A 281,511-nucleotide genomic window follows, 5' to 3' on the forward strand; every position below is an offset into this window, starting at 1 on the left:
TGCTCCTTGTAACCATTGGGTGGATTGAAGAAGTTGATTTGGACGGAGGAGGAATAGTTGGAGAAGAAGAGCTAGAATTAGGGTTTGTGGGATTTTCGAGTGAAGAAGGTACAATTGGTAAAGTTAAATTAGTACCTGTTGGGACAGAGGAATGGACAGGTTGGACCACTGGTGAAAAAGAGGTGGTGGGTGGAGGTGTGCTGGAAAGAGAGGGGACAATTGGAACAGGTGAAGAGGTAGATGTGCTGACATGAACAGAACGGTCCTGCTGACTAGGCAAGGAAGAAGGACGTGGGTGAGTGGCTGGAGAATGAGATAATGTGGGGACAGCTGATGAGGGCAGAGACTGTTGAGATGGTAGGGTGACAGGTGGTGATAATCCGACGGAAGAAAATGGAGAGTGGAGATTAATTCGCCATGGACCAGGAGAAGAGGAGAAATTAGGGTTTTTGTGTTTGAGATGTGTTGAAGAAGAAGATGCAAAAGGAAAGATATCTTCATCAAAAAGGACATTCCTTGAGATATAAACCCTATTTGAGGATTCGTCAAGACAACGATAACCTCTATGTTGTGGGCTATACCCCAAGAAGATGCACTGTTTGGATTTGAAGTCTAATTTAGAAGATCGATAGGGAGATAGTAGAGGAAAACATCTGCATCCAAAAGTACGAAGAAAATTGTAATCTGGTGCTTTATTAAAGAGTTTCTGATAAGGAGAACAGTCATTGAGTGTGGAAGAGGGTAATCGATTAATTGTGTATATGGCAGTGAGAAAAGCATCTGGCCAAAACTGAAAAGGAACAGAGGCCTGGTGCAACAGACAAATTGATGTCTCGACAAGATGACGAATTTTCCTCTCTGCTACGCCGTTCTGCTGAGGCGTATGAGGACAAGTTCGTCGATGAAGAATTCCATTTTTGGTAAGGAAAGTGGCTAAGTTTGAATTGACATATTCCCCACCACCATCAGTCTGTAGTATTTTAATTGGTGCAGCAAATTGATTTTCCACCATTGATTTGAAGGTTTGAAAAATGGAGTAAACTTCTGATTTGTGTTTTAAAAAGTAAATCCAGGTGAACCTGGTATAATCATCCACAAATAGAAGAACAAAACGATAACCTAAATTTGATAGAACAGGGGAAGGTCCCCACAAATCAGAGTGAATCATTTCATTAGGTGAATTAGTCATATGATTAACAGAGTTAAATGGAAATTGATGATGCTTTCCAGAAACACAGCTAATACATTGAAATTTAGGTAAAACAGTAGAAGTTAAAGGTAGATTGTGCTTGGTAACTAATGATTTGAACTTTTGAAGATGCACATGAGCAAGACGACGATGCCAAACAGCTGGAGAAGCTCTTGTGCCAGGAGACAATGGTTGAGTAAAGAGGAGAAGTGGTGGAGAAGAGGTTGAAGCATTGGATAGACGAAATAACCCATCATCAATCGTTCCTTCGAGTAGTATCTTCCCTGTGGGAAGATCCTGAATATAAAAACCAGAACGATGGAAAATAGCTAAGCAGTTAAACTCTTGAAGGAGACGAGATAAGGAGATGAGGTTTTTCTTGAAAGTAGGAACAACAAGAGTATTTTTAAGTAGAAAGTTGTGATAAGGTAAAAGAATGTTACCAGCAGCAGAAACAGAGGCAGTATTTCCATTGCCAACCATTACATGTTCAGGAGTTGAAGCTTCAGAACGAGCAACCATAGAAACAGAGTCAGAAGCAATGTGAGTTCTAGCTCCAGAATCAACGTACCAGTTGGGATCAGTTGTGATATTATCAAGCCCCAAAGTAGCAAAGGATTGGTGAAGATCATTGGGACGATGAATACTGTAGCATTGACGAGCAGTGTGGCCAATCTTCCCACAATATTGACAAATTAATGGTTGTCTTTCAGGAGGTGGTCCTAAAACAGAGGAGCGAGAATATCCACCTCTGTTATAGTTTCTACCACGACCACCACGAGGGGAGAAGCGACCTCGACCACCAGAGCGACCAGAAGGATTATAGGGTCGAGGAGAAGGAGGCATTGAAGTCATAAAAGCTGTTGGGGATGGGGTTGAAGCAGCAAGAAGCTGAGTACGACATTCATGAGTAAGAAGAAGAGACTGAAGTTCTGAATAAGAAGGGGGAAGAGATCTAGTGGTGATGGAAGTGACAAAACTCTCATAGTCACTTCCTAGGCCAGCTAAAACAATGAGTACAAGCTCATCATCAGCAACAGGGTGGCCTATGGCCGCAAGAGAATCAGAAAGGGATTTGAGACGAAGAAGATAGTCAGAAATAGAGAGATTCCCTTTCTTGGTTGTCTGAAGTTGGAGCTTAAGATTCATAAGCCTTGCTGAGTTGAGTGAGGAAAAGGTTCTTTCAAGAGAATCCCAGACAGCCTTTGAAGAGGTGAGACCTAGAACCTGAGTGAGTATTGGTTCAGTTAATGTGGCATTGAGCCATGAAAGGAGCATCTGGTCCACTCTATACCAGTATGCAAAGTCAGGGTTTGGGAGAGGAGTGGTGGTTTCAGAAGAAGATGGAAGATATTCAGGAGGAGCTGGGAATGTGCCATTAACAAACTTGAACAAGTCTTGAGAGTGAAGAATGGGTAAGAGTTGGCTCCTCCAGAGAAGGTAATTGGAGCTGTCAAGTCGAATAGAAATGAGATTTGAGATGTTGGTTAGAGAAGGAAGTGTAGAAACAGAGGAGGATGATAAGTCTTGGGAAGAAATGGTGATTGGAGGTTGGTTAGGAGATTCGGCCATTAGAACAGGGTAAAAGGAGAGGAAGAAGAGGAAATGTTGAAGGAGATGGAGAAGAAGAGGAAATGTTGAAGGAGATGGAGAAGAAGATGATGGCACTGAAAACCACAAAAAAAAAAAAAATCAGAGAGAGATGGCTCTTGATACCATGTGATTTGTGAAGTCAAGATACCCTCAATGTAGGGTATGTGTAGTATTTATAGAAGAAGTAAAGTGATTACAATTACATGAGTACCCTTATCAATAATGATAAATACAATGTGTATATACAACTATACTAACACTTATAAGAAGATGATTCATTTCCCCCAACAGATGCTCCCTTTGCAAGATGAGTTGTGAGACTTCAACTCATCTTTTCCTCAAGTGCCCCTTTACTGCTAAGGTTTGAGACACTATCTACTTGAACTCCAATCTTCTTAACAATATCATTTCAATCTCTCGTCTTTTTTTTTTAGCATGGAAGCAACGTAAGATTTCAGATCGAAAGTCCTTTATTTATTCATGTATTCTCTCGCCATAATCTGGTCGATATGGTTTGAAAGGAATAACAGAACTTTGAAGACATATTATGAAAAAGAAGAATCGTTGGAGATGTCATTGTTTCAATTAAAAAACTCATTTACTATTGGGCTTCTTCCCAAAATTGGTTTAAAAGCTCTTTTTTTAGTCAGTTAATTAGAGTATGGGATTCCATATAGGGTTTAAGCCATTTATAATTTTTTTTTGTTGAAAGTTTAAGCCATTTATAATGATCTTTATTTTTTGTATTGTTGTTTACACGGGTTGGTTATTCCTCCTGGCTTCCACCCTTGTTTCGAGGATTTTAGTGAATGATACTGTTTCGCCTCCTAAAAAAGTGTTAGTCTCCGATAAAATTATATAAATCTCTTGTCAGAATGTTTATTTATTCACAAGACCTTAAAATGAAAAATGGTTTATATGTTTATTTACTAGTAAACCACTCTCCTGTGAATTCTTTACAGCTTCCCGAGTTAGAGGAAACAATAGGACTAAAAGGAAAAAGAAGAAATATATCATGTATATTTGCCACCTGTAGACTATTGTGTAATTGTTCTTTAAATAAACGAAACAAACTTCGTACTATTTTTTTTTCTTTCGTCATATCATCAATTTTGAGAATAATATATTTGTTGTTTGTCGTATGAATCCATACAAATTGACTGCCTAGTTAGAAATTGTCCCTTCCTCACCTCCATTGTCGAAAGAAGAGTAGAGGGAATTGAGATGAGTGAAAACGGGTCAAACTCGACCAAACCAAGCCCATCAAAGTATTAACCTTAACAAAAAAAAAAAAAAAAAAAAAAAAAGCCCATCAAAGTATTATATTCGTATAACTTCGATGGTAAGTTACCCATTATCTTGGAATCTAGTATGACAAGCTTCAAAACCTTGTACAAGACCTAAAGTCTAAATCAATCAAATTTATTTAACGCTATTACGTCATCGATCCGTCAATATATTTCATGTTGGGGCCTCCAAAAAAGGGATTCAATTACACATAATTAAATGTCCCTCCACAAATTAACAACATATAAGGGGACAAGATTTAGGTTGATGGGTTGGTTTCAAACTTTACAAATAGCTTAATTAGATGCTGGATGGATCTAGTGAACAAGAGAAAATATTCACTATTTAGAGTTTCAAAATAATTTTGGAGTACTTTTTAAGATAAAAAGATGGGGTTTTTTTGAAAGTTACTTTTCTTTAAAGGACTTATAAAAGAAGATCTAATTGAGTCATTCAACACATGGAGATGACTCACAATTAGGCTACATGGAGGCCACAAAAAGTTGCTTCATTACAGTTAGGTCCAAATTTTCTCAACCACCAAATCAAAATTATGAGACCCAAATTCATCATCAACCACCAACTTTCTCATTTTTATGACATTGATTATGAAACTAAATCAAAAAGAGAAAACCATAAGAAAATTGATTTTTTTTCTTAATTTAAGTTGACCAAATTGTGACCTTTTAAAGATTCAAATCTATATTTGATTATAGATTAAGTTGGTCGGTTTAAGAGATTCTAATTATAGAACATCAAAAGAAAATTAATAAAATAGCAAAAGTAATCATAATTAAACCACCCTCAACTTTATTTAGCTTTTCAAGTTTAAAGATTGAAAATTGCAATTTTTAGGTATATCAAAAAATTAATCATGATTAACAACTATAAAGAAAATAGTTCGACATGACACATGGCGATCATTTACAGGTTTTCGTCTATGATTCCACCTACCCATGTATAGTTGGCATCTAATTTTACGTCTTATCCACGTAACTAACTTAATCAGCTACTAAACACTCTTCTTTGTCTTCTTTGAAAATTAAAAGTGAAAATGAAGAAAAAATAGAAAAGAGAATGAGAAAGAAGCAAGAAAGCAAAAGGGAAAGAGCAGATCTAGAAGATGATCTATCCAAGACTCCTATAGGAGGGATCTTCTAAGTTCAAAAGAAACCAGAAACTAATGACAACCTTTTTTACAAAAAAAACCTCTTGGGCGGAACCGTCTATCCGCTATACGTCTCACATGACGGTGGCATGTCGTGTCAAGCTTATTCCAGGCCAACCCATGAGAGGTCTGTATGTACAAACAGATAGTCTGTATGTACATTTAGCGTCTCCGTTTTTATACACTAATATCATGTACTAGTGGTCATTTATACCTATATTGGTAATAGAATTGATCAACCACAATAGTGTAGAATTTGTTCTTCTACATTGAAAATGAATGTCGTAATTTCGGATCTACCAATAAGAGTAATATTAAAACCAAAATATAGTCTGGCTTGATTTTGTTCACATTTTATCAAGTTTTTCTCTCTCTCAATGTTCCTTGTTTCATATTCAAATTATCATCTTCAAATCCTTAGACAAACCAACATGGGATGTCATCTAAAAGCAAGAAAAAATAGAAGTAATCAATGTTGAGTGAGACCCATGCAATACTGTGTTCTATTAGGATGAGAGTATGCATAAAAAACATTGCCAAACAAAATGAAATCTTTGACCTGAAAACTCAAAAAGATAAGAGATGGGAGCTGGAGATTTTAGTGACAAAACTCAAAAGGATAGGTTTCTTTCACTATAGGAATTTTAGGGTTTATACATACTTGAATTCAATGCATGTAGTAGAATAAAGTATGCAAATATGGGACCCCTAAACACTAAAGTGTTAACCCATCTCTGATCTACTGCTCCCCCTCCTCTTCTGGGTCCAGTTCCCACATTCATATCATGTACTCATCAATTATGTACATAAACATTGCATGCATTCATGTTTTGGTCTAACATGTTGAGGGTATCATGCTTGTGCCATGCCAGTGTCATGCATGCCCTTTTTCTCCCAACTAAGAAAATAATTGTGGTTACTCGATCAGCATAACAGAACGTGAGAATAGTCCCACATAGACAAAAAAGAGTTCCAGGACTAAGGTAGTAAATAAGATCTAAGACCTCTCCACTCATTTTCAAATGGTTTTCTTTTTGATGTCCACCAACTTAATACGGAACATATATCAGCACATCAAATCCGGCAAGTCTTGGCCGGCATTTGTATGCATTATTGGATAATTGGATAATTGTTGTATGATTTCCTCTAAACATATATTAGTCCTTTATAGAATTCATAAAACATTGATGTGGATATAATTATAAAACAACATTATTATATAAATACTACAAGAGAGAATATTTCTAAGTGGGTAGAGACTGAGAGGATAATAATTTCTGTTGGAACTCTTGTATTTACTCTCACATGTTTTAGTTATACAATAATTAATCGTTCGACTTACTTGTTTCATATACATATATATATATATACATATTCTTCGGAACAAACATCAACCTGGGATCTGATTGTTTGGTATAGAATAACAAACTAAAATAATATTAACTTCCAGATTATTTTATTTTCATGTTTTGTCTTAATTCAATGCTCCTGAATTTCCATTATATATATGTATAATATTCTGAAAACTAAATTTCGAGCAAAATGAAGCATAGAACAGAGCAAATTTAGTCGATAAAGTTGTCAGCTAGTACCAAAAAATTCTGATTTACTTTCAGTTTCTGCATAAGAAATGAAGGTGGTATATGGAGGGTGGCATTGAGTTTCTTGAGATAATAACATTTATGTAGTTATGTACTGATTATGCTTTAAGAGTAAGAATGTAAACTTGCAACGACTACGGTTAACAGGAGGATGATACTAGTATAATAGCTTTAAATGCCCGGGGGCGAACTCTGCCCTTCATTTGCCAAAGTGGCAGAATGGAGAGCATGGCCCTCCTAATCTTAAACCTTCTGGGGTTCAGCAGCCCCTTATGCTGTCTACATCATCTCTCATTTCGAGGGTCTGGTTGGCAAGTTTCTTCCAACCGTGCAGCAACAACACCATACCTTCTCTGCTTCTCCATCATCATCCGAAGGAAAACTTCATCATTACATTCGCAGTGGGTATGACGGAGGAGACGAAACAGTTCATCTTACTTGAAGTTGATGTTGGAGACTGAAGCACTTGTGTAACTCGGTTCACAAATACAACAAGTATCCCTTGCCGCACCAAGTCTAACAAATTCAAACACCGACAGATATGTTGAATGTCTAGTATACTCATTTGAATTACAACCACAATTCACCCTCATAATGGCCTACCCTAACCCCAAAAAGAAAGGCATAAACAAATTACAGTCCATTTCTCATTGACAATGGTCTCGACTAGATCTCGAAAGACCTTATATGGAAGCAAGATGAAACCCAAAGTGAGCTTTTGGACTTCTATTCCTGCTTTTCCAACTCCCCCATTCTTTCAATGATTGCCTGCTTTTAAACATATGACCAGTTTGAAAGTGGTGAAATCCCAACAATAAGACTTGCGCTCTCATCTTTTGCTATGAAAGTGGAAAGAAACGTCATACATTGGAGGTACATACAAGTTCTGACACGGCTAAACTTGGATACTAGCATCATATTTTGTACAAGAATCTGGTCCATCCATGAACGTGACACAGTTTATAGCTCACAAAATTAATGCGAAAAGTTAAAGATAAACACGAATTAGCACATACGCAAATAGATATGAATGGGGTAGCAAAACTGTATTCTAATATCATATAGAAATAAGTTGCACAATGAAAGTGCTATAAAAGTGATGTACCTTCTTGCTTGTCTCCTGCAGCTCCACAGCAAGAATGAATTCGTCAAGTAATAGATAAACCTAACAGAAAGAGGTACGCGTTTTGCAGTGAGTGAAGAAGGCCTTAAAATTACCATAATTTATCAGATAACCCGCACTAGCAAAAAAATTGTTTTTTAACGTCGTGAGAGAGAATACGCATCATCTTTAATTTCATTTACCACCGTAATGGTAGAACGATCAATCTACAAAAGCATACAAGGCATGCACAGTGGTTAATTATTAAACTCATCCGTCCATCTGCTTAGAGGTAGCCGTGACCTTTTCTATTGAGGGATCTTCAACGAAATGTTCGGTTGATCTCCTACTTTGACGGACAAGACGTTCGACCCCCTGTGAGGAATTATCCATCGAGATATGTTGATTGTCTTCGATTGAATTCTGGTTAACCGAATTGAAACCACCTCTAGTTAAAGTGAGTTTAAACGAGGAACTGGGAGACAATGGGAAGAGAATCAAAGATTGCATGGTTTCGTACATTTGTTCCTAAATTGACACTCAAAGTGGACCTAACTTCAAGTAACACGATATAGTGTTCGCAAGATATATGGAGGACTAAGTTGGTTTCAAACCCAAGAAAGATAAAATGCCTAAAATAAGATATAAAGAAAGATCAACCACCAATTTAAGACTAAAGTTATGCAAAATTAACAAGATTAATCAACTACAACTCTTCTAAAGATTGAAGATGAGTATTTGTTCAAGCTTCAGCAATCAAAATACACTATTTCTTTTTACTTCATGTATTGATAATTTACTAAACCAATTGCGCTCTTCGACTGTGGTCGGCGACCAGTTAGGTTCAATCCAACTGCAATATAATTGTACGTCAGTGTTGCAGAAATCCTGAGCAGAATCTTGACCCCCAACAAAGTGATATTTACCTGTGGCAAGAGAGAAATACATAATCTTTTCGTCGCGGAATCTAGGAAAGTATATATTGTTCTCCATGTGAGTACTTGGAGCTATTACTGACAGACATGAGGTATTGCTGATCAACAACATGCTCTTCTGTAAACTTTTAACTTCAACCCAGACTTTCTTTTCCAAATCTAATCTGAAAACTCGAATCCATTTTCCATTATGACCAACAAACACAGATAGGAGCTTTTGTTCACACTCCACCAAGTATGACTGATAAACAGAGTTACATGGTTTTTGGGGCTTTGCAAGAACTTCCCAATCAAAGCTTTCTGGATAAAAAACTCCTAGAGTACCGTAACGATCTAGGCAGTAGAACTTCCCATCGTAGAAAACTGGATTGTTACTCGAGGGGGAGAAGCGCATGACCTTCCCATTGGAAGGAAACTTGTTATTAAATAATTCGTGATGGCGCCAAGCAACATCTCCTCGTGAAATGGAAAAGAGGTAAACCCTATCAGTACGGACTTCTGCATGTACGGCAAAAATTTTACAGTCAGAAGCAGTAGGCAAGGACGAAAATGAGATTCCATAAAAAGCATAACCACATAAACCAGGAAAGTCTGGAAGTTGGATTATCGCCCTTGTGAAAGGATTGAAGAAGAATATGGATGCCTTCTCTCTAGACATTAAAAACCAACCACCCTTTGAGAAACGTATCGTAGAACCGAATAAAATATCTGAATGGTTCATGAGGAACCTATCACTGTTATGCGATGGATCTGTAAAATAATGAATGTCGTCGTTTTTTCTAGAGAAAACCAGCCATGGAGGTAAAGTGCCATTTAGAGTCTCTGTAGAAGACATTTTCCACTTCGCTGCAGGGATTGCCGATCGATTTCCTCTGCAAGCTGCACGGAAATTCAAATAATCTACTGGACGGAGATAACTAGCAATTAAGCCTATGACGTTCTCATTAAGAGTAGCCCACGCTCCTATATGCTTTAACTCATCTTCATTGCTTTTCTTGCAGATATCATAATTTATATTTGTTGCTTCTTTATCATCCTTGGTGTTACATGATATCTTTGTTTTTCTTCTTTCCTCGGCAATTCTACAAATTTTAAGATCAAACAAAGGTTAGGCGTTTGTTTTTCAAATGCAAATTACGCAATACGTAAAGGTACACACAAACAAGCTGTAATTAAGTTACCTGAAATTTGTAGGCATTGAAATCCAATCCGGTGTATACCAAGGTGTTGTTAAATTCGAGCACGGTAAAGAAACTGATATTGTTTTGCACTCTAGGTCAAATTTGAACAACATATTTCGTTGAGATTGAGTGTAATATACACAACCCCTTGTTAGACCCAAATCCGTAGATGAACAAGAAGCTGTAGTAGATGTGCCTACAAATAGCACATGATCACCCAAACTGTGAACTTGTTCCCATTCCATCACATTGAAATCCATCTTATAGACTTTAAGATCACGAACTTCATTAGTATCATAAGGCTCGAAGAGTTTAATGACCTTGAAGAGTTCATCACTTGATTCTACATAAGATGTCCGTATACCACACACGATACCACCTAATGGTGATTCATAATCATTATCCCAACTTACTTGCAACTGCGTTATAGATAGACTATCGTCATCTTCATCTTTAAGATGACGTTTTGTTTCGACAACGAGGTGATGATTGTTCATACAAGTAATATGTAATTTACCTTTAAAACAAAACATGGTCTGGGGTAATATAAAGTCAATAGGGAGCTTATGGGTTCTCCATTTTTTATCTTTTCCGCATAGACGAAAAAACACAAGATCCTTACATTCAGCATAGATGAAACAAACCATGGAATCAGGGTTAGTTGGAGGCGAGGATAATATGAACTTCAGACGGTTGTTGTTTTCGAAAAATTGAAGCACATTGGGGAGTTGGATTGTTTCAAAAGACTCTGGATTCCATAAAATACAATCCCCAAACTTCCAAATTGAGTAATGATGATAATCTGGTTCATCAAAGAGTATGATTAACCAACCTTGATGAGAACCGTATTGGTATAAAGAAGTTCCACTCAACTCAGGTATACACTTTCTGTAATTGTTGGGTTGTTGTTCAGATAGGTTATAGAAAGTTTGATATTTACCATAATTTCCAGTTGGGAAGACAAGCCAAGGTGATGCTCTGGGACCTGGTGGTGTTGCCCAAATACTCCTCCTCCTTCCTTCATCTTCTTCTTCTGTTGCTCTAGTAACTGGTGGTGGTGGGGGTAAATATTTCTCCATGGATGATGAGACAGAGAAGAGCTTCACAATTGCCCATAAAATAAAATAGGGAAAAGGAATAAAAGTTCATCTTTTAAATTCTTTATTAATAATTAGGGCAAAAAGTCTAGATGAACCGTTCACAAAGCCCGTCTGTTGAACCGTCCCACAAAGTTACTTATGCACGCTCTAATAATATAAGGGTTATTTCCGTAATGGCTCCCAACTTTGTGACCAGCTTCCCGCCTGACTCCCTACTTTACGAGAAATACCCATATGTCCCCCTTCCGTTATAACACCGTTACTCTCTCTCTTCCATTTCTTTTCTCTCTCCTCCAACATGTTTTCTCTCTCTGCCACCTCGTTAAAACCAGCCAACTCATCATCTTCTCCGGAAAGGTCGCCGACCGACCAATATAAGACAAGAAGCTGCAAGGCTATATGTACTGAGATAAGGGGTAGGGCCTTCTCTCGGGATACATGGCCACAATCCCTTTCCTAGTAGCTAGCTCTCCCATGGAAGACCTAGGTTGCAGCTACATAAGAGGAAAGGTCTGAGCCTTACTCGTTCTCCAGCCTCACTCGTGGCTCAGGGACACAGAATTTTTTTATTATTATTTCATCTCCCCTCTCTATCTCTCTAAAAAAAAAAAGAACTTTTTTTTTCACCTCTCTCTCTCTCTTTAAACTCCGGCGAAGGGGGTTACCCTTCGTCGGGGGACCTTGAAGGTCTGCCCGAGCAGACCTTGATCTGCTCGATCAGATCAAGGTCTGCCGGCAGACCTTCAAGGTCCTCCGGCGAAGGGTAACCCCTTCGCCGGAGTTTAGAGAGAGAGAGAGGGAGGTGAATTTTTTTTTTTTTTTTTTAGGTTTGAAGGTCGCCGGCCGGAAAATTGGTCGGTCGGCGACCTTCCCGGAGAAGATGATGAGTTGGCTGATTTTAACGAGGTAGCAGAGAGAGAAAACATGTTGGAGGAGAGAGAAAAGAAATGGAAGAGAGAGAGTAACGGTGTTATAACGGAAGGGGGTCATATGGGTATTTCTCGTAAAGTAGGGGGTTAGGCGGGAAGCTGGTCACAAAGTTGGGGGCCATTAGAGAAATAACCCATAATATAATGCCAAATATGAGGAGGTGCCAAATTGAGTTGGAGAGTAATTCTCCCTAAAAGGCTAAAACGAACAAATGCTTAGAGCATGCAAACTAAGAGCACCCAAGTTGTGGGTTTTCGTGGTGACTGATCGTCATGGAGGGGAAGGGACTGGAATCTATATGTAAAATATACTAAGATTGAGTATCACCAATGGGGTGGTGGCGCAGTTGGCTAGCGCGTAGGTCTCATAGCTTAAGCGAGTAATCCTGAGGAGAGTTCGGGCCTCTCTCACCCCATCTTTCTTTTTTCATTCCCACCCATTTTTTCAGCTTCTATTTCTGACTTTCAGTTCAGTAGTGCTTCCTCCTATTTTCATCTATTCTCATCATTACAATGATTTTTTTTACCTCAACCAATACCCTTTTCGAACCCCTACCTAGCGGTCCTAGTACAGTCCCTCGGAAATTAGCCACGAGCATTCTTACTATTCAAGTACGGGAGAAAAAGTCTGACATAGTCTATTGTATAATCGCGTATCTCATTTTCTAAAACACCAAATGGATCGAACTCAAACTCCTATCCAGTTGCGGTTCCGTGGAGGCGGGTGAGATGGATTGTGAAAGCAGAAGGGACTGCATTGTCGTCAGGGAGATTATTTGCTGTTCTACTAACTTTACACCCTTAATCTTTGTTTTGATTTCTCTCTTCTTCTCTCTTTTACTTTCTTCCCTCTCCTTTCCTTTCCTCTATTAAGAACATCGATCCAATGAAGCCCTCGAAACAGTTGTATTTCCTTCCGTCTATTGAGAACATCCAACAATGAGGTCCTCGAAAAAGGTCCGACAAAGAAGGGGTGACTAGGGCGAAATGATTCAGATTAGCCCTTGAGCATTTAATTGTTATGTAGTGCCTTTGCACCTTAAACTAAGGGATCTGATCACAGCCATGGCTTCTATTTCCTATTCTAATTGTTGTTCAAGTTGTTCAAGTATCATCATTCACCATAAGAAGTTGAACCCAAAGAAAAAGGAAGTACAAAAAACCATGAAAACATAAAGAAGTACAAAAAACCATGAAAACATAAAGTATCACTTAAAACAGTCATCTTCAACTCAAGTACTTCAAGTTTCAAAAACAGCAAGTACTCTTAAACATCTGAGTTTTCAAAACCTGTATTGACCTAAAAAACAACTGAAAATTGTATGTAAGCCACTAAAGTCTAAATATAACTCTTTTTATTACACAAATTTGTATACCTTAATATTGTGATCCTATATATAAAGCTTCTGTCAAACCTAATATATTAATATCAAAATGAACATTCCAACAGTATTGAAGCCCTAGTTCAGCGACTTGATCATGTCCATCCATCCTCCTGCAGTAAAACCCATCACCATGATTCCAACTAATACCACCACAATCACCATACATATATTTAAGAAACTTAACCGACGCGATGGTTCTGCCTCCACCAAAAGGGAGGGTCCTTGTTTCACTTTGCCGATTTCATTTTTCTTCTTAGACCTTGATTTCAAACTCGTCTTGCTTTGTTCAGAGATTTCCTTCTTATCATGGGAACCAGCAATGGATGTTGTCAGTTCGGGGACAGAGGGTTCATCAATAGTTGTAGTTTTGGTAGTTGATTCATTAGCTACCTCAGAAACCTGCAAAAGATCAGAGATTTAACCAGGATCAGAACCAAGAAAACAGATTGTAATAAGATTATCAGAATTAATACGCCTTCATCAGATACTTACATGAGTAACAGTTGGCTTAGTTTCAATATCTTCTGTTTTGAAGGAAAAGTCTCGGCCCTTGAAAGAAACTACTCTGCCTCGACGAGAAAGCTTCCTTTGTAGTCGAATTCTTTTCGGAGCAGTTCCCTGTGTCATTAAGTTCTGAGCTCTAGATTGCCCTTGAGCGACTGTGAATCCAGAATTGTTGTCTCCTGAATTAATCTGACAGAAAGCCGCATCCCAGCCTCCAAACTCTCCACCGTAAGCCGCATCAGTGGTGTTATAACTGAAAGTTGACTGAATATGTGGATAATCATTTGTACCCACAGCATCATTAAACCACCAAGCATCCTTCAAATCCATATGGTTCTATGTACACGAAAAGGTATAACAGATTCAAATATTGAAGATCAGGCTTTTACAACAAGTATACATAGGGCTGACATTAATTAATTAATTAGATGATCGCAAGTGTTAGAATTCTATGGGCCTTTCAATCCGGGAATTTGAGCTTACCGGACAACAACTTATTGGTTGCTTACAGCAAAACTAACATTGGTACAAGGCAAAAGGTCTTAAAATATGTTCATGTCAGGCCTTGGCTCCCAAAAATAATATCTACTAAATAAGTTGTTTGCCTTCTCGGTTTTGCTAATCACACAAGCACAAACCAGAAACAGAGTATCTGCCTCCTCCCATCCTGAGTATTTTTTTATACCTATTGTTCGTTATCCAGTGCATAACAAATTATCAGAACTGAAACAAATTGAACACTAGAATGTTTTAAAATACGTTTTTACACCACAAGGCGGGCAGTGCCTCGAGGCTTTAAAGGCGTGAACTATTTGTTTGTAAGGAAATTGAAATCAACCATGTAAGAACATGACTTAGTTTTTCTACTTTACTATCATAATATGAAGTCTTCAGTGTTTAATAAACAAAAATACTAATGTTTTTATGTTGTCCAACAACTCAAAAATAACAGGTGACTTCAGCTGCACACGTTTTATTCTCGGGTTCAAACACGTACGGTCGAGGCATCAAGTGACCACCTCGCCTCAAGGCGTACGCCTTGAACGTTGTTTTTAACATTGACTAAGATTCTAGTTCAAGTAGAGATTTGTATATCTGGAACCTGTCATCTGGTTCTGATTTATTCAGATTCCAGGTGGATAAATAACCATTCTCAGCCTAAAAGAAGGAAAACAAGATTTTGTTTTTGTACCTGTGGTTGCGCCACTTCAGTGTCTGTCTCACTGCAGGATCCACTCTCCTTAGCAGATGCCAACATTTGATTTCTAGGTAACGTAGACACCTGACCAAAGTTGGGCTTGTGTTCAATACCCGGGTTCCTCTGACTTGTTGTGTCTTCACATGATTGCTCGTCCTCATTCAAAACATCCTCCAACAAGTTTGTGATGGATAGATCCTGCTCATCAATACAATTTTGAGGTAGCCAGTCCTCGAAGCTATCGTTAAAGCCATTGGCGAAGCCAAAACCCATGCCCAAGGATCCAAACTCAGCATGCATCTGAGAATGCAAAGGGGAGAAGACTTTAGAATCCAGTGGTTGCTGCAGTGATGATTCCATGAAGTTTGGGGATTTAGCATCTGGCATTTGAGCCACCTGAAAAGGTAACTGAACAAACAAGTTTAGCTTTCGCCTTCATTTATACCTTCTTGATGAACTAATAGAATAGAAACAATAAACAAGAAACACCATATCACCTCAGAAACTAATTTATGTGTTTTAGGATCTTCTTCGTCAGAAACCATATTACTAAAGTGACTTTCCTGAGAAATTTCTTTTTCTGGTTTATCAGCCTCAGTATCTCCCTGTTCCTTCCTGATCTGCATGTCGGATTCTGAAGTTTCTTGGAGCACTAGCTGTTCCGAAGGTACACTATCAAGAGAAGATTTAGGTGTAGGACATGAAACAGTTGGTTTCGGGTCATCTCCATTGGATTCAGTCTCCTCGTCTGGCTTATAGAATAAGCGGCAGAGAACAAAAGAACCCTGCACAAGATTATAACAAAAATTAACAGAGAGTTAGTAAATATCGCTAAATGCATGAACAAAATGAGGGAAACTGGGGCTCAATAGAAAAAAAGGAAACAAAGATAATAAAAAATCCCAAGAGCTTATTAGGAGAACTTGAGTACTCGAAGAGAGATTAGTAAATAGTAATATACATTTTTTAAACAAAACAAAGCATCACCTCATAAGGTTTAAGGAATCAGTGTCCACGAAACCTAATATGGTTTTGTCCATATTACACTATGCTTGATATTCTGTAATATTATTAGAATAGTCCAATTTATGCTTTGGTATTCCCTTTTCAAGTGCAAATATACAACTCAATTTGCAGTTTGTCAATATGGGTTTGGCAGAAGTTGGTGCGAAATGTATATCATGTTTAAAACTACAAACAATCAATGTCGAAATTTGTATACCAAGACATAATTGTAACACAACAAAAATACTTAAACAGATAATCCAGTATTCAAAAGAAATGTACAATACTAATAGGATACAAAAAATTGAAGCAATATATATAAGAGATAAAGAGGGAAGGAGTCGAACGAACCGGTCCGGAGTTCATACGATATTCGTGCATTTTCCAGGCGGTCCTATCACCATGAGGAGCTCTTCCTTTATAGAAAACAAGTGTTCTCTTCATCCCAATCAAAGTCGAATTTGATTTAATTGTTCGATCCTTCCCAGTAGCTTTCCAGTAACCAGCTTCAGTTGCCCTATTAGAACGACGACCATTCGGATACTTACGATCACGGGCACAAAAAAAGAACCATTCCATATCCTTCGATTTAACCACCGATAACCCTAAAATTAAAACACAGTTAAAACCCTAAAAATTGAACCTTTATACTTAAAACAAGCTTATTAAAGAAAAGATCATAAACCCATATCATAATTCTCGATTAGTAACAAAACCCCCATATTAAAAACCAAAAATTAGAGAGAGAAAATAGAGAATTGAGAAAAGAAAGAACTTACTAGGTAAATCCCATGGCTCCCACTTGCAAACATCAATTTCACGAATCACTTCAACTTCAGATTCTTTACCATTGATCTTCAACCGCAGATAATGATTCACAAGTTCTTTATCGGTAGGACTAAATCGAAATCCTAATGGCATAGATTCTAAAGAGAGTACAGCCATCTTCTCTCTCTCTCTCTCTCTCTCTCTCCTTGGGGAGGAAGACCCAAACAAACAAATATAAAAGAAGATAAAACCCTAAAACTTACTACACAATCAATTCCAAGACCAAAACCCTAAATCAATGGAACAAAGACATCTTGTCCTGATCGAGTTAAGAATCAACAGAAGTTTTTATGTTTCTCTCTCTCTCTAGTCCAAAATGAAAGTGAATATTTGTAGAAGAAGCTTCTTTCTGAAAAGTCGACTTCACCAAGTGGATGAACCTCTTTGTAAGAGTACCCCTGTACTTTGTTTTAATATCGAGAATACCACTCATTATCCAGAGACTGAGAAATGAGCTTAGTGAAGGATAAAGGGGTAACTTGGGGATAATAAGAAAAAAGACGTCAGACACAGTAGCTGATGACACGTCAGATTAATGATGTCACTCTTTTCTTAAATGTGGGACCCATAGACGGTCCAGTTAAACCGTGTGTGAATCGTGGAGTTTTGATGGAACCGTGGATTAGGGCAATTTGACTCATCCTAACCCAAGGCCAGGGACAATGTCACGTGATAACCATGACCCTTTAACAGACGTTATTTTGTCTCCTTTTACGTTGTTAAGAATATTGTCATGCGTACACCACCCTTTCGTGCAACGGTTAGACACCTTTCTTAAGTCCACTCGAATTCTCAAAAAAAGTGTATATATACGTCGGATTTTAGGCTTCTTTCATCAATGGTTTAACTGAGGCAGTTATCGTGCTTATCATTCTAAAAAAATACACGCGGAGCATGGAAGATGAATGGACAGTATATTTGTCGGGTATGTTGATCGCATCGCATGGACAGTTTTAGCTGGTGGCGTTAGAACAGAAGAAACATAACGTTATATTCTTAAAACCTAGAATGTGAATGAACCAGACAAGAAGATTTTTGGCAATTAGTTTCTTGATAAAAGTAAGCAAATTACCTAAAACTAGAAGATATTTAGCAATACAACTATTCTACACAAGCAACAATTGCATAGAAAAATATGATCGTGATGATAGAGGGTGTATTGGAAAAGGAAGATGTTATTCCGCAGGTAATGAAATAACTGTTTGAATATGAAAAGATCCACGGGTACCTGTAATAAGGGGCTTCAATAAGAACCAAGAAAGAATTGGGAAGTGTCACTTTTAACGATATTTTAGCATAGGCAGTACTAAAATTGCCTATTCTCCCACCAAAAAATAATCTCCCACCAAAAAATAAGGATTACATAGACCTTAAGTGAGAATGAAGCCTTCTCAATGAAATCTCTATATCTTTTTTTTTTTGGTTAAGTCAATGAAATCTCTATATCAATCAATAGTTGTAGGGAGAGCTTCAACGTGATATCTTCATGGCGATACATATGATTTTTCTTGCACGAGATTCTAGAAACACTAGAAGAAATATGACCAAGAGTCCAATGTTTCATGTGGAGATTTTAGCATATTGCATTGCCGATAAGAGCAAATTCACTAAAGACTCTGCCTAGTATGTTGGGAATTAACATGAAAACACCATCGATCATTATTGGTTCTTCGTTGAAGGTTCAGAAAAAGTTTATGGTTCTTATCCCCACTAGAAATGAGATCCCCACCAAACCTAACTGTTTTTGCCATGGGCAAAGAGTTGTTTCAACATATATAATTGGGATCTAAAAGGCACCCATCTCAATCTGTATATGGTGTCGACTATGGAAATCACATAATAAGCTGATTTTTTAAGGATTACCCACTTCACAACAAGAAGATATATAACACGAAGCTTGAATGGTACACAAGGATTTTGAAGATGAGATGGAACAAACTCCACGGGCAGAATTGGTTAAAGAAACATTATCCAATGGAAACCTCCGACTGGTAATACTCTAAAAGTAAATGTGGACCGAGCTTTCAAACAAAATAGAGGAGCAGCAGAAGCAATTGCTCGGTCGGATGATGCTACCTTCTTATTGTTCAAATGTTTTCAAGCAAATACAACCATTAAAATTGAAGCATTTGTAGTCAAATTGACATATAGCAACACGAAAGTAAAGTAGCTTATAATTATAAAAATAAAAATTTAGTCAACATCGTCTAAAAAATTCTAAGTTCAGAGAATAGAGCTTAAATTATAAAAAGAAAAAAAAAAAAAAAAAAGGATGAACTACCTAGACGAGGAAGATACAATCAACACCTAGGAGAGATATATAAAAGAGAACCAAAGATTGGGAGACAGGGTAAAGAACTAGGAACTCCTCGTTTTCTAGGGCTGAACAGAGAGGAGAGATGATGAAAGGAGACACTATGGTCCTATGTGCATCTTGTGGCATTCATTGAGATACCCAATTCAAACCGCATATCCAATACAACACTTTAAAAACTTTAAAATTATTTAGGTATCATTTTCTGGATGGATAATTTTTCTTTAAATATTGAGTGTACAATTGAGATCTTCAACAAGAAAAACTCTCAATATTGATTTCTTCTTGAAAATCTTAGAATTAATTGTTACCAAATCATCTTAAGACAAACTGAGATTTTTTTTATTTTAGAATTTATTTGTTAAAATGACTCAAAAATTTTAAGTGACACTTAAAGTTGAAGTTCTTCAATTTGAGTCTTAGTCTTAGTGTCTTACATTAGAGATGCTCTTAAGTGGAAGGAAGAATGTTTAGAGAGAAAACATGTATTAATCTGGCTGCTTCTTTAGTTTCAGTAAATCAAATTTTTACAATGGAAAATATGTTACGTATAACAAATTTTTACAGTAAAGCGAACATTTTTTCTAAGACATACAAAGGCGTCGACTTTTTGGCGTTTGGACCTGCTCCCAATTTATTTATGATTTTCTTTTTAACAATTTGAGCATACCCTAATTCAGCTAACTTTGTGAAAGTTCTTAGAACTTGCATAAGGAGGTTTTTTTTTTTTTGATGAAGGAAGGAGGTTGACATTAGTTGTTTATCTCTAAATAACATAAAAATAGTAGTAAAACAGAAGAATAATTTTTAGTTAAATAAATATTTTTAAAGTAAACGCTATCGTTGGATATTCTTCAATAGACGAATAAAGAAATATAAAGACGACTCCATTAAAATGTCAAAAAACGAATTAAATTACTTTCGTCATTGACAAATATAACTCTAGTTTTCAATAGATGTAGAAGAACATCCACATTAATCGTTAGAAGAAAACTCATAAGCTCGACAAGGAGCAATCTCACAACGTGTCAACGTGCAATAAGCATCGTATCAATATCCAAAAATAAATCTAAGTCGATAAGAAGTATCTTAAGTTTTATTACAAATATATATGTGTATATATATAATTACATCAAATGATACAGCAATATGTTACATATTGAACAATGAGGCAAAATTTGTAGTTTAAAGGTTTAACAAAGCACTACAATATGATATATTTTTCATTTATACATAGGCTGACATTTAATTCACTACATATAATTTCAGAACTCGAATATCTTTGACCTCTTTTTTTAATTCATTTTTTAAACACAAAAAAAGAATAACAGACAACCCTATTTCAAAATGGATAATTGTCAAGAATTATAAAGCTCAAAACCATTTCTAGGTCTTACTCTCTTCCTTGGTTTGATCATTCATATTCTTAACAAGAAACTTGAGATGAAGAGTAACCCACCCGAGTTGATTATAGCTAGCAGATGGGTTCGGAAGATAACATTTTTATCGGTGAGAAAACTACGGTAAGTCGTGCGTGGTCTGAGAGAGAGTAGTTTTCAGGCCACATACCTTTCTCCACTTCACGTGGGAAGAGAACGGCATTCTTCACATTAAAACCAATTGACTCTTCTTCTTCCTCATCTTCAGTTGTTCCTTCTTCCTGATTTTCTTCGGTTTGTTCGAAACATGGAGGATCCCATATCCTTTGCTGCAAAATCAATAAGCCTCTCGTCAGTAACATATAAGATAACTTTTTTTTCGGAAACACAATTCTGAGCTCCAAGAGTATCGAGGAATTTGGATCGAACCCCAGACTTGTTAAGAATGACATTACACTGGTAACAGAATCAACATTCAACAACACGAGGTATCAGACACTGAGTGAAAAGTGCCAAAAGAAGAGATGGTCATCATAGAGGATTCTGGGCTCACTAAAGCAATTCTTAGTGACGAACAAAAGTATCTGAGATGGCAATATTGGATTGTTCGAGAGTCGAAAAAATTATTAAAAAATGGTCTCGGTTACATAGCTAAAAAAACCTTCTCTAATGGGATCAAGATGGTAGAGTATAGATGTTAAATACTGCGAAGTATGATGAGGTACTATTTCAAAGCAGAAACAAGTTTAAAACTGACAAAAATCCAATTTACCTGAAATTCGCTATAATCGACAACACCATTTCCGTCGATATCTGCTTGGATCCACAAGTCCTCAATTTCTTCAGAACTCAATTGATGAGGATGCCCACTTAAACCCAGCTGTATTTGTTGCCAAACAACTTTAGCTCTATTTTTTTCACTAACTATATATGTATCAACACACACACACACACACGTAATACCTGTCGTAGCGCTTCACAGAAACCTGAGTAGGTAACACAATCGCCAGGAGTATCGGCCTTGAGGAACCCAAATGCATCATTTTCAGTCAGAGAAGCATCACGGAGTTCGTACTGGAATCAGGAAACTTCTAATATTAGACATTTAGATAAAAAGCCCCATAGATGCTGCAAGATTCCGTAGACGCCTACAGAAAAACAGTAGAATTTGCTCACCTTGATTATACTAAACACAGCTTCAACCCAACTTGTTTTTAGTGGTTTTCGATGCTTGGTAGGATTTAGAAGCCATATAAAATCTACACCACAAATGTTCCCTCGGTGATTTCTATGGCTAACCCACTACACAATAGAACAAAAAATACATGAAAAAGTAAGCTTTGAGATCATTTGTTGAAAACCTGCTTAAATAGCACCTTACTGTGAAAATAAATTATCACCTTATGTGCATCTGCATCACTGTCAGTGTAGTGATGAGCCGTATCGTATGACGATACGAATCCCTGGGACCTAAGGAACTTATAGACATGCCCTCGCTTGCTCCCGTTCCAGTCACTGTAAAAGAAAAAAAGAGTTAGAAAAAAAGACAGGTGAAACTATTTGCTTTGTTATGATGCAAGCAAAGACCTCGACTAGCATTAATGAATAATACTCACCCACAAAGTAATATAGGCATAGAGTTAAGTTTGTTTTCTTTCTGATACGATTCTACATACTGTAGGATTTTGTAGACCTACAAAATATAATCATAAGTCATGGATTAGGTCCTGTTTATTAAGAGATGGTAAGGAAGTGGTACTGATTTAAATTTTAAACTTTAGTATCTATATTCAGGGGCACAAAGAATATATTTATATGAGCAACATATTAAAGTACCTGATTTAGTCGGACGATGGAAAGACTAGAATCATGAGGAAATAACAAATGGGTATTCACGATAATAATTTCTTGTTGAATATTTTTCTGCCAGCATTGCTGGAAGGGGATGACTGATTCAACATGTAAAAGTTGTGCAACTCGATCACCGAAGTCATTAAAGAGTAACTCTTTATAATCTATAGTCCTAAAATAATCCTTATGAACAGCAGTCAGCAAACCTGTAGAAAACAAATACGATTTCTTGTAAAACAGAAACTACTTGATGTTTACAATAAAAGAAAATGATTATATTGGATATGAGTCATATGACAAGGTTGAGACTTGAGATGAGCTTAAGCAGAAATTTTGGTGTAGCTTGTTGACTTTATTTCTCTAAATAATTTAAAACGAAGGGGCAGATATTGAACTCTTGACTTTAGAAACTAAAGAATAATAGAAATTGTCTAACCCTTATCATTAAAGCCGTTTTAGAACCATGGGTTATTTCAATTCAAATTTAAAGGTTATAGAATTATAGTCGGTTGAGCTCTCGAAATGGCATAAATAACTTTTATTCAATTATCCTCATATTTAAGCATCCAAATATTGAAAAGCTAAACAAACTCTTCCTTCGATGAGTAAACACCTTATCTTTTGATTTTTGTCATTGTAATGAGGGTCCACACAACGAAATGTCAATACACACAAGCTTTAAAAGTGATGGGACCAAGAGTTGAACCCTAGAGACTGATAGAAAATGAGGGATACACATCAAAACACATGCTATTCGTGTCCAGAAATATCATTACACGTGATGGGTGAGAATTCGATGTCATTGGGCTAACCAATCGTTATATTTGAAATATGGTACACAAAAACTCTATAAAAAAGAGTCGTTTTCAGTAACAAGTTCCTAGGGTCAATGCTGCAGATAGCCCAAAACTTAAAAATGCAAGTAGTAAAAAAAGGTTGTTTTTGTATTTACTATTTCAAGACCAATGTATTATTGATCAAGATTACTTGAACATGGAAAATGTTCTAGGACTAATGCCAAAAGTGTATTGGATTTTAATATCGGAAATGGAATCCAATTAGAAAATGAATAACACCATACCATCTCCTCTATTATTTGTCCGAGCAAGCTGGAAATTGATATAGCCGGCATCACCCAATCTTTGTTCATACATTTCAACAAGTTCTTCATTTCCAACCCAGAATTCCTATTAACAAAAACCCCAAATACATAATTTGTAATTCCTAAAGACCAGTATTTCTATACAAAAAACATCTAGATTAAGCAAAAGAACCAGGAAAAACTCACCTGAAGGCAAATAATTGATGATTTATCATTCAATAAACGATCTAATATGCACTGATTCCTGCTGAACCAGTATGCCCTATACTCGCTTTCTCGACGACTTTGATTCTGATTTCAAATAAACATTTCCAACATCAACTTCTATATCATAATTTACAAACATGAAACCAAAAAGTACTAAAATTTCTTCTGTTTTAAATAAATTTCATAAAAACCCCACACAAACAAATCATGAAACACCTTAATGTATGAAATTAGATTAATGGGTAGATTAATTTATCAATTTTGTTTACCTCTTTGTCAAGTCTTTTGTAGATAGGAGCAAGAATATTGAATGTGGTACAAGATATGCAAGGGCTACAAGGATCAGCCATTGGTAAGCAAGTTCCAGTTCTTGAAATCCTTCCTTTAACTTTGTTTTCATGAACAATTGGATTGTTCTTCACAAAATTTGTATCAACTACCTGTTTTTTTTTTTTTTTAAATCAATAAAAAGTAAAAAAACCCATATTAAGAATAAATGAAAACCCATTTTTGTAAAGAATCCAACAGATCTAAATTAACATTTCATACCAATAATAACAAAAATAAAACTTCAAAACCCCTCAAAAACTTGAAAGAAACATGTATAATATTTGGGTAGAATGAGGGAAGAGATAATCGTCCATGGAATTGAATGAAAAGTTTACCATATCTGTGTGCATGTATTCTTTTATGTTATTGAATCTAAAGGGATTTGTTGAAATCGTTGTTGTTGTTTGACGATGAGATTCTAGAGAGAGAAAGAGAAGAAGAAGAAGAAGATAAAAGGGATTGATTTGGAATCTGAAATTGTGTCGGATATGAAATTGGGTTGGGGTTGTAAGCAAAATGAAGAGGAGACCCAAAAGAGAAGATGGTGTGTTTGATTGTGGGATGGAATGAATCAGAAACCAATGGGAGAGAGAGAGAGAGGGAGAGTTCTATCTCTGCTTTAGTTGCTTTTTATATAAAATCCAAGGCTCACTCCTCTTCAACCTATTTCTCTCTCTACATTATTATTATTATTATTATTATTATTACTCCCTCGGTCCCATTTTGTTTGTAGTTTTGGGAAAGGCCGCGGTTTTGGGGAATAAAGAAAATTTCCCGGAGAATAAAAACTTTTCTTAAAACTAGTCAAATAAATTTGACTTTTATGTCTTTTTTTATTGCTAAGGGACTTCTAATTTTGGGAGTTCTCCTCCATCTCATCACCTCTCTCTACCACCTCATCTTCACGAACAGACCTCTGGCGAAGGGAAACCCCCTTCGCCGGAGTTTAGAGAGAGAGAGAGGTGTGAGAGAAATTTTTTTTTTTTAGAGAGAGAGAGAGAATTAAAAAAAAAATTGGAAGGTCGCCGGCCGGAAATTTGGCCGGCCGGTGACTTATGCCGGAGAAGATGATGATGTGGCGTGCTAGATGATGTGGCGTGACTTGGCAGAGAGAGAAAAAGAGATGGAAGAGAGAGAGTAACGGAAAGTTAAAGATAACTGAAAAAGGGGGCCATATGGGTATTTTTGCTAATTTAGGGGGCCAGGCGGGAAGCTGGTCACAAAGTTGTGGGCTATTAGGGAAATAACCTTAAAAGTAAAGGGTAGTTTTGAAAATGTCATCACATTAGTAAATAAATGAATGTTATATAAGGAAAGTTAATAAACATTTTGGGACATCTATAAAAGGAATAACAACCAAACAAAATGGGACGGAGGGAGTATTATTATTATTATTATTACAACAAGTCCCTTTTTACATATTGAAAAGAGTTGGTCTTACAACACTAACATAATAGCAAGCCGTGCTGGGAAGAAATTTGGTTATGAGGCTACCATAGAATCAGTCGAGGAGACCTGAGAGATAGTGGTTTGCTCTATAGCATTGCCAAATGTTCGAGCTCCAAGTCGTGAGCTTTACGAAGACAAAGAAAGTTTTGAAAAATAGAGAGAGAAAGTTAGTTGAGCTTCATGATCAAATATAAATATTAGCTTGATAAAAGAGAAACCATAAACGAAATAAAGCTTCTCTAATGGTTGAACAAGGTCGCACCTATATTTTATAAGTTTAATTAAAAAAAAATATTTGTCAACATCTGGTAGTCTAGTTGGTTTTTTAGGTCGGCGGCAACTATCGTGCTTATTACACAGAATTGATATATCGATATCATTGTGTAAATTATGATTTTACTAATAATAAAGGCAATGGTTTTGGAGCATAAAGAAGAATCTCCAGGCACAAAGAAAAATGCACTTGATCGTATTTTGTCCCAAATTTTCCATTTTCTGATCACCTTCGCCACCACAACTTCCGACCACTGACATCTTCTGCAGACATATACATCTTATATCTAGATGAGATGGTTGTTAGTTAAGTCCATCTAAGTTAACTTAGTAGCCCTCCTATACTAAGATCTGGAGCCATGATTCTGTATTCGCAATAATTTTTAAAAAATATTTAATATATATGAGTACTTCAATATCTACGTTCCAATTGCTAAACAAATCGAAAAATGAGTGGACACCACACCACTTAGTCATAGTCCGTTATGTCTGTCAATAATGTTTTCCAACTTATTTATAGTTATAAAATCACTTTTATGTGGTTTACCTTTTTATATTTTGAGATTCGTCTCCTACCACTAGTTTAGAAAAATGTCCCCCCTACTTAATGGGTTCATAACTTCAATCTTGGACTTGGAATCAAATGGTAAGTGCATACACTAGAAAAATAAATTTAGAAAAAAGACCAATCCGATAGAAACTAATAACGTCGTGTTACTACTTGCAACAGGGGAATATATAATCATTTGTGAAATTTATTTCGAACTAATTAAATTGTAAGTGCTGACTGAGAACCCCGCATGGATCCACATTTGACCTCCGAGAAAACATAAAAAATCCACTTCCCACCGACTGGCGACTGGGACGGTGAATATTAGTATTATTTCTAGGGTTAGGATGATAAGTGAACCCTACTACTCAACTACTTAACTCGTTTTTCAAGCTGTCCTCCCTTTCACAGTCTCACTATATATTATATGGGGAGAGAAAAAAAAAAAAAAGATTAAGTGGCACGCGTATGTATGTATGCATGATAAGAGCACCAGCAACATAAATAGTGGGCCACCGTCTTCTAGGAAAGAGGAAAAGTATCGGTTTTGGGACGGTTGGTCTGTGGAAAGTCAACTGCTCACAATTATATTTTCTTTCTTTACATGCAACTCCAAAGGTAACCCCCCCATTTTGTGGGGTTCAAAATTTATATACCTACCGATCTATGATAATTAAGGTTGAGAGAAAGGGACACTTATATAGAGAGATATATACTCGACAACTTTGCCCGTTTCAAAAACTGCATTTACGACAAAGTTATTTAAAATCTCCTTCAATCTTCCACTTTCAACCTCATACAATCTACACAAATCTCATCTCAACCACAATTAGCTAGCGTAATTTCAATAACTTTTTGTCCTACTCTCATCCACGAGTCTAGGTTTTAATGCATACGAGCAAAGACAAATGCTAAAAATTCTATACAACCATTGTTCAGCATAGGCAATTTTTAGGCCCAAATTTACATTAGGTTTCATTCCCAATCACAACTTTAACTCCACATCCTATCAATCTTTTACTCATCAAACCAATTCATCATGTAGAGATCATTTGATTTGGGGTTTCCAACTGTTTCTAGATTTAAGATCTTTTATCCCTTCTACCCAGCAACAAATACTCACACAGAATAGACGACAAGGATCATTTGATTTTGGGGTTTTTACAAAAGCACTCCACATAGGATATATCCCACCATGGAGATAATAACCCATATGATAATAATCGTCATTTACTTCATAATTAACACGGGGGTTTTACCTGTTGTTACCGCATTAAATACAGGAGGGTGCTCTAACACATTGACGTCATTGCATGATCAAGGCATCCCAAAAAATGCATGCCAATATCCGTATATCAAACTATACAACAACTTCAAGTATGATTGGTAAGCATTGTCAATGGCCAGTGTAGTTTTCATGCCACGCAGTTAGACAATTTTCCGTTTCCCAATGCATACAATCTATACTCCTTAATACATGTTGTTCACCATCAAATATGGCCATCATATCAAGGATAGGTAATCTCAGCCGTCAAACATGGCTGTTATTTTGAGGATGGAGATACACATGGACCCAGTAATTGAAACTTCGCTTTTTTTCTTATGTCAGAAATACCATTTGGTCCGAAATTGGCGGCCAACCACTTGCCCAAAGTTGATATGTCCGACTCGCATTAGTTAGACCATGTGGAAAGATAAATTTCTTAACCAACAAGTTGGTCACATCAGTTTTTGGACTGTAATCGATTCCCACTTTCGAGCCAAGTAGCATTTAACTTCTTTTGTTGAAAGATACCTTCACTTATCATTGAAGTATAGAAGAGGTTGGCAAGTCACCAACTAGGGCACTTAAAAGTTATGCCTCCCAAAATTGTTGGAAAAACACTAAAATTTAAATAACTAGCAATTTACTTCCCCTAACTATGTTACTTTTGATTTAACAATCAAGTAACATTATATTGGAGACATCCAAATAATCTTATTGCGTAGTTAATTAACGTTGACATATTGTGTTAATCGATAAGCTAGCTTTCTTTTCTGTTTATATTAATTAAAGTGATTAAGTAAACTTGAAATATCATTTAACTTGCTCAAAAAATGTTTTCAACCATGAAAGGTCCTTCCGAGTGTGGTAGGGGCAGTAAGGCTTTTGAGTTTTTGGCCACACAAATTCGATACAGTATGTGGTTGATGTACTTGGCCCCTGCAAGTCCCAAGAGCTCAAAAAAATACTGCAAATGTGAGAAAGAGATGTCAACAATAAATCGAATGCTTGTGACGTAATAAATTTTCTATGGCCACTCAAAACAGAAGTAATGTTGTTTGTTTTGTCGCTCTTTTTCAGAAAACGGAAGGAGAAAGTGGCCAGTATATAAACAAACAAAATCTTTTGTAACTTTATCATTTCCCAATACTTTATATGTACAAAAAATTCTTGCAAATTTTTGGACCTATCCCCATCGACCCAAGATTTTAAATGGACAAATACGTACTACATTTTTAACTGACACTCCCCAGAAGATATATTTTTCAAGATAAGTCTCTCCCATTTTGCACAAGGTTCTTCTATAAACCTTAGATTTACTCTTTTCTAGTTACTAACTCCTAGAGGCGCCAACAACCCTTGGCTCAAGTGGTGAGAGGTAAGTCTTCCAACTTAGAGGTCAAGGGTTCGAGGCACATTACCAATTCAAAAAAAAAACTCCTAGAAGCCAAAAGTTTGTACGAAATTGGGAAGTTTGATCGTCATCCGTTGAGATATTTCGTCCAGCGTTAAGGGCTTGCAAGATTAATGCACGGGTGAGTTGCAGGGGTGGCCCTGGGCCAAAGCGAACAAAGCGTCGCTTCGGGCCACCGACTTTTAGGGGCCACCAAGACATATATAAGAAGTCCAACTCTCTAAAAAAGATTATAAAGGCCCCATTTAAAAAATGTTAAGTAAAAAGGGCCACCAAAATTGTTGATCTTTAAATGAATGGTGGGCTCAAAATTTGTTTGATTTATGGGAAAGCAGTGTAGAAAATGTCGATTCAAAAACTGGAGACAAGTGATGATTTAGAAGAAGCATAACCCATTTAAAAAATGTTAAGTAAAAAGGGTCACCAAGACATTAGGTTTCAAGCTCCACAATTACGAGAAGCTTTAGAAGAATTGGTGGAGACAAGTGATGATTAAAAAACAATTTATGATGCCAAAAATATATTAAAACAAGACCTTGAAAATTTTGAATTCCTTTTGAGCATGGTTATTTGGCATAATATATTGTTTGTGGTAAACTCTGTTAGCAAAACACTTCAAACTGAAGATATAGATATTGATGTTGCATTAAATAAATTGAATGAACTCATTCGTTATCTTGAAGATTATAGAGAAGTGAGATTTGAAGAAGGCATGGTTGAATCTAAAGAGATTGTCATTAAAATAGGATCTGAAACAACATTTCGAGAAAAACGTATTATTCGAAGAAAAAAACAGTTTCACGAGAATGCGTGTGAAGGTCCATCAATCTCACCTGAAGAAGCATTTAGAGTTAATTATTATTACATATACATATCATATCAGACTCTTTCTTCATTTAAGAGCAGATTTGAGCAAACTAGAAATACAAAGAAATATTTCGTTTTCTGTTTGAGTTAAAAAAGTTAAACTCCCAAGATGATGGTGATCTGAGAGATTCATGTGTTCGCCTTGAAACCTTTTTCAAGCTTAATGAGTCATATGACATAGACGGAATAGACTTATTTTCTGAAGTGAAAGTGTTGAAGCGTCTTTTACCGAATGAGATCAAAAGACCAACTGAAGTGCTAGATTTTTTGAAATATATGAAAGGTTATTAACCGAACACATGGGTTCCTTATAGAATTATGTTAACGATACCAGTTATTGTTGCCTTTCCAGAAAGAAGTTTTTCTAAGTTGAAGTTGATTAAGTCTTATATTCGATCTACTATGTCACAAGAAAGGTTAACCGGGTTAGCTATATTATCTATCGAGAAGGATATGGCTGACAGTCTTGATTATTCGACGATTATTAGTGACTTTGCATCGAAAAATTTAAGAACCACAAAATTTTAGTGACTGTAATTATCAAAAAATTATTTTGTTATATAAATATGATGAAAATATTTTGCGGTACTTACGGTTTTTATGTAAATACATTTATACGTTTTACAATTTGATAGAAAGGGTCACATTTTCAGACCTCGCTTCGGGCCACCGAAAAGTCAGGGCCGCCCCTGGTGAGTTGGAGAGGTTAGAACTCGTATTCCCATCCGTTATATGTTAGAGATTGATTACAATATTGCAAGATGGATGTGATGATTGAGGTTTTAGTTTAGTTGTAAACTTGTACTCATGGTGAAAGAAGAAGAAGAAGAAAAATGAAAACATGACGGTTAATTGGTTTTACTGTTTTAATCTAGTGTTTTTGTTTTGTAATCTTGATGTCAATTCCTTTAATGTTCGTGTTTATAATTATGTCCCCCGATTTAGTAGAGGTTAAATAAGTCAACTACGCTTGACGTGCATGCATCGGACTCGATAGGTTTGTCCGTAAAAGATTTTTATTTGTCCATAATTAGCCACCAAAAAGAAGGGTCTCTCTTTTGGGGAAGAAGAAAATTTTCTAGAATTTAGCCAAATTCTCCTCCACTCCAGCAAGGTGCGCGACAAACTGCCATTTTCGACGATCTCTGATTTTCCTTTTCTAGGTATTTCTCTCACCACTTCGGACTACCACCACCACCCACAACACCATTTATCTCCCCACTCTCTCATCCCTTTCTTCTTCCTTTTTCATTTTGTCGCTCTCTCCTAATATTTTACCTCCTCCATTCTCTCTCTTTCTTCCTCCATATGTCTCTCTTTCCTCCTCCATTCTCTCTCTTTCTTCCTCCATATGTCTCTCTTTCCTCCTCCATATCTCTCTCGCTCCCCCTTTCCAACACCCTCACTCTCAAATTGTTCCAGCAAGGGGGGTGGGGGGCCTTTTCGCTGAAACGTCGATCTGATTTGGGGTATTACCCTAAAGCAAAACCAATGTGAAAGGGGATTGGGGGACTTCTTCCATTGGTTGACGTTCCGACAAATGGGACCCTCCACTTTGTCGGAACAAATAAAGAGTGAGCGGGAGGAGGAAAGAGAGAAAAGAACAAGGAGAGAGAAATGATATTGGTAGCCAGAGATAGAGGTAGATGTAGAAGAGATAAAGTTTTGTTACAATGAAAATTTTGACAATCCCACAATTTTCCCTTAAAATTTTGTACCTTGAGAAATAATCTTTTTTCCTACAAACACTAGCTAAAATAAGGCAACCTCGTGGTGTAGTGGTTGGCAACCCATGCCACAACCCGGAGGTTCCAAGTTTGAACACGCGGAAGTGCAAATCTAGGATTATCGAATTTGTGTATTAAATAAAGGAAGTGTAAATGAATTTTAGGTCAGGTAGTTCGTATCTGGTTTAAGCTCCCTTATGATATTTAAAAGTCAAGTAATCATATTGTTTATTCCATTCATGAATCTTAATGTATCTTTATATTATCTCTTCACGACGTATCAATGCCTTGTAACGACCCTCGTAGTCTGTCTTCAAAAAATTGAATTTGAAAAAATAAAGTACCATTTTCTAGTTATTTTCTAATATTTATAAATAATTTGGTTTGGGGAACCACATGATTCCATAAAAACCCAAAAACCTAACTAATTACACAGAACAAAAAGGCCCATCTAAACCAATATTAACAATACCTGTAAATTATAAACCACCAAAACCCAAGAAAACCCTATGTTACCAACCACATGATTTCACTCATTCCGAGATTTAGGATATGATCACAGTGAGAGAGTTGAGAGAGAGAAATAGAAAATTATGATTGCAAGATGGTAAATGGAGAAACTAACAAAAATTATAACAATGCCACAAACGCTTCCCCGAAAAAAAAAAAACTTAAACCTTTGTAATTCAAATTGAACGACCGGACACTTACGGTCAGTTACTCACAAATTAGGGGCCAAAATGGAATTAACTTAAGAAAAACCTCTTGTATTTGTCTTATCAAGTAGCAGAGGGCTGCCACTTCCTCCTAATAATCTTTAGTACAACTTCTTTTCTTCTTTCAAAATCAAAATTTAAAAAATATAGCAGCATAGGATCTGTATCTTTAAAATCAAAATTTCTACAAACTAGGTTGATGTATTTCATCCAGAGGAGAAGATGTCTACAAAACTTCTAATATGTGAAGGAAATAAGTTAACTCAGCAAAAACAAGAGGCCTGTTACATGGCTAAGGAAGCTCTTCTGCCAGTATCCGAGAACAAGCTCACAAGAAAAATCTTCTCCGGCTAGTATCCATCTCCGCCTAAATATCACAAGATATTGTGACATAAGCATATGATCCGAAAATTTCAATTGCTTTCCATAATCGTGGAGAGCAAAGTAGAAAAACAGTGATAAAATATATCAAATGACGAAAGCAAAAAAGTTTGATACCTTGTGAACCCACTCAAACTCGCCTCCTTTAGTATCAAATGTTCCGTGTTGCAGACTGATCAACTTTAGTACGAACCGTGGACCACATTCCTGCAAATTTTAGTCGAGAGAACGCATAAGATATGTTGACATTACCCGTATACTGAAACTGGTGCATAAAAAAATGGTGAAAATTGGAACCTGAAGGCGGGCAATGGTTTTCCCTTTGGGAATTTTCTCCTCTTTAGTGTCCTTGGATTTCTTACCCTTCGTGTCGACTAGCTTATCTTCTTTTTCTTCAAAAATGTACCTAGATTCATAAAAGAGAACCGAAGTTATAATAGTGTGAGACTTAATGGAGTCCAAGAACATTAAGACATACCAAGCAAAATGTTGATTAAACAGAGACAGACCTATGGTGGCGAAAGAATATATAATCTCTCTGGTTGTGGAATGTCACAACTCGTCTTCCACGGAAGTTTGGATCTTGAGGGAAAAGTGATTGTATCATTCTAAAAATAAAAGTATACCCAGCAGAGGAGAATGTCAGGAAAAAAAAAACCGCAGTTAGATTTTGAATGAAACAGAAAAAGATCGATACCTTCCAACACGATGTCCTAGACGTGTTGTAAAGTTATTCAGTATTAACTCGGGCAAGTGGGTGGTGGGGTTACCATGATTCTGCCAGTTATAGAAACAATTTATTAGTATAGAGATTCACAAATCCAAAGATATTCAGCCGATAGTCTTAACTAATACACTGAATGACGCCTTTCATGGTCAAGAAAAGCCCAAATATGTACATTTTGAACATACCTTAATATCCTTACGCAAGACAAGCTTGGAGAGCTTAAAATGCGCAGTAGGTCCATTGGGTAAGCCAATAATGAGTAGAGCATCTAAAAAAGAAGCAAAGCGAGTTGAGATATAAAAAGTCTGATTAGAATCACAAGCACTTCGAGGCTTTAATAGCCACGAGCCCATTAGGAATGCCGCTTACCTGGCTCCCTGCGATTAGTGTGGACAACCATGATAGATGTGAACTCTTTGTTATTAGCATAGTCCACAATCTGCAGAAGGAAAGAAAAATATATGAATAACTTAATTCTCAGATTGTAAAGAACTGAACTGTAAAAATCAAATAGCCAGTATGAGAAACAACTTAAAAAAATCAAAGCACCTTTTTCATATCATAGGTTCCTCTCTTATAATAGTGAGCATTTGGAATTACTGTAAGTAGCTCCGAAATAAAAGCAGGTCCTCTCTGCAAGTGAAAGAATCAATTAATATCAAGACAATTGCTTAAGAGACAAACCAACAGAAGGGACAAGAACTCCATTTTATAAGTTAACATTCAAAAAAAAATTGATTAGCCTAAATTATGTGGATTGAGGCATGGAGAAACTTAAAGAGACGCAAAACCAAGTAAATAAGCAAAAGAAACCTACAGTAGAGTTGAAACGACAAGTAGTAATCAAAATTTTTGGTGTCAAGTCCCGTTTCAAAACTCCACTAAACTCATCTGCATCATTTCCCGCAAATAGCTGCAAAACAAACAGTACAATGATTTAGAAAAAGAAGCAGAATAAAATATCAAGAGTCAAAGAGGGAGAGTTTGCGTGTTTCTCTTTCTAAAGAGTAAAGAGACATTCTTATCCAGGGTTTTATTGGAGTTAGTATCACGCTATTAAGCAATTTAAGGTCAACTGCAATATATAGGAATTTGCATTCAAGTATTCAACAACATGAGACTAAGTAAGAAACGCAAGATCAATGAGATCTAACTGTACAAGAAGTTCCCAGTGACAATTTCCACAAGTTATCAGAAAAACATCAGTGAAATATGGAAAGATTATCAGGTCCATAAAATTTGTGTTTGAGATCTAGGGAAACACGATCCTCGATAGGTAGTAAACCATTTAGAAACAACGAACAAGAGATATACAAAAGAAAATATAGTTTAGGTATCAGGCTCACTAGATTTGTACAACCACCTCATCGGATGTATGATAGTCCTTCGTGCTGTTACAGTACTGCCAACTCATGTAGTCGCACAATAGGTAAAACAAGTGACAAACTTGACAACAGTTCATGGTAACAGTAACTTGGAATCTGATACGCTTTAATTGAAGCTAGGCCAAGTTCACCTAAGACTTGTTAATGACACATATTCTGCCGCCGTCTCGGTAAGTTCTAGATGTGGTGATTATCTTTTCCACGTTTCTGACATATGATAAATACAAAAAATCCAGAGGCTGGTCACAGGCCTAAGAGAATTACTCGTCAAAGGAAACCAATAAAAGCACCTCATTTTTAGCACAACCAAGAGTACACGGTCATATATAAGAAATTTGATAATATAATAAGATATAAAACCTAGACTAGAAGAGAGTAGAGTAAGAGCACGAACCTCTTCATCATCAGGCTTACAGACGGTCTCATCAAGCTCCCTTGTGTTCTCAATTGTACGAGGGATCTTCTTTGGAGGTAGCTGCAATAATGAGTAAATCCAAATCAGATTTTTTTTCTAAACATCTCTAATTTGATATATAAATGCAATAACATTGATGAGCGGAAAAAGATAGTAAAAAAAAAAGAAATTGGATGAGGACCTCTTCACCGAGCTCTATAGCTTTCTTCTCAGCAGCTTCACGAGCTTTGGCCTTTTTACGTTTTTCGAGCTTCTTTTCATGCTTAATCTTAGCGTGAATAGCAGATCTCTTTTCTTTATTTTTTATATGAGACGGAAGTATTTGTCTCTTCTTGTTACTAGGGTTTACTTCTTCTTCAACTTCTTCTGCTTCTGCTTCATCCTTCTTTCTCTTCCCACCCATTTTTGTTCCTCTAAGTAGCACAACATATGAGAGATTTAAGATTCAAATCTAAATTCATAACATAACATAGTTTTACTACCATAATATAAAGATTGAAAATCAACAACTAAAAACAATCAAACAACAATTATAACTTAATGTCTCCCAAAAAACAAATCAAACAACTATTACTCTATTAGAAACAATCAAATAACAATATAAACAATCAAACAACAGTAATTGAAGATGTATAATAGACTAATAGTGTATTTTTTCCACTGTTATGTGCACACTAACAGTGTATAACTTCGTAAATCAAATATAAGTTTGAACAGAGAGAGAGAGAGAGAGAGAGAGAGAGAGAGAGAGAGAAACCAGAAAACCGAGAATAAGATGGAGGGTAGAGAGAAAGACCAGAAAACCGAGAGAGAGAGAGAGAGAGAGAGAGAGAGAGAGAGAGAGAGAGAGATAGGATGAAGATGTAGACTAGAGAGAGAGAGAGAGAGAGAAACCAAGTATAAATGAAGAAGATTAAGTTTGAAAAGAGAGAGAGGAAATACCTAATGCTGGAGAAGACGATGGAGGGTAGAGAGAAAGAACGAGCTGAAAAAAACGCCCTAGAAGTCTTCTGTTCTAGTTTAACCCGAAATTCTAAATCTAGTAGGAGGCAAGAAAATCCAAGGACCAATACTCATTTTATTTTTTCTTCTTCACGAATCACAATGAATCGTCTTTATCCAATCTACTCTCTTCAGTCTTCATCGACGCCATGTACCCCGGCAATCCCCATTTACTCAGAGGACCACCATTATGTTCAATCTTCATCACCATTTAAAGGACATTGATTTTAGTAAAACATGAAGACTTAGAGAAGGTTTGGAGAAGATGTGATTTTCGTTCCTATTCAATCCAATTAAGTCACTTCTGCTTCTTTGAGAGAGAAAGTGAAGAAAACAAATAGTAGTAAACGTTTTGTTTTGAAGTGTCTATAAACGGAGATGGATTATACTTGAAAGTGTTGATTTGTCTACTTGAATAGCTTCTCTTTTTAAGATTTTTTTTCTTGGATTGGTTCCTATTATAGAGTACTTCTTTAATGGTTTAGAAAAAATCAAACAAATCAACACATTATTTATTAACAACAAATAGAAAAAATCGCCAAAAATTCATAAAAAATATATCAATAGACAATAGTTCAGATATTTTTTATAGTTCATACATCAATAGTTATACTCAAATTTCATATTGGGGAATGACTATATAGTAATTTCAAAACATTTTTTCTCTGTTTAAAACCTCTATACATCAAAACTACCAGTGAAGATATCAAACACAACTTGTCTTTCTGCCTGTTTTGTTAAAACCAATTCTCTAAGACTTTAACGGATTACTCTAATTCATATAAATTATTTAAGAAATCTCAACTTATGTTTCTGAACTTTCTAGCTAAACCTAACTATGAGACACTACCAAGTAAGAACCTGATTACCATAAACCCTAGAGAGAAAAAAGAGAGGGCGAAAGAAGGCATACCTGTTCAGTTATTGCTCGGCTTAGGGTTCTTTCGCACTGTAATGGTGTTTTTAGGAAGAGTTTTTAGAGAGAGAGAAGAAAGAGAAAAATGTGGAAGGTTTTTATATGGTAGAGTCTTTGTCACCGTCGATCTGAGAGGAAGGGTTTCAGGCTTTCAGCCTTCAGGTCTACTTGTTTTTTGGGCCTTTCTGCCTCGGGCCTGCTTATTTACGGGTTGCATATGGGCCTCCTTCCAAATACATCGCCCTAAATGTAACGTTTGACCCCTAACGGCGAGAGTAAGGGTGGGAAAAAGGCACGGAAGTCCGGATCCGCCCACAAACTGCCTCAACCCGATACGTTTGTGGGGGTTCGGTGTCTGAGACGGATGCTACCAGTCCAGGCAGCCAAGTTTAGTCGGGCGGACACGGACAAAAGGCTCTAACTGGTCTTTCGTCCGAGTCTGACCGATAAGCCCGACCTATAGATATTTTTTACTTACTTAGACATTTTAATTGTACATAGATAGTTATAATCAATTAATAAAGTTAATATTTATGTCACACAGTTAGAAGTATGTGCGTGGAAAGACTATGTTTCTTATTTATAAAGCTTTGTAACTCTTTCAACTCAAAAAATTTACAATGTGGAACTATGTTATCGTTGCAGAATAAGTTTTGGTCTCCACATTTTAACCCCTCATCACTAAAGATAAAGAAAAAATCATTAGGTTTTCTTATAAAAGAAGAGAGGGATAAAAAATGAACATTGATACCGAGTCTGACCAGTGTCACCAGTCTGGTATCCGGATTGCCCCACAATTTAAGTAGGCTCGAACAGACAACCAAACTTTGTCAAGTGGGCACCCGATTTGCATGGATGTCTAACGAATAAATTGTGAATGTTCCACCCGGACAGGAAGAGCAAGTGAACGTGGACTACCCATCCGGTTTGTATCCCACCCCTAGAGACGAGAGTGATTGGAAGGAACTTTTCAAATCAGTCGGCTAGCGACGTTCTAAGGGTAGTTTCATATCTAGACCTTTACCATTATTGTATGGTGAAGACTGAATAAGGAAAAGGAAGTGAAGGAACTATTTTTAGGTAAACTTTAATATGCAATTTTATTCATGATTTTATGACCTTTAATATGTTATTCTAAATATGTTAGAGGCGATGGGTCTATGGACGCATGGTGACCAAGCCGGCCAAAACCCACTTGACCAATATATTTTTAGTGGACGGACGCTGACAAGGGGCCTAACCGGTGTACCACCTGGGTTCCGCACGTTTAGGTTGTACGTTTACCCGTCCGTAATACCCACCCATATGAACCATTAAATGTGTTAGAGTAAGATGGTAGTGTTCGATTAGATTGAGCTATGACATATGCCCCCTCGAAATCAGAAGAAGTCAAACCCTTTTCTTTCCTCTTCTCTTCGACTCTCTTCCAGTCATATCTCTTCTGGTTTTCAACGGCGAAATCCTAACCCTTAATCAGAATTGATGTTTTCTTCTCTTTCGATTTTTTTCTGAGAAGCTTCTTTCTAATTGACGATCTTTTATCTCGGAGTTTTTAATTTTATTGTTATTGTTAATGAACTTGGTGATTTTTATTTTCTGACAAATTACGATGCACAACCATAGTCCTCCCGACCGGTGTACGACATGTCCGGGTAAAAAGAACGGATGCGAACAAACATTTTTATAGAGAAAACCCGAAATGCCCAGGTTGCCTAAACAAACAAGTTTGAATTGCATCCGTTCCGCCCCGACCAGATGGATAGTTATTCGTCGACTACTCGTGCGGACCATTACCCATCCCTAGTTGTATCCTACTTAGTTGCCTTAAAATTTTTAATTTCTTGTTGTATTTCTTTCTTCTTTTAAGAAAAGTTATTCTAAAACACGTAATAGACGACTTAATTACTTTATTAAATTATTTAAGTACACAAATTTAAAGCCCTGAAATGATTTTTTTTTGTTAAACAAATTAAAACCTTTCAATAGATACTAATTGATTATTGTTTATTAGTTTTACTTTAAAGAAATTCCTCCCTTTCCTTTTCTTTTAAGCATTTTGGCCCTTCCGAGTTGTTTATAGTGTCGGAAATAGATTTTTCCCAAGGAAAGATATTCGCGGAAAATTTATTTCCTATGCCATTTTTCTGGCGATTTCGTTGAGGGAGTACTGTCGTTGGAAACACTTTTTCGACGGAATTTTCTCTATCGTCAATCGTATGCCGCCAAAAATAGTCTTCATTTTTGCAGTGCATGTTTTACCTAATATTTTCCTTTGAAATTTTTTCTGACTTCAGACAGAAAATTAGGAGACAAAAGGGTATGCTATTTGATATTTTAACTTGTGGAGGGATTATTTTGAGCAGAATCACTAGTCTCCATTTTCTCATGGAGAAAAGCATCTTCACAACCCAATATCATCATCTTTCATAAATAATCTTGTAAATGGTGAGAGAGAGAGAGAGAGAGGAGAAGAAAAATGGTGTCTACTTCATCCTAAAGCAAGAAAAAGGAGCCATATGAAGGTACAAAAACAAAATATGTGGTTACCACTATTTTACCTACATTGACTCATAAAAGAGAAACACCTTTATTAGTTCAAAAAATGTATTTGGAAACCTTCATTTCTCTCAACTTAATTCCCATGGAGCCAACAATTAATCAAATTATTCATATTCTAGCCATCTGTGGAATCAACTCCATTATTAGCAATTTTGAGTTCTTTTACTAGTTTAAGCTTAACAAAAGGCATCTATACACACACATAGACAGAGAGAGAATCTTGCAATCTGCTAGCTTGCTATATTAAGAAGATGAATAACACAAAGTTACAAAGAAACTATGAGAGTGACACTAATGGTTTTAAGCTCCCTACATACTTGAAAAATGTAACTTTTATGCCCGAACAGATGCTTCATTTTCTTCGTCATGATCTTCCGTTTCTTGAACCTGTTTTGTTGCACAAGATTTGACTTCTCTACTCTTTCCCCACAAGAGAAGATAAAGACCAACTATAACGAGGATCGATCCTAATACACTGTAAAAATTCATTTATAATGGCATTAGTGCATCAAAATTATTATATTTTTATTGAAACAAATGAAATGATTCTTGATTCCCTCTAACCTTCCAAGATGAAGTTGTTCGTGCAAGACTGAAAAATCGATCAATGCTACAATTATCTGAATCAAAGGACTAAATGCTGCAGTAAATAAAGGTCCTCTTTTCTTCACACAATATGCCATCCCAACAAAACACAACCCTGAGCCTACTATACCCTGCACGCATAATGTAAACTTAAATTCATCGCTTTTACCAAATATACATATATATATATATATATATATATATATATTCGAAGGTCAAAACGAAGAGTATAGGTTACTTACGGCGTATAAAACAGTTAAAATTTCGAATTTACCCTTGAGAACCCATGAAGAGATATCTCTATTTGAAACCAAGCTTAAGAAAGCGGATTGAATTGCACTAAAGAAGCACATTATAGTAGTACTAGAATATTGACATGGGTATCTTTTGCTTATCTTAGCTTGAAGAAGAAACCATGAAGACCAAACAAATGAACCAGCAACCAGAGCTATAGTTCCAATAGTCCAACGATCGGTATTTTTGCTTGGATTAAACCAATTTACGTGTCTCATTACATGAATCGTTGTTACATCCTCTCTTGAATTCGAGAAGTTTGTTAATGGCATTCCTTTGTAAAGGGTCAAAATCATCGCCCCACCGACTGAAACAATTGTACCTATAATCTTAGCCACTCCATTCTTGCTTTTGATGTCGACCGTCTCTAACCTGGTTTTATTTAAGATCCATAGAAGAAGAAAAACAAAGTTAGTACTTACTAACTACAAGAAATTTTGATCTCTAGCTAACAGTACGGATTTAGTGTAGAAAATACCGAAATGGGAGAGCCATTATAAATGTGATAACTGGCACCATATTTATGAACGCGCAGGTAAATGTTGCCGATGTATATTGAACCCCAACTAGGAAGAAGTACTGTGTAAGCGTCGCCCTATAAGATATAACACGTTCTTTAGGCGTTCCGGGTGGAAAACAAGAAATCTTTTGTTACTTTCATTTACATATAAAGTATTAGATTGAAATAAAAGTCTAACTCTACTAACTAACCCAAGCATGGCACTGAAAAACAGATGACATAAGATCCCTGAAGTCAATTTAGGCCTGGTTTTCCTGTAATCAAACAACCATTGATCTTCATACAACATTAACAGGTACATACATATATATGTGTGTACGTGTGTATAGAGAGAGCGAGAGAGAGAGATGCACATACCTCTCCCAAAAGTAGGCCATGGGGGCCAAAAACACGGCTGAAATTGACGTTCGATAAGTAATGAGAACAAGATGATTCATTCCTATATCGACGACTTTCTTAAGTATCACATTAGCAATAGCTAAAGCAAAATCAATGGCTACCATTAGAAAAACAGGTAACCATTCATAACACCACTTAAACTCAGCCATCTCTTTCTCCTTCTATATTTTGTTGAATATTGTGTTGAAGCTAAAACAACACACATCAAACACATATTTGTAGCCTTTTTGGCTTCTCTAGATTAAGTGGAAAGAAAGCAAGATTACATTCTTTAATTCACATCAACACTTTAAGCTATTTTAACTTTGTGATTGTTTATTACTTCTTTTTAAAGAAGTGGGAATCAGTTTGTGCTCATTAGCTCATCATAAAATTCCTTCACTCGTCATCTTCTTCGACTCGTATATTGGACCATTAGGCCCATTGGGCGGCCTGTCCGAGTGTCGTAAAAAGGTTTTTCTCTATTCTCTTAACAATAATATGAAGATTTTGAACATGTTTTTCATATTAATCATGCTTGGTTTTGACTATTACAAGTACTATTAATGTATCTCATATAAGAATTTTAGCATATTTTGAATGAAGGTGAGAATGAAAGGAAGTTTTTTTTGTTTTCTCTCTTCTCTGCATGGCATCTAATGCTTGTTTTTTTCTTTCTTTTATGACTAGATTGGTTGAACAAAAATCCTTCTAAAATGTGGGAGATAAGAACATAGTGTCAAATCTTAATTTTTTAAATTTTTTTTAAGACACAATGATTCTTCTATGATAAATAAAAATTCACTCTTTAACAGTACTAGTTAACAACTTGCTCAAGAATATGCTACAACTCCGAAAATCGTATATTTTACGATATTATACATGTATTATACATGAACTTAAATTGATAATATAAAAATACTAAGAACTCAATGTGGCTATTCAGGGGCGACTCTGAGGTAAAGCAAGCAAAGCCTCGCTTCAGGCTACAAAACCAAGAGGGGCGCATAGGAAAAATAGTCTACTTCAGACGGCAACATGATTCAAAGTTTAGTTATATTAAAGTAGTTACTCCATATAAGATTAAACAAACCAATGTTGTAGGTCAATTGCCCGGCCTTAATCATATACTCAAGAGATTTTTTATTTTTTATTGTTGAGGGTTTACTCAAGAGATTAGTAGTTCAAACCTTAAAAAGGTCCCCTTTCTTTTTCTTTTATAAAATAGTTTGTAATTGAAATGATATATGTATTATACTATTATGTTAATAGGAATGGAACACTAGACTACAAGCTAAAACTAAATAGTCTATAGAGTTATCCAAATGAGCTACAACTAACCTCATTATCAAAATACACATCTTATTAGAACTTATTTGTATCTAGTATTGTTTATAGTAGAAATAGTAAATTAGATCTGTAGGGCTTTATCTATTCATTCTCTCAACCAATCCGTGAATTGATCTTTTAGGCTAAGAGAATTAAAACAAAAGATAATTTTTTTTTATCTCTTATTTAGAGAAAAAAAGAATATTTTTCGTCTTTCCAATGGTTTACATTTTTACTATTCTATGTTTTGGTCTAAGTGATATTTAGCAATTTAAGACATGTTTTAGTTAGTTACATGGGTGTAACCTGTGCCCGTGGGGCAAAGGTAGTTCTACGGCACTAAAGAGCGAAATTTACAATCTCAAACATTTATGGAGATAAGTATGAGCTAAACATTCAAAATCAATTTAAAGAAACAAACGCCAAAAACTAGTCAAAATCAATTCATTAGCCTTCTTACTGCAGGGCACATTGGACCCTCTTGGAACCATAGGCATATCTTCATCCTCTTCATATGCCTATTGAGCTTGAGCTTAGTACATAATGATCATCTATTTCTTAATGTTCACATCATGTATGGTCGTTTCCACCACATTCTTCCACCTCCATGGCTGTCATTTGAGTCACTGCCCTGGAGTGAAGGAGTCCGTAAACTCTATAGTGAAATTTGCACATTCATACTGTTATTTCTGTTTGATAGTTTTATCGAGCAAAATAAAGTTGCGAATAGCATCATCCTTGGGCAATTGTGGTTGGCCCTGTTGTTATCTTTTACAAAATAGAATTTGGCAACTGCAATTGGCCCTTATGACCGTGGCTTTTTATTTATTCTTTATTTTTGAATTATTTGTTTTTTTTTGTTATGGACCTGTCTTTGTACTCGTATTTTAGTTTATTCTCCAATTGTTTTATTTTATTTTATATTACTTTATTATTTAATACATATTCGGCGGATGAGAATCAATGGCCGAAAAGGTCTGAAGCAAGCCAAGTCAATAATTTTCTTGTGTTTGTGCATTATTTTTCTTCATCGAAGTTCGTTTTATGCTTCTCTTTTTTTTAGTTCATAAAAAGCAATGCGATTCCATGATTTTTTTTTTTTAATAATTTAAGGGTTTTGGTTATGTTGCTCTTTTCTGCCGGTATAATGCTAACTTAAAAGGAAAAGTTGAGTCAGTTCGCGTTTTTTTATCACTGTTGCTATTTTATAAATCAGAAAAACTTGAATCACAAAGGATTTTGACAAAAGAAGTTCCCAAATTGATGTTGTGATTTGAAATTTTGACTAAATTTGGGACGTTGAGAGATGAGCTGGACAACTTTTGTCAAAATCCTTGGTAATTCTAACATTTCCGCTACAATTATAAGTATAATATAATATTTCTTATTTTTTAATTTCCTAACATGTAAAGAATATTTAAAAATATTTAAGAGACTTTTAACATGTAAATCAAACATGTAAATCAAGTGAAAATCTTCTAACCACAACAAACTGGAGTGGAAATTTTCATCAAAACAAAAAATTTGGAGTGGGAATAAAAAAGAAAGGGAAATTGTGGAAGTGAAATAGTCCAAACATAACTAATAAAATCTATCTTTCCCATTATCTTACTTAAAATATGAAAGAGTTATTTCTTTTTTGGTCTCCTAATTCGTGACCAGTTTTTTTTTCTAATCCGCTGTTTTTGTAAATTCAAAATCAACCCCTTTTTTCTTAATCTACCTGCAATTAGAGTTAACATATCTCTTCCAAAACTACCCTTGGGTGCACGAGCGTGCATTACTCCATCTCTTTTTTATTTCTTCTCTTTCTATCTCTACATATTTATTTAAGTATTATTCGTTCTCTCTCTACATATCTTTTAAGCACTTATTCTTTCTCTCTATCCTTCCAAATTACAATCGCCCCTCACCCTTGCTATTTCATAATTAAAACTTGTTCAATTCCAAGCTAAACATTTTCATCAAAATATTATAGTTATGAGACTTCAATAAAAAATGGGAAGAACACCATGTTCTGATAAAGTTGGTATAAGAAAAGGACCATTGACACTAAAAGAAGATCAAACTCTTATTGATTACATTCAGAAACATGGCCATGGTAGATGGATCGACTTTCCAATTCTCACATTAAAAACCAGATTCAATTTAAGCTCAACAATATTCAAAAATTAACTTCCAAATCTCCAAGAGGATCAACTTTCCAATTCTCACATTCAAAATCAGTTTCAATTTCTGCCCAACCATATTTAAGAACTAAACGATTGCCCATAATTAACTACTACTCTTTTTATCAAATGATCAAACCCAACTAGTAACACACTGTTAAAAAATTTCTACCGACACCCTATAAACTTATGTCAAAATCAACAATCTAATTTGTTGGAGGATAATGTGATTATGCCTTGTAATGGTATCCTTCACTTAATTAACATGCATACTCATTACCTTACAAGGGTCTCATACTCACATCTACCCAGGGTCGACCCAAGTATATCGGAGGTCCCAAGCGAAATTAGAGATTGGGGCCCCATACAATGGATATTAAAATAAAATTTAAACTATACAAAGGGCAGGAATCGAACCCCAGACCTTTTATCCAAGACCTAAACTCTTTACCAATAAGCTACACCAGTGGCGTGGCCGAGAATTTGGGGGCCCAAAGCGGAAAAAATGTTTGGGGCCCTTTCTCCAATAATATTTAAGTTGTGCATTTTTTCCTCCCAAATACTTATATGCAAAAACAATACACATTTGACACTCCTTCCATTAAGTGAATAGAACAATAAGTATTCAACTTCATTAAGATAAACACTAAACTAATCTAATAGTTGTTAGAAATAATTCGAGGCAATGTGAGTTAATAAAATAAACAAAAATTGACCATGGAGAGGATTAAACCTAAGACCTCATACTAAATGTTGAAGAGGTTTACCAATTGAGCTATATCACTATCTTGTTTCATTTCATACTGCCAAATCAATATATTTGATTTGACATTTAGGGGCCCCTGTCTCTTTGACAAAATTATGTGATTTGAGGGGGTCCGGTGCGACCGCACCTGTTGCACCCCCTCAAACACGCCCCTGAGCTACACCTTAAATTATGTTTGAAATTAGTTTAAAGTATAATTAGTTTTTCGAAAGTTATATAGGAAATAAGAAACATGAGGCCCTTGATTATTTGGGGCCCAAAGTGACTCCTTTAGTGGCTTTGGTCACGGGCAGGGGCGAGCCCACATAGGGGCCCGTGGGGGCGCGTGCCCCCACGACCCTAATGTGACTCGTATGTTTTAAGTTACACTTGTCATTATATTATGTATCTATAGTTCCACATTTTAAACAGAATTCGTTTGTAGCTCAAGTGGTGAAATGCTTGGATTACATTGTGGAGGTCTTGGGATCGACCCACACACAACACATTTTTTTTTTGAATTTCCACTACTTACATTTTTTTTCGTAGAATGTCTACTATTTACATTAGTTGAAAGTATTGTTTGGTTTAAGATGACTGCTTATTGAAAATACTTTATAAAGTGCATGTTTGGTCTAAAATTGATTCTTATGAATTCAACTAATTCAATTTTGGCCTCCTCAAAGAGACCAACTTAATAACACGACTTCGTAGAGATGATGAATTTTCTAAATAACTCCCTTAATTTTGATTCTGTCTAATTTTCTAGTGACTTGTATTTTGGACTTCAAGATTGTTTTTTTACACGTTTGTTATAGTAAACATGTTATTAGAAAGAAAAGTTTATCTTTATTTTTTTTCCATTACGATCACTTGCTCTTCATCATCTCCACCATCGTTTTCGTAATCTTCACCACTATCTCTTCATCCCTTCCTTTGTTTTTTATTTTAATATTTTTTGGGAATGCAGTTGGGGGAAAGATCCCCAAACCATATTGATGAGAAAATTATTGCTTGTTGTACATCAAAATTACCATGGAATATCTAAACTATAAATAAAATTTTGTTGAAATTTTGTTTTTTGATTCTAGCCTGATCGTATACTATGGAATTCTTTCACTAACTATAACAAAAAAAGTGCCCCCACTCATAAAATTTTCTGGCCTCGCCACTGGTCACGGGCCGCCCCTGCATCTACCAAATCAAACGCATGTCAGCAAGTGTCTTATTTCTGAATAGCCATTGACTGTGGCATCTTAACATTTATAATGAAAGAAGCGAAAGAAAGAAACAAGGATTGAGAAAAATGCATAAGAATAATATTTGAGATTAACCCTTTTTCTTTACACTAATTGAAAGAAAAAACTACTCAGAGAGTTGAATGTGTGAATGTATTTGGATGTGCTTGGAAAATGGGTCATATTTCTTGAAAACGAAGTGGAAATAATTGATAGGCGGTTGATTTGACAACCTTGAAAAAGAGTAGTGCGGGCTAACACATGCAAGGGTATTTGTGGAATTTTTTTAACTATAACGAAATTTAGACGGTGTTGAAAAATAGGGAGTTATTTTGAATTTACGAAAAATATGAGTCTCAAAAGGAAGCTGATCATAAACTAGCAGGCCAAAAAGGAAATAACTCAAAATAAAATGACGAGGCTATTCTTTTTATAACGATTATATGAAAATGACGAAAAAAGAAAACAATTATAATAAAAAAAGTTATCTTTATAATGGTTATTAAGACCAGATTAGAGAAGATGATGACAAAGAATGAAGAAGAAGAAGAAGAAGAAGAAGATGATGATGATGATGAGGAATCTAGCCATCTAGATATGGTTTTTTCATTTGCTTCTTCCACTTTCATTTTATTTTGCGTTAATTCTTCATTTCCATCATGTTCTTCACCTTTTCAAGGGTGGAAAAAAAAAACTCATGGAAACGTAAATTTAAGATTTATTGAACTTGGATATAAATAAAGTAGTTAGATGAAATTTAGACTAGTAACTTAGTTGAGATTCAGACTGGTAGTTTATATGGGCTTTAGGCCCGTTTCTGTAAAGGTTTAATTCAACAGTTATCGTACTGATCACATCATATTGTTCGTAGTGACTATCGTAGTCAATATCCAAAAGAAAGAATATTACTACTCAAAGCAATTGACTAGGGTCAAAGATGTTGAAGGTCGCTTTTAGCAGAAACGGGAAGCGCTTTTTATAACCTCTGGAAAGTATCCGGACGACATAACTCATCCATCAGAGCCCGTTAAGCCCATTAAAATCCTACCAGGGGCACAAAATGTAAATTAAGATAAAAATATGGGGTAAAAGAAAAACAACAGAAAACCAAAACCCTAGTTAGCTACTTGTTAACATCATATAAGATCTAAAGTTAGGGTTTCCTTGCTTCTCTACTGCCAACCCTATTTCCGGCATTAGAGATTAATCGTAGAGGAGGAAGCAGAAAAAAGAGGGGGCAGCAAAGATGAAAACCATCTTGTCTTCTGAAACCATGGATATTCCAGATGGAGTGAAGATCAAGGTGAAAGCGAAAATGATCGAAGTTGAAGGACCAAGAGGAAAGTTGATTAGAAATTTCAAGCATTTAAACTTGGATTTTCAATTGACTACCAACGCTGAAACTGGAAAGAAACAACTTAAGGTTGATGCTTGGTTTGGATCAAGGAAAACAACTGCTGCTATTCGAACTGCACTTTCTCATGTTGAAAATCTTATCACTGGTGTTACTAAAGGTTATCGATACAAGATGAGATTCGTTTACGCTCATTTTCCTATCAATGCCAGTATCACTAATGGAAACAGGAGTATCGAGATCCGTAACTTTCTTGGCGAGAAGAAGGTACATATATTTCCATTCCTATATTATCAGTGATAATATTTCATTATTTATGAATTAGGGTTTTTGTGATTCAATCTATATCTGTTTTAAGTGAGTGATATTAGGCATTTAGGTATATATTTGATCAATGAAACGATTTGAAATGAACTGAAAATTTGAGGACCTAATCACCGAAAACAGTGAGTAGTTTGTGATGTTGACATTCTAATCAAACTTGAATGATTTTGAATATGGTGGTAAAGTTTAAAATGTTAGTGTTGGATGGGCCCATTTTGACTCGTATCGAATTGGAATTTTGTCAATTGCATGTACTTAGGTTGTGGATTTTTGTTTTCTAAGTCAGTTCTGAAATCTATCTCGAGGCTGAATTGACTCTAGTCAGATTTCAGATTGTTTGTGATTTCCTAACTCGTGATGTCTGGGGCTCATCTAAAGTTGCTAATTTGGGTTGATTTTGTTTCGTTAGTCAAACTATTCAGATTTAGTCGAGTTAGATTCAGATAATGAGAAGAAAAAAAACCGATGTCACCTTACTTTTTTATATTTTCCAAGTGACTGTAGTAGAAGACATTTACTCTGAATTATGTTATTTCAATTGAAAGTACGGATTCGTTTCTTGTGTTAGCAAACTTCATTTGTATATCATGTGAAATCTTATAATTGCTTACACTAGTTTAATGCCTTTGTCAAATGTGTAGTAGCAAGCAACTTGGAAATGGTAATAAGCTCATGACTCATGGGGTATAAACATGAAGCTATTTCTTTTGTTGAAACAACATGAAGCTATTTAGTTACTATCATGATAAATCGCCAGTTTATGTAATAAGCCCTTGTACTACTATAAACATCCAAACCTGATGTCAAATTATAATTTCACGAAGGCTTATATGCCTAAAATTATGCTGCTGAAGAATAATAAATATTTAGAAATTAAAAAGATTATGGTCTTTAAGTTTTCGATATGCAGGATCAGTTTGTTGAAATCATCAAATTAGTTGTATATACTTGCCAAAAAAGTAGGGCTGTATAGATTTTCTTTATGGGTAATTTGGCAGTTCTAATTTATTTGAACTTGGAGACTTCATGTGATAGTTGACCCTAGATGATTTTCTTTTGGTGTATTAGGTACGAAAGGTAGACATGCTTGATGGTGTGACCATTCTCAGGTCCGAGAAAGTTAAGGATGAATTGGTTTTGGATGGAAACGATGTTGAGCTTGTATCCCGATCATGTGCATTGATTAACCAGGTAACCTTACACCTCTCTCTCTCTCCCTCCAACTTTAATGGGTTTGGGTTATATAGGTAATAGCTGGTATCTTATTGTTTTTCTTTGGTGGGTCGAACAGAAATGCCATGTGAAGAACAAGGATATCAGGAAGTTTCTTGACGGTATCTATGTTAGCGAGAAGGGAGCTGTTGTTGGAGAAGAATGAAGAAAGATGGTAAAGAAGTTATCGTTATAGAGTTGGCTACTTCATTTATTTTCGTCTCTTTTTGGTCCCTTGAGACACATCTTTTGAATTGTTTTAGGATTCAAGTTAAAAATTTTGTGGGTTGGATAGTTTTAATTGTAATTCACTTGTTGGTTTTTATTGAAATTTTGCTTAGAGATAGTGATATTGGTATTCAGTATTCTCTTGAAGTTATATTTTTATTGTGGTACCATAAGTTCTATTCGTCACTTGGAAACTAGATCTTGGATCTAGAATGCAACACATAATGATGGTCAAGAGTCTGAACGGCCTGTGATTTCAGGTTACAGGTGGCAGAAAATTTTACGAGACTGGACTCAGGGCGATTATTTTGTGTTAGAGGTCAGACGATTTTGAGGATTTAGAAATAAAATAGATATTTGTCCCTACCCTGCGGCCTGCCACTGCTGAGGATCATCAACCCTCACTTAGTAACCTCTCTCTACAGAATTTTTGTCTATGGCGAAGGGCCACACATTTATCTGAGGTATGAAACCTTGGGGACTTTGCAGTTAAGGGTTAAAGAGAGAAGAGTCATTTATTGAGGTATGAAACCTTAGGTACTTGCAGTTAAGGGTTAAAGAGAGAAGAGTTAAGGTGGTGGTGGTCGGCGGTAATGTGATTTGGGCCTCACTTATCGAGGTCTGAAACCTTAGGACTTCGCAATGAAGGGTTAAAGAGAGAAGTGGTGATGTGGTTTGTGATGGTGAAAATGAAGATGAAGATAAAAGATAGAGAAGTTTCAGTAAGAATATGTATAGCTTATAGAATATGTTTTCTATCGTTTCCCCTTAATCATTTCCTTTTGTAATTGGAAAGTTTCGGAACCAGTCTAATTACTTTGGAAATGCGGAACTGTGAAAAGTATTTGCACACTTATTTAAAATTCCTCCGTTTGTTTCCTCTGTCCCATACCGACTGCTTACTACACAAGAATTGAAAATGGTTTTGCATATTTTTTTTGAGATAACTGCAATTATGTTAGATGGAAAGATTGTTACACGAGAGCGTTGCAGAGGGAGGATAAAACTATCTGACACCCAATCTTAGAGAAGTTATGTCTTCTAGACTATTTAGCTAACTTATCAGTTTCTTTGTTAGCATCTCTATTTACATAGTTAAACACGCACAAGTCAAAAGTAGAACACAAAAGTTCGTTCTCTTTTAATACGTTGAAAGATGTCCAATGTGATTGAGATCTTCTAGAGATTTGTCCCTGTGGCTTTGTTATGATATTCTAAGAGTCTCTAAAAAACACCACCTGCTTGATGTTTGAGGCAATGGCCCATCGAACAGCTTCACGAAGTGCCATTGCCTAACTTCATCTACTGATCGACATCTGGTGGTAGAGGATTTGCTGAAGATACACTTACCTGCACCATCATTTACAAATTACAACTTGGTAGATTTGCTTAGAAGTCAAATATCCTTGCAAAGTCTAAGAAAGCATCAAGTGTCGTTAGTTTATTGTCGATTCAGATTTGATATCCGAGTCCCCACTAATCCAGTTGATCATCTCAACGTAATACACAATTCCATTGATGGATAAGAATAAAGTCAGATTAAGGTATTATCCTCTGAAATAAAAAATCTCTACCCGAAACAACATAAACTAGACGAATGAGTTTGACTGAAGCAAATTAAATCTAGACAAGAAGAAAAGAAAAAAAATTTACAAATGGCATTACCCTTGGTCAAAGGATTTCTGAAACGATTTTGCAGATGATAGCCTTTGATCATATTCCTGCTCAGGGAAATCCATGGCCATGACTTCGTCAAAGAGTTCTGTTCACCGATGCTTCTTCCATTATCTCGTTCCCTGCAAAAGACGAAAAGGGAAAACAATGTATATCTCAAATTTGCAGTCTTTAAAACATAAATCATGTTTAAGAAACAGTACTGGATCAAATACTCGTATCAGTTTATGGATATATATTGCCACGAGTTCCCGTCACCATCAACATGAAAGAAAGATGCTGACTGCTGTGACTCGCATGCTTGATAGGTCCAACAACTACAATACTTTCGTGGGTTCCTCGGGAATTCCTTAAGGTCGAATATTTGAACAATCAAAAGAACCCCTTGTAAAACTATTGACCTTAAAGAAAGGTAGATGTACCTCAAGCGAGTTCATCTAAAAATCAAAAGATACTCATTCCGTAGTACAAAATTCTGCAGCAAATCTTCCCCTCGGACATATCAAATAGCTGCTGCTGAAACCCACTGTCACCATCAACTAACATGAGAAAAATAACAAAAAGAAAAGACCCTTGTGAGGACTAAAGTGCTTGGCAGGAAATCATAGAACCTTTAAGGGGAAGTGACAACAAAATTGCATATAAGCATGAGAGAGATGAAAGAACAAAAAGTGACATAGTCGACAAGCAAATATGTAAAATTCGAATTTCGAAATTCCCAGAAAAAGTATAAATAAAGAATCACCAAAATTTCGACTCTGTAAACTCCGAGCTAACCCCTGTCAAAGGAATATCAATTATAATGTGCTTAGTTGCCTACTATGAAATGATACATGATGAGTAACAAATATGGTTACAAGCGGAGTTTCCGGTATGTTCACTCATTTCCTTTTTCCTAGTTTCTCGGTTTTGAAACCAGGTTACATTTACCTCTATATAGTATACAGGTTCTCTAACCCACCGACTTGCTTAATTGCGGGTATTACCTATTAAGGTGCCTTTGATGCAGGGGTCCGGGCAACCAGTTTCCAATCAATAATCTTGAATCCTGTAGGACCGTTGGTCTTCGTGAGTCGCGAAATTTGACCCGAGTGAAAAAATTGAGCAATTCTGTATGAACTCTACTTGGGGACTTCGGAGGGTAAAATGTAGAAGATTATGTTGGGTGTCCTGAAGGAAAGAAGTGGTTGACACAGTTAGGAAGCATAATTCAAATGACTGAAATTAGCAATGCATTTAATGAAGCAAATGAAAGAACAAAAGGTGACACTGACCCATAATGGAAAAACGTCGAATATTAACATTGCATAAAGATGCCTCAATGAAGAAATACCAAGGTTGGATAATAAGTCTATACAGACTAAACTTCAAATGACGGGATGGCAGGGACTATAAATAAGATTTGGATCGATATGGAATATAACTATCTCAAAGCCGCAAAAAAAAATGAAATATACTATAGATCAAGGTGATTAACAAAAGAGACCTAAATGAGAGAGAAGTCAGGTACGAAACACAGGTGACAGATCTGATTTTGATGTTTAAGACCTCTAAACCTTTAGTAACACTCTGTGCAAGGTTTAAGAGTACACCTAAAATCAACAATAATTGCCTTACTTATTTCAAGACGACAACGTCTTAGGTGATTTTTTTTCTATCTGTATTCGTCCAAAACTGAATTGACTGACTCAAATGGACCTAGAATAAGCAATTCAAAAGAACAAAGAACGATCATATCTACCATAGTACCTTAAAAACTAAGAAAATTAATCTATTCCTAGTAAAGGCAGTAAGTAATACTTAAGAAAAGCAATTTGAAGATGTCTATGTGGGGAAATTGAACTCACCATTAATGACGACTCCACAAACAATAAGGTGCCTTTAACTTTACCCTCGATCCCGAAAACCAGCTCAATATCGATAGATACGAAGAACACAAACGGGGTTAGAAGGAAGAGCCCTTCTGGAGACATTCTTTGAACAAATTCCCCAAATAGTAACAGCTTGTAGGTTGCAACTTGCAGGTGCCACAAGCGCTAACTTTATCAATTTTGCCAATCAAACAAACAAAACTGACACTAAGTTGCATCATCTTTGTTTCGTTTAATCGATGCCTTTTGAAATCTCAATCTATCGATCTCTTTCTCGAGGAAATCCAAGGTCGTGTCTGTAACATGATTAGGAGAGCAGCCAGCATCCAACATCATTTTCAAGAATTTGTATGCTTCTTTAACATGGCCAGCCTTGGTATGAACTTCAATGAGTATATTATATGTGTAAACATCCGGATTAATCCCACTCTTCTTCATCTGTTCAAAGAGTTGGTTCACTTCCTTCATTCGCTTTGCCTTCCCTAATGCATTAATTAAGGTATTATACATGACAATATCAAGATACCCTCCTTGCTTCATCAGCTGATCAAGAACTGCACTAGCCAGATCGGCTCTTCCCATCTTCCCCAACCCTTGAATCAAAACGTTGTATGTTGCTATATCAGTTGGACATAGATTTTCGCCCATCTCAGAAAAAATGCTCCATGCCTCATTGAAATAACCCTTCTTAACGAACGAAGTCATCATGGAATTATAAGTGTAGCCCACAGGATCAACACCCATTTCCCTGAATATCTCGAATAATTTACAAGCTAAGCTTAATTTACCCTTGGCTAAAAAGATGGATAGGAATGTATTAACCATATCAATATCAAAAGATTCTATACTTTTTCCCTGGACTCTTTGACCCCTTGATACTGAAAACTTAAGAGACTCATGGGTAGATCCAATTTGATCTGCAAGCTGATCCATATAAGGGGATGATGACCAATAACTTGATGTGGAGGAAGACCTCTCTTCTGGTTGGACTTTACCACCTTCCGGATCAAGATTATGACCATCTTCTTGAGTATCCTGGGAAGAGCTTAAGAACCTCAGTATCTCACTAAAGCTGCCTTTGTTCGGAAACATTGGGGTTAAATCTTTATTTCGGCCTTGAGGATCTCTCATTGAGGCCTCCATTTCTTCTCTCCACCTTATAACATTCAAAACCAAACCGCTACCTCTAATGTGCTTCACGAGTCTTTCAGTCCAATCCCACCTACCTTGCTTATGGAGTCCAATCAAGAGAGATGTTATTGTAACTAAATCAACAACAAAACCTCTGGCTTCCATTTCTTCAACCAATTTTAACGCTCTCTCTAACTGACCTTCTCTACATAGATGAAATATAACAATGCTATATGTAACACCATCGACAAATTGCCCCTTCTTCTTCAAGTCACAAAATAGAGTATAAGAAGCAATAGCTCTTCCATTTCTAAATAACCCATCAATCAGGATATTGTAAGACCAACATGAAGCTCTAACTCCATCTTGAACCATCTTTTCGAACAATTGACAAGCTTCTGTCATCTTCCTTGCTTTAAAGAGTCCATCGATTACTGAATTATAAACAACAGTATCAGGACGAAACCCATTATACTGCATTTCACTAAATATCCTAGTGGCATCATCCATCCTATAAGTTTTGCAACACCCTTGAATAATAGTCCGATACGAGATTGGATCGGGCTCATGACCCGATCCTTTCAACTCCTCCCAAACAATCAAAGCATCATGTACCTTCCCAACAGCACAAAGAACACGTATTAAACTATTATAAGTGCACAAATCTGGCTCACATCCTAAACCATTCTCTTTCATTTCTTTAAATAGTTTCAAAGATATGTTTAAATCTCCCCAACACCCAAATGCATGAATACATATATTATAACCCCAAGTACCCAATACAAAACCCTTCTTTTCTCTCAATTTCTCAAACATCTTCTTGAACTCTATAGTCATATTACCTTTTCTCAAAGCAACAAATAGTTCATTACATGCCAATGAATCAGGAAGAAAAGCTCCATCACCATTGGAAGCTTCTAAAAGCTTATAAAACATGGATAAAGCTAAACCCACTTGGTTTTTCCTAACCAAAGCAACAATAACAGAATTATACATATAAGGACTTAAACTAGTACCTAGTTCTTCCATGTTATCTAATATTTCAAGAGCAGAATCAAACTTACCCAATTTGATAAATGAGTCAAGTAAGAGTTTAAAAGTTGCAGAATCAATAACAACACCATCTTCCTTCATCAAATTCAAAAGAGGGTGAATTTCTTGAAGACACCCAGCTCTACAAATAGTATAAAAAATCTGAGAATAAGTGCTTGGAGAGTGTTTGTAATTAGGCCTAAGAGAAGCCCAATTGAAGAAATCAATTTTATCTGATGTGTGGATTGATTTCCTTCGAAGAATTTGAAGAACAAGAGATTCAGAGAGGGGAATAGAATCTTCGTCTAGATTACGAATGCCAGATACTGAAAGAGTTTTTGAAATTGAGGCAACAAGGAGGAGATTTCCGAGTTCAGATGGTGTTCTAATTGAAGAAAAGGAAGGGTTTTTCTGATGGGAGATGACACCAGATGATGAAGAAGAAGCAATAATGTATCTTCCTGAAGATCCAAGAAACAATGGAGTTAGATGGAATAATGCTGGTCGATTTGCCCAGCAGATCGACATAAAAGAGCTACCCAGAGCAGAAAAAGGCAAAAAGATTCAACCTTTGATGATTCTAGAGAGAGAAAGATAGAGTTTGGAGATGATTTTGAAGCTATTTCTATGAATTTGAAGGAATGTCGAAACTTATTGGGAAGTATAAAACACAAGAATAAAAAGTGTTGATTTTTAAGTTAGCAAAAGAAAAAACGAATTGGTTATTCAGATATGTTATTGATATAGAGTGAAGTTGGATTGGTCTGATAAAGCGTCAGAATCTCCATTGATTGACTTCCTAGAAGAAGAAGAGATAGGTAGAGAGGTAGAGAGAGAGAGAGAGAGAGAGAGAAGTGAAAGTGTAAAACCTCTTAATTTGTTCTTTTCAGAAGAAAGGGAACGCCCCTAAACCCTCCCGGGCCAGGAATAATTGGTTAATTTGGTGTTTACAAAGCTAAATGGCTATTTTTATGAGTCTTTCATGAGCCTATGTGGTGAAAGGCATAGATCGATAACTGCCGAATTACTACTGACCTGAAGTCCGATAAATTAAATGACCTAAAGCCTACTAACTGGGACTTTCGCCTTGAAGACTAGATGCACTTACCAACTAGGCTACCCGTTGTTGGCTTTTCCAAATTACTATTGATTTATAACTTTTACAACTAATGATGAGGCATTGTTATTTTATTTTGTCACCAATGAAATTGGCTAGAGATGGCGTATTTCGTAAATGTGACTTTCTAGCACTACAATGATTAAAAACGTTTTTTTTTTTTTCGGTTTTTTGAGTTATCACCCCATACTCCAATGTCACTTAATAAGATTCACATGCCAATTTTGTTTTCATGGTTACTTCACTTTGGGTTATACAGTCAATGTTAACACCTCCAATCTGCATTACTACAAAAATCTAAACTAGGTTTGAACCAGAGGAAAGCTTATATCTGATAAAAGCACATCTTAAGATAGAAACATTTCACAAATAAACATTTCAGTATCCAGATCCTTTTCATATAATCTATAGTCTTTGCAGGTTAACTTTATTTTCATAAGAACATGAGTTCTAACAACAAAGAGAGGACCAATACATTATCCTAATTGATATGATCGATCTTTAAGCTTCACTAAATCTTTTACCAGTATAATCATTTTAACGAGCTCTCAATATCAATAACGAATCGATACTTTATGTCTTTGTTGATTAGCCTCTCCAGTGCTTCATTAACATACTGAATTGGAATAACTTCAATCTCCGGGTATATTTTGTGGGTAGCGCAAAAATCTATCATTTCTTGTGTATCTTTTGTTCCTCCCGTTAAACTCCCTGATATCGTTTTTGAGCCTGCAAAATTCAAACTTATAATGTTAAACATAGGCGTAAAAACGAGTTGAAGAATCAAGAATGCTTTATAATCCAAATAAATGAAAAATAGTGAAGATGTACCGAGATTGAGGTTTGCAGGAGAGAGCTTGATTTCACTCGGAAAACCCACTAATACTAAAGTTCCGTGAGTTTTCAGCAGAGCCATGTATGGATCGAAAGGGTGATCACCCGATGCAGAGTCAATAATGAAGTCAAGGGAGTTTGCTGAAGCCTGAAATGATAACATAGTTAGCATCAACAAAACTATCATTTACCAAAAAGCTAACACCCCAACCAAAATAACTGCATAGATATAATAATTTCAAGAATTTATGGAAAAGGGAACGTTCAATATTATAGTAGAGACTTAAAGCAGAAGATCCAAAGAATTCAGAAGTTCGATTCCTTTTGCTCGTACGAAGAAGAAAATGAAAAGAAACCTCGTATCTGGATTAATTTGAAAGAATTTTCCACAAGTTCGAGCTTTTAGAGATAGCAGTTGTATCATTCATGATTCATGAGAAGTATAGTTACTGCAGAAAATGGGTAAAGATTTTCATGGAATATAAATTAAGAGAAATCTCAATAGTATTACCTGCATTTGTTGTATGTCAGAGGAGACAACAAATTTGTCCGCTCCAAGGAGATTCAAAGCCTCATCTTTCTTAGATATGCTTGTGCTGAAAACTGTCACGTTTAAACCAAAAGCCTTCCCGAACTTCACTGCCATGTGACCGAGCCCACCAAGCCCAATCACACCGAGAGATTTACCTGGTTGGTTCATCTTATGGCGCATCATTGGAGTGTAAACTGTAATTCCAGCACATAGCAAAGGTGCTGCCGAAGCTGAAGGATAGTTTTCAGGAATCTTATAGCAGTACCTGTTAAATTTAGCACCACCATCAATTTCTTATTCAATCTAAACCAAATACCTCACAGAAAGGAGAGTGATGATAAACGTAATAAAATAAAGATCGTCCTTGCTTAGCTCATGTACAGTAAAGGATCTCAAATCTCTTGTATCTACGGCTCCTGTTTGTTAAGTTCATAGCTGGAATCCGCTGGGTGTCCATAAAAGCAAATGGAGAAATTCGTCGCATATGCAACCACTAAGTAGTAGGCACGCATATCTATCTAGTTCTTTTAAAAAAAACACAAGTATACAAGCATCGGAGGAGCATTCATACCTCAATACACATCAAATGCAGACGCAAATGGATGTGAAAGGATCAACCTCTAAGTGCTTGGTTTCATTGAATTTTTTTTGTCTGGTTTAATAATACTGCTTATCCTAGTAAATTTCCACCGGGCCCGAAGCTTCTCAAGCTCAAGCACTCTTATTAGAGACTAGAGAGTAGCGACCAACGTCTTGTGGCTGACATGGGATTTGCTCAAGGACCTATTGGTATAAGTAATTCATCTTACTGCACTCCTCAAACAGGGAAATCATTTTTGGAAAAGAACTATTTTACGAATCAAAGACATTTCCCTTAACATATATTAGAAAGCATTAACGATTATAATAATTACAAATTATACTACCACGGAGTACGCAGATATCCCATTAATGTCAGACAATCTTTCAAGAGAAATTCATCCATCATTCTCATATATGGACCAAACAAACTTAACCAAGACTCAGTAGGAGAAAAGAGAGAAACAGTATTCTTGAATTTTTACTTCATAAAATTGATTGAAAGGGTAAAAACAACGCGATATAGTAGAGATTGATATAATGAGATAGTTTTGCAACTTGAAAAATAGACTACGAATATAAGCTTCATTGAGCAGTATTGTCGACTTACCTTTCATGAGCAACAATATAACTGGAATATCCTCCTTTCGTGACTGTGCCATCAGCATCGATACCATTGAAGGTAAAGACCGAACCTTTCACGCAATGAATTTCTAGTCCATCATTACAATACTCACAATCTCTACATGAGTTCACATACGTTCCGACCCCAACATGGTCGCCAATTTTAAAACGACGAACATTGGATCCGACCTCCTTTACCCGCCCAACAATCTCATGTCTGGTACAAAGATATTCAATACTAGATATTTATTTTACTGAATGAAAACAAGAGGAAAACCTCAAAAACTAATAAGTTTTGGAAATGACAAAAGGTGAATAGACGAAAAACATACCCGGGTACAAGGGGATATCTAGAGTCTCCATGTTTATTTCTTGTCCAAACAACATCAGCATAACAAACTCCACAATGGGTTATTTTGAGTGAAATGTCATCAGCGCCAAGTACCCTATAAAAATTGAAATTCTCATCTTTCAAGACCTGCTTTTATTAATCATTTGTACTAAAAAAGAAATTCTGAGGACCAAATGTTTGGAATGAAATTTTCTGCTACATGGGTTATAGAGAGGGAGAGATGGGTTTTGTTCTATGAACACCCTTGATTGATAAAACCCTTGTTCATCATCAAATAAATTCAGATTCAGAAAAGAAAAGCTAATGAAATAGAAATTGAATTATATTGGTTGGTTGTTTGGGGAGGGGGGAGGGCAAACCTGCGAGTGAATCTGTAAGGAGATAGGAGACCAGTTGGATCTCTTGCTGCCCATCCTAAGCATTTTTCTTCCTCCTTAATATTATTAGGCATTTGCTCAGTACTCATCTCAATTCTTAAAAGTCAAACACCAAGCAAGGATTATAAACTAGGAAGACAGAAAGTGAAGAAATATAGTTGTAGAGATATTATTATAGACAGAGAGAGGCTTTTAAAACCTTTTGGGTATTATGATTTATAGAGACGTGATTGAATCTCTACCTAGGAAGCCACTCAAATCTCTCCACGCTTATGAGTTATATGTCATTGAGTCATATACTCATATGTCAAATGAAGACAATATTACGTCCCCTTGGTCAGCCCTTTTGAGAAATAAGAAAATTTGTATAGGTACAAAATTTATCAATTTTTCTAGAACAACAAAATTTCTTCATCCTTCATAAAAAAAAAAAACAAAATTTCTTCATATTCCTCTTCTCCCACAACCAACTTCGACTACCACCATCATTTATCTTTCCTCGTCCCCTCTCTTCGACAACAAACCAATAGCTAATCTGGCGGAGGAACCCTTCCCTTCGCTACAACAGGTAGAGAGAGGAGAGAATGTGAGAGAGGAAAACTAAACGGAGGCAATGGTCCGAAGTGGTTGTGGTGGAGTCATTAAGATTCTATTTTTTTTTGTTGAGAGAGTCATTAAGCTTCTCTTCTAATTTTTATATGTTTCCGGTGCAAATCTCAAGATATATATAATATTTTAAAAGTGATAAGTTGGACAATTAGAAATATCTCAAGATGACATTTTATTTTTAGAGGTTGTCCTCTTGAGATATCCCTGTTTCGCCTGTCTCTACATCATAAATTCAAATTGTAGTTTATGCAGAAGAAAACCTACGTAAATAGAAAATATGTTTTCTTCATTAGAGACCTCATAATCAATGCTAATCTTTCATCAATGGTGCCATTCATGTCCAATTGACGTTTGAATCAAGACCCAAAAAATGAAACTCAAAACCTATTTTTGTAAAGGAAGCCAGCCAAGATGAAGATCAAACTTGGGTACTAGGAGATAAATGACAATGTCTCTCTCTCCCATCAATCAATAATTTTATGTTTGAACCTCTTGTTCTAAATCTTGTTTTAGAAAAAAAAACAAGATTTAGAGGTAAGTAGCTCAGAAATTAGATTTGGGCGTTCGATTATTCTGATCAAACTTGGTTATCATGTATTCATATTAGGTCAGCTGAATTAGGTTAGGGTTCATCCAGAACTCGTAAAGATGTTTCAATCCTAAACTTTTTCATCATCAATTCAATCCAAACAGAATATATACACGAAAGAATCAAATTGAATTTCATAAATGTATAGCAAAATAATGAAAAGAAACAATTAAAAATTCCTCTTTTTTTTCTACATACAAATGATGCACAATACCTAGGGTATAATAAAATCCCCAAATCAGAAAAGCCCAAACAATACAGAAAACCCTAAAACAATAAGCCAAATAATATGAACCAAAAGAAGAGCTTGACCAGAAAGAGGTCCATTACCACCATTTTCAACCTCACAAAACCCTAATTTAGCAACTTGGGTTCCTGAACAATAAGCATCAGCACAACCACACCAGTAGGTAACGCCATCAACACCACAAACCGGATCTGTTGTAAAGCAATTCACAGGGCAAGAAGAAGGAGTCGATCGAGGACATAACGAAGAATCTTCAGAAGGTAATCGAATTGGTTGAAAGTCGTTTAGGGAGAGGACATTTGTTGGGAAGAAGATGAATGTGATGAAGAGGAAGAAGAGAGAGAAAGTAGTAGTTAAGGAAGACATTGAAAGGGTCGGGCGAGCTCTGAATTAGGCTCGCCTTTCCGATGGGAATTTGGGGATTTTCCTTTTCAAACAGACGAAGAAGAAGAACAAGTTGGGAATATAGAATGCCCCAATTTCTAGAGAGAGAAGGACTAAAGGTTCGGTGTCTTGTATAGGGGACCCGTGGTTCGTGTATAAGGGCACCAACTAAATAAAGGACATCAAGTCTTTTGGTAAGTCAACCGCTTTTTATACGATCCACCACTATTTTGTGCAGCGGTTTGACACCCCTCTTAAGCCCATGAGGTCGTGGGATCGAGTCTCGACGGGAGCAGTTTGACATCAAAATTTATTTCATGTAATTTATGCAATATATAAGTAAAATAAATTTGTCGGGCTCTAGGCCTCTTTTATTATGGTTTAAATTAGGCAGTTGTCGTGCTCATCACATCTTCATGATTTTTGCAGTTTGATTTTTATATGTTAAAGTTTATAGAACTTTCTATTTAAGGACGTCAGTTTGATTTTTGCACTTGTTGACTTCATGCCAGAGAGGCCTTCATTTTCTGGTGGTATAAAGCGAATTACGAAAAGATGGCCTAGTTTATTTCATCTTGCTGATAAGTTTGAACCCACCTCTGTGTTTTGGGTTTGCGTGGGCTCTCGCGGGATCAGTTGTTCACAGGTTTTATGGTTTTTCCCACCGGCTCTATCGATTATGAATATTTTTTCTTGCTCCTACATTTGTTTTTTTTGTTGTTGAAATGCCCCTACATTTGTTTTGATTTGAATTGTACGTTGCATATTGGTGATCCAGAGTTGCTCTTCACTGTAACCAAACCCCCAAATTTATGACAATTACAAACGGGATATTGACTTCCGAATTCCCACTTATATTTGCTCTGAATTCTACTAGAGTTCCCTCAAATATTTAATGATTAGGAAATTTTGCTCCAAGGTTGCTTATAAATTGAGAAGATTCGGTTATATGTGGATATATTCTGTGGTCAATTCTCGCACTAAAATTTATGATTTTTTCCTTCAACGACTTTATGCTCTCGATTCTTTATTGCTTTTCAAAATGTAGCAAAAGTAAGATTTTTCACTGGTTGGAAGAAATTACATATTATCAGAAGATGAACGAGAAAAGACCTGTGACTGCAAATGTACTCACCATCTTAATTTGTTCACCCAAAAAGAATTTTGTGCAGTTATGAGATATTAACTTGTATATTTGGTGATTCATTCACTGGGTTCTTTGCTTGAGAGGAACAAAATGAATCTTTCAGCAAAAAAAAGTGGTATAAGGACATAAAAAAAACCTTAATAAAATATAAGCTCGATTCGGAAGTGATGATTTTTTTGCACATACTTATTAAGTGATAAAAAACATTAAAATCTTTGATTAAATTTAGAAATTACTATTACTAACATGACAAAGGCAACATCCATAGAGACATGAGGGGGCGAGAAAGAAAGAGAAAATGGTGAAAAATACGGAAATGAAAGCGAGGGGAGACAAGGAGATACAGAAGATGGAGACCATGATGACAAATGGTGGTGCTAGTGAAAATGAAGAAGATGAAGATATGTGAAAGAGAAAAGAGACTATGACAACCGTGATAGTGACGGTGGTTGTGGTTGTGGTTGTTGATGTCAAAAAATGACTGTCTCTGTTATCAGTCAGGAAATAAAGACCTTAATGTTGGATCATCTGTATGATTGAGATTTCGCATGGCTGAATGATACTGCTTCTCCTAATTCTCGCACCTCGCTCCTAGAAATCTGCGGGGAAAACCTGCAAAGAGTTTGAAAACCTCTCCGACGCTCAAGACAGTCAGATTTTCCTTTGCAGTTAAAGAATTGAGTATTGATTGATCATTGGGGAACGCAATGAGCTTCCCTTGGTGAAGACGATGTGATGCCCTTTTATATGCTGTGTTTGGACCGACTGTGATAGACGATGTAGATGAAGCGGTTTTGATCCATCATTCGGGATTAAGACTACTCTTCGGTAATTAGGGTTTTCTTTTCAGTTTATCTCGTGTCTAGGATAATTAGAAGTTCCTCTGTTCAATGATACTTCGTAGCTATCCTGCCGATATGATAGATATTCTGGGTGATGTTTCCTCCTTTGAGACTCTTGAAACCTAAGTTAATTAAACACTCAGGATTGTAGCCGACTGAGATCTTTAGAAAGACTCAAGATTAAGTCGGTAAGCGTGCAGCGCGCTTCTGTCTTCCCACGTTCAGAACGTAAGGCATCGACCTTGCTTACGTGGACCCCCTATACTTCTTGCAAATTCCAAGGCAGACTTAGTTGTGATTTAGGCGAAACAGAGCTGGAACTCCTTAGATGATTTGGGCGACCTCCCAGTTTTAGGCATATGTGACGGATCTCTTTGGACGTTGCCTTAAGTCGGGTTAACCCGCTGAACTTCTGATCTATTCTCGACTTTAAAATTAACCACCGTTTTATGTATCATCAGTAGTGTTGGTGATGAAAATGTGGGTCCTTTTTTTCTTTTGTAGAAGATAACAAAGTTGAGGGATAGAGTCATCAAGATCAAAAAAACTACTGAACTTTTTTGGCGTCCCTCTATACACCAAGTAGGAGTCCCTATATATACAACCCTCTTTTCCTGTTGGTTTAGGTTGTCTACCGTTGGAAAGCGAGTCAAAACCAACGAATAGAAAAGAAGAAAGTTCAACATAATGTTGATTGCATTGTCGTTGATGCACCCCTTTGATTCTTACCCAATAGAATTACAACAACTGGCATCCCACTTGACCTAGCCGACAGCTGGTTCAACACAAAATACTTTGGAATTCAATTTCGGTTATACAATTAAAGAAAATCATAAAATGGTCCTCTATTATGCTAATTATTTTACAAAAGGATAATACTATTATTTTTTCCCCAAAATACTCTTTTATTTTTTACATTACTTTTAACATATTGCCAATAACAAGTGCTTCACTTGATCTCTTTCTCACATATCAAGAAGAAGATCTCACCTCATCTATCCTATCTATCTTCTTGCAGCTATTCAAATCACTGACATCATCCATCTTTTAATCCTATCTATCAGTCGCTTCCCGGCCCTTCAAAATAGACTTGTAGCCCCCTTTCGTCGATTCTCTGTTGATTTCAAAAACAGAGAGATGCAAATCAGTGAAACCCATGCCATGGCTACTGCTAGCACAAAACTATACTCTTTGATTCCTGAATCAATACGAGTATGGAAAATAATTACATATTTTGATCAACATTGTTGAGTAATATGCAGTTTAATTTCTTAAACCAACCTCTAAAATCAACCTTGAAATCGTAAGCAAATGGGAGAAGAGGGACTTCTTAATTTATACGAAATCAGTCAAAGGACAAAAACAATAAAATCAAATGCTCCTAGTCCCTTTCGCCTGTTAGGGTTAACTCGAAATAACTTCAGACTCGATTACTCTAAATAATTTGAGATGACTCATTCAACTAGGCGACTAGAAGAGTGAAATTGGCCAATGATTATAACTTAAAATGCAGCATGCCAGCATATCATTTAGTAACTACTGGACTAAGCTCCCTTCAAGGAAAACTTACTGGAAGATCTATTCATCCATAGAATTTGAGAATCGATTGTAGTAAGATGTTCATCATCAAGACGCTTCCATGTTCTGATAGATTTAACTGCTCCCCAATTTCCCTTTCCGGTTCTTTCCAATGTTGCCAAAACTACCCTTGCTCTCCTTGACCATCCGGCTTTCCCATAAGCATGATAACCAAAACCTCCAGCATAGCAAAGATGGATACCGGTTAACTCACCACAGAAGTCATTGACGTGATCGTGTCCTGTGAAGACGGCTTTCACGTCCCCTGTCTCTAACATGGCTGTGAAGAAGCCAGAATTAACAGAAGCTGAGCTAATTCCCTCTTGTTTCACTCCTGTAAAGTTTGATGAGTCAAAGTTGGAATATTCGGGTAATGGTATGTGGAAGTATACAAGTCCTGGTGCTGGAACTTTTTGAGCCTTCGGTTTGTTCATGTAGGCTTTCTACATTAAAAAGAAAACAAAGATCAGAACAACAATTGGAGCATATTGTTAAGAAAACACACATATAATAGCTAAATCTTAACATCGAATAACAACTTTAGATTACTCTGGCCGTATACTGGCCTCATTTCATAAGGAACTTGAGAAATTTACTTCCTATATCGTAAATAAATAATTCTTCCTTGATTGAACATGTCGTCTACAAGTTTATACATATAATTTCAAACTTGAATGTGAGTGAGAATAATACTTGCCGAATATCCAAAATTACCTTTCTATAAGTTCACATTTTACCTATAAGAACTACTTATTAGAACAATCAAAATCATCAAAGAACTTCCACAAACAATGCTCATGTGCCAGAGTTTAAGAATCTAATATTAAAAAATGATTTTCGCATATCAAACTTTTCTCATATATACTAGAACATTACGAAAGAGGAAAGAAGAGTACCTGAAGTTTAAGAGAAGTTTGTTGAAACCAAAACTGTTGGGAGGGTTTGATCCAACCATAGCCAGGAACAGAAGAGACAGTGGAGTAGTCTCCACTGTCTAGAAAATATAAATTTAAGATCGACTTGTTTTGGAGACTAGAACCCTCAACACCTCCAACTTCCAGGTTATAATTTCCGAAACCATCAATAACATCAGTATTCACAGGATTCAACTGTGCTAATGTATGCTCCATTGTCACGATATGCTTCATAACTCCTTCTCTTGACAACATTGATTCTTGATCATGGTTGCCCAAAATAGCAGCCCATGGTATTTTAGACGCAATTGCAGCGGAAAATGCAGCATTTAGTGATTTCACTGGATCCGTTGCATCGGCCCCATATATGTTATCTCCTACACCACACCCAAACAAAATACGAAGTTGATTGAGTAATTAGTGTAAGGAAAGAAATGGCCAAAACTCCCTAGGCCAAATTCTCTTTTGTCAATAAAGATTCTTAGACTTTTTAAGCTTCAGCTCCTTATATAAGGTTTGCAGTTTAGTACAGAGTTTGAACATGTCTGCACAGGTTTGACTAGTTTTCACAGGAATCCCAAGTCTAAAACAACATCGACTTGACAGTATAACCAAGACCAACATTTAATTGGGTATGCGGCGGAATTTCCTGTTAGAATAGTGAGAACTTGCTCGTGCGAGAATGAAGAGCTTCCAGTGTAGTTCTATCTGAGCGTAAATTAAGGATTCCTTTATGCCTATGTGAATGGGAGCTAAATAAAGAGTGAGAGAATAGTCCCATACATAGAGAAGGTACTCAACTAATCAAGAATATAATATCTATATCCTCTTCACTTATTGCCAATTGGTTTTCATTTGGATGGCCACAAACTTAACATTGTATCAGAAGTAGGCCTACACGTGAATACATGATAGGTCGCCCAACGCCACACGTGATCCACCTTACTCGAAAAAAAAAGACATGCACACACGATGGAGCGTGCGAGAATAGTCCCGAATGGGAAAAGGGTACTCTAGTTACCAAGAATTAAAATCATCGATTAAATCAAGGTTGTTTGGAGGATCTTTCAAAGGCTTACATGGACTCTATAAGAGATTTTCGGAAACATCTTATACAACCCTAACCATTAATTAGTACTAACATAATAGGCAAACACTTAACTTTGTCACTGATTACTTACTGATATTTGGTCTTTAATTAAAATAGGGTTTATCTAATTTGATACAAGCAACCAATTTCCCATCCCCAAATGGTAATTGAAATAAGAAGTGTATAAATTTAATGATCAAAGGGAAAAAAAGAGAAAAAAGATTACCAGTGAAAACAATGAAATCAGGATTTTCAGCAAGGATCATACGATTGATAAAAGCTGTGGTATTAAGATCAGAACACCCTTTGAACTGATTCGGTAATACATCTTCACAAGGTGTATTAATTCCATTGGCATAGTGCATATCTGCAACTTGTAAGATCTTAAATTCTCCATTTTTACGAAAACGAAGTGAAGATTTTGCATTGACGGTATAAACTTCTTGATTTAGAATGAAAATGGAAGAAATTAGGTACAAGAAGAAGCAGAGAAAGAGAGAAGGGTGGTTTGGAATCGCCATTGAATGAGGTTTTGGTTTCTTCAGTGAAGGTTGAGATCAAATAAGGGTTTGTGAGAAATGATATAGTAGTAGACATTAACCAACGGAATATTGAGATTATCCAGATTAAACCAAGGGAATATTCTTCATTATCAGAATAGATTAAGGAAAGAGATAGAGGAGAGAGAGAGAGAAAGAGAGGGAGAAGAAGTCTGAGTTCACTCCCTAGCTAAACTAGGTCTGTGATTTTAGGGCTCAAGATAGGTTCAAAAAAGAAGTATTGATACAAGATAAAGTTCCAACTTTTTGACTAGTTAGTTTGCTCCTTTACCATTTCAACTTTTAGGTTTGGAATTATGGATGAGTCACATGTGAGAATGTCAATTTATTTTTCTTGTTGATAATGCTTAGGTTTTAAGTGATGAAAAAAAATACTTTCAAATTTTGTTTTTAAGTCTACTCTCTTTACTTTTTGTTCTTGTCTAAAAATGATTTGATGTTAAAACATTTTATATTAAAACAACGATATATGTGTTCTCGTGACGACAAGTACAGATCCTCAAATATAAATATTGACGTCAGAAAATGAATATATATGGACACCTTTCATTTTGAAATTTGTATTACACGACGGTTCTTTAACATCATTTGTGTTTCCAAGTTCGTCCAATTAAGGATTCAGACAATTGGATGTGAGGTCAAATTGAGCTTTTGAAATCCTTCTCTCTTCCACCAAATCTAACCATTTGTTACCCTAATTGTTTTTCATTTCTATATCCCTCATTAATCTCAATCTATTTCAAAAATTAAAACCTAAGAATATAACATCATACCCAACCCCAAGCTTCCATTAAGACCTCCTCAGTCCCACCACAACCCTACATTTTTATGAGATGAACATTCCACATCAGCCTCACCCATTAGCTTCCATGAAATTGTAACTACTCCTAACCGTTTTTCAAATTCCCAGAGGCACCCCCAACTAACTTTTAACGGCTATACCCAATTATGGCACCTAAAAGACTAAAAATAGGTCTCCAAGAAAAAGTCTTCTTCCTCACTTCATGAAAAACAAACTTATTCCTCAAAATTTCTCTATAAAATCCTTCTCAAGGCATTGTAAATGCTTGTTCATTTCAACCTCATTATTTTAGTTTTGAAAATCTTGAATTCAATTTGGGTTCTTCATTTTTGATTTGAAGTCACACCTCCACATCCAAATATCAAAAACCATTTTAGATAAAGATGGGAGGATGTGCAAGCAGACCCAAGGATTTGAACTCCGCCCCTGCTACTCTTCCCGGAGAGAACTCTGTCTCTGAGCCTATCATCAAAGACGTTCAGGTCGAAACCTCTCAGGTATATTTCTACGTAATTGCTCGTCGTCCTACAAATTTACTATAATCTGCATTTAATTCATTGTTTTTGTTCCATCTGAATCTTGTTCGAGCTTAAAGTAATCCATTTTCACTTCGAGATTTAGATTTGATGGTCGATGTCATCAAATATAGAAACAACATTTACTAATGTCAAATATTTGAAATTGCATTTCAAGAGAACCTGGGTTCCCTCTATAGTTTAAAACATGACAGATAAACCCTAAACTCGTTTTCAACTGGTGTTGGATGACAATAAGGTTTGTAGAAGATTCAGCTATTTCCTTGATCAGGCGGAACGTTTACTTACCGTGCTTAGGCATGTTTTTGTAGGCTCATTAGAACATAACAAAATATCTCGTGCTTATAGGCGTGTCTTTAGTCGTGCTTAGGCGCGACGCCTTTACAGAAAATGAGACTTGAGAACTTTTAAAGATTTATCGAAGCAATTATTAGCTTAACAGAACAAGTGATTAAATATGATGTTATGGTTATAAACTGAAATATGCAGGAGATAAAGAAAGAAGAAACAAAGACAGAAGAACCACTTGTAGATCTCTCAGAGCCAATTAAAGACCTCAAGTCTGAAAAAGAGGTGTCTGCTGAATCTAAGACTGAATTAAGTGACCTTGTTACTGAGATAAATGCACCATCAGATGAGAAGAAAACTGAAAAGAAAGTTGAGGAAGGCAATGAACCCACAGAGAAAGTAAAGGAAGAACCAGTTGCAGAAGCTAAAGTTCTTGTGGAGGAAATACCCAAATCAGATGATGAATTGTTGAACTCTGCACCAGAGAAGAAGGATGAAGTACCTATTGTTACTCTTTGATTTGATCGCCTCTTGCAGAAACGAAGAACCCAAAGTGTAAATGATCTGTTAAAGACAAATTGATGCATGTACTCTAAAATGGATGGTTAAAATGTTCAATTACTTAGCTTGATCTTCATGCTATGTTATGATTTTTAGTTGTTAAAATTAAGTTATTTACCTAGTCTCTCTCTCTCTCTCTCTGTGTTTTGGTACCATCCATGGAACAACATTTGAAGGATAAACAAATCTAATTATATTTATACGAATATCCAGAGTGAATGCATCATAAATAGATTAGAGAAGTAAGGAAAACAACTTAGTTATCTCAAAATCCAACAAAAACTCTTATCTGCCGAATACTACCAAGGTCTTCTACTGCCAGAAATAAGAACGAATAAGATAAACCTACACATGATACTTCACTTACGCAAAATAGAAGATCAGAACTTGCGATCAGCCAAACCCATATCTCGAAGCTCCCACAAAGGCTTGTTCTCTTTCTTCACGTCATTCCTAATAGATCTTTGAATAGGTTTAACAACAAAGAAATACTGCAACAACCAACAACAACAATGACATTTTAGAAAGATATTATAACTCTTCAATGTGGCAACATATTATTGTCGTGTTGCTTGAGAATATTTACCTGGAATGCCAAAATAAGTGGGATCATGAACTTGTGTCTTTCGTTTGGGTTTGGTCCGTCAATTAATTTCTTGTCAACAATAATTGCTTTGCTTCCATTTGACACAAGATCAGTGATTGTCTGCACCAAGTTGGGAATCCATGCAGTACCGTTTGGAAGGACCTGCTCATTCCAATCAAACATGATATTGTAAAACTCTAAACAGAAAACAATGAAAATTGATTTATTATAATAAACCATGAATCACTAACCTTTTCGCTGCTGTCATTTGTGTTGCATCTCCCACTGTTCTCTACCAAAACAACAGGAATTCCAGATTCCTACAAACAAGGCCAAGAAAGGGATTTTATATTTCAATCTTCAGGTCAAAGAATTAACTAATCACTTCACCAATAATAATGAAGTTTTTTTTTTGTTAGACAATTTTTTACATATTGTTAGTTTTTTTTCTTCATATACCGGTGATGGAAAGTGGTTTCAAGTCTCGAACGAAATGCACGGACAAACAAGAAGATATTACATGTTTAATTTCTTGTTTGCGGCCATTGAAATGGAAATGTGTTGCCACTCCAGCCAAAATATGTTGACTTTTAGTACCATAGAAGACTTAATAATAAGACAATCCATACCCCTGCCACTCCTAGGGAATTTGTTTATAGTAGAAAATGAAAAAGGGATCAAGTGGGCAGTCCAGTAAATTGGTACTGCACGAAGCCATATATACCATAAAATGAATCTTATACAGTTCGTAAGTTCTGAAATATCATACCTGGAATTCTTGCTTTCTAAGCCTAGCTCCCAAACGGACAACCTTTAGAAGAGCCTCTGATCTTTTAGAGCAAAAATCATCATAATTCAATCCATCGGGAGGAGAGAGTTGAGCATGCGTAAGAACGACTGCAGCTCGGCGCCATATCCCCTTACCAAAGCTATCAGTGATAGCTTTAATAATCTGTTTGTCCAAATTATCCACTCTATACGCGTCAAGTCGATCCACATAGAGTAAAACATCTATGGTCTTGTTCAAAAGGAACCTAAGAAAATTGAAAAAAAAAAACGACTATAAGAAGTAATGCTTTGCTAAGGGAGGGCTAGCCGAGGAGGTAAAAGGTGCATATCATTATCAATATGTAGAAAGTCAAGTACACCGCATATTAGCCCAATAACAAGAAAATTATATATCAACAAAATGTAACTAAAATATAAGAGTTTTTAAATAAACATATCCGTAATAAAAAGAATTCGTATTAGAGATGTCAGTCAAGCCAAAACATAACCTTTTTATGATCTCGAGGGCTTGGTCATTTACATATCCCCCTTCTATAAGCCCAGGAGTGTCGATGATGTTCAACGTGAATCCGGACCTTGATCTTGAAACCATAACAGGTCTTGATCCTTCAGACTGCACCGTAAATCAAAATCCAAGAATAAAGGAACAATAGTAGAAACTACGATAAATGATTTTTAGAACACCACAAAAATATCATGGAAGCAAAGATTAAGAAAACCAACCTGGAAAGCATTGACAGCTACAACTCGTTCTCCAACAAGAGAATTCACAGTTGAAGATTTTCCAACTCCACCCTTCCCCATTACAAGGATAGTAAGTGAGCTCACATTCTGAAACCACATACTCATGAATTATATTACCACGAAAAAAAGTATAACTAAACACTTCGTGAGGATATAGGTGAACAAAATAAAGCAAACCTCTTGCTTCAGTTTTCCTAGCAATTCAAGTAATTTGGTTTGTGTGGCAGCAGGGAACTGTTGAATACCAATCCATTCTCGAACTATTTGGGATGCCATTGTCAACTTCCCTAACCCTAACAACCCAAGCTGAAAGTTTAACAAATTTATGAACAGATTGTGTGACTCCACCATGCTTATGAAAACAAATGAAAACTTCTACAAAATCCAAACTCAATCTTCACCAACAAATTAGGGTAACATAAAACATTCTAATGCAAAGTAAAGCTATGGATAATTCATTCATTAACAACAATAAGAGCACAATATTTCATAACAAATGAGTAATGAATGAGCTAAAAAAGACATTTTTACAGAAGAAAACCACAATTAGAGTTACATATAGGAAGTAAGAAAAACTAAACCCTAGAAGTTAAAACTTTCCAAGTAAGCTTATACATGAAACTTAAGAAGTACAATAACCAATCGTTCAATTCTGATCAATTACAGTTCAAACAGTACTTTGCCCTAAGAAGAGGTAACCAGCTCTCTAGGAAAGAACATCGTAATAGACACACCAAACAAGAATTGGCAACAAAAAAGACATTCAACAGAGCAAACCCTAGAAACTACAGAAGGAGAGAGGTTAGAGCGAGAAAGAGAGAGGTACCTTGTGCGGATTTCTCCTTCGCAAGTCTCGTTGAGAATGGGGAGATGGTGATGTTGGGGAAGAAGTGAAAAAGATAGGGTTCCTCGTTATATTTGGTTTCTTATCTTTCGTACTTCATAACGTGGGTGAACAACAGTTCCATTTTTTTGTCTAGCCGTCAAATAATATGAAATGCTTGGGCTTGGGAAAAACACCAAAGCCCGCTACCCGGCCCTAGCAGCTCGGTCCAAGCAAGCCAATGGTCGACTACTAGTACTACCCGGCTCAGGGCCACGAGTTCGGATATACAGTGTAGCAGGGATATGAGTAGCTTATCTTAGGCGAGTTCTTGATCGGCTAAGCCTGCGCGATGCCCGCTTGAAATCACCTTGTCCTTGTATACTAATCTAATGACTAATGTTTACTCGTTTTACAACCTAAAATATTGCTTATAATTTTTATACCAGTTCAATACCTGGTTGGTTTTCCAACTGATGGCTCAAATAATGTTACTGATGAGAGTATAAAATGAATGTCACATGCTTCATCTTATCCCTGCTCGTAGTGTTTCATGGACACTTCACCGCCTAGGGATAGGAATCGGGCGTCCACGGGTAACCTTGGCCCGGGCTCGGACGGGTCAGGTAAATTAGGTGTTTGGTTATTATGTCACTCGAATTAATCATGAGGGTAATTTTCACTTTTGTCGAACACCTAATCTACCTGACTCGCCCGAGTCAAAGCTACCGGTGTACTCCCATCCCTAAACTCCGCCCCAGCCTGATCCAAGTAAGCCAAAGTCCGTCAAGTTTGTTTCCCAACCCTAATAAAGCCTAACAACACAATAAGTTTGGGTGTCGAAAATATAGGTATTGTACACCCATGTGTAAAGTAGGTGTAGGAAATACGTTTCTTTTTCTTTTCTTCTGGAAATATCATTCTTCAATTCCATATATTAACGAAGAAAGAACTCAGCTAACCATTGTGACATATATAAACCTAAATTCATTTTCCCTCCCCAAAAAATGAAACCCTAACTTTCAGTCAATGTGATCAAGTTCTTCGTTATCAAGGAAGTAATTTGACCATGTCGGCTAGATTACTAAGAAAAGTTCTGAAAGAACAAGAAGAACTGAAAACGAAATCCATCGATGCCGAGCTGGAAGTGCTCAAGGAAGATGAATCTGATTCTCCTGAATCAAACGCTCCTTTACGAAATCCATTTGATCTTCTTAACGACGAGGTCTGTTTCATATTAATCTTTATTGATTTGATTTGTCAGCCTTTTTGTTGCTTAATCCTTGGAGTTTTATTTATTGGAGTTAAGTATGAGGTAAATTTAGTTGTTATTGTTAATTTTCTGATTTTTTTCTAGTATTGAATTTTACATAATATGGATTTGACAATGTTATTAAGTGTTAGGATTTAAGAAGATTAAAGTTCAATGGGTATTTGAAAATTAGAAATTTTAGATAGGAAATTTACATAATAGTACTCATTGAGAGAGGCTTATAGAAGACAAATAAAACCCTAATGGAACAATATAGTACTAGAACAGTTTAATATGAACCCAATCGTGTTGAGTTTATCCTGAGAGTTGACCCCTTCTAATATTATTATACTGATGTAAGTAATCAAGAGAAGAGAAAAATACTTACTGTAAGCTGTTGAGCAAATATAAAATGGTTACTTTCTGATTTTGGTAGGATGAGGTGGAACTAGATGATGAGGAGCCGACGGATGTTTACGAAGAACCACCGTCTGTGGCAAAGAGCTCTGTTGAAGATATTTCATCATCTAATCGCAAATCAAAGAAAAAGAAGAAAAAGACCAAGGGCAACCCTTCTTCTAAAGATAAAGCTGAAAAAACCATAGATGAGGTGCTTGAAAGTCTAAGTATTGACACAGATTCTTCTAGTAAGAAATCTAGCTTTTCAAAGTCAGAGCTTCAAGAGAAATCAATGAAACAAGGAACGTCATCCATATTAGCTGTGGATCCCAAATTTTTGAGACCTGAAAACGAATTACGAAGGATATTTGGTTCTGACGTTGTTAGGTCATTTGAAGCTGGTAATAACAGTAGCAGCTCAAGGCAAATCCGTGGTGGAAGACGTGGAGTTCACAATCCTAGAAAGACTGTTCTTGTATCTCCATCAAGTCATTGGGCTAGGTGGGACGGATCTATGTCCATGGAACTCTTAGAAACTAAGGACGGGCGACACTACTTCAAGTAAGATATCATTTACACTTTATTACGTCTTTGCCAATTTAGAGTTTTTGGAAACTATCAAAACCATGCTATGGATTCTGAATGTAGTATACTTTGCTTTGATATAAATTCATCATTATTTCAGCCTCTGGGTAATCATTGAAAAGTTATAAAAGAAACTATTGCTTCTTTGGCATTTGTGAGCATGAAATAATTTGGCCATAAGAGTAGCAAGATTATGTTATGTTAACTTTGGTTGGTTTTATTCAATTCTCTTAAATGTTCCATACTATGACACCTAATACTTCTTTTTCCTTTTTCTCCGTCAGATATGTGTATTCCTCTTCCTATAGTGACGCACAAAGAGCATTTGAAGCAGCAAAAGCAAATCATGACCTCAATGGAATAGCTAGTATCCTTGCATACTACCCTTATCATGTAGAGTCCCTCTTAACCATCGCAGAGGTGTTAAAGTTCTCTGGGGAGCTTGATTCATCAGCTGATGCAATCTCGAAGTGTTTATTCGCATTGGAGTGTTCATGGCATCCTTTGTTCAGTTCCTTACAGGGAAACTCTCAGTTGAAATACACCCATGACACAAACAAGCCAATCTTCACAGTGCTTTTCACACACATGCAAAATATGGACCGACGTGGCTGTCATCGGTCAGCTCTTGAAGTTTGCAAGCTTTTACTTTCACTCGATTCTGATGACCCTATGGGAGCAATGTTCTGCATCGACTATTTTTCTCTTAGGGCAGAGGAATATGCGTGGCTAGAACATTTCTCAGAGGAGTATAGAAGTGATAATTCCCTCTGGTTATACCCAAATTTCTCATATTCCCTTGCTATTTGTCGCTTTTATCTTGAGAATGAGGCTTCTTCCAAAAATGCTCGTGTGGAGTCTGAAAAATCTACTTCATCTGATCTTATGAAGCAAGCTTTAATGCTTCACCCTTCAGTCTTGAAAAAATTAGTAGAAAAGGCACCTCTAAAGGATGCAGCCTGGACCAAGATACTCCAGCATTCATTTTTTCGATCAGCTCAAGCAGGTGGACCTTCTCTGGAGCACCTGATCAATATATATGTGGAGAGGAGTTATATTATGTGGAGGTTACCAGATTTGCAGAAACTGTTGAGAGATGCGGCTGAGCTAGTGATTAAAACATTGGATAGTAATGGAAGTGATGCTAAAGATTGGGCTTGTGTGAGGAAAGAAACCTTCTCTTTCGACAAAAATGAGTATGAATTAGCTCTATCTCTTGTACATTTTTAAAAATTCAAATCTGACCCTGACTCGGAATGGATTCACTTTCAACATAAAGTTTTCGGCACCAAGTGATTAATTTATCCGCTCGCTAACCGTTTTTCTTGTTATAGGTATTCCCATTTGATGGTCTCAGATTTCTCAGGTTCCGTCCCCACAATGCCACCTGAGGATATGCGGAACTTAATGATCGACCCACACATGGCACACGCTATGCAACATGGAGATCCTGGTATCAATCCTGAGGTAGCTGCCCGTGCTCCACGTGAGGTTCAGAACCGAAATCCACTGATGGTCTTGTTCGAGTCGATGTTGCCTTGGGTTGATTATGGAGATGCCGATGAAGATAACCAAGCCCATGGTCATGACCAAGGTGATGAAGACTAAAGAACTGATTGGAATTCCAATAGTAACACAGGTGAATCTCTATTTTTGACTCCTGGACTTGGGAAACTGTATGGTGTTCTTTCTTTCAACATAGCAAATGTGTTTTGAACATGCCGCCCAGACCTTCAACCGATCATGAGGTTTTTGTTTTAAGTATTGTTCCCACCATTCACACATGCATCATCATTCTACATAGTACACCCAGGTTATATGCTCTACTAAATCATAACCTAGTTCCTGAACTTTAGTAGTTCTTATACTTTGATGATACCAAGCATTATTCAGATAGAAAATATTAAACCGCTTTGCATTCCCCGATGTGAAACTGTGCTGTCTCTCTATGCTCCTTTTGACATATAGTTTTTATTTCCTGATACATTTGGTTTCATCTTTCTGCAGATTTTTGGCAATGAGAGTTTGTATAGCTCTTTCCTCATAATCTAATGAAGCAATGGGGAGATTGGAGATCCAAAGAAGCTTTTGATCTTGAAAATAGTTTTGAAATTTGAGAATGGGTCGTTCGGATAGAACAAAAGTTTGGTTAGGGCACACTTGTTACCCTATTGTTGCTGAACTTATCACTGTTAGGAGAAACTTGGAAATTTTACTAGTAAATAACAAAAAACCATTTGACAATTCTTTTTTGTGCTACTATTATTCGAAAATTTCATTAGTTGTTGAAGCTGTTGTATTCGTTATAACATCTCACCAATCAGAACTTAAACCCCTCGGATTGCAGAACACCATTGGAGATCTTTGCCAGGTTATTTTATTCGCCGTCTTAGTATGGAGTTGCATTGCCAGGATATTATTTGCTTGGCCACTACCAAGCTCGGCAGGTTGAGTAGCATAATAAAATACTCTTTAAGTGAACCAACATGAGCTTCAATATCTTCCTGGCATCGATTTTAGAAGTAGTTTCGCGTGTTTTGTTCATTATTCCATTGATGCTTGCTTCCTATTTCAGAAAATGCACAATTTATAGTTTGCATAGAACTGATTCCACGTGAATGAGATATTAATCTTCACACTTTGAGTTATAACTTGGAAAGATGGAAGTTAGTTTAACTTAGTCCAAGTGTGAAGGCTTATACTCTTATAGACAATTAGTCACGCACTGAGTAAAAATTGATATAGTTTTGTTTGTGGTTTGCACCACGCAAACCGAGCACACACTTGGACACACTTGGGCGAGGCAAATGTCGGTTCCAAATACGGTGGTGCTATTGCCATAAGGAAGTTACATGCATCGAAGATATCTCTAGGATTTCAGTTTATATAGCTAAGTGGAAACTCATTAAAAACAAAAGTCCTGCCTAGCAGATGAGGAAGATAATCCCTGCTTTGGCAGCCTTGAATATCAGCCATGCTTTGGCAACCCTGAAGATCAGTCGTAGATCTATATGAACATGTCCAAAATTTCGCCGCAGTTTCGCAGGTCACAAATTGGGTTAGATATCAGCTGATATTGAAGACACTTTCAGCAATAGGTCTAATGCAATTGTTGCTTATAATGTTGGCAAACAAGTTGGTTCATTATACTCAGACAGTCTTAACCCATTGAATCTCAAAGATATAATTCTGGTGGAGAAGAAAGGAGTAACTCAAAGAAGTTCATAATGGAACATCCTACCACAACCTTGAGTCTAACACTATCAGGAGTTTAAACTTGTAGCCTCCTGGATTCTGGTGTCAGTCGAACACCACTCGTTTCCTGCTTTCCCAGAGTGGGGGATAGTAATAATCCCTTGCCAGAGCTTATGAGGTCTAGGTTATACGTCTGTGCTCAATCATGTTACGTGTCGAGACGTTTCGGGTAAGCTAATGAAGCATTCGCCAAGAACGAACCCTGTACCCCATGGACTTAGGTTTGGCTGTCAAAAACAACAAAAGTATCGATAACTGTTAAGATATGAGGTGTTACATAAACTCAATTTGTTTTCCCCTCTCTCTAAGTTGTGGACATGAGAATAGTCAACTTCATCTATGAAATAAAAAATATGAACAAATTACACAAAAACGTTCTAGTCTGAAGTTCAGACATTGAAATAAAAAATATGAACAAATTACTCATCATACAGTGATAGAATTCTTCTCCTGGGTCCGGTTATCAAATCACCGAACAAGTAACAAATCTTGCTAAAATTGATAAATGAACTCAAATCTGCACGTCTGAAAAAATCTAAGAATATGATGAGGGTCCATCCTGTGAATCCCAATCAAACTCTTATCAGTTAGATCTAGTCGAACCCTATAAAAAGGCTTTCTCCGCTTGTAATTAATCATCTCCGTATATGAATTCACCGCTGGTCGTTTATTTCTCTTGTTATCGTCACATGTTGTTTAATACGATGTCTTTCAATTCTTAGTATAGTTTATCTCTGATATATTTCCGTTGTGTTCACATTAGAATCAGTACAGGATACAAGTAAAAATGATAATCCTTCAATACAATCTCTCTGGGTTTCTTTTCCAGGTAAGACGAGTTGAAGACTATTGATCCCATAACAGGGTGAAAGGAGTTCAACTTCATAGCAGAGAACTCGGGCGTTCCACGTTACTACATAGAATCATGGACACTTCGAAATCAAGTTTTCTTTGTATACAAGACCTACAACTAACTTTTGATACGAGAAAGATACATATAGATGAATTACATTCTTACTAAGAAATGAAGAATCACAGAGGAAGATGTTTTCTTTTCATTCATTTAAATCAGTAAGTCGAATGGAATGGAACTTATGTCTAGGTTTCAGTTTGAGCTTTTTTAATCCACTTCATGTATTTCCGTTACCTCAGTGTGAAATAGTTAGGGACGAACGTGAAGGAGGAGGATACGTTGTGTTTTCCTCCTCAACCTTATCCTTCACGGCCAACATAATCAGTAGCACCAACAACGGATAACTCAAGGTGGTGAGTGACCAATTGACGATTAGCTGAGTTAGCAAGGAGATCTTATGTGTGTCGATTTGCCAAGCAACGGCACCTCCCGCACTCTGTATTCCCTTATAGAATCCAACATACCTAAATGACGATAAAAAAGAATTATTCAACACCAAAACGGTGAAAAAGAAAGTCGGACATTGTTAACATTATGAGCTTTTGGAACAAGTAACTCTTAACAGTATCTTAGCTAAATGACACTATAGTCAGTTGATTTTTGTGGATGCGAATCAACTCCTTGTCAAACCTGCTTTCTCTTGTCATACGCAACTATCTGAGTAACAGATCAAGCTTTTCGAGTAACTAGTCTACGCGATTTCAAATCATTAGATGTTCAGAGGTGATGGGTCTGAGTATCAACTGTTTGTCGAGGGAAGTTTAGTGGAAAGGCATCAAATTCTTAAGACCCATACTAGCTATGTGCTTTATTAGAGTAGCTCTAGCTTTTTAGAGTAAGTTGCTATAATAAAAGCAGTATGGTGCCATACATTAGAGATCTATAGAGGACGTTGTTCCAACTTCCAGATATCCAGCATAGCACTGAAGGGGCGTAGTATGGATACGTTCATCTATTCCTAAGACCTATAAATCATGTTCACGATGATCCATGTTCCAGTAGTTACCGATATTTTTTCTACTTTTACCACCTAGGCTCAAGCTTAAAGCGTACCAAGGCTTTGGTCTTGGCAAAGGAACCCTGAACCTACTCAAAACGCCTGGGAAGTTACTGGCTTGAGCTCATACCTATAGCTGAGTCTCTAGATGCTCCTCCATGGGATGAGGGACATTACAGTTAATACTTCCCTTGATGCGTAACAAATGCAAAAAAAGGAAAAATCCGTACCTGCTAAGGGTCTCAGAGTCGTCGGCTAAGGCACCAATTACCCAATAAACCATGGTCTGAAACATGGCATCGAGCAACCCGAAACTGAAATACAACACAAATGGCCCAGCATAATCATTTCCTGAGGTCTTGAAATCCAACCTTTCAGGCTTATTATCGAGAGAGTAATTCAACTGGTTAGCAAGTCCACCACCCCAAATTCCAGTACTAAGCAAAGCAACAATTCCAATTCCTAAGAGCCCTCTCTTCCTTCGACTTTCGAAACTGAAATCCAATATATAACCAATACCAATTGATCCTAACATCTGTGCTCCCCAATAAAATACATTGTTTAACCCTCTTGTCCTAACATTAAATAGAAGCCCATTTACATTATTGAATTGATAACTATAAAAGAAGTTACTAGCCCAAGAAGCTGGAAGTATAAGAAGCATCTTCCAATTCAAGAACAACTTCAAAATCTCAATAGATTCTGTCGAAACATTCGAGTATTTAATGTTGGTACATCGACTACCATCATCACGAATAACACGACTAGGTGGTAAAATTCCTAATGATAAAAGAGTACCAGCTGCCATGAAGATCATAAATGCAATATATGTTCCATCATTAACAGAAGCAGCATTTGTTCGATTGTAATTTAGTATAAACGGTATTAACCCACCTGTAGAAAATACCATAAACAACTACAATAAGATTACATCGAGAGAGAATAGTCTCACATGGAAAAACAGTATTCCCAACAAAGAATATTAGATCTAGGCCTTCTCCACTCATTGTTAGGTTTTGAGTTGAACGATCTCAAACTTAGCATCGTAATAGCACTAGGCCCGTGCGCGATAATCCCATCATCCGCAAAATACAGTTAGGCTCAAAAAACACCACATATGAGAAGGCGTGTGAGATTAGTCAAGCAAACACTAAAGGTACTCTCATAACCGAGAATATAATATCTAAGTTCTTTACACTCGTCTGTAATTAGTTTTCAGTTGGATGTACACAAACTTAACATAGAGGCGAAATGAAATGGAAGTGATGAAAGCAAATTGAGAGAGAGAGAGAGAGAGGGTTAGTACCAATGACACCACCCATGTTGAAAATACTCCAAAAGATAGAAATATAAGTTCCTTTTCTTTGAATAGGAGGATAAGAAGTCATAATAGCACCTTGACAAGCCCAAAGAAGACCAGCACCAATACCTAAAATAGCTCCAGCAACAATGGCAAAAGCTTGATGTTTATAATGATTATAGTAAAGAAATGAACCTGCATACAAAATATAAGTAGAACAACCAACAAAGAGAGTGAAACGAGGTCCAAGAATATTATAAATTCCACCACCAAGAACACCAAATAAAGCAAATGTTGTATAAAGAGCTGTATTTGCATTATTAGCAGCCGTCGGATCAACTTGACCACCACCACCCATACCGGAAAGTGCATTAAACATCCCTGGACAACAAAAACAAACTAATCCAATCATGATTATTTGTAATAAAGGTGAGTTGTAACGGAAATTAGATTGATTTGGGAAATGGGTTTCTCTTGATTCTACATCTTCTTCTTCACCTAAACCCATGATTGGTTTGTTACTCTGATTCAATTCTCAGAACAACTCTAGTGAGAGAAAGAAACAAGGAAAGGAGGAAGAGTTCTGTATTGTTTTTATTGGAAAGATCAATTTTTTTCTTATAGTACTATAGGTGTTAATCATTTCGAGAAATGGTCCCACAATTGAAAGATCCTAATCTTTTCTTTCTATCTCAATGTAACATATATATTGGCAACCTTTTGGCAGATTCCTGCACGTGGGTCCTTCATTTTTTCTAACATCTATATACAAGTATTTTTTTTTTTTTTTTTTTTTTTTTTTTTTTGTTGTTGAAATCATATCTAAATGGTCAGAGGGTGTTTTGATTTTTTTTTGTAATTGATTTTTTTTGTAATTATTAAGTGATTTTCATTTAATAAGTGTGGGTCGGTAATTTTAGGTCGTTTATTTTTTTTCATTTAATAAGTGAAAATCACTTCTAAGTGATGACAAAGTAAGTGCAAAAAAGTAAGTTCTAACTTGAAGTTTATTTTTTTTACACTAACTTTATAAGTGATAAAAAAAGACATTTTTATCCTTCTCTTAATATAATAATGACCAATATAATCATAATACAAAAGAATTTTTTTAATAATTGATAAATAAAAAAACTCGGTGATGGATTTAGCGACGACTCTTCCTCTTCTTCACTCATCTTTTACCTAAGTTTTTTTCCTAAAACTTTTTCACCTCGTATCTTTCACTAATTACGGAACCACCCAATTCAATGATGAAATGTGGTTTATAATTCTTAATCGTCTGAGGTTAGTTTTTTCAACCCAAAGTACTCATAAATCTTAGTTTTTTTCTACCTAAACTCATGAGTTTAATGAATCAATATGAAAGTGATACTATGGTCAAAATAGACAATTTCTCATTTTTCTAATATTTACAATTAATGTAAAAACAAAAATCAAACACTTAGAAGTGATATGAAACAAACGACATGACGCTTACAATTCAAATCACTTGGTAAGTGATAGCACTAATAAGTGCTAAAAAATCAACCACCCTCTTATTCTAACAAAAATCGTACAGGAAATGATCGTCTGTCCAACCCATCTCCAGTTGAATCCCGATAGACTACTACAATTGAAATCTCACTGGTATTCAACTAAGAGACGGACCAAAAACACTACCAAAATCAGATTCTTTTAATTATTTTTGTTTTTACATTATATTGTATAATATAATCCGGCACGGGTGATCTTTTTGGCTTTGAAGGTCATAAGTGAACTGAAGATACATAACCTTGGAGATCATCTCATAAAAAAAAAAAACCTTGGAGATCCAAAATTTCAAACACTAGAGTAATAAATTTGGGCAAACAAATCCAATACTAAGAAATGGACACCTCGTTTGTTTCCTTACAGGTTTAGACTAGGTTGGGATTCACAACAATGGACTCGTTTAACTTTATAGAGCGTCAACAAACTTATCACATTTTGATAATATATCAATGACCTGTAATAACTAACGTATATCATAGTCTAGTTCAACAAAAAAAAAAAAACGTATATCATAGTCAATTTCTCAAAAAATAAAACTTTTTAGAACTCCCTTCCTTCATAAAAAAAAATATTTTTGTAAACCAAAATCACAATTACATAGGACTATAGGAGTATAATAGATACTCCCTTCCTTCATAAAAAAAAAATATTTTTTTGCATATTGTATTTTTTATTTTGACAGTAATACCCATTTTCTATTTATTTTATTCTAACGTTTCTCTTATGATAGTTAAGTATAGACTCCCTTCCTTCATCAAAAAAAAAAAAAAGTATAGACTCCCTTGGCATGATAGCTTAAGACAAATATGAAGTCAAGCCGGCCTGGCACGTTCCTTTTTAACAAAAAAGAAAAAGCGGGTGAGGCACGTTTCTCACCCATGTTCGGTTTGGAGTTTGGACGGTTTGTAACTTCAGCCTAACAAAAACAATTATAATGATGTAGGGGAGGAGACCACTAATACTACCCCTAATGATAGTAACAATTGGACGGTTGGTAGCTCAAGTAGTTCCAAGGTGTTGACACAAACTCCAGAAATCCCTGGAGGTCTCAGGTTCAAATCCCAGAGAAGGTGGAATCTTTGGTTATTTGATTTGGGATTATAAGGGTGTAAATAATGTAGTTGGGCTTTAGGCCATTGTCTTGTTGGGCTATAGGCCCGGTCTTGTTTCAGTTTGAGTGGGCAGTTATTGAGCGTATCACATCTTTGATGTATCAATGCCAAATGTAACGACATACGTAGATCGTAGTCGACTTCCAAAAAAAAAATTGTCAACACTTCCGCAGACGTTGATAGGGTTGAAGTAAACTTAAAATGCTAGAGGTTTCATTTTGGATCCCTAAAAAGTGAAATGCATTGTTATTGAAATTTGAGTTATTAAAAGAATAAATAGTGGAAATAGATCTGTCAGGTTTCAGGCTTCTTTCATGTAGTTAGATTTTAGGCCTCTTTCGCTTCTTGGTTTAACTTAGGCGGTTGTCGTGCTTATCAGGTCTTGATGATGTATCAATGCCTTGTAGTGACTAACGCATATCGTATTCGATTTCTCAAAAAAAAAAAGATAGTAACAATTTTAAACACTATCTCTTCAAGGAGGGATAAATTTTTCTTTCTAATTTTGTCGTAATCAACTTGAGTTGATATTTCACATTTTTTTCTGACTCGCTGGATCAAACTTCAAATTAAGATAATTTGTTTTTGTACATATGATTTAGAGGATTTGGGTTCGGACAATAAAAAAAAAGAAAACAAACACTACTTCCGTAGTGAAATTTTAATGTGCTATATGGAACCCCTTTGCTATAAAAATAATAATTGATTGAAGATAGACAGCAACTGGCTAATAATAGGAACTGATAGTACATTTTAATGATCATACATTTTTGGCTCTATACTCTCCCAAAGTCAAAAATACTACTAATAGATAGAGATATAGTAGACATGGGACCATTTTATCGCAATTATTTATCACATTGCGTGCATATTTAACCTAAGAGAAGTGCTAAACGGCCCAATTTTTGGGCGAACCATAGGCCCAAAGTGATGTGGCCAGCCCTAATTGATTAGGCAGTTTTCTCTCCTCACTGTCGCTCAGCATTTTGCTAACCTAATTAAAGCTGGGGATGTTTCGGCACAATATGTTAACCCTTCTGCCCAAGGTCTCACCAAGGTGACCTGTCCGTTTCATTTGTTAGATTTACCCGTTCGACAGATTTATCGTTATATCAGTTCGGATTTGATATATTGTATTTTTTTTGGAAATTGACTACGGTCTACGATAGTCATTACATTGGCATCGATACATCGAAGATGTGATAAGCACGAAACTGCCGAGTTCAAACTGTTACAAAGAACGGGACTATAGCCCAACTAAACTATGGCCTAAAGTCCAACAACATTATTTATATCTTAATAACCTAAGTTCAATAAACCATGGAAACCACCTTCTCTCAGAATCGAACCTGAGACCTCCAAGATTTTGGAGTTTATGTCAACACATTGTATTGTAGTGGCCCATATATCAGATTTTTAATTACAGAAATGGACCGAAGGAAAGACTTGAATAGATTAACGGACTGGAGACTAGGAAGTACCTGTTTTTGTTTAAAATATCGCCCGTCTTTTTCAGTTGTCACTGTTGAAAGTTTCACTTCATCCTCAAGCATCCATTCAACTTCATATAATACATACCTTATGATATTGCTTTCTTGACAGAGATTCTTTAGCTACCAACGACAACCTGCATTAAATTTTTGAATAACAGACAATATAGTCAAGTAAAGGTTAGCTCTAGAATAAATTTGATTTGAGAGAATAAAAATTTCCTGTCTACTCCTTGAAAAACTTCAATGCCCATATCTGAAAGTAGTACTAGTGACGATAACATAAACTAGAAAGTGTAAAGAAAAACAAGTCATTGCTGAAATCTGACTGAGGATGATTACAATGAAATTCCAAGCAGCCAGGACTTGATCTGTTTACATTAATGAATCGTGTATCAAGACCTAAGTGGAGCAAATATAGGCTTCTTCAGCACGAGCCATACTTGAATTAGAAGTCAAAATACACTGTTACTGATCAACAAAATTGATCAACTCCATTGTTTGTTCAAGACAACCTTTGCATTGTCAATTTTGCCAGTCATTACCTGAGTGAATTTGAATTCCATACATCTTGTTGCAAACTTTTGGTGTTGGAACACTACCTAATTGCCGCCATGTGAATAAAAGTGTCAGTTGAATTCAGCATGACCTTAGATAGCATCTTTAAAGTTCATTCGAACATGGACTTCCCTTATCACCAGATTCTGTTAGTGTCAAAGTTTCCGACATATTGTCATCCCATCTCCAATTGGTACCTAAGATGTTTCATATAAAAGTACAAGGAACTAGAACATGTCATGTGGAAGTTTTTTAAAAGGGGGAAAAATAAAGTAGTCCTTTATATGGAAGTTATTAATACCCACCATACTAACGCTAACACGATTGTCTTCCATGATACTTTTATTGAAATTTCTTATGCTGACTGTTTTTTGATCATTTACCTGCCAATAAATGATAAGTAAGATTCGGACAAGTAAAATTTGTGATACTTTATGCTTAAAATAATCTTACCAGATGATCAGCAACCTTCCCGTGCCAGAGGACATTATCAACAACAATTACTCCGCCGACTCTCACCTGCAAATATCAAAAGAAATAGCTTCTAAGAAAGTTAAATTCAATTTGTTGAATTGCAGAATCTACTAAACAGTTTCCTACAATCAACCAATCTAAAACTGAAGGCAAAAGAACAACTGTTTTTTTTTACCAACTGATACAGCAACTCAAAGTACTCGAGATACATTTTTTTATCAGCATCAACAAATGCAAAATCGTAGCTGCACAGAAAAATGAATAGCACTGTTATCTGATTTGAGTTTTTAACCCTTTCATTCTTCCATGTAATGAACTGAGCAGTCAAGAAACAGGCAGAAACAATTAAGCAGAAATGAATCAGGGAAAATATTACTACTTAGAACTAAGCAGACCAATTTTCTATTTAGGTGAAAGTGAGAGCACAAACCACGCAACGACACTAACTTAAATACATAAGTACATAACTCTGGTCAATGTAAGATTGATGTCTAATCCACAGAGCCACACTAACATAAATACATAAGATCTGCCTATTTTCCTACGTAGTGGAGGCATCCGATGGACATCTAACTAGATATCCTGACTGAGAACGCACAACAAATTGCATTATCATTGTGAACCAGAAGGCTGATTTGATAGGAAGAGTGAGAAATCCCTGCTAATCCAAAGTACTGGCTAAATTCTAATTACGCGATCATAAACGGCCAAGTCAGTTACAACTCTGAGCTACAACCTGGCTCCAGGAAGTGATAAATATTACATCTGTTTATCTCCACTATCAGAGATATGACAGAAGACGACAACTCCTAAAGTGTACCAAGTACAAGTTCCATTCTATGAGAAAACTTAGGATGTTTCTATGCGATACCTGCAAGCTTCTCCATTCTTAATTAGAGACAGTAAAGTATCCCCTGCTAGTGCATGTCTGACATCCACCTACACCACCAACAATGCAAAAGAACTGTTTTAGGAAATTTGACACTACATCTAACAAAACTATTTATGCGGAATTCTCAACTCAAAAAGATGTTTATCATGAGGTGCATGCTTTGCTTGCACAGACCCTCGAGATCACAGAGAACAGAGAACCCTTTCCTATTAAGCTGAACCTCTTAGTTTTTTCTTTGTGTAACTTAACTTATTAGGCAAATTAGTTCTTAAAAGATTAAAGTTATCGAATAAAATTCACGACATATTTTTAAGCCTCTTTTTGGGTTCCCTTAACTTGGGACTTATGTTCATAACATGGCTATTCTTAATTACTCTGAAGAAACAAAGTTTTGATTGAGTCCACGGTCTAAAGCTCTTGGAGAACTTTACAGCTTTCAGAAGAAAGTAGTTTGTTAATATAAAGTTAGCAACTAAACTGACAACATTGAGAAAGAGGAGACTTGCCAGATGACTTCTATGTTAGACACTTTGAATGGCAGATAATTTTTTTGTGAAGGTTTGAACGGCAGATAAAGAAATTACCTTGTGAGCCACCCCAGCTAGGTCATAGTACTTTTTTGCAATCTCAAGAGACTTTGCGTCTCTTTCACATGCAACCAAACAACCTGATTCTGGTAGGACTAGAGCAACTGCCAAAGACGAATACCCCTGAAAGTAGTAGATTACAGGCCAAAATCATAAGCGACGAATTTCATTTTCTTCGTGCAAGATTAACTGAACCACTTCATATGATTTTCAATAATACATCAAAAAGGTGAGAAATATTTTGATGATTCGGTATATAGTATCTCTTCACAGCTTGTTAATTTATCAGATGCAGTTTGAAGAACAAATGAATCAAACTAGTAACTCGGCTATCCTAGGAAACTACCCAGCACGATAAGAGTACAAATGCTGAGATTATACTTTATTCTAGTGTCCCCATGTCCTTTTTTTGATAAATTCCAATAGCCCTCAGATTCCCTTTTTTGCAGTGGTAATGGCATAGTTGTTCATACAAAGTACATGGTTTTGCCAACTGCTGACCGAAATTTCAATTACAAGATATACTTTAAAATATATATATATACCAAATTAAGGTCCAAAGACACATACAGTAAAGACACCAACTTCAATACATCGTTTTGCCCCAAGAATCTGGACAAGCATTGCGAGTAGTTGTGCCTGATCCGGAGATACCTTACAAACATAACAAAAAGTCGTCAGCATAATACAAGTCCATTTCTATAAATTCCTGATATAATTACAATAAATAGCAAATACAACACATTATTATGATCATAATCGTACAACCAAGACTAGATTATCACTTCGATCATTTCCAAGTTTAAGGGCGAAGTCTTGCTTTGTAGCTAAATAAAACTAACATAGATCATAGTTCTGTTTTCTAGGTTTTTAAGTTGAATGATATCATATAGACACAATTATGAACAATAAACTCCCCAGATAGAACACAGACATGAAACATCAGCAAGATTCACAGCTCATTGGTAACGCAAAATTCTTCACGATAAATAATCGAAGCAACGTTACCATCTTATCTAGCAAAGATACTGATCAAAAGAAACAACAAATCTCAATTTCAAAAAAATGCATCTATGATTTTTACCTGCATTTGGCTTCCTCTCATAGTAGCAGTCTCTTCACGAAGCTTCTTTAGGATCTAATTAATGCAAATTTCAAATCCTTAAACTTCATTTTCGAACTAAGTAAAACATAACCTAAAGAACAATATTTACCTCTGGTTCACGAACATTTGTTAGTATGTATTCATAAAGCTGAGAAGTTACACTAATAATCTGTTTCTTTCCGTACTTTTCATCATCGGAAACAACTACAGAATTAGCACAGTAACTCCGATGATTGTTTGATGCCCTAAGTGAACCGGTGAATCTTTGAACAGATTTGACGGAGTAGTTGATGATTGGAGGAGTTGGAGATGAAAAATGGAGATTTCTGTTGATAGTTTGAACAGATAAGTTTTTGGAGAAAATGAAGTTGGAAATGAGAAAAAGAGAAGTTGGAGATGGATTGGGGTGAAGAAAATTTACATAGCTCGCCATGAAAACAAAAGGAATTGAAATTGTTCCAGTTTCTTCAGTTATCGGACCTGAGAAAGGATGGGGGGGTGGGGGGCGTTGGGCCGTTAGCGAAGGTTTTAGACGCTTTAGCAGTCCTAGACTCCCAAAGGGAGAGAAAATTTGCACTCGAGGGTCAATCTCCGTCCAGTCCGAAGAAACCTTTGCACACCTCCGTTACTTTTTGGGAGACCTACGCCGTATAGAAACTACCTGAGACTGTCCCTTGGCCCTAGGTCCCGACACAAGATTTTCAGACTGAAAAAAGGGAAGTGTTTGTTTGATAGGAAGCGTTTTTATCATTTTTCTAGAATATGGTGGGTGTCGGGGTGCACCTTTAAAATTTCCCCACATATATGTAGAAAAGATGGAGTAATTTCTTAGATTCTCTTCATCAAAATTTTTTTTTCTTAGATTCTATTAGGAGGATTTTTTTAAAAGGGTTATTTTCCAAATAGCCCCCAACTTTGTGATCGGTTTCCTGCCTAGCCCCCTACTTTGTCAAAAATACCCAGATGATCCCTTTTTTGAGCTACTGTTATAACACCGTTAACTAGTCATCACCTTCTCTCCTCCATCTCATCACCTCTCTCTACCACCTCATCTTTTTGCCACCTCATCGTCTTCTCCGACGAAAGTCGCCGACCGACCATTTTTTCGGTCGGCGACCTTCAACCATTAAAAAAAATTAATTTCTCTCACCTCTCTCTCTCTAAAAAAAATTAATTAATTTCCTTTCTCTTCTTCTTCTTCTTCTTCCTCTTTCTTCTTCTTCATCTTCCTCCCTCTTCTTCTTTCTCTCTCTTCTTCTTTCTCTCTCATATCCCTCTCTCTCAAAAAAAAAAACAGAGGTCTGTTCTATTAAAGAACAGAGATCTGTTCGTGGAACAGAACATAAATTTGTTCGAACATATCTGTTTCTGTTTTGTGAACAGAACAAAAAATTGTTGTGTTCTGTTCCAGAACAGAACATAAATATATTCGTGGAACAGAACATTTTCGAACAGACCTGTTTCTGTTCCACGAAAAGAACAGAAATCTGTTTTGTTTTGTTCAACGATCAAAACAGACCTACCTCCGACGAAGTCGCTGGAGGTCTAGAGAGAAAGAAGCAGAAAAAGAGAGAGGAAGATGAAGAAGAAGAAAAAGGAAGATGAAGTAGAAGAAAGAGGAAGAAGAAGAAGAAAGAGGAAATTATTTTTTTTTAGAGAGAGCGAGAGGTGAGAGAAATTAATTTTTTTTTAATGGTTGAAGGTCGCCGCCGGCCGGCGACCTTCGCCGCAGAAGACGATGAGGTGGCGAGAAGATGAGGTGGCAGAGAGAGGTGATGAGATGGAGGAGAGAAGGTGATGACTAGTTAACGGTGTTATAAAGGTAGCTCAAAAAAGGGGCCATCTGGATATTTTTGACAAAGTAGGGGGCTAGGCAGGAAACTGGTCACAAAGTTGGGGGCTATTTGGGAAATAACCCTTTTTAAAAATGAAGGAAAAAGTGGTTGTAACTAACTGTAACTATTGTGTTAGTTAGGCCTGTAAACGGTGGTCCGAAAATCCGAATTTGATCCGCATCCGCAATCAAATAATCCGACATTTCGGATTTCGGATTCGAATTTCGGATGTCTTGTCGGATAATTTTTGGATGCCGGTTTCGGATTCGAATATAGCTATATCCGACTTCGAAAAAATCCGATCCGATTCGCATTTGAAATCAACGGTTAAGATTCACCCAAGGGATTAAAAAATAAACAAAACTTTATCCTCAACTAGTCAACTTCAAGTCTAAGACTAAGTCTTCAGACTTCAAAGAATAAAATTTCAACTTCAAGTCTTTAACCCTTATCAGAATTTTGGATCGGATAATATTGTATTTGAATTTCGGATCGGATAATATTCGAAATTTCGGATAATATTGTGTTATAATGTTACGGCTTAAAATTCAGAATTTCGGATCGGATAATATTCGATATTCGGATATCGGATTTGAATGTCATTTTTTACCATCCGTCGGATATCGAACCCTTATCGGATAGTTCGAATAATTTCGGATTTCGAATTCGGATAGTATTGCATCCGAAAATAGTTCGAACCGTTTACAGGCCTAGTGTTAGTTTACTAAAAGCACCACTGTTACATCTCTGGTATCTAATGTACCTCATTTGGCTTCTTCATCATAGACTTGCACCTTGTTTACACTGTTCAAGCTTAGTTTTAATAGTTGTCTCATACTCGTTTTATATGCTCTCTCAAGTTGATGGTGGTGTCTAAGTGAGATCTCTCGTTTTATTAATTCCTCCATTTTGTTGGAAGTATATCCGTTGAGCATATAAAGATGTTAATACAGTTTGATCAAGAAACGATTTTCACCCGTAGCAAGTTCAGGTTCCTCATCACTCTGAAAGTACTACTTCATAGTTGCGGAAAACAAGTTTTTATTGGCTGCCTTAAAATGCTTCAAGCACTTGATGATCTTTGTTCTAGCAATAAAATGATACACCCAAACATACCTATCGCAATAATCAGTGTGGGTCAAAATCCGGTGTGGGGAACGCCCCTAATAATCCACGACCATTGGGCTTGCTTCGCACCAAGTCCATAAACTATATCGTTGATGGGTTGACCCACGCAAATCTAATACTAACTCGTTAATGGACCAACCAAAGCTATTTGATTATAATTCAATTCGTGACGATCATAAGTAGAAAGTTCATATTCCCCACTACATACAAAAGGTGCTTGGATAAGCGTTATCTGCTCAGCGTGAAGACGGTTCTTCGTGACCGTCTCTCATCAATATACTTGTTGGAGATGTCATACTATCCACATTCAAGTAGACAGTTAACCACTCAGACACTATAGGCGAGCGTCAGAGAGGATCATCCAATTCCCTTGACTGCTTCTTTCTTCACTCTCATAAATATAGCAACTGATCTTCAAATATATTCTTTGTAAGGGACTGTAATGGCTCCCTCTGTTCCTCGATTCTCTTTTGTTTCCTCATATGCTCCATTTCTTCTTGCAGTTTTAGAAGGTTGGACTGCATCAAAATACCGTATCCATCTGCCTATTTTCTTCCTTTAATTGTTCGATCTATGCTGATAAATCCTCAGTGGAAGACATGGCGGAACTCAGGTGACTGGATGTTTTTAAAAAAATATTGAATTTATTGTTCGACAAACGTTACGGGGTAGGTTGGACTGCATCAAGAGTATATCGTATTCATCTGCCTATTTTCTTCCTTTACTTGTTAGATTTCTGTTGATAAATCCTCAGTGGAAGACATGGTAGAATTCAGGTGATTGAATGTAATGTTCTCGATTGATTTCCTACGTATAAACAAAAATTCTAGTTTAACTTTCGAAAAAAAAACTATATATACATAGAGAGATTGAACAATGACATGAGAGATTGAAACGGGTCAGAGGAGATAGAGAGATTGAACAATTACAGCCTTAGAGCAACTCCAGCCCCAACCGGGCGGAGGCCATAAATTCAACATGGCCTCCGCCCGGCACTCAGGCCCAGTCGCCTGGGGCGGAGGCTGGGGTCGCCCCTAACATTAGGGGCGACTGAAGGCTCCCCAACATGACCGTTGGGGAGTCCCAACAGTCATGTTGGGGTGATCCTAACCGTTGGATAAAATCCAACGGCTAGGATCTTCTCTCATATATTTTTTTAATGTAAATAATATTTCTGTAATTTTAATTTTTTTTAATTTTTTTTTCAATTCTAGAAAAACTTAAATATTAATAATTAAAATACATCCCACCAAATGTCGGTCTCAGAATAATTTTTTAACTTTGAAAAAAAAAAATATTATTTCGAAAATAGTTTAAACACGTGTTTTATATATACATAAAATCACACACGTTTTTCGCACACCAACTAAAAGTCCACACACGCGTTTCTCGCATGAACAAATTTTCGACCTCAAGATAGGCTGGGGCTGGAGTTGAATTTTAGAGGTTGAGCTGAGGCAAAAAAATTTGGGTGAAAAAGTCGTTTGGGAAATTTTAAAAGGCCCCCCCGTTTTTGTTAAAAGGCCTCCCCGCTAAAAGCGCCCCTCATTATAACCCATTTGGTTATAGGGCCCCCTCTGCAAAGGAGCACCTCCCTCTTCTATATTTGACCTAACGGCAAAGTTAACGCTGTTAGGTCAAACTTAACCCAAGACCAAAATTGACCCTAAAACCCTTGACCATCTCCTTCCCAACCAGTTTCAGCATCCCTTCTCTTTTTCTATCTCCCGCCTTCTCTCTCTCTCTCTCTCGTGCTCTAGGTCTCTCTCGCCCTCTCTCTCATTCTTCACCATTGTACCAACGGTTAGTATATCTCTCTCTCTCTCCTTATATCTTTCTTTCTCTCTCTCTATATATATATATATATGTCTTGCTCTAGATTTGAGTTCTGAATTTAGGGTTTTTATTGAAAGGGGTTTTTGATTTGTTGAAGGAGGGATAGTTTCATAACACATAGGGTTTTGTTATTTCTGATGTTGATTTAGGGAAAGTTTGATTTTTACATACCCAATAGTATAGTTAGTTTATATTAGTAATAGGGTTTTGATTGGATTGATTTCTGGATTTGATTGTATGTGTTGTTATGATGTTCATGATTTTAGTTTAATTTAGTTTAAGTAGTAATTTTAATGCTTAAAAATCATAATACGGGCGTACCAGACCGTAGAGATAGGAAACCCCCAATTTTAAGCATATTTTCGGTCGAACCAGACCGTTTTTATGACAAGTTACGGCTCGTGGTCACCGTAAAAATGCACAGTAGCTACTGTGCATTTTTACGGTGGGCTCGAGCCGAATTTGTGCATATTTTCGGTTCGAGCCCACCGAAAATATGCGCAGTAGCTACTGTGCATATTTTCGGTGGGCTCGAGCCGTATTTGTGCATATTTTCGGTTCGAGCCCACCGAAAATATGCACAGTAGCTACTGTGCATATTTTCGGTGGGATCGAACCGTTTTTTGGGCATCTCACGGCTCTTGCCCACCGTATTTTTGCCAGTAGGTCAAATTTTGTTGTCTTTATTTCTGCTTTCCAATGCCATTTTTTCCAAGTTGTTTGACTTTATTTATATATCCTATTTTACCTTTAGTCATGTCTGAACGTGTCGCACAAACTGTAAGTGCGAGAAAGAGGAAGGAGGATGCTAGGAAGCAGATTGTCGACGGTTCCACAAGTGAAGCAGGTGCTGATCCTTTTCCAGGAGGGTCGACGGACAGAAGCGTTCTCAAGAACTATGAGAACCATATTGCATACCAGATTTGGAATGGCAAGGTACGTGTATGTTTTTCTATTTTTCGCACTTATCAATGTTTAATATAATGATATATTGTTAACTTTCATTAAACGTAACTTTTATGTTTGTTTACGTAGGATCGTCCTGTTTTGAAACTACATAATCACGCAAGTGGTGTGCAAGTGGGGGCCCTTGAAAGTAAAAGTATACGGGATTCAAAGAAGGAACATGTCTGGGACATAGAACTCGAGTGTAAAGTAGTTCGTGAGAAGGTGGAAGCATCAGGACTTCTGCAAATCGCTAAATACTCTTAGCAGAAACTTGACCGGGTTCTTATCACGGCTTTCACGGAGAGGTGGCATGAAGATACTAACACCTTTCACATGCCATTTGGAGAAATGACGATCACACTAGAGGATGTGCATCGTATTACAGGACTTCAGATTACAGGTCACTCGGTTCATCTTGATAATGATCATGTAAATGAATGCGCATTTCTGGTGAAAGGTTTAGGGGTGACACCTGAGGCTGCGGAAGCAGAATTGAAGACGACTAAGTGCAAGAGTGTCCGAATGTTGTGGTTGAGGGAAATCTGTTCGGGTAGCTTAGACAAAGATGACGCACGGAAGAAAGACTTTTGCGTCAGAGGGTACCTTCTCCATCTTATGGGCTCGACTCTTTTTTGTGACAAGAGTGGTTCGAAGGTGCCTGTTTGCTACCTTACATATTTGATGGACTTGACGAAGGTCCGTAAATATTCGTGGGGCACGGCTGTGCTTTCTTACCTTTATAGGCAGCTCGGTCATGCTTCCACTAAGGGTGGACAAATGGCGGGTTATATGCCCCTCCTCCAGGTATTTCCCACATTATTATAAGTTGATTAATTTAGGAGTCTATCTTCTTGGTAGTAATAATTGTTTTCTTGTTTAGGCATGGATTGACGAGCACTTTAAGCTTGGTCTGTCGGATTTGAAAAAGGATTTCGACATTAGGCCGGATTTGCCTCTGATGGGTAGATGGACGGAGCATGATTTACATGGAAATCTAGATGACAGACTGGTTAACCTCCGAGAGGTGATCGACGATTTGGAGGAGCGAGAGGTAAAATTCTATATACTATGGTATTTTGCATGTTAATTTGACATTGAATGAGCATCTAGTATAATAATTGTGTTATTTAGGTTATTTGGGACCCATATAGACTCATAGGCATTGGTGAGTCATCTCCCCCACTATACGCCTTCTACAGCGGTTGTATCGTATTTGATGATATTGCCGAGTCGTATCAACCCGAAAGGGTGTTGAGGCAATTTGGTGTGGTTCAACATATTCCGTCTGCCCCCATGAGAGCAACAAAGAAGAGAAGGAGTGAAGCAAAGGATTATGGAGAACATACATGGTATTGGGAGAACTGGAAACATCATGTCCTCAACGAGAAAGATAGGTCGCAACGGGTTAGTTCGGCTTGGGAGGTCGATGATAAATATGCTGAGTGGTTTAGTCGAATTTCACACCCGAAGGTCCAAAACCCAACCCATCGGAAGACGAACCAAACACAAAGCTCACTCGGTTCGATTGCTTACTACGTAAGTACACATAAAGCATGTAATCTACTTTATTTAGTATTGATGGAAATACATGTTAACAGACTTGATTTTTTTTTCAGAGAGAGGGTATTCGGCATGCCCTTGCTGCACTAGATTTGTCTGGGGTGAATGCAGGAAAGAAAATTCTTCACCAAGTATTGAGGGAGGAGCAACTTCCAGAGGCACCCTAGAGGGTTCAGGAAGAAAATACAAGGAAGAGGACAAAAACAAAGGCCGTGGGCAAGAGGAAGACCTAGAACGGCTTTAGATACTTTTATATTTTGAGACCTATGTCGGAAACTTTTGAATGATGTCGGATACTTTTATAATTTGAACGGCTTTAGATACTTTATCTTTTGATATGTTAAAACGGTTGGTTTTTTATATGGTTGAAATGTTATATTTTGATATGTGCCAAAAGAGAGAGATACAAAACTCCGAGAGAGAGATATGTGCCAAAAGAGAGAGAGAGAGAGAGAGATACAAAAGAGAGAGAGAGATACAAAACTCCGAGAGAGAGAGATATGTGCCAAAAGAGAGAGAGATACAAAAGAGAGAGAGAGAGATACACAACTCCGAGAGAGAGAGATATGTGCCAAAAGAGAGAGAGATACAACTTTTCGGTGGGTTCGAGCCGTTTATGTTGCTAAAGACGGCTCAGACCCACCGTTTTTTTGCACAGTAGGTAGTTCTTCAACAAAAACCTTTTCTTCATTATTCAATCTATTGACATATGCATGCCCAATTAAGGTCACTGCAAGTTCATGATTATGGATCCCACACACAACTTCCACCTTCCACTTGTCTCCGTCTATCGGTATTCCTTTTAACTTGAAGGGGCAATTGCATTTCTTAGTACTTGTTTTTCTCCTTTTGGTGGACGATTCTTTTGTTTTAGGAATTATTTCTGCCTTAAGATGAGAACGATACTCTCCACTTCTTTCACATCGTAAATCCATCTTCGGTTTTTTACCACCTTTCCGCGCAGCAGACTTACCAATCATAACAACCATCTTGTTTTTTATACCAATTTCTTTTGCACATTTAACTAACTCGTCTCTCGTTTCAAACACTTGTTCAGTTCGAAAATACTCACTAACATCAATGCTGACAAAACTTTCATATGGTCTGTTTTCTTCTTGATTTTCTTCTTTCTTATCTGGAACTTAAAGGTTGGGTTCTTCTTCTCCACATTCACGATTTACAATTTTAAGACATCCAAATTCCGATGATGCTTCGTTTTCTTCGACTGCATCATGCCGCCTTTCTTGTGTATTAGAACCTCCAAAATCCCAAGTGTCTGTAGTAATTTGAGATGGAAGTTGAGAAGAAGCCACAGCAGCAAAGCCCTATAGGGAAAAAAGAAAATTTTAGTCAAAACGGCCCGAGACCACCGTTTTATGTATTGCTTTACGGCTCGAGTCCGCCGAAAATATGCACAGTAGCTACTGTGCATAAATTCGGTGGGCACGAACCGAATTTATTGACATTTTTTGGCTCGAGCCCACCGAATTTTTGCACAGTAGCTACTGTGCATATTTTCGGCGGACTCGAGCCGTAAAATGGCATAAATTCGGTTGTACCAGACCGAAAATACCCTCCGTGTTCAACAACCAAAAAATTTTCATACAACCAACGAATATATCATACAACTTGAAAAAAAGTGTTAGGATATGTTCATCTACCTCTTGGGAGACTGAATCTTGTCCAGAAATTGATGATTTAGGATCCTTTGATGTTTCTCCAAAACTTTTGAAACTTGCTTCATCCATGGTGGTTTAAGAGTTTAGAAAGGGATAGAGAAGTGGTTTAGGAGTGCAACAACAATGTGAGATTGTTACACAACTCCGATGAACTTTCCCCGTTGATGATGGTCGCCGGTGATGTTGACAATTCCGGTGGAAGAAGAGGGAAGAAGAATATAAGAGAGGAATTTCTAGGGATTTGGGTTTCTAGGGATTTGGGTTTTAGGAAGTTTAATAATTAACAACTAAAATCTTAATGTGGGTGAAATATACCTTTAAAGGGGTTTTTTTCACCCATTCAAAGAGGGGGCCCTTTAACCAAGCTAAGTCAAACGTCTTTTACTAAGTCAACGAAATCATGGGGAGGCCTTTTAACAAAAACGGAGAGGCCTTTTAAAATCTCCCAAGTGGTTTTTTTCGACCTAAGACAGGCTGAGGTTGGAGATGCTCTTACATGAGAGATTGATACGGGTCAGAGGAGCCATTATCCTAGTCCTAGCCTCCTAGGAGACTTAAATATTCAACCACTTCATTTAGCTAGTAGATCGGAGGTGTTGGATACCCAACTCGTGAGATGGGTAGACCAGATAATAAAAGATAAGATGGTCCCACATTAAAACACGTAAGAAAGAAAGAATTAACACTCCAACGAAAGCTACTCCGTTACACTCGTTCTTGTAATCGTACTTGGTATAATAATATCCAAGCAATTCCCACATTTGGCTGTTTAAGTGACAAATTTACTTTCATGTTATTCTAATTTCAGTTTCATTTCATCTACTTAACGGATCAAATCAACCAACTATTCTTCTCTCTCTACAAATACCAATCCTCCCATTCCTTTTCAAAAACGTTTTTGTTTCTCTCACGCGGCTCGACGACCCAATATCATCATTTTGTCTTTTAGAGCGAGGAAGCAAGTCTTTTAGAGAGAGAAATTCTTTATCTAAGATAAAGAGAAAGAGAGAGTTAGATTCTTCTTCTTCTTCTTCTTCTTCTTCGTCTTCTTCAGTCGTGTTTCGTATTTTTTGTTCTCAGGTTTCAGCTTCATTTGCAGCGTTGTGATTATGTATGTTCTTCTTCTTCTCTCCTGTTGTACGATTTTATCTGTAGTTTAATTTATATCTGATTTCTTGCTTGTTTCTAACGAAAAACGAGCTGGTTAGGTTACGATTAAGACATCACGATATGATTTTAGTCATTATTCTAGGGTTTTTAGTGTGTTTATGTCTGATTATGACGTTTAACCGGAGTATTTTTAGTTTTTGTTAGGAAAACCCGGAGTTTTTAGACTTGAAATCATCATTATTTTCAGTTTTTCTCCCAATTTCATGGATCTAATGCGTTTCTTCTTCATCTAGCCGAGTTTTGTAATACACGTTTTGTTCTTGCTTTCCTTTATCTTCTACACACAAAACTAGTATAATCTTATCAGTATGATTCGTCTATCCCTTTCAGCATATCTATGATCCATATTTGTTAGTTTTGTTTCCTAGTAGTAGGTACCAATACCACTTGTCTCACCTAAGAAATGATAGATCTAGGGCTTTGTCTGGTTAAAAGGGGTTTTTAGGGTTTCTTTTTTAAATTCCAGAGTATCCTCTGTTTAGAAAGCGAAAGACCAAATTTTGACTACTTCATTTCCTTTTGTTGGGTTATGCAGAACCAAAGGTAAGGCTTGGTACTTGGTGTGTGTGTGTGTTGTAAGTCGGAGACTAGAACTTGGAAGTTGTTGCTGGAGTATCAAACTAAATGGAGGTATTTGGAACATCTATTGTTGCCGGACCAACAAATGTTATTTTTTTGTCGAGTATACTGGGTGGTGGCGAAGGGATGATCCCTAGTCACAAATGTGATTGGAAATGTCAAAACGAACGTGTTTGTGGAAACATGTATCTCTGCAAGCTAACTGGAAATACTCACATATGTGACAGAAACTGTAACCAGAGAATTTTGTACGATAACCATAGCTCACTTTGCAGAGTGAGCGGTCAGGTTTTCCTTTTTACACCATTGGAGGAGCAGGCAGTGAGAGGAGTCCGGAGGAAGCTCGAAGCGGAGAATTCCTCTGACAACACTTGTTCTTCTAAACGAAGGCGAGATGCTAAGTTTCATCCTTCTCCATTCGAGAGGTCTTTCTCTGCAGTCGCTCCAATCTGCAGTCAAGTTGGAGATGGCATGGACATGAATTAATAGTAGTCAAGAGTCGTCGATCATTTCCCTCATCTTCCTTCTCCCCCTTTTTTCATCCTTTATTTTCTTTTTTGTTTTTCATCTTCTGGTCTTTGGAACAAAGATGGAAAGAACAAAACTCGTAACTATGAAGGCTTAAATGGTGGACCTATGTGTTCTACCTGTCTGTAGGAAAAACTCTCTTATTTAGACTCGCTTATATGGAATGTAGTCCCTTGAGTGACTTAACTATTACTTAGAGACTTAATCGTGCTCCAGTTACCGTTATAAATGAAGGAGCTTTTATCAATCTTCATTTGCATTTTAGTTACCTTCTAACTTAGCACAGCTGAACTAATTCGTCTAAGATGGCTTTTGTTTTGTTGAGTTCCTACTTTATTATATTGATCTCTTACCCGTATAACTTATATTTGTTTCTTCTAAGTTGTATTAATTGAGATTATTGTTTATCTCTGAGTAATATGTGTGCGGGTTAAGTTGTTCTTCATTGAGCAAGTCATTTTCATTCTTTCAAGTGACAGATGGTTGTGCTTGATTTATATGTTATAAGTTGTTCATGGGAATGTAATGTATTATACAGGTCTTTTTGCAGCTTCGAAAGGAGAGTATTTTTATAGGTTGTGTTCGGGTTGGAAACATTTCTTTGTTTTGTTTGCCTTCATTGTATTTTTTGCTTGCAGGTTACTTTGGGCGAAATTCTATCTGTGTTTGTTTTATTTGGTTGATCCCTTATTTTCTTTCGCAATTTGCATTGACATTAGAGGGTATCTGAAATTCATGTTAATTTTGCAGGAATTTTGAGGTATATTGCCATCAAGAGAGCTAAGAAATGCATTTATAGAAATAATGATGCATTAACTTGTTAGTTCTATATTTTGATTTCTGAAATTTGACGACCCTGACATTACCATTTTCCTTTCTTCTGTAGGAATAATCAGGTAAGCAGACCAATCTCGTTAGCGAGAAAAAGTCTTGCCAATGTTAGTGTAAGATAGCAGCAGAAAGAGGAAGAGAAGATAAAGATCTTCACAGAAGAACATATCAGACATTCATGGAGTTCTGGGAGGCCTTCCTTACCAGGTGATTTCTATTTCCAGACCTAGAAACTCCTTGACAGCCTCTCGACAACATTACAATATTATTACTACACCTGATTTCAAGCAAGTTAGATTCTGAGTTTGTGTCTCCATTCGATGTCTTCGGTCAGTGCCATGAGAGAGAGAGAGAGAGAGAGAGAGAGAGAGAGAGAGAGAGAGAAGTGGTTTGACTTGCTGCTGCTTGTACCCTAGCATTGTCTATTGATTTCTAGGTTTTTGATTTGTTTTAATGTAGCATGAATTAGAATTCTTACTAAATTATGTTGCACAGAATTCTAAATCGACATTTTATATCATAAGAGATGCTTCTGCAACTTCTTTCTTCCTCTCACATGTGGTGTTCTTGTGTTTTGTGCTCGAGGATGGGATATTACTGTTTATATATCCTTATCTTCTCTTGAAAGGATAGTGGTTCATGAATGCTTTGTTACTTATTTAAATTAGTGATTGTCAGTTATAAAGAAGGCAGGTGAATGAAAAACAATTGTATTTTCAGATATTTATGTTTCCTCTCCAAGATTTTCCATCCATATTATACTTGTCTGTTCAGGTTTGACTTCATTAGACATGTTAATGGATTTTCCAAAAATAATTGATTAAATTATGTGGTTGTTGCAATATCAGTTCTTCATTAAAAATCTGAGTAAATATTGTGGTAGAAAAATATCCAATCCTATTGTATGACTTGAAGGATAAACGAAGATCGATTCACTATTAAGAGTGAAGTCCAAAAAGATAGTTTGACGAGAAAAATCTTCTCCGCTTAAGATTGATTAGAGGAGATATAAATTTTCAATTAAAATGTAAAGTAAGAAAAATTGAAAAACTTAGGGCTCATTGAATATCTATGAGATAGTTGTAAATAATAGGCAACATATTTTGAATTTCACAAGGACAGGAAGAGTGGTGTTGCTACGCCCATTATTAATGAATTTATTTTGTTGGGTTTTGGTCCCCCCCAATTGCAAAGAGGTTAAAAGCCGTGCCTACCACACCAAGTTGAGAGAAATATACAAAATAAATCAATTTTCAAGTTCTTCTTATTGTTATCATCAACTCCTTCTGGTCTATGAAGATAGTTGTCAAAGTAAAATCACGTTATTGTGGTTGTTATCATTATAATGCAACAACCGATGTTGTGTACGATCCGTACAATCAATTTAGAGAAAAAAAAGAAAAACCTTTAACGCCGTATGATTATTATTAAAAGAAAGTTAGATGGAGTAGTGTTTATTTTCTTTAAGTCTGTTTCCAAATGTCCCGGGGAGTCCGTCCTCCTGTCAGCTCCAATATAAGCATAGTTAGGTAGAAGTTGGGTGACTTTTGTGTACCACTTTTGGTTTGATGTGAAGAAATTAGTGTCATCCATAAGTTTATCTTGTCTTCCTATTATTTCACTGGATGCTTTTATATTCAAGGATATTTTTGGTTTCATAATGAATTGTCTCGCCCTATGTCCTATTCTTATGCATTACCTCACCATGTGTACATGTTTTTACAATTAGGCATACAAGAACCATTTGATTTTGTTGTGGAATAGTTGGTTTTGTGGAGAATGGAGGTTGGTGTTATAACATGAGGTTCTCAATGGGACGACCCTAACTACCCACAACTCTAGTTCCTATCTGTCTCATTTCAGTTTTGTAAATACCATGATTTAAAATCGCTATAAACAAGGCAGGTAGGTAACTTTCGGGTACTTACCCTTTTCTTTTTCTGTTTTTACTTTTTGTTTGATCATTTTTACCACTCATTAGGAATCTTTTATTTACTTCATTCAAAAACTTAATTAGTATTTTATTGATGTATAGTAGACTTGTACCGACTTCTCAATTCTTGATTTGGGTGACATGACTCTTTTAGATTCGTCTCTCGATGACTTGGATTAGGGCGACCCATTAGTTCCTTGGTCGTTCTATTGACTTCTTGATATAGCCAAAGCTGACCATTATTCGGTTCGGCAGAAACACGACTTCTTTAACGTTTTTAATGAATTGGGTGTTAAATTCTTTGTACATTTTTTACCCTTACAATTCATACTTGTCTTGTACCTTATTAGGTTTCAGACAGGTCAATTTAGGTGACATGAGGGTGCATCACGCGATGAGTCTTGAGTTTTGTCTCAGACCTGAACCATCTGAAACCCGAAAGAGTATGTATTGGTTTGACACACCCTCTTAAAGCCATGTGGTCGTGAGATCGAGTCTCGGTGGAAGCGGTTTGCTATCAAGATTTATCTCATGTAATTTAGACACTAAAAACAAGTAGAGATCGGAGTAGATGAGCTTTTAGGCCAGTGACCCTAAGTGTCTTTATATAACCCTTAGAGTCCAATATGTGTTAATTAACGTTTATAGTGCTTATCCAAATTCACGATGTATTGCATATTATATTTATGATATCTCAATACCATTGAAATGTAATTCTGTTGGAGTCCAGTCTAAAAAAAAAAAATTCAGAATCCGACCCTGGGAGGGAGTAAACCCGTTACCCGCCTCCCGACCTGAAAGCTTGCCACCGAGTGGAACTGCCACGAGGAAGGTAACATTTCTAGTTTAGTAAGAAAAATGTGATGCAAGCCAATCTGAACCTTCAAAAGACAAAGACTACCACTTTAATGGCGCTATCATCATTTCCATCCTCCTCCTTCCTTTCGAATACCACAACAAATAAATCAACGTCTCTCCTCCATTACCATATCCCTACTCAAATTCATAACCCTAAAAACAACAACTCCTCCTCCTACTACCAATCACCAAGAACCCCAACCAATTCCCTCACCGGCACCACCCAATTCCCATCCTACAACCACCACCGCCGCCGAAGTTCAGTTCAATGTCGATCAACCACCGCAACTAAACCAGTAAGATTATCATCATATTCACACTCTCCTTTCATCAATTACACTCTCTAACCCTCTCTTTAATTCTTTTGGGTATATTACGTGATTTTTGTTACAGGAGATTGATGAATTTGAGAAAGAAAAGAAAAAACATGATTTATTAAGAGAAATTCAAGATACCCAACGTGGTTTACTTACAACCCCTGATCGAAGATCTTCCATTGAAGAGGCTCTCGTAACCACCACATTTTCACTCTTCCTTCTTTCCTTCAATTTGGGTAGTACTTTTCTTTGTTTTGGTAATTTAAGTAATTAAGTGAGGGTAGTTTCGTCATTTTTTAGATATGTGTGGAGGGATACGACGCGGGTACGGCAATCGACTTGAAGGAATTGGATGGAACTTGGCGTTTACAGTACACCTCTGCTCCTGATGTCGTCGTCCTCTTTGAGTCCGCCCAACGTTTTCCCTTCCTCCAGGTTAGGTCAAGTGGTGTTAATCTGTCTCGTCTGACTCGTTTTGAGATTGGATCATCTGATCCAAATGTTAAAGGCAAGCTTGGTAAGGACAATCCCTAAAATGGTTAAAGGCAATGTGTGTATAGGAGGCAATGCCTCATTCAATGATTGACCTAACGACACAATTGACACCGTTAGGTCGTTGCCGGCCGGCTACCTTTATAAATAAATAAATAAAATTCTTTCTTCTTGTTTTTCTTTTCTTCTCTCTCCTCCCGGCAAAAAAAAAGAAGAAGAAGTCGCCAGCCGGTGTCCGACCGTCGACTTTTTGACGGAAGAAGACAAAAGGATGAGGTGAGTGATTAACACCCTCAAATTTGGGTATTGCCTCTAACCACATTTGGTCAACTTGTTTTGACCAAGTTTTTGGTAAAGAAACACATTGCCTTACATGTTTGGGCATTGCCTATAAAAATTCCCTTAATATTAGTATTCAAATTGTGAAGATTTAGCTTCTATTCCTACCCTCATTTTTTCCATGTAAATGTATTACATGTTTTTGTTGTGTGATAGTTCTTTAATTTTGCTTTGAAGCATTCACGTGTTTCTTCATGTGTTCTAAATTGCTTTGGTACAAAATAAACACGGATGTCTCTATTACCATTATCCCACAGATCCTGGACATTGGAATTTGCAAAGTAGATAAGCCTTGGGCAACCTTTCTGTGTAAGCCGGATTTCAAGGAGAGTTAGGCACATAGGTACAAACAAGGTATCAGACCTAATGTCTGAGGGATGTGTCGGGACTTAATATCCTTAGCCCTGCGAGGAGAGGGAGTGTCGAGTGACTTTAACTCTGACGTTGAGGGAAGGTATCACCATTATCCCACATGGCCTGAACATTAGAATTTGCAAATAGATAAGCTCATAAGCCTTTGAGCTCCTTTCCTTGCGGGGTTCTTTGCAAGCCGGTTTTCAAGGAGAGTTAGGCTCAACAGGCTCAAACATGGTATCATTGCTAGTGTCTCAGGGGTCGAGACTTGGTAATATTAGTCCTGCCGAGTGACTCCATCTTTGGCACTGAAGGGAGGTATTAGCGTTATCTCACATCGCTTGGACATTAGAAGTTACAAAGAAGATAAGCCTTTGGGCTATCCTTTCGGTTTTCAAGGAGAGTTGGGCCCAATTGGCTCTAACACTCTCCAACAAGTAAAGGGTTTGGGAGATCCAATTAATTTAACACCTCAATGCCTCACAACCATCTCTAGTGTCGATTTTGTCTCTCAATAGTATGTTGATGGTTGTCTACTCAGCTGTGTTAAGTCGAAATTTTGCATCCTAAGAGGCAAATTCCTTGTATTGTTTAATCTTTGTTTGTGTAGGTGGGGCAAATCTTCCAGAAATTTGAATGTCGGGATCAAACAGATGGAGGTATTGTTCGTAATGTGGTCCGTTGGAGCATCCCATCCTTGTTAGAGGTAAAGTTCGATGTTATCTTTCCCAACCCAATCAAGCTTCGAACTTTAACAGAAGTCTTGCTAAATTTGAACAATTTGTTTTAAATATGCTATTTCTGAAACTAAATAAAGAAGCTCTGAAGACTTACTCTTTCTTTTGTGCTGTTGATGGCATGCAAATACAAACACATGCCTGTCTATTATGGTGGTAATCGTTTTTTTTTGGACATTAGAATCTAATTCATTAAGTCAAGCATCTAAATACTACTTAGAATATCAAGCTTAGGAATTCCGAAGTACACTGATTCCGGCATTGTTTATGAAATTAGACCTTCATCTCAAATTCAGCTCAACCTTTCAGATTGATTCCCCAATTTGAAAATCTGACTCTATGGCTCTAGCACGACGTGAAAGCATTCGAAAAAGGAGTTGGTTATCATCCCACCGATTCAGTCCACTAGTTAAACAAGTTCTAATCTAGGCTGTTCGTTTTCAATGATTGTTCAACACGAACGGTGCAGATCTTGGTCACACATTTTTTACGTAGCAGCTTAAATGCCTCGGCTCGAATTTGCTCTGCGTTGCTTCCCTTTCAGTTATTACTACGAATTGGCTTGTTGTTTTAATGTGTCTTTCTTTTCCCGCCAAACCTTATTAGTTTGAATTGTTGTATTTATTCACTTCACAGGAACAAGATGGCGCCACTCTACTTGTTTCGGCAAATTTCTCTGTTGTTTCGAAGCGTAATATATATCTTCAGTTTGAAGAGGTTAGCTTCTTTCATAACTAAAGTTCTATTTTTCAGGCAGACTTTTAATGACGAGTAAGAGTAACAGTCTCTAAACAGCATAATTTGGTTACGTATGTTGTACATAAAACATCCATATTATTATTGTTACTGTCTAACAGGTTCTAGTATCATTACAGGTTTCGGTTCAGAATATAAAAATAAGTGAAGAACTTCAGTCCTTGATAGCCCCTGCTTTGCTGCCACGGTCATTTTTAAGCCTACAGGTAACTTCCAATCCTCAATCCCAACATTTTGGCTAGCGACAAAGTGTCTATTTTTCGTCGATAAGGGTTATTACCACGGGTTTGTCTTTCTATCATGTTCATACCATTGTACAGGGCGATCCAGGGTGATTATTTTCTGCCCATACAACATGTACATCTCTAGTTTCTGGTTGGACCAATAATGACCCTTTACGAATTAGCCCATTTCGCTATCCATCTTGGGTGGTGTGCTTTTTTCATTGTTTGAAGCGTACTCGTCTGTATTTGGATAGCCTGACACAAATAAACCCATAATAAACTCAAATCAGCCATTTGACGACTTGGACAGCATGAGTCAAAAACAAACCCGGGTCAATTCAGACCTGACTGCGGGGGAAAAAAGCACTACCTTAGACAGTTCTTGAGCCAGTGTGGAGAAACTGTTTGAAATTCATCGAACCAAATTTTGTGTCTACTCTTTGGTGCGAAAATAAGCCTAATTTGTCCATGTTTTTATACTTAAAACCATGGTTGTAATGGGATTCATCCTACTTTTGTATAGATCTTGCAGTTCATCCAGACGTTCAAAGCTGCAGTTCCAGTGTCAAGCCCATCGAGGTGTGTTACCTTTATTATATGCGAAGTTATTTGTGTTTTTCTTAAAATGAATAGATTGAAATGCACTGAAACTGTATATAATTGCAGGCGATCGGTCGGAGGATTATACTACCTTTCATACTTGGACAACAATATGCTTCTAGGCCGTGCTGTTGGCGGCGGAGGAGTTTTTGTGTTCACCAAAGCTCAACCTCTCTTGTCGTAAAAATAAGATTTCTACAACTGTCTGCAGGTGAAAACACAGAGTTTTCAAACCTGCGAGAGAAAATGTAAGTAAAAAAGGACAAGTACATAAAAACACATAAACTACTGATTTCGAAGCAATTAGCGTCAAAATATTTGTATGATGATAAATTACATGTTATAGTTTAAAAATATTTGTTCACCAACAAGTTCCATATGGAAGGTCAAATTGGCATTCCTCCGTTCCATTCCCCCTATGCTCAAGGAAGAATGTCAGAAATTGAAGAACTTATAGATAACCTCATGGGGCTCTTAATGATTTTAATGGCCAATGATCAAATAATTTAGCCGAAATTAGAGCATTGGTTAATGGTATTTTGGTTTTGAAGCATAAATTCTTGTTGTGTGGTAACCCAAGACTAGCGATGTGACCTATAGTTGCATTTATTCCATGGGAGACCTGTTGGATTTTACATTTTCGAAAAAATCTTATTGGAGATGAAGATACCACAACTATATGGATGGAGAATTGGGGATGCCACAACAAAATTTTATTCTTAGGGAACCAAGTTCTCATAAAATATGGACCATATAATAAGAGCATCAGGTACTAACTTTCCCAGCACTCTTGTCAACTTTAGGAGCACCAGGTGTCAGGTTTGTGAGGCTGACAAAAATAAAATCCCCTATCATATAGTTATATAATTTTAGTTTCTTGACTTACAAGTATAAACAATTTCTCTTTGGACTTTGGTTGAATCTCCATATTCTTGTAATTTTCAAAATTGTCTTCTAGAAATATATTCTTTTATAGGTACAATGAAATATATATAGCAGACAACAAATAATTGAAGCTTGAACTTGGCCCTAAAACATATACATCTCTAGTGTTCCAAAACTCATGTTTTACTTATATTAACTATTTTCTTCTAGAAGGGATCTCTTTTATTAAATAAAGGATTTGCGTGTACCAATTTCACACACCTTCAATTTGATTCGAGCTTTCCCTTCTCAAATTATCAACACTAAGACTTTTTCGCGACCAATCCTCACCACTAGGTATGAGGAAGTCATGTATATATTATTTATATGAAAAATGAAAGGACCTTACGAATGGCTTGCAATTTCAGAAAAAATTGATTTTATTGACATTTATTACACCCAATTTCCCTCTGGCCGTTTCAAAATCATTGACTTGGAAAAAAAATCAGAGAGGCGCAATATAACCCATTCAAATCTGACCCCATTATCCATTTACATGGACGTCTCACCAAACTAAAACATATTTCAACAAAAAAAAAAAAAAAAAACTACAGATAAACCTTGTTTTCTTTGGGTCCAATAATAGGGGGAAAATTCAAGGAAGCTTTTGGTACTTTTATCCATTATAACCTCATTTGTCTTTTTTCTTTTTTTCTTTCTAAAATCATAAAACCCTAGCTAAAAGCCTAAAACTAGCAAGTTCTACCTCTATAGAATCCCTAATTTCATTATGTTGAATGATACAAGATCCAATTAGATTTGGGAAGCTTGAAGATGTTTTAGAATTGAATTAGTTTCCAAATGGTCTCTAGTTTATGACCAGCTTCCTGCGTAATCCCCTACTTTATTCAAAATACTCAGATGGTCCCATTTTTGCCGTTACCGTCCATTTACCGTTAAAGTCAGATTTTTCTTCCTAAGTTGCCCTTCTTTTAATTCCTTTCTCTCTAAAAACTCTTTGTGATTCATCTTCCCCAAATTAGTTCTCTCCCTAGAATCTCTCTCTCCCTCTCTCTCTCTCTCATCACTCCAAATGTTCATCATCAAAACACTTTCTCTCTCTCTCACACAACAAAACACTTCAGTAGTTTTTTTTTGTGATAAAATTTTTAGGCCTGAGAATTTGGAGATTGAAAAATGAAGTGTAGAGAGAGGAAGAGATAAAACCAACCCACCATTTATTTCTCTCTCTAAAGTATTCCGTGTTCTTTTTTTTTCTCTCTCTAAAATCACTAACTTAGGATATAAGATGTACCCTAAGTGACAGCTTTTTCTTCAGATCTAACGCCTAATACTAGTGTACTAATATAATCCCTAAATTTTGTTTGTCGTTGATGGCGAATTATGAACATCTGAGGTTCATTTCTGATGATAATGAATTTATAGGATTCAACCCGTAATGTTGATGATGAACATTTGGGATATTGACAGATTTATACCAAAATAGAATCTTTTTTAATCAAAATCTGACTTAAATGAAGGTTGTGGTCAGAATCAAATTAGGGTCCATTCTAACATGTTTGTTGGTTCCGTTTTCGATCATCAAATGACATTGATCTCAGATTAGAGATATCGTTGCTGGAAATTTTTAGAGAGAGAAAGTGGTCTTTATCGAGTTACTATTGAAGTGTTAGATGATGTTGATGTTTTTTATGCTTTAAGTATTAATCTGATGATGATGATATTTTTAGAGAGAGAAGTGTTAGATCGTGATGATAATGATGATAATGGTGTTTTTGATGGTGGAAGTGTTACATTATGATGTTTTTAGAGAGAGAAAGTTTTTAAATAGAGAGAAAAAAAGTTGGATATGTCAGAGAATAAGAAAAGGTTGGGGCCTGCTTTGGAAGAGAATAAAAAAAAGTAACGATCATTCGACGGTAACGACAAAAAAGAGGCCATTTCGATATTCTCGATAAATTAGGGGGTCACGCGAGAAGCTTATCACAAATGAGGAGGTCATTTAGAAATAACCCTTCAAAATTTGGGGAGGAGGGGCTTGTTTTTTATGAATAAAAATGTAGCCATTAACTGTTAATTGATTATAATCTAGGAATATTGTAAGAACGCAATGGAAATATCAAACTAGTTTTTCTTTTAAGCAAAACAATGTTTTCTAAACAATGATATCTATAAATAGTTCTTAAGAGCTCTGTAATACCCGTGGCTTAAGAGTAAAATTCATTTGCAAAATGATTTATTCTCTTTTCTCTCTTCTACAAAAGGTTTTTCAAACTAGTTTTTCCCTTCAGACCCGCATGGTGGGATGTCCGGGCAGGGCCCCTCACTAAGCCCCACCAATTTGGGGCCCTATTCAAATTTGACACTTCTGTGTAATTTGTTTGTCACGTAATTTTTGGTGCTTTGTGAGGGTTATGGCTTGATTTGTAAAGAATTGATTCCCAATATGCAATAATATTTTTGACTATATGAGATTTCAATTTAGAGTTATGTTTGGGCCCTTGGCCTTTTATATATTGAAAATGAGATTTTTTTTGGAATAACCGAACCTTATAGAATCAGAAAACTAACTAAATATTGTTAAAGTTTGTGGTGTTGTAAGTATTTCGTGGGTTTGGAGAAGAAATTTTTTTTTTCCTTTTCCAGTCAAGTTTATTGGTCGAAAATTGTCGAACAGCGACATTTTACTGGAAAAGAAAGAAGATACGTGTCTCTAATTATATTTGGTCAACTTGTTTTAACCAAGTCTTGAGTGAAAATACATTGCCATTAGACATGGCCTATAAAACTTCCAAACCTTTTTTTGTTTGTTTCTGTTGTGAAACATAAAAGAGGTAGGGAAGAAGAAAGATAATGAAAATATAGACCAAGAGATAAAGACAAGAAGAACTTGATTTGTATTCATATGTTTGTAGAGAATTCTCTACATTGGTACTATGGTACATTGGTACACTTAGGTACATTGGTACACTTAGGTAGAGACCTCTTTATATAGGCCTTTGAAGAGTTACATATCTAATACAAGAGTTACATATAATCAATGGTGCTTGAATACAAATAATGGTGGAGAACTTATGGTGGTGGGAGTTACCAAAGTGTGGTGGTCATCCACCATAAATCAAAGATTTATAACACTCCCCCTGGATGTCCACCACATCAGATATTGCCTCATTAAAACCTTACTAGGAAAACTCAATGGGACAAAACCATAGTGAAGGAAAAAGAGTACACATTCTTTGTTTATGTACATCTTTGATGAACACATAAACAGCCTCATTAAAACCTTGTTAAGAAAACCCCTATGGGAAAAATTCTTAACGAAGTAAAAAGAGTACTTTGTGAAAATATAGTATATAGTGTCTTCATAAACTTGCTCTCCCTCATGAAGGTTGAGGGCATTGTTCAACTTTTTATCGTCAGCTTCCTTTTAGTATATATACACAAAATACAATTTGTAGCATTTGACATTTCAAGTTGCATTAGTATAATGTCTTAAAGTTCATGCATACTTTAACTTGAAGCTTGTTAATCCTTTAGGGATATCGATTGAAGTCACTATTTAGTGATCCGTATTTGTGTATCATGTACATCAGTAAGATAACTATAACATCTTGTGAAATTGATGTACTTATCACATTTCGTTGTATAATCTACTTGACACACATAAGAGGTGTTAAATTCATCATTCGATGACTATTGTCTTAAAATAGAGTTGTCTCGCCAAAACCTTGTCAGGAAAATCCAACGGGACAAAACCTGAACGAAGGAAAAAAGACTACAACTTTTAAACAAATTAAAATAATTTTCAACGCATAGTTGCCTCGTTAAAACCTTGATAAGGAAAACCCAATGGGACAAAACCTTAACGAAGGAAAAAGAGTACAACGTGATTGACATTTTATATATGAATGATGGTTGTTTTCTAAAACCACATTACAACACACATAATGTATTGTCTGTACTATATTAGGTACTTCGGGACCTGAATTTCCATGACATATGATAAGTTAAGACAATATGAGTTGCTTTGAATTATAGTCTTTTAGTAATTCAGAATATGTTCATTTTCAAGATTTTCGTTACTCGAATAATCTTTTTCAATACTCTACTGTCAAACTTTGATAAACTCTTCAGGAGTCAAAATAGGATTTATAAATCCTTTATAATTCAACTCTAACATATGTCTACTTCATTACCTTCAGGGTAACTCTTGGTTGGTGCTTCGAATTCATGTCTAAAGACATAAATATTTTGTAACAAAAATCCATAAATAATGAAATATCTCATCAAAGTTTTACCAATTACTTAGAGTAACTCGGGATCAACATGCTCCCAGTAGCTAGTATTTTCATAAATACATCGTCTGAAATAATTTATTTGATTTCTCAAATTCTCACAGCATACATAGCTCAATGATCTCATGTATGTATGTACCTTTGTAAAAGGTCGGTGTCTCTTTTTACACATATCCTCTTCAGGAGATTTTATTAGGAATATGAATCACATTCATTTCTAATTTGATAGCCTCTTCAGGAGGAAAAATTATTCCTTCAGTGTCAAAGAGTATATGTCACTTTGATCAACTTTGATCATTTTCCATTACCTTTATCTGGATATAAGCATATTAAGCTCGGAAAAATATTAATATCTCGAGGTAGCAAGTTTTCCGTATATTGATTCCAAATGAGAGAAACTCGATCATTTTCAAGTATTTTACGACATTGAATATAGGACTTCCTCCCCCTAATGTCGATAGATTTCCGTCTTATTTATGAGCACATACTTCAAGGATGTGACAAAGACGAAGGAAAAATCAATTGCTTTAGGCAAATTTGATTTTTATTTTCATATCATATTTTCCGTTAGAAAAAAATTATTATCTGATCACAGCTTCAGGTGTGAGCAATTTGTTATAATATCACAACTTCGGGTGTGATTAATTACATGTGACATATATCATCTTCATGTGATTTTATTTTATTTTATTTATTAAATCCATCATCACTTTCTCTTTGGTTATTACAACTTCAGGTGTAATATGAAATATGATAATCAAACAATTTTATTTGTCAGGAATTTACAACTCATCATTGTCTACAGACACGTAAGAAAATATCATCATCACCTGAATAGATATTCTGGATTTCGACTTAATATATGATGAGTTTCACAAAAATTGATTACATTCCACGATGAAGAGCTTTGTCAAATTTAATCAAACTATACGTTGGTATAGTAAAATGAGATTCTCAATTTTGTTACTCCATTTCCAATATGAACTCGGTGTAGGATTTTTCTTATCACCGTTTAATTATAATCCTTTAATAATCAATGGAAAATAATTCCAATACTGAAATACCAGTACTTGTCATTCTTCAGGATGTGTAGGTAAATTTGATTTCCAACGGTTTACCCTTTTTGTTGACAATTAATCAACTCATAGGGATATATCTTTTCATCCTTAGAGATTATTTACTCTAGTAATTCTTTTAGAATTTTCTAGATTTGAAGAAGTATATACACCAAACTTCAGGTTTGGTAACTTCATATACAAAAAGATGATTCAGTTTGATCTTAATCAAATTTTGGTGGTTGAGTTTCCTCTTCGGAGAAATCTTCTTTAGCAAACCAAAATATGCACTTATGATATGTTCATACAAAAATAAACATTAGTTATGAAAGTAATACCAATTTCTTTTTAAATCATAACTTACCTTGACCTTACCATCGAATGAATCACATTAACATTCATATTTGATCGCAATGTTAATTATTTGGGAGATTTAGACATACACCCCCAATATTAAATAGATATTAGGACTTCACCCCCGATTTTTGAAAACTTTTGATCTGTACCCCCACTTGGACGGAAACCGTCAACTCAATGTTAACGTGTCAGTGTGCGAAACACACGCGTGAAGTATGACATTTTTGACCTTTCGAATCGGACGGATATCTGTATCTTAGATCCAACGGTTCAAAGAAAAACCTAATATTAAATAGGCTTTAATGGAAATCGTTTTAACTGCCAATAGCCAATTTTCTTCTTCAGCTACTTCACGAGAGATTCACGAGAGAGCTAGGGTTTCGGGTTTCCTTGATTTTTCGAGATTTCTTGATTCTTTTTGGTGTTGGTCGATCAAATTGAACAATAACTCGATATCTCAAGCTTTAGAGTGTCCGTTTCTCTCACTAAAATCAGGAACATTAATTGAGTATTGTTTGGTGATTTGAAGAAACAATTTTTGTCTTTCTAAGTCGCTATTTATTCAGCTTCGTTAATATCCGATCTAAGTTCTTGTAATTTCTTTTTTTTTGTGGTTTTTGTTCAGATTTTGAATTTTGATGACATTGATTTGTTCAATCTGAGGCTAAAATCAGAGTGGTAGCACCTCAAAATGAAGATGGTGTAGAGTTGTTCAAACTTCTAATTGATGACATAATTACGTTGGAAAAATGATCCGGTTCCGAGTCTGAACTAGACTCCATCTGCTTTTTCGTTGTAATGAGCTTTTCTTCGTAACTCTCCTGTTAGATTATTGTAAAGTAAATACAGATATTCAGGTTGTTGTTGGATATCCTCGACGTGATTAACAATTTCAGACCCTTTTTTCGCTTTCTCGAGTGGAATTCCATCATCATTTTCTACTTCTTTTGTGAGCTCATCTTCTTACTAGCCACATCTGCAATATATATACAAAAGGCTTCTTAATGACATAGTCCACTCTGATGAAGATGAACAACATTACGAGATTACCATATACAAAGCAAATGAGCACTTCTATAGTGTTTCATTCTTAACTTGATCAGTTTGACAACCTCGACAAACATAATGTAAAGTATCGACATATAGGCCAATCCTAAAATGTCAATAAAATATGATAATAGTTCTTAATGCGACAAACAATTCTTGTAATTAACAATTCCTCGAACTATGTTAAGACTTCTATTGAACATACAAAAGGGTTAAGAATATGTTTTTCAACTACCAGATTGGTATGGTACTCATATATAAGGATTGAGGATGGTGGGGAATGGAGTTATTTAATAAGGAAGGGGTAGCCTGTAAATCCTACTTCAGAGATAATCTGACATAAACTAGAAGAAATCATTTCTAGGAGTATTGATTAACCACAACCAGAATTGAACTAATCCCATGTCTAAATCAGGGGAACCTCTACAGTGACATAAGTAGACGAGAAGCATAGACCCATCCGAGCAGTACATTTAGCGACATTTCGGTCAGTGAATCTTCCCATCCAGCTCTTAATATCACTTACCTTGATATTCTCTTCCTCGGCAAAAAACCAGGCAGATCGCTCTCTTAATTGATTAGAAGAGTAAGCAAGAAAGTAGTACTTCCGGCCACACATGTAAAAACCATCCAGCATAATAGTCCTAACCCTTTTAAAAACTAAAGTTTTTTGAGGGTATGAATATGATGTGATATCTCTCACAATTGGAGCGACATAATAGGATAGAACATTAGAATTGAGCTGCTTCATACCTTCATCCATGAATATAACCGTAAGGAACCTGTCTGAGACGTCTTTGTACTTTCTTAGAACCCTAAGGAACCTGTCAAAGAAAGAATCAATTTCGAAGGGGTTCGAGGTTCCTGATGGTTTTCAAGAACATAGTTCATGTCTATAACAAATAAAGAGCACCCATGACAAGGAAAGAGCATCCATAAGAAAACAAAACATTCATAAAAAATCCATCATCAAATATCCAGAAAACAATTCAATGAGCATCTTCACATCCAAAATAAGAACAAAAAGAAGTCGAGCATCATATTTGAGCTAGTTCCATTCACAAAGTATCACAAAAAGAAGCAATAAGGAGCCTAAATGATCAAAAGTTGTCTAGTTCCAACAAAATAACTATGGTGTCCTACTTTTTACTAGGTTTTCTCGGCTTGTATTTGGTTGGTTTAAAGACTTGACTAAGTGGGATTGTAGGAGATCTACCAAAGAAAGACTCAGAACCGGGTTGTGAATGCGGAGGAGGTTGTGAAGCTCCTAGTTGAGTAACTGTAGGCTTTTGTTGATTCATTGAACTTCCAGCTTGAGTGGTTGGAGCAGTAGAGGTTGATGCACCATTTCTTCCTCTTGGCAACTTTGTTTGAACAACTTTGGGTTGTGCGGCACCTTTGCAAGTTCTGCTGTTATGGCCAAAACCTTGGCAAGTCTTGCATTTTCTCAAACTCTTTGATTTTGATGGCCCTTCATCCATATCCCTTATCCTTTGTTTCCTTGGTCTCCCAGCTGGTCTGACTATTAGTGGAGGAAGAACTTCATATGATGGCTGCATCAGTAAGTAACATAAAGGAAGTAGTTTAATACTCAATCACAAAACATAATTCATATATAAGTATAAACGAAGTAGTTTTATGCTCAATGAGAAGGTATAAATTAAAGGAACTCATTTCATTTAAAATAAATGAGAAGTAGTTTAATACTCAATAAACAACACGAGAAGTAGTTTAATACTCATTGGTAAGATGATTCATACCAAAACAGAATACTTTTCATTCTTAAACAACAATTCAAGTAGTTTAACACTCGATGACAAAACATGAATTATACCAAAAGAACATTCATTCCATTAATAACAAATGAGAAGTCATATTCATTCCATTCATGCTCAATAAGAAGGTATAAAAATGAATTAAAAAAAAGGTACTTACATTGCCCCATTCCATCATCTGCTTCGTAGGTGTGATATATCCTCCATAAGCTTCAAGATATGTACTAACCTTATGAAAGTTACTGCAAAATCTGGTAATGAAATCACAAACTCACACATTAGAACATTATAAGACATAATATATGCACCAACATCTAAAGAAAGTAAAGAAAACTTACTCTGCCCATTTTCTCCTCATTGGTAAGATGACTGAAACAGCATGCATACAAGGAATTCCAGTCATGTCCCATAAACAACAAGAGCAAGTCATATCTCTTATGTTAACAGTCCATCTATTGGTACTATTCACTTCATAAACATTGAATAAGAAGTCACTTGCTCCTTGCACTCTGAAATTACTTATGCCAGTTTTGAACCCATCAATGACCCTTTGAGCTCTTGGAACAATTCCACTTGCATCCCATGTCATTGCCGTCTTCTTCCTCTCATAAAGTAAAGACATCATCATTAAGTGAAACTTATCAACCATAGATGATAGTGGCATGTCCCTTAGATCTGTGATCCAACTATTAAAACTTTCTGAAAAATTATTTGTTATATGCTCACATTTTGCTCTTACATCAAAGAAGGATCTTGCCCATGAACTCACATTAACTCGATGTAACCAATGGTATGCTTTTGGGTCATCTTTCATCAATTGGTCTGCCCATAGCTGATAGTCTTCCTTTTTGTATGCCTTTGCTGCCCCCCATGCTAAATTCTTAAGATGATCAGAAGGATGACTCTTCTTGAAGTTCTTGTACATGTGCCGAAAGCAAAACCTATGATGGTTGTTAGGAAAAATCTGTGCAACTGCCTCAATCAAACCCTTTTGCCTATCTGAAATGATTGTGAGCAAATTTGGGTGCAGCTTCACATGGTCACTGAGTTGAGTCAAAAAATTGAACCAATTCTCGTAGTTCTCTGACTTGCAAATGTATATGGCTAAGGGGTACAGACCATTGTTTCCATCTAATGCAGTTGCTGACAAGCACACACCACCATACTTTCCTTTGAGAAAACAACCATCCAACCCAATGATTGGTCTACACCCTTTTATAAAACCATCCAAGAAAGGCTTGAATGCAATACATAACCCATTGAACCTGTGGTCTGAGATATTTCTAGAACAAGTTGCTACACTTCCTGGGTTTGAGATAAGCAAATTCATACACATTGCAGGTAAAATTTTATAACCTTCCTCATAATTTCCAAATATCTTCTCCAATGCAATGGCCCTAGCTCTCCAGGCAGTCCAGTAACTAATCTTCACTGTATACTCTTTCCACATTGCATCCTTGATGTTCCTTGGGTTGAAGTTTTTTCTCTGTTGGGACCTAATGGTGTCTTCCAATTCTGCTGCGACAAAATTGCAATCAACCATTTTATTGCTCAACCTCGAACTATGCTCACAAGTATGGGTGTTTTCAATTGACTTCAACTCAATTGAAAAATTATCTTTAGGATTTCTGCGTGCATAAAAGAACCATGGGCATCCTTGGTCTGCATTAACACACTTTGCTCTAAGCCTATAATCTTCATTTTTAATGTATCTGTATTCAAATCTGTTATTCACAGCAAATTTTCTTAAAAACTTTCTTGCTTCATGTATGTTGTCCCATTTGGTACCTTCACTTATCACATCTCTAGGCAATTCAATTCTTTGATGCTCCATTGACTCATCATTCTTGTATAAGTTATCTGAGGCTGCAATAAAGTCATTGAACTCATCAGTGGTAGGTCTAGGCTCCTCTTCAGAATCAGATTCATTTGCTTCTTTGTCATTGCTAGGGTCATACTCATCGTCACTTGATGAATTCAAAGTGAAATAATCCTCTTCTACAGGTATATCATCAATCTCATTAGGAATACCCTCAGTGTGAGGATCCTGAGGTTCAGTAGACTCATCCCCAGCTACATCTTGTGCTTCAGACACTTCTTCGTTAGGCACTTCCTCTTCATCAACAGTGGGATCAAAACCATCTACATTTGGCATTTCATCTAATTGTTCTTCAGCTAACTCATTCAAATCAATATCATTTTGAGACATTCTTTGTTTTGTTTTCTTCCTTTTCTTGGGTTTTCCATTGATAGGCATGTCATTTCCAATCAAATCTTCCCAAAATTCAGGAGACAACTCTTTACCTCCACCATCATCACATTTATCATCACTCATCTTTGGTGGAGATCTATTTCCAGAAGTGCTGCCTACACATAGCTTTCGATTAACAACAGAAGTATTGAGTAAACATGGTGTTCTTGTTCTTACTTTAGTAATATTGGCAGACAAAGGTGAGGATTGACTTTCTTCAAGAGGTTGGACTGCAAATACAGCTTGATGATCCAAGAACAAGTGCACCCTTCCTTTACCATCCAAATCACCTTCCATCCACCATTCTAGCAAGTCACTTTCTTTGTTGATGTCGCATTTAACCCCCTGTTTCAAATACATGAAAAGCATACTATGGCCAATCAAATCTATGTCATTGTTTCCCATCCCATTAATCAAGTCTATCAAATTCAGCTCATCACCATCTACATTCACAAATATAACTTTCTTCCCACTTAAATAATCATCACAAGACCACCTTCCACTCTTAGGAGAAATCCTCCAGTGACCATCATAATTGACAACAATAGTTCTTATAGGAGCAAAACCTACTCTGTAAACAATGATGAAGCAAAGAGAATCAAACTTTTAAAAATCAAACCAACAACAAAAACATAGAGTAACACCATTGGCAGACCTAAAAGTAATAAATTTGAGTGGTACATGACAGTAATAAAATTGAGTAGTATATAACAAGTTCAAACAGTATAATAACAAAATAATAGTACCTTTTTCTAACACCAAATAAAACTTGAAGATAGAAAATTAGCTTACTGATAAACTGAATATCCAATAGAGAAATTGCATATATGGAAACCCATTCTTAGATGTCCAAAAGTAAGAGTGGTGCAGTACTTCTAAATGTCACCCTAACTGGGAAATTATATGGTGTCCACGAAAACCCGTTTCATTACCACAAATCACAGTTATTAAAGGAGTTTAAATAATGTCCTCCATTGTTGCCACTGTGCTAGCCAATCATTTGGAAAAAAAAAATACATAGGAAGTTTCCCAAGTAGGCTAAACTTTCTTGTGGATATGAGGTCCTAAGATTAGTTCTGAAGTCAGAATGAAAAATCTACACATACAACTTGTCAATCAATGAATGTAATGTATTCATGAACCTTAAAACTTGCTTGTAGCTGAGATAAAATTACTTAGAATTTCAAAAATTGAGGTGGGTTTGATAAAAAAAAATCAGCAATTTGCTTACAGAAGGGAGAATATGAGAAATTTTGACCCTAATATATGCACCAACTTGACTGAAATTTGAGTATACATGAACCCTAACTATAACAAAGATAATACTAGAAACAAACATCAACACATTAAGAGAACAAAAAATAATAAGAGAGATTATATAACAGTAACAAGAAACATGAACAAATTGATTGAAATTTCATCAGTACATAAACCCAAATTAGAACAATTGAAGAAGTTAGGGATTAACTTACTGATTACTACCAGACCTTCCTCCTTCTCCCATTGATGGCCTTCTTCACAAGAAAACCAAAAATTGTATCTTCAAATCACCAAACAATACTCAAATGTTCCTGATTTTAGTGAGAGAAACAGACACTCTAAGGCTTGAGATATCGAGTTATTGTTCAATTTGATCGACCAACACCAAAAAGAATCCAGAAATCTCGAAAAGTCAAGGAAACCCGAAACCCTAGCTCTCTCGTGAAGTAGATGAAGAAGAAAATTATGGAAAAATTTGCGCGGGCTATTGGCAGTTAAAACGATTTCCATTAAAGCCTATTTAATATTAGGTTTTTCTTTGAACCGTTGGATCTAAGATACAGATATCCGTCCGATTCAAAGGGTCAAAAATGTCATACTTCACGCGTGTGTTTCGCACACTGACACGTTAACATTGAGTTGACGGTTTCCGTCCAAGTGGGGGTACAGATCAAAAGTTTTAAAAAATCGGGGGTGAAGCCCTAATATCTATATAATATTGGGGGTGTATGTCTAAATCTCCCTAATTATTTCATTATTAGCATGTATGCAATTCTCATATCCTTCTCATATGATTCAATATTTCTTAGCAACAATAAAATAAATGGTTAGCGATAAATAAGAATGAATAGTTTGTAAATTCAACAAAGAAAGGTTCAAATACCTTTTAACTTACCAATCACAATTGACCAAACTTACCAATCTTTTATTTGCTTATAACTTGATCAAGGAGTGAATAATTTCTTCTTCCCTTTAAGCATAGAGCAATTCGTGCTGATAACGTGTTGTGAAACATAAAAGAGGTAGGGAAGAAGAAAGATAATGAAAATATAGACCAAGAGATAAAGACAAGAAGAACTTGATTTGTATTCATATGTTTGTAGAGAATTCTCTACATTGGTACTATGGTACATTGGTACACTTAGGTACATTGGTACACTTAGGTAGAGACCTCTTTATATAGGCCTTTGAAGAGTTACATATCTAATACAAGAGTTACATATAATCAATGGTGCTTGAATACAAATAATGGTGGAGAACTTATGGTGGTGGGAGTTACCAAAGTGTGGTGGTCATCCACCATAAATCAAAGATTTATAACAGTTTCTTTATTTTTCTAAATCTAATTGATCTCTCTCCCTACTATGAATTGTCAGAACAAATGGTCACAAAATCAAAATCAACCAAATCACAGGCTACTCAAAAGTCAATTCAGTCCTTGAGTTTTGGATGTGGCTTTGGAAAAAAAATAAAATATAAGCACCAATAAAACTTGAAACCTCCCTAAAAAGGAAAAAGACATTCACATTTTACTATTAAATGAAAATTTTATTAAATGGAAATTGATTACTATTTTAATTACTAAACCAAAAACCACAATAACCACATTTTTTTTTTCTTTTTTCTTCCAATCTACAATACAATTCACATATTTACATAGTATAAAAAAAAAATCACAAAAGCACACAATTTTTTTTTTTTTTTTTGTAAGGGGTGGATTTTAGTATTTAAATGTCAAAATTGATAGAATGAGAAGAAGAATCAAGAATTTGTTTAGCATGAGAGAGTTCTTGAGTTAAAGACCTAATTTGAGCTTGATATAAAATAGCATGATCAAGAGCTTCAGCTTCTAATTCACCAAGTTGTGAACATAATCTTTCCTCTGCTTCTTCAACTACTAATAATCTCTCTATTGTTCTTTCTAATTCTTCTCTCATCTTCTCTTCTCTTTCTAGACTTTTACTTAATTCTTTCTCTAACTCTTCATTTCTTCTCTTCAATACCTCTTCTTGTTCTGATTGAATCATACTTTGATCCATTGCTTGAAACCCTAACCTGAATTTGAAACAGAATAATTATCTGATAAAAAAAAATTGGGAAGGAATTGAACGGAAAATTGAGGAATTTAGGGAAGATGGGGTTTGTGAAGTTTAGAACTTGGAACACTTTTAGGGTTTTTGAGTTCTTTTCCTTGGTTCAGTTACAACGTTGGTTGGGACTCCAATTATATAGAACTAAAACGGTACGACCAGGTTCAATGTATCTAACTCTAAGGATTACAATTTGGTACATTTTTTCGGGGAAAGAAAAAATAATGGAGTACCATTTTTACAAAAGACCACCCTTGTCACGGAACAACAAAATGCAAAAAGTTTGTACCGATAAACTTTTACATGGGATAAAAAGTTGTTCACCCTCAACCACAATACTAGAGACCACGGAATTTGTCGGTACAAACTTTTACATGGGATAAAAAGTTGTTCCCCTTCCACCACAAACCACCACTTGTTCGACAATGCCTGACGAAATTGTGACGATTCCTAATTCTTTTATTTTCTTTATGCTAAACTCTTTAAAACCTTGACTCTCTCCCGTCTCGGTTGTCACTGTTTCCAAAAAAATAATAAAAAATCTTTGTTGAATTGTTTCGTCTGAGACGAAGGAGCCTCTGGGAAAGCAATACTTTTCTTCGCTGGAATAGAGACATACACCAAGATGAAGAGAGAGAGAGTCAAAGTTCTAGAGAGAAAGATTTAACGAAGAGAGTAGAGAAATAAAGAGGTGGTAAGAAAATGTACCTGTCTCATATTTCAGCCCAAAAAAAATTTTACCTCGAAAATAATTTTTTGTTCATAACACGTTAACACTGACCAAAAAATTATTTTTCACCTATAAGAATTGGAGGTGTTTGTGCCTTTGACTTAAAAGTTACAAAGATTTAAAAATTAGTGGGTGAAATCTGGAAAATGTCAAATTCCAATCAATTCTTTTGTATGGCCATAACATGACTACGGAAATTAACCACTCGGTAGATTTGAGTTGACGTGTAAACAAGTTTTTTGGAGTTTATAACCACTCGAACAAACAAGTGTTGGCGTGTCATGACAAGTTAGAATACGGTCATCAGTGACCTAGATCTCTGAATATACCATAAAATCCAGTACTCGGACCCTTTAGGATTTCTTCAAGTTTTAGCAGATTGAGATTAAACTACTTTTCAAAGAGGATCTTCTCCAAGAATGGGTTATGCTGGTGACCTAAAGTTAGCTTCAACTCGATTTAGCAATAGAATGTCAACATTTCATTCACCTGGAATGGGACTTCATTAGTTAATTGTAGCTCTGCTATTAACGACCCAGGCAAATAATAATCCTGATTGTTGGAAGACCTAAAACATGATAAGTGAGTGATACCGAAAAAACTCCATAACTATTATAGGGTAATAATACATAATTTAATGCACTATTAGAAAAGGAGGAACCCTTGTATATGGCCCAATGAGAGCACACTTATTAGGACATTCTAGCCAGATGCCATTTCAATCTCTTAAACAAATCATAAGAAAGTATATTTACCTTCCACTTTATATAATTTGTTAAGCAAAATACAAAATGATAAAAGAAACTACAAAAATAGATTTACTTCGTCTCTACATAGGTATCGAATGTCCACCAAAAGAGTAGAAAATCGACCATTTAGAAATAAAAAATTAATTAGGAAATAAGATTGTTTGGATCTGGAATAGACTTTGATGTTCAGTCATTTCCATCATTTTTCATTACTTAATGCGTATGTATTGATGTATATCATAATATTTTTTTGAAATATGTGTGATAAAATGTTTATGAATTTCCACACTTTAAGTGACGTTGTTTCTGAAATTTTATTGGAACATATACAATAGTATTTTATATATAAAAGTATACATCAAATTGTAAAAAATTAAACGAATATATCCTACCTAAAAGAGTGAAATAAGAAAAGTAAATAAATAAAATAGTATTTTTTTTTTTTGTTGAAAAATAAATAAAATAGTAGACATCCCTAAAATTTATGAATTAGTCTTCCACCAAACAATGAAATTGAAAGTTTCGTCTTCTATAAGCAATGAAAGTCCACTTTGACATAACGAAAGGGCAAAAAGTTAGAATGAGAAAAAGTTGAGAATTCCTCTAAGTAATGGGGTTACCCAACTCTATAGGCAAAACCCAACTCTTGAGTAAATAAAAAAAACTTATTATTCCACTTGATGTCTCAACTCATTTGTCTTCTCTGCTTTCCAAGTTAATCCCAGCAACTTTATTAATTTTAAATATATATATTATTATTATTTATTTATTTTGAACTAAATATATATATAGTTCACTAAGCAACGCACGTGGAGACCTCCATCGACACCATACTTAAAGCTGAACGTCGACGCCTCTTTTACCAACTTTACATATCCGGCCGGTATTGGATGTATCATCAGAGATGAAGAGTCCACCTTCATTATAGCAGCAACGGACTCGGTGCGATGCCAAAATGCGGAAGAATGTGAAAGTCTAGCCATCCTCTACAGTATCCAATGGGCATTACAATTGGATATCACTCACGCTCATATAGAAAGCGATAATCAATCTTTGATAAATTTTATCAACGGTCACAGTGTCGGACTCCACTGGCAAGCAGTAAAGATTATGCAACAAGTAAAGATCCTTATAGATAAATTCGAGGGCATCATCTTCACGTTTATTCCTAGAGAATGCAATACTCCTGCAGACGCGCTTGCCAAATGGGGAAGAAGGAATGCTTGCAGATATGTGTGGAATTCTGTACCTACGTTTATTTCTGATTTGCTTTAGTTTCTTGGTTGTTCTTTGTACGCTTGGTTTTGGTAAGCGATGTTCCTCTCATAAAAAAAAAAAACAAAAAAAACAAAAAAAAAAGAAAACTACAGATAAACCTTGTTTTCTTTGGGTCCAATAATAGGGGAAAAATTCAAGGAAGCTTTTGGTACTTTTATCCATTATAACCTCATTTGTCTTTTTTCTTTTTTTTCTTTCTAAAATCATAAAACCCTAGCTAAAAGCCTAAAACTAGCAAGTTCTACCTCTATAGAATCCCTAATTTCATTATGTTGAATGATACAAGATCCAATTAGATTTGGGAAGCTTGAAGATATTTTAGAATTGAATTAGTTTCCAAATGGTCTCTAGTTTATGACCAGCTTCCTGCGTAATCCCCTACTTTATTCAAAATACTCAGATGGTCCCATTTTTGCCGTTACCGTCCATTTACCGTTAAAGTCAGATTTTTCTTCCTAAGTTGCCCTTCTTTTAATTCCTTTCTCTCTAAAAATTCTTTGTGATTCATCTTCCCCAAATTAGTTCTCTCCCTAGAATCTCTCTCTCCCTCTCTCTCTCTCTCATCACTCCAAATGTTCATCATCAAAACACTTTCTCTCTCTCTCACACAACAAAACACTTCAGTAGTTTTTTTTTTGTGATAAAATTTTTAGGCCTGAGAATTTGGAGATTGAAAAATGAAGTGTAGAGAGAGGAAGAGATAAAACCAACCCACCATTTATTTCTCTCTCTAAAGTATTCCGTGTTCTTTTTTTTTCTCTCTAAAATCACTAACTTAGGATATAAGATGTACCCTAAGTGACAGCTTTTTCTTCAGATCTAACGCCTAATACTAGTGTACTAATGTAATCCCTAAATTTTGTTTGTCGTTGATGGCGAATTATGAACATCTGAGGTTCATTTCTGATGATAATGAATTTATAGGATTCAACCCGTAATGTTGATGATGAACATTTGGGATATTGACAGATTTATACCAAAATAGAATCTTTTTTAATCAAAATCTGACTTAAATGAAGGTTGTGGTCAGAATCAAATTAGGGTCCATTCTAACATGTTTGTTGGTTCCGTTTTCGATCATCAAATGACATTGATCTCAGATTAGAGATATCGTTGCTGGAAATTTTTAGAGAGAGAAAGTGGTCTATATCGAGTTACTATTGAAGTGTTAGATGATGTTGATGTTTTTTATGCTTTAAGTATTAATCTGATGATGATGATGTTTTTAGAGAGAGAAGTGTTAGATCGTGATGATAATGATGATAATGGTGTTTTTGATGGTGGAAGTGTTACATTATGATGTTTTTAGAGAGAGAAAGTTTTTAAATAGAGAGAAAAAGAGTTGGATATGTCAGAGAATAAGAAAAGGTTGGGGTCTGCTTTGGAAGAGAATAAAAAAAAGTAACGATCATTCGACGGTAACGACAAAAAAGAGGCCATTTCGATATTCTCGATAAATTAGGGGGTCATGCGAGAAGCTTATCACAAATGAGGAGGTCATTTAGAAATAACCCTTCAAAATTTGGGGTGGAGGGGCTTGTTTTTTATGAATAAAAATGTAGCCATTAACTGTTAATTGATTATAATATAGGAATATTGTAATAACGCAATGGAAATATCAAACTAGTAGGGTTTTTGAGTTCTTTTCCTTGGTTCAGTTATAACGTTGGTTGGGCCTCCAATTATATAGAACTAAAACGGTATGACCAGGTTCAATGTATCTAAGGAATACGATTTGGTACATTTTCTTGGGGAAAGAAAAAAATACTCCAGAGTACCATTTTGGCAAAAGACCACCCTTGTGAAGAAACAACAAAATGAAAAATAGTACTCCAAGAGACCACAAAATTTACGGAAATTTATCCGTATAAACTTTTACGTGGGATAAAAAGTTGTTCACCCTCCACCACAATACAAGAGACCACGGAATTTGTCGGTACAAACTTTTACATGGGATAAAAAGTTGTTCCCCCTCCACCACAGACCACCACTTGTTCGACAATGCCTGACGAAATTGTGACGATTCCTAATTCTTTTATTTTCTTTATGCTAAACTCTTTAAAACCTTGACTCTCTCCCGTCTCGGTTGTCACTGTTTCAACAAAAAAAAAATCTTTGCTGAATTGTTTCGTCTGAGACGAAGGAGCCTCTAGCAAAGCAATACTTTTCTTCGCTGGAATAGAGACATACACCAAGATGAAGAGAGAGAGAGAGAGAGAGTCAAAGTTCTAGAGAGAAAGATTTAACAAAGAGAGTAGAGAAATAAAGAGGTGGTAAGAAAATGTAACTGTCTCATATTTCAGCCCAAAAAAATTTTAACCTCGAAAATCTTTTTTTTTGTTCATAACACATTAACGCTGACCAAAAAATTAGTTTTCACCTATAAGAATTGGAGGTGTTTGTGCCTTTGACTTAAAAGTCACAAAGATTTAAAAATTAGTGGGTGAAATCTGGAAAATGTCAAATTCCATTCAATTCTTTTGTATGGCCATAACATGACTACGGAAATTAACCACTCGGTAGATTTAAGTTGACGTGTAAACAAGTGTTTTGGAGTTTATAACCACTCGAACAAACAAGTGTTGGCGTGTCATGACAAGTTAGAATACGGTCATCAGTGACCTAGATCTCTGAATATACCATAAAATCCAGTACTCGGACCCTTTAGGATTTCTTCAAGTTTTAGCAGATTGAGATTAAACTACTTTTCAAAGAGGATCTTCTCCAAGAATGGGTTATGCTTGTGACCTAAAGTTAGCTTCAACTCGATTTAGCAATAGAATGTCAACATTTCATTCACCTGGAATGGGACTTCATCAGTTAATTGTAGCTCTGCGATTAACGACCCAGGCAAATAATAATCCTGATTGTTGGAAGACCTAAAACATGATAAGTGAGTGATACCGAAAAAACTCCATAACTATTATAGGGTAATAATACATAATTTAATGCACTATTAGAAAAGGAGGAACCCTTGTATATGGCCCAATGAGAGCACACTTATTAGGACACTCTAGACAGATGCCATTTCAATCTCTTAAACAAATCATAAGAAAGTATATTTACCTTCCACTTTATATAATTTGTTAAGCAAAATACAAAATGATAAAAGAAACTACAAAAATAGATTTACTTCGTCTCTACATAGGTATCGAATGTCCACCAAAAGAGTAGAAAATCGACCATTTAGAAATAAAAAATTAATTAGAAAATAAGATTGTTTGGATCTGGAATAGACTTTGATGTTCAGTCATTTCCATCATTTTTCATTACTTAATGCGTATGTATTGATGTATATCATAATATTTTTTTGAAATATGTGTGATAAAATGTTTATGAATTTACACACTTTAAGTGACGTTGTTTCTGAAATTTTATTGGAACATATACAATAGTATTTTATATATAAAAGTATACATCAAATTGTAAAAAATTAAACGAATATATCCTACCTAAAAGAGTAAAATAAGAAAAGTAAATAAATAAAATAGTAGACATCCCTAAAATTTATGGATTAGTCTTCCACCAAACAATGAAATTGAAAGTTTCGTCTTCTATAAGCAATGAAAGTCCACTTTGACATAAAAGGGCAAAGTTAGAATGAGAAAAAGTTGAGAATTCCTCTCAAGTAATGGGGTTACCCAGCTCTATAGGCAAAACCCAACTCTTGAGTAAATAAAAAACTTATTATTCCACTTGATGTCTCAACTCATTTGTCTTCTCTGCTTTCCAAGTTAATCCCAGCAACTTTATTAATTTTAAATATATATTAATTGTAAAGAATTTTTGGAACTAGATAATCTATACTAATTATGAGAAATGATTAATAAAGGTTATCTACCTAAAAGGTCATCTTCATATAAGAGGGTTTTTTTTTTACCTCGAATTTCATTCTAATAGATCAGCAACCAGTGGTGAATTTTAGTACAGTAAGGACCAGTCTAACTCTAAACTCTAAACTCTAAAATGGTTAGAAAATAGCTTCTACCTCTAACTTGTATGTATTTCTCTTAGTACTTTGAGAAATACAAAATAAAATAGATACAATTTGTTCAAGACTCTTTGAATTACTTAGATTTGAGTTGTCAAGTGGTTGGAAGTATTGACATGAACTCTAAAATTCTGGAGGTCTCAGGTTCGACTTCCGGAATGGTGGAAATTTATGATTTATTCAACTTGGATTATAAAAGGTGTAAATAATGTAATAAATTTGTCGGGTTTTAGATCTCTTTCATGTTATTGAATTTTAGGTCTCTTTCATTAATAATTTAACTTAGGCGGTTATTATGTTTATCTCATCTTCATGATGTATCAAATGCCTTGTAACGACTAACAGACATCGTAGTCGATTTCTCAAAAACAAAAAGAAAAAGGAAAAAAGAAAAAATATGACTAAGAAATTAAGCACCTGCACAAATGAATGTAAAAGAACAAAGTGTTAATGAGATACAAGTGAAACCGAGCAAAAATGAAAATTGATCTAACAATTGTATAAAAAACCGTAGTATCCGATCCGAGATATACAGACATCAATGACGTTAGAAGTCGGTTAACTTTGAATCCAAATTGGTAACTCTAAGATCTGAGTAGAGATTTTCAGCGGGGACGATAGCCTAAGTTAATCTATAGCGAGATTCTCCACAATTCACGACGTATTAATGTTCTTGATGCTTGAAATCCTGAGACCTAAAATGTTTAAAGATTAAACTTCTTATAACTCCAACCAAGAATAGTCCCACAATCCATAAAAGGTATTCTTCCATTCATTTTATGATTGTTTATGACGTGTTCATGGGAGTGAGTGTGCATGCGTCAGTTCTAAAATGAAATCCCACCAATTTAGGTTAGCCAATCACTTTACAAACTTGGTAAACGACTCACCCTTTTCTCTATATAGGTTTTAAGAAGACTCAACCGAGTCTGTGTGTGAAGTGAAGATCGAGAAGGAGAGAGAGGGATGAACCGAACAGGATGAGTGAAGAAGAGATATTGAAAATGATTTCTATGTATTCATTTAGGTTGTTATACAAGTATATATAGGTTAGTGTATGATAAGATATTAAGAAGATACAATCTAGAATAATCTTAACAACTAGAGTTTGTTAGTTGACTAAGTACATGAGGGTGTTGGTGAGTGTTGACACACCCAAGTGGTCGGGTGTGTTTGTGTATACATGTGTATACGTTAATACTCCCCCTCAAGTTGGAGCAGAAATCGAAGTGATGCCCAACTTGCGAATGATCTTCTGAAACTGATCCGCACCCAGAGGCTTTGTAAATATGTCGGCGAGTTGCTCAGTCGTTGGAGTGAATCGTGGTGCAATTAAGTTGTTCTTTATCTTCTCCCGAACAAGGTGGCAGTCAATTTCAATGTGCTTCGTTCGTTCGTGAAATACTGGATTATCGGCAATGTGGAGCGCAGCACGGTTGTCGCAGTAGAATGACATAGGGTCAGAGTGATCAACACCTAGATCCTGAAGTAAAAATTTTAACCATTGAAGTTCGCAAGAGAGAGAAGCCATTGCCCTGTATTCGGCCTCAACAGACGATCGAGCGATTGTCGATTGCTTTTTAGACTTCCAGGATAGCGGGCTATTACCAAGCATTGTTAGATAGCCCGTGGTTGATTTTCGAGTGGAGGGACATCCGGCCCAATCGGAGTCACAATAACCAGACACATGAAGTGAACTTGTTGAAGATAAGAAAATACCATGACCAAAAGATCCTTTAAGGTATCTTAGAACCCTATGTGCAGCATCAAGGTGTGACGTGTGAGGGTTTTGCATGAACTGACTTAACGTGTTAACCGCATACATGATGTCTGGTCTGGTTACCGTAAGATAAATGAGACGACCAATTAGACGTCGATAAACGGTAGGATCAGTAAGAGGAGAACCTTCGTCCGGACGAAGGCGAAGTTTCTGTTCCATCGGAAATGAAGAAGGCCGAGAAGCAGTGAGACCGGAATCTTCAAGAATGTCAAGTGTGTAACGACGTTGACATAAAAAAATTCCTTTGGAAGATCTGGACACCTCAATCCCGAGAAAATATTGTAAATCACCCAGATCTTTTAAGGAGAAAGTGCGATCCAAAAAAGATTTTAGATCAGAAATTGCAGATTCATTAGAGCCAGTGATGATGATATCATCAACATAGACCAAAACATAGATAGAAATAGATTTGTTTTTGAAAGTGAAAAGAGAATAATCGGCCATGGACTGGGTGAATCCCTTTTGTAATAAGACCGAAGAAAACTTGGCGAACCATTGACGAGAGGCTTGCTTGAGACCATAAAGAGATTTGTTTAATTTGCAAACACGAGTCTCCCTCTGACTAGAAAATCCAGGCGGAAGTTTCATAAATACCTCTTCTTCAAGATCCCCTTGAAGAAAAGCGTTGTTGACATCAAGTTGATGGAGAGACCATCCTCGAATTGCTGCGATTGACAAAAGTGCTCGGACCGAGACAAGTTTAGCTACAGGGGCAAATGTGTCATTATAGTCAAGGCCTTCGACCTGAGTATAGCCTTTGGCAACCAAACGGGCTTTGTACCGTTCAATCGAACCATCAGATCGATGTTTGATTTTATAGACCCATTTGCAGCCAATGGGTTTCTTACCAGGAGGAAGGGTTACCAAGGACCAGGTATTATTAGATTCTAATGCAGAAATTTCCTTTGCCATAGCGTCACGCCAGTGAGGAGATGTCATGGCTTGAGAATAAGATCTTGGTTCGATGTTTGAGATCACCGAAGTAAGAAAAGCTCTATGTTGTGAAGAGATCGAGTCTACATTTATAATATTAGGTAAAGGGTGATCAACCTCGGAAGTAGGAGATTGGATGGCAGTACAAATATAATCCTTTAAATGGATGGGTGGTCGACGAGTCCGAATAGAACGGACTGTTGTATCTGCTGGACCGGGAGTGACAACTTGATGGGAGGTGCCTCCAGAATCTTGAGATTCAATATTAACGTTGGTGTCTAAGATAGGTTCGGTGGTGGGGGTGCCCACAGAATCCGAACTAGAAGATGAGTGATGGTCTCCCGAGGTGCCTATATGGACCGACGGGTCAGTGGAGTGGTCCACTATATTGCCCGACTGATGTAAGAGAGATTGAGAAGTAGATTTGAATTGGAAAGAACCGTCGTCCGAAATTCGAATAAATGGACGGACAGGAATCCGGTCGGGAGAAGGATTGCCGACGGTAGACATGGGGAATCGGTCCTCATAAAAAATAACGTCACGAGATATAAAAATTTTTCGTGATTGGATAGAAAATACTTTGTATCCCTTTTGACCATGAGGGTAGCCCAAAAAAATACCCGGAATTGAACGTGGATCAAGTTTAGTTTTAGGTGAGGGATGACGGGCGAAGCATAAACAACCAAAAACCCGAAGATGGGAAATGGTTGGAGGAGAACCGAGGAGCTTCTCGTGTGGGGATAACCCATCGAGAAGAGGTGTAGGTAATTTGTTAATTATATAGACGGCCGCTAGAATACATTCGGCCCAAAAATCAAGTGGGAGATTTGCTTGTAAACGTAGTGAGCGGGCAACTTCCAAAATATGGCGATGTTTCCTTTCGACAACCCCATTTTGTTGGGGGGTGTAAGGACACGATCGTTGATGGATAATACCATTTTCGTGAAGCCAAGTTTGGATGTCACGATTTAAGAATTCAGTTCCATTGTCGGAACGGATTGTTTGTATTTGAGGAAAAGGGATGTCTCCTTGACCGGATTTAAGTGTATTGATAGAAGAACCAAATTGAGTCTTAATAAAACGTAAAAAATTCATAAGATAATTTTTAGTATCTGATTTAGAGGAAAGAAAAAATACCCAAGTACATCGAGAGAAATCATCGACGATGGTGAGAAAAAAACGACTTCCGGAAAGAGAAGGGAGAGAAAAAGGACCCCATAGGTCAACATGAATAAGTTCAAAAGGTTTGGAAGTAGTAGACGTACTAATGGGAAATGGTAGTCTAGTTTGCTTTGATAAAGGACAAACATTGCAAGAATTCTTATTCAATGAATTAAACGGAATACACGGAATTTTATTCACTAAATACTTGAAACGAGAAAAACTCGGATGTCCTAGGCGACAATGCCATAAATCCGAAATATTATTGCAATTAAATAACGAAGAAAACAAAATTCTAGGTTCCGTGTGAAGAAAATATAAGCCGTCCCTTTAATCACCATGTCCAATCTTCTTTCCCGTTATTCGGTCCTGAAAGGTACACGAAGAAGAATTGAAAATCACTTCACAATCAAGTGATTTAGATATTTCAGAAACGGAGATTAAATGAAATTTAAAACATGGAATATGTAATACATGTTGTAAAGAGAGAGAGCTTGAAAAAGATACCGAACCAATGTGAGATACACGAACTCGACTATCGTCGGGTAATCGGACAAAGAAATTAGGCGGAGCTAGATAATAAATAGAAAACAAAGATAAATCCGAACATATATGTCGGGAAGCACCCGAGTCTATAACCCAGGGGGTGTGGTTAGAATAATTACCTGTAAGGTTCACATGCGGGTCGGTATTGGAAGGACCAGGAGAAGACGTTGAAGGTTGGACCGGTGGGGTGCCTACAGAGGATCGGGACTGTTGGGACAGTAAGTTGCATAAGTTCACATATTGCTCGTGGGACATAGAAGTGGCTAGGGGCGCCTCCTTGTTGGCTGGAACCGAGTGGACAGCAGCAGCAGTATGGTGTTGTCGAGGACGAGGTGGATATCCGTGGATCTTATAGCAAGTAGTGATTAGATGACCATGCATAGGACAGTTTTCACAAAATGGACGTGGACGTTTAGTATGTGGTTTCTCAATGTTGTCAACTTTGTCCGATCGATTAAAATGTCCATGAGTCGATTGATGAACCGCAAGGGCAACACCTTCTGGAGTAATAACATTGTCATTCATAATGTTTTGTTGCACTTCTTCTTGCTTGACCAAGCTATGTATACGTAATATAGATGGAAACGGGTCCATAAGCAAGATTTGGCTTCGAATAGAGGAGAAACGATCGTGTAAACCTTGGAGAAATTCCATGGCACGATCTTGATTCAATCGATCCATCATTGTTTTGCCATGACCACACATACATGGTTCAAAAACAATGAGTGACTGAAGTTCATCCTGAAGAGACTTCAAACTTGTGAAATATGCGGAAACGTCGGATCCATCTTGTCGTAAAGATGTAATAGCACGTTTGAGTTGAAAAATCTTTGGGGCATTGGTTTGATAAAACCGTTCATGTAAGTTTTGCCATATTTCTGCAGCGTTGTCATCGTAAAGAATCGATTGACGGATGTCCGGTTCTACGGAGTTCAATAGCCAACTAGTAACAAGGTCGTTACAACGATTCCATGAATTGAGATCGTTTGGAGAAGTTGGACGTGGGAGAGAACCATCGACAAAAGCAAACTTGTCTTTGGCACGTAAAGCCATCTTCATGGCACGAGACCAAGAAGGATAATTGTCTCCCGATAGAAGGGGTGTGATCAAGATTGTTGTTGGCGATTCCGAATGGTGAACATCAAACAAAGGAGATGATTGAGCACCATTGGTAGGGATAGAACCAGAGGGATTGGAACCCGAGAGATCAGTTGAGGAAGCCATTAGTACTAAAAAAAAAAAACCGAATATGCTCTGTTACCATAAGAAGACTCAACCGAGTCTGTGTGTGAAGTGAAGATCGAGAAGGAGAGAGAGGGATGAACCGAACAGGATGAGTGAAGAAGAGATATTGAAAATGATTTCTATGTATTCATTTAGGTTGTTATACAAGTATATATAGGTTAGTGTATGATAAGATATTAAGAAGATACAATCTAGAATAATCTTAACAACTAGAGTTTGTTAGTTGACTAAGTACATGAGGGTGTTGGTGAGTGTTGACACACCCAAGTGGTCGGGTGTGTTTGTGTATACATCTATATAACAAAACAGAGTGGGGTTGTGCTGACTGGGACAAAATAAATGCTCCTTGATGGTGAGTTGGATGCTGATTTGGACAATCACTTTGATCCTTTTTTTAAATCTGGGTCGTTCAGACTTATCTAACATATGGTACCCACGATCATAGCCCTTGGATCGTACTTGACTTAGGTCATTAAAACGGTCAAACCATCCATCCGTATCCCTTCTCTTTTCCTCTACCAAACGTCATAACCCTCTTTCAAAGAAAAAAACGTCGGAACCCTTGCATTTCCCCTTTCCCTCTCACAACTTTATTCTTCTCTCTCTGCAACACACTTTATGTAATCGCTCATCCTCATCTTCAGTCGTCCTCTCTCCATTCTCTCTCATGTCTAGCCAACATTAAAGGTAAGATTGTTGTGTTTGTTGTTTCTCCCAGATTGGATTTTTGACTTTCCTTTATTAATCAAGTCTCACATTTTATTCTTTATGAAAACATCTTTGGATTCTTTGAAACTAATCACAAATTTTTGGTTTTTAGGATTTCTTCGCCTTTTTGTTCAGTTCATAACAACAGAGGTTACATTACCTCTATGGGGTTTTAGGATTTTCAACAATCCAAGATAAATCTCTGAGTCAGAATAATCTAAGGTAAGTCTATCTCTCTCTCTCTACGACTGTTTCTTTGTTTGTTTTGATAAACTATGCATTATCATTTTGCTTTTCTGATTTGGTAATCTTTTATGTTTCATAGAAGCAGAATTTCATAATGATTTGTTAATAGGCACCCTTAAGAACAAGAAATTGAAAGATTGGGGTAATGCTTTTTTTCTTTTTCTTTCTTCATTAGTTAACTCAGGGTTGTTAGGAGCAAAGCTTATGTGATTTTAAATATGATGATTGGTGTTTTAGGGTTTAATAAAAATTCTTTATGAACATCTCACCATTGAGCTCTAAGTGTTTAGGGTTTGCATGGAACTCGAAGTATTATGACACAACTACCTAGAATAAAAATTCTTCATGGACATCTCAACATTGAACTTGAAGTGTTAAGGGCTTATATTTAACTCAAACCGTTTTTTTAAAGGTATTTAACTCAAACCGTTAAGAAAGTGCGTAGTGACAAATTCTTTACGAACATCATAATATTGAACCCAGTTTTTAGTGTTTAGGGTTCTTCTCGAAAAAGACATTAAACTTAAAGTGCCTACCATTCAGTTCTGTTAAATCAGATTTCAAAGTTGCCAACTTTGACTGAGCAAGGAAAAATTAATTTTGATTATTTTCTGAATTTACGACACAACTTCGTGTGTATTAGTCCGGCGTGTTTATGAATGTGATTACAATACAAGTTACCATAGCCATTTTTTAGATATTGACAAATCCAAATGATAGCTAACGTTACCAGGTATTCATTTTCATTATGCCCTTTAAATTCTTTCAGTTATACTTGTGAGAGACTGGTGTTAGATGGTTGCCTTCCGAGAGGCTATCAGTTTACCAAACATTGAAGACCAATGAATTTATCTACTATCAGTTTATCAAATGAGATTATGTGCTAAGTAGATACGTCAAATCTCCGTTTCTGAGTCCACTGCCCTTTTCTTTTTCATTTTTCTTCTTTTGTTTCCATTTCCAATGTGAGATTGCCACAAAATCAGTGCAGTTGTATCAGGCTTTTCGACTTTAACTTATGCATAAGTAAAATAGCTCTTGAAGTAGAAGGAATGAGGAGATGGATGTATAACAGAAACGAACAATGTAATCATCTTATTGCAAACGTTAAGAGAGTAGGCAGTTGAGGTAGGAATCTTCAAAAAAAATTGTTTGGTATGATATTTCTGTACTTAACCTACTATGGAATTAAGCTATTTGTAAAATCTGCATATAGTAAGTTGTTTGGTGTAATATTTTAGTACCCAGCTTCTTATAGCATGGATGACCTTTCTACTGCGGAGTTCAATTATTTGTATTATTTGTATCTCGATGCAAAGTAATAGTTTTCCCTCTTTCTATGTAGATTTCAAGTAAATTCCAACTTGCTGAATTTCCTTCAGAGAAGAAGAAAATAGGTTTGTTTCTCCACAACTGACTATAGCCAAAAATAATTTGCTAACTTGATGGAAATTTATTGGTAGGGTTGCTTGCACAAAATTTATGTCTTTTATTTTTTAAGTTCCATTTTCTCTATCTTAGGTGCTTGATTACATAACTTATTTGATTTGGGTTTAATACATCAGATATAAGGGTATTCTTTTAAGGGATTTTTAAAGTGATTTTGCTGGATTCTTTTGTTGATGAGTAGTTAATATGGTATTCTACTTCTTCTCAACTTGGTGTGATTTCTGAAATTGAATTTGTGCAGGTTACTCCTATTATAAATTTACAGCATTGAGTGTCTCTTTAGTTGGATTGATTTCTTCAGATTGAACTCTCTGTAAGTAATTGATCTTAGTTTTTTTCTCTAATAATTGCGCTCACAAATTTGGGTTCTTTTTAGGTTTGTTTGCAAGAGCTTAAAATCGAGAGCTTCATTTGTATGTCTAGCCATCTAATTTAGAAAGATTGAAGTTTGGTGTAATGAAATAGGGACGATGAACTGTCATTGCCTCAGGCATTTCTCTTTTTTTTTTAGGGCATCAACTCTTATAGAATCATGGGTTACTTTTATATTATCATGACCAGGCATCATGTGTGAGATCTGTTTAGTTTCTAGAAGAACTCATCTGATACCCTATATAACCAACCAACAGATGGGTTTACTGGATTTGAGTTTATGTTTCTTTTACTATTCTTACTTCCCCAAATACCCATAAGGTGAAGTTGTGAAACCATGAATCTCTTTCTCATATTTGGTCATTAATACATAGAAAGGAAAACTTAACTTCTATGAATCATTAAGTAGAAGTAGATGACTTAGTCTTTCTTTTTCAAGACAAAATAGAGATGCAGTTTGATTCGAAGCGAGCTATCAAAAAGAAAAAGTTAGAAATGAAATAAAAAAACTCGGGCATAGTAATACCAAACCAGGATTTGGTCTCCGGATATTATCCTCTGCATTACTTGAAGATCAACATGATGCAAAATAAATGTACTAATTCTTTTCGTTTTTATTTTTGCAGATCACTTTCTTCTACTAGATCTTTCGTTGGAGAACATGAAAAATGGTTACAAGTTTCCATACCGTGAAGGAGGATTCAATTTGATAAAATTAATGATGAAAAAGATTGATGTTCTGTTCTTTAAAATAATTACTTTCTTCCAACTTCAAAGAATATTTATGCGGAAAAATTCTTCAAACTGCGAAAGCTGTGTGCCTTAACTCTCTCTCTCTCTCTCTCTCTACAGTACCATAAGCGTTAATGGCCAATCAAAATTTGCAAATATACTGCATACGAATGAGCTTGGAAGATGACTAAAGGTACTCGTAGCTCAATTCAATTTTACACCTTTTCTTCGAGAAGTTATTCAGGATTTTATTGGGGAATCTAAGACATTGTTCTATTCATTTGAACAGGAAGAAGACATGCAAATACCCGATAGTTCACTTCATCCGAAGGCTATAATTACCAATCGTCTTCGGCATCTTAGCATTATAAGTTTTGTTCGCTTTGTTTGGAAAAAAATCACAAGTAACATGGTATTATTTGTTGCACTATGCGATTTTTGTTCAACACATCTTTCTAATGCAGGTTTTGCATTACAAATATGACACTTTTGGTCTCCATCCAGGAGCTTACTTACATTTTTAGTTTTGAAATATTTTGTTATATATGTAAATTTTGTCTCACTCTTACCATTACTTTCATTTATAAGTTATCTCACTCTTATTCTTACTTTTATTTATAAAATGTTTCTTTTAATAGACTTTTATCTAGCGCAACTTGTAGATCTCTGCTGCTTTTCTTTATACTACTATTTTTTTTTGTTAAAAGTTTATAATACTAATCTGAAAGTTCACCGTTGGGTTATAAAAGTTTGGAAGAATTTGAGATTCAATAGAGGGAGATATGTAATTATGATCCTTCTGAATTAGTTAATGAGATTATGTCTTTCAGAACAAGAAGAATATATCTAAAAATGTGGAAAATGTGAAAGATATTTAAAGAGTTACAAGAAAAGATTTCAAAAGTATTTCTACTTAAGTAAGAAATGAATAATATTTGCACATGAATAAAACAAAGAATGAATCATGTTCAAGGAAAAATTAAGTATGTAAATGGTGAGGACTTGGTAAGAGGGTTATATGGGTCACTTTTTGTTATCATTGATAAGACGTTGCCATCGTAGATAAAAAAAAATATACGAAGAAAAGAGAAAAAATGTGATTCACTAATAAAACCTAATGGTGTGCAGGTATTATATCTTGCAACAATTAACAAACAAGAGTAACATCTACAGTTTCGGGGCCATCCTTCTCGAGTTTATTTTTGGTCAAGAAACTATATCTTGTGAAAGCGTTGATATTAACTATCAGTACTTGTGTGTCTATAATTCACAATGAAGTATTGTTGATTGATGAAACTAGACAGACTTGCACAAATCAAGAATTATATACAATAATTTCGAATTAACTTAAAAGTATTAAACAGGTTTCAAATCGTATTGAAGGGTGTATTGTGCTAGACCTTCGCACTTGCTTATTACGTAATTTATCAGATAAGTTTTTTCGTGCCGAAGGCACGGGTAATACCTAGTGTGTATACGTTAATAGGTTTTAATACCACCCACACACTATATTATTGGTGGTCCCCAAGGCCGGCTAAATAAATTTATTTCTACCTTGTAGAGTTTTCAAAAGGTATTGGCAGTGATCGAGTGGTCGTTGCGCGACCGACTCACATAGTACGGAGCTACAGTATGGCTGAGCTTCCGTGCCGGGGGACTCAAAGGATTGTCCAATGTTTTCCATCAAAAATGGGTTCAGACACACTATGAATGAAAGACATTATTAGTAGATGAGAAAATACATACCAAAACAACCTCTGCTCCCATCTATATATTAAATAATCGGACAGATCCGGGATTTGATGGATTTGCCAAAAATATAATCAGATCACAAATATTTTTGTTGAAGTGTCGAATCTAGGAATACGCGTAATGTCTTATTATATGTATGATAAAAGTGACAAAAGACCCAAGTGACTAGGTCTATAGTGTTTAATTGAATTACCACAAGAACTCCCACATAATTTGGTTAAGGAGGCGCTTTTAGTAATACGCGTGATGTCTGTAGAACTTCCGTTAGTTCGGCCTACCGTTGTGTTTAAAGAGAAACCCAGAGTTCATTCAGCTTCACACCTTTTTCGGCAGTGGAAAGTTCTATAGGCACCACTAATATACAGCCCAACCCTAGCAAGCTATAGTAGTGGAATTCATTAGGCACCCCCAGTATGGCTACAGATGATTACACGTCACATATATTGTATCAAAAAGGATGATACAGATGTTTGTTTAACATAATCTATTAACTTGTAGTAGTAAAAATATTTACAACTGCAATAACAGTAATAGTCTGTACTCTCGTTCTTTCTATCCTTCATCGATCATTTGTCTGACTCATCTGAGTGAAATATGTTTCTGTTTTTGTAAGATCTTACAAAAATTCAAAATACTTGGTTTATCGTAAATTTGGATTCATTAATTAGTCTTTAATTTTGATAGTCCCCACAGTCTTATAAAAAATCTTGTTGATCCCTTTCACATGCCATCACATTTTATTTATTATGCCAAATCAAACGTGGCAACTAAATAGATTCACATTCAAATCAAAATGATCCCAACTAATCTTAATTAACTTTTTATACAATAGTCAGACACGCAACCAAACATTTTTGTTAATGCTGAAACTTCAATCTCTAATATTTTAGTTTTATCAGTCATCTTACAATATTCTCCTGCCATTTGTATTTTGTAGTTTTATGTTAAACAAATGTCTAATCACAAAGCATTAACTAAAGCAAGTCTGCAATCTAATTATTCCAATTTCTACTTCTTAAAATATTTGTCAATTAAGGTATGCTCGTTGTCACTTTTAATATATACAATATACAATTGGTTCTCCATCTCTAGAAGAAAATTGTTGCACGTTATAAACTCCAAACTTTTCGTACAATGGGGAAACAGTTATCATACTTTTACAAAAGAAAATACTTTTTTCGAGAGTTTCATATAAAACCTTATTGAGAAAATGATTTAACATCAGATGAGTCACGTACTTTCATTAACTATTATTTTTTTAGATGTATTGATTCTATATTATTTATAGTAGGTTTGCATCGCGTCATACGAACGCGACAGATATCTCTTGGCTAATGCCGGCAGGTTACATTGTTTCTAATCTACACCAAAAGAAGAAGATGAAGACGATAATGGTTCATTTTTTATCGGAAAGAAGAAGAAACATAATTTAAACAAAAAAACTAAATTGTTAGATATATATCAGTTTGAAAAAATTTAAAAGGGAGAGAAATAAGGACAAAATTTGTGGGTTGTATGAGAAATACGGGAAGTAGTATTTCAAATAGATTCACTGATGCTAATGTCCTTCTGTTTTAAGTTGATTTACATGAGAAATTTTTTGTATTAGTCGTTGGATGTAATCTTTATCGAACTCTTAATAAAAATAGACAACCAAATTTGTCTCTTCCATAATCGACTGAGTTAGATTTTGAGTTCAACTATAAACAAGGCTCAGTATCTTTTTTTTTTGAAGTATAAGCAAAGCTCAACATGATTGTAGCAACTCTTTTTGAGAGAAGTTCTAATTTGTGTACTCAAAAAAAAATTGCGGGAAGAATTCCACCAATTAATTTATGAAGTGGGCCCAAAGCAGCTCAGCTTGTGTGTTGGTCTGCCAATGAATCCCCAAACTTTGGCCCTTTAAAGAAAAGCCCTTTTGACAACCTACCAACCATGCATACTAGTTGCATAGAATCATGGGAAGCACTAACTTCTCCATATGCAAACTCTTAAGCACACACATAGATATTCACATGCCTACATGTGCCATTTAGGCCCTTTTTCAACCCATCAACATGTGCTTACTTTCCTCACTTGTCCCTTACTAATTCTCATCCTCCAACCCCTTCCATACCCTTTTACACTTTTTTTTTGACATGGCCTCTTCTTTTATGTATACAATTTTATGGTATTGTGTTTGTAATGACAAAGAAGAGATTTTTTAATTTAAAATGAGTTCATTTAGTATGTCAAATAGATCGTGTCAATGCTTGTTTCTCTTTCAAAATGGGTCATTCGCAGAAATATAAAGATTGGCAATCTCATTATGACATCAGACATCTAGAGAATTTATTGGTTCGGTTTAAACTAGCCTAACTCATCCGTCAAAACTGATAATGAATGAAACTAGTTGTGGCGTGAACCCATTCTACGAATAAACTGCAGAGTCATTATACGAATAAGTCTAAACTGTGTAAACTTAAGAATCCATATTATGGAAAATTTCTATGGTTGAATAAATTTTTTCCGTTTTTTTATAATAAGAAAAACAACCAAATCAGGGACGGAACTAGGAGTACAAGTTAAGGGGGGTCCAACCAAAAACCTTATAAAAATTTAAAAACCTAAGCCTACCAGTGCTCGTACCCGGGTTTCTCACGTACACAACTCCCACCTCTACCATCTCACCCACACTACATATATGTTATGAGTATGACTTTGAACTTTATTTATGCTATAAACTAGAGAGCAATCAACATTTCTAAATTAATCTCCAGCAAGTCAAGGGGGGCCATGACCCCCTTTGGCCTGCATGTAGATCCGTCCCTGAACCAAATAATAAAGGTTGTTGATCCGAATAAAAGGTTGACAAGTGTGAAAGCTGTCATATGAATAATGAATTGAAGCTAGAAACTAATAAAAAAATTATGCTTAATTTATTAGTTTCTTATTTGTATCATGTTGCCCATAAACAAAATTTATAACAAACGGGCACATAAGCAATAATATATTATTGCAGCTAATCAAATTGATTAGAGACAACTTATTAAAGGCTCTTACTGTCTTACCATGCTCTCGAATACGAGAAATAAAAATAAAATAAAATCTTTTAGGTATATAAAAGACAACTAATCAACGGTAGAGGTAAATTGTCGTTTCCTTTCAATAGAACTCACATTCTTCTATACAAGATTTCATTTGCCCATCCATACAATGTGACTATTTTTAGTGGCTGCCCACCTTCCTTTAGTTAAAAAAAAGGCACCTAGGTAGAAAGATTGATGCATTTCATCAAAAAAAGAAAAGATCAATGCAAGAAAGAAATATGGGAACCAATAATATATTTTTGAAAGCTGCAAAAAAATCCTATCTAAAAAGATGTCATATATTTACTTTGTAAATGATACCTCACTCAAATCAATTAGTTGTAGGGTGTCTGTTAAGGTGTCTCGTTCTTTTGCGTTTAGTCTAATTCTCTCTCGATATTTTTTGTGGTCCGGAATGAACAGTCTTAAGCTTAGTCTAATTCTCTCTTGACACATTTTGTGGGTCGGAATGAACAGTCTGAAGCTCACAATTTGACTCAATCCGAAATCCACGGATTAAGATAGTCTGGAGACACTCAGACTACCTTTAATTTATGTTGCAACCCTAGCATGGATTAAGTCTGAGTCCTTACGGACTGTCCCAATTTGTGAGAGGCGAAGAAAAATAGGCATATGAGTAAATAGAAGGGACCCCTATAAAAGCACCCTTAGGTATAGGATTCTAAATTTCTACAAACATATCAATAAAGAGAACCAAGAAAGGACATCTCTGTTGGCACCGTCATAGCTGCCCTCATCTACCTTCTGTCGGGCCGTCCACCACTTTCTTTTTTTCCTTTTCTTTAAAGAAAAAAAAAAAATGAAAAAGAAAAGAAAAGTATTTTCTTTCGGTACCTCACTTCTTGGAATCTCATTTCCTTTCATTTGATTCACATTTGAACCACATTTACATTTCATTTCACAAAGGCATTTGGTTTGCCATTTATGTAAACCGAATCTATCATTCTAATTCCTCCTCTCTCTCAAACACACATTTCTCTTTCTCTCTCCATCGTTTGCTATCAAATCTTCTTGGGCAACAAACCCAAAGGAGAAATACAACTGCATCATCTTCTCTCTTTCTCTCTCTAGAGAAAAGGTAATCTCGTTTATTTTCATAATCTTCTTCTCTTTCTTATTCTCGATTTCGTCTATTTTTGTTCCGATTGTAAGGAAACGATTGATTGATTTTGATATAACCGCCGTGGTTTGATAAGCTAGTCTGAGTTATTTGATTACTAGATCTATGTTTCATCTCTTATAGTACTTAATTTTTCATCTCGTCGTAGATATTTGTTTAGTGATGATCGGATTTTAATTCCTATATCTCGTTGCTTGATCTACTACTTTTCATGATAAGTTGAACCGATCATTGATTTATTCACTCAGTATCTCTTAATTTCTACTTCTGTTGATTTAGATCTACATAAATTGATTGTTTGATCAATTATTGCATCTAGAAACGATCGATTTTGGATGATTATGGTGCATATGTGGATCTTTATTGATCTATTTTCATCTAGTATCATCTTTTAGCTAAATACGGTCACTTCTATGGATCAGAGACTTCTTTAGAAGACAATTTTAGTTGTTCCGAATAGAAAAGAAAAGGTCAATTTGAGTTGTTACAGTTTCAGAGAGCTCAAATTAGATGAATATTTCTAGATATCTTACCTTAATCTTTAAAGATTGCACCTTTGCTTATTTTAGTCGAAAATCTATTTAAAATACTAATAGTAGAATGTTTTTTCTTAGTCTAAGAGTCTTCAGTAATTAATTTCTCTTTTCTATTTTTCCAAGGTCAGATGTTGTTTTTGTAATATTAAAATTTCAACAAGCGATTTAAGTTTTGTTCCCAAAAGAAAGTAAATTCTACAAGCATCGGTTTTGGATTTTGAGTTCTTGTTCAAACATTGTTTTTTTTTATCAAATCTTGTCGACAGTGTAGTTTAGGTTCTTAAACCATTTTTAGAACCTATTACACCAAATGCATAGTGTTGAGTTCTGATTAGACTTGATATTTGTTATGAACGCTAGATTTGTTATTTGAAATATCTATAAAACCTCATTTGTATTTTCTGCCAGATCAAATTGTATCTCTGGATCTGCATCTTATTTACATGAATGTTATTTCACCACGTATCTGCAGTAGTTTATGTAAATGTCTAACATGATTTACTTACCTCCATAATGATTTTGGTTCTTTCCACTTTGTTACCAAATTGACATTGCACCCATCTTTTATGTGTTCATATTGTCAAATTTCGTACTAATAAAAATGATAATCCTGTAAAGGAATTTCTTTCCTAGTTCAATGTAAGGGTATTAATAATAGCTGCCACTTGTATCAAATTCCACAATTTAAAATAAAACGTTGTCTCTCTTTCTTCTCTGAATAGCTGGTTTGATTTGTTGGTTTATGGTTCACGATTGCAGTAAATTATGGCAGACTCCGAGGATATCCAACCCCTTGTTTGTGACAATGGAACTGGAATGGTCAAGGTAAAAAATCATATCCAAGCAACGTGTTTGAAATCTTCTTCAGGAGAAAGATATCTATCTGTTTATCCTTTGTACTTATATTCTTCTGATTGACAGGCTGGATTCGCGGGAGATGATGCTCCAAGAGCTGTATTCCCTAGCATTGTTGGTAGGCCCAGACACACTGGTGTCATGGTTGGTATGGGACAAAAAGATGCATACGTTGGTGATGAGGCCCAATCTAAGAGAGGTATTCTTACCTTGAAATACCCAATTGAGCACGGAATTGTGAGCAACTGGGATGATATGGAGAAGATCTGGCATCACACCTTTTACAACGAGCTTCGTGTTGCTCCAGAAGAGCACCCTGTTCTCCTTACTGAAGCCCCCCTTAACCCTAAAGCCAACAGGGAGAAGATGACCCAAATCATGTTTGAGACTTTTAATGTCCCTGCCATGTATGTTGCCATTCAAGCTGTGCTTTCCCTTTACGCCAGTGGACGTACTACAGGTTGGTACAGAAAGAAACATTTTGTGTTATTTATTGTTCAACAAGCTTATTCATGCATGACTTATATCTAACTCTCCGTGAACTTCTTCCTTAGGTATTGTGCTCGATTCTGGTGATGGTGTCAGCCACACTGTTCCCATCTACGAAGGTTATGCACTCCCCCATGCTATCCTCCGTCTCGACCTTGCTGGACGAGATTTAACCGATGCTTTAATGAAGATCCTGACTGAAAGAGGGTACATGTTCACCACAACTGCCGAACGGGAAATTGTCCGTGACATAAAGGAGAAGCTCGCCTACGTGGCACTCGACTACGAACAGGAGCTTGAAACTGCAAAGAGCAGCTCATCAATTGAGAAGAACTACGAGCTTCCCGATGGTCAGGTGATCACAATTGGAGCAGAAAGGTTCCGTTGCCCAGAAGTCCTCTTCCAGCCTTCACAGATCGGAATGGAAGCAGCTGGAATTCACGAGACTACTTACAACTCTATCATGAAGTGTGATGTCGATATCAGAAAGGACTTGTACGGAAACATCGTGCTCAGTGGTGGATCAACCATGTTCCCTGGCATTGCTGATCGTATGAGCAAAGAGATCACTGCTCTTGCCCCAAGCAGCATGAAGATTAAAGTGGTTGCACCACCAGAGAGGAAGTACAGTGTCTGGATCGGAGGTTCCATCTTGGCTTCTCTCAGTACCTTCCAGCAGGTAAGAAAAAGTTGTATTTACTCATTTTTGTTGTTCATTTCTTTTCTTGCATTCATATTCTTGATTCTGATTACGTATTTTTTACTACTTTATAGATGTGGATATCGAAAGGGGAATACGACGAGTCAGGTCCATCCATCGTTCACAGGAAGTGTTTCTAGGTTTTCTCTGGCTTATTCTGGTTTTGGACTATTGTGGTTTTAAGTTTTATGGTAAGAGAGATGTGTTTGAGGAATTATCAGAGTTTGGTTATGGTTGATTTATTTGTTTGAGTTTTTTTCTTCTTTTCTCTTCAAATTATTATTTTTTTGCTATCTATAAATATTTTGTGAAATAATTAAGATAATAATAGTTTGTATTTGTACTCAAATTTGTAGGGTGAATATCTGATTCAATATTTTCTGGGTATTATTTTGTTTATTTGCTCTTTACTTTTTTTCTTGTAATTATGTGTTGATTGCATTTGAAGAAGAATGTTGGAACATGATGATGATTTTGCAAATGATTTTCACCGGTTTGATTGCTCTTTACTTAAGATCCTCACCAATGCCGATAGAGACCCTTGATCGAATTCGGGATTAAGTCGGTAAAACATTAAACGCACTTCTATCCCCACATATTTCGGGATTAAGGTAACAACCCTACAAACATGGACCTTTTTTTTTTCGTTTTTTGAAATCCCATTTGGTGCTATGCTAGAGCAAGACTTAGGTGGCGCCTAGGACAATCATACCCATCCTTTAGTTGGTTTCAACCTCCCTATTGACTTGGTACGGGTTGATCTATTAGGATTTTGGTCTTTTCTTCACTTATCGATCTTAGTCAACTGATGACAATTTTTCGGATCATCATGTCTTCCGAGCTTGCCCCCTATGTTCATTAGACTTTGCTATATGGTTCTCGAAATGTGTCAAGTTCGTATTGGAGGTACCATTGGCACCTAAGTCCAACTTCATTCTCACCTCAATCTCCCACTCTCTCCTCAAACTCTATCCCCCACCCATCCATCCTCAATCTCTATATTCTGGGAAATGTCCCTTTTCCCCGAAACATCGATAGATATTTTAAAGAAAGAGAGAACAAAAAGAGACAAAAGAAAAGAAAGAGACTGATCCATTTTGCAAGTTCGTTATTAAGGGCAGTTCCTACAACATATCAGACTAATGACATATACAATACTTGAATTCTCGATGTAGATGTTTCATAATTGGTTCTCATCCTTGAATGATGATCCTTCAGAGGGTACGAGTGTAATAGGAGCATCCGTTGACAAAAGACTCACTCTAAGATGATCATCTCATGGCTATTGAGAAAGAATCAAATCAGATGGTTCTATTTCTCAATCTTTCTGACTTGCTCCTACGGAACCAAGGTCGAAAAGATTGAATAATTCTGTCATTCAATATAGAAAATTAATGGTGGTGGTGATGGTTGGAGGTGGCAGTGGCAGGTGGTGTTGGAGATGACGGTGATAGTGAAGACGAAGATTAAAACATAAATATGTTGATTTTTGGACTCGAGACTAGGTTGACCACTAAGGCAATTGGGGCAAAAGTCTGTATGCCCTAATCAAAACTCTTTTCCCCAGAGCACCAGAGATGTTAGAAGGTCATTTCAATTATAAGAGCATCTCCAATGGGATACTCTAACAAAAATTCTAAAGTCCTAGTTGTTAGGTGTGAGTTAAAATTCTCTTTCCTAAGTGTCAAAATAGAGTCACTCTAAACTTTTTTTTGTCTCCAATAGAGATCGCTAAAACATTTCTACTTAATACACATGTCACTCTTAAATTCAATAGAAAAAAGTAGTTAAAAAGTAAAATTCGTTAAAATTTTAGAGTGGCACTTAAAGAATTTCAAGAAGACACTAATTTTAGAGTGCCTCTCTTGAGAGTCTTTATATTTAATGTTCCACATCACCATATGGTGTCAAAATTTCGGCCTCAGCCGGAAGGGTCCAACCTCAGTCGGTTAGGGCACAACCTCAACCGACCTCTTTAGCCGACCCAAGGTTTATGGTCGGTTGAAGGTCCTCAACGGTCATGTTGGGGGATCATGTCTACCGTTGGGTTGTCTCTAACGGCTAGATCTTCTTCAATTTTTTTTTGAAATGTATAATTACTTTTAATTTTTTTTAACTTTAATTAGTTTTAATTTTTTAATACTCTAACAAAAACTTACACATTAATAATTAATATAATAGTAAAACCAAATTAATAATTAAAATACATCCCACCAACGTATCGATTCTTGAATAATTCCCAACCTTGGAAAAAAATATTATTTCGAAAATAGTTCAAACATGTGTTTCGTATATACACAAAATCATACACGTTTTTCGCAACCCACAAAAGCCCACACAAGCGTTTCCCACATGCACAAATTTTAGGACTAAGAGAGGTTGGGGTTGGAGTTGATTTTTTGAGGCTGAGATGAGGCTGAAAATTTTGAGTGAAAAAGTGTTTTTTTCGGCCTAAAACAGGTTGGGGTAGGGGTGGGAATTGGTCCGGACGGGCGAGAAACAAACACTAACTCAACCGGTCCGAGAAGAACGGGCACAAGTCCTAAGTGTCCACTCTGATATCCGGACAAAACGGAGGGACATTTCGCATTTTTCTCCAACAATGTGCCGGTCCGTGACCGTTTTGATATACGGGAAAACCGGGTCGGTCGGGCACTGATCACTAATGAACAAATAAAGAAATTTTATTCGAAATTAAAATAGTTTACTAGCTAAATATAACTTTCTAAACTCTCACTTTACAATTCTAAAAAGTAATAGAATACAAAATTAAGAGATAATCGTTGGGATTTCTCATGGATTACGATCGGTTATATTCTTCTTCTCATTAATTACGATTGGTGTATTGTGGATTCTAGAGTTAGTGATGAGATATTGAGATTTTGGAGGAGAAAGAGACTAGAGAAGTAGAGGAGCGAAGACAAGATTAAGAAAAGTGATTTCTACGGTTATATATTTTTACTCTTGAAATCAAACAGACGAGTATGGACGGGTTCGGTTGGCGGACTATATAAGCGGACAGACTTGGTCGGATCATCGGGTAAGGACATATGCCCACGTCCGTCCGCTTAAGCTCTTTCGGTCGGGCGGGTACGGACCGATTCGGGCATCAGACGGTCACAGAACCTTCGGAAGCCGACGGTCGTAGGCGGGTTCCGTGTTTCCGGGCCAAAATCCCACCCATGGCTTGGAGTTGCTTTAAGTTTTGGAGTTTGAGTGTCCCATTGGAAATTCTGTGAGGAATTATCATTTCATTTACATTTCACTTAATTAGGATTGCATTTCATTTATGTGGATGAGGTTTGGTTTTTTTTTTTTTTTTTTTTTTTTTTTAAATGTAAACCACATCCGTCCTTCTCTTTCTCCTCTCTAAATTATTTTCTCTAGCTTGCTTCCCTCTCCTTCGGTCCAAACCCAAGGAGAAAGAAAGTGCGCCTCTCTCTCTCTCTCTCTCTAGGAAAAGGTAAGATTTTCATCTGTTCTTTTTTCAGTCGTTTCTCCCTCTAGATTGACATATCTTCTGATCTTTCTAGATCTCTTATTTTTTTTGTGTTTAACACTTGATTCATCTGAACTCATTCTAGCTTCTTGCATCTGAATAAATCTCAAGTTGATTCGTTCAACGTAACAAGTTTGATTCATTCAACTTAACCGATCTGTTTGTCAGGACTATTATCTCACAGATCTAGGGTTTCAATCTTGTATTTGCTCTCTTCTGGTATGAGTATGGAGATGATTGAGTTAAATTCCTGCATTTTTCTGTTTAGATCTATTACCAAGTCAATTTAGATGGACTATTCTGTCTTTTTTATAGCTTGCTAGATCTACCTTTCTACTAATATTTATAGTCCGTGATTGAGATCTCGAAATGAGACATCATGATTGTTGTTTCGTCGTTATGCCATTGTTGCATGTATGAATTCAATTGCAATTGATTGTGCTATATTGGTGGAATTTTTGTAAGTGGGGGTGATCATCTAGCTGATTAAGCTTGTCTAAAAGAATGAAAAGCGTCGATCCTTGATCTGTGAATTGGGTATTTTCGCATTTTTTTTTTATTCTTCATACTGTATTGTTGTGGAGCCTGACCTAGATTTGTGTTTGTTGTACATTTGGACCTTTGACATGATTAATAATTGCAACTCGATCAGCCTTTGCAACTCTGCTCACTACACGAAAGAAAATGCAGACTGGTTCTGGCTAAAGTATTGGCCTTGTAACTACTTTTTAAGATCATTCTTGATTCAAGTGTGGTGGTGGTGGGGGGTTAGAGATGATAATCTTTGGACAGATATGATGCAAAATGAAACTAGTAATCCTGGCTTGCTTAATCTGTATCACTTTGGTTAGATGACTTAGATCTCTGTTTATGATTTTCCCCCAAAGCATTTTCTTGATTTTGTTTCATTTTTATTACTTACGGTTTATTTGTTTTGTCGATATGGTTATTTTATGAATTCTTCTTGTGCACACTAAAGATTAACTTTGTAAAGCTTTGTAATTGAATGAAGTTTTAGTAGCACACTTTCTAAGTGACTATTGATTATCAAGTCTAGTTCGTCCCTTCACTGCTGAAGGATTCATTTCGGAGTCGATTAAATTGCTTTCCTTTTTATGTTGTGTGATGCGGGAAACATCCAAGTCACAGCAAATTTCAACATCAATCAGTATGTAGCCTAACATTGTGATTCTGTGCTTGGCAGCTCAACTTGCGATAAATTATGGCTGACGCTGATGACATTCAACCTCTTGTCTGTGACAATGGAACCGGAATGGTTAAGGTGAGAAATTTTTCTAAAAGAAATTCATATCCCATGAGAATTATACCAATAGCTTATATTATCATGTACTTTGTTATTTGACAGGCTGGATTTGCTGGAGATGATGCTCCAAGAGCCGTATTCCCTAGCATTGTTGGTCGACCTAGACACACAGGTGTTATGGTTGGAATGGGACAGAAAGATGCATATGTTGGGGATGAAGCCCAGTCTAAGAGAGGTATTCTTACCTTGAAATACCCAATTGAGCACGGAATCGTGAGCAACTGGGATGATATGGAGAAGATCTGGCATCACACTTTCTACAATGAGCTTCGTGTTGCCCCGGAAGAACACCCTGTTCTCCTTACTGAAGCCCCTTTGAACCCTAAAGCCAACAGGGAGAAGATGACCCAAATCATGTTTGAGACTTTCAATGTCCCAGCCATGTATGTTGCAATTCAAGCTGTGCTCTCCCTTTATGCTAGTGGTCGTACCACAGGTTGGTAGAGATACCTTTTGTGTTATGTATTGTGCAAAAAGCTTGTTCTATTGATGTTTCCAAAACTTACATGTCTATTTGGATGATTTATTCATCAGGTATCGTGTTGGATTCTGGTGATGGTGTCAGCCACACTGTTCCCATCTACGAAGGTTATGCACTCCCCCATGCTATCCTCCGTCTCGACCTTGCCGGACGAGATTTAACCGATGCTTTAATGAAGATCCTGACTGAAAGAGGGTACATGTTCACCACAACTGCCGAACGGGAAATTGTCCGTGACATAAAGGAGAAGCTCGCCTACGTGGCACTCGACTACGAACAGGAGCTTGAAACTGCAAAGAGCAGCTCATCAATTGAGAAGAACTACGAGCTTCCCGATGGTCAGGTGATCACAATTGGAGCAGAAAGGTTCCGTTGCCCAGAAGTCCTCTTCCAGCCTTCACAGATTGGAATGGAAGCAGCTGGAATTCACGAGACTACTTACAACTCTATCATGAAGTGTGATGTCGATATCAGAAAGGACTTGTACGGAAACATCGTGCTCAGTGGTGGATCAACCATGTTCCCTGGCATTGCTGATCGTATGAGCAAAGAGATCACCGCTCTTGCTCCAAGCAGCATGAAGATTAAAGTGGTTGCACCACCAGAGAGGAAGTACAGTGTCTGGATCGGAGGTTCTATATTGGCCTCTCTCAGCACCTTCCAGCAGGTAAATCACCTTGACATATATATAGATTAGTTTTTTGTTGGTTTTGCATATGGATTGATTACTCTTAACAGCCTTCTTCAAACTATGTGAATATTGATAATGTGTTGGTGTTGTGTTAACTTTTTGCAGATGTGGATATCGAAAGGGGAATACGATGAGTCTGGTCCATCGATTGTTCACAGGAAGTGCTTCTAGGTTCACTGGCTATTGTTTTTTTTTGTTCTTGTTTTTGTTTAATGGGGATCTGTTGTTTGTTGTGGTACTATTTTTATGATAAGAGATTTTCAGGTTGTGGGATGGTTGTCTATCAGTCAGGTCTTGGTTTGGTTTGTTGGTAGTATTATTCTTCTTCTTTATCTTTCTCTTCTATCTGGATAATTTAGGGTATGTGTACTTATTATGGAATTTTTTCTTATATCTTAATATGTCATGTTTTTGAAGTTCAAAGAAGATAATTATTGGTTAAATGGTAATGACATGCCTTTTCAGCAAGCTTCTCAAGCTATGAGGCTTGGTCTTCCAGATAATTGATTAGGGGGAAATAAACTAGTTCTATCAAGATTGGAAAATACATTGTGGAAATACACATCAAGATTGGATGCATAAAGGATGAATGCATGCTCATATAGACATTTAGATTCTTAGAAATTTTAATCTTAGAAATAAACTAGTTCTATCAAGATCCTTTAAAAAAAAAAAAAAAATTTCATCAAAAAAAAAAAGATCTTTTAAAAAAAAAATTCAAAACTGCACTTTCATAAACTTAAAAGGAGAGTCAAACCAATGGTCTGTGTATAAACCACGTTGTGATCATGTTATTAAGCTCTGTTTTCTAGAGAGAGAGAAAGTTAGAGAGAGAGAGAGTGAGAGTTTGTTGTTGATTAGGGGGGCCACCACCAGTCCCCACGACAAGATTCAAACCGGAGAAGATGCGACATTCAAAAACTAATAATCTCCCTCTCCTTGGTTTTAAATATATTCTCTAATCACTCTATTAATTACCTCTTCAAAGCCATATTAATTTATTCTTATAGATTCATTATCCTCCTCTTTTACTCTCTCTCTCTTCTGCGTCATGAACTTGTTTGTTTAAAATACTCTCTCTCTCTCTGTTCTCTAATGCTTCACGCTACGCAATCCCAATCCCTGAGTAATCGAAAATTCACACGCCTTTTTGTTTTCCAGGTACAAATCTCTCTCTCTCTACCTTTCTTCTCTCTCTAGATTAGGTGGTGATTTTACCCTTTTCTCCTATTCCATCATTATTCACTTCAATTTCAATACCTGAAAAAATCTCTCCTTTACTATCAGTTTCTTGCTCAAAACTATCTGTTGGTTTTTAGGATTTTTAGAATTTTTTTTTTCTAGTTCTTCTTGTTGTTATAGATCTGTATGATTAGTTGATCTGGAATATTTGAGTTTCTGATTCTATTGAGATTAATGATTGTGGATGAATTTTACAGTTAGGCAAGCTATTCATCAGTCCTCAAAACTAATAACAGTAAAGAAGATTTGGGTTTTGGATTTTAGGTTGAAGTTTTGATTAGCTAAGCCATGACTGGGTATTTTCTGCTTAGAGTAAATTTGCCTGAAAGATTCACATTTAGATTTTCCACAGTGATGCAATATTTAGATGATAAGTGGTTTGCTCCTCTTTATTAGAGAGAAATTTGAGATCTTTGATGGTAGATTAAAATGGTGAGTTTGAGTGTATTTGAAGATGGGTAATTGTTTATTAGATTAAAAGCTGAAAACCTTAGGATTTTTGTTAGTTCACATTGGGAAGAAAAAAGAAACACAAAAAAGATGTCTTATCAGGGTAGTCCACACTCTGAATCGGGACGATCGGAACAGATAATCTCCCAGTTCTTATTGAAGAGCTTACATATTATATTGGATTCTAGGATTCCCTCACTCCACACACATGACCATAGTGGCGATCCATCATCGGTAATCCGTGTGAGAAAGAGCGATAAATGGTTCCATTTAGCCCTTGGAGATCGTCCGGCAGCGTTAGAAAATTTACATTTTTGGCATAGGAATATTATGGATCCGATGATAATCGATATCATACTTGTCCAAGAGGACCTTGATTCTTCTGCTGCTGATGATGTATTTACTTCCTCGGGTGAAAGATCATCGAGAGAAACCATTATAGAGAGGTGGGTTGTTCATTACGAGTGTCAGAGGACAATGCTTCATCAGCCTGGTGAAGGATCACTCTCGTATCGGAAAACTTATAAGAAATCGATATTACTCTTACGATCACTTTATTCAACTATGAGACTTCTTCCTGCCTTTAGGATCTTTAGGCAGCTGAGCACATCAAACCAGACGTATAGCTTCGATATCATTTATAAGGTTTCCTCGTTTAGTGAGCCATTCTTGAGGGAAGAAGAAGATGCCATGAAAGTGTACAATTTCGTACCGGTGGAAGCACATCCTGGTCGCCTTTGTGTGTCTGTGGCGTATCGTCCAACCATGTCCGATTTGAACCTTGAGCTTTCAACATCATTCCCGCCACAGATAATTACAGACTATGTTGGAAGCCCTGCTACTGACCCTCTAAAGATTTTTCCGTCGGCAGAGGACCGAGCGACCTCATTTCCATTGAGAGGAGTCCATTCTCCTTCATCTTCGCCATTTCAACGCCCACATAGCTGGACAAGTGGTCTCCACAGAGCAGCTCCATTTACACACAACCATCATCTGAGTGGATCTCCACCTGCTTTTCACACACCTCCTACACCTTCTGATTATTCACCTTCACCTCCTGATATATATAGTCATAGACCTCAAAGTTATAGGATTCAAACCCAAAAGAGGGGGATGAGTTTTGATGAATATCAACTTTCACCTCCATTCTCGCAGTCCCCATCACCGTCTCCTCCAACCCATGTTTCAGCCTTTAACTCTCTACAAACTCGTTTGAGCTCAGAAACTTCTCCTGTTAATATTCCAATGCCAATGATGACCAGAAATGCTAGACACCTTACTCCATATTCCTCCGAACCAAATAGGCGTGCACTTCCACCTATGTCCCCGCGAAACGTGAAACCTGATAATTCATCTCAGGATTCTTCATCTGGAAGCAGGTCCTTTAGAAAGGTGGATGCTTTAAAAGCAGGAGACCTGCAAGCTGGATTTGCAAACTTGAACCTATGCTCGGGCCAAAAGGTAGTCCAAAACATACCGTACTATCTTAACACCACTTGACTTTTTCCAGCTAAAATTTGAATATTAATGCGTTAAATGCGACCTCACTTCACCTTTTATTTGTTTTGTAGGTGTTCAAAGATAGCAAAGATGATTCAGGTCGCTTCTCTTCCAGTGACTCCCCACACGTTGAATTTTCTAGAAGCTCAAGCAGACTGTCTTTCCAGGATGATTTAGATGATGGCGAGTTCTCTTGCCCATTTGCTTTTGATGATGTTGATACATCCAATTCTCATTCCAGGTACCTCCTATATCAGTGCAATAATTTTAGTATGATATCGCCTTATTCTTAACGAGAACAGTTTGTCTTCTCTGATTTTCACGTTGAATCCCCACATGTCTGAGTTATAATCTACATTAGTAAGTGGTATTAGTTAGAGTTCTCCATTGGAACCTATCCAATACGTTCAAGTACATCCTAACTTATTCCTTGGAAGTCATACTTAAGGTATAGTCCATATATTGACAATAGAAAAAGTTCAATACCAGATGATTTGGTAACAGAAATGAACAACTTACATTTAGTTGGAAAACCCATTTCATAGTTGCAGATCCTAGAAATTCGATTGACCTATTATTTGCGAATCTGTTAGTCTGTACTGATCATGAAACGCCATTATGAATGTTAATATGGTATCGTGGTGTGGATGATTTTACATTTTTTACTTGGTATTTGTACGTCCTTCACTCGGAATAAATGGAGGTTTTATCCAAATTATTCTCATAGTACTATCATAACTGGAATTGGGAAATCACATTAGGAGTGCTCTAATAAGACAATTCTTGAGGTCGTAATCTTGTACCTTCTGTTTTTTATTACTTTTCTTACTCAAGAATATCCACCTGGGCCTTAGCAGGACGAGAAGCCTTTGAACCACTCCCTCGGTTTTTTACTTTGTGCTTCAATATCTCAGTTCAAAATTTGCCGCCATTTTCGTGCCAATGTTTTTAATGCATTATCTTCTTTCTTATTTATACAAATATATGAAATAATGCGACTTGAAACGGCTGAGGGGTACACAAAAAGTAAAACTCATAATTGCCAATAACACTGTAAGAATATCTTCCTAGGAAATGTGCTGAAATTGAAACTAAGATCTGATGCTTGCGTGGCAGGATTATTGTCTCTAGAAGTACTCCATTAAAAATGATTTATGTCAATTGAGAGGATTCAGATGGAAAGATCCCCAAAACTTAAAAAGAAAAACAACTCCTAGAAACATCTAAAAAACTCCTATCTTTGATTGTAATACAGGGCCTTTGGTGGGAAAGAAGCTTCAGAATCTATTTCACAGGGCTTTTCTTCCTCAAACAAAACATCCCAAGATGCTGCCATTGGCGTTCTCGTGCACATGCTAAGAACTGCACCTCCTCTGCGCCAAGATCAAAGCTGCTATTCATCGTCCCAATCATCCAAAACCGAATTTGATCGAGAAGCTAGTAGCACTGCCTCTGGATTCTTTGTTCCTCGAAAGACAGCAGATGCTCTAGAGGAACTAAGAAGTTATAGAGAAATCAAGGATCTACTTCTCTCTCAGAGCGGAACTCGGTTGGTAACCAAAGAACAAGGTAATCCTGCTTCTTTTGTGGGCTAAATTTTATTATCTGAAAAGGATTTCTTTTACTCCTGGAAGGCTAGAAATGGTACGTCACCAAGAATGTTTCGTTCAACGGAGAAGATAAAATAGAGAACTTTCATTTCTTCAAGGGGTAGTTCGATGTATATATTATGGTTTAGCTAGCATTATTAAGAACAGTGATAGACTTCCTGACAACTTACAGATTTGGAACGAGAACTGTTTAGATATTGATGAACGAAAGACAAATATATTCCCCCAATTTCGTTTTATTTAGGCTGTATGAGTATGTAAATTGGATTTCAGAGTCTTAGTCAATTAAGAATGTCAGATCTCCCATGATAAACTTGATATAGTTTATGTAGTTTTGAATGGATCTGCTTCTTGGCCCCAAGAACTCATCATCTTAATATACCGAAAATGACATTGTTTTGATCCAAAACACTTATTATGGGTTAGGTTTCATAATCTTGTTTCTTCCTATCAAGTTAGTTACAGCTAACTTCAAGTATCATGTTGTGGTCCGAATTGGTTTTTCACAAAGAAAAATAATTTATTGAGCTCGATCTTCTCTAGCTGATAGCAGTGAATCTTAACATGACATGGTAGATTTGAGAATACTGGAACTTCTAGTGAAAATTCTAGGCTGTACTATATTGTTCACAACCAAAAAAGTACCATTAGAGACGGTTTAAACCGTCCCTGAAAGACTAAAGGCTGTCTTAAATCTCAAGTCCGTCCCTAATAAGTTATAGCTGGTTTTAAGTCTGTTGTTAATGTCGTCACAAATAACATTAGGGAGGAAGATGGATGGTTATGTCCGTCCCAGTTGTGAGACGACGGCTGAGGATTTATATTGTCTCAAATAGTTATTGTCGACGGGTTTGAACTGTCCCTATACGTATTTCGTTACACGGGAAAAATTTGTGGCACAAACATAATTGTTCCTAGATTTTTGTTAGAGACGGTTTCTACCGTTTACTTGTAGTTTGAATTCACTACTGCTCCACGCCACTCCACGCTAGGGGTGGGAATCGGTCCGGAGCGGTCGGTACCGGACTCTAACTTCATCGAACCGGTCGATTCGGACATAAACTGTTGGTGACCACCTATTTACTCGGGTGGACTTAGACGGTCACTCTCAAGAATTCTTTGTCCATTGACGTCCAAAAAATACCGTTTATTTTACCGGTCCAGTCGAACACCGGGCGGTCTCGGTCCGGACTTTCCAATAAATTTACTTAATTCAGAATTTTATTTTTATTACTACAAACAAAATTACTTACAAATGAAGATGTTTAGCCAAGAAATCAAAAGTAAATATAAAAAAAAAAAAAACACAGTTGGTCATCATTTGACAAGATATAATTAAGGGTTATTTTGCGAAAGGGGCGTAGATAAGTACCGGGTTTTGCGAAAGGGACATGGCTATTTGTTATTTTGCGAAGGGGTCGTGGACTAACATTGACCGTTAAATAAATGTTAAATTTAACATCACATTACATGAATAGTTAACATCATTCATCTTTTATTATATTTTTCTTTCTTCCACCTTCGATTTTCATTGGAAATTGAAAGAGGTGTTCGCTTGAGTTTTACAAAGAGATTGTGCCGACAAGAGAAGAGCTTAGGGTTTTTTTGTCAGTTTTTTGATTTTTTTTTTTAATTTTTTTTTTAATTTTTTTTTTTTTTACGAATCCTCATCACACTTCTTAAATTCCTTTTACTTTCTAACTCTTTAAATTGAGTAGACAAGATAAAGTTTAGATTTATATTCATGTGCTTTTAGATTTTTCTCTCTTGTTTATGCCGGAGTTGAAATTTTGCTTCCTTTTTTATATTTCACATAAATATATTTTGATTATATCATTTATTCATCATGTATTAGATTATGAAATTAATTATTTAAATGTGTAATGCTAGAAAAATAATGTTTTTCAAGGTGGATGTCTTATTTTTCACCTTTGCGAATTTAGTGTCAAAATTGCATAAATTTCTTAAATGTAACAATATATTTTTTAAATAAGGGAATTAGATTAACGGTGTTAGAACTTAACTGGTCAATACTAGTCCACGACCCTTTCACAAAAAAATAAAAGGTCATGCCCCTTTCACAAAACCCGGTACTTATGTGTGACCCTTTCGCAAAATAACCCTATAATTAAGCCATACACTAATGTTTAGTCTTCCAGAGGACTATATGACTATAGCCAACGATCATCATATATTCATATGTCTATAAAATTCAACGGTCAACTTCTAAAAATGAGGACAGTTTAGTCGGTCAACCTATTCGGTCACTCGTACCGGTCGGTCCTTCGACATAGAATTTTGATCGTGATCGTCCGCCAATTCTTTCGGGCCGGTCGGACACTGATCGTTATGACCATCGGGTGTCCATAGACACTTTTTATCTCGGTCGAACGGGTCGGATAACGATCTTCCAGATCTTTCTCCCACCCCTACTCCATGCTAATGTTCCCTGCTACATAGAAACAAACAATTTTATGTTTCATCCAACTTACCTTATAAAACTAATACTGGAACTCGATCAAATAATTAACAATATTTGAACTAAAACTTACTTTCTAATAGTATATACTAAATAACAATAGTAATCTCAATATTTAAGATTTTTATACACGTACTTCAACTAACTACAATATTACTAGCAAATTATATTGCTATGTACCATCATTTTTATCCACGACGGTTGTTTCTGCTTGAAATCTTTGTATGTAGATGACATTTTATTCATATAGAAAAGTTAATACACCCAGTGAACAAAAGAATACAACATAATAAATGCCTCTAAAAGAGTGCAAATGAACATTTACTTAACATATTAAAGAATAACTTAGATTTAACATCAAAGTCAAATAAAGGTTTAAAGTCTCATACAAGTATAATAGAACCTAACATTCAAGACCTAACCAGTGCATGTATAATATAAAGAATTTAAATAACAAAAATAATCAAAATTCACACACCCCTCTAAAGACGTGTGAGAATAAACTGTGTTTTGAAAATGAAGGTTTATGCTCAAAATCACTTCAGATGAGAATCAAACTTTTGGAGGTAGGCCTTTAGTTTAGGGGGGGGGGGGGGGGGGTAGTGGTTCAGGACATTGGAGGACACTCAGAGACAAAATGTTCCAGAGACATTTCAAGACATTTCGGGACATTTGTCCGTAGACAAAATGTCTTTATGGACATTTCAGGACATTTGATTCATAGACAAAATGTCTCAGAGACATTTCAAGACATTTGGTTCATGGACAAAATGTCCTGGGGCAATTTCAACTTATTGAATCCATGGACAAAATGTGTAGTGGATATTATTATTATTATTATTTATTATTATTATTGTTATTATTATCTCATCATTGAAGGATAATTGATAGACATTTATTACTTTAATATTATCATTATTGTCAAACCATATGAAATAATATATTTGTACTCATGTTTCAATAATATATTTTTCGACTTTTGTGGACATCTGTGGATATCTGAGGACATTGATGGCAGTTGGTAGACATTTATTATTTTAATGTAATCATTATTGTCTAATCATACGAAATAAATTTGCCCTACTACTTTGAAAATATATTTTTCGACTTTCGTAGACATCCGTGAATATCTGTGGACATTGATAGATATTTAGTTGATATTTATTATTTTTAATATTATTACTGTCTTACCATATGAAATAAATTTCCAAATATATATTTTTCGACTTTCATAGACATCTGTAGATATCTGTGGACATTGATGGACAATTGGTAAATATTTATTATTTAATATAGTTAAATATTAATATAATAATATAATATAATATAATATAATATAATATAATATAATATAATATAATATAATATAATATAATATAATATAATGTAATATAATATAATATAATATAATATAATATAATGTAATAATAATAATTATTATTTTTATTACCTTCCTTACTCAAATATATAATAATAATAATAATAATAATAATAATAATAATAATAATAATAATAATAATAATAATAATAATAATAATAATAATAATATAATAATGTAGTAATATAATAATAAGATAATATCATTATAATATGATTTGGTAATAATAATTATTTTTATTATCTTCCTTACTCAAATGTCCCCAAGTGTCTTCCATATTTTGAGAGACATTTTCTCTCCAAAAGCTCTCCAAATTTACACTAAAATGTCTCTAAATGTCCCCAAAAACAATTTGTCTTGAAATGTCCCTAATTTCGTGTCCCGAACGAATAACACAGACATTTGGAGACATTTGAAATGTCTCCAACCAATAACACGGACATTTGGAGACATTTGAAATGTCCCCAACCAATAACACGGACATTTGGGGACATTTCAAATGTCCCCAACCAATAACACGGACATTGGGGGACATGAAAATGTCCCCCAATGTCCCCAACCACTACCCCCCCTAAGACTTTTACCAGTTTAACAATAATGTTCATAAAAGCTTTACATAAATTTGATTTGTGGCCTCTTTGGCTAACAAGTAGATCTATTAGGTTCTTTGAACCAAATACCTTTTTGAATAGTAGCTAACCATCTCCTGAAGTGGACCGAATGAAATGGTCGTGAATATCTTTATATTTTGTCCTTGCATGACAGATTGAGTTCCTGGCAAGATGAATAACACTATTTATATCAATGTAAATATATTTTTATCCCTCTAATGCCTCAAATCTGCTGAACTTTTCAGCTGCAATATTTTTTTTACTTGCTTTTGTTATTGTTATTACATACTTTACTTCAGTTGTTGACAAATATCACCAGTTTCTGTAACCGTGTGTTTCATCTCATTACAGTCAGCCCCAAGATAAAGACATACCCTCACCTGCGAAGTCTCCATCTACATATCAGCTTAAAATGAAACTCCTCGTCCGTTGCATAAAGGGACATTAGCGGAGCCTCTCAAGTACCTGATAATCCACATTACCGCTTCCTAATGTTGCTTACCAAGGTTGGTGCCCAATGCTCCCACGACATGGGTAATACTTGATCCCGTCCACACTATAACGTACATCAGGCTCCCAATAGTCGATTCATATGGCACACTCGCCATGAATTTTTTCTCCACATCTGTTAGAAACTCTGCAACCTCGAAAGCTTGAGGTGGCCTTCCGAGTGACATTCCAACTTGTTTGGTACCTTCTATATTTAACTTCTTTAGAACCCGTTCAATACATTAAACTTGATCGAGCGTAAGTGTTCCCTAAATTGTCGCTGATGATTCTCATGCACAAATTTGTTGAGCTTCACAAGATATTTCATGTCAAATTCACCTAGCCAATTGAAGCTTCAAGTTCTTGATATTTGTAGAGATGTTCCAACCACTAATATATATATATCGTCAACACATAATAATTAATTTAAACGTAACCGATATTTTTCGAATATTACTGAAAACTTTTAGATGCAGTTGGCAAATGTGTTCTCCGTTCCGATATCAGATAGTTCTACGGATACGGTTCACATCCTTTACTATTTGCTCCATTAAGTCTTCGTTCACACCCGTACCCCCATACCCCATTGCTAAATCTGTCACGATGGAAGCCCGCCTTCCTACCGGTTGATCCAACTAGATTTTTTCTTTTCAAAAAATTAAATTGTTTCTCAAGCATCTGACTCTTCTAAAGGTTTTATTACAGTCTCTCAACTCATTTATGATAATCACTCATGGAATCTTCAAGCACTTCAAACTCTCTTCTCTTCAGACATTATACAAAGAATACAAGCAATTCCTTTAGATGCACCTCATGATAAACAAAAATGGATTATATCGAATTCAGGGGACTTCTCAGTCTCCTCCCTGTACAAGCACTTAGCTTATTCTCAAAATCAAGCTATTACTCAATCTGCTTCATTTCATGCTTGGAAGGAACTTTGGAACTTAAGGATACATCCTAGAGTCCAGCTTTTTCTTTGGAAATTGGCTAATGATATCCTACCATTAAATAAACTCCTTTCAACCTACATCTCAGAGATTTCCCCTATTTGTCCCCTATGCTTATCAGAAGAGGAGGGAACAATGCACTTCCTTTTATCTTGTCCAGTAGTAAAGAATATTATGGAAATGATCATAGGGAACACAGTTATATCTCCTTCATGCTCAAGTTTCCAGGAATGGTTTTCACATTACAATGAGGCTTCGAACATAGAAAACAATGATCATAAATTAAGAATAATAGAAGAAATATCTATTGCTCTTTGGCATATCTGGAAATTTAGATGCAACAAAGTGTTTCAGGAAACAGAGCCTCATATTCCAACACTTATAGCCCAAACTAGAAGCTTCATCCAATCTCAAACAGAAACCTTAAGAAGTTATCCCCTTAGTGTTATATCTAACCCAAATGTTTGGATTCCACCACCTATGGGAGTAATCAAAATAAACTATGATGTTTCTTTTATGAAGTCTTCTTTAACCTCGACTTTGGCTATTGTTATTCATGATCACACAGGAACAGAAATCGGAAAGGAATCACTCCTCACCACCTCAAGATCAGTAGACGAGGGTGAAGGGAAAGCAGCCGAGCTAGGTTTTTTGTGGGCTCAGAAATATGGGTTTGGGAAACTCATTTTGGAGGGAGATTCGATTAACGTCAACAACTTTTTGAATGGACTATCCAGCTCGGTGCATTGGACTGCTAAGATGTGCTTATGAAAATCAAGAAATCTTCCTCCTCTTTTGACTTGTTAAAATTTTTGTATGTACATAGAAACTTAAATGGGAAAGCTAACTCATTAGCTGTCAGTACTAGGAAGAGTAGAACTAATGTGACTGTTTGTACTCCTACTCTCTTGCCTCCTCTTCATAGCAACAATGTAACTCATCTATATGAATGAATAGAATGCTATGACTGTTATAAAAAAAAAAATACTATATGAGTGTCATTTCATGTAGATGAAGACAAAGAATGCCATATCTATACATTTAGGTTTTGGAGAAATTTTTTAATCTACCTAAGCTTTCCAAAGAATACTTTGAAAACAGTGGTTAATTAATTCGCTTGGATAAGCACAAGAAAATGTTATCTGTATTCTCTCTCCCCTCCCCTTTAACAATGAAGGCATGCAAGAAGGGTTGAGTTTAAAGAAGGTATTGTCTCATGTTAAATGCTGATATCACTTCTTTCACCCTGTTTCAGGCTTCCAAACAAAAAACCCTCCTTATATTTTACACTAATTTTCATAGAAATCCTAATGTGGGTGAAATACACATTTAAAGGGGGTTTTTTTCACCCATTCAAAGAGTGGGGGCCCTTTAACCAAGCTAAGTCAAAGGTCTTTTACTAAGTCAACGAAATCATGGGGAGACCTTTTAACAAAAACGGAGAGGCCTTTTAAAATCTCCCAATATGATTTCTATGTACGCAAGTCTAAAATACAATTTCCTATTTCAAAAATAACAGTTCAAAAATACAATTTCCTAGTAATCATGTGGGAGTGAAATATGATTACTAGGAAATTGTATTTTTGAACTGTTATTTTTGAAATAGGAAATTGTATTTTTGACTTGCGTACATAGAAATGTGTCAGTTTGTTGATGTCAAAATTTGTCTTTCTGAAATCAGTCAAGAGATTGAGACCGCTACGTTGAATCTCGTAATGCTCTTCACAATTTGAGGCACGAAATCTGCAAGAAACTCGAAACTCTCTCCGAAACTCAAGATAGAGACCTGCCCAATTATCACGTGCTGTTACTAGTGAATATTGACTTAGAGTAAAATGCCTCATTTCATATATAACGTTAATTCTTCGGAGGTAGTTGTCTATTGCCGTTGCATTGTCGATCTTGGTGGGTGCGAGTCCAAGATGTGGGTAAGTCTATTTTGTCGTTAACAAATGTAGCAGTTACGGGCTTTACGATTTTATAATCTATCGTTTTGTGCGTAATTAGTCAGTTAATTATGTCAACATTGTCGTTCTGGATTCACCGTTGAACATAATATGACATAGAAGAATATACACAAAGCGGCTTCAATTGAATGTGGAGTGACTTCAAATTTGATATAGTTTCAATCAATGCATTTATGACAAAATCAGTACTTTTGATTTTAAAGCCCCAAAGTTTCCAGTAAATAGTTGATGAAACTATGTCGGGAAAGATGTTACATAGATGTGTTAAAATATCAATAGGGTTACTTCCATTTCGGCCCCCAATTTGTTATGGTTGAGAAGATTATAGGTGAAACCGAACATAAGCACATATCTAATTCTCTCTCTTTCTCGAGCCCTGATGCTTTCATGATCAAGAAATGAAGGAAAAATCAAGGAAGAAATTAGGTTTCACAAAAAGGGTGATCCAGTCTATTACTGTAAAATTCTTCAAGTTGGCATACGAAGAACATGGTTTTTAGTTTTAGGTAAGAGAGTTGGTGGAGGAGAAAAACGAAAATTTATGTTTCCTCCTATGACTTTTTGTTCGGTTAAGCTTAGTCAATTAAGAAAGAGAGGAAGAGAGAAGAACAAGAATGAGAGAGAAAGATGAAGATGAAAATGATAGTGGCCCGAAGTTATAGTGGTTGGAAGTTGTGTGGTTGAGTTGATGTAAAGATGAAGATGAATATTAAAAGACAATAAAAAACTTAGTAAATTGTTGGGCCAAAACTTAAATTTGTCTCTTCAGTTAATGTTGTTTGACTAAGGTGCTGTTTGTTTTTTTTTTATGTCTGAATCTGAAATGGATGAATAGAAATAGGCTGAATCTGAAATTGATGAATCTGAAATTGATGGATTATTTTACAAGTAAGATGTTTGTTTTGTGAGTCTGAATCATTAAATCTGAAATGAAATTTTGACATTAATACCCTTTAATTCTATTTCAACTAAAAACCCTATTTTCTATTTCAACCAAAAACCTTAGAAATTTGTTTCCCTTCTCTTCTCTTTCCTGTTCTCTTTTTCACACTTCAATGGCTGCTCCTCTCTTCTCTTTCCTGCTCTCTTTCTCTTTGGAGGTTCAGAAGACGTCTCTCTCTCAAAGATCAGAAGCTACTCGAAGAAGAAGAAGATCATAAGCTATTCTCTCTCTCTCTCTCTCTCTCTCTCTCTCTCTCTCTCTCTCTCTCTCTCTCTCAAAGATCAGGGAGTTAAACCCTCGCCAGATCCGGCGAAGGGTTTCGTTAAATCCCTGATCTTTCGAAGTGTTCCCTGATCTTTCGAAGGGTTTCATTAAATCCGACTTCTACTAAGTTTTTCACTGGTTTGTTAGTGGTGGTTTAGATTTGTGGTGGTGGAAGCTTGTTTGTGGTTTTGTGATCTTGTGTTTTGGTGATGGTGCTCGGTTGCTGGTGGTGGTGGTGGTGTTCGGCTGGAGGTGGTGTGTTTGGTTGTGGTGGTGTTCGGCTGGTGGGGGTGTTCGGCTGGTGGTGGTGGTGTTCGACTGGTGGTGGTGTTCGGCTGGTGGTGGTGGTGTTCGGCTGGTGGTGGTGGTGTTCTCCTGGGGGTGGTGTTCGGCTGGTGGTGGTGGTGTTCGGCTGGTGGTGGTGTTCGGCTGGTGGTGGTGGTGTTCGGCTGGTGGTGGTGGTAGTAGAAATGGAGAGAATTTTTCTAAAACAGAGGGGGCAGAAGCGTCATTTGGCTCATTTCAGATATTGGCTTTGTATTTCAGACTTGTTTTAAAGTCTGAAATAAGTGGCCTCATTTTCAGCCCAATTCAGACATGGACGAAATTCAGCTAACTTTTCAGATTTTCTTGTATTTAAAAACAAACATCTGAAATCTGAATTGAGATTCAATTCAGATTTCAGATCTGAAAAAACAAAAAAACAAACAGCACCTAAGTCTTTATGTGTTGAACCGCCATTTCTGAAAATCCTACTCAAAATTCACCAAACTAAAAAGATAGAGGGTCTAAAACCAAAATTTGCTTCCTAGTTATTACGAACTAATTACATCGTAAAAAGATAGAGGGTCTAAAAAAAAAAAAATAATTACATCCTAATTGAACATAGAATGATGGAATTATTAAAAAGGAAGAAAGGATCTCTCTCTTCTTCTTCACTCTGCCACTACAGTAGTAGTACTCTTCTACTTCTGTTCAGCTCCTAACTATAATTTCACAAGTAAACAAAAAATAAAGGGTTTAAGTTTTGAGAAGCTAAAATCACAAGCGATTTTGGATAAAAGAAGTTAGCCAGCTGATAGTGGTTTGAAAGTTTGACTAAATCTAAACGATGAATATCACAACTGCCACATCAACTGGGTAATTTCTTTTGTCAAAATCTTTTCTAATTCTAGCACTTCCGGCTTCGACACCAGTTTTCATTTTCTAGCCGGAATCCATGGTAAATAGTAACTAATTACACACTAATTGAACTTGGTATTATTGAAAAGTAAGACATAATCTCTCTCTCTCTCACCCACACAAAGACACACTGCCACTGCAGTTAGTAATACTCTTCTACTTCTGCTCAGCTCCTGACTGTAATAACACCGACCCAGATTCAAGATCAACACGATTATCATCATAACTTCCATTACCAGAGCTTGAACTTGCAGTTGATGTTGAGGTTGAAGCTGTACTCATACAATTGGTACGGCAAGTAGGACAAGAAACGTGATCAGAAGACAACAACCAATTCTCTATACATTTAACATGAAACCCATGATTACATTTTGACAGAACCCTAATTTCTTCTCCATCAATGAACTCAGATAAACATATAGCACAAATTGGTTCTGTTCCAGCTAACTTCAATTCTGATGAGAATTTAATACTGGGTCCTGTTGATTTCTCAATTCGTTCAAGTTTGGTTTGTTTAATAGCTGTTGGAATTTCTTCACCATAGACATTGAGACATCGATTAACGATGAAATTTAGGATATATGCACTGATTATGAAAAGAATTATGAAAGCTAAGAGAAAAATTAAGTTTAGTTTTACTTGTGAAGCGTTTCCAACGGTCATTGAATCTGATAATAAAAGTCGAATTTGACGAGATGATGATATTGATGGGGAATACATTTTTAGAGAGAAAGAAAGAAAGAAAGAAAGAAAGGGAAAGTATTGTGAAAGAACTCAAGAAATCATGAAGCAAGAAAATGGAAGTGGGTTGGGAGGATTTAAGTAGAAAGATGAGAGAGAGAGAGAGAGAGATGAAGTGTCATATTTAGAGAATGCATGTTGAGTTTATTTTTGTCATGGTCTAGTATTTTAAAACCTAACATTATGACGCCTAATAATGTCAGGCCGAAAGCTCCTCAATTTTGGTTGCTTTGGACCTGAGCCGACTTAATACAGGAGTGAAATGGCCTCTCTAAAATGTTCTTATCACAAGAGTGGAATTGTTTTGAAAGTAAATCTTTTTCAACTCTTTGATTTGAACTTTTCTAACGTAAAAGTTTATTACAAAATACTTCTTTCATTCACAAAGTAAGAGTTATTTATTAATGTAGGATATTATTTGAATTATAGATTTAAATTATTGAGATCTGATATGCAAACGTAAACCGTATTAGAGGAGTAATACATTGTTATGTAATTGACTATTAAGAAAAGTAACATTTGACTAATTACGTGGGCTATTTTAACGTCTTTTATCTTCTCTTCGTCATCGTGAAAAGTTGATAAATTTGTATCGTCTGTGTCAGAGACCTGCCCAATTATCATATGTTGTTATCGGTGAATATTGACTTAACATAAAACGCCTCATTTTGTATTTAACGTTAATTGATCGAAGTTAGTTGTCTATTGTCGTTACGTTGTCGATCTTGTTAGGTGCGAGTCCAAGATGTGAGTTAGTCTATTTTGTCGTTAACAAATGTAGTAATTACGGACTTTACGATTTTACAATCTGTCGTTTTGTGCGTAATTAGTCAACTAATTATGTCAACATTGTCGTCTTAGGTTCGCCGTTGAACAAAATATGACATCGAAGTATATAGACAAGGTGGCGTTAAATGAATGCAGAGTACTACAATCACTTAAACTTTGATAAAGTATCAACCAGTGCAGTTATGACACAATCTGTAGTTTAGATCTTAAATCACTGAGATTTTCAATAAATAGTTGATGAAAGTACGCTAGTCAAGAAGATGCTACATAAATGTGTAAAGGGCTAATTCTATTTTGGCCCCCAATTTGTGATCAATTCACCGTTTTAGTACCCATAATTGTCCGGAAGTCAGAATCGGCCGCCCACAACAAGCAACTTTTTTAACTCTCTCCGAATGTACCCTCGGGGTCCAAACTGAAATTTATTTAAAAACATTAAGGCCACTTCATCTCCTCTTATTTCCTCCACTTTATAACATCTCACCTCCATATCTCATCTTTCCTCTCTCCACTTCACCGTTTCTCCTGTGAAGGTTGTTGACCGGGCAATTTGTCCGACGACCTTCAAACTTAATTTTTTTTATTTCTTCTTCATTTCTCTATCTCTTCCCCTGTCTCTCTCCTACATTAGGGTTTGACAAAACCCAAGCCAGAGTGAAGCTTCAACAAAGATGAAGATAAAAATCATACAGACAGAAAACTTTGGTTGTTGAGCATTGGCTCTGCAAAATAAACCCCACAATCTAAATTCGATAAATAAAAGAATTAATTAAGATACAACATAATTAACAATATAGGATAGGTAATATAGCATATTCATATGTACATATTTAGTTTCAACATACTCTACTTTTCTCTTTGAGGTGAAATTAAAATTTTCATGGATTTTAGGTCATTTGTTGAACATTAGAATCTCAATATACCACCTAAAGACGGTTTAGACATTGGAATCTCAATATACCACCAAAAGATTCGAAAATGTCGTCATTGTAAAGAAAATAAAAACCCTTAACATCTTGTAAGAATTTCGTTTGAGTCGTTATCCAAGTTCTTACACTAGTCTTATTTTAATGGAATTAAAACAAGCGAAGGTAAATCTAAACAGAACTAGTGATACTGGTGGAGTTCGGGCTTCTATGGGTTCACTTATTACAAAATTAGAGAAGGAGAGAATATCATTGAAGAATACTCGTAAGCAACTTCAATACAGAAAGATTTCTGCCATAGAGGAGAAGTTGAAGCAGACTAGAGAAAGCTTTGACAACCTAAAAATGGCGAGATCTAGGATAAAGAGAGAGATATATTAAGTCTTAAGGGAGGTTGTTGAAGCTTCGTTGAACCTTCACTCTAGGTTTCCTCAAACCAAATCTAGGGTTTGGGGAAAATCCAAACCATAGTGCAAAGAGGGGAGAAGAAAAAGAATGAAGGAAGAAGAAAAAGAGAAAGATCGGAGGATTTTTTAAAATATTTGAAGGTCGCCGGAATAGGATGGCCGACGACCATCAACCAAGAAGATGGTGAAGTGGAGAGAGGGATAAATAAACGGAGGTGAGATGTGATGAAGTGGAGGAAAAAGAGGAGATGAGGTGGTTTTTAATGTTTTTAAAAGTTTTAGGAATTAATTTTTATTTTGGTTCCAAAAGGTATTTCCGGATTTTTTTAAAAGAAAAAAATATGACTGAGGGGCCAAATCAAACTACTAGACACTTATGGGGTTAAAACGGGCTAGTTGGACACAAATAGGGGCCAAAATAGAATTAATCCATATCCATTCGAACTTGAGCAGATCTATTCGAACTGTTCGAATGAAGGAATAAGATCTCTTACGATCTTGTTCAGACATATGCCTTTTCTTCAAACATGAACATATTTGTTCAATTGCTCCAACAAGAAGGGGGTTCCTTTCCATTGGTTTAAACGTTTCAACCACAAGATTATATTCGAATTGTTCGAAGAGAAGGAAACACCCGCTCTTAGGACACGAACCCAATATGGGTTTCCTAGGTTTTAAAAAAAATGTGGTGGTGAGAGAAGGAAGAAGAAAAGACATTGAGAAAGGTTAGTGTCTTGGAGAAACAAAAATATTTTATGTAAACAAAACTATTTGGGTGGAAAAATCTTGTTTCCCGATTTTTTTTTTCTAATCTTCTTCTTCCTCCTCTCCCACTACCACCACCAGTCGTCGGGGACCGGTGGCGGCTGACCACCACTTCTTTCTTTCTCTCTCTATTGGCCTTTCTTTCTCCCGACCTTTCTTTCGTTGGCTCTCATGATCTTTATCTCTCTTTAGTTCTCCTTCGCAAGCAAGAATCTCCGGTGAAGGGGAACCTTTAATCGACCGAAAGGATTTCCAGACGGAGTGGTTTCCAATTTGGAAACCTTTCGTCTTCACGAAAGAGTTCCAGATTGGAACTCATTCGTGGGGGTTCCTGTCGACAAAGGGAATTTAGGGAGAGTGGGAAAGAAAAGAGAAGAGAGAATTGGAAGTGGTAGTGGTAACCTTGTCAGAGTTAAGAGAAGAAGTGGTGGTGAATTTAAGAGGAAAAAAAATGAAATTTTCCCCCGAAAAGATTTTGTAGCTATGAGACTTTTTTATTTCCCAAAGCGGCTATCTTGATAAAAAGGTATTGTATCTTTTTTATGTTTAAAGGTCGCCGGCCGGAAAATTGGTCGGCCGGCGACCTTCACCGGAGAAGATGATGAGGTGGCGTAACAGATGATGTGGCAGAGAGAGAGAAAAAGAGATGGAGGAGAGAGAATAACGAAAAGTTAAAGATAACTGAAAAAGGGGGCCATATGAGTATTTTTGCTAATTTAGGGGGCAGGCAGGAAGCTGGTCACAAAGTTGGGGGCCATTTGGGAAATAACCCAAAAGATAAAGACAAAAATCTTTTTGAAATAAGCCATAGATTAACAAACGATAGTCTTGGGCCAAATTAGAATGCTGCACAAATAAGGGGGGCAGGTTTTTCAGTTCGTCACAAATTGGGGGGCCAAATTGGAAGTTAAAGTCTTCCTTCCCGCACCAATTTTCTCAGTCCGCAAAGCAGCGGGCCTTCACAAACCCTAATTCTCTCATCTCTTCATCTTTGTCGCAGCTCTTCAACAACGTTCTCACTCTCTCACCTATCACGGACGATGAAGAAGAAAGTAAAGAACTCCAATCGCCCCATTACTGGAGACATCAAATCGATAATCAACGAAAACTCTGGTTTCTTCGATAAGCTTGTCGAATTGATCCCTGCTAGGTTTTACCTACCTGTTGAAGATAAAAAGCCATGGTTTCAAGGTTTGAGCAAGGTTGCTAAAGCTTCAGCAAAGAAAGAATCAAGAGAAAACATTAAGAAAGCTCGAAGAGAAAGATTAGACCCTGAGAAACCTTCAGGAACCCTAGATTTGCTCAGGAAGAACATAGAAGAAGAGAATGACGATGACGATGACGAAGACGATGACGAGGATGTAAAATTCGAAAATCCAATCCAAACGGAAGAAAAAGAAGAATCCTTAACCTATGAAGAACTCCGTCAAAAGTTCCATAAGAAACTTGAAGAACTTCGATCGAATCGAAAAGCAGGTCCATCTGAAGAATCGAATAGAGAGAAAAAGAAGAACATAGAAGAAGAGAATGACGATGACGATGACGATGACGATGACGATGACTATGACGATGACGATGACGATGACGATGACGATGACGAAGAGGAGGATGTAAAATTCGAAAATCCAATCCAAACGGAAGAAAAAGAAGAATCCTTAACCTATGAAGAACTCCGTCAAAAGTTCCATAAGAAACTTGAAGAACTTCGATCGAATCGAAAAGCAGGTCCATCTGAAGAATCGAATAGAGAGAATAAGAAGAACATAGAAGAAGAGAATGACGATGACGATGACGAAGTGCAATTTTGGTTGCTTTGGACCTGAGCCGACTTAATACAGGAAGTGCAATGGCCTCTCTAAAATGTTCTTATCACAAGAGTGGAATTGTTCCGAAAGTAAATCTTTTTCAACTCTTTAATTTGAGCTCATCTAACGTAAAAGTTACTTACAAAATACTTCTTTCATTCACAAAGTAAGAGTTATTTATTATTGTAGGATATTAATTAAATTATAGATTTAAAATATTGAGATCTGATATGCAAACGTATACAGCATCAGAAGAATAATACATCGTTATGTAATCGACTATTAAGAAAAGTAACATTTGACTAATTACGTGGGCTATTTTAACGTCTTTTATCTTCTCCTCGTCATCGTAAAAAAGTTGATAAATTTGTATCGTCTATGTCAGAGACCTGCCCAATTATCATATGTTGTTACCGGTGAATATTGACTTAACATAAAACACCTCATTTTGTATTTAACGTTAATTGATCGAAGTTAGTTGTCTATTGTCGTTACGTTGTCGATCTTGCTGGGTGCGAGTCCAAGATGTGAGTTAGTCTATTTTGTCGTTAACAAATGTAGTAATTACGGGCTTTACGATTTTACAATCTGTCGTTTTGTGCGTAATTAGTCAACTAATTATGCCAACATTGTCGTCTTAGGTTCACCGTTGAACAAAATATGACATCGAAGTATATAGACAAGGTGGCGTTAAATGAATGTAGAGTACTACAATCACTTACACTTTGATAAAGTATCAACCAATGCAGTTATGACACAATCTGTACTTTAGATCTTAAATCACTGAGATTTTCAATAAATAGTTGATGAAAGTATGTTAGTCAAGAAGATGCTACATAAATGTGTAAAAGGTTAATTCTGTTTTGGCTCCCAATTTGTGATCAATTCACCGTTTTAGTACCCATAATTGTTCGGAAGTCCGAATTGGCCGCCCACAAGCAACTTTTTTAACTCTTTCCGGATTACCCTCGGGGTCCAAACTGAAATTAATTTCAAAAGTTTTAAAAACATTAAAGGCCACCTCATCCCCTCTTATTTCTTCCACTTCATCACATCTCACCTCCATATCTCATCTTTCCTCTCTCCACTTCACCGCTTCTCCTGTGAAGGTTGTTGACCGGCCAATTTGTCTGACAACCTTCAAACTTAATTTTTTTATTTCTTCTTCGTTTCTCTTCTTCTCTCTCTTCCCCTGTCTCTCTCCTACACTTGGGTTTGACGAAACCCAAACCAGAGTGAAGCTTCAACAAAGACGAGGATAAAAATCATACAGACAGAAAGCTTTGGTTGTTGAGTATTGGCTCTGCAAAATAAACCCCACAATCTAAATTCGATAAATAAAAGAATTAATTAAGATACAACAGAATTACCAATATAGGATAGGTATTATAGCATATTCATATGTACATATTTAGTTTCAATATACTCCACTTTTCTCTTCGAGGTGAAATTAAAATTTTCATGGATTTTTGGTCATTTGTTGAACATTAGAATCTCAATATACCACCTAAAGACGGTTTAGACATTGGAATCTCAATATACCACCAAAGGATTCGAAAATGTCGTCATTGTAAAGAAAATGAAAACCCTTAAAATCTTGTAAGAATTTCGTTTGAGTCGTTATCCAAGTTCTTACCCTAGTCTTATTTTAATGGAATTAAAACAAGCGAAGGTGAATCTAAAGAGAACTACTGATACTGGTGGAGTTCAAGCTTCTATGGGTTCACTTATTACAAAATTAGAGAAGGAGAAAATATCACTGAAGAAAACTCGTAAGCAACTTCAATATAGAAAGATTTCTGCCATAGAGGAGGAGTTGAAGCAGACTAGAGAAAGCTTTGACAGACTAAAAATGGTGAGATCTAGGATAAAGAGAGAGATATATTAAGTCTTAAGAGAGGTTGTTGAAGCTTCGTTGAACCTTCACTCTAGGTTTCCCCTAACCAGATCTAGGGTTTGGGGAAAATCCAAACCATAGTGTAAAGAGGGGAGAAGAAAAAGAATGAAGGAAGAAGAAGAAGAGAAAGATCAAAGGATTTTTTTTAAAATATTTGAAGGTCGCCGGAATACGATGGCCGACGACCAGCAACCAAGAAGATGGTGAAGTGGAGAGAGGGATAAATAAATGGAGGTGAGATGTGATGAAGTCGAAGAAAAAGAGGAGATGAGGTGGTTTTTAATGTTTTTAAAAGTTTCAAGAATTAATTTTCATTTTGGTTCCAAAAGGTATTTTCGGTTTTTAAAAAAAAAAAAAAGAATATGACTGAGGGACCAAATCAAACTACTAGACACTTATGAGGTTAAAACGGGCTAGTTGGACACAAATGGGAGCCAAAATAGAATTAATCCATATCCATTCGAACTTGAGCAGATCTCTTCGAACTGTTCGAATAAGAGCTCTTACAATCTTGTTCAGACATGCCTTTTCTTCAAACATGAACATATTTGTTCAATTGCTCCAACAAGAAGGGGGTTCCTTTCCTTTGGTTTAAATGTTTCAACCATAAGATTATATTCGAATTGTTCGAAGAGAAGGAAACACCCGCTCTTAGGATAACAACCCAATATGGATTTCCTTGGTTTTAAAAAAAATGTGGTGGTGAGAGAAGGAAGAAGAAGAGAGATTGAGAAAGGTTAGTGTCTTGGAGAAACAAAAATAATTTATGGAAAAACAAAACTATTTGGGTGGAAAAATCTTGTTTCCCAATTTTTTTTTTCTAATCTTCTTCTTCCTCCTCTCCCACTACCACCACTCGTCGGGGACCGGTTGCGGCTGACCACCACTTCTTTCTTTCTCTCTATATTGACCTTTCTTTCTCCCGACCTTTCTTTCGTTGGCTCTCATGATCTTTCTGTCTCTCTAGTTCCCTTTCGCAAGCAAGAATCTCTGGTGAAGGGGAACCTTTGATCGGCTGAAAGGGTTTCCAGACGGAGTGGTTTCCAATTTGGAAACCTTTGGTCTTCACGAAAGAGTTCCAGATTGGAACTCCTTTGTCGGGGTTCCTGTCGACAAAGGGGATTTAGGGAGAGTGGAAGAGAAAAGAGAAGAGAGAAATGGAAGTGGTAGTGGTTGCCAGCAGTGACGGTGGTGGTGATGGGAGACGAAGATGGAAAAAATTTAGGGGCGTCACAGTGAAAATTTGCCGTTAACCTTGTCAGAGTTAAGTGAAGAAGTGGTGGTGAATTTAAGAGGAAAAAAAATGAAATTTCCCGGAAAAGATTTTGCAGCCAGGATACTTTTTTATTTTCCCAAAGTGACTGTCTTGAGAGGAAGGTATTGTGTTAAAAGCTGCCGGAAATAGTAGATCGGCAGAATCTTGTAAAAAAGATAAAAAATCTTTTTGAAATAAGCCATAGATTAACGAACGATAGTCTTGGGCCAAATTAGAATGCTGTACAAATAAGGGGGCCAGGTTTTTCAGTTGGTCATAAATTGGGGGGCCAAATTGGAAGTTAAAGTCTTCGTTCCCGCACCAATTTCCGCAAAGCAGCGGGCCTTCACAAACCCTAATTCTCTCTTCATCTTTGTCGCAGCTCTTCAACAACGTTCTCACTCTCTCACCTATCACGGACGATGAAGAAGAAAGTAAAGATCTCCAATCGCCCCATTACTGGAGACATCAAATCGATAATCAACGAAAACTCTGGTTTCTTCGATAAGCTTGTCGAATTGATCCCTGCTAGGTTTTACCTACCTGTTGAAGATAAAAAACCATGGTTTCAAGGTTTGAGCAAGGTTGCTAAAGCTTCAGCAAAGAAAGAATCAAGAGAAAACATTAAGAAAGCTCGAAGAGAAAGATTAGACCCTGAGAAACCTTCAGGAACCCTAGATTTGCTCAAGAAGAACATAGAAGAAGAGAATGACGATGACGATGACGAAGACGAAGAGGAGGATGTAAAATTCGAAAATCCAATCCAAACGGAAGAAAAAGAAGAATCCTTAACCTATGAAGAACTCCGTCAAAAGTTCCATAAGAAACTTGAAGAACTTCGATCGAATCGAAAAGCAGGTCCATCTGAAGAATCGAATAGAGAGAAAAAAAGACAAATGAATAAAGGTAATAGGAAACGTGATAACGAATCAGAAGTGAATAAACAGGAAATGAGTAAAGAAGTCAAGGCAGCTAAAGATATTGCTAGGGTTTCCGAAGAACTTACCTTTGGTCATGTCAAGATTGATGACAAAGATGATGCAGGAAGAAAAAGGAGAAAACTTTCAAAGTCACAGACTCTTGAAGAGGCAAAAAAATTACAAGAAGCAAAGAATGATCCTGAAAAAGGGGAGATTATAGCAAAGAAACATTCTTGGAATGCTGCAACAAGTAGAGCAGCTGGAATTAAGGTTCATGATAACCCTAGGTTGATTAAAGAGAGTATTAAGAAGGAGAAGAAGAAACATCAGAAGAATGTTGGGAAGTGGAAGGAGAGGATTGATAGTAGGGACAAGGTTAGAGCTGATAAACAGAAGACTCGTTCCGAAAACATAGCTGGGAGAATTCATCAGAAGAAGATGAGGAAAATTGAAAAACGAGAGAAGAAGCTTATGCGCCCGGGATTTGAAGGCCGCAAGCAAGGGTTTATCAACGAATCTTCAACTTAATTGATTTCGGTATCTGTTTTAATTTTGATTGGTAAAGTTTAGTTATAACATTTTAAGTTAGTTTCTATATGTTCAATAGTATCAGTTTATCGAAATCAGTAATCACATTTTTCTTGCTCAGTTGCTTGTCATTCATGGAATCATGGTTGAGAATAATTTGTTTTTCTAAATTCGTTTTGAGTGAATGTGCAAGTAGCTTGTTTTAATGATTTTCTTCTCATAGCAACTGATTGATTAACGACCCAAAACTCGAAACATATATTTATTTGAAGAGCTTACTCTTTCTATTTGGATGCAGTCATTGAGATATTGATACTTAAAGAAATCACATAAAGATTTATTGACAATAGATCCGAATGCAGTTTAGGTAGACAAATACACGTGTAACAACCTTATATGCAAACCTACTATATAATAGAGAAGAAACACATACAAATATTGAGAAAAGCTTGGATGCGTTCATAAATTATCCGATTCCTTTTATCAAAAAAATAATCTATCCAAGTCCTTTATGAAAAAAATGAACTCCAAGTCTCTTAGGGGTTGTTTGCCTTACGAAATGGACCTTGCTTGTTTCTTTAGAATTGGGATTCAGCACACGGGTTAGGATACGGCCGTTGTGATTAATGAGTGGACCATATCTATTAGTTTTGATAAGTTTTGGGTTGTGATCTTTCAGTTCCTCCGTCAAGGTCTGAAGTTAGACTAAGTTGAAGTAAAACCTTCAGTTGCAGTGATCAAAGTTGAGTGAGAGCCCACTTCTGCAATTTCAGTTTTATTCGTTACCAGTACCACATTGGTGTCTGCATTCTTCACTGTAGATAGTCTATGAGCAACCTAGGCATTCATTTCAACCCTTTCCGTCTCCGCATTAAGTGCGCTTGTTGCTTAATTTTGGAGGAATATTGAAGGTCTCTTTAACACTGATCTAGCAATAGCTATTCTTTGTCTTTGTACACCAGAAAGTTGGCATCCCCTTTCTCCCACTACTGTACTGTACCCGCGAAGCAAGTTACTGACGAAATTTCAGATTCAGAATCTCCCTCGTTCTCATATGCTGTAGCAGATGTTTTCTCTAATTGAGCAACTAAAGAGAAGTGCTCTTGCTGCACCGATCAAATTTGGCTTCTCAAAATAACTTAAGTTATATTGGTTCCATCTTGTAGAATATTTCCCTCTTGAGTATTATAGAACCTAAGCAGAAGACACAAAACAGAAGATTCCCTGCCCCACTCAGTCCAAAAGTGCAATCTTTGGTCCTCGTTCAACTTGCAAGCTAGTTTTTAGTGTGGTTACCTATGACCTCAAAGGGTAGTTGAAACTAACCTTTTCAAACTTGATTTTCCCGATGATCTTCTGTACTTCTCTGTTATGGTATATCTGTATCAATCTCAGTTTCTGTGTCAAGGATCTGAAAGACGGGCAGTAGCACTCTGAATCTGATAGTTGCCATGACATTGTGAATAAGCATCCATATCTCTGTGATTGAAGGTGCTGTCAGTGAGAAAATCTGGTAAGACCTTACTCCATCCTCGAAACTGGCTTTCTTCTGATTGACCAGAACTGTTGTGTACCATAATGCAACTGTGCGTGCAATGTCCGTAGACAAAGTGACACCCCTTAAATCAACCTGTAATTAATGCTCTGTAATATAATATTCCTTGTTGGTTTTTCAAGTGCGAGTTTTGCTTTTTCAAATGTATATTCTCCGTGAATAAACGAAGGGATTGTCTTTATGTTCGTTGTAGATTCAGAAGCAAGAGTAACTCGCTCTTGATGAGCGGCAGCATAGCAAATCCTTTAGCTTACTTGGCTTGAGTAAGGCCACAATGAAGTGGCATGGCATGACAGCCCAAGCTACATGATCCATTCTCTAGCTAACCTTCATGCTAACGGTGGTCGCAATTGGCACGGAGGATATGCATTGACCAATAACAATAACAGAAATGTGATCAGACAATGGTTTTGATTGTCAATGTGTCATTGATGATCAGTGAGGTAAGTGCTCCTGCACTGCTTTCATATTTCTCAAACCTAGCTATCTCACGACCTTTTTAAGGTTTGTCATGGTTTTCTCTTCAACTATACCATAGAAGTAATGCTGCAAGATATGGGTAACTAAGGAAAGTAATCGTACCTAGTTACCTACTAAACAAAATATTATCAAGTACCACCCAAGAAAAGGCTTCAAAATACCGGAAAGAGATGCTGCAACAAAACCAGTTGTAGTTTTGCTAGTTCGATCTTGTCCAAACCAAATTCGAAACTGGAGTGCCTTTCCCTGTTTTTCAGTGTCTCTTGCTTCACCAAATCAATCAAATGTATGCCTTCTTCTTTAGATCCAGGGACTTGCTCGAACTCTTGAGCTGAAATTTTCTCGTCAGTTTAACTTAAATTGGTGTACCGGGAATTGCATTTTTGTAGTTAAAATTTAACATCAGTTAAAACCTGATTTTTCATGTTTGTAGTGATTTATATGTGATTCAGGTAGGAGATTCTTAGTGAAGTTCAACCTTAGGTCATGTTCTGTAGAGAGATTCTACATGTTGAACAAGCTATAGTATAATTCAAGTACGTCTTGGTCTGTTCGTGTCTTTACAACTTGTCCATTCTCTACAACTTGTATATGCGCACCAATAATGGTAGACATTCTGTGGGAAATTATAATGACTGTTCTTTCTCCCATAACTTTTTCTAGTGCATCTTGAACTAGCTTCCCTGACTCTGAATCCGGGGCAATTGTGGCCTCATCGAGCAAAATAATTGGAGGGTCTTTAAGCATTACACTCTAATTCTAGAAATATACGAAGATTTGATCTCTATTGGTTGAAATTTAAATATTGATGAGTTAGACAATTAGAGGTATCTCAAGAGGACACTCTAATTCTAGAGTGTATTCTTTAACAAAAAAAAAATTCTAGAGTGTCCTCTTTGAGATATCTCTATTCCACCGACACATCATCTTTGAGATCCTAGTTGAGTTTTGCATTGGAGAAATTTTTTTAAGAAAAATTTGCATAATCTTATGTGGCATTCCGACTTTCTAAGATTGAGTTTTGCATCGGAGATGCTCTTACATTGTACCTTTTTTCTGTAATATCCGGAAAACCACTCTTCCACATCACCCATGCTTCCATTTTCAAGTGATTAATGTACAATAAATCTGAGGGCATGCTTTCAAAACAGATAGGAGGCCAACTGAGTAGTCTCTTGACAAAATCCTGCCTAAAAATGGGTTTAATTATAGTGTATTGGGGAGCTCAAAGGGGGTCCTCTGAGTAAAATTATCATTTTCTTATATCTCTGTATCATATTGGAAGTTTGCTTTAGCCGAGTAAATAAAACTATTTTGTTAAGCACAAAAGGTATAATAAAATAGACCAAATAATTAATGTTATTTGGTGTTGTTGAAGAGTGACGCTCGAGGATTATGTTGCCTAAACGTTTGCTTAACGAACTCTTTTGTATTAATAATTGTAAAATGGGATTATGTTGCCTAATCGTTTGCTTAACGAACTCTTTTGTATTAATAATTGTAAAATAGGATTATGTAGCCTAATCGTTTGCTTAACGAACTCTTTTGTATTAATAATTGTAAAATATATTTAGTAGCGAGTCAACGGATTTTTAATTCGGGAAAGATAATGTTAACTAAAACTTCTAAAGAGGGCCTAAGGAATCTTGATCTTAAGGGTAATTGTTTTTAACAAAAAGCCAGTGTAATTATTCACTAAAATGCATCTGAAAAATTGAAATATGAAATGCGAAACCTAGGACATTTTAATATTGTCCTAACCCAAGTAGGAGAGTTTTTCTATATAAAAGAAAAACGATTAGGAGAGTAGACGAGATGCTTTGGTTGAGTTAGTAACGACTTATATAAGTGTACGAGTGTAAATAGTAATAGTCGTAGATTTTGCCACCCAAAATAAAGTTTACTTCGCCCAAGATTTTGTTCTTAACGAAAGTTTGATGAGTCTACCGTATTCCTGACACGGGCTAAACATAACTGGTAGTAGTTGTCAATTTTCAGATCGTCCCTCAATGACGCAAGAATACTAGCTATAGCCATATACTGTTTTTCAATCTTTTGAAGACCCTCGCCTTCTTTCGCTGGCCTTGTGTCGAATTGGCTCAACTAATTATACATATACAACACATCCATTTTATACTTACTTAAATATTGGTAATATTCCTAAATAATTGTTTCCGCTAGATCATTGAGATTGGAGACATATGATAAAACAAACATTTTTTCATAGGGTCAAAAGTATTTGAAAAGATGGTAAAAAATAACAAGGGAAAGTTGGTTGTTGGTGGGAGACAGTGGATTGTCGCTATCTTTAGGTGTATGTATCAACTTATAAGAAAATAAAACCCAAAAGCTTGACGTCGAAAAATGTAAATTTTTATCTCCCATATTAATAGAATAAAAATTAGACTAATAGATGATATTGTTAAATAGTTATTTGGTTGAAGTCTTGAAGAAGATAATGGAAAGGAAAATAGTAAGTTGAGAATTTGGAAGAAGGAATCCAGATTGGCGTGTCTATGCAGCAAAATTAGAACAAAGAATCAGCTCACATTAAATAAAAAGAAGAATAGAAAAAGTAGTGATTCTAATCTAACTATCTACCATTAACTAACTATGTTATTAACAAGTATACCTTTCTTGTATAGGGACATAATATATTTTTAGCACCACATGAGTCGTAAGTTACTCAGCAAACTTAAATTGGATCTCTAAGATGATGTGAGGGTAATTAAATAAAAATATCTCAAGATGATACTTTATTTCTAGAGTGTTCTTTTGATATATGTCTCTAATTATCCAACTCATCAACTTTTGAAATTTTAAATTATCAGAAATTAAGTTTTCTTATATCTTTTGCCACTTCGAAATAAGAATTTCAATTGAAATTGACACATAGGATTGATAAAGATTTTTTTTGAGTTTCGTATTGGTGATGCTCTAAGTCCAATAGAGATGGCATGTGTTGTATTTTGAAGTAAGACATCTCTTTCCCTTCGCTAAAATTCAAAAAGAGATTAAGATCCAATCTTTTCAAATAATAGGATTTTAGTCCTTTTTCCTTTTGGAAGAAACATTGTTAATACATTATGTGTTATGTATGACACATATAAAAGAAATGAAATAAAGTATGAAACTTTAAGAATAAATAACGTGCAAAACAAGAATCAATAAATAGAAAAACACTGTAACTTTGACATCTAGACATACTTTAACTATACTAAATGTGTTTTGTTGTAGAAATATACATTTGATACCAAATAATGTATATATTGCGAAACAGATAGTAAGTTTGAAATCAATCGAAAAAATCTGAGAAAAAAAAAAGAAAGAGAATTTTGAGGATTGGTTTTCAAAAGTGAGTTTTTTTCCTATATAAAAGGTTATAATGAGTATTATAATTAAACAGAAATGATAGAGATCTGTTTTTTCTATAAAGATAGGTCAATTTAGACTAAATATCCATTATAATTAGTATTATTTTGACTTAAAATCCTATATTGATATTAGGATGGACTAAATGTGTGTTTACGTTTAGATTTTTGGACTAGGAACTCAACAATTAATATAATAACACCTATTTCAAGAAGTTAAAGGAATCATTTTGACTCAAATGGTTATTTTGCGTCATTCCGCCTTTTTATTTAGGTTCGTCTTCTCTCTTGACGTTTCCACGAACTAGGCAGCTTAACGACACACGGATTGCGCCTTATTTGTGTTCGACTTTAACGTTAAAGATTCATACGAGTCTGAGTGCTCTCGGTCTTCCGATCCGCGGGCTTCCGCATGTCAGTAAGTAAAGGCCGATCAGTTCGAGGCCCACGAAAAATACCAAGAGGGAAAGACCCGTTTGAGGAAAAAGGCAACGGCACCCTTTGGCTAATAATTTAATGCTCACGTCCCTACCTGCTCAGTATGGAATTGCAGAATTTTGGTTTCTGTCGAGTTCTGATCCCAATACCAAGGAAGAAATTGCAGAATTCCTTAGGATTCGTTTGGCCGCTTGGATTCAGCTCATCTCTTTGATCCAATCATATGCCCCCAGCTGTCTCATATTATCTTGAAGCATTGGGGATAGACAAACAAACAGTACCTTACACGGCGGTTAGTTATCTCAAAGTAAAAATTACTCCAATGTCTCCTCTCGTCCTTTTGTCTGCCATTCTTCTCTATTCATCATAAAATCTTGGCCAGTCTGGATGTTTCAAATAATCCATTAGGATGAGGTCCAAATTAACATGTTCCTATTCAAGATTATTGGATTCCATTGTTTTCTTTGTTTGGATTTTAGTAGATACTTTCTTGCTCTTGAATTAGTCCATTTCAAAGTATGGATATGGAAACAAGTCCAAATATAATTTCCAATTGTGTTGGTCAAATTCCATTTAAATTAAAAAAAAGTCAATAATTTATGCTCTAACTTTTTTTTTTTCAACCAAATGAGACATTCTCATTTCGCATAAATTTGAAATTACATGATGTGGGGTTGAAAGGTGGGAGTGGGGGCATATCACCAATTTAAGAGTTGGGTGACCTCATTCACACTTGATTGATGAGTGAAAATATTCAACTTTTAGAGTCTTTAGTTTGAGAGTCAGTACAAATTTCCCCATGTGATTGATGAAAACTTGGAGGACAATAGCAGACTAATTTTAGATCAATCGAACACTTTAGCCTTCTATTGTTTTCGATAGACTTTTTATTCTCTTAAATTGATAATCGTCGAGTTCTCTTTATTTCTCTCCAATTTTCTTCTCTAATCTCCATAATCAGATAATGAATTCTCTCTGCCTAACCAACAAACTGCAACAAAGAGGATCTTTGTCTCTCTTTCTCTCTCGGAGCACAGTTTCGCTCGGAAGAAAGACTTAGTAGCCCACTAACATAATTGTCATATTTGAAGCCCGAAAAAAGTTAAATTAAGTAAATATAGGAGCTAAGGTGGTAAATTGATCAAAAGTTGGGGGTAATCCATGAATTACCCCAAAACTAAATCAATGATGAGATGGGTTAGGTCTGGCTCCATCCCAAAGTCCAAAAAGGGCTAAATGGATTAGTTTTAATACCTTAATTAATTAATTTAATCTAATTGAAAGAGAATAGAACTTGTTCATAAAGGAGTGAGCTTTTTAAGGCTGGTCACTCTCCTCTTAATCCTCCTCTCTTGCCTTCTGTTGATTCTTCCTCTTCTTCCTCCTTCTCCTCTTACCTCCTCCATGTTTTTGTTTCATCTACTATTTTAGAAGACCTTAAATCTCATCTCCATTTTTCTGGTCTCTGATAGTATGAGCACTCAAATTTAGTAATTTTATTAATCAATTGCCTCTTTAATGGAGTACCCATGTTTTCTTTTTGGTTTCTTTCTCAAAAAGTTCATGGATGATTGTGAAAGATAATAAGAAGTTCAGAGAAGATTAGTACTTTCATTATCTTAATATAAGCTAAAAAAACACAGGTGAGATTTTAACTTAAAATTTTAAGAACTTTTTTCTTTTTTGTTGCTTGTTTATTAGTATATTATTACATAATTTATTGTTCTAATGTCTTAGATATATAGATTCTTGGTTTTTTCTTGATTTATTATTGTTTTCTTTGAAAAGGTATGGGTTTTAATGGCTACCTTTTTTTTTATTTAATGGTGATTAAGATTTTTTCACTCAATTGGAAACAAAACATGGATACATTCAATATGTACATATTTAGTGTTTATATGAAGGCCTAGACAGACTAGGGTTCGAATCTTACTGTTCAAAAAAAAAACTTATGATAGTGATTAGTGACAAGCTTTTTATTTCATTTCTATAATTAAACATTTTTTAGTCAAAGTTTTATAGTTGGAACCCATAAACAAATCTTTCTTATTATAACCCATTAAATGGAGATCTGTTAATTTCTCTCTCTAAATCTTATAGACTGTTTAGCTCTTGTTCTGTTTCTCTGTTTTTTTTTTCTCCATATAATCCAATTCATTAAAGACTTGCTTCTCTTTTGTTTTTCATAAGTTGGGTCATGGTCTCATGGATGTATTGTTTAGGGTTTTTCTTCTAAGTCTCTGAAACTATTTTGTAGGTTTAATGGCTAAAGATTATAGTGGGGGTTCTCCAAAGCATCATCACCAATTAGAAACAAAGAGAAAGAAACTAACTTATATCTTAGGTGTTAGTGGTCTTTGTGTTCTTTTTTACATATTGGGTGCTTGGCAAAACTCAACTTCTACTGTCAATACTCGTTCCGATGTTTCGAGCAATGCTGGTTGTGAATTAACAACTCCAACAACATCTAGTTCTCATTCTAGTGAGTCGAAATCATCGTCGTCTTCTTCTTCTCCCTCTCTTGATTTTGAAGTTCATCATTCAGTTGGTATAAATGAAACTGGTTCAGTTCAAAACATACCGGCTTGTGAGATGTCATATAGTGAATATACTCCATGTCAACACCCACCAAGATCGAGGAAATTCGATAGAAAGATGTTGAAATATAGGGAAAGACATTGCCCTGCCAAGGAAGAATTATTGCTTTGCTTGATACCACCTCCACCCAAGTACAAGAACCCTTTCAAATGGCCACAAAGTAGGGACTATGCTTGGTATGATAATATCCCTCATAAAGAACTTAGTATTGAGAAAGCTGTTCAAAATTGGATTCAAGTTGAAGGAGATCGGTTTCGGTTCCCAGGAGGTGGTACTATGTTTCCACGAGGCGCTGATGCTTACATCGATGACATTAACGAGCTCATTCCTTTAACTACTGGAAAAATCAGGACGGCAATTGACACTGGTTGTGGAGTAAGAACTCTAAAATTCTAGCTCTTCCCCGTTAAGCTATTTTTATCTAAATATCCATTACGCGGTGTTCATTTTTTATTTGTCTGGATCTAACTAGCCTGAGTATGAGTCGTTTGAGTCAGAGTCGCCTGCATCTAGCTTGTTCTGATCAGAGGTATAGTAGTCATTTAAGGCAATCGACTTTTAATTCAAACTTATTTTCTGTCAGACTCAAATAGATCCTAAATCCGTCCGAGTCGGTCATTTGGATCTTGTTTTACATTTTTAGACCTAAATTGGACAAAAAATAAACACCACTGTAACATTTATATAATTGGAATGCTGATATTTTGTATGTTGTACTTTTTGATGTGGAGGTTGCAAGTTGGGGTGCTTACTTGCTGAAGAGAGATATAGTAACAATGTCATTTGCACCAAGAGATACTCATGAGGCACAAGTTCAATTCGCATTAGAGCGAGGAGTTCCTGCTATGATTGGTATCATGGCGTCACAGAGAATTCCTTATCCTGCAAGAGCATTCGATATGGCCCATTGCTCTCGTTGTTTGATCCCATGGCATCAATTTGGTACGTTTTCTCCCATGAGGTCAAGCTTCGTAAGTCTTGAGGCCTTTTGGGTGGTCCGTGGTGCCAGAACCAACCCTGTAAACATTGGGATTGGGCCTTATAGCAAAAGCATAAACAACAAAGATCATTCTTAGGACTTGGGCTTTACCTCCCTTAGTCATAATGAAGTTCAAAGTTGTAACTGATTTATGTTCATTTTGTTGTGAAAACCAGATGGAATGTACTTGATTGAAGTGGACAGAGTTCTAAGGCCTGGTGGTTATTGGATTCTGTCTGGTCCTCCAATCAATTGGAAAAAATACTGGAGAGGTTGGGAGAGAACTGAAGCAGATCTTAAACAAGAACAAGATTCAATTGAGGATGTTGCTACGCGTCTATGCTGGAAGAAAGTGACCGAGAAGGGTGATCTTTCTGTTTGGCAGAAACCACTCAATCACATCGAGTGTGTAAAGAGTCGAAAGATTTATAAAACACCACATATTTGTAAAGCAGACGATGGAGATGCCGCCTGGTAAGCTCTCATTAGCTTTTTATCACTTGAGATCTGGATTGAATCGAGTCAGATTTCAGAACATTTGTTATTTATCTGACTTGTGTGTCTGACTAGTCTGAATAACTCACTTAGACCAATTGTGCCCCTGAGCGACTGTTCAGATTCAGACAAGTCAGCCTCAAACGAGTTTGATTCAGACAACAAAAACAAACAAACACCACCTAACTCAATATTCCGAATAAAATAGTTGAATCTTTTGGTTTTGGAAAATGGGTAAGCTGTCAAAAGTCGCCTTATAAAACTTAGTTCTAAATTTATGAAGTTCGGCATGTCTTTGAACATTTTTCAAATCAAATAGGTACAAGAATATGGAAACTTGCATAACACCACTACCAGAGGTAAGTAGTGCAGATGAAGTTGCTGGTGGAGCGTTAGAGAAATGGCCCGACCGTGCATTTTCCGTCCCTCCGAGAATAAGCAGCGGCTCCATCCCAGGAATAACTGCAGAGAAATTCCGTGAGGATAACGAGTTATGGAAGGATCGTGTGACGCATTATAAGAAAATTATCAACTCACTTGCTCAAGGGAGATATCGAAACATAATGGACATGAATGCTTACTTGGGAGGATTTGCAGCTGCACTGATAAAGTATCCGGTTTGGGTTATGAATGTTGTTCCTGCCAGTTCAAACCATGATACACTTGGTGTGGTTTATGAGCGAGGTTTCATCGGCACGTATCAAGACTGGTGTGAAGCTTTCTCGACTTATCCAAGAACTTATGATCTTATCCATGCTGCTGGTGTATTTAGTATCTATCAGGACAGGTAATTTAAACAAGCCACCTTTAGCAATGTGGGACTAAATTCCTCGCACATGAAACTTTTGTTTCTCATCATTATATGATGCGGTATAACTATCAAGTGTGATAATAGTGATTAATTTGTTGGGGTGTTTGAATATTGATGCAGGTGTGACATAACTTACATATTGCTAGAGATGGATAGAATACTAAGACCAGAAGGAACAGTAATATTCAGAGATACAGTTGAAGTGCTTGTGAAAATACAAACCATAATAGAAGGAATGAGATGGAAGAGTCAAATTATGGATCATGAAAGTGGACCATTTAACCCTGAGAAAATTCTTGTTGCTGTTAAAACTTACTGGACTGGTGATTCTACTTCTACTCAACAACACAACTAGTCCTTCCCTCCTCTTTCATCCATTAACATTTTCCTCAACTTCAAATTTCAGAACTTCTGTTTTTTGTTTATTGGGATTTTATCACTTATTTGTTCTTAAGTTTAATTATAGTCTTAAAGATGAACAAGTTTGTTTCAATGTTTTCTTGATTCTTTTGAAACCCTGTAACAAGAATTATTAGATGTTTATGGGACTGTTTTGAGATGATGAGTTTCAAAAATAATTATAGATGGGTAGATAGAAAGAGGGTTGGGTGGATTTTGAAGGTTTCTCATTGCCTTCTAATGAAATGGAGTAAATAAATGAATATTGTTGAGATGTATTGGATTATGTATAGATAATGGCTTGTAAAAATGAGCTACCCGAAATTCAAGGACTACACCCGCGGAGGCGCGGACCATTAAATTAGATAGCCTACTCATGGAAAACACAAAAAATGTTTACCTGGACATATAATTCGAGCGAATGGCAGGTCTAATATGTCTGATTAATTAAAACCATTAGATAAGGTCTTTCGTGTATTATCCCTCAGATACAAAGTCTAACTTTTAGTTAGTCATGGGTTGGTTACTTATATAAGTCCAATGACAATGGGGCAAGATCGAGAGTCACGGGGAAAGATCATTGGACAAAATCAATATGTTATTTAGTTCAGTTTCTTTCTTCATATTTAACAATTGTAAAACTTAACAACTTCTAAGTAAAGAAAGAAGTAAAGGATTCTACTACCATCTTCTCTAAGTTGACCAATGACAATGGGATGAATAAAGTAGCATTGCTTGTGTAGAACCTCTTCAAAAGAAAGGAGTCTAAAGTGCAAGAATATGTACAAAAAGTGAGGAAGTGTTGAGATAGAAATGTTAATTGGGGCAAATCTGACTCAGTCCACGACCAGACAAGTGTAGGTACCCCAAAAGTGTGTCTTATTAAACATTTATCATAAAAAGAATCAACATAATAAAAACAACATTTTTTAGAACAATCTTCAACTCTCTAGTGTAGAAAAATAATAGTGAGAGGGCAAAGAGTTAAATACTTAAAAGCCCAAGTATTTATTTTTCTCATATTAAAAATAGACTAATGTCAAGGCATTAAAGCGTTGTATTTATAGCCTCATGGAAAAGTCCTACATCGTTCTATATACTGGCTACACGTAACATGACAACAAGATGTAAAGAACTTTAATAAACTGAAAGATGGAAACATATAAGTCCAAATAATCATTCAAATTTCAAATGTTGAAACGCCTACTACCTATCTCAGGCTTTAGGGGGCCATGAGTTCATGCAGACTCTATCATTCCAAATGGAGTTTCGAGTCCTTGGGATGTTTTACCAGCCCTTGTTTGGAATTACTATAAAATACCAAAACTGTGGCTTCTAAACTTGGAAATTGGCACCTCAACAAAAAAAAAAAAAAAAAAAAAAAAACTTGGAAATTGGCATAGCTAGTTCTATTTTGTTCAAAGTATGGGTTTGGATCCGATCTGCGGGGTACGGGTGTTTGGATCCGGTTCTGTCGGGTACGGGTGTTTGTATTCGGGTTCATGGGGGGAGCCGTACGAGCTAGACCACTCTTACTACATCTGTTTTCTCTCTGTTGTGGGAATCTATCTTCTTCATCATCGATTCAGGTTTTAAGATACGAGGACGAACCAAATCATCATTCTCAACCAATCAATCTATCAATCAATCTTTCAGAGAGAGAGAGAGAGAGAAAGATAGGTATTGAGTTTAGAGAGAGAAAGTAATAGGAAAGGGGCTATGGGAGATCCGGATACAGAGAGGAAAGTTGCAGAAGAAGTTTATGGTTTAGCAGATTTAGCTAAAGAGTTACAAGACTCTGCTTCATCACTAATCTCAAAGTCTTCTCATGATGAACAATCTCTTCGTCAACGAGCTGTTGCTCTTGATTCCACTATCGTTAAGCTTCGTTCTTCAATTCATTCATCTGTTAAAAAAGGAGTTTTAGATCGCAAAGAAGCTGATAAGGTATTACTCTTTTTTCTGAGAAAATCTGTTTCCTTCATGTTAAATCTTGTCTTCTCCATCTATATTTTGTAGAATTTGTTCTATTTTAGGGTTCATTTTAGGTTTCCTTTGCATTGTTGATCTCTTTGTCTTTGATCTAATAGTGATGCATGATATGAAGTTGTGTTGCTTCTAGGGTTTCTAGATTGGCAGTATAGTTTTATTCTTAATGGACTTCTTCTGATGAATGAATGAATGCCGTGTGATTCAATTTGTGTTATAGTTGATCAATTTTCTGGTTCTTATTTCATGTTAAGCTGGAAGAAGAGTTGTTTAGAGCGAGATGCATTTTGCATGATGGAGATGCAGCTTCATTTCTACCTGTGAAACCTCATGGTGCTTTCACTGTTTCTTTCTATTAATTCATTGTCATAAGCTTAGGGTTCTACTAGTTTTTGTTGACATTTTCTTATTTTTGGAGTTGCAGGTGGTTTCCTCAAGATGTTTCTAGGTCCTATCAGTGTACGCGCAACCAGGAAAGACGTTCAGTTGAAAATAAAAGAGGAATACAACAGCTATAGGGTATGATTCTTGTTTTCTTCTTTTCTTTATTATATTCCCTGCTTAGAATTAAGTATCTATTACATTTTCGAGTCAAAAGAAAAAGCGAAAGAACCTATGCTTTTTATTGATTGGACTTTTACTGAACTCCATTTTTCTCAGGTTTGATACTAGTAGTTACATGCTCAATGAAGACACAGCTTATGACTTTGTAAATACTAACCAGAAGAGGGTAATCAAAATAATTGCAGAGACGAGAAGGTCGAAATTATGAATTAGAAAACAAAATTAGAATCCTGAAATGAAATTCAGCATGTAAAACAATGGGTGGAACAATAGCATTTTATCCTATAAATCTAGATTATAGAGATAGAGAAACACTTGTCATAGTGATAAGTGAATACAAGTTGAAGTTGTGATTAGTTGTCATACTTATGAGTCTCTGCCAGTGCCTGAACTTAATTTTGCTTCTAGTTGTAAGTGTTACTTTAACTGACAATTCTTATAGATATGTTAATGAAACTATACGCCATCTGCGCAACAAGTATTAAGGTTTACTTGTGCAGTGGTAAAAGGTCACTTGGGTATCAACATTTTGTGTGGTGTACTATAAAATTGTGATTACTAGCCTACTAGGAGCATTTGATGTAAGTGTACTGACAAACCAACAGGCTAGGTTACGGTTTTGAAGGGGGCATTCTCTTAAGAAAAAGAGTTCAAGCTCATATCCTCGTGAGACTTGGAAAGCAAACAAGAGTTTAACAAACTATTTGCCACTGTCTCTAACTTGTTGAGTTTGGATTTCGGAGACCAAATATATGATTTGGTGTTGCTCAGTAGATGCATCTGACCAACAATTAAAACAAAATTCTACCGAAGTGTTATGTTCCATGCTCTCAATATGCAGCTCTAGTAGCTATTTCTAAGAGGAGAAATGATTGCAAAGTATAGTTGAATAAAGGAAATGCATGTGTGTTTTATTCTATAATATCAGTATCTTTTACAATAATGTTAAGTTTTCTGATTTCCATTTGATGGAACATGATATAATTTTGTTTAATGTATTAGTGCTTGCGAACGTCCAGCCTTTGTGAGCTTTGAAAGAACTATAGGCTCTTTAATTTATAAAAGAAAAGGCCCATAACTACTTTTATATCCACTATACTATAAGAACTCTAGATCTCATCATACTTTCATTTTCTGTGAATGTTGAATTATGAAAGTCACCCGAACAATAATGCTACTTGTTGAAAGAAATTCTGACAAATGATGCCATCTTGCTGGATGATCAGGATAGAACAGCATTGCTGTTTCTCGTATTTCCGTTGACACTGCTACTCCTTAGGTCATGGGTCTGGGATGGATGCTTGCCAACATTACCGGTTCAGATGTACCAGGTAGTTTGGAGCCTGCTTATGTGATTCATTCGTTTGAGTATTAAATATTCCAGTTGGCATGATAATCTTATCCAATATTTACTCTAAAGTTGATAGTTAGCATATTGTCATTTCAGGCCTGGTTGTTATTTCTCTACACAAGTTTGGCTTTGCGAGAGAATGTATTGAGAGTGAATGGAAGTGATATTCGTTCATGGTAATTGAATAAAAGGCGAAAGTGATCTGGGTAGTTGCTTGACAGTTCGAGGACTGCGCTCTCAGCAGGTTTTCTACAATGTGACTTGTGTGGCTAGGTTGGACCATCATTTGATAATATTTTCATGCATTGGATCTATGTAAGATTGCAGTGGTATTAATTGAAGGAAGACTGGTTAAATATGGTGAAGGTCGTTCCTTTTGAGACTTGCTACATGGGGAAGGGTTATCCGGTGAAGATGTATCCTCCTTGTGTCCTACCACATAGTCACACATGTAAAAACCCTGTAACTGCAGGCTTCAAAGTCAAGTGACTACCCCGAACACTAAGCATCTCGGTTATAGTTTGTGTATTTTCCCTTTTCATAATTTTGTTACATTTAATATATTTGATTATTTTGTTCATTTTGTATTTGAAAATGCTTCTTTCCTTCGAGCCTTACTTAGAGTTTTACTCGGAAGTTGTGGCACCTGACCATATATTTCATCAATTTGTATTTGGAAAATCTGAATGATCCAAAATCAAAGTACAAATGTGTCATCAATTCATTGAGTAAGATTCTAAGTCGAACTGTAAGTGATAGTAGCATTCCCTTTTTATTTTTTAGGCTGTTGAATTTTCCTTAACACGTGAAAGAAATTATTCTTGAAAGCTCTTACATGGTCATATGCAATTCGTGTGCCCTCGTTTTCTCACACGGACATGTAATCTTGTTAGCTTTTTTCTCCATTGTTTGATTGTCATATATGTTTTCATGAATTTAAGTATGGCGTGGATCATTTATATAAAAAGATCTTGTTTTTAGACTCTTGGTTTTCTATATTCTTGTACACAAAATTAGTTAGTTCAACGTAAAGAAACCAAAAAAGTTCATTATACATATAAAGAGGCCATGCCTATTGTCCTTTTGCTTCATAATTATCTAAATTCCTATGGGTATTTCACCAAATTGTTGTGCAGAATGTTTGATATACTTCTCAACTTTGGAACTATATTGTGCTTTCTTTTCAATGCAAAATTTAACTCCGTTTGGAAAGTTTGCAGGAAGAATATCTAATGATCCTCAATCTTAATTGTGCTTGCAGGTGGATATACCATCACTATTGTGCCATGATGATGGCACTTGTCAGTCTTACGTGGGAGATTAAAGGACAACCTGATTGTGCACGGAAGCAGGTTACTGTTTCACCATTTTAAACTGATTAGTTCATTTATTTCTTGATTAGCACTCCTGATCCTTTGTATTTTAAGCAGAGAGGGGTTCATCTATTCCTACAATGGGCAGTGATGCAAGGAGTTGCAATGCTTCTACAGAATAGATATCAGCGACAGAGACTTTATACTCGTATTGCTCTGGGAAAGGTTTCACTACATGATTGTTCCATTTCATGCTGTCACAGTTTTTGATTTTCAGTTCATTCAGTCCCTCATGCACGGCTTTGAAATTTATAGAAGTTATAATTTCTTTACTACTGCAGGCCAAGAGAATGGATGTGGTGTGGGGAGAAACTGCTGGTGTAGAAGGTCAACTATGGTTGCTATGTCCGTTACTTTTCATTTTACAGGTGATTCAAGTTGTAGTTCACGAGTCTGGTACTCTGGTTTACATATCATTAGCTGGATTCACGTGCATTTTGCATACTTACACAGTTACACATTCTTAGTTCTATTTCTACTTGAGTTTCAGGGTTTTGAGGGATATGTCGGGTTATCACTTCTTAGAATTTCACTGGCTGGTGTTGTATCCGAGTGGCAGGTAAACGATATGCTATAGTTTCATCTTTTTTTTTCCATGTAGTGCTTGTCGTGACATGTACTATTGGTTTCAAACCGAAGAAATATGCAACTTATACAACCTATTTTATTTGGTAATGATAGGTTATATTGTGTGGCATCCTTCTGGTATTAATGGCATTAGGGAACTTCGCAAACACAGTACAAACCTTGATGTCAAAATCAAGGTTTAAAGCAAAAATGAAGAAGAGCAAGAGCAAGCTAGAATTAGAAGTCCCTCCTCCACAAAAATAGAGGTCGGTCTGATCCGTCAATCAGAATACACTAAAAGATCAGAAGAAAATCTTGATCTCTGTTGCTTGGACTTCACCGTATATACCCTGAGAAAATGTGTTATGGGTTTCTTTCCGGTTCCAGGTTCGTTCGTTCTTTTGATTTATCATACAGTTCCATACGATGAACATAACATCGATATTTTGTGTGACCATGGAAATGTATGAGAAGTGAAGCTTGAGGAATAATTAGTTTAGTTGTTACAATTGCTGACTATCAGGATTTTTGGCAGTTTTTCTTTTTTCATGTAGAATACTGAGTACTTCCAATTGATGTTTATTCTATTTGAATTCTATTTTACTAGAGGAATCAAAAAAATTGTCTAGTAGGTATTCTTGTTCAAGTTTGTAATAGGTTATAGGTGCGAGTTCAAACTTGATAGTGTTGGAGCTACTCTTGGTGAGCTCGCGATGCCTTCAAACGAAACCCTGTTCATATTGACCTTGGACCAGGATAGCAAAAGCCGAGACGATATCATCAAACTGCTAGAGCTTGGATTCATGGAACTGTAATTAGTTGCGGGGTGAAAAGTAAAATATGAGAATTCCTTTCTTAATAAAAACTCTGCTTTATCTTTTGGTATCTGTTTTTCTTGTTACAAATCTTTAGTCTCTTTTATTATAATTTGTGTTTCAGATATTATTTTGTTCCATATATATGAACACGAAGTAAAAGTTATTCCCTCTATCAGATGCCGCTGAGATAAAATTTTATCACTCAAGGTTATATCGTCAAGGCGGCTTTGAGGCATCTGAATTGGCTTATTTGTTAGTCCAAAAGTTTGGAAGATTGGGTTCTGTCCCCCCAATTTTCATTTTCCCTTCCCCTCCATCACTACAACTTCGGGTCACCACCGCGGTCACAACTCACCATAATTTTATTCTTCTATTTATATCTTCTTCTCTCTTCTCTTCCAATCTTTATAATCCAGTTGATCTTAGATCTGAGATATACTTGGATGATGAAGAAGAGGGTGCCTCTTCCCCTTCCTCTTCTTTGTATTTCTACGGAAAATACCATTTATGGGGACGCTTCCCGCCTTCATCGTTGATGTGATGCTGCTGAGACATTCCTTTCCTCTTCTTTTTAAACAGATTGAAGAGGCTGCTTCCCCTTCTTGTTCTTCAACAAATTGAAGAAGACGAAGGGGAAGCCCCTCTGTCTTCAACATCACAGCAAATCTCAGATTAGAGAGGAAGAGAGGGAGAAGGAGAAGGAGAGTTCAGAGAAAGAGAAAATAAGAAGATAAAGAGAGAAAAATAAAATGGTGGTGAGTGGTGAAAATGGCGGTAGTGGCCGGAAGTTGTGGTGGTAAAGGTAGGAGAAGATGAAAATGAGGGTGTAAAACTCAATCTACTAAACTTTTAGCTTAAAAATATAGATGCTCCTTAAAAATATAGATGCTCCTTAAGTGAATCTTGATTGGCTAAGTGGCCCTAGAAGCCGCCTCACTAAGTAACTCTTATTTAGTAAATGGAAGGAGTATTTCCCTAACACAAATTTCTTCCTATTGGTGAGAAATAAACTATATGTTTTCAAGCTCGAATTACCAACGATCCCTCGTATGGAATTTCAAATTGGATTGTTTTATCCATTTGCAATGAACCAACTAATCAAACCATTGAAATTATATTTTCTTTAACATCTTTTACCATGCAGAGCCTCGAGAGTTTTGGTTATTAGTTGAATAAAGGAGATACTACCAAATATATGTTTAATCTGAAAACTGATTTTTCGTCTGTTTTCTTTTCAACTAGTGTGTGGGATTCTTTTCATCAAGTGCTAAATTCTATACTTTCATACTCATAATGAAGTATGAGGACTTGTTCAATGGAGTAGTCTTAATGAGAATCACATTTTAAGCGCAACAAAAGTATTTTGTTAGAATGTCTTGTGTCATCATCCCTTAAACAAAAAATTAGTGGTATGGTCAACCAAGCTATGTATACTCATTATATTTTTGAACTACTTTCGTGGTTGTCCTTGTCTTGTTATTGTTGTTGTTCTCAATCAATGATTGATCATTCTTCTTCGACATATTCATCTATGTGTTACCTTCTACCTACTTCTTTCGTTTAATATGTACACATTAATCATATAATATAAGTGTTGTATATACAACCGGGAAGTGTATATAATTAGGTAAATTATGTAAGAATTCAAAGAGTTGGGAGGTGGTATTAAGTTACTACATTTTAAAACATCTAAACCATGGTAAACTAGCTCTATGGGCTCAATAGACCTTATCTATCTACCCAAACTCCTAGAAATATTATCTTTCTTTCCTTTTATTCACTCGCTGGAAAGAAATAACGAAAATTCTATACTATTTAACATATTTCAGATTTAAATGCCTAATAACTTTAAGTTTTAAGAATAGCAACATAATTAGGATTTCTCTTTTTCTGTATTTCATATTAACCATCATTTTAGATATATATTGTAATGAGAAAAACAAATATTTCACTTCATATTTATTTGACTTCTCCATAGTTGTTACTAAGTGCTAATCTCCATGGTATGCTTTCTTTTTCTTTTTGATATCGATTGTACATAATCTTACTTAAATAGGTTGTTCAATAGCACATCAACAATTTGACTAATACATTTTGTGTTGAGATGTCATGTCTTCTTTGACAATGACCTCTTTCTTGTTTAAAATATGTAACATACTACACAAATGTATAATTAATATATAATTTTGAGATGTTTAAACCTAACAAAGGTATGAAACAAAGTTTTAATCCTTTAAATATTAAACCTCAGGCAAAGGGATATTAGGAAGGAAACATCAATCTTAACCACCTAAAGACAAAAAATCGAAAACTTCCTCCATCCTTACCTACTCCAAATATCATTATTTTATGTAGTAATTCGTCTTTGTTTTATGTTAATTGTTTAGTCGATCTTTTTTCAATTTGCACGTACGCGTTATCTATATATTATATACTTCGGCGGAGAGGTTTGTATATGTTCCTAATTGTTAATAAAATCAATATCTAATCTTCTTGGAATTAAAAGAAGAAAATATAAAATAAAAAGAATCTTTTGTAGTTGGGGAAATGATTTTTTACAAATTCAATGGATATGAAACTTATGTCCGACCACCACCAAACTAGGCCGCACGGCCGTGGGGCCACCAACCATCCACAGGTTGAGTACCATCCTCCCTTGGTGTGGTACGACTAATTCATTGATCTTTAGGTTTTGGAGTGATCTAGTTTCTATTACACACATGACCCACCCCAAGATGGATTCCTAGATCATGGCCCTTCAATTGATGAATTGAATAAATGCATCCAGTGGTACAAAAAATGGTTGGTCAAAGAAAGATGCTAACACATAATGTCATTGAGAGAGTTGTACACAGTGGCGGATTTACATGCAGCCTAAGGGGTCTATAGACCCCCCTCAAATGTTAAAATTGATTACATGACTTATAATACTTTTAAGTAATCAAAATTAATAACAATCAACAATATATGGTAGTGTATGTTCCACTTCAAACAGAGCTTGCTTGTGGCACAATGGTTGAAGTTCCTTAGGAACGCTACTAGCTACTTGAGATCGAGTCCTACAGTTTACATTTTTTATTGAGGATTAAAAGTTACACTATAAAATATTAACTTGTTCATTATCTGAGTGGTTATAGCTATTGCATAAGAATGGAATTGCCCGTGTGATTATGGGTTCAATCCCCTCAATCTTCTTTTTTGTGGTAACTTGAATGTTTTTTAGACATTTAAATAAAATTTCCTAGATGTTTTAAGTCGAAATTTTTGAATTTGAAAAATCTAAGTCATAAATAGATCTCAACAAATTCAGAAGTCCCATAATTTTTTCCAACAAATTTATTTTCCATAAGTTCTTAATTGCTTACTAAGAATTTCTACAATGTTAGAAAGATCGTATCTCTATTCTATTTTATTGTTTTTTCTCTCTCAATACAAAGTACGAGAGTTCAAGAACGAAGTCCCCACCAAAATAATCTTATGGTTTTTGTCATCTTTTGAAATTAGAATAAACTCACAAGGTAGATATGGGAAGGCAGGAAAAATATAAATTAGTCTTTTGACGTCGCTCGATTCGAAGGAATGGGTGATGCCGCTAAAAGAAATTGTAGATACTATAGTCTATTTATTTTTTGACTTAAGCACTAGTTTATCTGTTGAAACATCTACAGTGAGAGATCATTTGCTTCAATGAACATCAGCAAAAGTCAATCACGCAATCTGATGAGTGATGAATGGTTGAGAGATATTATGTTTGAATACATAGATAGAGATCGATAATGAGATAATAATGAAAAAGTTCCAAACGAAGAAAACTAATAAAGGTCAATTATGGATGTATGAATTATGAATGTATGACATTAGCCTAAAACAATTAAGGTTTTGAATTTCTTAGTATCAAATATGACTATTAATTTTATCAATAATCTCTTTTATTCGCTTAAGTTTGTATGTTGTAACTTTTAGAATGAACATAGTAACTTTTTAGACCCTCTTGGAAGTATATTTTGGATACGCCACTGGTTGTACATGTACATATCTTTCCATCAATCTCTTTCTATCCCTCAAACTTTAGCAGTTACAAATACTATCTTTGTTTTTTACACTCATACTCACCGATAGGGGGTTTGTTATTAGCGAAGACCCTACAAGTCCATCCAAATGACATTAACACTTACCAGTAAGTTTGAACACAGACTTCAGCCTAGACTTCACATGCTCTCTTAGTCAATGTGGGGCAACGACATTCCCTATATAGTCAATCTATTGTTGTGAACAACTTCGCATCACATGTATACTCTTCCACATTAGCAAAATTTCTTTACCGATTTTATGTACTTTAAGATTCTTATTTGAAAAAGAAAAAAAAAATCATATATTAAAATGCATATACTTCAGATACACAATTGAGACGCCCAAAAATAAATTTTATAGCAACTAATGTGTAACTTCCTCATACTAGAGCAACTATGATATACAAACAGAATGTCAGAACTGACCTCAAGATTAGAATCAACTTACACGACCAAAGTTTTTGAGTAAGCAACTTCTCTCCCAAAATACACAAAATTTTGGTCGTTCTATGCCGATTTGACTCCAATTCGATACTAAATTTTTCGGTCCATTTATTATTTTTGTTAAGAGAGAGAGAGAGTATGAATATTGGCAAAGGAGGGACCAGATGGGTTGTTAGATAATGAGGGCAGCACACATGCCCATGAGCTCACTTTTACTCTTTAAGTAACAATGGGTGCTTCTCAGGATTCTCTCCTACCCTTTCCCTTGGATGGACGGTGCCCCTCTCCCTCTCTAGAATTCATCTACCTTGTGTTAGACTAAAGTCCTCTCACTTGTCTCACTACCAACTCGAACTTCCCAAGCACTTTCCGCCATGTCGGATTAATCCTCTCTCTCTCTCTTCTTTCACTTCAATGGCTTCCTTCTCTTCTCCTTCTTCTTCTCTACCTACCAAATCTCATAACCCATCCTTCATTTTTAGATCTTCTCTTCTCTCCCCTGTCTGTAGGTGGTGGTGGTGGTGGTCTTCTTACCAGTCAACAAAACCTAGAAAAATAAGTTTTTTTTCTTCTTCCTCCTCATCCATCTTCTTCTTGTTTTTCTTATTATCTTCTCTCCTCACCTTCTCTGTTTCTTCTCAACCCATACCCACTCTCTCTATTGGGTCCCACCCCATACCTTCTTCACCTTCACCCTCACCATCACCTATATATCTTCCAAATTCCATAACACCAAATCATCATCATCATCATCATCATCATCACCATCGTCATTACAGGATAACATTGGCCATCTCTCTTACCACTTCAGCTACACTTCTTGCTTGTTTATTAATCATGGCCTTCATTAAATTCCTCAAATTCAAACTTAGAAGAAAATCTAGGAGAGTTGAAGATGCCCAAGATCTTCCCTACCCATCTGATTCAATTTCAAGCTCTATTAAAAAAGATAATCATAAGAAGATTATAATTAATAATCCTTGTTCATCTTCCTCTGTTCCGATTAGATTCAGTTGGGAAGAAATTGAAACTTTAACCATGAAATTCTCATCAAGTTTGATTGGTGAAGGAGGTTACAGTAATGTTTATCTCTCTCATTTCTCTGATTCTTCTCTTGGTGCTCTCAAGATTCATACTGGAAGTAGTGAACGTCTTAATCGAATGTTTAAACAAGAACTCGAAATTTTGCTTCATCTTAAACATGATAACATTGTTAATCTCCTTGGCTACTGTGATGAAAGAGGTACTTCAATTTTTCACTTACCCAGATCTCAAAATTCAAAATTAAAATCTGGGTTTCGTTTAATTCTTCAATTAAGTTCTGGGTTTTGATTATTTTGTATTGATTTTAAAATTTTTTTATTGTTGCAGAAGAAGGAGCTCTGTTATTTGAATACGTTTCAAATGGAAATTTACACCAAAAACTCCATGAAAGAGAAAGTACTACTCAAGAGGTTACTCTATCATGGAAGAATAGAATGTTAATAGCATTTCAATTAGCAAAAGCAATTGAATACCTACACGAAGAATGCAAACCACAAATCATTCATGGTGATATTAAATCATCAAACATACTTTTAGATGATAAACTTAATTGCAAACTCTGTGATTTTGGGTTTTCAAAAATGGGTTTTTCATCAACAGTAACAAGATCTTCAATGACTCCATTAATGGGTTCACCAGGATATATAGATCCATTATATTTAAGAACAGGAATTGCTTCAAAGAAGAATGATGTTTACAGTTTTGGGGTAATAATTTTGGAAATGATTACAGGAATCGAGGCATTTAGCTCGGAAAAAGAAGAGATATTGACTTGTGTAGCAGAGCCAATAATTAAGGATGCAAATAGAGTGGCGGAAATGGTGGATCCTAAATTGAGAAAGGCGGGAGATTTGGGTATTATTGAAGAAGCCAAAATCATGGCTTCAATATCAGCTAAATGTTTAAGAACACAGTCTAGTTTGAGGCCTTCAATGTCTGAGATTATCAAAACCATGAATGATAATATATCCTTCTAAACCTAAGTTTAATTACTACTAGGTTTTATAGTAATTTCAGTATAGTAAACAAAAATACAGAGTCAAAAGAAGAAGAAAGGGTAGGAAATAAAGAATATGAATACAACTTGGGTCAATGGAGCAGGTGAAACAGAGTTATAGAGAGAGAGAGAGAGAGAGAGGGTCTTTCATTGATCCTTGAAATGTGTTAATTGTTAGTCAAGATTTCAGTGTAAAATAGAAAGAAAAAGAAGAAAGAGATGGTAGTTTCTAGTCAAGCTTTGTTTATTTGGAATTGGAACCGTGGGGTTACATACATATTGACCTCTTCTGTGTTTCTTCTTAAAAATTGAATGTGTGAGTGTGACATGAAACTATGATTGAAAGAGTTTAATTATGTATAAAAATGAAATATTTAGTTATGTTTTGAAGTAAATAAAAATGTTTAGTAAATTTGCGAGTTTGCTAAAACTCATTTATAGACAAAGCCAATTTAGAAAACTTGTTAAAAACGAATTTAGAAAATTTGTTTATAAATGCAGCATGTTTCGATATTAAAATCTCATCTGAATTTATTTATCAAGGCGACATGTTCTATCCGAGTATTAGTGGATCAGGGAAGGGGTAACCCAAACTAAACCCACTCTATTTGCATCCTTATTCCACAGTGTGATACAAATGCAAACGAAATAGAATGACATGCTAATATTTTTTATGCTTGGTTCCCTCGAATCTTCTATCAAATGGTACGTGTCTCAAATCAGATATGGAATACTTAATACAGGACAAGACCTAGGCCTAAGTGCTTAGTTGGGTGTCCCTAGTTGTACAAGCTTAGAGAAGTTAGTGTAAACCAGACCAAAATATGTAAATTTACCCAAACTTACTAGTACATAATTTTAGCAAATATGTGCTCACTAAAAGAACATGTGGCAGATGAAAATGAATGTTAATATAATCAGACGTGCAATGTTCGTTCTCAGATATAATCTAATAACTATAACTATGAATATAATATCAAGACTCAGAACCTTCCCTCGATAACCCAAAATTACTTTGAATTACACTAACCACATAAGAAAAGGAAGGAGCATTAGGTGATGGATAAATAGAGGGATTGTATGTACAAAGATATTGTGAAACTTGAAGCTCAAGGAGGGTGGGTGTCCCAAGCAGGTAGGTAGTAGAGTTTGGTGCCGGTTGGAGGAGGGAAGTGGAGGAAGATTCAACCCCACTCACTTACTCCAGATAGTACTCTGACCATGTCAGTCTTGAATAGTACTAATGAGAGATAAATGATCCTTCCTTTTAGAGCTTTAGGGGGATGTGATTGGGGTTTCAAGTAAAATGATGGATTGGGTGATGACTTGAACAGAAAGTTAAGGACAGTCAGAAAGATGGAAAGCTAGGTAGAGAAACCTCTTCTCCAAGCCACTAGCTGATTCCAAGCAAAGCCAATTAAACCACAAAAAGTAAAACCACAACTTTCCCTAAAAGGCTACGAGAAACGAACCCAAAAATGAGCGGTGTTATTTGATTGGGGGCGACTACATGCCGAAGGCTGATGTGGCCGATTAATCGGGTCATTTCTCTCTTCACATGGTCCCATCAAAGGGAGTAGTCACATTAGCACTCGGCCTGTGGTCAGTCCCAGTTACAGGGCAAATAGCATTTCTGTCAAAAGAAAAATAAGACAACACAAATTACTTAGTTTTAAGTGAAATAAAGCTCGCTTGCCCATCCTTAGTGACTAAAGAAATGCTATTTGGTTTAAGACGTTAGGGGGAGAGCTGACATGGTCGTCCACATCGGACTAGCACGACTGACAAAAGGTATGGAGAAGTTCATTTGATCCTATAGTCCAGATTATAATTCGCAAAACTAAACACTAAACTAGAATAATTTCCACATCAGACTACAACGACACCAACACTCCATTCTTGTCGTTTGTAGGTAAGAAAAGACTCTTTTAGCTCTTCAAATTCTAAAGGTTTTTAAATGCCTTCTATGACAAGAGGTAAGCTATTTCTAAAAAAATATGCCACAATTGAGTGTTATTTGTAATAAAAATTCTAACAAGAGGAAACCAGACCTCCGGTGAAGGGGTTCATTCTTTTCTTTGAAGAGAGAGATAAAAGAAGAGAGGAGAAGAAATAATTTTTTTAAGTTTGAAGGTCGCGGGATAAATTTAGTTGGCTGGCTTGCCGACGACCTTCGTCGGAAAAGATTATGAGGTGGCAAGAGAGATGAAGTGGAGGGGAGAGGTGATGAAATGAAGGAGAGAGGGAGAGATGAGGTGGATTTAATTTGTTTTTAAGTTTTTTATGAATTAATTCCTTTTTAGGTCCCTAACGGTACTTTTGGAAAGAGTTGAAATTTTTCGCCCATTGAGACTAAAACGAACTGTTGGACACTTATGAGATGTAAAATGCGAGTTGGTCATAAATTGGGGGCCAAAACAAAATTAACGCTTTTGTAAATCTAGTAATTAAGATTTTATGGAAGTTTCGAATTTCTCAAAAAAACTTTTAAAATTACACCGGAGTATAAACTAGTTGTAACCAAGTATCTCTATTTTCTTCATAAAAAAAAAAAGTATCTCTATTTTAAAAACAAAAATTGTTTGAGTAAAATGAGTAAGCGAGAGAAAACATAGGTTCTCCTAGCCATTATCCTAATTGTTCTTCTTAATCTGATCCCCCTTACATATTTATAGTCTACGTTTTTTTTTTATCACCACTAAATATCTCCTTCCTCTCTCTCCCACAGAGGAACCCCCTTGACTAAGGAAATGAGAAAAAAAAAAGATGGTGGTGGTTAAAAGAGGTGGTAGTGTAGATTAGAGAAAGATGGTGGATTTCGAACCAAAAACCCTTTGAGTGAGGTGGGAGAGTGACCACTGACCAAGGACTCGAAGGTTGACAACTAGAAAATCCTCGACCACCACTATTTTCTCTAACTCTCTAGATGAGATAGAGATAAAATGATTTTCCAACTACGAAAACCCGACCAAAATTGGGGAAAAGCTAGTGTGTGTACAATACTTGCTTGGATGGTAATAAGCATTAAGTGTTATTGTAGACTTGTAGTGTGAATAACAAAAAAGAGAATTGTTGCACTCACATCTCCTCTCTCATTTTGAACAAAAATATACCTTTGCTTTGATGTGAGTGCATATAACAAAAATGATGAGTGCATTTAAAACTTTCCTAACAAATAAGAGGCGTGTACATGAAATTATAGTCTGAATTTGGATTGTGCCTATATATATCCTAGGGTGGGCTTTTCGGAAATTAGCGTATACCATCATCCCTTGTGCAAAATAAGTATGGTAAACTGGCTCAGTTTGCACCATCCCTACCCCTCTCTCTTACTTCTGAAGAAGAAAAAGAACAAGAAGAAGAAGAAGAAAACTAAATCAAAACGTGAAACGGGTAGAAGAAGATTAATGGATCTCTCGGAACTAAACGAAGCCCTAGCTTCCAAATCTTACGGAAGAATCGCTGATATCTGCGATAATCTTATGCTTCAGGCATTATTTCCTCTTGTTTTCTACCCTTTTCATAACTTCTCTTTCTATTTTTTTTAATTCTTCAAGTTTTGTCTAGGGTTTTTTTTTCCTATGTTCTTAAGAATCCTTCATTCATCATCAGGTAGCATCAACACAAGGAGACACTTCTTATCAAGAGGATTGGCCTTACTCTCTTCATCTTCTTGGTCATATTTACTCCAACGATGTGTATGCCTTCTTTTCTCTTTTTACATCTTTTTTAATGGATTTAATGGAAATTAGGGTTTTATAATCTGATGCTGATGTTTTGATTGGGCAGTAATAGCGCTAGGTTTTTGTGGAAATCGATTCCATCTTCAGTGAAAGAGAGACAGGCGGAGGTTGTAGCTGTGTGGAAAATTGGGCAGCAACTCTGGTCTCGGAATTACTCTGGGGTTTATGATGCTATTCGTGGGTTTGATTGGAGTCCTGATGCTCAAGGACTTGTCTCTTCCTTTTCAGGCAAGTTCATTCTTCTCTTTCACTCTCATAATTTCAAGTAACTTTGACCTAGATATGTAGTTAAATCCAACAACTCAATACTATTCCAGTGATCTTTTGTCTATGGGATATGTGAAATTGAGATTATCGTTGCAGTGTCTAGGGTTTTTATATTAGAAGAGAAAACTCCAACTAAAATTGTCATCTGGGTATGGATTTTTTTTTAGAAAATTCTTTTATCAGATTATGATTTGATTTTGTCCACGTTCTTTTGAAGTTTTTTTCTTGTATTTCATCTGCGTTTCTCCCGACTTTTAAATGAATCCACTTATTTGGTTTTGTGCTTATAAAACGGGTATCACTAATTTTCGTGTCTTGTAAATTATTGCAGAGCTATATACTGAAAGAATGTTCCAGCTGCTAGTGTCTGCGTACTCGACAATAGGCATTGGAGAAGCAGCTCACTTTCTAGGGATGAATGAGGAAGACGCTACCAATTGTAAGCATGTTAACCCTCAATTTCGATGTAGAATTATAGAGAACAAGATAGTCACGTTAAATGTACACTAATGATTCGTGATCCTGCCGACTTATTCCGAGAGATCACCCCATTTTTAAAATCACAATTCTTGGAGATTAGATGATCCTCAAAGATTGGATAATCTGAACATTCTAATCTAGAGAAAAGACTACATTTGCAGAGTCGGACTATCTAACCATGACAGTTAATGACATGTTATCTTTCTGTCAAACATGATATCCCATGAACTCAAAAGATGTGAGTTTCAGATGGGAGAGGCATAAAAAAAATTTCAATATGAATGTTTTCGATTGTTGAAAAGCTTAAGCCTTAAGGTCTTGCAGCCTACCTACAACCCTTTTCGATGAAGGTGGGTGTCCTAATATCTAGATGTTTTTCGATTTACTTGCCCCATTTAAATGGTAAATTAACTTTTTGATCACATACGAGGTTGGATTTCGCATGTGAATGTTCATTATGATCCTCATTAGCTCTCTTGAGCTCCATTCATTTGAAAACAAGGCCGAAGTTTGTTAGGGTTTTTTCTAATCATGTATGAGGTGGTGAATGCAGATGCTGTAGGACAAGGTTGGATAGTAGATCCTACTTCCAGAATGCTGACAGTGAAGAAAAAAGCAATTGCAACAGAGCAGAAGTTAGATCACACTAAGCTGCAGCGTTTAACTGAGTATGTTTTCCACCTGGAGCATTAACCACCCGCATCTTCTGATTATCGACAATTCATGGAATCATCTTCCCTTCTGGGAAATCAGACTTAGAGAAAATGCAGCAGAGTAGAAACAAAGCTGCCACCTTATGAGTTTCCAACAGTTAATTTTGTCTGTTTTAAGTTGATCTGTGAACTATCAGAGTTATTACTTTTATTCCCATTGTCATATATGTGCAGTGAATTAATCTTAGCCAACATTTTGAGAAACCCAATTTACTGTGTATCCAAATTGAGTTTTTTTATCACTAGGTTTTACGACCGAGTAAGAGAGATGAGTTGTGGACAGAGTGAGGGTGAGACTTGAGAGTGGGGGCAGTGAAGAGTACAGAGAAATAGAGGTTGTTTGGTTTTGCAGAAAGAAATATTGGGGAGTTCTAAAACGAACCTCTAGATATTTGTCACGAAAGAATCTATAAGGTGTTCGTTTGCGAAAGGAAAGAAATTAGGGATTTCAATGTATTGATGGATTGATCTATAACTATGACATATTCATTCTCAGAGAAACTCTCGTAAGCACAACAAAAGGAAGTTCATTGTACAAGCAAGACTTCATAGTGCAGACATCTTAAATGAAGTGTTTTATACGAAAACCAACTCTAAAATTTCTTCATATTCCTGCAATTCCCCATAGGTTACAGCAAGTACAACAAATAGGATTACAACATTGTGATTTTGATGGTCAGAGCCCGTGGATGAGAACGAAGTGATTACCCATCACTAGTCAAAGTGAACGCGAAAAATACCACAGCAAGGGTGAAAATGGTAGTGACAGAAGCAAATGCTGGCATAGCCCATTTACTAAAATCCTTATCCTTTACCTTACCTATATTGCTCGATGATGACCCATCATCCTCTATCTCTGACAGTAGTTCTCTAACCTTGTTCATGTCCGAGTCTTTGGCTGCTTGGACTAGTCTGTTTTGAATCTTCTCGAGCTTCAGAAATTTTCTTGAGCTTAAATCATCCTTAGCCGACCAAATAAAACCAGTCATCTTCCACAAGAGGATTCCCACATAGATGGCAGCTACACAGTCCACGGTATAGTGATGTCGTTCCCTTATCTCTCTTTGTGCACTGTGCATCACAAGTGCCCATATAACACCAGAACTCCATCCTCCGTAAGCTTCCTGGATCCCACAATTAACTATTTCACATTAGATTTATGCTCCTTCACATTGTTCAGCAAGTAAACATTAGTTATTTGTCGTCTAGCTCGGGCTGGCCCTTGGCCAGTCCCAAGCCGAACTCCGCCTATTTGTATGCAGAAGCTACATGGTCTAAGAAGGATCCCTCCTAAATTAACAACAATGACGGATGAATATGAAGATATGAGGTTAAATCACGATCCAAACTTACCGTCCATGCCATTGCTGTTAATACTGCAACAAGCATATGCCCACTGTAAATGAGATCATTACATCCTCCCCCAGCTTTTTTCAACAGATTGTACCATGAAGATCCATCCGAAGCAGTTGGACGTAAGAAATCTATAAGGAAGTTCATCGACCCCCAATCTGGTCTGTAATCCCCTATATATTCCTCCACGTCAGCTGAAAAGAAAAGGAAAAAAGATAAAGAGAAGTATTAAATCATAGATCCACAAACAGAAACCTATCTGTTAATTCTGATATCTATACATGGGAAACCTTACGTATGACTCGTCAGTGACACAAAGAATTAAGGTATTCAAGTTCCAGTACTAATCTAGATGGGGTCCAACTCCCTTCAGTTTTTCTATTGAAATTTTAGTGTCCGTATCTTTTCAGACACCTAGATACTCTTGTCTGGTGTTCCGATCACTTTACTAGGTATATAAGAAAGTTCTTATGTACATATTATGTGGACTTGCACAGTACTTTGTTAAGCCCCGATATAACTCTCTAAGTTGACGTCTTTTTGTGTACAACTACACCAATTGGTAAGTCGAAAATAAAAATCTTATGGGAAACAGAACGTAATAACTACGACAAGAAGTATACAAGTAAAAAACATATCTCTTTATAAGACCGTACTGTTCGCGATATTAACAAAAAAGCCAAGAAAAAAAGCGTATTGCATGAGCAAAGGTTCAATACTGAGAATAACCATACATACCATAAGCTATGTCACGTTGGATCACCTTGCGAATAGCATCAGCATCTGAAGCATATGGAATATAATACTTCTGAGCCCAAACATGAGGGTGTGACGGGACATCAAAACGAGATAAAGCACACCAAGGTCGGAGTGATGGCAGAATCGTAGAAGAGAATGTTATGGCTCGAAGAAACCGACCAATTGCCATAGTAAACATATATCTTGCACCTAACCCCAGTCCAGGTGCTTTAACAGAGTTGAATGCCACAGAAAAAGCTAACATCATAAACAACATCAGATAATGGTGTAACCCGATTATCCGAGCTCTCAAAATTCCAACAATCCATGGAGGGAGCTTCTCATTCAGTGCTAAAAATAACCATTGCCCAGTGTCAGGAAGAGGGGATGTATCACTGCCACCATGAGAAATTCCTTCAGATTATATCCATATATCAATCTTTAGGTAAGATACAAATCCTTACAATATAAAGAAAAAATTCCGCGAAAATTGACCCGTCGGTCCAAAACATTTCCTCAATAAGGATCAACCAATTTTCTTTTTTATGTTTCAGCTCCCTATGTAAAGGTAGAGTTCTCACAAGATCCCTGGTTTTGGACATAGTCAGCACATGTCAAAAATAGGGTTGTTAGAGATTGATTTGTCCGTAGATTATTTGATTGATGATTCCATAATTCCATGGGAGAAGGAATCACAAACCCATCCCCCTTGGAGTTGGGATTTCCCCTTTTTAAGAGGAATCACATTCCTCGTCAAAATGTGATTTCTGATACATTCTCGTGTACCAAACACTATATCGGAATTCGATTGCTAACATGCGAACATAGTCTTAGATACTCAAGATTAAGATCAATGAAGATACTAACATGCCCTTTTAGTTAAGATGGATAAAATCCATAAATATTACCATAAATAATAATAAAGTAAATAAAAAATCATAAAGGTAATTAGGTAACGTATTTATGATGAAACCCTAATTAGGTAATGTGATTTAACTGCAATACCGAAAAAATAGAGAGATCTCGAGAGAAGAAGAAAGGGGTTAGTTTACTGACCGGTGCCAGTCGAGACCGAGGACGGCGGTGACAGATCGGACAGAAATGGCTTCAAAGAGAAGAGTAGAAAGCAAGAAAAGCATAGAAGCGAGGAAAGGTAGGGCTGAACGAAACTCAGAAGACCAGTGCTTGTAGAAAGGTACACGTGTAACCACTGCAAGAGCTAGCAATCCCCATAGTAATGGCTGCAATCGATCATGCCATGACGGTGCCACGTGTCTCAGGTAGTCAACTGCTATATACGAGATAGCAGCAATACCTAGTCCATGTCCACCATTACCACTCATCTTCTTCTTCTTATTCGACATTTCAATCCTTCTTCTCTCTCTCTCTCTAAACCCTGGTTTGATGTGAAGAGAAGATGGGTTTAGACTTTAGAGGAACAAAGTGAAAAAAAGGGCGACTTCCCACTAAAAAACAGTTAAATGGTAGTGACTAGTGAGAGACTGAAAGTTTAGAGAGAAGACTCTAAGAAATACAAAAAGTCTACGTGACCTGCCTCTATGAACTGGCACTTTGAATGGTCTGTGTGAGAAAATAAAGATTTCTCTCTTTTCGTGACTGGACATGTGAGAGGAGAGAAAAAGCATTGTAACCTTGTTTCCCTCATGGTTCAACTGAGAGTCCCAAAGGGCGGGTTGAATATACTTTTTGAAAGAAATAGGGTACAGTCAAATTAGTAAGTCACTACATTGGTAAAATAATAAAAAAGCTATTTTACATTTTTTCGGGAAATGATTATGATAGTCGTTACAAAGACAAGAATGCATCAATAGCCGCCGAATTTAAACTATGAAAAAAACCCGTCTAAAGCCCACCATGCAATCAAATAATGCATATGTTGGTTGAGGAGTTTAAATAAGAAATGATGCATGTTTTTTGAGATTACATGTCTTGGTCTCATGACTTAGTTTCTAGGAATGGAGATGGAGCAAAGTTACAATGAACTCTCTATCTGCCTGAAAAAATATGCAAAGGAGATACTTAAGAAATTTCATATGGTAGATGAAAAGCTACAATTGCACCTATGTATCACTAAATAAGATGAGGCTGATAAAGTTTATCAAGGAGAAGTTAGAAGTTCGATTCGTTGTTTGATGTATCTCACAAAAATACGACTTGATAATTGATATTCTTTTTGTTATACGTCTCTTGTCTCGCTTTATGCATTGTGCTAGCGAGATGCATTTAGAAGCAGCAAGAATAATAGTGCAATAAATCAGAAGTATTATTAACTTCGAACTTATGTGGATTATCATATAGTGATTGGATTGGGTCCATTGACGACATGAAAACTACTTCAGGATATTTGCTTGAATCTAGGTCCGAGAGTTTTCTCATGTTGCTCAAAGGAACAATAGATCGAACATTAGTCTCTCTAGTGAAGAGTAACTGCTCACAGAGTGAGATTCATTTAAGTTCAGTAGTCATAATATGAGATTTTTATATGCACATCTTTGCAGTGAACCTGAGCAATCGAATTATGAACGTAAAATACAAACTGTAAGTTGCCTGCTTTGTGGACAACATGATAACAGTTGCTTTCAAAAAGTAAGAGACTTGACAGTACAGAGAAAGACCTTATAACTACGACAAAAACCATGGAAAAAAATCGGGTTTTATGCTACTTTTCTCCATTCACCATATCTGACACCTCGTACTGTTTCAGATATCAATACCGAGACGGGTGTTCGTGTTACATATAACATCGTAGACGAAACATATATGTATGTCGTCACGTCTTGTACTCAATGTGTGCAACAGCTTGTACTAGTGCCAGCTACCAAACTTGTAACAGTGTCCACGTTATATGGAAACTAATCGTCCATGTTGCAGATGTTTGTATAATTCCCTGAATCCACCACAGAAAGAAAGTTAAAAACCGAAGGACTTTCATGTCAAACTTGAAATTAATGAATATATACCTGTTTCGTGTTCAAAGAATACAGTTTTTATCATCTTGCACTACTAGTATCTATTGACCCGGTTTCTTGAACAATTGTAGTATTTGTCGCTCCATTATCAACATTCTCTCTCTGTTGGTGTTGGTGTTGCTGCTGTACCACTCTCCTGTTTTGCTGATGAGTAGTTTGTAAATGTCTGCTTGCTCTCCATCTCAAATACTCAACAAGCAGAGAGTTTGTGCTGATTGCAATTCCAAAACCAGTGAAAGAAGAAAGGAGGACTGACAGAATTGCATTTACATTAAGCTGTAAATTATAATACCAAGTGTGAATTTTGATTGTCATAGACAACAGAAATGTCTGAATTAGAGAAATTAGAGAGAGAAATAGATCCTACTTACAATTGCGAAAAAGATATGAGCAAACAGGATAACGATCGCAAATTGGAATGACGCATAAGCCCAAATGTAACTTTTACTCACTGGAACCATAAACATAAAGAAATTTTTCCTGTGTCATATTTCATGGAGTATTCAGATGAACATAAACAGAGAGCAATCCCAATAATAAAAAAGAAGTGCCAGATGTGAGAATAGTTCAACATGGTGAACATGGGAAAGTCTCGTGATTGAGTAAATTCCTAGGACATTTCGCTCATGGTCAAATAATTTTGACTTGGATGTCCACAAACTTAATATGGTGGTAGAGAGGCAGAGGTACTCTATGTGGCTTCACTCAACAAAAAAGGCACATAAGAGTGCGGAAATAGCTCGACATTGGCAAAGGTAGCTCGTGATCAGTAAATACTTAGGACTTTCCTGGTTAGAGGTCAATGAGAAAGATCCGAAGTCTTCAAGCTATACAAGAAACTTCTGATACTTCAAATTTTGTACATCTTGAGGACCTCGGATCATGATCACTAATCTCTAATATCTTTGTTCACGTGCCAATTGGTTTTGAGTTAGATGTCACAAGCTTAATAGCAGATGACTCAATGGACTACTAAAATGAACACTGAAAATGACATAAACCATCATCTAGAAACCCACCTTCTTCCAAAACAAATCCAGTAAAATGACTTCAACCATATAATTTATACTTCACATTTAGATAGTAGAAAAGAAGCCATTTTATGTTAAAGTAAAAAAGCCCAACATGTTAAATCAAAGAACTACGAAGCCCAAGTTTCCTTCTGAATGGAAGAAAAGGATAGAAGAATATGGGAATAAAGCCTCTTTTTGGTTCTTTTTCTTTCCTTTTTTTGTCTTTTATCCACTTTTGAAAATTCAGTTTATTGTGCATGACTTGATGAGAGAGCACGAGTTCAATCACATCTTACCCATTGTAGAAGCTATCATGGCTGATAGGAGACCTAAAACACAAGAAAACGGCAAAGATATGGCAAGAGCACGAGATCCCAAATCAGACACCTGTTTGGGTATCAAAGATCAATTATAGAGGGGTTAATAATGAAAAGAAACACAACTACACATATTTATATAGGAACAAAATACAACAATTTTGCTTTCAATGAGTTGCTAGGATCAAGACACCTCAATGCAACATGAGCCAATTCTTGTATTGAGAGCAGTAAAAGACGCATGTTCATAAGATGCCAACATGTTGTTGACCCCCAGTTCTTAGAGAAATAGGAAATCAAAAACCACAGAGACTAGTTATTCGGCCAGTTTGTCAGAAGACTGAACTCTCTAATCCATGACTATCTTTGCAAAACTAAGGCTCAATGCATACTCAATAGGTTGATAAATTACAAGCATAATATCTGATCTTGTCACAAGTGTGTAGCTGTGTGACATTGATACTCTTTCCTTTTTTTCCCATGTCAATACAAGGATACTCGTATTAGACACTTGTGGCACTTCAATGGGTATAATGTGAGATTTTTATAACATCTAGGGAAAACATCAGTATCGTATTAGGAATCTTATGACCATAAAATACCACTATAGGTTAATGTAAATTCCGTATTGCGTAAAAATGGTGGATCTAGTAGTAAAATGGTGAGTTTTGAATCTACGTAAGAAATACCTAATTGTCTATTCTAAATAGTTTACGCCTTAATCTTTGATATTTCAAAGGAATATGAATATGTTGTAAGGTTAGAATCTTCCAGTGGTGTTGAATTTTAGAATATAAAAGTGAAATCTAATGGTGGCTTTTGAATCCACATATGCACGTCAAATGTTTTACTATTTTCTCTAATAAACATGTTCAGTATGAGAGCAATATATTTATTTACCAGCAGCTGCTCCAAAAAGCAGAAATAGGCAAGCATGCTAACCATGACAAGAACTGGGACATCCTGCCAGACCCTGGCAGAGAAACAGAATGGACACATTATGTAAGTTCTACATACTAATTTGAAGAATAAGTCAGTATTCAATCTAGAATGATAAGAAAAGAAGAAAAAGAAGGCATAACAGAAAAAACAGTATGGATATATTTCGCTGAAGACAAACAAATCAATAGTTGTATTGTCATACTTGTTGAGTTTCACAATTAGGTGATCATCGGAGAGATAAATTGAAACAGGGACACGATAATTTAATGTGGCTTGGACGGAGAATCGCGACCTACATCGACGGAGAAAGCCATGAACAGCTCTTGTATTAATCACCACAATTGTGGGGGTGATTCGTTACACTGGTCAGACGCAACGGATGATAAATCCCTTGAACTCCACTCATATTTGTAGAGTGAATTAGGGTTTCCTAGCTTCCTTCGGTTCCTAAGTAATCTAGGAACTAGATAATATCTTTCCAATAATATAAGTAGAGATACCTACAAGATATTCTAAATATACGAACAATATGTTTTAGATCTTCACATATCGTGAACACTTCTTGATTGTTGCATCTCGTCTTCTTGATCCGTCACGTTAATCACTTTATCTCATATACTATGTTGTCAAAAGCGTCGGCATGGTGCGCTTAAGGACTACTCGATGCGTGAAGAGGTGGTTGCCTCAACTGCGCTCCCCTTGTTTCCCAAATGACGACTAGGTGCACATAGTTGACCACTTCAGCTCACCCATGGACCTAATTGAGCATAGGTCGAGTTTAGGAATATTTCTCACTTTTTTCCAAACCAAATCCCAACTTAGAATTAAGTCCAAAACCTTGGGATTTGGGCTACAGTTGTTAATATACAAATGGTGGAGAAAATAATTTCTAAATGCCACTACCACCCGACCAAGAGAAGCAAATGAAGAAGAATTCCAAGGTAACCACTCGTCACCATAGCACTGAAGCAGGTAACTTTTTCTTTCTTCTTCATCTTATTTACCTTCTCTCCTTTATCCATGTCGAATCTTTAGTAGAACGTTTATGTTACAATATGAGTATATAGAAGTACAGAAACATTAGAAAAATTTAGGAAAATAAACATGTGATATACGCAGTGGGAGAAAGTCATCTAGGGTGCTTTCCCCAATGGTCAGGGCAATCGCCTAGTCGAGGCGACGCGAGAGGTTAATCAACTGACCTCGCCACGCGCCTAAAGCAACATAACTGCAATATTTGACATATTTCAGTTCAATGATTGGTTTCTGTTCACTGGTCAACATATCATCTTTTTCTTGTAAAAGTAGCCTCATGACCAAAATGATTATTTTACTTTCAGGAGTCAGGAGAGTCTGAGAGAGTGAAAGACACTGAGCACGATATGTGGAGTGATTAGAGTCCTGCCCTAATTTACGTGTTTAGATACCTACTTCTCTTCGTATACGATCACTCCATTTTTCACAGAAATGTAATGTTTAATGTGAAAACTTTCAGTTTTCAAAGTTCGCTACAAGATAATAAGTTTACTCAAGACTCTAGAGGTACAAGCTATGCAAAAAAAAACATGACTTAAATTACTAGTGCAAGTAGATGAAAAAACCCCAAGATAAGGGGATCAGAGGTTGAACTCTCTTCAGATTGGAGTTAGAGAGTGTCGAAGAGCAAAGCGACAGCAGCATAAGCATCATTGACAAATTGATTTAAAAAGATTATGTATCACGAAGAATTTGAATAAACAAAAATTCGTAGAGTTTGGGATTCTAATACTTGCCTGTAGCGAGGGACTTCCCTTTGCGGAGGTACAATCGCTCTTTGTCTACTAATAGTTGGTACGCTCTCTATTCTTAATAATGTTACAGGCAAATTCCTGACTTCTTGCTTACAAACATCACATGTCCTATTACCCTTTATACTGAACCATTTCACTGCACATTCTTCGTGAGCAAGTGCGAGGTCACCTTTGCAGCTACACTCCAATTTAAGAGTCTCACCTCCTTCAGCGAGCTCAACGAAACAAATTCTACAGATTGCTTCTTCTTCAGGGATATCCTCACCAGAATCTTCTGTTGCTGAATTAAGAGTATGCCATAAAAAAAAATTTAGTACGAGCGACAACAGAAGAGATTATCCATGAAAAAAAAGGTATCGAGAAACTGGTTTTATCTCGAGAAAATTTCATTTCTTCTCTCCTTATGGTTCTTAAGTATTGGCAATGCTACTTTGACTTTTCATTTTGTTCTCAATTGATCAGTAAATTTGAGTCGATTTTGGTTAATGTACTAGTTGAACTATGTAGTAGTCTGTATTCAGAAAATAATCCAGACAACAGTGATTCACCATTTGAAATAACATATATTTCAACATCAAACCGGTGGCGGTTGAAATGCTACAATGCATTAAAGAGGACAACAGTATTACCGAGTGCCCCTTCATCGTTCAGAAAATGTAGGTCTCCAAAATTTTGCAGATGTGTTATTATGCTATCTCATAAGAGCACAGAGAAAAGTGTCGATGTCGTATTTCAACATGAAGTTTCGAACACAATGATTGTACAAAACCCAGTTCAAGAACAATATTTCCTTGTGTTGGAAGATTTTTAGTTAACGTTAAGTACACTTTTGTCAAGGTATTATTTCGGTTTTGAAATATAGTTCAGGCCTTCGGAAACTGGATATTTATCTGATACTGTACGGAAATGATGGTTATATTATGCATGTGGTGGAATATTTTATCTCATATTTTTCTGAGGTTGGTCTACTCACTTTAACTTGATTTACCATAAAAGCTTAACTATAATACATAGTTAATTTGCTCAAATATAGAACAGTATTTTCATTTAAAATGTTTAGGTCATTGTCACAGCACGAAACACGCCATAAAGTCAAATCAGATGTATATAGCAGTCCAAAGACCAGATTGGCAACATAAACACATATATCCTAATGATCGTATCAAATAGTAATTCTATGAAGCCAAATTTCAGCGCGATGGGATTACCAAAAATCAGGACTTTACCTGTAGCTGTTTCTGTTATATAAGCCGGTGATGCACCGTCAACCACTACAGGACGAGGAGTTGAAATTACTCGGATAAGACCTCCTGTCGAATCTGTCCGCCTCAAACTTGCAGTTTTTGCATTGATTGGAACTGATAACGAGCGTGTTATATACTTCTGATTGGCTAATTTCTGTGAAAAAATACTCTCCACTTTGAAAAACTATAAAACCGTGTTCTATAAACCAGAAAGCGTGCATAATGGCGACCTAAATTTGAGGTGTTCCCATGTAAACCATGTATAGCAGGATGACTTCTATTCCACCTTGTAACATGGGTACTTTTTTGCCATATCACGTACTGATGCTTGTATCAGTGACTTTGGGTACTCGATGCCACTTGAGTATGAGATATATGTAGTTATATTGATGGAGGCCATCATCATGGGCCTCACATTCAAGTCATTGGGCCTCACGGCCAAGTCCATTAGGGTTAGATTTGAGAGTTTCAGGTTTAGAAGTTTCTATGTTTGAGTATCTTTGATATTTAGGAATCCTAGTTTGAGTCTATCTAGAAGTGTCTTAGTTCCTATAAAAGGAAGTCCAGTTTGTCTTGGTCATTCAGATCAGAGAATATTATCAATCGAGTTTATTATTAATCAGGTTTATCGTTTTGTTCTTTACTTTATCAGTTTATTTACGTATTTTATCATTGTTATAATGGTGGATTCCATTACTTTTACGCTTCCGCAACTATCTACATCATATATCTTATATGAGTATGTCTATCTTGGGACTTGGGAGTACTCGCAGAAAATCAATGTAGAATTGTAGTATGCACTTTAGGCTAAACTAATGTGTATCGTGCAACATAGTTCATCATTATTATTAGGGTTAGAATCTTGCACAATGGCATCATTATTTGTATGAAGATCTTTTCCGAAACAATAATAACATAAGAATATCTCGACAACAGTCCAGGAGTGAAGAAATGAGTAGTCAAAGCCACTTACAGTAATCTGATTATGAAGATGCTGCCCATGTGTAGTTTCAACATCTGAGCTTGCAGCAGGTGTAACTGGCAGAGAATTTGTGCCTTTTGCCATTGAAGAGGAGAAGACCTTGGACAAGGAAAACGATCTTGAGGTAGAGGGCTTGTCCACAGGACCTACCGACGGCTGTGTTTCCGGAATCAGGAGAACTGTCTTCTCTCCTTCGTGGTTCAAATTCTTCACCCTGAAGCTCCTCTGTGGAAGCAAATTTTTCACAGATGTTTTATACTTTGCTGAACTTGGTCTTGGGGGCAACCCCGCTCTTGTAGAACTGGGACTTGATACTGAATGTATATCAATTCTTGTGGAAGTGAGAAGTGCATTTTCTATGGACCTTTCAGGTATTTGGAGTGACGACAGGTTTGGGCGCCTCGGATGCTGATCTTGTGAGGGTTCTCCTCTTCTCTGGATTTGGTAAGCATCCTATTAACCACAAAGAGCGTAAATCACATATGTAACTGAATATTTCTACTTCCTAAATTTATGATATTGAACCAACAAGATGAGTAGAATGTAGAACAGAAAAAATGAAAGGTTTAGAATGTTAGTAGTTTGTATGGGGAGATTCATATAATCATACCACCGAAACAACAATAATAACCAGCAATCACAAACGGGGTGTTTTTCAGACTGCTGTTACGAATTAGACTTTTTTAATAGAAAAAGAAAACTACAAGTAATACATCATCATGGAATCATTTAAGATATCCTCATCCATTGAAGAAGAATTTGAAAAATAAAAAGAAAGATGTAATAGATACCAGGACTGCCTGAAAGAAGACAAACTAATATCTTTGTCATGAACACCGCACAGGTATCTATATATGAACTGGTACAAAGTATCGGCATACTGCGAGTAAAAAAGGCCTACATGGGATATTGTTGCTTACTTGTTCTTTCCTCGTAGTTCTTAGGTCCATTTACATTTTTTTTTATTTTCATTTGTCCAATTATTGGTACGATTACCAGTATAAGCTGTCGGATACGGCTAGTGAGGAAGATTTCTACATGGATACAGCAGTACACATCTATAGGTCCTTCATTTTTACTTGCAATTTTTAGCTTTCGAATTGCCAATTGTTACATTGCACAGAAAAGATGTGAACGTGGAGCTCTATTTTATGGTCCAAACAAGGTTATCTGCAAGTTCACGCAAGATATGCATACATAATGTCGCATTACAATCCACTAAAGTGACTTTAAGTGTCCTCATAAAAACTGAATATACGAGTATCCAGGTATTCAACTAGAAGCCTTTACCATTCAAACGCAAGTTAAAATCCAATCGCTCAACTAATATTATGTGGAATACGAGTCGCTCTAGTAGTGGTACATATAAAGGTATGGTACGCTAAGATTCAATATGCAGTATGATACAGATGAATTTCTTAGGTGCACAACGGAATACATTTTGGACTATTTTCCAAAAAAAAGCATTTCGTACTTCGAGTATGGAATAGATATAATCTCAAGTATTCCATCTCTATAAACTTAAAATCTTAACTAGATAAAAAATATCTTGTTGCTAGTTAACACTTATATACTGTAGATTTCTACAAAAAGTAGTTATCCAAGTGTGGAGATTTTGATATGTCACATAACCAGGTAGGCAGTACACGACAAAGGATATAGTATCCAGTAATAATGGGCTCAAAAAGTAAGGAATTGTTCACATCCTTTATGATGTCGGAAAGTGGTTTTCCGGGTACCTTCCTGGTGAATAATCCTTCCAATCTCTACTGAATGGTCTTCCTTCTACGAATGATCTCAGATGGGAAAGAGACCTGCAAACAAGGGAGAAGATACTGCGACACTCAAGTTAGTGGGGTGTTTTTTTTGCAGTTTAAGGAAGTAATTCAATGAGTGAGTGAGGATATCCCCCTTTACAGCAAACTTGATATGCTTATATAAGTTTGGAGAGAACTGGCAAGGCACGGTTGAGATGATGTGGTGGTAAAGGCACCGACTTGATGGCAACCGCGTGTGTATGGTTGTTTGGAAGATAATATTTGTTGAGTGTGTATCTTCTGACACTGACAGATCTTCTGATATTTAACAGGTTGTGTATGAAAAACAGATCTTTGGCTCTGTCTAGCCTCCCGTGTCTTGCTATTTTCTTAAGGCAGAGCCGAACTCGAGATGTCGAGCTTTCTTTTACCGTGAATCCTACTTTGTCTCTCTGATCAGACAGGGCTCAGGGGTAGAGCTAGCCCGGATCCACCTCCCATCTTACCTCGAGGTTGAGTAGGGCTCAAGATGTCGAGCTAACTTCAGCAGATCTCCTTATTCTGTGTCGAGACACAAGCAGAGGTCAGGGCAGAGCTGACCCGGATCCACCTCTCTATTTGCCTCTAGGCTAGTGCGGGGTTCAAGGGGCATAGGAGACTTGTGCCGACCTCTCAACAATCTCTCTGGTTAGAGTTGGGCTCAGGTGATGGAGCTCTGTTAGATTCACCTCCCTAATCACAGCAGGGCTCAGGGGGTAGAGCTAGCTCGGATCTACATTTCCTCGAGGCAGAGTAGGGATCAAGGTGCCTCGAGGTGTTTTTTTAGGATAGGAACCCCTAATACTATATACTAGTTGTATTCATTCAATTTAATCAATAAACTTCAGCAGTTTCTCTAGAGTAATCAGTTTTTTCAAGTTTTAGCCGACGTTCTAGAACTTGTATGGAGTTTTCCACTATATCAGTGAGGTGAAGCCAGTAATTCGCCTAAAATTCAGTTCATTTCCGTCATCCCCTCTAACATATTAATGTATTGAACTGTCCTAAAGAATCCCCCCACCCCTTAATCTTATACATGAACTAAATTCATGGCAGAAAATTGTTTGTTCAGCTAGCACCTACTTAAAAACTAAGCATATACAGGCAGCTTAAAGAGTTCATCATTCTGAAATTACACAAGAGCTAAAGATATAGTATCTAACAGAAATCTTCAATAATACTCTCAATCGAAACCAATTAACTCCATCAAATCATTGCAAAGAAGTATGAAAAATTAAAAAAGTTCAAAATTTAGATCAGTAAACAGAAGAAATCTTCATCTTCACTAACTAAAATATATCATATACTAATACTCTACTAAATGAACTGAAAAACATGGAAAAACCTGTGCATCTGAAGAATCTGGTGTTATTGATACATGGGTAGTTTGTAATTGATCTTCATGATTTGCCATAAGAAGATTCCAAAAAGAAAACAGTAAACCCTAGTTTCTTTTTTTCCTCTCTCTGGAAAGATAAAGAGAGAGAGAACCCAAGAAACAAAATGCAAGAAGATGAGATCCAACTTTAGGATATATATATATAGAGAGAGAGAGAAAGAGAGGAGGGGGAGCAAGAAAAGAAGGGAGGGGGGAATGAAAATGAAATGAAACAACTGCAGAAAGCGGACCCCAAAAGCAAAGTTAAAAAACACTAGTACTAGATAGTTTTCTTTCTTTTTCCTGTAAAAATTACCCGCCATTTTTGCTTTATCTTTTTTTTTGTGTTTCTTAACTTTGCTTTTGGGGAATTTAAATCATAGTTTAGTTCAAGTGGAGTGCACGCAATTCACATGAGGCTGAAATGAAGGGATTGTGTCCTTATCTGGCATTTATTCCTTTTCATTGGCTGCTGCTATTTTATGCACATTTTCTCCACATTTAGATAACTAGATAAGTTATTAATTTACATAAATCTAATGACCAAAGAAAATAAGATTTTATTCTGAAGAATTTAAAATAAAAGATTGGAAACATGAGAGAAGTGCAAATCTTAAATTATTGAACTTCCATATAAATAAGGTAAGTATATGGGTTTTTAGGCTAGTAGTTTCGGTGTTTGTAAACGACAAGATCCAAACCCTAGCATCTCATAAAAATATACATGTTATTGCTTGATCATAATGGGCTTCACATCCAACCACAAAAATTCTCTATAAGATACCTTCACGAAGGACGAAATGATGATCACTTTGTTATATCGAGTATATTCTTATTAATATAGTGTGATGTTAAATTTAGTTTTTTTGTCAAATGGGTCAAGGTGGAGAATTGTTGAAAGTACCTTGAATACGGGTTGATGTCTAATCCGGTTCACGACCGAAAAACGTTTGATATTTTAGGCCAACCCGTTTGTCTATATTTGCGCAAATCTTATCAAGGAGTTGTTATATTTGTAAACGAGGTATCCTGAAGTCGATTTTGAAGAGAGGTTTAAGAGCGAGTGAGTACTAGGGTTTTGTTAGCTACAAATACTAATTGCGTCATTGTTCAACACGGATAGAGTCTCACCAGCTAAAATAATCGCGTCATTGTTCAACACGGATAGAGTCTCACCAGCTAAATCCCGTAAATCTTTTGTGTCTGTGTGATTGTTTACTTCTATTATTGCTTCCTGTTTGTTTTGTCTTGGTCATAACAGTTTTTAATGACACCCTCCAAAATTGTTATACGTCCTTATTCCAAACTTGCCCCGACATTATTTGGTTGGGAGGTTTTACATATGCCTCTTGTTATTGCTAAAGGCACCTTTCTTTTTCCATGTGTTTGTATGGGAGCGCCTATAACAAAACTGAAGGCCCTTATAAAAGATAGACAAAAGACTCCAAGAAATGTTACATCCACCATGAAGCTGATACTAACGTAAATGAAATTAGTTCACCTTAGAGATACTTAAATTAAGGTCATTTTAATGGGCCTTAAAGATCGTTTACAACACTTTTATTCTATTTAGTACTAATAACTAAATGAGATAAATCTTATGGATAACCCGCTTCCGCTAATACTTGTGTGACCTCTGAGATTTAAGAGGGAAATGCAAACTACTAAACCAAAAAACCAATTGTTAGAAGATCCTAATTTAGTAACATGGTTGGTTCCGTACCAATTCGAGGGGTGTCTATAGAATTTCTCTAAATCTCAAGCTGAAGTACTGAAGCTAGGCCTAAGAAATGATAAGGCCGTGTTTAGAGCATATGGAGTGATTTTGTGGAGAAAAAAGAAACGTATAGAGAAGGATAGATGGATGTGAAAGAACGATCAATTGAGAAAGATCTGATGATAAAAAAGAAAGATACTCAGAAGGATTTCAAAACCCTTATACATATATCTTGTAGCCATATAAAATATAATAAGGGTGAGAAATAAATATTGCATATCCTTCTTCGAGAAAAAGAAAATATTGCATATCATTTTCAGTCTCGAATAAATGAAATGATTGATCCCAAATTCATTGAATAAGTAACTAAAGGATGGAAGTTGTTCATTCAGACTCGGACAGAACAATGGATATCGGATGGAACAATGATGTAGACAACAAAGGGGAAGACGAAACAACCACATATGACCTATGCATCTTCCTAGTTGGTAGGAGAAAGTACTTAATATATTCTTTTTTTCATTCTCTCTAAAGAGGGAATATCTCTTTTTTCTCTCTCTCTCTCTCTCAATTATAAAATGTCTACATACACAAATAAGTAGAGTACCACCGGCTTTGCTATCATTTCATAGAAGAAGAAAGAAATTGTAGTGAAGTTGCCAAGAGACCAAAAAATCTTTATATAGGATATGTCCTTCAAATGTAGGACACCTTTTTATTTAAGGACACACCTAGATTCTAAAAGCAAATCTAAATCTCTTCACTTGAATTTTTGGAGTCATTAAACGATTCTTTCATTGTCTACAATGTTTTACTAATCCATTATAAATTAGAAACATAGTTAGCTAATTGATCTTTAACTCTATTACTTCCCCATTGACAAAAGAACAAGTCAGAAACTTAACACAACTACTTTGATCTCGTTTAATTTGTTTAGGTTTGTGCGGTCAGCACCTAAGGACCGACCTTTTTTTGCCGTAGGTAATGATTATCTTTAAATCACCTTGTAGTTAAATATTATAGTAACCTTTCTCTTAAGGCGCATATAATCAAGATAGCCTTTACCAATACAATGATTGTAATCTACGTTTCCTTAGTTTGTTCTTAAAATATTTTGTTATAGACTTGTCATATTTATTTAGCTCGTCTAAAAATTTAGATAAAAGGAACAACCAACTACGTACTATAAAATATTAGTAGTTCTTTGTTGTATTGTTTATATATTGTTTTAGGTAAATTTTGTATGCAAAATATATATATGGTTGTACCTGTAAGAGTGGATTCAATGAGGAAAAAAATAATATAAAAGGACTTATTGTTTATATATTTTGATGTTATGTATATCGTATCAAATTTGAGGTGATGGGCCATTCTTATCTTTGCCTTACCTTCATCTTTCATTATAAAAAACTTAAAAATTCAGGTATCACTAGCTGTCATTTTAGTCAAATAGCTAGAGCTTAACTTAATATCTTTTGAAAGGTTTCATCAATTTGTAGTATCTTCTAGTGACAAAATCAGATTAATAAGAGCTTTTGGTCATCAAACTGCAAACCTATTTTCAAATAATGGATTAATGCTCAAAATTTTGCTAAGTAATATAGTACTTTTGGACGGACATTTTCCGCATTATTTGTGGTTTATGTTATGGTTACATACTTACATTGCCAATACTAGTTTTTTTTTTTGTTGTTGAAACACCAACTTAATAGTTGAATTCATAATCTTAAGAGTAGAAGACCAAAGACCAAAAAATCCATCGAGATAACCATGTCTTAATTTTAAGCACAATGCATTTAATAATTAATTATATGGACCATATTAAGATATCTCTTGTTTAAATCCATGAAATGTCACCATTAGTGTTATACATATTCCTATTTAATGATTACTAATAATTTAAGTAGGTTCATTTGCACTCTTAATTTTTTATTTTCGTCTAAGTTGTTAGAATTCCTTTCATTAATTATTTGATCTAACGGGTCATCAAATTATATTTTGTACCTTCTTTTATTGGAATGACACCCTTTATGTCCTCTTATTAGACACTATTTTTCTGAAGGAAGCTTTTTTTCATGGAAAGATCCGAACACTCTCTAACCAGTCCTTAAAAGAGGACTATATTTACCGTTATAGTGTGGTATGGAAAAAATGGAGTTGCATGTCTGACTGCGTATGCGGACTAGTCGGATCCAGGACCTTTCAAGGCCATTTGGATCGACTGATCCTAGGGTCGGTCCAAACACTCGAGAGGTCTGAAACGAGTTGAAAAATTGGGGCCTTATATAAGCCTTGTTAGAAAAAAAAAAATCTAATAATGTTAAGGAAGGATTTGAACCCTTGACATCTTGCGCATAAAGTAGACTCTTAACCACTAAGCTACAACTTATATCATTTTATAAATTTGTATAGAATATAATAGTTCTTTTAAAACTGGCAGACAAAATTTAAAACATGAGGCCCTTCATTATGTCACGGCCCAAAACGGCTGCTTTGGGACCAAATCGTCCCTCATTGATCCGTTTGACCTAGAGTAGTTATGCAGGATCGTGTTTGACCAAAAAAATGAGACAACAAAAAAAGAACTTACGAGTATAAGTTTAAGAGAAAAACCGTAATTATAAATCTCTCGGATTGTCTTGTCTGAAAGATCCCAGACCAATACCAATCCGAAGGCTTATGTCACAGACTGACTAGTCCATGTGTTAGCTAGAGAGCCCAGACTATCAGGTTTGTGTGTTAGCAAGAAAGGCTAGAGTAGTCCTGTCCGATAGTGGAGATTTTAGGGTTTAGGTTTAACTCCACCACAATCAGTCAGAACTTTACTCAGACATTACTCGAACTCATCTAATATAATCAATTTATATGGGTTGAATCTCTTACAAACTTGCTCAAACACCATATTTGACGAAAATTAAATCTTAGAAGTTAGGGCTTTTTAGTTGTTCTTCTTCGAATAGTCTTGAGAAGTCGGGCTTATGCACGAAGAGAGAATATGATGTAGAACGCAGCGGAATTTAAGAATAAAATAAACTAATACGAAAAACGATAAAATAACGATAAAGAACGATTAAATAACTATAAATAACTGTAAACTTGATTGGGTTTTCTCTTCAACATGAAAATAAAAGACAGACTAGACCTCCTTTTATAGGATATCATACTTTCCTAGTTAGACTCAAACTGGACTTTCCTGAATAATGGAAATACTGAAATACTGCAACTTCCTAAATAGATATACTCAAACTAGACTTTCCCAATTAATGAAAATACTGAAATAATGTAACTTCCTAAACCTAGATTCAATACGAATCACACTAAAACTGGGACTTTCCTAAATCTAATCATTATGGCCGATTGGCCTACGTGGCCGTTAGGCCACGGCAAAAAGCGTCCACGCCGGGTGCCCCTGCATCAGCTTCCCCTTCTCCCACGAGGTTCGTCCCGAACCGTTTCGACGAAGAAATTAATTTGATGCACCCACATACGATGAACTCTATCATGGCGATCCGTAATTCCCACTTTGCACGAAAGGTGTACGAAATCCGAAGGATAGAGAAAGGTACTAAGTTACCAACTATAAATTGATACCCATGATGTGGCGATTCTCGCAGAATCGATATCAGTGAAGAAACGTCCAATAAATTTCTACATCTTCCATCATCTTGAAATTTGATGAAGAAGCTTGCAAATACTAAATTTTCCTCTACCAAAAAATTAGCCTTCAAATTCATCATCCAATCATCACGAGAAGAGCCAAAAAACGTTGCAAGGCATCGTAAAATTTCTCGAAGATGAACAATCATACTTTCTGTTATATGTTGCATGGCCTCACCTCTCATCTTGGCTTGATTGGTTGCTTTCGGTTGAACCTTTTGAGTTAGGTAAGAAAAGTCTTCATGCTCCGGAATGCCAACGAAGTTTTTGAAATTTGCACTAAAAGGTAGCAACCCAAATCTATTAAGTTCAAGTTGAACTTTATCAAAAACTTCTTTCTTGAAATCCTTAGTGCTCTGGAAAACTTCTTCTCTAGATCTTGATGCAATAAGAACCCTAGTGTTACCTTCGACAATACCTTGAACAAATTCTTTAACAGGAATTGAGTGGCCATTAGCACTAGGATGAATTTGTCTATAATTTATGAGACTTTCTTGATCTTCGACTTGAGGTCGGATGGTAAAGATTGCAAGTAAGACTAAAGTAACTATTTCAGAATGCATAGCAAGAATGCCGAAAGTGTAGTTGATAGGATAGGAATGGTGATGGTCACAGTTGTGGTCGTTTCGGAGAAAAGCAAGCAATGCTACCATGTTATCTTTCTCATGAATCATCTTCGAAGATAGGTATTTATTGTGAAACTGTACACCGTTGCCAATGGATTTTGAAAGTGTGGTTGTTGGGAAGGAAGCATTGAAGGGCTCAGAGTCCAACTCAAGCATGAAATAATCATTAGAACTCCCATTAACAAGTTCCTTGAATTCCAAATATTCAGAAGTAGTGAGTTCCTTTGTGATTAGAGCCTTCACATTCATACGTATATATTCCCAAATTCCCGGCATCGGACGAATAGCAAGTGCAACCCATGGAGGTAAAACTAATGCCTCTTGAGTGGCTCGTAACACTTCTCCAAACACCCCCTCACTTAGCTTATTCTTATCTCCTTCTAGTATTGCTTCAAACTCAGCTAACAAAGGCCAACCAATATGGATGTAGAGATCCTCTAAATCGAGTGAAAGAGTCTCGGCAACATCATGCATAATAGATTGAACAAGCTTGTTCTTATTAAACCTTTCCTCACAAGTCTGAATATCTTCTTCCGCAACTCTTCGCTTACGAAGATCGACATAACCTTTTTCTTTACCAACCGTAAGAACCTTAACAGGTTCTTGACGTCCTACCTTGAACAAGCTACTCACGCTACGAATATGACAACGAGAGAGTGTAGAAAACAAAATCATACGATCAAAATTATTGTACGCAAGGAGAGAGATATAAGCACCCATATTTGCTTTATTCTTCACTTGAATCATAACCAGAATGTTTCTAGAACATAGAATATCAACTGACTTTGGTTTATCAAGAATGGACTCACCTTCGCAAAACGATTCGAAAAGCTTCCGTACACTGTCTCGCTTAGGACCAACCTCTTCTTTGCTTTCGTTATGTTCGACTTTCTCTTCTTCTACGTTGAAGGAAGATCCATCTTCTTCTACTGCAGTTTCAACTTCTTCGAAATCGTCTTTTTCTTCTTCGGAGTAGGGTCCAGCAACCTCAAGCTCATCTTTTTCATGCCCTTCGTAATCTTCTTCTTCTTCTTTTATTACTTCTTCATGGTTGATGGAAATAAGAGGCTTCTCCAATCCAGCCAGAGATTGACTAGATTGAAGCATCCAATCATCATTATCCAAGTATTGAGATGAGAGGTTAATCGGGTATGGAGGTAAACCATTTGGATTACTTGTATCCAACTGAAGTGCATCAATTTGATGTTGATGGAGAGTTGGTTGTGTTGGTGGTGTAGAATAGTAAAGAGAAGATGGTGCTATTTGTGGTGGAGGTGCCGAAGATGGTATAAGAGGTTGTGAATGATAATAGTACGGCGGTGGTGGTGTTGTTTCTGGTGTTTGATAGTAATAAGATGGAGGTGATGGTGTATAACACAATGGTGGTGGTGATGACGGTTGGTATGGACAAGGAGACGGTTGTGTTGGATAATAGTTCGATTGGAGCGTTTTTAGACAAAAAGACGGTTGTGGTGGCGGTGGTGGTGAATACGTGGTGGTGGTGTATAATAAGATTGGGGTTGTGATGGGTTTTCTCGTACGGTTTCTCCCGGATTCCAATGATAATCGTACGAATCTTTTTTCGCATACAAACATGATGCGCATAAGCATTGATTCGTTATCCCTTGATGAGTATAATTCGATTGATTATAATCTTCTTGAGGAATAGAATACGATTGATACTGATTTAAATGGTCTGGAAAAAAATTTCCAGAATCATTAGCACAAAACTTTGGTGGCTCTGAATACCACATGATGTAGAACGCAGCGGAATTTAAGAATAGAATAAACTAATACGAAAAACGATAAAATAACGATAAAGAACGATTAAATAACTATAAATAACTGTAAACTTGATTGGGTTTTCTCTTCAACATGAAAATAAAAGACAGACTAGACCTCCTTTTATAGGATATCATACTTTCCTAGTTAGACTCAAACTGGACTTTCCTGAATAATGGAAATACTGAAATACTGCAACTTCCTAAATAGATATACTCAAACTAGACTTTCCCAATTAATGAAAATACTGAAATAATGTAACTTCCTAAACCTAGATTTAATACGAATCACACTAAAACTGAGACTTTCCTAAATCTAATCATTATGGCCGATTGGCCTACGTGGCCGTTAGGCCACGGCAAAAAGCGTCCACGCCGGGTGCCCCTGCATCAGAATATAAACAAGAGAGCTTAGTAGAATTAGAGAAAGAAGTGAGAGAGAAGAGGAGTCAAAGAATGGAAAAACGAACATGTATGAGAGAGAAAACAAACTGGAGAGAGAAGAGGAGTCAGAGAGAAACGACAAGTTAACGGCGTTAATAGCAAAGTCGGGTGTTTAGTTGATTTCCAGCGGCTATAGATTTTTTGGATTTTTGAGTCGCCCGCTAATAGCCATGTCCACTAATAACATTTCAGTCGGGTGCTTTTAGCAACAGTAGAGATATTAGAGTTTGGATCCTACGGTTTGAAAAGAAAGTTAATAGGATAACAGTGACATTCAGAATAGAAAAGTATAACATGCCTTTGCCCTCAAATAAGAGAAACAATGTATGGGTCAAAATAAACAGAATATCATTTCAGATTGATTTTTACTTTCAAAACAAAATGATGAGACTTGAGAGTGGGACTTTGTTTAATAAGATTTGCATGATAAAATTAAGACGATAATCACGGACAAATAAAAGAGTAAGAAAAGACTATACTTGTTTTCTAAAAATATTGTCCATCTATTTTAAGTTACCATTAAGAAAGGCTTCTTTTAGGCATCCTTTATCCATCATATCATATGTATCTTTAACACTACTCACTCCTATCTAGTTCCTTATTCTTTTTCCTTTTCTATTCATTAGCTTTTTTCTAAATGTACTCTACATGTACCATTAGCCCTCTTTAGCTATAGATTATATATATTTTTTGTGTGTGGGAGTTCACATAAAAATTCGATGAATTCAATCTAACCCTAACCGATTTAAATTTTATGCTTCTTAGAGGGTTGCAAGAGTTTCTTTACTTTTCACATTTGGATAAATATTATTAACCGGAAGAAAAAGAAAAGTAATTCCTCATATTGAATGTCTATACATTGGAGTGACAAGGACAAAAAACTAGGGATACCAACCAAAAACCCATCCTCCACTGTATGAACTTGTTAGAAATAGTTAGGGACGGGTACATATGATGTCTTGCTATTCAGTTTTGCTTTCATAGTTCAAGACTTTTGAGCAAGAAAGTGTATTTTGCTTTTTCTATTTTTTTCCATACAAGAACTAATCGAAACAGAGATATCTTGGGTCGTTTTATCTCATAAACGACGTTGCTTGAATACTACTTGCGCGAAGGTGTAGAGTCACAAATCGTCTTAAATAGAGCGACACTGTTTGCTACTCAACCAAAAGAAACTTTATTTTTCTACTAACTTATGAATATTTGTGTTGTAGTTATCGTTCTTTCCTCGCCTTATTTCAACAAAGGAAATATCTTACGACATTTAATTACTCATTATCATTCTATTAATATGTACTCCATTCTTTTTTGTTGGAAATCATAATACTAAATTGATAGGGTAATGCTAGTTTCCCAACAACTTTACTAAACACTTCGACAAAATAATGATGCGGTCATAAACATGGATTAGAGAAAAAGTGATATATGTAGTGATTCTTGAAAAGTAAACAAAAAGAGGTGTAATGATTTTTTTTCTTTTTGATGAAATAAGAAAGGTGTGCAGAAATTCAACAAAAAAAAAAAAGGTGTGCAGTTACTCCACCAAATATCTATATTCTCTTAAATAAACCAACCATGACAGACACAAAATGAGAAGTAGGACCAATCTGAGACAAAAACTGAGCGGCACCCACATCATAGAAATATTAAATACGAAAAACGAGGACCTTATTGATTCTTGTCATTCTTTATATTTACAATTCGTCGGCAGCACTATTGTTTATATTTAAGTGGACCACCTGGTCAATAATTGTCTTAGCAAGACAAACAAAGAGATGAAAGATAAGATGAATATACATTCAAATTCACTTATGCGGTGTTTCATATAGGTGTAAATGGATTATTATCATTTCGGCTAATACAATGTCTGAATTCGTACAAGATAGTTTGAATATAATACAGTATAAATTTTTGCCCCATTCCACCTGAGCTAGAAGAAAGCTTAATATTTGATGCATAATTTGCTTACCTATAAACACATTTGACTAATGGTCTATTTGTATGAAAGAGCTCGCCCTTGGCGTAGAAGTAGTGTCTTAGGATTTATGATTCCTATGACTTTTGGTTGCCAAACAGATCAAAGAAGTCAGACTCCCAACTCGGGAAGCCTAGTATACATAATTTCTCTTCGCTCTATTTCGATTTCTTTAACCGAAACGAGAAAGAAAAAGGAATGATAAAAGGGATTTATATGTCTATATTATCTACCATGAGGATTCAGTTGATACAGTAGCAGAAGAAGTTCTTGGTGATACTTGTTTCAACATAACTGTAGCAAAAATACTTGATTTTCTTCTCTCATTTTCCTTTATTAGTTCACCAGCAAAGTTTTCTAGTTTCTCCAAATTTGTTTTCTCCGCCATTCTCTTCCCTCTAAACAGAACTGACTCAACATTCTTTTGTTTCAAGATTTCTTCTGCCAATTCCAAATTTGATGAGTTAATTTCTGATTTCTTTGATCTGGGTAGTCCATTTCCTTGAATTCTAACGTAGTTATCTGCTCTGAATTCCCCAAATGCCATTGAAATAGCTTGATCTACTGTGTCTGAAGCTCCTTCTCCGGCGATCTTAAGACAACTGGCCGACGAAAGTGTCAGATTCCGACCACAAGAATCTGACTCTCCGTTCCCCAATGAAACCACCAATAAATCTTCAACTCCATCACAATAGGGGAATTCTTGCTTGTTATTAAGCACGTGTGTAATTGCAGCAGCCGTTGGATTATTCATCGCTAATCCACCATCGACGGCTGAAATTCTCGTACACTTATCAACTGATCTCATTTCAACAGATCCAACAGCCGTAGGATCAGCTATCGTAGCAACACAGATTTCTCCCATCTTGAAATCGTAGCCGTCCGTTTCCAGAGCATCAGCGCGGGAAAACACAAAAGGAGCGCGTGTTGATAAATCGTAGCAGGGAATCAAAACCGATTTCAGAGTATCTTTTAAAGTAGATTCACCGAACGTTCGCCGGAAAATTTTCTCCATTTTTGCCGGTCGAAAAATCCGACTAACAAATCCGGTTTTTGACGAAGAATTCAATTTCTTGCGATTATTAATCAAGAATTGAAGAGCTTCATCGGCTTTAAACATCGGCCGACCATCTTTTCCTTTAGTAAATAACAGAGCGGTTAAAATTCCACCGATTCCAGATCCAGCAGAAACATCAAAGAAATCGGCGATTCTGGCATCAGAATTACCAGATTTCAAACAAAGAGAAGCTTCTAAATGAGCTAATGATTTTGCAGCGAGGATTCCATCGGTAGAACCAGCTCCGTCGATTGAGAGGATTCTAACTTTACCGACATCATTTTTGTTAGATTTTAATTCTCTGATTAGATCAGAAACTGGAATTTGGGAGTTTTTAGAGAGAGAAAGTGTTGAATCATCGTAACCAAAGAGGAATTTGTTTTCAAGAATTGAGAAGATATCGTTAGTGAGATTGTCGAAGTCGAAATCTGAGTTGGTAATTGGAGAAACAGCAGCCATATTAAGAGAGAGAAACTGGAGATTGGGAGATAATTGAAAGAAGCTTGTTTGAATTTTAGAGAGAGAAAGAGGGTAAAGAAGATGATGATGAAAGAAAGTAACACGAGTGGGTGTTTAAATAGGGAGAATTGAAAAGGAAATGCGCACGTTAGTGGTGACCATCAGGTTAATTCAACTTATTCTGTACCAACAATAACATTATTAAATATCTTATATGTCCAATTAATCGGCGCTCTGTTTTTTCCATAGTTTTGAATAAAATAAAGAAAAAAGAATATTTTCGAGAAGATATGGCCAAGATTGGTTGACTGATCTCTTCAATTCACAAGGTTGTTTAAGGGCGCTGACAAAGCCATTCGACTTTCCTAATATATTTTTCTTGTTCCAGTGCGAGCGGCTCGGGGGTAACTTTTTAAGAAATCTATATGCATTCGGTTTTTCTAATGAACATGGTTGATTTTTATATTTGATGCATTTGAATGCTCAATGGAAAGTTTCCAAAGATGTATCTAGTTATAGACATGGGAAACTAAATAAACACTGGATTGAGTACTTTAGACAAGATGTGGTGAGCGTCCAAAGAGCTAAAGAGCAACTTCTAAAGCACAACATGTTTGGGCAAAGGTAGGGAGATCTTACCAGGCCCCAAGGAAGTACAACAACTACTAGAAAAGCTTTCTGGGTCGGGCAAGCAAATGTAACATAATACAAAATTTTCGAGTGATCTAAAAAGTTTTCCAGTTGAGTTGCTTTCTTAAAATCATTATATTTTAATTAATTTTCTCTTTTATTTACTTACAAATAACTTTTTTATTTATCACGTTTTATTTTTTTCATTTATCGGATTATGTATTCTTTCTAACGAACATGTTTTGACTCTGATCAGATGAATATGATAGGAAAGAGAGAGTCACTTGTTGGATATGAAATGTAAAAACACATGTGCATGTGTATCTATAGACATAGATCTACATTTAATATTAGTTTTGAAAATGCTTTTCCTAAACACATGAATTTTGCATTGCTAAACCAAATAATATAAAATTAAATCAAGAACATTACTGCAAAGTTCTTTAATGAATGAGATAAAAGTTTCTTTATTATAATTTATAGTTTAAGGTTTTGGTTGTTATTGGAGTATTTCTTTTTCTATATATCTACTCTAGCATTTCATAATCATGCTTCTATTTCTTTTTCACTTATGAGCTAACACAACTCTTTCAATCTCACCCTACCTACTACAAGCATAATTTGGAGATAAATGTCGCAGAAGATTTTCGGTCTCCAATAAATTCTCATTCAACATAGTCTCCAGAAACCCAAGTGGTAGCCCAAGTGGTTCCAAGGTGTTGACATAAACTCCAGAAACCCCTAGAGGTCCCAGGTTCGAATCCCAGAAAAGGTGGAATCTTTGGTTATTTGAATGGGGGTTATTATTAGGGTATAAATAATGTAGTGTAGTTGGGCTTTAGGCCTATTTAGTTGGGCTTTAGGCCTTAAGAGTTTGAGTGGGCTATAGACCAGGTCATGTTAGAGTTTGAGTGGGCGGGTAGCAAGCTTATCACATCTTTGATGTATTCAATGCCAATTGTACGACAATGTAATCGGTTTCCCAAAAAAAAAAAAAAAAAAAAAAAACATAGTCTATTACGAAAAACATAGTCTATTACGGAAGACAACCGTAAAGATAAAGATTAATTTGAATTCTGACACATTGTGAAATAATCATGGGTGACATTCAGTTTCAATTGTTGATTATGGGGTCTCTTTCTACGCATATTGTTTTGGATAATGCTAATGTGTCATTTTTATGATTTCCATTAATTATATTAGATTTATCATAAAAACAAAAGATTTTTAACGACGAACAAACTTATGTTAATCAAATTAAATCTTTTTGTTACTTTAATGTACTTGTTTTTAGTAAGATTCATGATACTGTCAAACATACAAATTTAGAGTTTACAACATTCGAAAAGTTTATTCAGCATTTCCCATTATATCTTTACATCCAAAAGGAAAAAAGATGGGAAATAAAAAAGTGCTCAAAGGAGGTGAGAGTGACACACCAAAGGTCGTGCTACTAATTAAATGAACCAATCGTGCATGTGTCCTTGACAAAATATGTATGACCCACCCCATGACCCATCACTAAAAGAAAGTTGAGGCTTTGGAAAGAGAGACATCATAGGAAATAATTTTAAACACGAAAAATGAAGAACGCAACGTCGTTGGTTGATTTATTTCGTCGGCAACACACTTCCAAACTTTAAGTGGACCTCCTAGTCAAATAGTCAACAGTACGTGTTTTAAAGCCGAATGCTGGGCCAAGGCTACTCAAGGATTATTACATTTTATGTCCATTTTATACATATTATACTATATATATATTTTTTTTACGTTATATATCATTACAATTCACTTTTTTAAATAATGTTTAGTGTGCAAAAATGTGTCATGAATTTGATGTATGATATTTTTTTTCTTAAAATAGTCAATCAAATGATCTACCATCTCAATCAATCACTGGAAACCAAATCAAACAATATATTATAGAGACTCAGGGGCGGAGCTTGGTGTGGACTAACCCTGGCTTGAGCCAGGGTCAAAATTTGTAATTTGTTCATTAGAGTAGGGATAGTTTGGTAGTATGCCAGGGTAAGAATTTGTAATTTTTTTATTTAAAATAGGGATAGTTTGGTAATTAAGGTGACCATTACTTAATTGTCAAAAACAAGTCGAAGAGAGAGAAAGGGACTTTGTGAAGACTGAAGAACACAGCTGGGAGTTGGAGTTTGGTAATTAAGGTGATGTTTCTGGATCTCTTCTTGCCTTAAACTTCTAGGAGATGACTGTACTCACATTATTAAGAGTTTTGGATGATTAAAAATTCAGAATAGAGAAGTAGAGAACACTACAACAAATTTGGGAATATTCTTTTTAGTTTTCTAGGGTTTTTGATTTTGGGGGTTTTATTGGTTCAACTCAAAACGACTTCTTGGATTTCAAGTGTAGAAATCTTCTAACAATCACCACATTACTAAAAAGATAAAATTCTATAGTTGGTATGTAAATTTCCATTGATATCTACTTTGAGAAGGTTTTCACTCTTATTTAGCTATTTACTTATTTAGGTTAGTGATAAAAAAAAATTGTTGATCATGGTTATAAATATTGTTGGTATGTCCTAAACTTTGATATTTGTTGATTTGTGTTGTCATAATAACCATTGTTTGATTAACCCAATTTTGTTATTTTTTTTTGTTGAAAGAACCCAATTTTGTTATTGTTTAATACTTTAGATGTACAAACCAATTCGGTTGACTATTTATTTGATTGTGTTAGACAAAATAGTGGGTTTGTGTCATAGATTATTCTATGTATTGACATATTTTGATGCTATATTTTGTTATTGCATGATGATACAAATTGAAAGAGAACTTGCTGAAAAAATTGATTCAGATTCGATATTTGAAGACTTCTATTCTTTGAAGGATGGCACACCTCAAGTAGTATTTTTATATATATGGTGTTCTTTTGATGATTGAATGATATTTTGATTTTTTTGTACGTAGTTATACCATCTCTTTTGTCTATGAATGTGGTAGAGAACAACACCGTTTTTAATGGAATTTTACTTGGATCTTATTTATTCTTATTTTGAGTTTTTAATACTTATTTGTATATCGTAGGTAGAAATTTAGTTTATAGTAAATTTAGACTAGCGCAGGTCAGCTTAAAATCCTGGCTACGCCCCTGTATAGAGTTGCTATTAAAAAGATTTGTACTACCAGATTGTTATCACTGGTAATCACATAAACACGATCGTTTGTGTTTTTATGGTCTTGGTATGGGCAGTAATTCTAAGACTTGTGGGTTTGATTCAAAATATTTTTTACTAAGATTTTGTTCTTCATCTGATAATATTATCAGGACGCATTATTAATTGTGAATCTCTTATTAAATCGACTATCATTCTGGATTTAATAGAGCACAAAACATTGCAACATCTACATCTAAACTCTTATAAAGTAGTCGATAAAAGACATATAATGGGAGATTGGCCACCAACATTTTACATTTAATTTAATCCCATTGCTTTCTTTTCTATTACCACGACAAAGATAATTAAAAAGAAGAAAGATTAGAATAAAATAAAATTACACGATCCTTTTATTTACATATATAAGTTTTGTTTGCATACACAAATATTTACTTAACAACCGACACTGTTGTCTCTCTACAAAGAAAAATGAATATAGTATGCGCCGGGGACACAATTTTTTCCTTTTTTCTTTTAAATATTGAGACTGATCATTTGGACGGTAGGTAAATAAAATTATAACCTAACGTCTTATGTACGTTAGTGTTCATAAACACAAAAATACAAAATGCCGCTTACACTCATTTATTCTTGTCGGAATTGAATTTTTTATTTAGCAATTAAATATGTTAACTTTATCTATGAAAATATGGGAAAGAAACTCAAAATAAAATCTAGCGTTCATTAGACAATGAAATATTATGTTCACTTTTTTTCGTTATGATTAAGTTCTTTTATTTTTTTTTATTTTCTAGACATGGACTCCAAATGTTAATATATTCGACATGACGCTGTTACATCACAAATAATACGTGATTTGAATAAGTCATATAACTCTCACCATAGACATTTTGGATCCTGAAAGTCATATAAAAGACACTTAACGTCATCCCACGAAGTATGAAGCCCAACCTTTATTAAGTCAAATTTGATAATTCCTATGTAGTATTTCACTAATTCAAAACATATATAATTCGAAATTCTCTAAAATTAACTTGAATGTTAAATAGAATACCACGTCACATTCTCGTTGTGAGTTCTTTTTATTTTATTCAAAGAAAAAGATTTCGTCTGTATCAGATAAAGAAGAACCAACCAACTTTACTCCTCGACAATTCTTGTAGTTTATGTATATTTTTGGATAACAAATTTAGTATTAAAATTGTATATAGTTGTACCTACAAGTATGGGCTGGATCTGAATATAATAATGAAGAAAGAATTGATGAATGTTTTGGCATTGATGATAATGTACAATGTACCAAATTTAAACGGTGGGGTCACTCTTATCTTTAGCCGTACCTTCATGTAAACTACGTAGAAACTCAGGTACCAAATATAATCAAGCTGTCATTTTAGTCAAAGTGCTCATTAGTCACCTGTCTTAATGGTCAAAATTGAGAGAGAACCCAAAATGTTCCTTTTCTCTTTCGAAATTCGAATGATTGGCCCTTTGGGCTTCACCTCTCAAACCTAATGTGATTAGGAGGTTGACTTAAATGTAGATGTGTTATGTGTATCACCATTAGTGCCATCAATGTCTAAATTAATTGAAAGGTTTTAAAGAAGGTATTTGAGCCACTAAAGCTTTGATAGTAAGATAAGCAAGGGCATAATGTTCTGTCTCAGTAAAAATCGGAAAACTGTCAGTTATTTCTTAGATTACCAAGACATGACTTGCAAACAAGACGTAGTGAAATAGCCGACAGTGGAATGACGAATAATGGGGTAACTAACCCAATCATATGAAGTGAAGCCCGAAAGTGTTACTGAATTAGGAAATGAAAGGAAGATCCCATGACGAGGGTCCTCTTCAAATATCGTAAAACTTATCTATTGAGGACGCTGCGTTAACTCACTAGATAATCGATAACGGGGCTCACTACAATGACCAGAGAAGTCGACCAATGAGACGAAAAAATGAAGTTGGATAGTTAAAGGTGTATTGTCCAATAAAATTCTATCAATATCAAGGATAATACTCCTCCTTAATTCTATCAATATCAAGTGCATTTATCAAGAAAGATGATGCATGCACTACTTTTGTCCAATAAAATTCACTAGATTGAATTACAATAAATGCTAGCATTCTTATTTAATAAGGACAATATGGAAACACAAAAAACGAAAATAAATCGAGTGAGTTTCGATAATGGACTATGAATACGAGACGGAGAGAGTATAACATTTCGAAGCCAAATAGAGTTTTTAGCCTCTATATAATAAATGTTGTAAACCTCATTTCCACGAGGAAAACCAAAAAGGATACCATGGTCAACTCACTGCCCAATTTATGTTTGGCACTGACAATATGTACACAGACACCCCAAAAATACAGAGGTTTGAGTAATCTACTGGAGTGTCATAAAAAAACCTCATAAGGAAATTTAAGAGATAAAATATAATCGAAATAATTTTACTTTGCTCTCAATTTGTGACCAACTCACCGTTTTGGCTCCCATAAGTATCCCACAGTTCAATTTGGCTACCAAAAGCAAAAAATGTTTCAACCTTTTTTGGAATTATCCTTGGGAGTCAAAATGGAATTAATTCCAAAAAGTTTTAATAACATAAAGCCACCTCAACTCTCCTCTCTCTTCTATTTCATCACTTCTCTCCTCCACTTCATCTCTCTCGTCACCTCATTCTCCGGCGAAGGTCGCCAACCGACCATTTTTCCAGCGATCTTCAAACTTAAAAAAAAAATTATTTCTTCTTTCTCTTTCTTATTTTCTCTTTTCGTTATTTCTCTTTCTCTCTTCTCCGAAAGTCTGGTTTCCTTACCAAATTTGCGCCACGTACGATACTGGAAAAGGCGCCCCGAGCGCTCGTCCCTTTTTGACTAACAGTCTGAACCATTCCTACCATAATTTCTTCTTCTTCTTCTTTAAGTATTCCCGAATTTTTCTTTACTAACTTCTTCATGTCTTCTTCTTCCCTGATTTGATAGGAAAAATCTCTCTTTCTTCTCTTCTCGATTATTTGATTTCTTCCTGCCTTCTTCTTCTTTGAAAAAAATCAAATCTTGAAAAGCGTTTATCATCGATTTTAGGTTGATTTCTGGTGATTTTAGAGTGATTTGTAAGTACAAATCGGTACCCTAAAGAATTTGAATGATCTCAGACTCGAACCAGTTTGAAACTTTGCTTTGGTTCTCGAGCTGATCAGTCCGAAAAATACTCGTATAGATGTTGGAGGTCAAACGAGATTGACTAGAGACGATCACTTTGATAGTGATCACTTTGATAGGGGGCGAATAACAATTTCAACGAGTGCGCGTTTGAGGGCTCCCTTCCAAGAAAAACAGAAGACAAAGTATAGCTGTAAATTGTAATGAAGAGTGACAGGTTGCACGAAAAGGTATGAATCTTCAGAATAGATTGTGTAGGTTGTTGTTATGTCACTTTCCATGTCAACTAACTAAATTAGTAGTACTACCATGTGGTGTATGTGGGGTGTACTTATTAATTGTTCTCTCACGTACAAGTGTACTATGATCAAGATAAAGATGATACTAATATTTATATCATTGACCACACACACATTTATGACTAAAATTTATTTCTTCTCAATCGGAAAGATACTGAAATAACACAAAAGATTTCATATCTCATAAGATATGGTGAGATATAATGAATAAGAGCATCTCCAATGGAGAACTCAAAAAAATCTATATTCATCCTATATGTCAAGTTCTAATTGAGATTCTCACTCCTAGGTGCAGTCAATAGAGATCCTCAAATTTTGTGTGTCTCCAATGCAAAACTCTAAACTTATCTTATTTACTTATGTGTCATGGTTATTTTTGTAAATAAATAATTAGTTATGTTAGAAAATATAGAAGACTCGATTTCTATTGGTTGAAAATCAAATATTGATGAGTTGGACAATTAGAGATATCTCAAGAGGACACTCTAGAAATAGAGTGTCCTCTTGAGATATCTCTATTCCACCCTCGACACGTCATCCTAGAGATCCAAATAGAGTGTTGCATTGGAGATGGTTTTTAAGAAAAAACTCTAAAAATCCTAAGTGGCACTCGGAGTTTCTAAGATTGAGTGTTGCATTGGAGATGCTCTAAATGTAACAATAAATTATCAATCTAAGGTGAAATAGTCGTTGTCCCTCTCATTTTGACGGGGATTTGGTATAATTTGATCTTTCCTTTTTTTTTTTTTTTTTTCTGGAAAGGTCTCTTTGTATGTCAAATTTGGTTTTGTCAAAATGAACTTCTTTGTTTTGAAAAAGAAAACCAACTCGAGAAATTTAAAATAGGGCATTTGACAATATGTAAGAAACACAAAAGAGTTATATCTACCTTTTTTTTAATGAAATAAAGTTATATCTACCTTAGACCACCTAGAATAAAGGCCCGCATTTCAGAGAAAGAAGAAAATTTTTAGGACCACAAAAACTTTACAACCGTGATACACATCCCGGCACGAAACTCGGCCGAAACCCGGCGGGGTGACGTGTCGGGCTGTGATCTAGAGAGAGAAAGTGATTTCACTTTCTCTCTCTAGATCACAGCCCGACACGTCACTTCGGCGGGTTTCGGCCGGGTTTCGTACCGGGATGAAGATCATTTTCCAAAATTGTAAGAGAAAGGTCGGGGGCATAAAAAATAATCTCCGGGTAATTAGTTTTCTAGGGAATCCATATTAACATTCTCGGAGGAATATTATTTTTTAACCTAAAAATTTACTTGATCAAACATTACCTCCTAATCTTCATCTTCTTTATCACCATCACAACCACAACTTTCCACTACCACCATTTTGACTACCATTTCCTCCTCTTCTCTCTCATTTCTTCTCCTCTCTCACTTACTCTTACCCTCTCTCTCTCACTATCTCTCTCTATTGCTCTCCCTATCTATGTCTCTCGATCTCTCGATGTTTCTCTCTTAATCTTTCATTGTTTCTTGCTTGATTTCTCATTGTTTTTCTCTCCCTCTCACACACAGACACTGTTACGACGAATGAAGTGTTCCCTTCGCCAGAACCAGACCTCGAGGAGGGTTTTTGGCGAAACCCTTTGAATATTTCGTGGCCACGAAACATTTCGCGGACACAAAACGTTTTGTGACCCTGACCATTTCGTGGCTGCAAAACGTTTCGTGGCTACAAAATATTTTGTGGCCACAAAACGTTTGGTGCCACGAACTCTGTGATCTTGATAGAGAAAGATATTCTCTATATTTAATATTAGGATATATTTTAGAAGATATTCTATAGCTATTCAATATAAGGAGTTTCTATATTTTAGAAGATATTCTATAGTTATCTAATACTAGGAGTTTCCATATTTTAGAGTTTCTAAGTAATTTAGGAGTTTCTATATTTTAAAGTTTCCAAGTAATTTAGGAGTTTCTATATTTTAAAGTTTCCAAGTAATTTAGGAGTTTCTATATTTCTAAATATTGAGTCCTAGTTAGAGTCTAATTTGTCTAGTTGTAGCCTATATATATGGCTGAGTTCATAATAGTTAGATATGAATATGGATATGAATGAATATTGAAGTTATTAATAAAGTTTTATATTAGTATTACGTTTATCTTTGGCTGGCCTAGAGAAGAACTTGAAGGTTCTTATCAATTGGTATCAGAGCTAGGCCCACATGTGATAGGCTTAAAAGCCACACGCGCTCCACGTCACCCGTAAAGAAAAAAACACACGTGTTAGGCTCGAAGAACGCCACACGTGAGGGGGCGTGTGAGAATAGTCCCACATGGGAGAATGGGTAACTAGCAACCAAAAATATAAAGAATAGGTCCTCTCCACTCATTGCCAATTGGTTTTAAGTTGGATGGCCACAAACTTAATATGGTATCAGAGCAGTTACTCTGAAGATATTCTATATTTAATATTAGGATATATTTTAGAAGATATTCTATAGCTATTTAATATTAGGAGTTTCTATATTTTAGAAGATATTCTATAGTTATCTAATACTAGGAGTTTCCATATTTTAGAGTTTCTAAGTAATTTAGGAGTTTCTATATTTTAAAGTTTCCAAGTAATTTAGGAGTTTCTATATTTCTAAATATTGAGTCCTAGTTAGAGTCTAATTTGTCTAGTTGTAGCCTATATATATGGCTGAGTTCATAATAGTTAGATATGAATATTGAAGTTATTAATAAAGTTTTCTATTAGTATTACGTTTATCTTTGGATGGCCTAGAAAAGGACTTAGGTTCTTATCAATTGGTATCCAGAGCAAACACTCCTATCATTCGCTTTCGCACTATTTTTTTTTTCCTTCGTTAGAGAATCTTGTTTTTGGTATAAACTCAAAAAAAAAAAAAAAAGAATGGAGAAGCAATTGGGTAAATTGGCAGAGAAGATGGCTGAGATGACGGTAAATCAATCATTATTGATTGAGAAGATTGATCGATTGGTCAACAATAGAGAGATTGTGTCTCAAAGAGGTGATCGTTTTAAAGGTGAAAGGTTATATTTTAAACGGTTTAACGGATCAGATGTGGAAGGATGGATTTTTCAAGCTGAACAATATTTTGAGATCTATGACACTGCACAAGACCAAAAGATTCAGTTTGCAATCAATTACTTGGATGAAAAAGCATTGCAATGGTGTCGTTGGGCTAAAAGAAGTATTCGTTCATGGGAAGAGTTTGTCGAAGCGGTTTTCGATCGCTTCGGGAGAACGACGTATGAAGATGCAGGGGATGCACAAGCAAAATTACGACAAACAACCCCATACAATGAATATCAAGAAAAATTTAATTGTTTTTCAAATATGGTTAAGAAGCCCGAAAAAGATGAGGAGAAGACAGAGAGAAAAACAACCAAAGTAGAGGAGAAGGAAGCTCTCAAACAGAATACAAAAATCTCAGAGGAAGACGACATTGATGCCATCCTGATGAATATACAAAAAGAAGAATCCAAAAAGAAGGAAATTCACATTGAAGAAAATGTTCCTAGACCATCTCCTCGATCAAACTGTTTGATGAACATCAATCTACTGAAGGAAACAAAACTGGTCATATATGGAGGATATTCCAAACAAGTAGCATCTAATAAGAGTAACTGCTCTGAGAAGAGAAGTTCTACAGTAAGAAGGGTGTCTCTAAAGTTATCTCCAAAGTACTATGGTCCATACAAAATACTGAAAAAAATCGGTCCAATAGTGTATCATTTGGAATTATCAGAGGGAACTAAAATTCATCTTGTTTTTCATGTTTCTGTTTTGAAGAAGGCACTTATCCTCTATATTGTGATTGATGATGAAATACCAATTGTCGAAGATGAGGGAGACCCGGTGTTAACTATGACCAGGAACATCCTTGAGGGCAAGGATGCTGTCAAGGGAGGAGGAATGATAGAGAAAGATATTCTCTATATTTAATATTAGGATATATTTTAGAAGATATTCTATAGCTATTTAATATTAGGAGTTTCTATATTTTAGAAGATATTCTATAGTTATCTAATACTAGGAGTTTCCATATTTTAGAGTTTCTAAGTAATTTAGGAGTTTCTATATTTTAAAGTTTCCAAGTAATTTAGGAGTTTCTATATTTCTAAATATTGAGTCTTAGTTAGAGTCTAATTTGTCTAGTTGTAGCCTATATATATGGCTGAGTTCATAATAGTTAGATATGAATATGGATATGAATGAATATTGAAGTTATTAATAAAGTTTTATATTAGTATTACGTTTATCTTTGGCTGGCCTAGAGAAGAACTTGAAGGTTCTTATCAGATCTCCACAGAAAGATCTATAATACTGCAAGAGAGAGAGAGGACGAGATAGAGACTGCGAGAAAAAAACTAATCTATAGAGAGATATGTCTACAACGAGAGAGATGAGAGTGATCCACAATGAAAGAGAGAGATGAGAGTGATCCACAATGGAAGAGAGAGATGCGAGTGATCTACTATGAAAGAGAGAGATCTAAAGTGAGAACGACAAAGAGATAGTCAATGAGAGTGAAAAAGACGGTGGATGGTGAGAGAGAGAGAAGATTAGGGGGCGATGTTTAATCAAGTCAATTTTTGGATTAAAAGAAGAATATGCCCTCTAATTCATTATTACCTGGAGAATTTTCTTTATTCCCCAAAGCCGCGGCCTAAGGGGGGGGGGGGGGGGGGGGGGTAGTGGAGCGGGACTTTCACAGACTTTCATAGACAAAATGTATTAATACTAACATTTCAAAAATATATTTTTCGACTTTCGTAAACATCTGTGAATATTTGTGGACATTGATGGACATTTGGTAGATATTTATTATTTTAATATTATTATTATTTTTTAATTACATGAAATAATATATTTATACTAACATTTCAAAAATATATTTTTCGACTTTCGTAGACATCTGTAAATATTGTGGACATTGATGGACATTTGGTAGACATTTACTATTTTAATATTATTATTATTGTTTAATCACATGAAATAATATGTTTATACTAACATTTCAAAAATATATTTTTCGACTTTCGTAGACATCTGTGAATATTTGTGGACATTGATGGACATTTGGTAGACATTTATTATTTTAATATTATTATTATTGTTTAATCACATGAAATAATATATTTATACTAACATTTCAAAAATATATTTTTCGACTTTCGTAAACATCTGTGAATATTTGTGGACATTGATGGACATTTGGTAGACATTTATTATTTTAATATTATTATTGTTGTTTGATCACATGATGGACTTCAAATGTCTCTTGTTTTTTGAAAGACATTTTGGCTTCCAAATTTGTCCCAAATCCTTCACAAATTCCTCAAACTATGAAGTCCACCAAAGTCTGGGACATATTTTGTCTACAATCGAATGCCTCGGACTTTCATAGACTCTCAAATGTCTGGATTTGAATGCCTCAGACTTTCGCGGACTCTCAAGAGTCCGTGAAAGTCTTGCTCCACTACCCCCCCCCCCAAAGAGAAATTGTAGACTTTGTCAAATTTTTGCGGAGTTCAAAATTTTGAAAAGAAAACAAAACTTCTTTCTTTTTCGTCATCTCCGACCACCAACTCCGCCACATCTACCACCTCTATTTAGTTGTTCAATTTGGGTCAGAGTATACAAAGAAATGGAAATGATTTAGTTGTTCAATCTGGAACTAGGGTTCTAGAAAGAAAGTTTTAGATGGGAGAGATACCTTGACGAGATTTGAGATATAATTCGGTTATGTATCGATTTGCAGATGAGGAAGGGAAAACATTTTTGCCGACGAGAGAGAGAGAGCTACGGGGAGTGGAGAAGGATCGCAATTCTTAATTAAAGTTGTGAAAACGATTGACCACCTGTTTGTAGTTATATTTTATAAATTATTTTTTCTTACCGAAAATCATCCTTCAAACCGTGCAACTCAACTTTCAAAGAATTTCAAAGAAAAATCAATTTGCTGATCTGATTTTCACATGTAAGAAATGGACCCTACTACTTTATAGTCTATTTAACATAGAGATTTTGACATGAATCCCCACATTAATGGAGATATTTGAACAACATTCTTGTTTATATGAAACCACTAATATAAACTCTTCTTGCCACAAAAACTAGTGCTATTAAAATCTAGTTAAGTGCACATGTGCCATTAATAACATATATACCACACTGTCTTTAGGAAAGACACTTCTCACTCACCACAGTTTTTTTGTGGAAAATCACTCACCACAGTTGGTTTCAAAAAAATGAAAAGACTTGACAAACAGATGTTTAAAAAAGTGGGTATCTAGATTTTCCATTTAAACTCATTAGATATTATATCTTATCCCTAATATGTAACTCCATTTCTAGATCTCTTACTTCCTCCTTTTATGTGTTGAAAAATGATATAAGTGAATGAGACCCAATCCCAACTCTGTAAGATCAATCTATCATATTCTTACTGCAAACCGCCAAATAGGTTGTAAGTACTCTAATAAATGAAGGTATTTGTAAATGGAGCTTTCATCTAATTTCATCCCTTTAAATTCTGGAATCAATATCTTCTTTTAGTTGTAGAAGTTTGGCTTGTCAATTCTCTCAGTGTATAAATGCCAATAGGTGGTTAGGGTGGTAGGTCAGCTCATTCTAATATATGGTAGTTCTCTAAAACGACCATTTGACTACGTCTAAGATTACTGGGTGTTTATTTAGTTTTTTTTACGCACTAGACGTGTATATTATTTGGATTTTGGCTTAGACACCATAATTGTTTTAAAAACAACAAGCTCTTCATGCAATTACATCTTCACGAAACCACAATGTAGTAGTCCAGTTGGTTCCGTATTGGGTTAGCTCTTCATAAATGCTCCAAAAGCGAGACGAGGTATGGGCGTATAGCGATCCACAATAATTCTCCAATCTAATAAAGTTCTTTTTTTTGTAAATCAATTCTCCAATCTAATAAAGTTCTTTTTTTTGTAAATCAGACCAGTCACACACCTTACGAAAGAAGCGTGACAAAACATTAAACTACTTTTTCTTTGGAGGGTATGGATCCGTGGGTCTCTTTGGAGGGAATGGATCCATGGGTCTTGAGAAAACTTGAGATTCGGAGTAATGGGAATAAGCTTCAACCAAGAATCGATCCACGGGTCTTGAGAAAACTTGAGATTCGGGGTAATGGGGAGCTTCAACCTAGACTCCAACATTCCTTATTTTGCTATGATTATCCAATCCTCACTCTGCTAATCATCGTTCAGATCACCAGTCAGATCTACAATCTGATTTGAGAAAACACAACACTATCTTAATGAAGAAAAATACCAACTAAGAGCTCGAGACTCGTAGAACAAACTTTGACGTTTTTACTTTGTTTAGAATAATGTTTTATAACAAACTAGCAATGTAGTGATTTAGATTTAAGGACAAACTAGTGAAATACATGTACTAAGCGATGAACTTGTATTAAATAACTCTAATCTCAAAATTTTCCTACAAAAAAATACTCTGAAGGTGCAAAAGACTGGTAAGAGAAACCCTCAACCAAGGTGATTGCATTCTTATCACCCACGAATCATATCCTCCCTCTGGTTCTGTCTCCTGTTCGAACTTCCCCTGGAAATCCAAGACATCAACAACTTCTATTGTGACAATACTTGATGGCTAAATAAATAATGCCAATGATGGGCACGTGAGTAGCTCAAGATTCTTCTTTACCTGTCATTTCATAAAGGTTTTGGTAAGTATAATTAGATTTAGGAATTTCAGATATAAATTCTTTTGGAATGAAAAATGAGAATTTAAGAAGGCCAAGATTGAGGAATACCATTGGAAGTATTAAGTGATTTATCTTCTCGGGGCTTCTTCAGCATCTGTTTAGCTTTCTCAGCTATTTTCAAGTTCACAACAAATTGAGATGAGATCAGAAATGTCATTAAACTCTAGAAACCCTAATATCACTAAATAATGTAAAAACTAAAAAGGTTAACGGTTTCCGGCAAAAAACATCCAAAACGGCTTTTATAGAATAGAATCAGACTTATTACCTCTAAACTTCCTTTTCTTATTAGCCCTCCTTCGCTTCCTATCAGCTTGTGTTAGCTCTACTTCTTCTTTGATATCTCCATCACCAGCAAATACTTCCTGAGGTGCGAGCATAGTCGCATCAGACACTACCACAGGTGCAATCTGCCCAAGGAGAACAAAACCACTATTAGTAATTTCACTATGATCAATACTTTGTGATTAAACAAATGATATTAAAAATTTCATGAGGTTTCTTTCTTGTTCATTTTCATATAGGCAGGTGGACTGGGATTCTTACCTCTTCCATTGCTAAAGCAGGAACATTTACTTGTATTGACATATCTTCAATAACCTATTCAATGAAGGAAACTAAAATAAATATCAAGAAAATAATGGTAGAAGACATCGAGTCTTGTCGAGAAAAGGGAAAAAAAATCAAGTTTAAGAACATTACCGGTTTTGGAGTGAAGTGGAAATGTGAGAGAGCATCCAACTTCAAACAGATTTGTTGGAAAAGACTATTTGCCTGCACATCATTCAAGTCGACAGGGTTTCACAAAAAGATTGAGCAAGAACTCAAACAGAGGCGGTTGTTTCTACTTTTGAACAACTGGATTACATGAGAACAATAGACAATCATACATATTACATCATACGTCAATTGGCTTGGATACATCATTAGGATGAAATATGCTCATAAACTGCCATAAGACTGTCCTAAAGACACTCATAAACCCCAAAGGTAATAAAAGGTAGAAACTACCCGAAAGGCCGTTATATATACCCTGATAACACAAAAATCAATAAATGGAGTTCCACCTCCACCGATATTTGGTCCTGTGGCTCTGTATTTTCGGAGTGGATGATGGACAACCAAGGAAAAAGATTGTTGACTGAAGGAAATAATTGAAAAAACTACCATAAGACTGTCCTAAAGACACTCATAAACCCCAAAGGTAATAAAAGGTAGAAACTACCCGAAAGGCCGTTATATATACCCTGATAACACAAAAATCAATAAATGAAGGAGTTCCACCTCCACCAATATTTGGTCCTGTGGCTCTGTATTTTCGGAGTGGATGATGGACAACCAAGGAAAAAGATTGTTGACTGAAGGAAATAATTGAAAAAACTCACAGAAATGTAGAACTCAATTTGAGTGGATTAACTCAACAAATTATGACCACTTACAATCTCTTTGACATTATTAATTCTCCGTAGTTGATACTAACACTAGAGAGTGCACCCTCAAATACGAGACTACCCATAAATGTTGAATAAATTGCAGATAAACAAAATAAAAACTAGTCTATCATAAGAATTGTGCAACATGAGGAAATATATCTAGATGAGAGATAGTCGATTATACCTCTTTCTTTTGCTTATCTGAGAAACTCAGTGGAGCAGAAGCCAGACCTGTCTTTTGCTCATAATCTTTCTGCAATAAGGAACACAACACGTTGAATTATTTACTAGTTAACATAACATACTGAAAGCAAAAAGAAACATTTAACTATAAGCGACCATAACTAGGAAAAATCAACCGTGCTTGGCATTTCAGAAATTAGTTGTACCATAAATTTGATTCACAGAAAAAAAGACTTACCTCGTAAATATCAGCAAGGGGTTCTTTGCTCTTGTTTTCATCCTGCACAAGTTTATATGAAATCACCATAAGCAATTGTTTTACCATAAATTTGATTCACAGAAGAAAGCCTTATGCAGTACTTACAATATCTTTCAATGCTCTAGGAGCTTTGGAAGGCAAGTTAGGTGCCCTTTGAACATCATCAAACCGCCCCTGAAATATCACGGCAAATTTTTGATGAAAATCAATCTAGACACTGCAAATTAAGTAAATTAAGGACTTCGGAAAAGCTTGCACATACTAACTTCTATTTTTTTAGCTTATCATCCTAAGTTCCTATAGGGGATTTCCCATTACCTCAAGAATCCTTTTCTTAATTATATCTTCAAGGGATGCTGTGATCTCCTCTGTAATTACTGGAGCAGGTCCAGCGTTGTGGTCGAAATCAAGATCAACTCCTAATGCACTGTTTTTTGGCCTTTTTGAAGCAGTTACCTGTGATCAGAAGGGAATTGAGATTCAACTTTGAATCAGGAGGTAGCGAACAAACTAACCTACATAAGTTAAATCATGTGGACTCTGAGCAAAGTTTACCTCTCCCCCCATTGTCCAAATCTTAGGATCCATGTTCGCTTTCTCATACTTCTCGATTTCAGATCGGCGCTTCTGAGTTTCTTTCTCATGAGTCGAGAGATTTTTTCCTTTCTGTTAAAAGGTGTGAAGTAAGCAATCAATTGTATTAGAAACGATGCATAGCATATGAGACTGAACAAGAACTTGAGCTAGGGTACTAGCCTATAATATATCAATACTACTCGTAGAATATGGACATTGTAAGAAACAAGATACCTGGTCAGCAAAGACATCATCATCTCCTTGCACATCACCTTCTTGCACATCATCTTCTTGCTCATCATCTTCTTGCTCGTCATCTGTGTCCAATTTGTTTGGTCGACAAAGAGAAGCTGAGTTTTTTTTTGAACTTTTTTTGTTATTTCCACCAAAGAAGTCATCATATCTGCATAAATAGGTTTCCAAAGCTGAGACTTGCCGCGGAATATAGTGTTACGGTAAAAGTTTAAAGGAATCCCAAAGTCCAGAAAATAAAAACAACTGTAGATGATAACCTTTACGATGAAAATATCGCAAAATTTTTTGAAGAATATAATGCTTTAGCAAGTTTTAAGGATTTATCAAAACCTTTGATTGTTTGGTTCAACAACATCAAGAGGGAACTATATTCCCATCATGTACGTGTCTACACATAACACATGTACAATTAACAATCATATCTATATATATATATATATATATATATATATAAATAAATTATCACTATAACCGAGAGTCACTTTCATGCAAAATTTAAAGTTAAACATCTAATTGGCTTTTCTCCCAATACGTTTTTTCCCTCTGAAAAGATTAGTTATTTAACATATACAAACAAGCATAAGAAATAGGAAGCCAACAGTCAGCAAAAATAACAGAGGGAAGAAAGACCTCGCGTTTCCCAACTCGTCTTCCTCTTCATCACTACCGATATCAAAGCCAATCTGAAAACGAGAAAACACATTGTGAAAAAAGAAAAATCAGAACAGCACCAAAACTTTTAAAACAATGAATTGAACATATAATCACGAAATCATAAATAGAGGACGACGCACATTTTCTCCTAATGTAATTTGGCTATGTTGTTACGTATACAAATTCCTTCTTCAGCAAATGTTTCAAATTAATTCAAAGGGAAAGACTATTTCTCACCTCATCATCTTCATTCTCCTCGCTCTCATCCTCAGTAGGACTTCGTTTTTGTATCTGTTTTGGTTTCTTCTTCGGAATTCCGTACTCTTTAGCCTCATTCTCCTCTAAATACTCTTCTAGTTCATTAATCTTCAGGAACCTATCTTCAATTCCCTCATCACCGTCACCACCTGCCTCCTCCTTCTCTTCCTCCTTCTCTTCATCGTCCTCTTCCTCTACGTCATCATCCTCATCTTCATCAGAACCTTCAACCTCTTCATCATCAAACTCCTCAAAATCTCCATCTTCCTCCTCAAAACCTTCACTTTCCATCTCCAAAACTTCATTTTTCTTACTCCCACTATCTCCACTGCCAAATAGTTTTGAAATTTCTTCCGGACTCTTCTCAAACAGCTTGACTTCTCTTCGTAAATTTGACAAAAGAGGCTTCGATTGAAGATCAATTTGTTGCCATATTTGTTCAGCATCAAATCCTTCTAGAAGTAAAGAATCAAACGGAGCTTTAGGGCAAAATGGATGAAGAGAAGAAAAGATATACTGAGAAGCAGAACGCGCAGCTTGAGAGAGTTCAGCAGATGGAGATAGATATAGTGGAGGATCCACCGTCTTCAGTCGTTGTAAAGCTGCTACACCTCCTCTATCAGTATTAGGGTTCCCCATGTTTGTTATTTCGTTTACCTGCTTCCACTGAAACTATCTTAAACCCTAGTTGATTGTATTAGTTCGTTTTATCTTAAAACCCTAGTTGCTCGGCAGCTTGGCTTCTTGCTGTGGTTAGAATCAAACCAACCGGATCCTTAAAAGAGAAAGTTCAAAGTGAAATCCTCACCAGAAATCCTTGAGAGAGAAAGTGGGTTAAAGTCTAAAGATAAACCCTAGAACTAGTTGCTCTCGGCTCGCCGTTGCTCGTGTCGAATTGAGAAGCTAGAAACTCCCCCTTTCTTTCCCGCCCCAAATCCGATAAATATAGCAAGTCAAATACCTAAATCACCCCTACTCTTTTCAAAAATCACGAAAACACCCCATAAACGTCGTTGTTGATGAAGGAAGTCAGGCCATCAGTTGTCGTGTCGGAAAATTGGTAGTTTAAAGGTGTCCCTTCAAAGTATTACTTGCCTCCGAGTCACCTAATGAGTGGCAGATCGTAGTTGGTTTCTAACTAAACATTATGATCCCTAAAATGATCGAACTTGAAGATCTTTATCATTTGTCATGTCTAAAAAATTGATAGCATTCTCATCTTGATTGAAGGACATCTCCTTCATCAAACATCAGTCGGTACAAACCTCTACTTAGATTCACCCTAGCTTATCACGAGGTTTGGATCCACAAGCAGTAACAATTGCCCTATGAAGACTCGCTTTTATCTGCGATTCCAGTAGGTTCGCTTAACCAATCCACTGCATATAAGTCGTCGAGTCATTCTTCAAAAGGCACACGGTTAGATCCTTGGGTTCCTCCCACTGTTTGGGAGCTTAACGTGCCATATCTTATTTCACTTCCTGATGGGGTGTCCTTTCACCCTTCCCTCACGTGTTGCTTTTATCGGTCACTTAGGTGTATTTAGCCTTGCAAGGTGGCCTTTGTTGATTCACACGGAATTCCACGTGCCCCATGCTACTCGAGTCAGACCATAAGCTAGTGATCTTTCGGCTACCCAACTCTCGCCATCTAGGGCGCAACGCTCCACTGCTTTTCTTAGTAGCACAACGCCTGTAACGCTATCCCACAACCCCGTTTTCACGGTTTAGGTTGATCCAATTTTTCTCGCCGCTACTATGGTAATTGATTTTGCTTTATTTTCCTTTGGCAACTAAGATGTTTTAGTTCGGTAGGTTGTCTCTTGTCTATCCATGGATTCAACAAAAGTTCAAAAGGTTTTCCTATTCTGGAATCTCCAGAGTTATGCTTATTTTCAACTCCCCAAAGCGTTTCGTCGCTTGATACGCTCTTCTTCGTCTCTGGGTGCCTAGGTATCCACCGCCAACCTTTCCTTTTCTAAAGCTCACCGTTCACTTTAAGGCCATTCATCCTAAGGTGTTACTTAACAGAAGCATGAATGATAATCATACATCGAACTACTGAATAAGAAAGGTAGATAAGCGCTCTCGAACCGCTGACATCCGTCACAGGGGAAACCATCGCCTCTCAGGCTTCCCCGACTGATTCTACCATAGATGCCAACAATAGACAATAACTCACTCCAGAACACAGCTTAAAACTTTAATCGTACTGTGCTATATGATTTAAAATCCTTTTTCCAACCGGCTCTCATTTTGAGTCAAAAGATAGATATATAGACACATCCCATTACATTGATCGGGGTTGTCGTTGTGACTGAAGGGGTCAAAGACCAAGGAGCAAGTTATTTATACTAAACATTCTTCTTATGGCTAGATCTGATTTCATGGCCCCCTGTGGAAAGGAAAAAAAAATTCATGTTCTTTATTTCGGAAAGGGAAGATTAGGTAAATTATAGATCGAACTGCTAAATCAGAAAACGTGGGTGCTATTATATACCTTTGTCTCGGTTAAGTTCATGAGTTGGAGATAAGCAAACTCGAACCGCTCACATCTGCCACAAGGTAAACCACCGCCTCTCAGACCTTCCCGACTTATTATACCATAGAAGCCAACGATAGACATTAACTCCCTCAACACAACTTACAACTTTCATCGTACTATGTTCTACGATCTAGGATCTGCCTCTTCAAACTTGTTCCTATTTCGAGTCAAGATCCTTTCTGAACAGCGGGTTCACATCTCTCGGCCAATTGAGAGATGAAACGTCGGATGGCTTGAATTCTCCCTTGAAGCCCCTTAGCTCCTTAATCGTTCTGGGAGAAAGCTTTTATGTAATAGCTTTCTCTTTAGCTATACAGGTCTACTTCAATACCTCGCCGACAATCAAGGAACCCTAAGAATTTTTCGTAGGATACCAAAATGCTTCTTTTTTTGTGGTTTCATCGTTATATCTATGCAACCTGTCGAATACCCTCTGAAGTGTAGCCAAATGGCCCATTACACTAACATGGGTGCTTGTAGTGACTGAGGGGGTCGAAGACCAAGAAGCGAGTTATTTGTACCAAACATTATTCTTATGGCTAGAATTATTTTTGTGGTCCCTGTGAAAAGGGAAAAAAATTCACGTCCCTCCTATTGGGAAGTGAGGATTAGGTAATTCATATTGAATGTAGCTCTCTCCAGACCTCTAGGAAAAAGCATGCAAAAAAGGTTGGAATGGTACGATCCCTTCGTCACCCCTTTCACATTTTGTGATATCGTAGAAGGGAGGAGACGTGGTGGTCCCTCTAGACCGCTCGGATCCCACAAGTGAACAGAAAGTTGGATCTACATTGGATCTCACCTAAATCTCTCCATCCATTTTCCTGAGGAGAAGTTCGGTTTCAAACTTCGATTCGAATAGCGGGAGTACGCCATCGTAATGTGCCTTCGATGGTCCATATCTCCGAATCAGGCGCTGATGAGTACATTGAAGTATCCATGTGGCTGAGAGCTCTCACAACCCTAACACAATTTACCAAGGATGCTTTCTACTATTGAGCAGGTTTTACATGAAGAAGATTTTGCTTAGTATGTTCTATTCAATACGAGTAGGAGAAAAGCACGACTCGATAGCGTTAGAGTAAAAAAGAGGAAACACAACCAAGTTGAGACGATAGGGACCAACCCCTTCTTCTTGCGCCAATATTTCTGAATGAACTAGAGTTACATTTCTTTTCAATTTCCAAGCAAATGTTCTTATAGGTCTCCTCACCCCTTGGAGACCTTGAAAAATGGACAAATTCTTTTTCTTACCAATACATACAAAATTCGTCACTACAAAAAGGAGAACGGGCATGGTAAGAATGCAATACAAGGGAAGGATGTACTGTGCATTTATAGATTCAGTATGCTACTTTATTATTGTTCATTTCTCTCTCTTTTATTTGTACCATTTCGAATCTTTCTCCAAAAAAATTCCTCTGTTTCTTTTCAAATAACATCTCCTTGTCTTCTTTTCAAATAACATCTCCTTGTCTTGTTTCATTTGGTTTCTTCCTTTCATTTTTCTCACTCACACAAGTATAGGACTCAAGGAATTAGTGAAAAGACTGATGGTGTGTTTGGATGGCGGAATCATGAATCCGCGGATTCATGAATCTAAGTAATATCTTTTGGCTTGTTTGGCAACTAAGAATCCTATGATTTATTATTATTTGAGTATTTTTAAACGTCTTTAGAAAAAATATGATTTTTGCAAAGAATAATGATTTTGAAAAAAAAATAATGATTTTGTAGAAGTAAATATTTTTTTGTTGATTTTAAGTTTAAAATTTAGGTTCATTAATCCAAAATCCTAGCAAATCCTAGGGGTAGGGTGGGATTTTGGTCCAATACAAATTTTGAAATTAGGAATCCTTAGGATTCAAGAGTCCTAGGATTCTTGGTAACCAAACAGACCAAGAATTCATGATTCCTACCAAATTCCACTTTTGATAGGAATAACACACCATGAAGTAATTTCATTTTTGTTTCCCAAATACCTAAATGAATTCCTTGGACCATTTTTTGTTTTACTAATATTTTAACAAAAAAATTCGCAGGTTGCACAAATTTGCAAATATTTATACAATGATGCACAGTTGGAAGATGGAACCAAGCCTGAAAATATTGACATATCAGACCAACACGAAGTTGAGTTTCCTGTTTTGAAAAGACAAACAATCAGATAGAAGAAACTGATTTACGATTAAACAAAACACAAATAACCCATGTAAGTTACTGAACACAAATGAAACAAGAACTGAAGTACTAAACTGAGAGAATGTTTTCCTTCTTTTTTTGGTAAGATATTGTTATTAGTAGGTAGTTTATTACCAGACAGCATCGACCAAGTCATTTGCACAAAACAGTACCAAAAGAACGTCAACAAGTACACGAAGATTATCGATATTTAATATGTGCTTAAGTTCCTCCATTGCAATGGTGGAGAACTCCATTACTGTGAGTTTCATCGAGCTTCAAGTTGATGGGGTTTAAGTTCACATGGTTTAAACCCCATATACGGATGGTTCGATCATCACTTGCTGATGCTAACATGTGAGGGTTCTTTGGATTCCAGCTTACACAGTTAATAGCTCCAGAATGCCCAGGTAATGTCTCTAAGAGCTCACCTGTAGATCTGTGCCATATATATACCTGCCATGAATTTTACACCCATCAAACCCCAAAACTAGTAAACTCTGCAGAAAAGATTCATAAAAGAGTAAAGAACCGAAGGCAAATGGTGAGAACCCCCACTGTGGAAGATTTTCATAGAAGTCCATAAAATTTCTTTCATGAACTTCAAATCAATTTTCTGGACATGGCATGGCCTGGCCCGAATCATGCACAGTGGGTCCTCAGCGTGGTTGACATGCCATGGCCCAGTCACTTTGGGCACTGCCCTTTGAGGAACTAAGCTAACGCATTTTATGTAACATAATAATGCCGTTTCTGACAAAATTGCAGATAGGCGCGGTTTTCTTTAGCGTTCAGGGTCTTCTTGGTTTGACATCACAATATCAGTTTATACGAGTAAAAGTGCAGGATCCATCAGTTAACCCTCCTAGAAGATTACTAAAAAACAAATGGTAATGGGCATCATTAATTATCCAACATAAGAAAATGAAAACAACTCGCCGTACTCTAAGTCGTGTAATAGAATATAAACCTTTTGTTGCAGTACCCACACGAACTCGCATAAAAAACAGATAGAAAAAAAACACCAAAAAGAGACAATCATACCTGTGAATCTTCACTACCACTGGCAATGAAACCTTGATCGAACCCACCAAAACAAGACCTAATAATAAATCTAGTTCGTTTGTGACCTTTGTACTTCGAAATGAGCTTTAAATCACCATCGATTCTCCATAAATGTATTTCTTGATTGAGAAGATTAAGAAGCAAGAACTTGTTGTCCCTTGACAATGAGAATGAAGTTATTATTTGATCCTCTTCAATCAATCTCTCAACTTTAACTACCCTATCAAGAAGCAATATAGAAGTTTCCCTACATATAGTAATAATTTGTCTTCCATCACTTGTCATGGCTACATCTGATATTTTCAGAGTCTTCTGCCCTTTCCAACATTCAAGCTCTTTCCCATCCAAATCCCACATGCAGATACTCTTATCAGTCATCCCGGATAATACCCGATTTCCATCGGGATGCCATCCGCATGAGATGAGGCCGACACCATATTTTTCATAGATGTGAAGACATTCACCAGAGTTAACATCCCAACGCCTAATAACTTCCTCCATTCCACAGGTAAGGAGCTGCCGGTTGTCAGGACTCCAAGAAACAGTAAGAATGGGTTTCTGGTGACCAATTAGTCTGTGCTTTAAAGATAGTAGACCATCCTTATTTACCTGAAACAATACCCTCTTAGATGCCTGTAGTATACATCTTTTTGTCGAATTCATTATTTTTAAGTGCAGAAACATAAAATGGTGGTCAATCTACATGAATCTCGACACAAGCTTGTGTTTGTAACATTTTAAGCAACCAACATTCACACTTGCCCAATTCAGGTGACATAACTATGATTCGGTCCACGCAATCTCACTTAAATAAGCACCACCAAGGCATTATTGGTCCAATTAATATTTGCAAGAACTCAAAAGATACTAAGCAGAGACTCAGTATCTTTCACATCCCATAAATATCTGACTAGGACTTCGTATGGCCACAAACAAGTAAATTTTTTACACATCAACAATTAAAAATTCCAAATTCAACAAGAAAGAGTGAATGATAGTACAACTCATTAACCCATACTTCTACAGCAAATTAGCAACTCATACATAAAGAAAAATAATTTCCAAGGCAAAACAGCACAAAAACAACTAGATAGTTAATGATGAAAACTCGTTGGCAGAAGCTTCAACGGAGGTTCACTATCATCTGTGATAATGAGTTTTAATAGAAATTCAAATAATTTTTATTGATATAGGAATGTCGTTCTTCAACTATAGAACTGGATTTGGTACTTGTATATGTGTATTTGGTTCATCGTAGTGGCTTGGTTCGAGGATGCCCCTACTTGTGTCGGGCTTGGCTGGATTCCACCCTAACTTTTTATTATCATCTATGCAGACATGAAAATGGTTGAGATACGCGTCAGGGGCGCGGATAAAGGAGAAGTAAGGTTTCTGAGCTGTGAAGCTCACACCTTTTTGACCAAGAAATAGACGCATGCCTCTTCACCATGATAGGAACCCCTCACAGTGTGTACCTTGAGGCGGGTTTTTTTGGCACATGATGATACAAGTGAAGAAGGGATATCCTTGCTTGGTTAATGATTGTGAAGTTTGTTCAAATACTGAGGCACTTGCATTAATTGGTACAAGCCTCTTTTTGAATATTCTAATTCAGAGCTTCAATATGTATTATATGAGCTGGAGTCTGAGCACTTACAATCCTTTCTTTTTTCTTTGTTAATCACTACTTCGCTAGCTAATTCACTTGTTTAGCAGTAAAATATGTATTATTTGCTTTCTTTTGCACATACAGTGTGTTCTTGTGTTTCTGACATAGAAGATACAACTAGATACTGCCTCGAGGCTACACTTTGTCTCGTCAAGGGAAAACCCCTTTCTCTATAAGAAGTTTAAAATACTATGTCACTGATCAATCTCTAAAATTATACTTCAGAGTTCAGATCCATCTGATATCCTTCCTATACTAGTAATAATGTGAAGCGAGTACCACGCCTTTTTTCTACAAAACGAACGAAGAATATTTTATTGATAGAAATAGTCGAGTACCACTTCTTAGCAAATTCAAGTTCAGTCAAACCCATTAAAGGTGGGTTCACTTACTTTAATTCAAGGTAGTTTTATTCAAATACCGCAGATTTCATTCACTATGTATTTGGTTCTAGTTGAAGAACTAGATATTGCTTCAAGGAAAAGAACCTAAATTCAGTCGTGGACATTGAGGATGTTAAGGGTGTAATTTACTCTTGGGTTAGGAGAATTGATAAATTTAAGAATGTATCCTATATAGATGTAGTAGTCAATTGGGAGGCCTGGATGTCGTGAAACATCACATATAAGCCACCCACCCACTTGTACATAGTTTTCTCTTTTTATATATTCAATCTAAGTTTCAAAAAAAAAAGAACTAGATATTGCCGATAAGTGTAAACCTTCTTAGTTTCTTCCACTTACAGTGGAGTACGAGTTTATGTCAGGAAGCAAGACTATGTCCAGCTGCTTGAGGTTTGCCTTCGTTAAGTCTTGTCTTGAGATAGACATATTAAGAGCGAGTTAATAGACAACACTACTGCACTTAGCTGAACTCGAGATACTTACGAGATCTCCGTAGTACTACATACCTATCTACTTCTAAGCATGTCAAATATTCTGTTGTTTGTATGACCACTATTTACTTTTCTAGTGCCACTAAATAAAATTATAATTTCCGATAGATAAGGGTTACCTCCCAAATAATTGCTGAATGATCATTAGATGACGAGGCTAAGTACTTCCCATCATGCGAAAATTGCAAAAACCAGACTTCATCGTTGTGTTCTTGCAGAACCTACACCATCAGAAACAACAAAATAAATAAATAAATAAATAAATAAATACATTAAAAATTCCTATATTAAGATAAAATGAACTACTAGATAAATTTGTAAAATGGCTTGGCTACTTTTAGACGAGATGGCATGATTTGCTCACCCAAGTTCAAAGATAAATCATGCTATGGAGCCGGTGTAGATGAATAGTAGCTTAGGTTTCATTTCAAGAGCTTTACACTTTCCTTTTTTGATCCTTTGGTTTTTTGTGCTTCTAGTTTCGACTTATTCTTTAAGTTTCTCTATGTGTTCTTACAACTTTAAAAAAGGTGGAGCTTAATTGCCTCGTAAAGAGAAGCAATTGAGAAACAACTACAGCATTGAGCTTACGCACGAAGCAATGGCGCATGAAGAAATTTAGAAAGAAAGAAAATGTCAGACCCACTCACTCCTTAGTAGCAGGTATTTTCCTTACTGACTCTTTCCTCGCTGAATAGATTTTATTCCTTCTTCTCTTAATCAAATATTCAACATATATGTACATATTTATTTAATTTTCTAAAAAAGGGTAACTCGCACTAAAAAAGCATTTATACTTTGCTAGAGTGCTGACACCTCCAACTAAAAAGCACTAGTAAAACTTGGATAATCCACTCTGTATTGGTTTAGATGAGAGAAGTTTGTTTTGAATGATCCTGCAGAGGTTTTTTTTCTTTTCGAGAAGATATTCTGAACACTGAAGCAATTTCATGTAGCCCGAATAAGAGAACAGCTAAAACCTCACAACTTATAAGTTATAGTGTTAGAGCGTAGAGGAAGTACATAAATGATGATACTTGTCAATTTTCACAACCGTGTTCCGGTTCAAAAATGCACAAGTACATGTTAAAGTACTGACAAATGGGCCAAGCTGTCTCACCAAATATTTAACCTAGTTCCATATAGTAGTGTTCTGACAAAATATTTAACCGAGAAAGACCAACCACCATAGTTGCTCAGAAAGTCAGAAAGCCCTGCAGCGTAGTTGGAGGGACTCCTCGGGCCTCATCAAGACCAGACTGCTCTTAATAATATTTTATTTGTTAACCTAGTCATATTAATTATTAAGTTTTTGACTTTTTTCCTTATGCATCTACCTTATTGTGATCTCTAGTTGCAGGACGGTATCAAGTAAAAAAATATTCATTAGTCCCTAATCTAAATGTCTCATGAGGAAGGTTCCAACTAGACTAAATCTTTTTTTGAAAATGAAAGGAAATTATATAAGCCTAAGATACAATTATATGCTGAAGGTGTTGATCAAAGACCTTCCTCAGATCACTCGAGTATTTTTGCAACCTGTTGCTAGAAACATATTGGTGTTCGAGACGAGTTCAAAATCTACGCAGTAAAGGACCTCCCAGTCAGTCGGTTCATATAGTAACAGAATGCAAAACTAATAGCTCGTGTATTCATTGATGAAATAAACATATGCAACTGAATCTTTGCAGTGAAAGTGAAAAATAATTTCGACGTTTCTGAAAGTAGTAATGCACAAATAAAAAGCAAGTCCTAACCTGTAAAGTGCAAGACGGGATATGATTTTTTCCGCATTGATGATCTGAGAACAACGACAATGCCTTATCTGATGAATTATGAAACACACAAGATTCGAGTTGCACATCGAGAGCTTGTTCAACAAGATGTTCCAACCTTCTTTCTGGAATCATAACTGCGGGTGGAAGCAATTTCTGAAGTTCGTCTAGAATATTCAACCGTGACTTACCACTCAATATTCCTGTACTCGAAAACCCCATGGATATGCCCTTTGATGAAGATACCATGCAGGAAGAAAGTTCATGCACTCGATTTACGTTAATGCTAAGAGGCACAATTTCAGTCCTCAATGTCTTTAAAGCATCCATTACTCGGTCCTTACTAAGAAGTTCAAAAAATTTCTGCTCCAATATCAAAAAAGATGCTGACTTCAGAGTAGTTTCATCTAGAATACCAATTTTACGCAATGTGACCACACTTTCCTCCCAATTCCCACCTAGCACTTGTTGCCTAAGTATACCCACCAGAGCAGAATGCAAAGGAATCCCAGATTCATCCTCTAGAAGGGAACCACTCTTCTCGTAACCAAGAGAGTATAGTGCCTCTGTTATGATCCTGACAAATTCCGTTCGTTTAATATTTCCTTTAGAGCCAACCATCTCTTTGTTCCTGTTAGACGGTAGTGGTTGAGCCATGGAATTTCCCAAAGAGCTAGTGGTGGGCTCTATAATAGATGAATTGTTTACGAGTCCCCTCAATTCTAAGGAAACTTTCACACGTTTTGTCGGTGGTTCATCGTCCTCTACACCTCCCATGAAATGACCAAATTCAACCCATAAATATTCCGCTAATGAATGTAAGATTCTTTCAATAGGTAAAGGTTTTAACCAGGATGAACCAGAAGCAAAAACCAAAAGTTTTACCCTGCATCAAAATGCAAACTAAAAGGTTTCAAAGTCTTCATAAAATGGGTAACAGACATAACAAGAATACAAAGCTTACAAATACTCCAATTAAGTTGGATAACAGACATAACAAGAAGGTTAAAAGATTGAGATGATAAAACAATGACTATAACATATCAACTTATGTTACTAATTCAGGACTAGAGACTGACATATTTAACCAAACAATCATACCGAAATCAAATGATATGCGAAATAACATTTTTGCGCTAACGGCTAACCAATTCGGCCATGGATTTCAATAGTAAGCAACCTAGACTCTTAGAATAAATTAAGCTAATTGCAAGAAGACAATTCATGTGCATTACCCTCATAGAAAGATTAGAAATGAAGTGAAAACAAAACAGTTCATAGATTAAATACCCATTCTAGTATTTCACATGGTACAGGAAATCTAAGGTATCCCAATCAATTATGATAATCAATCAAGAAAAACTAACAAGATCAGATATATGATAGGGTGTGCATGAATCTCATTTAGGGCATTATTTTTCAACTACTCTTGCAATATTCCAAGATGTTAAGTTCTTCAATACATAGACAAGACTCATCCTGACTAAAAATATAGCAGCAGTAATTGAGTAAACCCACAAAAGGAGAAGTATCAAAATCATGAAAAATCCAACAAGGACCAATCAAGAACACTGACTTCCAAAACAGAGAATATCTCAAGAGAGAGAGAAACAACAAAAGAGGGTGTCAAACCTTAGCAGATAGACACGCCGATAAGGGAGATTTTTGGATCTAACCCAGCAAGGTTATTGAAGAACAAATTCCCCAAAAATATTTATGATTCAGAGAGAAATTTTTAAGAAATTAGAGAATCGATTTAAGTGAAGGAACCGACAAAGGGTAGGTTAAAAAGGATCAAGTGAAAGATGAAAACAGGAGATTGAAAAAGAAGACCAAAACCCTTTTACAAGGCTTCTATTGCTCTTCCTTTTTTGTACTAAGAAAGGTCTTCAATAATCTAGAGGTAGTTTTGAATTGAGGAAGAACCCCAAAGGGAAGTAAAAGAGGAGTTGAGAAAGGAGATGAAGAATTCAGACAGATAAAGAGAGAGAGAGAGAGATGAGGACATAGAGTTAGACAACTCCAACAAGGATTCACATATGGACATCTTTGTTATATTTCCCTATAAAATGACTAGGGGGTGAGCAAAACCGAACCAATCAGCCGAATCAAATCAAGTCGAATCAGACCGTTCGATTTTTGGGCCGAACCGATCACTGTTCCACTCGGTTCGACCGGTAAACTGATGAACTGATCAACCCAAATCGATTTGGTTTGGCTTCGGCTTGGGTTTCTAGAAACCGCCCAAGGCGAACTGATCGAATCCTAAGAATTTTATCATAATAAAATATCATACATAAGGGTAAGAGAGTAAGAAATACTAAACTTCAGTACTAAGTTTGAAATTATCCTTGTTATCTTAAGTTAATAATAATTTAGTAAAGTTAAAATGTGTTAAAATAAAATGGGAAAAATTTGAAAAACCCTAATCAAGAATAAGGAATTTAATCTTTATGCAATGAAATGAATAATGATTACTTTAACATTTTCTCTAAATTTTGTTCGGCTAAACCGATCAACGGAACTCAATCGAGTCGAACCAAACCGGATCGAATCATGTCGGCCGACCGAAATGATCGGCTCGGCTTCGGCTCATGATTTGGTCGCCCACCACTTACTGATTCGGTTTCGTCTCGAGCCAAAACCGAAAAAAACCGACTGTCGCTCACCCCTAAATATGACAGAACTAACTCCATCCATGTTTCTCACTTATTTTACTAAAAGAGGTGGCTTGGGGACTTCTAAAATAATCTCTGACCATCCAAGATTTGGGTGGAAAAATCTTAAATGCCCGTGAAGGCCCATTTTATTTTCTCTTCTTGGTCGTCCCTGACGAAGATCCATTGACAAATGTTTCAAAAAGAGTAGGCATACGACGTACAAAGAGCTCACGACCTCTTTATCTCTGAAGATAGGATGTCTTAACATCCAACAGCTATTCCATCCCCGTTGTCCATCGAATCCGCTCTGAATAATCTCCCTTTTGCTGGATTATTGTCGACGTAACCATAAAAAGCTAATTTTTCGAGAATTTTAGACCAAGCTTCTGATAAACTCTGATTTTCTGGTAGTCCAGCGCCAACCCTTCGTTATATTTCTTTTTTTTAGACATACTGCTATGGTGGACCTTTTATAAAAGAATCTCCTTTCTCTTCTCTCTCATCACCACCACCACCACCACCACCACTTATCTCTCTCTTTTTTCTCCGCCACTTATCTCTATCTCTCTTTCTCTCTGTCACTCTCTATTTCTCTCGTTATCTTTTTATTATAATGAAGTGACCCTCCCCCCAAATCAAAACACGAGTTCCAGCAAAGGGGGACCCTCTTCTTCAAACAAAATAGAGAGAGAGAAAAAAAAAAGAGCAGAGCAAGAAAGGAGGAGAGAGAAAGAAAAAAAAGGAAGGAATCGTGGTGGTGGTGGTCGAAGGTAGTGACGGTAGTGGTGGGAGGAGAGAAGAGAGGGAGAAGAAGACGAAGGAGGAGGAAGAGAAGAAGAAGATTCGTTTTAATAAAGGATCACTAGCAATGACAGTTTGTCGCCGATCGACGTTGGTGGTGGGAGGAGAGGTTGAAATAGAATTTTTTTTTAAAGAAAGGTCGCCATCAGTGGCAGTCTGTTAGCGACAATTTGCAAGCCACCACACGTGAGGAGAAGAAGAGGCTAGGAGCACTCAAGATTTTCTCCACCCAAAATCTTCGATGCCACCGAAATTATTTTGGAATCTCCAAAGTTTTAGACCTTTTTATTAAATTCTTATCCAATTTTATAAGATTTTTCTTTGAATTAAAATTAGAATTTTTTGGGTTAAGATACAAACAGAGGGAGGGTAAATTAGTCATAGGTATAAATCAACAAAAACTCTAAACCTAAAATAAAACTTGAAATGAGAATTAAGTCTAAATGTAAACTTTTGGTGGCCCGTGGTCTAAAACCATTTCCTCCCCTTATTATCCCTCTATAATATACCCTTACCATTTAGAAACAAACCTAAAGGATTGTTAGATATAAGTTAAGGTCGGGTTAAGAAAACCAAAATCATTTGCTTTTGATGAACTCCATCTTCGAATTAAAACAATGGTTTGTACTCTAAACCGAAATCACCTTAAGATCTTCACCGACTGGGATCTTTCATAGGATCTGGATTGAGTCGGTAACTGTTAAGAATGCTTCCCCCCCCCCCCCCCCCCCCCCCCCCTCCCTGTGTCGGGATTGAGGTCTCGACTCACTTACGCGGCCCCCCTAGTCTTCTCTTAAATTCCAGGGCAAACCTGATTGTATTTGAGCCAAGACAGGACTTAAGGCGCCTTAGATAATCGTACCGACCCTCTATTTATGGGCAGACCTCTTGTGGATTCAACCTCCCTGTTGACTTGATATGGGTTGATCCGTTCGGCTTTTGGTATTTTCTTCAGTTATTGACCGTAGTAAACTGATAAACATTTTTTGGATCACCAATCAAGGTTCTTCTTCACGAAGGTTTGTCTACTTTATTCATTAAGCTACCTCTTCTCTAATATTTGTGTTTTCTTATTAACACTGGCTTGGGTTTTTATCATCTCCAACAATTGTTTTGATTCATCTTTAACTTCTTGACAGTAAGGTTCATTTTTTGCTTTTGTTTTTGTTTATTTTTGGCTTAATAAAAAAACCCAAAAATTATTCAGAAACTTTTTTTCAACCATATCTCGCTGTAGAATCTCGTTTTCTCCAAGAAATGTAATATATTATTTCTGCAAAAATTGTACATATTCTCCTAGCATTTTCTTAATTGTAACAACAAATTTACGTTTTATAATTTCTAACTTACGCAAAATATCATATACACTTTTGTAATTTTCAATGAGCGAGCTTGTTTAGCAGCCGACAACATCCTTAAATTTCTGGTACCATTTCTTTGATATTACTTAAATTTTTGCAACTTTACCCATATTTTCTATACTGTGACAAAATGGAACATATTTTACAAAAGTAACAACGTTGCTCCTAGAATGGCTTTATCAACACTAGAAGTGTACTAATTTTCCGTAAACTTTAAGGATAAAATTGATTGGCAACTCTAGCAAAACTTCGATGTCCACTCTTACCCAAGTCCCCTTCTATTTGAAGGCGTTTGATAGACTCGTGGGGACTATCAGATCCGAAATATTTGGAGTTGAGGATGACCCAAATCCTAAAGGAGACTCATTCGAGTCGTCAATCTGTCGTTGAAATTAGCTTAACCATGCTATTACACCACCTCGACTCTAGACTTTTCGTAGTCAAAGGCCACTTCGAGATATTCGAGCGACGTGGAGTTTTCAAGTGACCTAGTTAAAGAGCATGGCGAGATCTTCGGAAGCGAGATTGACACCAGTACTTTTAAGCGTCTTTATGCATCTTGTGTTCGTAAAAGAAGTGAATTATAAGTACAAAACTTTTAACGTGCCTCCAATAGTTTTATTAGGGCGCCTCCCTATAAAAATCGATGACTAGAACCGATTTGATTATAAAGTCTGCTCAAGTCCACCCATTCCAAAGGAGCCACAAACTATTGAAAACAATTGAGATCAATAGATTCAGGCCAAATTATATTACAAATTTCAACTCAACGAAATTCAACTCTAGAACTTTAACGTTAAATTCAAGAGACTTCGAACCGAATTTATAACAAAATTTGATCCGAATCCACCGATCCCACCTCAAAACATTGAAGTTCAATTCGGTGGATCATTAGCCAAAATTTGTAACAAAACTTGACCACAAACCACCCATCTAGGACGCCTATAACCAAATACAGTCAAACTTATGCAGTGAAAGGTGTCACCATTAACACTTGGGGAAGCACCTTTAAAAACTTCCCTCAAGTAAACAAAAATACTAGCCCAAGTTACTAAACCAACAAAAATGAGGCAAGAACATGTAAACTGGGAGAAACACTTTCCTTTCTCTCTTTTTTCAAGTAAGAAATTGTTATCAGTAGATAGTTTATTACCAGACCACATCCGCCCTGTCATTTACATAAAAAAGGACAACAACCTGAAGGCTACCCGTCTACAATATTCGATTAAGTTCCTCCATTGCAATGGTGCAGAACTCCATTACTATGATTTTCCTTGAGCTTCAAGTCAACAAGGTTTAAGTTGACATGGTTTAAACCCCATACACGTATTGTTCGATCATCACTTGCTGATGCCAACATGTGAGGGTTCATCGGATTCCAGCTCACGCAGTTAATAGCTCCAGAATGTCCAGGTAATGTCTCTAAGAGCTCCCCTGTAGATTTGTGCCATATGTATACCTGCCATGAATTTTACAACCATTAAGCTCAAAAGTAGTAAAACTCTGCAGAAAAGATTCAGAGAAGGAGTAGCTAAAAGAACCAAAAAACAGAGCCAGAAACTCTTCTGTCAAGGATTTTGAGAGAAGTTGGTATAATTTCTCTCATGAACAACAAATCAATAGCCACGGACAGGCCCATTAGTGGGTTGTGTCCAGTTGGTCCACAGCACGGCTACACAACACTACCAGTTGGGAAACTCTACAAGAATGAACCAATTTTTTCATAAACATCCAAACCCTTCGCGTTTTGGGACAGTCCAAAGCTATGGAAACAGCTACATCGTAATTTCATTTCTGCCTAAATTACGGAGATTATCAAAAAATAAATTGACTAATAGGGTAATAACCACCATAAACTATCAAACCTAAGAAACTGTAGGGAAGTCGCCCTACTCTATTTATGTAATAGAATATTTCATCATACCTGTGAATCTTCACTCCCACTGGCAATAAAACCTTGATCAAACCCACCAAAACAAGACCTGATAATAAATCGAGTTCGTTTGTGACCTTTGTACTTAGAAATGAGCTTGAAATCACCCTCAATGTTCCATAAATGTAACTCTTGATTAAGAAGATTAAGAAGCAAGAACTTGTTATCCCTTGATAATGAGAATGAAGTTATTATTTGATCCTCTTCAATCAGTCTCTCAACGTTGGCTATCGTATCAAGAAGCAATATAGAAGTTTCCCTGCATATAGTTATAATATGTTTTCCATCATTTGTCATGGCTATATCTGATATTTTGAGAGTCTTCTGCCCTTTCCAACATTCAAGCTCTTTACCATCCAAATCCCATATGCAGATGCTCTTGTCAGCCATGCCAGATAATATCTGATTTCCATCAGGATGCCATCCACATGAAACGAGACCGACGTCATATTTTTCATAAACATGAAGGCATTCACCAGTATTGACATCCCATCTTCTAATAACCTCCTCCATTCCACATGTAAGGAGCTGCTGGTTGTCCGGACTCCAAGAAACTGTAAGAACGGGTTTCCCGTGACCAGTCAGTCTGTGCTTCAAGGATAGTAGATTATCCTCATTGACCTGGAACAATACCTTATTAGCTCACATGGAATTCGCTTAGTCTAATGAGCGGAGATTAAGGAATCACAAATTCAGTGTACTTTTTCATCGCCTTCTTTTTCTTTGGAACATTGGGCCACAAAGTGACAAGTTTATCTATTTCGAAGTGAAAGTATATAATAGGGTTGTTGTTCGGTCTGTATGAGTTTCCGCCAAAAGGGGAGTGTTCATAGCCATGATTAAAACAACAAACAGGCATACCCTATTTTGCCAAAATCATGTGGTGTAACTATGATGAGGTCCACAGGATCACACTTAAATAACCACCACCAAGGTCTAAATTGGTCCATTTCCATTATTATTCGCAAAAACTGAAAAAATACTAAGCAGAGCCTCAGTATCCTTCATGTCCCATATATATTTGACAATATGATTTTGGCACAGATAAGTAAACTATTACACATAGATGGTCTAAGAAAATCAAGATCATGGTGTTTAAGCATAAGTAAATGCGAAATGACAATACAACTAGTCCGGTAAAAATAGCTGGATTCTTCCGCTGGTAACTTAATTTACTCAGTTGTGGCTACAAAAATCACATTGATTCATCACACTTGAGGAGGGTGTAAAGGAAGCCATCAACAAAAATCCATATAAAACATCACATTGATTCATTACTTAACCTACAGAACTACAGTAGCAATCACTGAACCAAAATGTGCACAGGTTATATTTGAAAGACAGGTGAAGAAAGAAGGGAACACAGAACACGAGACCCAGCTCAACCATCTAGCTCTTCCTACAGAACAAGATCTGGTTCTCATATAGTCGTAAAAGTGTGTGTATGTGTGTGAAAGAGAATGCACGTGAGCCAATCCCCCTAATATCTTGGTTTGGATTCTCTACTCAGTATCGGGCTTGGATAAGCTCCACCCCTAACTCCTTGGGTTCATCCATGGAAAATAAAGATTTATATGAGGTTGACTGGTTGAGGCATGCGTAAGGAGTACGCCCAAAGGGATAACACAAATGAAGAAGGTGAGACAGATTTCCTTACTTGGTTAACGATTATGTGAAGTTTCTTAGAATATTGAGGCACCTTTGTTGACCGGTGATTGCAAGTCTCTTATAATGTTCCAATTTAGAACTTCAATATATTTTATATGAGTTGGAGTCTAAGCACTTAGAATCCTTTATTTTATTGTTTGTTAGCTGTTTGTTAGTTAGCCAACTCACTTGCTTTACATTAGCAAATTATGAATTTCTTTTTCTACTTTCTTTTGCACATCCCGTGTGCTTTAAATTTTCTGAAATAGAAGTTACGCCACTATACTCCTCACTTCTATGCCTAAGCTCTTCAAATAAGAACCCCAGTAAGAAGTTGCAAAAACTATAGCAAACAACTGCGAAGTTGTTCTCTATAATCAATCTCTGAGAGCTTATTTACTTCCGATCTACTTGATGTCCTCCCTAAACTCGAAATGATTAAATCAAGTACGACTTAGCTCGAGCTAAGCATACCTAATAAAGGTGGGTCTACTTGCTATAATTTTCAAGTTTCATAGTTTAATTCAGTTACTACTTATTATAGATTTACTTAATTTGGGTTTTGTTCTAGTTGAAGAGCTAGGAAGCTTCTGACAAGTGTAAACCTCCGTAGTCTCTGCCAAGTGCCACCTATGAGTTTACAGCAAGAAAGAAGACCATGTCAACTGCTTGAGATTTGTCTTTGTGCACCAACTCTAACCAACAATTTCGATTGGTTATTATGGTAAGTTTGATAACTATATCAGTACTTTTATTGTGTCTTGAGATAGACATGTTGAGAGCGAGTTGACACTCGACAGCACTGGACTTAAACTTGAGATACTTGCGAAATCGCCATGACTACTGCATAACTATCTATTTATAAGTCTCTAACATCTCTGTAGGACTACTTTCTTCAATTGAGAAAAATCAAAGTACAAGGGTTACCTCCCAAATAATTGCTGATTGATCATTAGATGACGAGGCCAAGTACTTCCCGTCATGCGAAAATTGCAAAAACCAGACTTCATCTTTATGTTCTTCCACAACCTACCACATTGGAAGAAACATAAAACAAAATCATAACTCTCCAGCGTATGAAGATTAATGATCTCACAGATAAATTTGTCAAAAGTGCCAGCTACCATCTTCTTTTCCAGTTTATACTTTTTTCAGTTTCCCCATGTGTTCTTACACTTTAAATACAACATTTTTAATTGGTGAAGCTTAGTTGCTTCACAAAACACAAACAATTGAGGAACAACGACAAGGTCTCGTGATGCATGAAGAAATTAAGAGGGAAACAACACTCTGCTCATCACCCCTTACTAGGAAGTCTTTCTCTCATTGACTGACTCTTTCCTCGCTGCGAGGATTTTATTCCTTACTAAAGAAAAAAAAACAATTTCATTTAACAAAAAGTTCAAAGACGATACAAGTCTCGTCTTAGAATGCTAATGGAGATGTTCCCTTCTTTTTGAGATGGTATTTTGCAAATCGAAACAGTTCTCTGTAACTCGTATCAGAGATCAGCGAAAACCTTACAGTTTATAGCATTACATGAATGTACATACATAATCATGTTTTTCAAGATCATGTTAGTATTAACAAAAGCACAGGAACAAGTACTGACAAACCCTGTCAAAGGGACCCCTCATCAGTACCAAACAAAGTTTTTTCTTAATTATATTTTATCTGTCAACCTAGCCTTCTTCAGTTTCTGCCTTATCACTCTAGCCTTCTTGCGATGTTTATTTGCAGGAATATCAAATAAAAGATTATTTATATCCCCTATTCAAAATGTCTCGTGAGGAATCTTACAACCACAGTAACCATCACTTATTTAATTTGTATTTGGCATAATCATCCTTCATCCTTGTATATAACGTGTATGAACTAATTATTTCCTAAAGTTGTTGATCAAAGAACTTCCTTAATTTAATAACTATTTTTGCAACGTTTAGCTAGAAAAGAAAATGAGTGTTTGCCACAACTTCATGGTTTGCACTCTAAGCAATTGTTTTTCCGTTTATAGAGTAACTGAATGATACTCATTGATGAAATTAATATATATTTTTAGAATAGAGAATTTATCTGCAATTGAAATAAATATATGTAATTGAATCTGTGGAGTGGAAGTAATAATTTTCCACCTGTCTGGTACTACTGTACAATTCTAAATTCTATCCAGAGAGCAAATGCAAGTTTTCACCTGTAAAGCGCGAGATGGTATAAGATTTTTTCCACATTGATGATCCGAGAGCAATGACAATGCATTATCTAATGAATTATGATACACACAAGATTCAAGCTGCACATTGAGAGCCTGTTCAACGAGATGTTCCAACCTTCTTTCGGGAATCATAACTGCAGGTGGTAGCAATCTCTGAAGTTCGTCTAGAAGCTTCGACCGTGATTTTCGTCTTAAAACTTCTGCACTCGTCGATATGCACTTTGACGATGATACAACACAGGAACAAAGTTCACGCACTCGACTCAAGTTGATACTAAGGGGTGTAATCTCAGTTCTCAGTGTCTTCAAAGCATCCATTACTTGGCCCTTATTAAGAAGTTCAAAAAATTTCTGCTCCAATATCAAGAAAGATGCTGACTTCAGAGTAGTTTCTTCGAGAATACCAATTTTACGCAATGTGACCACACTCTCCTCCCAATACCCACCGAGCACTTGTTGTCTAAGTAGACCAACTAGAGCAGAATGCAAGGGTATCCCAGACTCATCCTCTAGAAGGGACCCACTTTTCTCGTAACCGAGCGAGTATAATGCCTCGGTTATGATCCTGACAAATTCCATTCGTATAATATTTCCTTTAGAGCCAACCATCTCTTTGTTCCTGTCTGAAGGTGGTTGAGCCATGGAATTTCCCGAAGAGCTAGTGGTGGCCTCTATACAAGGTGAATTGTCTATGACCCCCCTCAACTCTTGTGAGGAAACTTTCACACGTTTGGTCGGTGGTTCATCGTCCTCTACACCTCCCATGAAATGCCCAAACTCAGCCCATAAAATTCCACAAATGGTAGCAAGAAACAAATATGTGTTCCTGCATCAAAATTCACAATAAAGGGTTACAGAACCTCGGTAAAATGGATGAGCATCAAGAATACAAGATTACAAGTAATCCAATTAAGTTAGATTATAGAAATAACAATAAGGTTAACATGATTGAATCAATCAAACAATAACTTTAAAGTATTATCATATGTTACTACTGTATCTTCAAGTAGTGTGTTTAGGACTAGACACCATTCAACCCAACCTGACTACAATGCCTAAATCAAATAATAAGTGAATAGGATTTCTGCAACAAACAATTTAACTTAAGCATTTCAACAGTAAGAACCCTAGACTCCCAAAATAAATTAAACAAATCTGACAACAACACTATTCAAGTGCATAACTCCACACAAAGACTATAAGTGTGAATGAACAAAAATTCAGTTCCATAGGTCAACTACTACTTCCAGTTCTTACATTATCTAGAAAATTTCAGGACATTACAGGCAATTATGAGGATCAAAACAAATATATGATTAAGGTATTCATGAATCTTATTTAGGGCATTACTTTTTGTACTACTCTAGCAATATTAAAAAATGACAAGGTGTTTAATAAATACTAGACAAAACTCTTCTTGATTAGTGATACAGCAGCAATAATTGATTGAACCCACAATGGGAAGTATCAAAAAACTAATCATCAAAGAAGAACCAGACATATAATCAATCAAGAACAATGAATTCCAAACAGAGCATATATCAAGAGAGAGGAACATCAACAGAGTCTATCAAACCTTAGATGATAGAGACGCCGATTAGGGAGATAATTGGATCTAAACCAGACAAATTATCGAGAAAATATATCCCCCAACAAATTTTATGATTTAGAGATTAGATTATAAGAAATTAAGAATCGATTTAGGTGAATGAACCGACAAAGGGTAGGTCAAGGAAAGGCAGAAAGATGAAATCAGGGGAAGAGTAAAGAAGACCAAAACCCTTTTACAAGGATAGTCTCTTGCTCTTTTTATAGTAGTGGGAATGTCTTGAGTAATCTAGAATTCGTTTTGTGTTTGGGGATGAACCTGAAAAAGTAAAAGATGACTTGAAAGAAGATGAAGAATTCATAGAGAGAAATGAGAACATAAAGACCATGTGAAATTAGGGGTGGGAAATTTAGGGCCCGGATGTCAACGGGGCGGGTTTGGGACGGTTCATCCCTTCCCAACTCCGTCCTGTTAGTAAACGGTAACCGTCCCAATAATTAATCGGGGTGGATATTCAATTACCATAACCTTCCCAATAAAAATGTGCTAAACCATTACCACCCCGCCCCGCTCCGTTTAATAGAAAACGAGTCAGGTCGGGAGGGGTTCAAAGTATTTTGTTTCACAAAAATTATTTTAGTTTGAAGTAACATAACAATTGTTAAAAAAAATTTATAAGACTTTGAGTTTATCAATCATACACACTACAACTACTTAAATAATATAAAACATAAAATAATTAAATTGATAATATAAGATTAAAGTTTTAGAAACATAACCTTAAATAAAACATATATTTAATATATAACATACAGGGGCGGACCCAGAGAGGGACCCGTGGGGGCACGTGCCCCCACACGTCCTGTGTCTAAAGTTATATAGTTTTCCCGAATAGAACCATTATAAATACAAACAAACCCTAGAAATAACATTAAGTATGTAATGGTGTAGTGGTAATAGAGTAAGGTAATGGTTTTGGAGACCCGAGTTCGAGTCTAGGAGCCTTTCATTTATTGATTTTTTGGTGGGTAAATTCTTGTATGCCCCCTAGTTTTCAATTAGCTGTCATATTAACCCAATGTTATTCCATTTTGACTCCTTTATTTATAAATCATTTCATCTTTTTGCCTTTATTCTTTGTAAATTCACTATTGACTCCCGTAATGTTGTTAGAGCTAGTTTTCTTCGTACTACCATTTTATGCCTTCTTTTTAATTCATTTTATATATATAATTTTTTTCTCGACTATTTTTCTAAATTGCATGTGTGTTAGTTTCTAACTATTTTCTAAAATGAGTTTACACTCTCTGTTTCATTAACTTCTTTATATATTTCAAATTATAAGACTACTTATTTATATTGGTTATAGTCAACATAACTCGCAAGTAAATAGTAGTTGAGTTGGCTTAGAACTAACAGTAATGTATAAAATCACTAGCTCGGACACACATCAAGATTTCTAGACAATTTACAACATATTATAACTAAAAGCAAGGTCGACCCAAACATTCCGGAGGCCCCAAGCAAAGTTAATATTTGTGTCTCTAATATAGTGCAAATTTTAAAAAAATAAATAAAATTTCTAACAGTGCTTAGAATAAGAGGAATCGAACCACTGACCTCTTACACAAAACACATGCTCTTATCCATTAACCTACATGTTAACTCTAGTTTTAAATATATTTGAAATATAAAATCATTTTGAAAATATCATACAAAATTCAAATTTTGAGGCCTTTAACTACGTTGCGGCCCAAAGCGACCATTTTGATGGCTTTGGGTCTGTGCCGTCCCTGACTAAAAGTGCCCCCACAAAGAAGATTTTCTGGGTCCGCCACTGATAACATACTAATCGGTTCAGGGCGGAGTTTACTATCTAATACCAAACCCGCCCTGAACCCGATTAATTTTTTTAACTTCATACCAAATCCAAACTGTTTAATTAACGGGGCGGTAAAACCCGTCCCATTAGGGGCGGGTTCGGGTTAAAACCCGTCGGTTCGGACCAAATTGCCACCCCTATTTAGGAGGTTACATTTAGTACGTGAAGTCACCAACCCAATTGGATCCAAACAGATTTGGGCGGTTTAGGGACTGATTCAATGTTTATCCGGATCGGTTAGGATGTTAAAGGTCAAAAAAGAGTAATTTAATTCGTTGCATGGATTTGATTGACGGATAACCGAGCAACCCGAACAAAATCAATTATTATATTATATATCTATATCTATATAACAAAACAGAGTTGGTTTTGTCGACTAGGACAAAATAAATGCTCCATTTTGCTGATTAGGATCCTAATAGCCGCCACGTGTACTAAGTAAAACTCTTTCTCAATGTTCCCCAACGCCCTAATCCCCTTGGTACCATCCTTGAAGATGACTACAAATATGCTGGAGAAACTGAGTAATCACCATCCTTCAAAATTTCTTTGTAAATTGGTAAGTTTCAAAACATCTCTCTTCCAATTCCCTATTTAGTTTTTATTTAGTTTCTATAGAGAATTTTTGTAGTTGTTTTGTAGTTTGTTAGTTTGTTTCTATACATAAATTTTGTAGTTGGTTTGTAGTTTGTTTCTATAGAGAAATTTCTGTTGAGCAATTTGTAGTTGTTTTTGTAGTTTGTTTCTATAGAGAAATAGTTTATTTGTAGTTTGTTAGTTTGTTTCTATACAGAAATTTTGTAGTTGGTTTCTATAGAGCAAATTCTATTGAGAAATTTGTAGTTGTTTTTGTAGTTTGTTTCTATAGAAAAATAGTTGGTTTGTAGTTTGTTTCTATTGAGAAATTTGTAGTTGGTTTCTATAGGGTTTATATTTCAAACAGTTGCACATAACATGTTTGACAAAACTCCCCAAATAGATTATACCGTGCTAAATCATAGTTCATTATTTTGCTTATGATCATGGTAATTTTAGTTTGACTCTTTTACATTTTGTATCCAGGGTTTACGTATTGCGTCCAACAGTGCTCTCGACATCTCCAGCTTCCATCATTACACATAGGTTAGTACTATTGTCAACTTCCAAATAATGTTTACCAAATGTTATCTCTTGAATAGCACAGTTATCCCGCTAAATAATGTTACAAAAAGCTAGATATATTTATGTTCTTTGAAGAGATTGATGTGATGTCAAGGATATTACAAGCTTTCTAGACATCATAAGAAAACCCTGTTTTGATTTCATGTTCCTTAATGGCCTTGACTCAGTTGTGATCATATGGAGTAAATAGGTTCTGCAATCTATTTGACTATATATGTGTAGTAAGAGGTTAGTATAACAGAAACACTACCTCATATATGTAATGTCAATTTCCTCCTCTCGGACAATCTCTTACACAACACACTCATAACAAAACACTACAAGATAATTTCAAGCCAAATTACAACTACTAAGAGTAAACAACAACAATAAGCATAGTATGAACTTAGACAACTTTAAGTAACGACGTACCTCTTTTTAGTTACTTGAGCTATCTCTGTCAAGTCAGCTCCATAAGGACCCCACGGTTCATCATTTGTTGCATCCAGAACCTTAACAAGTAAAATTGAAATACAATGTCTGGAAATTTATATTGGAATAAAGAATATGTGATATTCATATATGTAGTTTAAACTACAGGTTGGGAGTTTTGTTCCTTCATGGGGCGATGAAATGAAGATTAGTTTTTCCATGTTGTGAGTCTGTTGTCAAACCCGGTACCCTATCGATATTTTTCCATGATCTCCACTTGTTATTGTATATCTTGAACTTTAGTTTCTCTTCCATGTTTATCGATATTTTTGCAGCTTATAATGTTGTGTTAACCAGTGCAGATTAAAGATATGAACACTAGGGAATTTGAGGTGTTAAGGGGACTTCAGGTGAGTGTTGTATTGGTTGTTGAAGATTTAGATACGAGAAATTGTTAACAGCAGGTTGGGTTTACTGATTTCCTTATTATCAGCGTGTTAACAACAACGTATTATGATCGTGTTTTTTGGACAGGCCTCCTGGTTCTTCATATGCTATAGCTCAATTGATTTAATCGAAAAAGGCTTGTGTAGTATTGGTCAAACAAGACTCATGGTTGCTTATGATGCTTTGTTAGTAAGGTCAATTTTCTTAATCCTTTTGACACTGCATGACTTCATATAGAAATTTGTATAGCTTTAGCTCTTCTATTATCTTTGTCTTCACTTTTTGTAGCTCTGGCAATAGTTATTCTTAACAATTTCGATTTATTGGTGTTCAATAAAAAAACTCAAGCTAAGTCATCATGATATAGTCCAGCATAACATTTCTCTTCGCTCATTGTGCTTAAAATTCTGCTAACAATGAGTTTCCTAAGTGTTTATTCTTCACCACTGACCAGACAATTCTTATTGAGACACGTATGCCCTGATTGATTTAAACAATAATATTTTGAGGGACAATTGATTTTAATGGTGAACAATGGTAGCTTTTCTGAACTCTAAAGTATAATTTTTCACTTTTGGTCACGAAATGAAAAGAAAATAATTGTTGTTTGATATTTTCATTATGAGGTCAATGCGGAAGTTTTGACTGTTTTACCGGTTACATCTAAATTTTATTTTGTCATTTATTGATTAGGCGAATCCCTTCACTTTTGCAAAATATTATTTTATGGTAATTGATAAGCAATCCTGAAGTAGGTTTTTGTCATTCTACAAAAACAGAAGTAAGTTTTTGTCTGAAAGAAAATTTATAGCGTTGTCACTTGTGTCTAACTTATGAAGACCAAGACTAATAAGCTTTTGATTTCATGTCTACAGGTAGCCAACCATTTTCTCCTCATATGGAAAATTAGACGCTATTATTGTATGTTTATTTTTTGTGTTTTTTTACTTCACATTTGTATTTGTGTCTTCAGGAGTTCTTAATTGTCCTGAAGTGAAGAAGTTGCTCTGTTCTGCCTTCCATTATTACCTCTGCCATCGACTCCAACTGTTACTACTTCTGCAACATCACAATCTATTTTGTCTCTGTTTTCGGCTTCAAGCAAGATATGTAAACATTTTTTCTCCTTCTTTGTTGTCTTCGCTACAAAGAGATAGATACATTCATCCTTAGTTATGAGCCAGAGGATTAGAAGAATAGAAGGTACTCTTTATCACTTGAGATCAGACATGAACTCAGTTAGTTTTTTAAGGATTCTCAAAAAATCCTATTGCCGTTGCAATAAAACTACATGTATTCCATAAATTTGTGAACTAAAATCGAGTAATGGACAACTTTGATCAAGTAGGATCAACATGGTTGAGAAAGCGTGAACTTGTGAGTCTGACAATATTGAATATTGTAGTATTGGAATATTATTACTATAGTTAAAATTTCCTTCATTATGTTGTAGTGTTGTGCAGGTTCAGCTTTTTGAATTGTTTTTTATATTTGGTATCCAAGAAATATTTTCCAATGCCTTTTCCCTTCTTAGAACACATTGTAGCAAGTCGGGGCGTCGATAAAAGATGAATTATAATTGGTTATTCTTATAAGCTTCTAGCTAACGAGAAGACACATATTAAAAAAAATGCAAATTCAAACTAATCTCAGCAAAGGTCTCCAAAGATGAAAATCTATGTAAATAATACTAGATACAGGCTATAAGTTGTGAAGTAGTAAAGTACGTGATCAACAAAAT

The 281,511-nt window shown here is 36.0% G+C and overlaps 29 protein-coding genes, 2 long non-coding RNA genes and 1 pseudogene across 46 annotated transcripts; 14 read left to right on the plus strand and 18 right to left on the minus strand.

The window, feature by feature from the left end:
- Positions 1-8,606: 8,606 nt before the first annotated feature.
- LOC147532920 (uncharacterized) lies at positions 8,607-12,347 on the minus strand. The gene is made up of 3 exons (XM_086647101.1): positions 12,234-12,347; positions 10,057-11,241; positions 8,607-9,957 (listed from the first exon to the last, which is right to left on the minus strand). The coding sequence occupies exons 2-3, from the start codon at positions 11,133-11,135 to the stop codon at positions 8,697-8,699; spliced, it is 2,340 nt and encodes a 779-aa protein (XP_086503227.1). The 5' UTR covers positions 11,136-11,241; positions 12,234-12,347; the 3' UTR covers positions 8,607-8,696.
- Positions 12,348-13,278: 931 nt separating this feature from the next.
- Positions 13,279-17,436, minus strand: LOC147532921 (protein NTM1-like 9). 2 transcript variants are annotated; one of them, XM_086646405.1, is made up of 6 exons: positions 16,957-17,436; positions 16,529-16,782; positions 15,670-15,957; positions 15,167-15,580; positions 13,963-14,310; positions 13,279-13,869 (listed from the first exon to the last, which is right to left on the minus strand). In XM_086646405.1, the coding sequence occupies exons 1-6, from the start codon at positions 17,120-17,122 to the stop codon at positions 13,546-13,548; spliced, it is 1,794 nt and encodes a 597-aa protein (XP_086502531.1). In that variant the 5' UTR covers positions 17,123-17,436; the 3' UTR covers positions 13,279-13,545. The 2 variants fall into 2 exon arrangements, with proteins under 2 accessions (XP_086502531.1, XP_086502532.1); XM_086646406.1 differs by having other exon boundaries at positions 15,167-15,568; positions 16,957-17,370.
- Positions 17,437-20,459: 3,023 nt separating this feature from the next.
- On the minus strand, positions 20,460-24,867 carry LOC147532922 (putative calcium-binding protein At1g02270). The gene is made up of 11 exons (XM_086649344.1): positions 24,524-24,867; positions 24,128-24,298; positions 23,838-23,942; positions 23,631-23,736; positions 22,535-22,755; positions 22,315-22,391; positions 22,099-22,213; positions 21,875-22,000; positions 21,662-21,772; positions 21,471-21,578; positions 20,460-21,027 (listed from the first exon to the last, which is right to left on the minus strand). The coding sequence occupies exons 1-11, from the start codon at positions 24,536-24,538 to the stop codon at positions 20,794-20,796; spliced, it is 1,389 nt and encodes a 462-aa protein (XP_086505470.1). The 5' UTR covers positions 24,539-24,867; the 3' UTR covers positions 20,460-20,793.
- Positions 24,868-32,460: 7,593 nt separating this feature from the next.
- On the minus strand, positions 32,461-37,460 carry MEE49 (Ribosomal RNA processing Brix domain protein). The gene is made up of 12 exons (XM_086647104.1): positions 37,272-37,460; positions 35,538-35,769; positions 35,336-35,416; positions 34,374-34,469; positions 34,106-34,189; positions 33,926-33,995; positions 33,742-33,824; positions 33,527-33,606; positions 33,339-33,437; positions 33,127-33,235; positions 32,947-33,036; positions 32,461-32,815 (listed from the first exon to the last, which is right to left on the minus strand). Exons 2-12 carry the CDS (start codon positions 35,757-35,759, stop codon positions 32,777-32,779), a joined length of 1,053 nt encoding a protein of 350 aa, XP_086503230.1. The 5' UTR covers positions 35,760-35,769; positions 37,272-37,460; the 3' UTR covers positions 32,461-32,776.
- Positions 37,461-39,957: 2,497 nt separating this feature from the next.
- On the minus strand, positions 39,958-41,922 carry LOC147532924 (WAT1-related protein At3g30340-like). Its single transcript, XM_086647103.1, has 6 exons — positions 41,590-41,922; positions 41,424-41,486; positions 41,191-41,307; positions 40,661-41,084; positions 40,398-40,549; positions 39,958-40,308 (listed from the first exon to the last, which is right to left on the minus strand). The coding sequence occupies exons 1-6, from the start codon at positions 41,778-41,780 to the stop codon at positions 40,167-40,169; spliced, it is 1,089 nt and encodes a 362-aa protein (XP_086503229.1). The 5' UTR covers positions 41,781-41,922; the 3' UTR covers positions 39,958-40,166.
- Positions 41,923-48,154: 6,232 nt separating this feature from the next.
- On the plus strand, positions 48,155-50,324 carry LOC147532925 (large ribosomal subunit protein uL6). The gene is made up of 3 exons (XM_086647661.1): positions 48,155-48,711; positions 49,837-49,959; positions 50,060-50,324. The coding sequence occupies exons 1-3, from the start codon at positions 48,337-48,339 to the stop codon at positions 50,144-50,146; spliced, it is 585 nt and encodes a 194-aa protein (XP_086503787.1). The 5' UTR covers positions 48,155-48,336; the 3' UTR covers positions 50,147-50,324.
- An 871-nt stretch (positions 50,325-51,195) lies between these two features.
- On the minus strand, positions 51,196-56,852 carry LOC147532926 (Tetratricopeptide repeat (TPR)-like superfamily protein). Of its 8 annotated transcripts, none has more exons than XM_086647654.1 (6): positions 53,730-56,852; positions 53,008-53,052; positions 52,869-52,930; positions 52,305-52,408; positions 51,874-52,004; positions 51,196-51,558 (listed from the first exon to the last, which is right to left on the minus strand). In XM_086647654.1, the coding sequence occupies exon 1, from the start codon at positions 56,442-56,444 to the stop codon at positions 53,961-53,963; it is 2,484 nt and encodes an 827-aa protein (XP_086503780.1). In that variant the 5' UTR covers positions 56,445-56,852; the 3' UTR covers positions 51,196-51,558; positions 51,874-52,004; positions 52,305-52,408; positions 52,869-52,930; positions 53,008-53,052; positions 53,730-53,960. The 8 variants fall into 8 exon arrangements, with proteins under 8 accessions (XP_086503780.1, XP_086503781.1, XP_086503783.1 ...); XM_086647655.1 differs by having other exon boundaries at positions 52,305-52,421; XM_086647657.1 differs by having other exon boundaries at positions 52,869-53,052; positions 53,730-55,848; positions 55,949-56,851.
- A 528-nt stretch (positions 56,853-57,380) lies between these two features.
- LOC147532927 (cinnamyl-alcohol dehydrogenase) lies at positions 57,381-62,209 on the minus strand. The gene is made up of 6 exons (XM_086648896.1): positions 60,314-62,209; positions 59,935-60,048; positions 59,589-59,819; positions 58,379-58,664; positions 57,865-58,015; positions 57,381-57,762 (listed from the first exon to the last, which is right to left on the minus strand). The coding sequence occupies exons 1-6, from the start codon at positions 60,418-60,420 to the stop codon at positions 57,566-57,568; spliced, it is 1,086 nt and encodes a 361-aa protein (XP_086505022.1). The 5' UTR covers positions 60,421-62,209; the 3' UTR covers positions 57,381-57,565.
- Positions 62,210-65,009: 2,800 nt separating this feature from the next.
- LOC147532928 (putative inactive purple acid phosphatase 29) lies at positions 65,010-68,654 on the minus strand. The gene is made up of 4 exons (XM_086645567.1): positions 67,958-68,654; positions 66,624-67,018; positions 65,720-66,170; positions 65,010-65,263 (listed from the first exon to the last, which is right to left on the minus strand). Exons 1-4 carry the CDS (start codon positions 68,250-68,252, stop codon positions 65,229-65,231), a joined length of 1,176 nt encoding a protein of 391 aa, XP_086501693.1. The 5' UTR covers positions 68,253-68,654; the 3' UTR covers positions 65,010-65,228.
- A 649-nt stretch (positions 68,655-69,303) lies between these two features.
- Positions 69,304-70,599, plus strand: LOC147532929 (uncharacterized). Its single transcript, XM_086645570.1, has 2 exons — positions 69,304-69,590; positions 70,119-70,599. Exons 1-2 carry the CDS (start codon positions 69,477-69,479, stop codon positions 70,434-70,436), a joined length of 432 nt encoding a protein of 143 aa, XP_086501696.1. The 5' UTR covers positions 69,304-69,476; the 3' UTR covers positions 70,437-70,599.
- Positions 70,600-70,647: 48 nt separating this feature from the next.
- On the minus strand, positions 70,648-73,821 carry LOC147532930 (translocase of chloroplast 34, chloroplastic-like). 2 transcript variants are annotated; one of them, XM_086645568.1, is made up of 8 exons: positions 73,424-73,821; positions 72,775-72,890; positions 72,577-72,684; positions 72,342-72,466; positions 71,834-72,098; positions 71,316-71,384; positions 71,065-71,226; positions 70,648-70,969 (listed from the first exon to the last, which is right to left on the minus strand). In XM_086645568.1, the coding sequence occupies exons 2-8, from the start codon at positions 72,871-72,873 to the stop codon at positions 70,859-70,861; spliced, it is 939 nt and encodes a 312-aa protein (XP_086501694.1). In that variant the 5' UTR covers positions 72,874-72,890; positions 73,424-73,821; the 3' UTR covers positions 70,648-70,858. The 2 variants fall into 2 exon arrangements, with proteins under 2 accessions (XP_086501694.1, XP_086501695.1); XM_086645569.1 differs by having other exon boundaries at positions 72,775-72,903; positions 73,424-73,563.
- Positions 73,533-77,898, plus strand: LOC147532931 (transcription factor-like protein). The gene is made up of 5 exons (XM_086645565.1): positions 73,533-74,645; positions 75,109-75,632; positions 75,941-76,852; positions 76,991-77,295; positions 77,664-77,898. The coding sequence occupies exons 1-4, from the start codon at positions 74,490-74,492 to the stop codon at positions 77,262-77,264; spliced, it is 1,866 nt and encodes a 621-aa protein (XP_086501691.1). The 5' UTR covers positions 73,533-74,489; the 3' UTR covers positions 77,265-77,295; positions 77,664-77,898.
- Positions 77,899-79,133: 1,235 nt separating this feature from the next.
- LOC147532932 (UNC93-like protein 1) lies at positions 79,134-82,952 on the minus strand. The gene is made up of 3 exons (XM_086645566.1): positions 82,128-82,952; positions 81,052-81,715; positions 79,134-80,288 (listed from the first exon to the last, which is right to left on the minus strand). The coding sequence occupies exons 1-3, from the start codon at positions 82,627-82,629 to the stop codon at positions 80,060-80,062; spliced, it is 1,395 nt and encodes a 464-aa protein (XP_086501692.1). The 5' UTR covers positions 82,630-82,952; the 3' UTR covers positions 79,134-80,059.
- Positions 82,953-86,455: 3,503 nt separating this feature from the next.
- Positions 86,456-90,437, minus strand: LOC147532933 (tricin synthase 1-like). Its single transcript, XM_086645572.1, has 9 exons — positions 89,979-90,437; positions 89,849-89,902; positions 89,335-89,418; positions 88,762-88,887; positions 88,157-88,224; positions 87,461-87,530; positions 87,265-87,330; positions 87,117-87,194; positions 86,456-87,008 (listed from the first exon to the last, which is right to left on the minus strand). Exons 1-9 carry the CDS (start codon positions 90,300-90,302, stop codon positions 86,967-86,969), a joined length of 912 nt encoding a protein of 303 aa, XP_086501698.1. The 5' UTR covers positions 90,303-90,437; the 3' UTR covers positions 86,456-86,966.
- A 9,125-nt stretch (positions 90,438-99,562) lies between these two features.
- On the plus strand, positions 99,563-102,518 carry LOC147532934 (uncharacterized). 2 transcript variants are annotated; one of them, XR_015227322.1, is made up of 3 exons: positions 99,563-99,966; positions 100,561-101,892; positions 102,019-102,518. XR_015227322.1 is itself a non-coding variant. In XM_086646258.1 (2 exons), exon 2 carries the CDS (start codon positions 100,650-100,652, stop codon positions 101,088-101,090), a length of 441 nt encoding a protein of 146 aa, XP_086502384.1. In that variant the 5' UTR covers positions 99,563-99,966; positions 100,561-100,649; the 3' UTR covers positions 101,091-102,518. The 2 variants fall into 2 exon arrangements, 1 of the variants encoding a protein (XP_086502384.1); XM_086646258.1 differs by having other exon boundaries at positions 100,561-102,518.
- A 1,695-nt stretch (positions 102,519-104,213) lies between these two features.
- Positions 104,214-108,941, plus strand: LOC147532935 (Plastid-lipid associated protein PAP / fibrillin family protein). Its single transcript, XM_086646259.1, has 8 exons — positions 104,214-105,050; positions 105,148-105,264; positions 105,372-105,506; positions 106,867-106,962; positions 107,630-107,710; positions 107,869-107,955; positions 108,497-108,552; positions 108,640-108,941. Exons 1-8 carry the CDS (start codon positions 104,760-104,762, stop codon positions 108,755-108,757), a joined length of 981 nt encoding a protein of 326 aa, XP_086502385.1. The 5' UTR covers positions 104,214-104,759; the 3' UTR covers positions 108,758-108,941.
- LOC147532936 (uncharacterized) lies at positions 107,808-108,778 on the minus strand. The gene is made up of 2 exons (XR_015227323.1): positions 108,344-108,778; positions 107,808-108,228 (listed from the first exon to the last, which is right to left on the minus strand). It is a non-coding gene; the product is annotated as an uncharacterized LOC147532936 (long non-coding RNA).
- Positions 108,942-136,553: 27,612 nt separating the features above from the next.
- Positions 136,554-140,060, plus strand: LOC147532937 (uncharacterized). 2 transcript variants are annotated; one of them, XR_015227845.1, is made up of 7 exons: positions 136,554-136,688; positions 136,822-136,935; positions 137,038-137,097; positions 138,301-138,414; positions 138,646-138,717; positions 139,403-139,701; positions 139,798-140,060. It is a non-coding gene; the product is annotated as an uncharacterized LOC147532937 (long non-coding RNA). The 2 variants fall into 2 exon arrangements; XR_015227844.1 differs by having other exon boundaries at positions 138,301-138,352.
- Positions 140,061-145,059: 4,999 nt separating this feature from the next.
- On the plus strand, positions 145,060-148,398 carry LOC147532938 (actin-7-like). The gene is made up of 5 exons (XM_086645113.1): positions 145,060-145,427; positions 146,765-146,830; positions 146,927-147,320; positions 147,415-148,028; positions 148,124-148,398. The coding sequence occupies exons 2-5, from the start codon at positions 146,771-146,773 to the stop codon at positions 148,187-148,189; spliced, it is 1,134 nt and encodes a 377-aa protein (XP_086501239.1). The 5' UTR covers positions 145,060-145,427; positions 146,765-146,770; the 3' UTR covers positions 148,190-148,398.
- A 2,873-nt stretch (positions 148,399-151,271) lies between these two features.
- Positions 151,272-154,467, plus strand: LOC147532939 (actin-7-like). 2 transcript variants are annotated; one of them, XM_086645116.1, is made up of 6 exons: positions 151,361-151,512; positions 151,717-151,767; positions 152,753-152,830; positions 152,915-153,308; positions 153,407-154,020; positions 154,150-154,467. In XM_086645116.1, exons 3-6 carry the CDS (start codon positions 152,771-152,773, stop codon positions 154,213-154,215), a joined length of 1,134 nt encoding a protein of 377 aa, XP_086501242.1. In that variant the 5' UTR covers positions 151,361-151,512; positions 151,717-151,767; positions 152,753-152,770; the 3' UTR covers positions 154,216-154,467. The 2 variants fall into 2 exon arrangements, with proteins under 2 accessions (XP_086501241.1, XP_086501242.1); XM_086645115.1 differs by lacking the exon at positions 151,717-151,767 and having other exon boundaries at positions 151,272-151,512.
- A 310-nt stretch (positions 154,468-154,777) lies between these two features.
- On the plus strand, positions 154,778-159,159 carry LOC147532940 (autophagy-related protein 13a-like). Of its 2 annotated transcripts, none has more exons than XM_086645117.1 (4): positions 154,778-155,205; positions 155,484-157,197; positions 157,308-157,477; positions 158,492-159,159. In XM_086645117.1, the coding sequence occupies exons 2-4, from the start codon at positions 155,827-155,829 to the stop codon at positions 158,829-158,831; spliced, it is 1,881 nt and encodes a 626-aa protein (XP_086501243.1). In that variant the 5' UTR covers positions 154,778-155,205; positions 155,484-155,826; the 3' UTR covers positions 158,832-159,159. The 2 variants fall into 2 exon arrangements, with proteins under 2 accessions (XP_086501243.1, XP_086501244.1); XM_086645118.1 differs by having other exon boundaries at positions 154,848-155,205; positions 155,488-157,197.
- A 14,524-nt stretch (positions 159,160-173,683) lies between these two features.
- On the plus strand, positions 173,684-179,348 carry LOC147532941 (uncharacterized). The gene is made up of 2 exons (XM_086649999.1): positions 173,684-174,554; positions 178,063-179,348. Exons 1-2 carry the CDS (start codon positions 173,778-173,780, stop codon positions 179,140-179,142), a joined length of 1,857 nt encoding a protein of 618 aa, XP_086506125.1. The 5' UTR covers positions 173,684-173,777; the 3' UTR covers positions 179,143-179,348.
- A 5,741-nt stretch (positions 179,349-185,089) lies between these two features.
- LOC147532942 (putative methyltransferase PMT17) lies at positions 185,090-190,428 on the plus strand. The gene is made up of 6 exons (XM_086645119.1): positions 185,090-186,629; positions 187,244-187,959; positions 188,316-188,526; positions 188,740-189,037; positions 189,378-189,845; positions 189,990-190,428. The coding sequence occupies exons 2-6, from the start codon at positions 187,249-187,251 to the stop codon at positions 190,222-190,224; spliced, it is 1,923 nt and encodes a 640-aa protein (XP_086501245.1). The 5' UTR covers positions 185,090-186,629; positions 187,244-187,248; the 3' UTR covers positions 190,225-190,428.
- Positions 190,429-191,764: 1,336 nt separating this feature from the next.
- On the plus strand, positions 191,765-196,997 carry LOC147532943 (uncharacterized). The gene is made up of 10 exons (XM_086646741.1): positions 191,765-192,215; positions 192,512-192,590; positions 192,682-192,776; positions 194,048-194,152; positions 194,269-194,348; positions 195,434-195,524; positions 195,603-195,710; positions 195,827-195,913; positions 196,036-196,104; positions 196,227-196,997. The coding sequence occupies exons 1-10, from the start codon at positions 191,988-191,990 to the stop codon at positions 196,374-196,376; spliced, it is 1,092 nt and encodes a 363-aa protein (XP_086502867.1). The 5' UTR covers positions 191,765-191,987; the 3' UTR covers positions 196,377-196,997.
- Positions 196,998-201,615: 4,618 nt separating this feature from the next.
- On the plus strand, positions 201,616-203,901 carry LOC147532944 (putative receptor-like protein kinase At4g10390). The gene is made up of 2 exons (XM_086645120.1): positions 201,616-202,687; positions 202,816-203,901. The coding sequence occupies exons 1-2, from the start codon at positions 201,859-201,861 to the stop codon at positions 203,463-203,465; spliced, it is 1,479 nt and encodes a 492-aa protein (XP_086501246.1). The 5' UTR covers positions 201,616-201,858; the 3' UTR covers positions 203,466-203,901.
- A 2,795-nt stretch (positions 203,902-206,696) lies between these two features.
- On the plus strand, positions 206,697-208,892 carry COP9 (COP9 signalosome, subunit CSN8). The gene is made up of 5 exons (XM_086647186.1): positions 206,697-206,976; positions 207,098-207,183; positions 207,275-207,456; positions 207,827-207,934; positions 208,529-208,892. The coding sequence occupies exons 1-5, from the start codon at positions 206,773-206,775 to the stop codon at positions 208,666-208,668; spliced, it is 720 nt and encodes a 239-aa protein (XP_086503312.1). The 5' UTR covers positions 206,697-206,772; the 3' UTR covers positions 208,669-208,892.
- A 260-nt stretch (positions 208,893-209,152) lies between these two features.
- On the minus strand, positions 209,153-212,463 carry LOC147532946 (Sphingomyelin synthetase family protein). The gene is made up of 4 exons (XM_086647185.1): positions 211,836-212,463; positions 210,780-211,174; positions 210,042-210,235; positions 209,153-209,812 (listed from the first exon to the last, which is right to left on the minus strand). The coding sequence occupies exons 1-4, from the start codon at positions 212,141-212,143 to the stop codon at positions 209,393-209,395; spliced, it is 1,317 nt and encodes a 438-aa protein (XP_086503311.1). The 5' UTR covers positions 212,144-212,463; the 3' UTR covers positions 209,153-209,392.
- An 828-nt stretch (positions 212,464-213,291) lies between these two features.
- Positions 213,292-223,584, minus strand: LOC147532947 (uncharacterized). Its single transcript, XM_086645121.1, has 9 exons — positions 223,199-223,584; positions 220,049-220,510; positions 219,058-219,229; positions 217,814-218,111; positions 216,000-216,072; positions 215,079-215,169; positions 214,141-214,220; positions 213,761-214,045; positions 213,292-213,687 (listed from the first exon to the last, which is right to left on the minus strand). Exons 1-8 carry the CDS (start codon positions 223,265-223,267, stop codon positions 213,791-213,793), a joined length of 1,500 nt encoding a protein of 499 aa, XP_086501247.1. The 5' UTR covers positions 223,268-223,584; the 3' UTR covers positions 213,292-213,687; positions 213,761-213,790.
- A 9,698-nt stretch (positions 223,585-233,282) lies between these two features.
- LOC147532948 (patatin-like protein 7 pseudogene) lies at positions 233,283-235,032 on the minus strand (annotated as a pseudogene). Its single transcript, XR_015227157.1, has one exon. The product of XR_015227157.1 is annotated as a patatin-like protein 7 pseudogene (transcript).
- A 14,496-nt stretch (positions 235,033-249,528) lies between these two features.
- LOC147532949 (M phase phosphoprotein 10-like) lies at positions 249,529-254,658 on the minus strand. 2 transcript variants are annotated; one of them, XR_015227513.1, is made up of 14 exons: positions 253,557-254,494; positions 253,296-253,348; positions 252,645-252,813; positions 252,390-252,500; positions 252,153-252,290; positions 251,940-252,008; positions 251,814-251,855; positions 251,577-251,645; positions 250,662-250,733; positions 250,506-250,559; positions 250,228-250,369; positions 250,008-250,070; positions 249,812-249,898; positions 249,529-249,762 (listed from the first exon to the last, which is right to left on the minus strand). XR_015227513.1 is itself a non-coding variant. In XM_086647275.1 (13 exons), the coding sequence occupies exons 1-13, from the start codon at positions 254,214-254,216 to the stop codon at positions 249,882-249,884; spliced, it is 1,659 nt and encodes a 552-aa protein (XP_086503401.1). In that variant the 5' UTR covers positions 254,217-254,658; the 3' UTR covers positions 249,529-249,881. The 2 variants fall into 2 exon arrangements, 1 of the variants encoding a protein (XP_086503401.1); XM_086647275.1 differs by having other exon boundaries at positions 249,529-249,898; positions 253,557-254,658.
- A 3,631-nt stretch (positions 254,659-258,289) lies between these two features.
- LOC147532950 (WD repeat-containing protein 26 homolog) lies at positions 258,290-266,041 on the minus strand. Its single transcript, XM_086646354.1, has 5 exons — positions 265,339-266,041; positions 263,689-264,592; positions 262,051-262,152; positions 259,347-259,976; positions 258,290-258,758 (listed from the first exon to the last, which is right to left on the minus strand). Exons 2-5 carry the CDS (start codon positions 264,481-264,483, stop codon positions 258,525-258,527), a joined length of 1,761 nt encoding a protein of 586 aa, XP_086502480.1. The 5' UTR covers positions 264,484-264,592; positions 265,339-266,041; the 3' UTR covers positions 258,290-258,524.
- Positions 266,042-269,609: 3,568 nt separating this feature from the next.
- LOC147532951 (WD repeat-containing protein 26 homolog) lies at positions 269,610-276,396 on the minus strand. The gene is made up of 5 exons (XM_086648133.1): positions 275,897-276,396; positions 274,300-275,146; positions 273,036-273,137; positions 270,453-271,082; positions 269,610-269,987 (listed from the first exon to the last, which is right to left on the minus strand). Exons 2-5 carry the CDS (start codon positions 275,083-275,085, stop codon positions 269,754-269,756), a joined length of 1,752 nt encoding a protein of 583 aa, XP_086504259.1. The 5' UTR covers positions 275,086-275,146; positions 275,897-276,396; the 3' UTR covers positions 269,610-269,753.
- Positions 276,397-281,511: the final 5,115 nt, after the last annotated feature.

Source organism: Eschscholzia californica, unplaced genomic scaffold (genome assembly GCF_041429995.1).
Source record: "Eschscholzia californica isolate CP2 unplaced genomic scaffold, dmEscCali1.0.p SCAF_6, whole genome shotgun sequence".
Lineage (NCBI taxonomy): Eukaryota > Viridiplantae > Streptophyta > Magnoliopsida > Ranunculales > Papaveraceae > Eschscholzia > Eschscholzia californica.

What these genes read in the sequence shown, in the direction of transcription:
- LOC147532920 (XM_086647101.1), bottom strand. Translation starts at nt 11,135, where the DNA reads ATGGAGAAATATTTACCCCCACCACCACCAGTTACTAGAGCAACAGAA. An exon ending in TCAATGCCTACAAATTTCAG is followed by an intron (nt 9,958 to 10,056) that starts GTAACTTAATTA and finishes TAAAATTTGTAG; the next exon opens with AATTGCCGAGGAAAGAAGAA.
- LOC147532921 (XM_086646405.1), bottom strand. Translation starts at nt 17,122, where the DNA reads ATGGCTGTACTCTCTTTAGAATCTATGCCATTAGGATTTCGATTTAGT. An exon ending in CACATAAATTAGTTTCTGAG is followed by an intron (nt 15,581 to 15,669) that starts GTGATATGGTGT and finishes TTGTTTGTTCAG; the next exon opens with TTACCTTTTCAGGTGGCTCA. An exon ending in CTGAAGTGGCGCAACCACAG is followed by an intron (nt 14,311 to 15,166) that starts GTACAAAAACAA and finishes TCGTGTACATAG; the next exon opens with AACCATATGGATTTGAAGGA.
- LOC147532922 (XM_086649344.1), bottom strand. An exon ending in CCATCGTCCGACTAAATCAG is followed by an intron (nt 22,392 to 22,534) that starts GTACTTTAATAT and finishes TATATTTTGTAG; the next exon opens with GTCTACAAAATCCTACAGTA. An exon ending in TCGATTATAGCGAATTTCAG is followed by an intron (nt 21,028 to 21,470) that starts GTAAATTGGATT and finishes TTGATTTTGCAG; the next exon opens with CAAAGGATATGGGATCCTCC.
- MEE49 (XM_086647104.1), bottom strand. Translation starts at nt 35,759, where the DNA reads ATGGGTGGGAAGAGAAAGAAGGATGAAGCAGAAGCAGAAGAAGTTGAA. An exon ending in TCTTGCGTAAGGATATTAAG is followed by an intron (nt 33,607 to 33,741) that starts GTATGTTCAAAA and finishes TATAACTGGCAG; the next exon opens with AATCATGGTAACCCCACCAC. An exon ending in AGTTTGAGTGGGTTCACAAG is followed by an intron (nt 32,816 to 32,946) that starts GTATCAAACTTT and finishes TGTGATATTTAG; the next exon opens with GCGGAGATGGATACTAGCCG.
- LOC147532924 (XM_086647103.1), bottom strand. Translation starts at nt 41,780, where the DNA reads ATGGCTGAGTTTAAGTGGTGTTATGAATGGTTACCTGTTTTTCTAATG. An exon ending in TTTTAACTGTTTTATACGCC is followed by an intron (nt 40,550 to 40,660) that starts GTAAGTAACCTA and finishes TTATGCGTGCAG; the next exon opens with GGTATAGTAGGCTCAGGGTT. An exon ending in GAACAACTTCATCTTGGAAG is followed by an intron (nt 40,309 to 40,397) that starts GTTAGAGGGAAT and finishes GAATTTTTACAG; the next exon opens with TGTATTAGGATCGATCCTCG.
- LOC147532925 (XM_086647661.1), top strand. Translation starts at nt 48,337, where the DNA reads ATGAAAACCATCTTGTCTTCTGAAACCATGGATATTCCAGATGGAGTG. An exon ending in ACTTTCTTGGCGAGAAGAAG is followed by an intron (nt 48,712 to 49,836) that starts GTACATATATTT and finishes TTGGTGTATTAG; the next exon opens with GTACGAAAGGTAGACATGCT. An exon ending in CATGTGCATTGATTAACCAG is followed by an intron (nt 49,960 to 50,059) that starts GTAACCTTACAC and finishes TGGGTCGAACAG; the next exon opens with AAATGCCATGTGAAGAACAA.
- LOC147532926 (XM_086647654.1), bottom strand. Translation starts at nt 56,444, where the DNA reads ATGTCGATCTGCTGGGCAAATCGACCAGCATTATTCCATCTAACTCCA.
- LOC147532927 (XM_086648896.1), bottom strand. Translation starts at nt 60,420, where the DNA reads ATGAGTACTGAGCAAATGCCTAATAATATTAAGGAGGAAGAAAAATGC. An exon ending in AGATATCCCCTTGTACCCGG is followed by an intron (nt 59,820 to 59,934) that starts GTATGTTTTTCG and finishes TCTTTGTACCAG; the next exon opens with ACATGAGATTGTTGGGCGGG. An exon ending in CTGACATACAACAAATGCAG is followed by an intron (nt 58,016 to 58,378) that starts GTAATACTATTG and finishes TTATCATTTCAG; the next exon opens with GCTTCAGCAAACTCCCTTGA.
- LOC147532928 (XM_086645567.1), bottom strand. Translation starts at nt 68,252, where the DNA reads ATGGCGATTCCAAACCACCCTTCTCTCTTTCTCTGCTTCTTCTTGTAC. An exon ending in TGATTTCATTGTTTTCACTG is followed by an intron (nt 67,019 to 67,957) that starts GTAATCTTTTTT and finishes GGTGTGGTGTAG; the next exon opens with GAGATAACATATATGGGGCC. An exon ending in ATGGATGAATAGATCTTCCA is followed by an intron (nt 65,264 to 65,719) that starts GTAAGTTTTCCT and finishes TGAAATCAACAG; the next exon opens with AGAATCGACGAAAGGGGGCT.
- LOC147532929 (XM_086645570.1), top strand. Translation starts at nt 69,477, where the DNA reads ATGGGAGGATGTGCAAGCAGACCCAAGGATTTGAACTCCGCCCCTGCT. An exon ending in TTCAGGTCGAAACCTCTCAG is followed by an intron (nt 69,591 to 70,118) that starts GTATATTTCTAC and finishes TGAAATATGCAG; the next exon opens with GAGATAAAGAAAGAAGAAAC.
- LOC147532930 (XM_086645568.1), bottom strand. Translation starts at nt 72,873, where the DNA reads ATGGCATCCCAAATAGTTCGAGAATGGATTGGTATTCAACAGTTCCCT. An exon ending in GCCCTCGAGATCATAAAAAG is followed by an intron (nt 72,099 to 72,341) that starts GTTATGTTTTGG and finishes CAATTTTCTTAG; the next exon opens with GTTCCTTTTGAACAAGACCA. An exon ending in CACTTATTTTGGCATTCCAG is followed by an intron (nt 70,970 to 71,064) that starts GTAAATATTCTC and finishes TGGTTGTTGCAG; the next exon opens with TATTTCTTTGTTGTTAAACC.
- LOC147532931 (XM_086645565.1), top strand. Translation starts at nt 74,490, where the DNA reads ATGTCGGCTAGATTACTAAGAAAAGTTCTGAAAGAACAAGAAGAACTG. An exon ending in GACGGGCGACACTACTTCAA is followed by an intron (nt 75,633 to 75,940) that starts GTAAGATATCAT and finishes TTTCTCCGTCAG; the next exon opens with ATATGTGTATTCCTCTTCCT. An exon ending in TTCTCTTTCGACAAAAATGA is followed by an intron (nt 76,853 to 76,990) that starts GTATGAATTAGC and finishes TTCTTGTTATAG; the next exon opens with GTATTCCCATTTGATGGTCT.
- LOC147532932 (XM_086645566.1), bottom strand. Translation starts at nt 82,629, where the DNA reads ATGGGTTTAGGTGAAGAAGAAGATGTAGAATCAAGAGAAACCCATTTC. An exon ending in CAACATGGGTGGTGTCATTG is followed by an intron (nt 81,716 to 82,127) that starts GTACTAACCCTC and finishes TATTTTCTACAG; the next exon opens with GTGGGTTAATACCGTTTATA. An exon ending in GACTCTGAGACCCTTAGCAG is followed by an intron (nt 80,289 to 81,051) that starts GTACGGATTTTT and finishes ATCGTCATTTAG; the next exon opens with GTATGTTGGATTCTATAAGG.
- LOC147532933 (XM_086645572.1), bottom strand. Translation starts at nt 90,302, where the DNA reads ATGGCGAGCTATGTAAATTTTCTTCACCCCAATCCATCTCCAACTTCT. An exon ending in AAGAATGGAGAAGCTTGCAG is followed by an intron (nt 87,531 to 88,156) that starts GTATCGCATAGA and finishes TTTTCTGTGCAG; the next exon opens with CTACGATTTTGCATTTGTTG. An exon ending in ATCGTGTTAGCGTTAGTATG is followed by an intron (nt 87,009 to 87,116) that starts GTGGGTATTAAT and finishes GAAACATCTTAG; the next exon opens with GTACCAATTGGAGATGGGAT.
- LOC147532934 (XM_086646258.1), top strand. Translation starts at nt 100,650, where the DNA reads ATGGAGGTATTTGGAACATCTATTGTTGCCGGACCAACAAATGTTATT.
- LOC147532935 (XM_086646259.1), top strand. Translation starts at nt 104,760, where the DNA reads ATGCAAGCCAATCTGAACCTTCAAAAGACAAAGACTACCACTTTAATG. An exon ending in CAACCACCGCAACTAAACCA is followed by an intron (nt 105,051 to 105,147) that starts GTAAGATTATCA and finishes TTTTTGTTACAG; the next exon opens with GAGATTGATGAATTTGAGAA. An exon ending in CTTCCATTGAAGAGGCTCTC is followed by an intron (nt 105,265 to 105,371) that starts GTAACCACCACA and finishes GTCATTTTTTAG; the next exon opens with ATATGTGTGGAGGGATACGA.
- LOC147532938 (XM_086645113.1), top strand. Translation starts at nt 146,771, where the DNA reads ATGGCAGACTCCGAGGATATCCAACCCCTTGTTTGTGACAATGGAACT. An exon ending in CGCCAGTGGACGTACTACAG is followed by an intron (nt 147,321 to 147,414) that starts GTTGGTACAGAA and finishes CTTCTTCCTTAG; the next exon opens with GTATTGTGCTCGATTCTGGT. An exon ending in CTCTCAGTACCTTCCAGCAG is followed by an intron (nt 148,029 to 148,123) that starts GTAAGAAAAAGT and finishes ACTACTTTATAG; the next exon opens with ATGTGGATATCGAAAGGGGA.
- LOC147532939 (XM_086645115.1), top strand. Translation starts at nt 152,771, where the DNA reads ATGGCTGACGCTGATGACATTCAACCTCTTGTCTGTGACAATGGAACC. An exon ending in TGCTAGTGGTCGTACCACAG is followed by an intron (nt 153,309 to 153,406) that starts GTTGGTAGAGAT and finishes TTTATTCATCAG; the next exon opens with GTATCGTGTTGGATTCTGGT. An exon ending in CTCTCAGCACCTTCCAGCAG is followed by an intron (nt 154,021 to 154,149) that starts GTAAATCACCTT and finishes AACTTTTTGCAG; the next exon opens with ATGTGGATATCGAAAGGGGA.
- LOC147532940 (XM_086645117.1), top strand. Translation starts at nt 155,827, where the DNA reads ATGTCTTATCAGGGTAGTCCACACTCTGAATCGGGACGATCGGAACAG. An exon ending in ACCTATGCTCGGGCCAAAAG is followed by an intron (nt 157,198 to 157,307) that starts GTAGTCCAAAAC and finishes TTTGTTTTGTAG; the next exon opens with GTGTTCAAAGATAGCAAAGA. An exon ending in ACATCCAATTCTCATTCCAG is followed by an intron (nt 157,478 to 158,491) that starts GTACCTCCTATA and finishes ATTGTAATACAG; the next exon opens with GGCCTTTGGTGGGAAAGAAG.
- LOC147532941 (XM_086649999.1), top strand. Translation starts at nt 173,778, where the DNA reads ATGAAGAAGAAAGTAAAGAACTCCAATCGCCCCATTACTGGAGACATC. An exon ending in TGCAATTTTGGTTGCTTTGG is followed by an intron (nt 174,555 to 178,062) that starts ACCTGAGCCGAC and finishes TAATTCTCTCTT; the next exon opens with CATCTTTGTCGCAGCTCTTC.
- LOC147532942 (XM_086645119.1), top strand. Translation starts at nt 187,249, where the DNA reads ATGGCTAAAGATTATAGTGGGGGTTCTCCAAAGCATCATCACCAATTA. An exon ending in CAATTGACACTGGTTGTGGA is followed by an intron (nt 187,960 to 188,315) that starts GTAAGAACTCTA and finishes TTTGATGTGGAG; the next exon opens with GTTGCAAGTTGGGGTGCTTA. An exon ending in TTTAGTATCTATCAGGACAG is followed by an intron (nt 189,846 to 189,989) that starts GTAATTTAAACA and finishes ATATTGATGCAG; the next exon opens with GTGTGACATAACTTACATAT.
- LOC147532943 (XM_086646741.1), top strand. Translation starts at nt 191,988, where the DNA reads ATGGGAGATCCGGATACAGAGAGGAAAGTTGCAGAAGAAGTTTATGGT. An exon ending in CTGATTGTGCACGGAAGCAG is followed by an intron (nt 195,525 to 195,602) that starts GTTACTGTTTCA and finishes TATTTTAAGCAG; the next exon opens with AGAGGGGTTCATCTATTCCT. An exon ending in CGTTACTTTTCATTTTACAG is followed by an intron (nt 195,914 to 196,035) that starts GTGATTCAAGTT and finishes CTTGAGTTTCAG; the next exon opens with GGTTTTGAGGGATATGTCGG.
- LOC147532944 (XM_086645120.1), top strand. Translation starts at nt 201,859, where the DNA reads ATGGCTTCCTTCTCTTCTCCTTCTTCTTCTCTACCTACCAAATCTCAT. An exon ending in TGGCTACTGTGATGAAAGAG is followed by an intron (nt 202,688 to 202,815) that starts GTACTTCAATTT and finishes TTATTGTTGCAG; the next exon opens with AAGAAGGAGCTCTGTTATTT.
- COP9 (XM_086647186.1), top strand. Translation starts at nt 206,773, where the DNA reads ATGGTAAACTGGCTCAGTTTGCACCATCCCTACCCCTCTCTCTTACTT. An exon ending in ACTTGTCTCTTCCTTTTCAG is followed by an intron (nt 207,457 to 207,826) that starts GCAAGTTCATTC and finishes AAATTATTGCAG; the next exon opens with AGCTATATACTGAAAGAATG. An exon ending in TGAGGAAGACGCTACCAATT is followed by an intron (nt 207,935 to 208,528) that starts GTAAGCATGTTA and finishes TGGTGAATGCAG; the next exon opens with ATGCTGTAGGACAAGGTTGG.
- LOC147532946 (XM_086647185.1), bottom strand. Translation starts at nt 212,143, where the DNA reads ATGTCGAATAAGAAGAAGAAGATGAGTGGTAATGGTGGACATGGACTA. An exon ending in CCAACGTGACATAGCTTATG is followed by an intron (nt 210,236 to 210,779) that starts GTATGTATGGTT and finishes TTTTCTTTTCAG; the next exon opens with CTGACGTGGAGGAATATATA. An exon ending in TAACAGCAATGGCATGGACG is followed by an intron (nt 209,813 to 210,041) that starts GTAAGTTTGGAT and finishes TGTGGGATCCAG; the next exon opens with GAAGCTTACGGAGGATGGAG.
- LOC147532947 (XM_086645121.1), bottom strand. Translation starts at nt 223,267, where the DNA reads ATGGCAAATCATGAAGATCAATTACAAACTACCCATGTATCAATAACA. An exon ending in AGGGAAGTCCCTCGCTACAG is followed by an intron (nt 216,073 to 217,813) that starts GCAAGTATTAGA and finishes TTTCTCTGCCAG; the next exon opens with GGTCTGGCAGGATGTCCCAG. An exon ending in CTCATATCTTTTTCGCAATT is followed by an intron (nt 214,046 to 214,140) that starts GTAAGTAGGATC and finishes TATAATTTACAG; the next exon opens with CTTAATGTAAATGCAATTCT.
- LOC147532949 (XM_086647275.1), bottom strand. Translation starts at nt 254,216, where the DNA reads ATGGGGAACCCTAATACTGATAGAGGAGGTGTAGCAGCTTTACAACGA. An exon ending in GACGAGTTGGGAAACGCGAG is followed by an intron (nt 252,814 to 253,295) that starts GTCTTTCTTCCC and finishes CTATTTATGCAG; the next exon opens with ATATGATGACTTCTTTGGTG. An exon ending in TAAGAAAAGGAAGTTTAGAG is followed by an intron (nt 250,071 to 250,227) that starts GTAATAAGTCTG and finishes ACTTGAAAATAG; the next exon opens with CTGAGAAAGCTAAACAGATG.
- LOC147532950 (XM_086646354.1), bottom strand. Translation starts at nt 264,483, where the DNA reads ATGGGAGGTGTAGAGGACGATGAACCACCGACAAAACGTGTGAAAGTT. An exon ending in TCCCGTCTTGCACTTTACAG is followed by an intron (nt 262,153 to 263,688) that starts GTTAGGACTTGC and finishes CTGATGGTGTAG; the next exon opens with GTTCTGCAAGAACACAACGA. An exon ending in GTGGTAGTGAAGATTCACAG is followed by an intron (nt 258,759 to 259,346) that starts GTATGATTGTCT and finishes AATTCATGGCAG; the next exon opens with GTATATATATGGCACAGATC.
- LOC147532951 (XM_086648133.1), bottom strand. Translation starts at nt 275,085, where the DNA reads ATGGGAGGTGTAGAGGACGATGAACCACCGACCAAACGTGTGAAAGTT. An exon ending in AATCAGCAATTATTTGGGAG is followed by an intron (nt 271,083 to 273,035) that starts GTAACCCTTGTA and finishes GTATTGTTCCAG; the next exon opens with GTCAATGAGGATAATCTACT. An exon ending in GTGGGAGTGAAGATTCACAG is followed by an intron (nt 269,988 to 270,452) that starts GTATGATGAAAT and finishes AATTCATGGCAG; the next exon opens with GTATACATATGGCACAAATC.